The sequence below is a fragment of the Xenopus tropicalis genome, chromosome 4, assembly GCF_000004195.4.
Source record: "Xenopus tropicalis strain Nigerian chromosome 4, UCB_Xtro_10.0, whole genome shotgun sequence".
NCBI lineage: Eukaryota > Metazoa > Chordata > Amphibia > Anura > Pipidae > Xenopus > Xenopus tropicalis.
The window spans coordinates 137,148,530-137,436,887 of record NC_030680.2 but is presented as its reverse complement, the minus strand read 5'-3'; the positions used below and the strand labels follow the sequence as shown (position 1 = coordinate 137,436,887).

General features: G+C 44.2%; 2 protein-coding genes and 1 pseudogene across 4 annotated transcripts; all 3 read left to right on the top strand.

Annotated features, from left to right (window-relative positions):
• Positions 1-2,229: 2,229 nt before the first annotated feature.
• Positions 2,230-61,902, top strand: slc6a8l (solute carrier family 6 (neurotransmitter transporter), member 8 like). Of its 2 annotated transcripts, none has more exons than XM_012960512.3 (14): positions 2,230-2,619; positions 19,704-19,952; positions 28,939-29,070; positions 34,771-35,047; positions 36,583-36,715; positions 39,618-39,752; positions 41,337-41,440; positions 42,756-42,880; positions 44,855-44,967; positions 46,915-47,052; positions 50,720-50,822; positions 54,238-54,338; positions 55,300-55,470; positions 57,044-61,902. In XM_012960512.3, exons 1-14 carry the CDS (start codon positions 2,580-2,582, stop codon positions 57,185-57,187), a joined length of 1,965 nt encoding a protein of 654 aa, XP_012815966.1. In that variant the 5' UTR covers positions 2,230-2,579; the 3' UTR covers positions 57,188-61,902.
• A 41,906-nt stretch (positions 61,903-103,808) lies between these two features.
• gpr22l (G protein-coupled receptor 22 like) lies at positions 103,809-267,463 on the top strand. Of its 2 annotated transcripts, XM_004914098.4 has the most exons (5): positions 103,809-104,102; positions 134,178-134,300; positions 235,465-235,521; positions 236,292-236,441; positions 263,365-267,463. In XM_004914098.4, the coding sequence occupies exon 5, from the start codon at positions 263,418-263,420 to the stop codon at positions 264,708-264,710; it is 1,293 nt and encodes a 430-aa protein (XP_004914155.1). In that variant the 5' UTR covers positions 103,809-104,102; positions 134,178-134,300; positions 235,465-235,521; positions 236,292-236,441; positions 263,365-263,417; the 3' UTR covers positions 264,711-267,463. The 2 variants fall into 2 exon arrangements, with proteins under 2 accessions (XP_004914155.1, XP_031757042.1); XM_031901182.1 differs by lacking the exons at positions 103,809-104,102; positions 134,178-134,300 and adding an exon at positions 227,730-227,802.
• On the top strand, positions 117,872-118,027 carry LOC116410679 (annotated as a pseudogene).
• Positions 267,464-288,358: the final 20,895 nt, after the last annotated feature.

Sequence of the window (288,358 nt, the reverse complement as noted above, 5' to 3'; positions counted from 1 at the left end):
ACGGTGAGGAGGTGGCGGCAGCACAAGGGTTCCCCGGCGTTAATGGGTGCAGCAGCGCTCAGTTTGGAACCAAAGGCAGGGAGGGCTGAGTGGCACTGATTGTAGCTATAGGGAAGTGCAAGGAGCACCAGTAAAAGTGGTTTATGTGCCGCTGACTGTGGGGAAATAGTGCAACTGCACTTGCGGATGTACATGAGCCCCAAATGCCTGTGCTCGTGCCATTCTCACATACCTGAGGGTAAAGGGTTAATTGGGCTTTTCTCTAACGAGTGTCTCTTGACCTTGAATATGTTCTGCCAGTTTCCTTCTCTGGTTGCATAGTGATAAGGCAGCAGCACAGCCCCCAGTCTTGCCCATATGGGTGTCTCAGCCAAGTGCACTGCAGGGGCAAAGGGGTCGTTAGAAAGCAGAATGGTTACATCTGGTTAGTGACTGAGACATTGGCAAATCCCAGAGGGGCCGCTGTAACATGCCATAACCAGTGATCCCCAACCAGTGGCTCAGGGCAACATGCTGCTCCCCAACCCCTTGGGTGTTGCTCTCAGTGCCCCCAAACCAGGGAGTTATGTTTGAATTCCTGACTTGGGGGCAAGTTTTGGTTGAATAAAAACAAGATTTCCTACCAAATAAAGCCTATGCCCTTCGTTCCAATTTGAATTAGCCCGATATCGGGAGAAGATCGCTTCAGCGTGTATGGCCACCTTAAGAGTAAAAAACCGGTCTGTAGTTGGGAATCTGATCAGCTATTATCCCGGCTTCTGCTTTACAAACCCAGTGGGTGAGCTTTAGCCTATAAGATAAACCTATGTAAATGGGATTTTCTTGGAGCTCTTTGGGATTAGTTCCCACAATTCCTTATGTTTTTCTGTATGAACATGGATATTGGCCCAATTTTGAATAGAGAAGTATGCTCCAGCTGTGCCGGGGCACGTGCCCGAGGCTGGCAGTGCAGTGTGAGAGCTGCCCTATGCACTAACAACATGAGAGCAGGCTGGCAGTGCAGTGTGAGGGCTGCCCTGTGCACTAACAACATGAGAGCAGGCTGGCAGTGCAGTGTGAGAGCTGCCCTGTGCACTAACAACACGAGAGCAGGCTGGCAGTGCAGTGTGAGGGCTGCCCTGTGCACTAACAACACGAGAGCAGGCTGGCAGTGCAGTGTGAGGGCTGCCCTGTGCACTAACAACACGAGAGCAGGCTGGCAGTGCAGTGTGAGGGCTGCCCTGTGCACTAACAACACAAGAGCAGGCTGGCAGTGCAGTGTGAGAGCTGCCCTGTGCACTAACAACACAAGAGCAGGCTGGCAGTGCAGTGTGAGGGTTGCCCTGTGCACTAACAACATGAGAGCAGGCTGGCAGTGCAGTGTGAGAGCTGCCCTGTGCACTAACAACACGAGAGCAGGCTGGCAGTGCAGTGTGAGAGCTGCCCTATGCACGTATTGTACAGCACTGCAGAATATGTTGGCGCTTTATAAATAAATGTTAATAATAATAATAACAACATGAGAGCAGGCTGGCAGTGCAGTGTGAGAGCTGCCCTGTGCACTAACAACACAAGAGCAGGCTGGCAGTGCAGTGTGAGAGCTGCCCTGTGCACTAACAACACAAGAGCAGGCTGGCAGTGCAGTGTGAGAGCTGCCCTGTGCACTAACAACACAAGAGCAGGCTGGCAGTGCAGTGTGAGAGCTGCCCTGTGCACTAACAACATGAGAGCAGGCTGGCAGTGCAGTGTGAGAGCTGCCCTGTGCACTAACAACACAAGAGCAGGCTGGCAGTGCAGTGTGAGAGCTGCCCTGTGCACTAACAACACAAGAGCAGGCTGGCAGTGCAGTGTGAGGGCTGCCCTGTGCACTAACAACACAAGAGCAGGCTGGCAGTGCAGTGTGAGAGCTGCCCTGTGCACTTATTGTACAGCACTGCAGAATATGTTGGCGCTTTATAAATAAATGTTAATAATAATAATAATAACAACACAAGAGCAGGCTGGCAGTGCAGTGTGAGGGCTGCCCTGTGCACTAACTACACAAGAGCAGGCTGGCAGTGCAGTGTGAGGGCTGCCCTGTGCACTAACTACACAAGAGCAGGCTGGCAGTGCAGCTCGGAGACCATACTGGGCAGGTGCATCTGACTCCGTTGATGATGCTCTTCAGCCAGCAGAGCCTCTGGCCAATCAGGAGCGGCTGGGAGGGAGACGAGGAGCTGAGATCCCCCCCCCCCATTTCCATTCTTTATTTGGAGAGAGAAGGCTCAGTGCTTGTGAGACACAGCGTGTGATGGAGGACGCTCGCACACAAAGCATCCTTTCCCATTCCTGAGCCAGCTCTCCCTGCCGTTTGCCCGCTCGCTGACACTTCATTCCCACTTTCTGTAACCTCATCAATGCGGTTCTTCAGACTGACATTCAAGTGCTTCGTGGATTGCTTCTGAATCCCCCTCCCCGACTCTCCGTGGGTTCCTCTATCTTTTTTTTTTTTTTTTTTGCCGAATATTTTTTTAAGACTGAATTTTTTTTTTTTTTACCAAAAAATAATTTTTTAAATCTCTGCGCTAAAAAAAAAAAAAAATCAATACACCGTAAAAAAAATGCGAAGCATACAAAGCACGCCAAAAGAAAAGAGCACAGGTATGTCCTAAATGTGTGTGTGAATGTAGCCTTTAATCTGCCTTGTTGCCAAATGGCATTTAATGTTTAAATGTTTAAATTTAACCCCTTATTTCCCCTAAATAATGCTCCCAGCTCCAACTCTGCAGCATATGTGCCCTCTTATTCGCCGCCGGGATATGGAATCTGATTGGAGGGCACAGGTGGGGATTTTCTATGAGTGCCGTATGACGCTATAAATATTCCCTGCCATGTAGGATTTGGATACGACTAAGGTGCCCATCCGGGTGGCTGGCAGGGGAAGCTGGGAGTTGTAGTTCAATAGCAGCTGGGGATTGGTTCCTTTATAACCCAAATAATATCCAACCCACTGGAAAGGATTTAATAATCAGCTTGTGGGTGAGAGAAAATCCACAAGGAAGTTTAGGGGGGGGGGCAATATACTTTTAAACTGGTCCCCATTTCCCGCATGGCTATGGCACGCAATGATTATAGCCTGGCATTCCTTGGCTCTGCAGATGTGTGGGTGCATTGCTTACGTCTGAACAGACACGTATTGTATACGGCGTTCCATTCCGCACGTCAGACGCACCAGGGATGCCTATTAACTTGGAAGAAGTCATCAGGCCGCCCCTTTAATTTAGGGAAGGGTAAAGGGCACGGGGACAGATTCCTTTCTCTAATGCCTTGGTATTTAGAATTAAAGGCTCCAGCTTTCATCAACGTAATCTCTTTAGCGTAAGTGGCCCCAGTCCCGGATATGGGGATCCCCCCCAACACTGTTACTGAGGGGCTTATGTGTAGCATGTATAGAAAAGCCTTGTGTGTGTATATATATATATATATATATATATATATATATATATATATATACTGTATATAGATATAAAGAGAGAGAGATATAAATGAATAGGGCACAATAGCCTTCCCCTCCCCCATGTCTGGTTGGTCTTGGTACGTTCCGACTCAATTCAGGCAAATCCTATGCAGCTCTATAATGGCACATCTTATATTACAATTTATGGGGGAGACAGTACTTTTATTATTATTATAAAAATGTTCATCCATTACTGACATGCCTGTATTTATTAGGTATGCACCAAATCCAGGATTCAGTTAGGGATATGGCCAATTCCATGCCTATGGCCAAACCAAATCGGAATCCTTAAGATCACGTGACATTTTGTCCACGCTTTACGTACGGCCCTTTTTAAACATTGGATTCTGATCCAGTTCGGTATTCAGCCGAAAGGATTCGGGGATCGGCAGGATCCTATAATAGGGCATTTGGTGCATCCCTAGTATTTATACACATGACTGGAGCTGCCATGTTGGATTCTGATCCAGTTCGGTATTCAGCCGAAAGGATTCGGGGATCGGCAGGATCCTATAATAGGGCATTTGGTGCATCCCTAGTATTTATACACATGACTGGAGCTGCCATGTTGCTCCCTCTGCCGAGGTAAAAATACAAACTGCAAAGAATGCAATAACCCTCAGTGGCCACATTATGGCAAAACATGGCAGCCATGTCTCTTGGCTTTGCTTAGGAATAGGGAATCAAGGTATGAACAGACCCCTAAAATTAACACCTAATTATATGCCGCTTATAAATCATTTATGCTGCATTTATCTATTATGTACCTAATGGTTTGGGAGGATAATGTGCGTAAAATAGCCTTGGGGGAATGAATGCACATGGGTATGGGAGCTGAATGGATCTGAGGCTGGGATGTCGCTGTTGTGCATTACAGCCTGCAGCAGCATCAGCAGTCGGAGGATGCGGGAAGTCGCATTTGCCAGTAGCTGAATTAAGTATTTACACTCCCTACTGTATCTCCGGCTAGTCTGCCCCCTACAGAGGCAAGTTGGGCTTACTATTCAGAACTGCCCCTGAATCTAAGAACAGCTGAAGTGTCATTAATACATTACTGAGAGTTGCAGTTCCACAGCACCTGAGCTAGTCACTGTGTTTGCAAATAACATCTATTAGCTGTGACGGAGTCAGTCTGTTATGAGATATTTATGCCCCCCCCCCCCCCCCAACAAGGACTCCAAAACCCTCTCTGACGTCCTTATATATTTACTAAAGTCAAGGAATGCTGGGAACTAGTCCCAAAGTAGCTCCAAGAAAATCCCATTTACATGGGTTTATCCTATAGGCTAAAGCTCACCCACTGGGTATTTAAAGCAAAAGCCTGGATGACAACTGATCAGATTCCCAACAGGGTGTTTGCCCCCTTTTTGGGGCTCATTGGTGTAGATAGGTAGTTAGTTTACTAAGGCAAACTGGAATGCCTGCTAAGAGTGTATCTAAGCAGGGTGTATCAAGGTGATTCAGTGAAAGAGGTTAATGCCAGGGCTGCTAATCTGTTTCCAACAAGGTGATTGGTTTGAAAAAGTTAATTGCAAGTGCTGAAGATCTGATAGGTATGAAAGAGTTAAAGGCCAGTGATGCAGATCTGCTTGCATGGAGGCGACTGGTGTAAAGAGTTAAATAGTCATCCTTTAGTTTTTCCTTCGCCATGGTGATTGGCCAGAAGAGTTAAATGGCAGTGCCGTAGATCTGCTTCCATGGAGGTGACTGGCCGAAAGGGTTAAATGGCAGTGCCGTAGATCTGCTTCCATGGAGGTGATTGGCTGAAAGGGTTAAATGGCGGTGCCATGGATCTGCTTCCATGGGGGTGACTGGCTGAAAGGGTTAAATGGCAGTGCCGTAGATCTGCTTCCATGGAGGTGACTGGCCGAAAGGGTTAAATGGCAGTGCCGTAGATCTGCTTCCATGGAGGTGATTGGCTGAAAGGGTTAAATGGCGGTGCCATGGATCTGCTTCCATGGGGGTGACTGGCTGAAAGGGTTAAATGGCAGTGCCGTAGATCTGCTTCCATGGAGGTGACTGGCCGAAAGGGTTAAATGGCAGTGCCGTAGATCTGCTTCCATGGAGGTGATTGGCTGAAAGGGTTAAATGGCGGTGCCATGGATCTGCTTCCATGGGGGTGACTGGCTGAAAGAGTTAAATGGCAGTGCCGTAGATCTGCTTCCATGGAGGTGACTGGCCGAAAGGGTTAAATGGCAGTGCCGTAGATCTGCTTCCATGGAGGTGATTGGCTGAAAGGGTTAAATGGCGGTGCCATGGATCTGCTTCCATGGGGGTGACTGGCTGAAAGGGTTAAATGGCAGTGCCGTAGATCTGCTTCCATGGAGGTGGTTGGCTGAAAAGGGTTAAATGGCGGTGCCGTAGATCTGCTTCCATGGAGGTGATTGGCCGAAAGGGTTAAATGGCGGTGCCGTAGATCTGCTTCCATGGAGGTGACTGGCTGAAAGGTTTAAATGGCGGTGCCATAGATCTGCTTCCATGGAGGTGACTGGCTGAAAGGGTTAAATGGCGGTGCCGTAGATCTGCTTCCATGGAGGTGACTGGCTGAAAGGGTTAAATGGCGGTGCTGAAGATCTGCTTCCATGGAGGTGATTGGCTGAAAGGGTTAAATGGTGGTGCCGTAGATCTGCTTCCATGGAGGTGATTGGCTGAAAGGGTTAAATGACGGTGCCGTAGATCTGCTTCCATGGAGGTGATTGGCTGAAAGGGTTAAATGGCGGTGCTGCTGGCCCTAGCACAGAAATGCGACGGCTGAGACAGAGCGATGTGAGTGTGTATAAATGTTGCCTTTGTGTCCCACACTGAGCGCTGTGTATGGGAGGCCAAATGTGTCAGCTGCTCCTGTCCCCACCGAATGAGATGTCACCGGGGGATGAAGGGTCCCATTTAGCCGGGGATTCAACAAAAGGAGGAGATTGAGAAGTTGTTGTAAAAGGCTGCGCAAATAGATCCCTGGCATTTACATAGCAGTATGAACTTAGGGATCTGTGTCTCTTCATACACACGTGCTCTTGGGGGCCTAACATGTTCCTTAGCATGTTCCCAAACATGTATAACTCAGCCTGCAGCCTTGTGCCTTTATATGGGCACAGAACCCCTCAGTGACTTCTAATATACTTATCATTTACAGTAGGGGGTACATTATCCCTTATAATACATGAGTGATACTCAGAGTTCCCTGTATAACTCAGCCTGCAGCCTTGTGTCTTTATATGGGCACAGAACCCCTCAGTGACTGCTAATATCCTTATCATTTACAGTAGGGGGTACATTATCCCTTATAATACATGAGTGATACTCAGAGTTCCCTGTATAACTCAGCCTGCAGCCTTGTGCCTTTATATGGGCACAGAACCCCTCAGTGACTGCTAATATCCTTATCATTTACAGTAGGGGGTACATTATCCCTTATAATACATGAGTGATACTCAGAGTTCCCTGTATAACTCAGCCTGCAGCCTTGTGCCTTTATATGGGCACCCCTTATTCCACAATCGGAGTTACATTTCTCCATATATACTTAACGGTACTGTATAGTTGTTTGGGGGAATCAGTAGCGTATAATATATAATATAAATGCAGTATAGTGGGAAGCATGCTTATGTTATGAGCCCGCTGGATTGTATAAAGGTGTTACTGACTCACTGTACAGCTTTCGTCATAAAATGTCATTGACCCTCTATACTACTTCCCATAGCCCTCCTACTGTGTTATAATCCAATGGCAAGGGACACTTAAGTGCCTCTCCCCTCCCAACACAGTCATGGGCCAGACACAGGGCTTTGTGCTCTATTATTCTTATAGGTGCAGACCAGTGAGTAAATGGCATGTAATTTTGTATAGAGCTCCGCTCGTGTGAGTGTGAGCTCTCTGTACCAGTTCCCTGGAGTCGCACATTAGTGGGGAGTGCAGGAATACTGGCACATTTAACTCCACGGGTGATGGCGTGCCAGGGGTTAAGGGAAAACTAAAACCAAAGGTAACCGTTGCCCATGGAGGATGGCATTGACTGACATGTGGCTTCTTCTTCTACGTCAATGAGCCACCAAATACTCCTCCTTCTGCCCTTGGAACGTGGTCACGGTCACATCTCAAGTCTCCTTGGGTTTTATAGGAATGAGTGACGTTACTGCAACAAAGCAGCGTGGCTCCTGGGAAATAAAGGGGCTGTGAATGGGGGGAAAGTTCTCCCCTCTGACCCCCCGTCTGCTGCAAAACTCATTAGCGCGTCATGGATTGCTTTTTTTATTCTGCAATTCCTGTTTTTTTTTAACTCCAAAATCTGAGATGACACTCCGGTCATGCTAGAATTTGTAGTTTAATGACCGCTAATGGGCCATAGGTTGGACAGGCCTGTTTTGCAGTGCTAGAACAACCTGTAGCCAATCAGAACATTAGAGCAGATGCAGCGGTAGAGCAACCTGTAGCCAATCAGAACAATAGAGCAGATGCAGCGCTAGAGCAGCCTGTAGCCAATCGGAACATTAGAGCAGATGCAGTGCTAAACAATAGCCAATCAGAGTGGTCGAACAGTCAGGGCTAAAGCAGTCTGTACCAATCGGAGAACATCCACAGCGACAGACCAACCTGTATCCAATCAGACCGTTAGGGCATATGCAGGACAAGAACAACCTATAGCCAATCAGAATAATAGAGCATATGCAGGGCAAGACCAACCTGTAGCCAATCAGAGTGGTAGAACAGTCACAGGGCTAAACCAGTCTGTACCAATCAGAGAACACCCACAGTGACAGACCAACCTGTATCCAATCAGAACATTAGGGCATATGCAGGACAAGACCAACCTGTATCCAATCAGAACATTAGGGCATATGCAGGACAAGACCAACCTGTATCCAATCAGAACGTTAGGGCATATGCAGGACAAGACCAACCTGTATCCAATCAGAACGTTAGGGCATATGCAGGACAAGACCAACCTGTATCCAATCAGAACGTTAGGGCATATGCAGGACAAGACCAACCTGTATCCAATCAGAGCCCCAGAATATTCACAATTTATATTTAACAGAGTACTCTTGTACTTAATATTTTTAATATGGTTTAACCTTATAATAGTTAGTGATGTTAATACATAAAAAAATGTATATTCGATAGACCTAGAAATGTAAGGGAAACTTTATTACACATTTCCAGTGGTTTTAAAGTCATTTATTAATGTAATTGTTATTAAAATCCATCTCCTGTAACAATGTAGCCCGACCCAGCTAATAAACTGAGCTGGAGTAGAACCGACCTGAGCTACAGTGTTACAGACAGGCAGAGCACTATATAGCTGTAAATACTCAGTCCAAATGTTGCTTATATTATACTAATCGCTATTAGTAAGGAGAACTGCCCCTACTCTGATTGGGACTTACCAGCCAGTTTATTAGCCATGTTAAAAGCCTGGATTTAAAGAGCCACTGTCTGTTATTTGATGTGCAGTTAATAATAAAAGAGGTGTGAAATAAATAGATATAGTGAATGTCATGGTAGCGGTACCCCCATAATCTAGTGGAAGAGCCCTGCATTCCCTGTTGTAGGTATTGGTACTAAGCAGACACTACCACTGCTTTGGGGACCCATGAGTTATTTTATGGAAAAATTGTTTTATTCTCACAGATTAGGGGGTCTGTGGGGGGCCCCTTGCCTCATTATGCCCTGGCATGCTTGGCTAGCTGGCCTAGTACTCCCTGCCACTCGGTAGTAGCCAAATTCAGACTAGGATTCAAAATAGACCCTGGCATTCCAAGTACACAGAGGCCCAAACAGCCCCCCATTAGCCCAATAAATAGTGACTGTCTATGGCATCTTACAGCAGCCCCTCTGGCATTTGCCTGAACCCACAGATTGCCAGTCCGGGCCTGGTGTTACTATTAACATAAAATAATGAATCAAGTCCATCAGTCAATAATAATTCCGTGAGAGGGAAGGAGGGAGAGAGAAGGGCCCCCCAGCCATAAAGCCCTTGGCTCGTCCTCACTCGCATTCCCCTCCTTATCGCCCCCACTGCTGTGTGTGTAGGTGTCAGGGGGCCGCATCCCATCATTCAGCCACTGAGCGGTGACTCACAGCCCTGCATTGTGACGTCACTCTCCTGGTCCCGAAACGAGAGGAGAATCAATAAACAGACAGGAGCTGGGGATTCATAGCCAGGATCCCAAGGTCATTCCCCCTCTCCTCTTCCCCTGCTCATTCGCTTAACCTACTGGCTGCTGGAAACATCTGCAGGCCTCTGCTGCACTGCAAGGGGCAATACACAATGTACAGACTTTCTGCCTCTGGGACTAATTCAGAAATATCTGGGGGGTTTTGATATTAAGGGCAATCAGTGGTGATTCTGGGGCTGCTCCATGCTTACAACTTTAGCGTCGGAACAGGTCCAGAGGGGCCACATCGCTAATACAGAAGGCACTAATGCACTCACTGCACTAGCAGAGCCGAATTTTCATTTTAGGGTGAAGGCACACTGGGCTACTAGTAGTAGTTACGAGAAGTGACTTTTTCCCGCCTCTGGTAACTGGCCGCTCAATGCCGCCGGAGGCAAGGTTCTCACCTTGCGTCATGGCAGGAGTAGCCCTGAGGGCTATGACAAACGAGCCGATTAGTTTCCTTACAAAGCAACTTCGGGCGACTCTGGAAAGCCAAACCAACGCATATGTTTTCCCACTGGTGATTTACTTTACGGCCGGTGGGGAGGCGTTTGTCACAGGTGACTAATCTCCTACTGTGTCATTGCCCTAAAAGTACTTTCATTTTCCAACCTCTTTGGTCCTTCAGAGCAATGGGTAGAAGAAGATAAATTAACAGTCAGTGTTGAATGAAATGATCCTTATCTGTCAGCCAGAGACACAGGAAGTGATAAGGATAAGGGAGGGGCTCTCCTTATATAAGCAAACATTAAATTATTACGGAGAGAGGGAAGGGGAGGTATTTCCCTTCATCCGTTTGTTCTTTATAATAAAATCCTGCATTTGCCATAGATTGTATAATATACAGGGCTAGCCCCAGATTTATAAATTGCATGCCCCTAGGCCAGATGGGGCCCCCCCATTCCTCATGCACAAGTTTCAGGTCATTGGCTCCAGATCCCTGGGTATTTTCCCAGACTGGAGATTTAAACAGCCATGTAATCTCTCACGCATGCCCAGTGCTCAGGAACCATATGCAGCTGGGTGACATGCCACCCCATAGTCCTAGCACCCTAGCACCCTAGGCCCTTTTGGCCTTCCCACAAATCCGGGCATGTGCAGGGCTGATATTTGCTATCCCACACTGATAAATATGGGCAGTGACAAAGTAGCTCATGATAGGGAGACCAGCACACAGAGGGTTAATGGCTATTGGCAAGCTGGCAGATCAACACATTGCCCCTCTCACTTTCCGGGCGGAATTTTAATGCTCCTCGGCACAAACTGTCAGTCAGTAAAGGACACTCGGTTCGCACCAGGCTACTGTTACTTTTATTTAGGGGTGGGGAGCAATCACCTTACGTGGGGTCAGATGCCATAGGAATTTCTCTGGGAAAAGAAGAGATTGTATATCTATGTACATGGCTAAAGGTCTGGTTTATAAACATAGGCACTAAACTGCCCCAGTGCAGCTGCCAGCTGGCAACTAGGTTTAAATTAAGCCCTTTGTGTTCTTTCTTTTTCTTATTTTATCTAGAATACTTTACCGTTAAAACGCCAGTGTTACAAACCTGCATGTTGTATGGTTGTTACACCACTGGTTTGAACCTTTCTATAGCCAGGAGTCAAAGCCTGACACTAAATACAACAAGAACACAGGCCTGGATTTGTGGGAGGCAATGTATACCGAGCCCTAGGGTGGCACATTATTTGGCACTGGCAGGTCTGGACTGGCATTTCAAATACACAGAGCCCCCAAACAGCCCCCCACTAGCACAATATATAGTGACTGTCTATGGCATCTTACAGCAGCCCCTCTGGCATTTGCCTGAACAGATTGCCAGTCCGGGCCTGGGCGCTGGGCATCTGCTATCCACGGAAGAAGCAACTTCTGCTGTTTCTTATTCTTATAGAGAGTAGCAGGGAGTACGAGGCACCACGAGGATAAGAGGTGCCGTGCTGGAGGATAAGTGCACTAACGTGGCTGGGCTGCCTGCCATTAGTTTCACTCCACCTGACAGTAGCGGCGACAGAAGGATTTTAGACAGAAAAGTGAATTGGATTTCATTCAAGATAAAGTGAGGCTGCAAGGCCACGTTAGGGCAGTTCTCCAACAGTGCAGAGTGGGCCCTACGTTCCTTTGTTTGGCTTCATGTGGAATAAATGACTATTACATTATATTCAGTGTCAGGCCAGGGTCCCTAGGGCTCACAAGCAAACCTGACATGCAGCGCCCACCATCGCAACCATTAGTGCCGAATGGTATAAAGGTTATATAGGCTTATGGTGGAAATAAGGGAGGGAATTGTTCCAGACTGGGGTCCATTAGGGCCCTGATCCACTGGGATATCCTTTAGTTCTAGGGATGCACTGAATTCAGGATTTGGCCTTTTTCGGCAAGATTAGGATTTGGGCAAATGCAATGCCCGACTGAACCAAAGCTGAATCTGTAAAATCACATGACTTTGTGTCACATGAACATAAAAGTTACACATTTTTTATCGCCCACAGTAAGCAGTTGTCTTTCACCCCTTTCGGGATTCAGGGTTCAGCCATATCCTAAAATAGTGTATTCGGTGTGTTCCTATTTACTACTCTGGCAGGCCAGTCCCACCCGTATGATGCATTTGGGTTTAGCCAATTAAATCAAGGCATTTCTAAAACAACCTTTGTCCCATTGGAAGCAGCTGGAGGGCCACAGGTACAAACATCGGCCATATCCCACCCAGTTGCCTGCCTCAGTCTGATCATTGCATTCGAATTTATTTGAATCCGGCAGGAGATTTAATAAAGGAAACAGCAGAGTAAATATGTACAGAGCACATACTGAAACATTAGCTCTCTAATGAGCCATGCTAGTTAGGTTGCCGTGGTTACAGTAGATTAATGAAGTATGGGTCCTTTGCGTGTCTGTCATATAGAATGCGCCGCTCCAGAAAAGTGAGGTTTATTCAGAGGTTAAAGAGAACTTCACATTAAAGACCTTGGCCCCCCCCCCCCCCCCTGGGGAGTGTATAGCTGCAGAAGAGTGTATAATGAATATGATAAATCATAAACTGACGATTATCTAGGGCAGCTGCGGGCCCAGGTATTCCCAGCGGGAAGGCTGGCTTTTAACCCTTTTAATGCTGCAGTCTTTTGATCTTGCCATGCCATATATTAAAATAAAGGGATGTGGCTCCAAAGATGACCTGGCAATGGACAACGCCATGAGTTCCCTATTAGCAGTGCTTCAAGGGTTAAAGTGTGGTCCCCACGGAGCTTGTAACACTCTAGAGCCCTGTTCCTAATGCCCTTTTTGCCCTACCCTAGGCCCAACTGAGTTGTGTATCTCTCTCCAACACTTTGGATTTCTTTGCATCTGTGCCTCCTTCTCCTTATACTCAAACCTCTGCATCACTGCAGACTATATTGGGGCTTTGTAAATAATGGATAAGTCCCGGCCCCTGCCAACTCTGTTCCAAAACTGCTGTGTAAGAGCATGCCATACGCTAACTGCCTCCCGCTGAGGGATCTGTCATCTACTTGTTACTGTTCCACTGGAGGAACAGATGTTCTGCAGCAATCAGAGAGCTATAAAGCCAGGAAGGCCCGGTGGTATCAAGGAGCCCTGTTTGTCTGGAGGCGGGGAAGGGGGGGCCCAGATAAGCAGCACCCTCTGTTACCCTTTCTCCCTAGTAATTTACATTGGCCGTGATCCCTCTTACTTTCCAATAAGCAGGTGCTTTGGCTTAGTTGTGAGTGTAACAGTAATGCAAGTCGCTGGCCTGCACTGATTGCATTGCAGTTAAATAGCCATAAAGAGCAGACTGAGGGCCGCATGTGGGTATGTATTGGACACTCCCAGGCCTACGTGTTAATTAGACATTAAAACGATTGGAAGGTTTCATAGAATATAGTTTCATTTTGCCAAATGTTATATTTGGGTTTACTTCCCCTTTACTTTTGGATCCATAGACCAATTAAACTATTAGTTGGGGAAGGAACTTATTTACTTTCTCTGCTAATAATAACTAGAAGTATAAGCCAAGGCTAACCTGGCAATATATCATTATAATATCACTGAGAATGGCCAATGTACATTGAATAATGCATTAGTCGCCATCAATCACTATTAAACCGTATGAGAGTCCTGCTTATGTGTTCACATTAAATGCCCAATAAATCACAGTCCTCACTACGCATCTCCCCTTGTATCCCAGTCCTTTGTGGGATGCTCACATCGGGCTGACAAACTGCTGTGGCTTGAATAGGTTACCATAGAGACAGGCAATGGGGGTAAATTATTCAACACATTGTGGTTTGTTTAAACAGCAATTCAACAACCTTAGGTCTAGGTCTGAAATCATGGGGCCCCATAATAAAGGGCCTCTCGCTCTAGTTAGCTCTAGTTATTAGACCACCAATGTGGTAGGCTTTGCCCTACTTGGGCCTGCTCACTACAAGCCCCCCGCCCTGGACTCAGGTAGGAAAGTGGCTTTGGAAGGGGGATTTTTTTCAGTTCTATAGAGGAAGCAGACCCTGCGGTCCAGGCCCTCCTGCTACCACGGGGTCTGTTTCCTCTATAGTTACACCTCTGGCACCCAGAACAAGAGTCCAATGTCAGATATCCCTGCAATTGCCCAGTATAAGTAGTGTTTAATCTGTCCATATAACATTTGGGCACCACACTAAAACCAATGGAAGACCCACTGCCAACTTTCATGGTAACTACTTTCTGGCCCAGTGGATCAATCAGCACTGATATTATTTACTCATTACAATGGCAGCCCATTAATTTCTATTCCCAACTGATCCCCCCCATCAAACCCATATGGGAAGGGAAATTCAATACCGTCATTGCCAGTTCAATAAAGAAGCCTTCCTCAGGATTCCTCCAGTGATTTCCCTTCTGACACCTACGCAAGCCTAGGGATGGAAAGTTAATCAGCCTAATGTTTGTATTGACTGTGTGTATATTTGTCCATGTTCCTCGGGTCACATCTAAGTCACCAACTGTAAACAAATCCAATAATAGATTTTTTTCTTTATAGCTTAAACCTTCCATACCCTTTATTAAATTGATTGGCTACCTCTGACCATTTTTCAATCCTCTCACTTGAGCAGTCTATTTCAAAAATCTATAATATAAAAACTAGATTAGGACAGAGCAGAGCAGGATTTGGGATGCACTGTACATTGTCTGTCTAGGAAGGCAGTTTGCATGGGCAGGCAAAGTACCAGGTTCTCTTCTGCTATGAAAAGTCTACAGGGGTGAGCCAAGTTGTATTGGTGCCCAAACTGCCATATAACCCACCACACTACCACCAGTCCCTCATAACCACCCAACTGCAATCATCATCTAGATGTTGGACATACACTGGGTGCCATAATCAAGGGCCCACCACCCAGCCCCCACACCCGGTATCCTGGTGGCCACCAACCCTAAATTGTTCTCGGATATGAGGTTTCATGCCATAATGTGTGTGCAAACCCACAGTGTAGCCCTATAAAGCACCCTTTACAGTCTTTATCAGACTAACCAATACAAACACCTGAAACCTATAAACGATATAAAGATACCCGATCCTTGTATAAATAAGAGGCCTGTTGTTGTTGTTGCATCTTCTTTGGTGTAAATAAACTGCTAAATGGGCTCTCAATATGAATTAGCAACATAGTATAAACTGGAAGGCAAGGCTTGCCAACTGGCCATCCAGTAAAATTATTTGGATAAGGAATGATAAGAATATTAGCAGTCACTGAGGGGTTCTGTGACCATATAAAGGCACAAGGCTGCAGGCTGAGTTATACAGGGAACTCTGAGTATCACTCATGTATTATAAGGGATAATGTACCCCCTACTGTAAATGATAAGGATATTAGCAGTCACTGAGGGGTTCTGTGCCCATATAAAGGCACAAGGCTGCAGGCTGAGTTATACAGGGAACTCTGAGTATCACTCATGTATTATAAGGGATAATGTATCCCCTACTGTAAATGATAAGGATATTAGCAGTCACTGAGGGGTTCTGTGCCCATATAAAGGCACAAGGCTGCAGGCTGAGTTATACAGGGAACTCTGAGTATCACTCATGTATTATAAGGGATAATGTACCCCCTACTGTAAATGATAAGGATATTAGCAGTCACTGAGGGGTTCTGTGCCCATATAAAGGCACAAGGCTGCAGGCTGAGTTATACAGGGAACTCTGAGTATCACTCATGTATTATAAGGGATAATGTACCCCCTACTGTAAATGATAAGGATATTAGCAGTCACTGAGGGGTTCTGTGCCCATATAAAGGCCCAAGGCTGCAGGCTGAGTTATACAGGGAACTCTGAGTATCACTCATGTATTATACGGGATAATGTACCCCCTACTGTAAATGATAAGGATATTAGCAGTCACTGAGGGGTTCTGTGGCCCATATAAAGGCCCAAGGCTGCAGGCTGAGTTATACAGGGAACTCTGAGTATCACTCATGTATTATAAGGGATAATGTACCCCCTACTGTAAATGATAAGGATATTAGCAGTCACTGAGGGGTTCTGTGCCCATATAAAGGCACAAGGCTGCAGGCTGAGTTATACAGGGAACTCTGAGTATCACTCATGTATTATAAGGGATACTGTACCCCCTACTGTAAATGATAAGGATATTAGCAGTCACTGAGGGGTTCTGTGCCCATATAAAGGCACAAGGCTGCAGGCTGAGTTATACAGGGAACTCTGAGTATCACTCATGTATTATAAGGGATAATGTACCCCCTACTGTAAATGATAAGGATATTAGAAGTCACTGAGGGGTTCTGTGTAATGTATAATGTACTGTAAATTATAAGAGAAGTCACTGAGGAGTTCGAAATTGCAGGGTGAAGACACACAGAGTTACTAGTAGCAGCTACTTGTCCTGGCTACTAAAACAGACAGTGCTGATCATTTACTTGTAATTGTTTCTACGTGTGTTTTAACAGAGGCAATTCTCAGTATTGTCTATGGCAGAGTATTTTCTGGAGTTTTGTAGCCTTGAAAAAGTAGCTGCTACTAGTAGCTCCGTGTGTCTTCATCCTTAACCTAAATACTACAAACAATTCTGTTACATCGGGGACTGTTCTGCATATGATGCTGGAAACTAACAATACTGACCTCGAGCACATTACACACAATGCTGTGGCACAGGAACACAATCATTTTTTGAGCTTATTAGAAAGACTTTTGAGAGATGAGAAATGGCATTATTCCTCTAATGGAGCAGCCAGGGCTAATTCTGATTAATGCCTTGAGAAATACATTTACATAAATAAGTGAAAATGGAAGTATCAGCTGGGTTTGGTTACAAGCTGTAATAATGTTATTTCCTTCCCACCCTCGTTGAGCTTCTGTCTAATTAACTAATGGCACATAGTTTTACACCGGAATCAATAACTTCTTACTGCAAACACACAGTTTGTTAGTCCGTGTAAGCAACAGACTTACATTGTCATTTCTGCACCTCACACTTCCAACACCATTTGGAGCAGATACAGAAATGGGCAGCCAATCAAAATGTTTTTGTTTAATCCTTAACCTCGTTTCTACATTATTAAAGCGAAACTGTCATAAGCATATTTTTAAATAAAACAATTGTGTCACCCCACAACCTGATATTGTAGGGCTGGCATCATGGCAAGTTTGTTCCAAAGCACTGTATATTCTGAGCTAGCAATGTGCCAGGCCCTAGGTTTCCTGCCTTCCTTTCTCTTCCTTCCACAAGTATCCATAACATTGTGGTCATGGAGTTGCTGAGTCCCTATATTGTATGTGCCATGATCTTCTTCTGTCCTGTGGAGGAGTCTGGCTTGCTTATCTCATAGGGTTTCATCTTCCGCAGCTCTACACAATAGAAAAGACCAAAAGAAGGGAGCAAAAGAAGGACAATGTCCCTTCAGTTATTGAATTTATTGGCATGGCCCATTCTGTTCCTACAAAATAATTCTACATTCTATAATACTATGAATTAAAGCTCAAATTCATGGTAGGCCTCAAATGGTCTGCCATTTAGACTGTGGTATTTGCATTTCTACAAATCTGGGCCTGCTTAAGGGCTAATATGGCCCAACTGGGGCTCACCAGAATAGACTAGTATGCTAGGTTCCAGGGCAAGTATTTAACACCCTGTGAAGGAGTCTGTTTTGCTTATCTTTGCTTTTATATACTTCATTTGTGGTCTTCACAATGGTCAGTATCAACTACCCTCTCCAACTCATGTCAATGAAATATTCACATTGTTGATAAAGGGCCAAGTACTTGGCCCAAATTGTTGCATTGTCATAGCTCTAAGCCATGTGATATTCAATAAATGCTTTTTAAATATATTCTTCTGTTGATGCTGTACCCTGCATTTTGATTTATGGATCTGGTTGTAGTGGACTCCATGTGATGTGCACCATATTTTAAAACTTACAAGTTTGAGTGATGATTGCTATTTTAATGTTCGGACTGGGCCGTCAGGACACCGGGAAAAATCCCGGTGGGCTCCGGCGGCCCAGACCCAAACCTTGGTGGCGCACCCCCTGCCCAACCGTTCCTCCCCTGATGCGTTAAATTTACGCGTGCTCGGGGGAGGATGTCGGGCGGGGGGCCCTGTGAGGGGGGTTAGGGGGACCCTGGGGGGGTTAGGGGATGCGACCGGCGGTGGGCCCTTCACCCCCCAGTCCGACCCTGCTGGCGATGGTAGGACAAGACCACTCCTCACTCAAGTGTACTGCCCTTCTCAATCAAAACATATCTCCTTTGGAATCACCTGCAACTCAATAAGCTTTGTGTAATGACTGGCAGTCAAAGAAAGACCAGAAAGGCACCATTGATGACTCCATTTTTGCTTTCTGTCCTTGACACTGTGCTAGTGAGGATAGAGACACACAGAACTACTTAGTAGCAGCTACTTGTCACGGCTACTGAACATCTGAAAATCCCCTGCCATAGACTGAACTGGCTCTGCTAAAACACATGTAGAGACAATTATCAGTAAATAATCAGCATTGTCTATTGTAGTAGCCACGACAAGTAGCTGATACTAGTAGCTCCGTGTGTCTTCGCCGAAGCTCAAAATGCTCCAATTGTTGTAAAATAAAAAAGATAGGATAAGAATTAGACAAACAGAACAATTTAGGACAATGACAACAGGGAGGTTTATCGCTGCCAGCAATATGCACTGACCAGCACTACGTACCCAGATGAACTTGGTGGGATTCTCCCTAATCCAAGAGGTAATTGTGGGATAATTGTTAACCAATCAGCTATGTAATTAAATGAAGTATTTCCTTGGCTCTGCCAGGGGGAGTAATTTACAGCACAGGTTCCAATGTACAATTATACAATTAATTCAGTTTTACAGATGAAAAAGAAGAGCTGTGATTAGAGCAGATGTCTAACAATTAGCTCACTTTGAGGTCCCTCAGAATTTTTGGCCCAGTAGTCATTGAAAAGTTACTGAAACAAAGTCATTAGAAAAAATGCAAATGTACTAATCAGCTTCACAGCTTCTTTAATAAGGTCTGTGTTCCGCAGACAAGTATGGGCTTCATTAAACGGGAAGCTCATCTTTAAGTTATCAACCTTTTCCTTAGCCTTTACTCATTTCCACATAGTTTTTGAACTTCCTTTTCTCTATTTTGTAACTAAAAATGCATTAAGGTTGTTAAGGTCAGTGACCCCAGCAACTGAATAACGATAGGAATAACGATAATGGCACAAAAGTTTACAGTTTTGTAAATGATACACATGGTGCATATGTGTCAATGTGTCACCTTTCTATGGTGCATACATGGTAGCCAATGAGAAGTTGTGCTGCCCTGACTCTTCTCTGCATCAAGGTTTGGTGGAAGGGTGGATAACCCAGGTGTGTAGCTGAATCCCATTATCAAGTAGGCACTTACTTTGACTGAAAATATAATGAAAAATTAGTTTTTTTGCACAATAGTGGTCATCATGGCTTAGGTGTACATTAAGCTAAACTAGTGATGCAAAATTGGGCACCCAATGTATCTGAACCCAAGAAAATAAATAGATTCATGTCTTGCTTTCCTGTAAGCAGTTCAGTTCTGGACTATGTATTTTTGTGTTTCTTCAGAAAAACCTGGATGTTCTGGGGCTCCAGACATGGAAGGAGCTGAGACAGTAGGAGGGGGGGAAGCAGTCCCAGATGAAAAAGCTGTGATTGCTCCTCTGGTGGTGCCTTCCATGGGTCAGGTCAAGATACCCATCCCGGAGCGAGAGACTTGGACCCGTCAGATGGACTTTATCATGTCTTGCGTGGGCTTTGCAGTTGGACTGGGGAACGTTTGGAGGTTCCCGTACCTCTGCTACAAGAATGGAGGAGGTAAATCTTGTTTGTTGGCTATCATAGGACTATATATACATTTTTCTAGTCTATATGTCTGATGGAGATATTAACAGGCACATTTATAATTCTTTTCTATTTGTTCACCTCCCACCTCCCCCACACACCATCCCCTAATAAGTTGCTACTCACTGCAGTTTCAGATTGGCCTACACTGCTACTGTCTCAAACTAGTTGGTTACAAACTTCCATATTATCTCCCATTAACTTTTTTAGTTTAATCCTCTTAGTTAGCATGAGGTGTTGCCTTAAGGTGGCCATACACGGGCCGATGGTCCCTTAGACCAATTTGGCAGCTTATCAGTTCGTGTAGGGGCAGCAACGACGGGGTCTGCCTGACCGATATCTGGCCTGAAATTGGCCAGATATCGATCGGGCAGGTTAAAAGATTTAGTCGGATTGGGGACTGCATTGGATCGTTGATGCGGTCCCCGAGCCGACTGCGTCCATTGCCATTGTTATAATTCGATCGTTTGGCCCCAGGGCCAAATGAAAGAATTAATCTAAATTTGCCTGATATCGTCCGCCCGTAGGTGGGGGATATCGGGAGAAGATCCGCTCGCTTGTCGACCTCACCAAGCGAGCAGATCTTAAGGTGTATGGCCACTTTTACTTCACAGCCTAGTATCTGGAATGGTATTACCAGTGACCAGTGGCTCATGTTGCTCACCACCCCCTTTGATGTTGCTCCAAGTGGCCTCAAAGTAGGTGCCCATTTTTAAACGGCTTGGAGCTCCCCAACACTTTTTACATCTCTGTGTGGCTCACAAGTGAAAAAATTATAAATGGAGCACCAGCCTTTTAATTCACCATACAATAATGCCACCCTAGGTGCTCCTCATGCACTCGGCACACTGTAGCAGGTATTTAAGCACAAGGAAGTTGTAATTATCCCACTCATTAAACATGAGAGGTACAATAGGTTTGAAGCACCATACCCACTTACAAAGAACTCCCTGTTGCACCGACCCTCTAACTAACTGGAAAGGGTTTTTTAAACAATGCACAATTTAATCCCACGGATTCATTCTATTCATACAGGCCTCTCAGCCTGTAGCCTCCATATTAACACAGCATTAAATCTTAGATCATTAGTAGATTGCAGAAACCTGGATTAGTATGGAAAATGCTATGCCAGCTGTCAGTAGGAATAGGCAGAGGGGGCAGATTAAAGACTCCTTGGTAATAGATTAAAAAAATTACAAATCAAGTGCAGATGAGCACCAGAAAAATTGCAGTAATTTAATATGAATACTGATGGTAAATATATAGTGTGTTTATAGCGCTACATATGTATATTTTCACCCATGTACAATGCTATATACAGTGCTGTTAGTCCTAATTTAGTCTTAACTATAGATAGTAAAAATACGATAGTCCTAACTATAAACAGTTACAGTTCAAGTAACCAATTAGCAGAAAGCATTTGTTGGTCTGCGGTTGAAAGCAAACTGGTTGCTATAGGTTACTAGGCCTGCAATAATTTGATCAGTTTTACTGTATTCTTCTGCAACCAACCCTAGTTCCTACTTCATGGTCCCTAGTCGATGTCGGTGCCTGTTTACACCGTAGCTTAACCTTTGTAGCCAGCTGCTTTCAAGCTGCGTGTCTGTTTTTAGGAACTGAAGCACAGATGGGGAGTATCCACTTTCGTCTACAGTTTCTCCTAGTCAATAATACCTGTTCTTTATGCTAACATAACCTTAGCATCTCTTCCACATTACACACCAGCGTGTTGCAACAGTACAAAATGGACATGGCACATAGCCAAATATGTGTAACAGAGCCGCCAACCCCACGTTGTGTATCCATAGAAACAGCTCCAGGGCATGCAGAATTGATCAAAAATGCAAAAATAATGTATATGCTGACATTTTTGGCCACAACGGGTCCATTCTTCTGCTTATATTGCTCGTAAGAAGGACAAGTTGTGCCCTGAAGTTTTGGCTATGGATACATCTGCATGGTGGGCAGCCTTCATCAGTACAACTCCTGCCAACTTGACCCCAGCAATCACTCCTCTCTCTCTCTCTCACTGACTATAACTGAGAGCCATACAAGACACTAGCCATCGAAGCTTACTCAGCTTACTCCTCTTTTATAGGGTAAGGGCACATAGGTTGCATCTCTAAGCAACTACTGGCTGACGAGAACTTGCAATGACAATGGGGGCTTGATTTTGGCTTCTTAAAAATGCCATGCACACAGAACCTGAAAGAGGACCCTTCTAGTGATGTGCGGGTCAGGAAGAATGTGACAGGCCTCACCTGACCCAAACCTGCAAAATGCTGCCATTGTAGGGCCCACACCAAACATATACCCATGTCTTTCTGCTTTGTACGCTTCTTCCCTGTGCTCCTTAGAGCAGTAAATCGGCGGTGGGATGACATACGTGTCGCTACGATTTGCCGAAGTCGACCAAAGTTTCCACTCAAGGCAACTTTGGGTAACTTTGGGCAAATCATAATGACGCATATGCCATACCACCGGCGAAATACATTCTTGCTGGTGGCATGGCATTGTGGGGAGATTAGTCACCCACGGCAATGAAGATTTGTCATGGGGCGACTAATCTCACCGTCTGCCACTGCCCTTAGGTTCCAAGACAGGGAAACTTCAGGGGCGGAGGAAGAGTATACTTCCCCAGTCTGAACTGCACCCAATATGAACTTGCAATGGTAGCCTAAATATTAACCCTAACCCACCTTACCTAAGGGTAATCCCATGGGTCCCATGGGTTGTGGGTCATCCCATGCACCAGTAAACCCTTCTTCTTTACCCTTACACTTGACCCGTAAACTGGTTAAATATTATCATCTGCATGGAAGCACTTGGCTTTGTTACACTTTGTAAACCTCATTTATTAAAGTGTTCCCTTTATTTTGGAAAAAAAGGCATGCAACACCCAAGGATTGAACAGAATTGGGCTGTGGCCTGATATTATTGGATCAGCAATGCAGGGTATCATTACAACTCTAATTATCATCTCCCTTTTGCTGGGTTTGGAGAAAAGAAGCAGACAGGATCCAATCAATATAGATATCAAGCCTAAAAATAGTGTTGCTGTCTACAGATCCACAGCTTCCAGAGCCCTAAAAAAAGAAGTTTAATGACCAAGAACATGAAAAATTATTGCTTTGCCCCGACTTGCTGCTTATTTCTGTCCCATACACATAAAATCTCGTCTTTAAAGTTAAAGTTCTGTATTTTATTGCAGAATGCTATGTATTTATAAGCCCTGCTGTACCCTGCCATCTTAAACAAAACCACGCCTACTAAGCCTTAGCTAATAAATATTAATGAATGGCCAGAAAAAGTACAGTTTTATTTCTTAAAATTATGATTTTGAACAAAAAGTAAAAATGTTATATAAATATTTGAGACATTTTTATTTTTTAATTAAGTAAAACTTATGAGGTCCCAGAAACTCCTTTTTATATTTATTTTATGATTATTACTGTCATGAAAATATTGAGCAGGATTAAAGCAGAGCCTTAGCTGGGCACCATATGGAAGTATTACTGCCTGGTTAGCGGCCACAGGCCTGGCCTCCTACTCACATGCCTCTGTTTGTATTCCTTTAATAAGACACTGTGACCTACATAAAAAGGCGACGAGCAATCAGCGCAGCTCCCCTCACCCTCCTTCTATCCATCGTCTTGGTCTTAGAAAGAATTGCACGCTCTAAAAATGGAAATCAACTGCAGAGAGAGGAGGAGAAAGCTGTGGGGACCAGGCAGGACACATGGGCCGAGTGCAATGGGTGATTGGGCAGGCAGATATAGCAGATGATGGAATATACATCCAATATAGGGACCTGTATCAACACATCTCTTATCTGGGTTTAGAGCAGCCTTGCTCTCTCAGGAGCATTTCCATAATCCCTCGGCTCTCCGGAGAAAGGGACGCACTGTGACATCAGATAAAATAAGAGAAAGCGTACACTAGTGACGTATGCTGATTCTCCGGCCTACACTGTCGACTGCCTGCCCCAAAGGCTGTTGGTATGCAGAGCCAGTGTCGGACTGGCCCACCAGGATACCAGGAAAACTCCCGGTGGGCCCAGGGGTGAGTGGGCCCTCCTGCTCCTCACTGTTTGGCCTGTTTCATGGTCATTCACTATTTCTGAATGGGAACAAAGAGGAGAAATAGATGGAAGAATAGATGCTAGCATGTAAATAAGAGGTTAGGAGAATAAAGAGGTTGAGCGAGGAAAGGAGAAAAATAGTTTGGAAAGTGGGCCTATAGTCTAAGGGTTCTGGTGGGCCCCTGGGGTCCCAGTCCGACACTGTGCAGAGCTGGCAGTTTTACTCCTGCCTCAGGCAATCAGGGGACTACTTTTGAGGCCTACTTTCACCTAAGCAGCCTTTTATATCATTTGTCGTTATTAATTTCCACTCTTTATCTAGGTCACATATATACCACAGCATACCTCCCAACATTTTGAAAGCGGAAAGAGGGACAAAAATAAATGCTGCGCACAGCGCGGCAATTTTTTTTTGGCTATGCCCATTTTTTCAACCACACCCCCTAAATACCACTCCCATTTGACTAAATTTGGCAGATTATTTAAAGTTTGAACACATTTCTGGGGGTTTTGGGGTCCTGTTTTATGTGTTATTACAGTTTTGCTGAAAAAGGTGAAATTGCCCTTTAGGCTAATGTCAGACCAGGTGTATGGCGTATATTTCGGGCAAGCTGAAAAATGCTTTCCGAAAATACCGCCATAGCCTCCTACCTGTGCCTGCACCCGAATGAATGGAATATGCTCGGGTGCAGGCACATGTAGCCCATATCTGCATAAAAATGCGAGGTATCTCAAGATATAACGAGCCCTTTCTGCCAAAAGCCCACTTATTTTTCATTAAAAGTGAAAAACAATGTATCTAAGTGCAGGTGACGTTCGTTAAGATTTCTGGGCTCTCTGCCAAAAGCTACTTTTTAATTAAATTTGTATCTTTTTTAGCTTCAGTGCAGGAGATCAAAGGGGAATGAGGGACTTTTCAGTAAGAATCTGGGCCTGCGGGTTGAGCAGTCAAAAGAGGGACTGTCCCACGAAAATCGGGACAGTTGGGAGGTATGCCACAGAGTTACAGGCAATAGTTAAGGCAGGTAGCCATTTTGTGACTGACATGCACAAACCTTTCAATGCTGCACAGTTTAATCAAAACTGAGCTTTCTTAAGCTAATCTTTACGTTAATCATTTTTAATTGCTCACTGTCTTACTGGTGCTCACAATCATATATTTTTTTTTTTTACCACACACACAGTAGTAGGGTTATTTCCCCAAACAACTGAACCAGTAAGCGAGAAGCCATAACACCCAGAGCACATGAACATAGAAACGCCTCCCACACAGTCACCCAAAGGCCTCACAATGTGCCACAATATCATAAATCTTATGGTAAGATAAGAATAGCATCTGCTGAAAGGATGGGGGAGGGAAATTTGCTGTCAGGAATAATCAAGCTGACAGAATAATATCAAGCACAAGAACCTATGACCCTCTAGCTCAGCTCCCAGCAGCCCCCAACACTCTGAAGTCTGTAGATGGAGTCTAGTGTGAGCTTAATAGAATGAGATTAAACCCTGGACCTCAGACAGTGTTTGGGAAGCTGTTTCACATATCTTCCCTGGCAGGCAAAACACTCCTGCCTACCCTGCCCCCGCTCATTGTGCCTATAGAGACACTGCTGGCAAACCATAACCCCGGAATCCCTTACAAGGAGCAGATGTCACTTACCATTCACAAGGCCATGTCCTCAAATCAGAACTGTGACTAACAGACGGGTTTCTATAGACATCAGCTTTAGGCTCTAATGTACACCTGACTTTCAGACTGATTCATCACATTGAGTTCGATCCCAGCAGATAAGATGGCTGCCACCAGCGATAACCAGCTGAGGTGCCTAATGAAATAAAGAGTAGATGTAGAAAAATGTGTTTCTGTAAGTCCTCAGGCAGTTACATTTGTCAACAGGGAACATGCGGGAGTGCGGTCTCACCATGTCTGCTAGCTGAATAAATTAGTATGAAGTAAAAATAGGATTTTAGGATTTTAAAAGAAGAGTTGAACGAAAGTGGGATTCATATATCCACAGCCATCTTTAGTGGTGCCAAGGGTCTATGCCTCTCCCTACTATACCTGCTATCCCACAGCCCCAGTCCCTTCCCAGAGGCTATTATCCCCCCACTGCTACTATAGGCACCATCTCTCCCTACTATACCTGCTATCCCACAGCCCCAGTCCCTTCCCAGAGGCTATTATCCCCCCACTGCTACTATAGGCACCATCTCTCCCTACTATACCTGCTATCCCACAGCCCCAGTCCCTTCCCAGAGGCTATTATCCCCCCACTGCTACTATAGGCACCATCTCTCCCTACTATACCTGCTATCCCACAGCCCCAGTCCCTTCCCAGAGGCTATTATCCCCCCACTGCTACTATAGGCACCATCTCTCCCTACTATACCTGCTATCCCACAGCCCCAGTCCCTTCCCAGAGGCTATTATCCCCCCACTGCTACTATAGGCACCATCTCTCCCTACTATACCTGCTATCCCACAGCCCCAGTCCCTTCCCAGAGGCTATTATCCCCCCACTGCTACTATAGGCACCATCTCTCCCTACTATACCTGCTATCCCACAGCCCCAGTCCCTTCCCAGAGGCTATTATCCCCCCACTGCTACTATAGGCACCATCTCTCCCTACTATACCTGCTATCCCACAGCCCCAGTCCCTTCCCAGAGGCTATTATCCCCCACTGCTACTATAGGCACCATCTCTCCCTACTATACCTGCTATCCCACAGCCCCAGTCCCTTCCCAGAGGCTATTATCCCCCCACTGCTACTATAGGCACCATCTCCCCCTACTATACCTGCTATCCCACAACCCCAGTCCCTTCCCAGAGGCTATTATCCCCCCACTGCTACTATAGGCACCATCTCTCCCTACTATACCTGCTATCCCACAGCCACAGTCCCTTTCCAGAGGCTATTATCCCCCCACTGCTACTTATAGGCACCATCTCTCCCTACTATACCTGCTATCCAACAGCCACAGTCCCCTCCCAGAGGCTATTATCCCCCCACTGCTACTATAGGCACCATCTCTCCCTACTATACCTGCTATCCCACAGCTCCAGTCCCTTCGCAGAGGCTATTATCCCCCCACTGCTACTATAGGCACCATCTCTCCCTACTATACCTGCTATCCCACAACCACAGTCCCTTCCCAGAAGCTATTATCCCACTGCTACTATAGGCACCATCTCTCCCTACTATACCTGCTATCCCACAGCCACAGTCCCTTCCCAGAGGCTATTATCCCCCCACTGCTACTATAGGCACCATCTCTCCCTACTATACCTGCTATTCCACAGCCCCAGTCCCTTCCCAGAGGCTATTATCCCACTGCTACTATAGGCACCATCTCTCCCTACTATACCTGCTATCCCACAACCACAGTCCCTTCCCAGAAGCTATTATCCCACTGCTACTATAGGCACCATCTCTCCCTACTATACCTGCTATCCCACAACCACAGTCCCTTCCCAGAAGCTATTATCCCACTGCTACTATAGGCACCATCTCTCCCTACTATACCTGCTATCCCACAGCCACAGTCCCTTCCCAGAGGCTATTATCCCCCCACTGCTACTATAGGCACCATCTCTCCCTACTATACCCGCTATCCCACAGCCCCAGTCCCTTCCCAGAGGCTATTATCCCCCCACTGCTACTATAGGCACCATCTCTCCCTACTATACCTGCTATCCCACAGCCCCAGTCCCTTCCCAGAGGCTATTATCCCCCCACTGCTACTATAGGCACCATCTCTCCCTACTATATCTGCTATCCCGCAGCCCCAGTCCCTTCCCAGAGGCTATTATCCCACTGCTACTATAGGCACCATCTCTCCCTACTATACCTGCTATCCCACAGCCCCAGTCCCTTCCTAGAGGCTATTATCCCCCCACTGCTACTATAGGCACCATCTCTCCCTACTATACCTGCTATCCCACAGCCACAGTCCCTTCCCAGAGGCTATTATCCCCCCACTGCTACTATAGGCACCATCTCTCCCTACTATACCTGCTATCCCACAGCCCCAGTCCCTTCCCAGAGGCTATTATCCCCCCACTGCTACTATAGGCACCATCTCTCCCTACTATACCTGCTATCCCAAAGCCACAGTCCCTTCCCAGAGGCTATTATCCCCCCACTGCTACTATAGGCACCATCTCTCCCTACTATACCTGCTATCCCACAGCCCCAGTCCCTTCCCAGAGGCTATTATCCCCCCACTGCTACTATAGGCACCATCTCTCCCTACTATACCTGCTATCCCACAGCCACAGTCCCTTACCAGAGGCTATTATCCCACTGCTACTATAGGCCCTTCAAAGGATAGTATTATCACAGTCTACTGTTATAAAGAACAGACTGTATCAGCAATGCTCCCTTTATCCTTAACCATTTGAATAAAAAGTGGACTGACACATAAGCAGAATACAGTCCAGAGAGGAAAGCAAAAAAAATGGTATCATAATAGTTCTAATTAAACACAGACCTGCTACTTAGAATCTAATGCTTTTTACTATTTACTTTTTATTCTGTTCCTCACTAATACTTCATTCCCATTGACAGCCTCCACTTTGGCTAGTGGCTTTGCCAGAACTCCAACAGCGGATCTACCCTGATCTTCTGGAGTCAGAGAACAGTGTGCGTGGAGGAGAATATTGTAGCACTCCTCCATGAAAGTTGTATTATGTCAGAATAAGTAGTTGGTGTTTGGATACAGAGATTTAATCCATACTAAATAAAAAAGGACAGTGACCAGGTAAGAGCAAAATGGTTGGGCATATGTTGCACCCAAGGGATTATGGGAAAAAAGAAGGGGCATCTGGCAGGCTATCACCCCTAATAATTCTTCTTGTTGTTCTCTCCGTTCCATGCAGGCGTGTTTCTGATCCCTTATCTGCTGATTGTTTTTGTCGGTGGAATACCGGTGTTCTTTCTGGAGATTGCTTTGGGGCAGTTTATGAAACAAGGTGGAATTGCGGCATGGAATATCGCTCCGCTGTTTAAAGGTAATGTGGGGTTTTGCAGACGTCAATGTTTAAGGATGATGGGGAACATTCTTTTTTGAGCTTACTGTCTGCGTAGAAAAGTGAGCTGCGATATCTTGGGATGAATCCACCGGCGATGTGATAGGATTTAAATGGCTATGAACTATTTGATGTACAAGTATATGGCAGAAGTGCTACACACTGAGTCACCATGCTGCCCCATATTAGTCATATCCAATATTTATATTATTTTTATGGTACTCCGCTCCTGGGATGCCAGGGGCTCTAACACCTGGGCCCACCATGAGTTTTCCTGGTATCCTGGTGGGCCAGTTCGTCACTGCTTACAAAGGTTGCAATTAACCCAAGTCAGTGGGATTCAGGGTTTGGGACTAATATGGGAAAACCAAAGTGTGGGCCGTGACCTCCCAATTTTCCATATAAGATATTAACGAGGTATGAAAACAATTAACCTTTTCAAATGTTTTGCGCATGAGGCACCATAAAAAACATTTGTCTGTGGGACTATTAAAGTTCTACTAACACCACTGTCCATCAATAAAGCTATGAATTGGACTATATTGAGTAAAAATGTATGGTTCTGTTGATGTTATTGTCTGTGAAGGATTTGTAGCTTCATCTAAGCCCAGGCCAGTATGGGGCAGCTGGGGATTTCAAGTGAGTTAAGGAGCTTGAACACCCCATACCAGCAGGGCCTCAAGTGTAGTAAGTAGCCACCTTTACTCCAAGGGATCACTTAAAAAGGGTTTTGGTGGATAAAAATTTTCTCTACTGTGGAATTCTACCTGCTCAGTGTGGCTTTTCTAGAGCTTTCTTGGAAGCTTGAAGCTTCTATTGGAGCTTGAGATGTACATGATGTCATTACAGTACCACCTTTAGCTCCAGCAGAACCTCTGGTAAAGGTCTTTGAATAACTTGCTAAAATATAAACCTGCAATTTCTGAAACAGAGCTCACAACATACCTCCCAACATTTGAAAAGTGTAAAGAGCGACAAAAAGACATTTTCCCCGACCACAGCCCTTAAATACCACTCCCATTTTTACAAAATGTGGTTATTTAAAGTTTGCAGGGGCGCTTCTGCCATTAGGCGAGTTGAGAAACTCGCCTCAGGCAGCAGAAGCGCCCCAGTTACCAGGGGCGGCAAAAAGCCGCTCCTGGTAACTTTAAGAGCCGAATTTCCGGAAATTTGGCTCTTCTAGTGCAGAGAGCGCAATTGCGCTCTCTGCACTAGCGATCTCACCGCCCCTGGACCCGCTCCTGCGCTCAGAAGGTAAGCGCTGGGGAGCGGGGGGGGGGGGGCGTCATCCAGGAGCCGCCTCAGGCGGCGATATGTCCAGAATTGCCCCTGAAAGTTTGGACACATTTCTAGGGGTTTTGGGGCCTTGTTTTATGTGTTATTACAGTTTTGCTAATCAAGCTGAATTTGCCCTTTAAGCTGTGAGTCTCAGTTCCCCCAAGAGACCTGTTTAGCTTATTAGTTACAATTGTATCTCAGTGCAGGGGTTGAGTTTTCTGAGCTTAGTCAAAAGCTACTTATTTAATTAAGTTTGAGCTTTTTTTAGCGTTCATGGGGGACTTTTCAGTATGAATCTGGGACCGTGGGCTGAGCTGTTAAAATTGGGACTGTCCCGCAAAAATCGGCACAGTTGGGAGGTATGTCCACAGCATTATCGGTTGACAGGGAATAATACTTCACTACGCACTGGGCAACGCAGCTAAGGCTTGGATATGAATGTGACTGCTAGTGTGCTAAATGCTAAAATAAAAGTACCTTTATATACAAATGGATGCCTTTCGTAAAATGTTCTTGCACCCAAAACATGTTCTTGCAAAAGCGCCCAATCAGAGCTTCTCTAAAGAACTGTGCTTAACTGCATGAATGAATTCAACAAATTATGGGCAGCCTGAACATGTCAGTAACCCCAGGGTTCACCATCCTCATTTTGGGAAAAAACATAATGTTTTGCATTCAAAAAGGGCACTCAGCACTTTGCGCTGTGGTCCTTACTTACCAACATTACTTTAATGTCACCATCTTTCCCTACTGTCGCCTGCGACCACAGAATGGCAGGGTCTCACTGGAATCCTGGGCAGTTAATTTTATTTGTACCCTCTTAACCCTCCCTCTTTGCAAGGAATGAATGAGATAAATCCTACTTATAATAGGCACAAATCTGTCATATAGTTTACGTGGCAATAAAAAGAGCTTAGCCATTCATAGAGAACCCAGCCTCCAATTCCTGAGCTTTACCAGTGCTATTTAAGAGCTTTAATTGTGCACATGCGAAGGGTAAATTATCATAATACATTGAAATCCTATTACATCATTAGCCTAGGCACAAAAACGCAGGCCTGTGCTACAGCTTAGGGTAAATATAAACAGATTTAAGTTTTAATAAATACTTGTCAGCATGGGACAGTCCTGTCATACTAGTACATACACTGCCCCCTGGCTGCAAAGGGGAGGCTGCCTTTTTCAGCAAAGGATAATACAATGCCAAGACAGCAGCTAGAAGACAAAAGGACTCCTTTACTAAACAAGCTAAACTGCAATAATTCAACCTAGCTTGCAGTGTTTTAACCACAATGCAACATTTTTTTTCCCATAACTCCAGAAGGATGGTTCCTGTTTGACAAGTGCAAAATGTGGTTGCACTAAATACTAGTGGTGCAAAGATTAGAGTCCGGTTATTGATTTGTATGCCGATGAGCAGATATTGCACTTGTGAAGGATGCAGGATGGATATGGGCATAAACTTTAACGCCCTTTATCTGCATTCAATTCATTTAGGCACAATCTGCAAAATTTAGCTTTGCGATATTCTGTATACAAATTAAGGAATTGGTTCCCAAATTTTGGGTGTGGGTCCCCTAAAAGGCTGGGGAAAGGGGTAGCCATGCAGGGAAGGGCACATTTCTATATGCTTCTGGCTTGATGGTCAATTGGGGGAGACTTACCATCTTATATGGCCTTGGAACTATTGCTGATAGAGAAATGTGTAACCTTGATATGAGCTCAACAATTGTTGGACTTCAGAAGGGGCCTTGGACCCAAAAGTCTGGCAACGGATGTACTAACTGCTAAACTAAGCTGTGTACAATGAAACCCCATTTTGTTCCCACTCATGGCCCAGCAGTACCACCTATGGTCCTCCAGTGTTTGTCTTTGAGCAATGCCTGGTTGACATTAAAACCACACGCTGAGTTCCCATATGGCAATAATATTGATATTCATTATTCAGCAATAATCTTTAGGAGGAATGTTAAAAAATATTTTTTTAAAAAACAATCTTTTTCAACAAAACACAATGGCAAGAGACGTGGGCGTTCAGAGAAACAGACTTTTTCATTATAGCCCTCTGTGGTGAAGATGATCCTTCCAGGGCCGACTCCCTGAGCGCGATTTCCTTTATCAGATTAGACGAAGGCGAGAACGTGCCAAGCTTTTCCCATTATGTCTTTAACCTTTCCCCTCCTTTTAATAAAAATAAAACATTCATAAGTTTTCAGACATGAAGTCTAGCACTCAGACCTTGGAAATTTCAGGTCTATTTAAGGGCACATAAACAGAAGACAGACCCCCCCCCCCCCCCCCATGCATATACACTTATAAATAGGATATATTTTCCTCTAATAAGTATATATTCCATTTGTTAGAGAAGGAGTCCTACATTGATGGTCATGCTTTTGAAAAATGACAAGGATGTACAGATGTGGGATACAGGGCAAATTTGGAATACAAAAGGTTAAAAGGAATTATGGGTGAGATGGTACTAAATTAACAGTCTGGGTTTTTATGTATTATTGGGGTAGCTGATGAAGAATAAGCTAGCCAAAAAGATTGTGGCAGAAAATATGGGAAACAGAAAGGGGTCAGCAGTGGTTCTCAAGTCTTTTCAGTACCTAGAACTTCTGTGCTTACCACAATCAACTCTCTGGTCCTATTGAGCTGAAATCTAGGTTCTAAGTCCCTTAGTTTATGTAAAAGTTACGGTTATAGATATATAAACCATGCAGATGGGCAAATGTGGAATAAAAAAGCCTAAAAGGTATTATGGGTGAGATGGTTAGAAATTTATGGGTTGTGTATCTACCTATCATCAGGTAGCTGATGAACATTATGCTACTCAAGAAGATTGTGGTAGGAATTATGGTAAACAAAAAGGGGTCAGTGGTTCTCAAGTCTTTTCAGTACCTAGTGCTTACCAAGATCAACACTCCGGTCCTACTGAGCTGAAATCTGGGTTCTAAGGCAGGGGTCCCTAACCTTTTTTAGTCATGAGCCACAGGCAAATGTAAAAAGACTTGGAGAGCAACACAAGCACCATAAAAGTTCATGGAGGTGCCAAATAAGGGCTGTGATTGGCTATTAGGCAGCCTCTATGCACACTATCAGCTTACAGGAATTCAAAAATAACTACCTGGTTTGGGGGCACTGAGAGCAACATCCAAGGGGTTGGTGAGCAACATGTTGCCCCTGAGCCACTGGTTGGGTATCACTGTTCTAAGGGATGGTTTGTTGAGCTGTTAATGTAAATGGACATGAAGTTGTTTAGACTTTTTGGGGTGTATGCCCCTATCTGGTCCAGTCAATTAGTTTACATAAAAGGTATAGATATATTAAGCCATAGTTGTTAACTATTCCTCTACTTTGATAATGTTATCTAGGTCAGCAAATAAGCATTTACCTCCAAATCTTGGACTATAAAGGTGGTGACACACGTGGCGATTTCGAAAGATCGTTCCAATCCGCCACTAATGTTCAGGGCTGAAACGTCAGATATGGAGGTAGAAACAATAGGATTTCTACCTCCTTCTGCCGATTCAGCCCTGAAGGTAGCTTTTGCTCAGGTGCCTTCTATGGCGCCCGATCAAAATCTTTTAACGTGCCCTATCGGCGAGTCGACCGATATCAGCAGCCTCCTGCAATATCGGTCGCCTCACCGACTTGCCATACACAAGGTTTAGTACGATATTATCGGTGCGTGTATGGCCAGCTTAAGTCAATCAAGAATGGTCTATAATAGAAAACAAGTCTGGATATGGCTGGAGGTATTTCATAGGGAGTATCCATAACTGTTCACTTGTGTATGTTGGCAGAAGGCCCTATAGTCCTCCCTACGGTGATTATTTTCATATATATATTAACGGGAAGGAAGGGGGAGTTGTACAATCATTTTCTTACATGAATGAAAATGCCCTGCAGTAAGGATGATGGGAATAATTCTTAAGGGAAATGAAGACGATGCATTCTATAGTGAGAACTGTAGTCTCTAATCTTTGACAGCCAGCAAACATAACACTGTATAAATAAATTAAGTTCCAAGATAAATGTACCGAATGATAAAAATATGTTCTGTCAATAGAAAAATCTAGGAATGTCCCTAAAGCAGTGTGGGTATTCTGGAGAACAATTATATTTCCAGTTTTACTACACATATCTGCAGTGTCAGACCGGGGTACCTGGGTCCCACCGCCCAGCCACCGCAGCACCCCTGCGCCGCATTGAATTCCTTTGCTACACTACTTATTCCCCAATAAAGATGCAAAAGGATCGGGCCTGTTGGGATATACCCGGGCATCAAGGCTTAGCCATAATGGACAAACTCAACTAAAAAAAACCCTAAATTGCTATATGTACTGTATAAGTTGTGTAGTTACAGAGACTTATTTTTCTTTGTCTGTTGGTTCTCTGTAGGCCTTGGCTTTGCCTCGATGGTTATCGTGTTCTTCTGCAACACCTACTACATCATGATCCTGGTTTGGGGCCTCTATTACCTGGTGCACTCCTTCACCAACACCCTGCCCTGGGCCACTTGTGGTAATCCCTGGAACAGTAAGGAGTGCACCGAAGTCTTCCTTGTAGACCATTGCAACAATGGGAGTTTAGCCAATGTTACAGATTCCGGCACACTGGTTAACATCAGCTGTGATGCTCTAGTGAACAAGCGCTCACCTGTCATTGAGTTTTGGGAGTAAGTAAAAATTACATCATTAACATTCTATATTATAAATACCATTTACATATACTCTTCTAAATGAAACATATGTCATAATTTATTATCATTACTTAGTGATGTTGCGTATATTTTAATACTTGTGCAATAAATAATATACCACATACTGTAAAATGTAAGGATATGTATATCCTGTGGCTGTATATTGCTCATATTACTCTACCCATTATCATACAGTCTTCTGGTTGAGAATATTTTTCCATAATATTTTTTTCATTTCCCTTTTATTGAATGGTCTGGGGAAAGGTAGCCACCACACGGTGCCAAATAAGAGCTGCCATCATCCTAAATCAACTTGGGCATAAGCATAGTAGAAGCAAGCGTAGATTTACTAAACTCAGAATATGAGCTGATTATAGCTGGAGGGGTTATTGGTCTTCTGGCTTTGCTGAGCTCTTTACATTGGTTGATCTCACTGTCCTATAGACTTTTAAGCTGGCCATACACGCACCGATAATATCGTACAAAACCTTGTTTTGTACGATATTCTGTGCGTGTATGGCAAGTCGGCGAGTCGAGCGATATCGCAGGAGTCTGCTGATATCGGTCGACTCGCCTATCAGGCCGGTTAAAAGATTTTGATTGGGCACCATAGAAGGCGCCTCAGCAAAATCTGCCACCAGGGCTGAATCGGCAGAAGGAGATAGAAATCCTATTGTTTCTACCTCCTTATCTGCCGTTTCAGCCCTGAAGGTTAGTGGCGGGTCTGACGATCTTTCATGCGACCGATGGTCGCACGAAAGATCGCAGATCGCCACGTGTGTGGCCACCTTTAGAGCTGGCTTGTACCGCTTACCCACTACCAATTGTAGATAGTAGTTGCAGATGTTTTTCCAATGTGCATCAGAGTTTTTATAATCTTATTGATAAGACAACCGACCAGAAAAAAAAAATTATAATGTGGCCCTAAAAATTGACTTCTTGATCAGAAGCCAATTGGGGCCTGATTATATATTAATTAGGCTTTTCAGAAAATCCTATTGGCAGAGAGCCACCTTGAACTGCAGTCCATGGCTGACAGTTATACATGGGCTCCCACATGATCCAAAAGCCAAAGAATTAAGATCAGCTCAAGCTGTCTCATAGGGACGGAAAATCCAGGTAAAGATCTTCTTGCTTGGTAACCTCACCAAATGAGATTATCTTCACATGTCCAGTTCCCATCTAGAAGGCGGTTACTTGCCATAACTTGGAATAAAGTTAATGATAAACCTCATATTGCAATTTTCCACTAAAGATGGGTAATTCTGGACAGCGTAAGTCTTCTCCTAAGGGCCTAAACCTTCATCTAAAACATAGAACTAGATAAACTCAATAATACAAAATGCCTTTCAACTGCAAAAGGTTCTGGCAAACAGCGAAGTCTAACTTTGCCTTATGGCCACCTGTCTACATCAGAATGAAGACTTTGTTTAATTAATCTCATGTCGGGACTTGTTAAAGTGAATACAAACCATAATATTCCTACTCGGTTATCTGCTTTTTTCCTACAGGAGAAAGGTATTGCAGATCTCTGGAGGCTTGAATGAGCCTGGGCAGCTGAACTGGCAGATGATCCTCTGCCTAATGGCAACATGGGTTATTGTGTATTTCTGCATCTGGAAAGGAGTCAAATCAACAGGAAAGGTAATACAAGGAATAAAACCAATCCCTTTGGGGCTCTGCACTGGGGCAATAACCCATGACAACCAATCAAATTTTTGTTATTGCTCTACCAGCAGCTGATGCACCATGTACTGGGCAACATGATGCATTGGCCCAATAACTCTTTGATACATCACTTTTCATATTAAAAAAATAAATATTACATGTTTCCTTAACAAGGAAAAGATGTTCCTGTTATTTCCATTTTAGCAGGATATGTATTTTCATTGGCTTTTGGACTACCAGAACAACATGCATAACGATCCGTCCTTGAGTAACAAAGGGTTCTCCACTCATTAAAAAGAGAAAAGTACAATTGAAACTCCTCACTAAATATCATTTGTATTGTATCTTTATTTACATTTATTGCCTGAGAAGAAGTTATGATATTAAAGGGATACAGTCATTGTAATAAAAAGTAGTACTGCACCAAAAAAACGGAGCTTACTGCCCCCCATAGCCAGTCATCTGCCTGCCCTGCTTGCTTTTTTAGATAGGACAGTGGGGGGCGCGAGCGGGCAGGGCGGCCAAGTACAGGTATGGGACCTGTTATCAAGAATGCTCAGGACCTGGGGTTTTCCGGATAAGGGATCTTTCCATAATTTGGATCTCCATAACTTAAGTCTACTCATAAATCATTTAAATATTGAATAAACCCAATAGGCGTGTTCTGCCCCCAATAAGGGGTAATTATATCTTAGTTGGGATCAAGTACAGGTACTGTTTTATTATTACAGAGAAAAGGGAATCATTTAACCATTAAATAAACCCAATAGGACTGTTCTGCCCCCAATAAGGGGTAATTATATCTTAGTTGGGATCAAGTACAGGTACTGTTTTATTATTACAGAGAAAAGGGAATCATTTAACCATTAAATAAACCCAATAGGGCTGTTCTGCCCCCAATAAGGGGTAATTATATCTTAGTTGGGATCAAATACATGGTACTGTTTTATTATTACAGGAAAAAAGGAAATCATTATTAAAAATTAGAATTATTTGCTTATAATGGAATCTATTGGAGATGGCCTTTCTGTCATTCGGAACTTTCTGGATAATGGGTTTCCGGATAAGGGATCCCATACCTGTACTACAGTTTCATAAGCTATATAGGAAGCAGACCCAATGGTTCGGGCCCCCCTATGACCACGGGGTCTGTTTCCTTTATATCTTCCAAAACCTGTGCTCCCCCCATGAATACAATGCTGCCCCCCAACTTGTTTCTTGTTCAGATATACAGCTTAAGAAGCACCAGCAGGCAACAAGGTACCCAGCAGTTATGTACTCTGCACCTAGTGCCAATCCTGTAATGTGTGCACAGCCACAACCCAAACATAAATGCTTTTTAAATAACCCCTTAGTGCTCTAGCACTATCACATCTCATCATAGTAAATTACCCTTTCAGAGTACTAAATTATATAGGTGTTATGTAGGCTTATGTTTGGAATAATAAGTGCTGACCAGGCCTGGGCCTAACCAGGGTCGGACTGGGCTTCCGGGACACCGGGAAAAATCCCAGTGGGCCACGGCAGCCCAGACCCACCCTTGCCGGTGCTCCCCCTACATTGGGTGGGGGACCATGCGAGGGGGGCATCTGCGGGTGGGGGGCACCTGCAGGGCTCCGGGGCAGGAGCCCTGGTGGGCCCTGCACCCCCCAGTCCGAACCTGGGCCTAACTGGAGAATCTCTGCTGCTCCAGCATGCCAGTCTAAACCTTTTAACAATGCACATCATTTGTGATAGATCTAGGAATATAGGGTATAGGAAACAAAAATAGAATAGAATATTTCGCCCCCCAACATTATAAATATATAAATACATTCCCCACTCCATTCTCATAACATTTCTGGTGACTAGATGCTCGGAAGGTTCTCTACCAATCTAGGTTAGAATTCTTATCAACAGGATATAGTTAGAACTGATAAGAGCCCCCACTTTTACTTTGGCAGCTTTCTCTTCCCTCAGGGGACCAATCACAGCTCACTCACATAACTGTGATGCAGGTCACGCTTTCCCTTTATTCTCTCTATCTCCTTCCCACACGCCTGACTGCACAGGACAGGTTGCATTAATCATGTGGCATCAGAGAGTTGAATTCCAACAGCTCTGCCTCCATTGCTAATGGTAAATAAAATGTATAACCTATAGGAAATGGATTCACCTTCACAGCTTCCCCCCTTCATTTGCCGGAACAAAGGGGCGCTTAACTCTTTTTATATTTCCATTGCTAATGGGTTTATCCTGGGAAGAGTGTGAAGATGACAAAAAAATGATGGAAGTCACAGATAGCTGAGCACAGCAACATTTTAAAGCCCTTGAAAATAATAAAATGACTGTAGGGAACCACAGGTCTCAATTCTGACTGTGTGGCATAAGTGAGCCGATAGTTCTCGATTGGTGTAATTCCATATTAATATATAGAAATACATCATGGCTGCCAAAGTAAAGCACCTCTTTAGGAAACCTCTTCAAAAACACTTTATTGCTTATTTTTCCATATCTTACAGATATTAATAATTATTAATAGATTACACATTAAGCCACTAAATGTAGAGAATACTCTGCTATAATCTTCAGAAAATGGCATTGCTGCAAAGACTCCAGACTTCACTACATAGTAACATAGTAACATAGTAAGTTGGGTTGAAAAAAGACATACGTCCATCACTGACAGCATCCTTATTATTCCTCTGTAAATAACTACTGTTACTTACTATAATGCCTCACTCCAAGGCATCTCTTCAGACTTTAGACTTCATAAAGTTGTTACAGGGAAGATAGGAACAGTATTTCAGCAATGGCAGAAGGGTCAAATGTTGCTTTCCTGCAATACCCATTATATTTCTTATGGAAATGTACATATATGTTTGCTCTATTTTTTCAGGTTGTCTATTTCACAGCGCTGTTCCCTTATGTGGTCCTGATAGTCCTTCTGGCCCACGGTGTAACTCTCCCTGGAGCACTGGATGGCATTGTGTACTATCTTAAACCCAATTGGTCCAAACTTGCTGAAGCTCAGGTAAGACATTGGTATTTACACAAAAATATTGTCCCCAATAGTTCATCTTTTACATAGTTTTCAGTATGATGTAGACAGTGATATTCTAAGAAATATTGCAGTTGGTCTTCATTTTTTGTGGTTTTTGAATGATGTTTAGTTGCTCTCCAGTTTGCCAGTTTTTTTGGGTATAGGGTCCAATTTATCCTAGCAACCAGGAAGTGGCATAAATAAGGGACTGGAAGATGAATAAGAGAAGGGCCTGAATAGATAGATATGTAATACAAAGTAGAAAAAACAATAAAATTGTAGCCTCATACAGCAATAGTTTGTTGGCTGCCAGGGGCAGTAAGAGCTGGAGAATGGCAGAAAAGAAAGACAAATAATTCCAAAAAATTAACAGATAAAGAAATGAAGACTAGTTGGAAATTTGCTAAGAAAGGGCCATTCCATAATATTCTAAAATGCAAGAGGTAAACTACCCCTTTAACCATCCCAAAAAAAACATATACTCACCGACCATAAGTTTTTAGGCAACCGGGGTCAGTGACCCCCATTTGAAAACTGGAAAGAGGCAGAAGAAAAAGACAAATCATTCAAAAACTATAATAAATAAATAAAGACCAAAGTTAACATGAACTACCACTTTAAGTTCTAAGTAATTTAGTAATATACTTAAAATGTATCCTAGTTCTGTCCCCATTACCAATGCGCTTTGGCTGATCTAGTACAGTTGGAGCATAAAATGAAATACCTGGTTGGTTGTTCTGGGACACATTTTGCCCATGTAACGATATATGGCCATTCTAAATAGGAGTCACTTGTGTTTACTTCTAAGTTGTCCACCCATAAGCATACTTAGGTGATAGGTGAACATCTTTACATCCAATAACCCAAAAAATCTTTTTAGTGATGTATCAGTTTAGAAAGCATTCTACAGCCGACTGGTTATGAGAAAGATATCTACCCACATTCATATGAATATCTCAGCCTTGGTCATCACTTTGCTCCTTTATGAACGAGTGTCCTAGCCTCTGTATAGTTATTAGCCTCCAATTCACTCTGGTTCTAATTCTTGCCACAGCTCAGCTAATCCTACCCAATAATATCCCCAATTTAATGCAAAAGTTAACTCAACTTCTCTGCTCACTGGGTGGTGGTTTTTGCCCAACTTCTAGAACAGGGATCCCCAACCTTTTATACCCGTGAGCCACATTCAAATGGAAAAAGAGTTGGGGAGCAACACAAGCATGGAAAAGGTTCCTGGTGGTGCAAATGAGAGCTATAATTGGCTATTTGGTAGCCCCTATGTGGACTGGCAGCCTATAGAAGGCTCTGTTTGGCTTTACATTGGCTTTTTATGCAACTAAAACTTGCCCCCTAACCAGAAATTCAAAAACAAGCACCTGCTTTGAGGCCACTGGGAGCAACATCCAAGGGGTTGGTGAGCAACATGTTACTCACGAACCACTGGTTGGGGATCACTGTTCTAGAACATCATGGGCATCATGGAGAACTAATTCAAGGGAAGGAATAGAAGGGATATCCCTTCTTCTATTGTTACAGTACACACAGTATTACAGATGCCTCTTCTTTGCCTCCTAGGTCTGGATTGATGCCGGTACACAGATATTCTTTTCCTACGCTATAGGGCTAGGTGCTTTAACAGCTCTGGGCAGCTACAACCGATTCCATAATAACTGCTACAGGTGAGTCCAAAGCTTCAGAGGAACAATGAACACCATGTTGTTGCTTTGGATGCCATTACTTGCTATTTTATGAAAAAATTTATGAAAAGGTAACACTGGGTGCTACTAGCTTTCCTACTTATCCTAGAAAAGAGAGCAATAACATTTTCTTAAATGGCAACTATATCTTCTTGTTTACTGATTTCAAGAACATTACTTCTGGGTCAGAAGTCCATATCCCTTTAGATTGGGGATCCCCAACCTTTTTTTTAAGTGAACCACATTTAAATGTAGAAAAAAAGTTGGAGAGCTACATAAGCATGCAAGGAGTACCTGGTGGTGCCAAATATGGGCTGTGATTGGATATTGGTAGCTCAAATATGGGCTGTGGTTGGATATTGGTAGCTCAAATATGGGCTGTGGTTGGATATTGGTAGCTCAAATATGGGCTGTGGTTGGATATTGGTAGCTCAAATATGGGCTGTGATTGGATATTGGTAGCTCAAATATGGGCTGTGGTTGGATATTGGTAGCTCAAATATGGGCTGTGGTTGGATATTGGTAGCTCAAATATGGGCTGTGATTGGATATTGGTAGCTCAAATATGGGCCGTGGTTGGATATTGGTAGCTCAAATATGGGCTGTGATTGGATATTGGTAGCTCAAATATGGGCTGTGGTTGGATATTGGTAGCTCAAATATGGACTGGCAGTCTACAAGATGCTCTGTTTCTTTTATGTAACTAAAGCTTGCCTTCAAGCCAGGAGTTTAAAAATAGGCACCTACTTTGAGGTCACTGGGAGCAACATTTAATGGGTTGGTGATACAACATGTTATAACATGTAACATATAATACGAAGGTGGGAATAATACGAAGGTGTATTAGAGTGCCTCCTCAAGAGAGACCTTCTTCTGGAACTAGAATGTGAAACCAGACTAACGCAAGTCTCTTCTATTTATACCACTCCCCCTGTTTTGGCACTGAGACTGTCAGTAGGAAACAACCTAGTGGGCTGCCCATCTGTCAACTACTAGATAATCCCAGAAATGCTTAAAAATCTGTAGTAAAATGTAGCCACAAAAAATAGAAAGTAGTGTATATACTGTATAATGGAAATGGGTGCATCTGGGACTAATTGTAACCTATACCAGCATTATCACAGAAAGGAAACCTTTTCCCCACAGTTTAAGATTAGGCAAACACCAGTCAATATAAAGTGAAAATCCCCTTTAACTCCTCAGTGAGATGTGTTTTTGTAGATTCAATAATGTGCCTTAAAAGGTTTGCCTTAATTTATATATTTAACACCAACCCTCTCCTGTTCTTTTTCCACAGAGATGCCTACATCCTGGCTGCTATTAACAGCACTACAAGCTTCTTTGCTGGATTTGTTGTCTTTTCGGTTTTGGGATTCATGGCTTCGGAGCAGGGAGTTCACATATCAAAGGTTGCAGAGTCTGGTAAGCATAAAGGTCCCCGATCCGACTTAGTCTTTTAACCTGCCCGATCATGACCCAAGCATCCACCTACACTTGCTCACCTTGCTAACCAATAAAAACTGTGTGACGATATCATTTGTTGGAATGATAGTGGCCACAGCTTTATTTATAAATACAAACAGTGCAAAATTGAATACAAACATAACATGTTTAAATATAACAATACTTCAATGTAACAAGTGCAAACATTACCGAACTGAATTAATGACCCCGAGCCCCTTGCCAGTCTGCCCTTCCACAACCACCTTGAGCCGTGCTATCCTCCAGCCGCCAAATCCCTAGCTCGGAGGATAACCGCCGCCACTCCGGGACCTAACTGGTCCCCTTTCCCAATTAGCCACATTCAGTACCCACCCAGCGCTTTTCAGCGCACCTTTCTTATTCCATCCGCCAATGGTCACCCACCTTAGGGGTTAAACCATCCACTCTACCTGATCTGGCATACCAGAACAAGCTTTCCTCCCCGGCAGACTGACAAGGACCCGCCAAAGCTGTGACAAGTACCATGACGCTACTCATTTGCGTCCTTTCCTGCTATTCCCCCTCTCGCTTACACTGGCTAGCTAACCCGTGTACCCCTGACCCTCCAAGGCCACATGTGTGACGTCTAGAATCAATGGTATAACCCAATAGAACCAACCCCCAACTAAGGGAGGGTGGGTGGGGATCTTTCCTCTGCTGCTATCACCTAAAATGGTGGATAGCCAGCCCTCACTACCTCTCCTATATACCCTTCTCCTCCCACCTTATTCTCCCTCCCCTTTTAGTTTAACTGACCTACCCCCACACTAGTGATGCTGGGCTGGGTCATGCAGCCCCTCCTCCGACCTTGCTGCTCCGGGGCTCTCAATATCTGCCCAATTTCAGACCAGATATCGGTCGGGTATGGCCGTCGTTTCTGCCCCTACATGGGCCGTCAAGCTGCTGAATCGGTCCAAGTAATTGATATTGGCAGCTACAATCGGCCCGTGTATGGCCACCTTTAGTCTGTATCTGGACTTCTTCTGGAGTCTGGTAAGCATAAAGGATTGTCCGGCACAAGGCTTCCCACCCTGCTAGGTCCTGTGGACTAGCAGATCAAACAGGGCTACCAAATAGCCAATCACAGTCCTTATTTGGCATCCCCAATGAACTTTTTTATGCTTGTGTGGCTCCCCAACACTTTTTACATCTGAGTGTGGCTCACAATTAAAAAAGGTTGGGGATCCCTGCTCTAGAGACATCAGCAAGTTGAGCAGTCATTCTTACTATAGCCAAGTGAGCGGATCTTCCCCTGATATCCCCACCTATGGGTGGGCAATATCGGGGAACGTGTAGGCTAATTCGATTGTTCGGCCCTGGGGCGAATCGATTGAATTATAATAGCGGCAATAGGGCTGTCGGTTCAGGGACAGCATCAATAAGCCGATGGGGTCCCCGATTCGACTTAGTCTTTTAACCTGCCTGATTAATATCCGGCCAATTTAAGGCCAGATATTGGTCGGGTATGGCCGTCGTTTCTGCCCCTACACGGGCCGACAAGCTGCCAAATCGGTCCAAGTTACCGATATTGGCAGCTACAATCGGCCCGTGTATGGGGACCTTTTAGTCTGTATCTGGACTTCTTTTCTGCTGGGTCTTTTAAATTTCCCTTAGTTTTATACCTTTATTCAGTTAAATGTGCAAGGTTGTTATATAAATGTCTACAGGGTATCGTTATCTGGCTGACAAGGAGATAGTAAAACCTCTGCAGAAGCAGGAATTATAGGCAGCAAATATCACTGTGCTAATGACTTATCCTGTTGATCCACCCCATTAGACACAACACATGCTGCTATATTTAGTTTTTTTTAATTGGAGGAAGAATAAATATAGTTTATACTCACTTAAATGGTACTTTGGTGGTCAATATCTGCTGATATATTGATGTTTTTACATGTTCTCTGTTCTTTCCAGGTCCTGGTCTTGCCTTCATTGCATACCCGAAAGCTGTGACTTTAATGCCATTTGCACCAATCTGGGCCGCTCTGTTCTTTTTTATGCTCTTGATTCTAGGTCTTGACAGCCAGGTAATTCCTACCTAACTGTGATTAGCAAGGGAACTTTCATAATGTCATGAATGTTGGAGCTAGGTATTAATATAATAGTAGTATGTGGCCTGTAAAAATGTGTTATGGGCAAATGCATAACTACTCTCCAAAATACTAATGTGCGGATCAAATGTTTCCTTAAATGCACACTACTATCTAAAAATGATATTGTATACATTTTCTTAATTAGTGTTAAAATATGATATATATATATATATATATATATATATATTTATATATATATTTTTAACAAAGTCACTTTGCAAGTTGTTTAAAGGAGAAGGAAAGCTACTGCTGCAGTTTCTACCCAATCGATTAGCCACAGAGAGCTAGAACACTATATTTATACTGTAGAATGCTTTACCATACCTGAGTAAACAGCCCTAGAAGCTCTCTGTGTTTATTTAAGAAAGCTCTGGGCTCAGATTACAGCAGAAAAGGGAGGGGGGAGGCAAGATAGGGGAGGAGCAAGCTGAGCATGCTCTTGGCTGAGCCATGGAGGTTTGAGCTTAGAGAAGGAAGTCTGATACCAAAGAACACGTACGGAATAGAGGGAAAGAAATGCCATGTTTCTTTTGACAGACTAATCAGAGCAGCATTATTGTGAGTGTTTATTGTATTTACACAGACCTTTCTAATAAAGCTTACTTAGTTTTAACCTTTCCTTCTCCTTTAAGGCCAGTGTCGGACTGGACCTCCTAGGGCCAACCAGAGAGAACCTGACATCCAGGGCCAACTTTGAAAGTAATTAGTAATTAGTAGACAGTGCTAAATGTTACATATATCGGCTTATGGTGGACATAAGAAAGAGCCGGTGGGGAATCATCATTGGTTGGTGCCCACTAGAGCCAGGGCCCACCATCCTCTAGTACTGTGGCATGCCAGTGCAACCCCATAAAGAAGCATAGAAGATACACCGCATCCACATCACATCTATTCCCTTCTGTTCCAAACTGCATTATTCATTGTTCCATCTCCTCAACAAACCTATCTCCTCACCACACCTGCATATATGATCATAGACAGACTGGGTCTTCTCTGGACCACCAGAGAACCTGAAACACTGTGCCCACACTTACTGCAATTAGATATAGAAAGTGCCAAATAGTATAGGTTTTTGTGGAAACAAGGATGGTGGAAGCAAGGATGGGCTGATGGGATTTCTTAGTTTGTTGCCCGTAAAGGCCTGGGCCGACTGGGAGATCCTCTGGTACTCTGGTAGGCCAGTCCGGCCCTGTTTAGGGCAATATATTGTATTTGATATATTCTCAATAGGGTTGTAGCTATTTGTACAGCAGAAAATTAGGCATGATCAGTGGTCCTTACCTAAATTACCAAATATTTAAAGCCTGGGAAGATGAGATAAAGTACAGGGATATTATAATATCATGCTTTTGTTTATTCTCTTATCTCCCCTACTTTTCTTGTGTAAAAAATCATTAGGCTGCTGTGTTGTGATAAGGGAACAAAGTGATTTCGGACCACTGACTCTAGAATGACAGCACTGGAAGAAAGCAGGTAGGATAGTGTGTACCAGGAAAATCCAAAGCACAGTGGCTTTAAGTTTTGTCAACAGTAATATGAAATATTTTTTCAGTGCCACTCTCTTTCACAATTCTTTAAAGCTCCTGCCCTTTGTGTGATGGTTCTAAATGCTGAGTGGGACGTGGCCTTCACTTCCATCAGGAATTGTTGCCTCCTCTCTGCCTTCCTCTTCTCTTGCGTGGGCCTCAGATACAGAAGAGGTTGGGTGCTTGAGCCATCATGGGCCAGAGGTGGAGGTAACAAGAGAACCAAGTGGAAGTTCCTGAGTAATGGAGAGCAGGGTGTGGGACAGTAAAATCAGGTGAACCAGGTACCTTTAAGGAGATTCCCAGGCCCTCTCCTGCTCAACAACTGATTTACTCCTCTTCTGTCTCTGAACAGTTTGTGGGGGTCGAGGGATTCATTACCGGCATAATGGATTTATTTCCTCAACCTATTAATGGCTTTGTGCGCAGGGAAGTCACCGCTGCACTCTGCTGCCTTGTGTGCTTCATCATTGACCTTTCAATGGTTACAGAGGTGAGTGAATAGTACAACACTATTTACACAATTTGTAAGACAAATGTGTGTTTCACAGAATTCTGATAAATGGCCCTTAGTTACCCCACATATTCTGGGGTAAATGTTACTGTTTTGTGCTTTTTGGGCTGGTACAGGGGTCACAGCTCATTAGCTTAAAAAAAAGATTATATTCTTCCCATTTAAGGGAACATTTATTATTATTTGCAAAAATACTTGCATTCAAAGGGATTCTGTCAAGGGAAAACATGTGTTTTACAACACGCATCACCTAATATCACTTATCCAACAGAATCCTTCATTGAAAAATAAACCTAATCTTAGTTTCCCAGGTGACCTCAGTCATGTGACTTATTCTCTGATAAACTTCAGTCCAATTTTTTTTTTTTAATAGTCAACTTTTATTGAATTTTTTTTTTATACAAGAGAAATGATAGAGGGAAGAAAGAGAGAAGGAGGGAGGACAGGAGGGGAAGTAGGGAATGGAGAGCGTATTGTGGTGCTTTAGACCGTTGTTGCTGGAGACTCCAGCCATGGGTTCCAAATCTTCTCGAACTTTAGTGGGCATCCTCTGGCTATGTATGTTAACCTGTAGAGTTCAAGTTGAGAGTTAATCAATTTTATCCATTTATTCAAAGTAGGAGGTTGGGGACCCATCCAGTGTAGGGCCACAGTTTTCTTAGCATAGAATAGCAGAGCTCTCATAAGTGATCTCGAGGCTGTCTTTGGTAGTAGAGAGTCCATGAGGCCCAGCAAGCATGTGATTGGGTTTAAAACTTGAGGTAAGGAAAGTTCGTCTGCTAGGAAGCGCATAACTTGTTGCCAGAATCTCTGGATGTCTGGGCAATTCCAAAGCAAGTGCATATAATCCGCATCAGGTTCATTGCAGCGAAGGCATCGGGAGTGTTCCAAGCGACCCATCTGGTATAGTTTCTTAGGTGTTAAGTATGTTTGGTGTATAATTTTGAACTGAATTAGTTTGTCTCTTGTGCTTATTAATGGGAAATAAAGATTGTCTATCACCTCTTCCCAGTCATCTGGGTCTAGGTGGAGGCCGCTTGTTTCCCATTTGAGTTTGACTCTGGGTCTGGGGTCATATTTGTGAGAAGTGATTGCTGCATATGTTTTGGAGAGGGTTTTACGCTTGTCTGGAGCAGAGATTATGTTTTCTACTGTCGTGTATTCTATGGGGTGGGTATCTTGCTGAAATTGTGTAAGGAAGAGGTGTCGTATTTGCATGTAACTGAGCACCGACAGGTCTGCCAGGGCAGGAAGTTCCTGGAATTGCCTGCAGGTTTTTAGGGATCCTGAGTGTAGTAGATGGTGGAGTTGTTTTACCCCTGCTCTTGCCCATGTAGCGCCTTTTTCAAAAGTTGCAAAATTTTTAAGAAGGGTATTGTGCCACAGAGGTGTGTCAGGTGAGATTGAGTTTTTTATGTTGGAGGTTTTATACAACATGTCCCAGGTTTTTTTGGTGGCATTTAAAAGAGGTATTAGGGGGGGTAGACAATTGCTTGGTCTATATAGAGCATGGTGTAAGGATTCAATGGAGCCAAAATACAGTGCTTCTAGTAGAGAAGCCGGGTTTTCAGTGTCAAATGTTTTCCAGTTTGAAGCATGTACTGCCTGTGCTGCAAGATAGTAGAATTCTAAGTTGGGCATTGCTAATCCTAGTTGTGAGGTTGATGCATGGAGAGTAGTCCTAGCTACTGTTGGAGCTTTCTTGGCCCAGACGAAGTCAGCTTGTATACGGTCTATTGTTCGTAGTGTGGTTTTGGGGATATAGCAAGGCGAGTTGGTAAAGACATAGAGTAGTTTGGGGAGATATATCATCTTGCATATATTAACTCTGCCAATTTGTGTAAGGGGTAGTGCGGACCAGTGTGATAGTGTGTTTTTCATTTGTTGTATGAGAGGTTGTAGGTTTAAGGAGATGAAGTTGGTGGGGTCTTTGTGTATATTGATTCCCAAGTACTTGAAGGTGTCCACTGTCTTGAGATTAATTGCAGGGTTGATAGATTGAGATGCTCGGGCTGTAAGTGGAAGGATTTGGGATTTGTCCCAGTTTATCTGTAAGCCTGAGAACTTTCCAAATAGAGAGATTGTATTAAGGGTTGTTTCTAGGGATTTTAATGGGTCGGCTAAGTATAACAGGGTGTCGTCAGCATATAAAGAGATCTTTTCTTCGGTGCCTTTGTATTTGAGCCCTTGTATCTCTGGGTTCTGTCTAATTAATATCGCCATTGGTTCTATGGCTAGGGAGAATAACAAGGGGGATAGGGGACATCCCTGTCTAGTTCCTCTGGTTAGTCTGATCAGGGAGGATAGTACTTCGTTCACTTTTATTAACTTCAGTCCAATTTTACTGCTGCGCTGCAAGTTGGATATCACCCCCCCCCCCTCCCAGCAGCCGATCAGCAGAACAATGGGAAGGGAGCAAGGTAGCAGCTCCCAGTAGGTATCAGAATAGCACTCAATAGTAAGAAATACAAGTCCGGCTTGGGACTCATCCAGTTACATGGGAGTAGGAGAGACAATAGGTTACGTGAAAGTAGTTCCATTGTGTAGCGCTGGCTCCTTCAGAAAGCTCAGACTCAGGCACAATGCACTGAGATGGTTGCCTATCGCCAAATTACATTTATTGGTTCAAGGATACAATTTGAAATGGTAGAACCAATTATTTGCAATGTGAACAGTGTAATAAACTATACCATTAAAAAAAAGTATTTTATGTGAAAACCAGGTAAAGAAATATTACAAATCCTGAACCACAATATCTACATTTTCAGCAAGGATCTCCATTCTGTTCAATAGAAATAAATAAAAATGGATTGGGTTTTTTTCAGTGACATGTCTCTATAGAAATTTCCCTCATGTCTCTCAAGTCATTAATGCTCTCCTTAATGAAAAGGTTGGGATTGCAGAGAATAAAAAATACAGGAAAGAACCCTATAAAATAGAGAACTTTGCAACCGTTGGGAAAGGACTTATAGTGCCTCAGGTTTGTCTTTGGGGGAAGCTTGAAGAACGTAAGCAGGTCATCAAAGCCTCCTAAAGACTCTTGCTGGACCAGCTTGAGAGGTGGTTAAGCAATATGGGTAAGATACCAAGAACATAGGACTTTGTATTGACAAGAAGAAGATATGGAAAAAATAAACTGGAAAAAGCAGATTAAAAGATAGAGGCAAATTAACAATAAGCAGAGGGAGAAACAGAAAAGAACAAAGTTAATTAATTAATTAAAGAGTGATGAAAAGAAAAAGCAGTGTTAAAAGATTATGTTAAATAAGAAAAAGAGAGGAATGGAGTTAATGAAGGAGGTTAGAAAAGGAGAAACAAGAGGAAACTAAAGTTGAAGAAAGAACAGCAGAAGCAAATAGGGAGGGTTATTGGGGCAGGGAGAAGGGCAACAAACATAAAAGAAAAGGGTAAAAGAAGGAGTGGAGAATAGAGAAGAGGAATCAATGAGTGGGGAAGATTGATGGACCCTGCACCCCAGTACAAAACTAATGTACCAATGTCCATGAAAATTCAGTAGACACAGGTTTGACCCTATTCTGTTGCACAATGAAAGACTTTGCATAGTGATGATCATGAATAGATATAAAACAATTCAATATGTTTTGTTAATGTCCCACACCAATCATTGCCCATATTGTACTTGCAGGGTGGCATGTACGTCTTCCAGCTCTTTGACTATTATTCTGCAAGTGGCATCACTTTGTTGTGGCAGGCGTTCTGGGAGTGTGTGGTCATCGCATGGGTCTATGGTAAGTGTTCCACTGAGAATCAGGGTATGGAATATGCACATTGAAAGATTCTTGCAGAGACTCCAGATATGAAATCTAAATGGACTTACCTAATGTCCAAAGGGGGATGATTATTAACTGATCCAGTCCCTGAATGTCCAGCATATTTCAACACCAAACTTTGCCCTAAGTAGTCTTCAGGCTGGACTATCAGACTTTTCTAGCAAAGAAAATAGGCATTGACTTACACCAGATCACACGCTAAAGGTGGCCATACCTGGGCCGATTGTAGCTGCCGATATTGGTCCCTTGCACCGATTTGGCAGCTTATCTGCCCGTGTAGGGACAGGAACAAGGGGCATGCCCGACCAGGCAGGTTAAAAGATTTAGTCGAATCGGGGACCGCATCAAGGAGCGCCCATTGCTCCTGTTATAATTCGATCGTTTGGCCCCAGGGCCAAACGATCGAATTAGCCTACATTTTCCCGACATCGTCCACCCGTAGGTGGGGATATCGGTAGAAGATCCGCTTACTTGGCGACCTCGCCAAGCAAGCAGATCTTAACGTGTATGGCCACCTTAAGTGGCCTTCAGACTAGATCCTTTATCAGCTGCTTAAGGTGAGCATACACGTTAAGATCCGCTCGCTTGGCGACCTCGGGTGGGGCAATATCGGGAATATGTAGGCTGGACAGGAGCAATGGGCGCAGTCGGTTCGGGGACTGCATCAATGAACCGATGTGATCCCCGATCCAACTAAATCTTTTAACCTGCCCGATCGATATCTGGTCAATTTCAGGCCAGATATATCGGTCGGGCATGCCCCTGGTTCCTGCCCCTACTCTGTCTAAGGGGCCGATATCGGCAGCTACAATTGGCCCGTGTATGGCCACCTTTAGGCTGCTCCCAGGGACAATATATCTTGGCCTAAACCTTCTAACTGGTGCCCAGCATAGTCATTATAGTTACATTTAATTCTATTAATCCATTTTGATGTTGAAACATGTTAAAAAGAAACCAACACAACCTTAGAATTTCATTTCTGCTTTTCAAAAGTGTGTTTTTGAGTGGAATCTTTAGAAGACGATGAGCATTCCCTATAAATTATGCAGCTGTGGGAAAGATTGTGCTTACCCGCAATAAAGTTTGTGAAACGCTAATTATGCCGATTTATTCGCTGGTCTGGTAAATAGCAAGTAAAAACCTCACCACAGAGAATATCTAATTCTGCTGCTTCTGTTACATGAATACATCTGTTCTATTCTCCATGCTGTGTGGTTCATTGAGGGGGGGATATTTCTGCCCATAGCTTGTCCCTAGTAGGGCACACAGCATTTCACAGGTGCAATGTAGATTTAGTGTAGATTTTACCCATAGTTTTTCTCAGTGGCTTAACTAATGCCAGCCAGGCCGAGTTGTTATTATTTATATAGCGCCATCAATTTACGCAGCGCTTTACAGAATAGAGGGGTACAAAAGGCAGAACAGGTAACATGTACATATAAACAATTCACAAAAATAGTTTGCAGTTACATTTGGATGAGGATCGGAGACACTAGGGGGAGGGCCCTGCTCGCAAGAGCTTACATTCTAAAAGGGAGGGGCTGAGACATAAGGTCAGGGTAACTAGCCTGGCGTTAGAGTTCATGTAGGTGTGTAAAGTGACAGCAAGTGCGGAGTGAGAGGTGAAAACCAGTGGTTACTGAGTGTTTGGTCAGGGTTCTGACTGGGCCTAAGCAGGGTCGAACTGGGCCAGCTGGACACCAGGGAAAAAAAATGGTGGGCCCCGCGACTATGTATGCTTGAGCGGGGGAGGGGATGGTGGTGGCCCCTGTGGTGGTAGCCCCAGTCCGACCCTGGCCCCAAGTCCTCCAAAGTCACGCATACTACAATCTACCTGCAATATGCATCGATCGTGGCTTTGAAAACCCCCGGCCCCAAGCACACCAGATAATAGGTTCCATGCCTGAACTACTCTCTATTTATTTTTTTTAATTCCCCTTTATAAAGATCTTTTTCTATTTAAATACACGAGTTACAGTAAACATAGTTATGGATATATATCTAAATTATTAAATAGTCAGTCTAATGTAACACTGTTTAAATATTTCAAGTCCCCCGGTATAAAGTAGCCAGGCTGCTTAGTTTCCCTTGAATGACTATTGGCTACACTACATAAAAATGGAATTTTACTATAAACTTTCCCTTAAGGAGTAAATACGAATGATTTATTTTACTCCCACTAAAAGTGAAATCTAATTTGCACTGTTATGTTTCCTTACTGTAAAGTCAAATCCTTTTTCCTTTATTACTTTTTCTCTAGATGCAGTCTATAAGCCAATTAGCATCGCTTGGATTTGAATAATCTACTTACTAAATCATTTCTTTGCTCAGCATTTCAGTAGTTGAAGGAAGCCTTATGGCAGGGAGCAGAGGAACAATGGCTTTTACCTCTCATTGATTCTAAACATCAAAAAGGTTTTGGCAACGTTCGTGCATTGCTCCTTCTACAGCAGATTCTATTACACATACACATAGGGAGAGAACATAATAAACAAGGCCCTGATTGGTCTACCTTATATGAATACTAATATACATGTTAACATTATCTGTAGGGTCACAGGGAATAACAAAAGTTAAAACTGCTCGAATGACAAAGCAATAGGGGTCATTTATGACTGCAAGTGCAATGTGCAATTTTGGGGCAAATTCACGATGCAGTGTTTTGACCCAGCTTTAAATTGTTGCTGGGCTGGATCTGACACTTTCAGTAACAATAAGATGCCTTACTGAGGTTATGGTTCATGTATATTTGTTGAACACGGCCTAGTGGGTCATTATGGATCTTGAAAATATTTGAAGACATCATTTTCGGGCAGCTTTTCTTCTCCCTTGGGTATTTGTAGGCATATAAGTCACTGTAAGACAGCGATCCCCAACCAGTGGCTCAGGGGCAACATGTTGCTCCCCAACCCCTTGGATGTTGCTCTCAGTGCCCCCAAACCAGGGAGTTATTTTTGAATTCCTGACTTGGGGGCAAGTTTTGGTTGAATAAAAACAAGATTTCCTACCAAATAAAGCCCCCTGTAAGCTGATAGTGTGCATAGAGGCCCCTAATAGTCAATCACAACCCTTATTTGGCTCCTCCATGAACTTTTATGGTGCTTGTGTTGCTCTCCAAGGCTTTTTACATTTGATTGTGGCTCACGAGTAAGAAAGGTTGGGGATCCCTGCTGTAGGAAATGGGGAGAACGCTACAATTTCTGCTTTATTTAATGGGTACACCCCCTATTTATTACACTAAAATGTTGGAGTACCTAGACATAAGTTGATGCTGACATCAGGCACAGGCATTACCAAGGTCAACCACACTTTATTTCAAAGACTATAAAGCCTGGCCCAAACTGAAACTCAAAGGTCCCCCCTGTCTCTGCAGGTGCTGACAGGTTTATGGATGACATAGCCCGAATGATTGGGTACCGCCCTCTCCCGTACATGAAGTGGTGCTGGTCTGTTCTCACTCCCTTGGTCTGTGTGGTAAGTAACTTCAATTATTCACTTAAGCAGCTTCCTATGGACCCCGGCAGGAATATGTGGGATACCAGGGAGACTCCAGGCAGGTGGTTCTGAGTCGAACAGCCCTTCTGAAAACCAGGCTGTATGGGTCAAAACTGGACAGGTGGCAACCCTATTGGGAAGGCAGGCAAGATGGTACCGGTGCCCCTTTAAAGAAAACTGCAAGTAATGGTAGCAGGGTCCTCAAGTCACTGGACCTAAATGCTCCTCTCAGGTTGCAGAAGTGACATAATTTGAAACGCTGTGCATGATGACACTTCCTCTATGTGTGATGTCACTTTCCACTTATGTTCACTGAGGACACCCTCACCTCCCTAGCTCCACCGCTGGATTTCAATAAGTTTGAACTGGCAGCTGGGGAAAAAGATTTTCCTGACTATATAGGCACCCGAGGGCCGCTCCCTGAAGCTGCCGGCCTTGGCACAGGCCTTCATATCTATATATATAAATACACTGCGTAATGGTTTTTAAAGACAAGGGACATTGTCCAGCCTTTTCCTTCTCCTCTTCTCATTTTTTCTGCATATTTCTCTGGCTCTTTTCTATTTTTCCAGTTTAATCTTGCCGTCCTTTATACTACCCATCTCTCTCTTGCTTTATTACTGGTCTCTTCTCCAGTTGTCATTTTTTCTCAGCCCCTTTCCCCTTCTCCTCTTCTGTCTCTCGTCCTTTTATCTTATCTTTTTTTAACCTTCTCTACCCTGCATAGCTATTTCAGATCTAATGGTCATATGGGTTCCTCAGTGTATCACTGTACCTTGTGCGATCATTCTTGAATACACAAAACTCATGTTTAGGTTTGTACATGGTCCTATTGGCTTGAGGTTCTAGAGTGCTAACTTTGCCGACACATTTTAATCTAAAACTGTAACATATTTTGTCCCTGCTGGTCTTATTTTGTTATGTCTTTTTATGTTCCCAGGGCATCTTCGTGTTTCATGTGGTCAACTACAAGCCGCTGACATACAACAAATCTTATGTCTATCCCTGGTGGGGAGAGGCGATTGGCTGGAGTCTTGCTTTGGCTTCAATGCTGTGCATACCCCTCACCGTGGTTTGTAAGATGCTCCGTTCGAAGGGGTCTCTGCGAGAGGTGAGTCCATCAAGTATCTGTAAATAGAATGCACAGTTATCATCATTGTCATTTATTTATTTAGGACCATTAATTTATAACTAACAGGGTTCTTTCAATATTTTAACAAACAGGGATTACAGAGTAAAAACTAGGATCAGAGGGCCCTGTAGTTAGCAGACCTCACAATTTCCTCAGCATCAAAATTTCTGTAGAACATTTTGTGTGTTTTGTTTAGTACAGAACAGAAGCTAAACTCCAAGTCAAATCATCCTGGGGCAATTTGTTAGCAGACTGGAAATAGTGGGCCACTCAATGGCTGGCTAAGAATGTTGGCTGTGCTCAATGTACCCTGTATACACAACTTATGTTACAAGAAAACCTAGTTATTTGTTGAGTGCACAGAGAATTTTGCAAGCACAAACATAATTCAACATTCTGCTCAATAGAAATCATTTTTCTGTATGAAGCCTACAATAAATGAAAGGTAATGCTGGGTAAACCATTGGCTTAAACATTGGCTGGTTTAGGAAAGTGAGCTACCCATTGATTGGTCATGGATACTGAGCAACCCACTGACTGACTAAATGTACTAGTCTAACTATTGGATGCCTATGGATACCGAGCAACCCACTCGCTGAATAAGCATGCTGAGCAGCCCATTAGCTGGCTAAGGGTGTTAGGCAACTGAATCGCTAACAAAGCTCAGCTTCTGTCTTAGCTGAGCTACTCAGTGGCTAACAAAGGATACCAATAAAGCCTCTGGTTTGCTAAGCTAAGTATTGTCAGGCTTGGGATGCTAAGAACCAATTGGTTGTCTACGGAGGGTTGGCCTGCTAAGGATACTGATCTACCCAGTGACTGGCTAAGACTAATAAAATACCCACTCACTGTCTAAAGTTTCTAAACGTTCCCCTGGCTGACTAGGGATGCTATGTTATCCATTGGTTGGCGAAGAATATTGATGTTTGGCGAAGTATAGTGATGAGTGAATTTTTTCGCCAGGCATGGATTCGCAGTGAATTTCCGCATTTTGCCATTGGAGAATTGTTTCGCAAAACTGCCATGAAAATTTGCGTGGAAAAATTTGTTGCACAGGAATTTTTGTCTTGCGTCAAATCGGGTGCGGTCGCGTAAAAAAAAGGGGCGCAATCGCGTCAAAACATAGGTGCGGTCGTGTAAAAAAAGCACGGGGGCAAAAAAATAGCCTCGGCGACAAAAAAATAGCCACGGGCGACAAAAAAGATGCGAGCAACAAATCGTGCAACAAATGTGTTTTGGCAAATTTTATTGCCGTTTCGCGAATTTTATGGCAAAGCGAAATGGGACAGGTGAGCTTGTTTCCCAGTGGCTGTTCTAGGATGCTAGGAGTTAACCATTGGCTAGCTACAAATTCTGAGCTACCTGTTGGCTGGATAAGGATGCTAGGCAATCCACTGGTTGGCTAATGATGCTGAGATATCTATTATCTAGCCAACAATGCTGGGCTAACATTGGCTTGATGCCTTGATTATCTCAACTGGTTTACTGGACATCCCCATCCCCTGCCTTACAGTTTTTAGTATCCTTACTGACATGTCTCTGCTTTTTCTAGCGATGGCACCTACTGACAACTCCCGTATGGGGCCACCACCACCTGGAATATCTAACCCCCGAGGCCGAGACCAAACTGCTACCGCCAGACACCCTGGTCACAGCCAACAAGGAGAAAGCCACCTTATTTGAGACAGTTATCTGAGTCTCATCTGCACTAGCTTCTTGCAAGTCCTGCTTTACTGTAACCCTTTGTGCCAATCCATTTCTCTTGTCTCTGTGCAGCTTTTTCAAAAGATGGCAAAGTAGCACTATGTAAAGGAAAGTAATAACTGGGGTAACGTCCCTCAGAGGTTCTCAGACAATTTAAGTGCCACACAAAAAAAGTATTAATCATTTAAAAAAAAAAAAAAAAAAAGCTATTTTGCTGCCATTGCTTTTAGAAGTTATATAGAAGTATATAAGTATTAGCTGGTTTTAAAAGGAGGTGTGAAATGCACAGGGTGTAACTTTTCTGCCTATTTGCATTGGTACATATGAGCAGCAGCAGCCATATTGTTTGATTTGGCGAACACATTCTGTATAGATGTCCATATCATAACACCCAGAGGAGGGATGTCCTATTAAAATCAATGGCATAACCTCCGTTTAATAAACAATATGGTGGCTGCCTCACATATGGTTAAAGATACTCGGGCTCATTTACTAACATGTAGAAAATGTGAACTTAGGGCAGTAACCCATAGCAACCACACAGCTGATTATCCTTGTTTAGCCAATTGCAGAAAGAATAGTGTAAGTTACAATGTGATTGGTTGCCATAGGGCACTGCATTAATGCAAAGTAAATAAGCCCAATTATGAACTGTGCACCGAGCAAGAATGTCCTGTTTAGTTCAATAAGTATATTTAAATGATTTCCCCTTAATTACAAATTAATTGATCATTTAATTAACACATGGGACAATGACGAAATGCCAGGCTGCTACCATCAGCTGCTACAGAAATATTCAGGCAGTAGAATTCCTATTCCTTTCGGCATTGGTCCCCTTGTGCCAAAAACCACTCATTGTTGATGTAATTCAGTGGAAGTGTAGCTATGCGGCTGCTGCTCACTAGAGGTGATAATTGGCTATTCTTCTCCTCCTTGATGTTCTTATTCAAGACCAAAAATGACCTCTAATTTTCCACTTTAAACTTGCTGGCTCATCCTCATCAGTATTAAGTTGTGTGCCGTAGATTCTTGGGCACTAACAATGGCACAATAAGATTAACCTGCCCGCTGTTCACCAAATGGGCAGCTCTGGAGAACTCTTTAATTTCTATTATTAAAACTTGTCACCATATCATCATGAGATGTGAGTGCAGTCTTTCCCAGCTGTAATGATGTCCGTGCTTCTGGGTAATTCTGACAATGTGAGTCGAGTGGGCAAAGCCATCAACTAATGTGTTGTACCAAAGACTCTAAACCAATTCATTAAAATTGAGAATTCCATGCTTCATCATCTTATTTCACTAATCATTCATCTTCCACATAAGTTACTAGATATCTTATTATGAGTTGAACCTTAATAAATTTGCTTAGAGAGACAAAAGCACCCATCATCCAACTTTTGCTCTTTCAGCATTTGTTGCGCCAAAGGTTTGAAACGTATATGGAAGAGGTTTGGGTTTTTTTTGGGTGCAGTGTCCCCCTAACCTGTAACCTGATTGTTATATTAATATTCCAAGAGTATCCAGAATAACTGAGTCTTTACCCCAAATTTAACTCTTACCAACTAGGGATTGTATCTCTAGAAAAGCTTACAGACATTCTATAACTTATATCTGAATAAGAAATCACCCAGGAAGACTGAAAATCTAGAATAGGCCGTAAGTATGGCTCCCCGTGTTATCCAATCATTCTTTGGGGGATAGGAGGTTGATTGATCTGATCTGCCTGCTTTGACCAACAATTTGGATGATCTCCTAAGGCAAAGATCCCCCCACCATTATCTTCCTGTATGTGGCTATATCAATTGTAATAAGGATTCTCCCCTTCCACTAATTTTGGCATCTCTAGGGTAGCTAGCTCACAGTTTGTGGACCTATTGCAATCTCTGGTTATATATTATTGCCTATATGTGCCCAGTAAACTGTATCCACATACTTACGTCATGGCAGAGATAGTATCTAAAGTGTGACTGCAATGCAGGTATAGATATGTAAAACACAAAATACATCATGCTTATTGTAGTCCTTTCTTGTTACTCAGACTGCTTAGTTTGGTTAAATACTGAATTCTCCACCAATGTTCGGGCTGAATACAAAACCAAATTTACACAATCAAATTTTTGAAAAACACAACAAAAAAAGCTAAAAAACTGTCCTTCAGTTGCTCAGTAATGACCTTTACTATTCGCATTTGGCTCATCTAAGCACTAAGTAAAGCACTAACAATTTGGCTAAACCCTCTTTTTGGTGAAGCGCTATTCAAAACCACCAAAAAGGTAGTAAACCTGTGCCTCCCTTAGAGAAAGTGTATTACATCCTCATCTCACAGGAGAAAGCAAATCCAAAATAAATGGATCCCAGGCAGACAGAAAATAATATTGGAAATATTGGATAATATTTTTGTTAGTGGAACAACAATACAGGTTGGATTGCCCAAAGCAAAAACATAATTGTATCTTCTAAGCAATTATAAGTTTTTATCAACCTCCCCCCCCCCCGTTAGTAGCCTTTTCCATGGCAGTAATAATGGTTTTCCCAAAAATCACATCCTAAGGAAGTGAAGGCCACAGTACCCTATTGGTTCTCCATCATAGCTGTGGTTTAGCATTTCTTCTACTCATCTGTCATAAACAACTATATTAATAGCAGTATTGGGGAGCTCAACCCTCTGTTAACTTACCCAAGCGGGTATCAGGTGCAAATACTGGAAGAACCTCACCTTGCATGGGGGTCAATATCCAACAGCGGAAAAAATCCAGTAGCACACTGAAGATGCAAGCCGTGAAAAAAATGTGTTTTATTTGCCCAAGTACATATAAACAAGCAAAGAGCAACGTTTTGGGACCCTTTCTCAAGAAACGTTGCTCTTTGCTTGTTTATATGTACTTGGGCAAATAAAACACATTTTTTTCACGGCTTGCATCTTCAGTGTGCTACTGGATTTTTTTGCTATAAACAACTATATTGTGATAACTCTCACTTTAGGGGTAACAAAAAAACTACAAGCCCAATGAACAATTCTTTCCAGTAACCATTTATTATGCTCTACTTCCAACCTTCTGGGTTATTGGCAGAATTAAAGGGGAATGTCACATCAATGACTGAGGTCACAAGCATGGCTTTAGTGGCAGTGGTTCCCACACTGTGGGGCTGGTACCCCTAAGGAGAATGGCAGGGGGTGGCCTAGCCTGGAGGCTAGTTAGGTGGAAAATTAGAGAGAATGGACATCTGCTTTCCTACATACACCTGATAGCCCAGCTTGAAGGTCATATAGTGTGACATTTGGGGTGAATATGTATTTGCTACAGTGACTAAACCACCAATATTTTTCTATAAATGAGCTATGGCAGTCCTGAGCATAGGTTTAGCCTACAATTGGAGCCCTTACCTACTGTACCATTAATTGGGGCTTAAACTAACAGTTTGACAGTCACTTCCCTAGTGCAGGTCTCAATGGAATCCTGGTTGAGTTGAACCAACCAGTTAGCTACGGTGAGTCTACTTACTAGTGAGTGAGTGTGAGGGGTAGGGTGAGTGTTTCCTTATTTGCTATCACCACTTGATGTCCATTCTGTAGGCAATGTCTAAATATTTATGGGGGGAGGCCAACACCTCACCTTTCAAATATTTATTTGATGATAGAATGCAAGTACCTGGCTTTCCCTTCTGGTCAAACAAATGCAATATAAATATCTATATGAGGCACTTGCTGGGGAACCTTCTTCAGAGAATATTGTACTGAAGGGGTGCAGTTTCTGCCTATTTACCCATATTCTGTCTGAATCTGTCACATGGTATAACTTAATTGGCAACGGCAAAACCCACATAGATACATAAAACTTCACTGAAAGCCCTTGTTACATTCTTCATTCCCTTATCCATTATTGTTTCTTTATATACTCCATGTTATAACCAACCCAGTGAACAGACACCCAATCATCCATCAGTCTGCATGAATGAACACCTCATATAAATGACTTATTCTTGTAACAAACAATATATGGCAAAATACTCGTATATATGGTTCCATTCAGACCATGTAGGTCCCCGAAATCAAATCATTCTCACCCACAATGCACTGGGACTGCATCTCATGGTAATATGGCAACAAAACTGGATGGTGGGAGCCACATTTCCCTGGATCTGTATAGTTTAGGGCCAAAGCTGGAGCTGACCCTATATTCGTGCTGTCTGATACCTGTAGTGAGCTATTTGTCAGTCATTTGTGTCTTGTACTAAAGTGAATCTCTTACCCCCTCCCAGAGGTTTATCTTTCAAGTTAAACTTATAGAGAGAGAGAGAACTCTTTATTTTTGAACAGAATGGAAGAGTATTTTTGTAGGCATAGATTTACAGATATGCAATCTATACCTTAGACCGGCAGGGCCGGAGTTTAAAAAAAAACATAGAAAAAAAAAGGGGCCCTGGCAATGCAGGAAGGATGGGGCCCCGATCTTTCTGAGAGAGGAATATCATTATATACAGCATCCTCAGCTTGCCGGTAGTTGTAGCCTTAGATACTTATATTCATTCAGCACTGATACCGCTCTGTGTTCTCCCAACAAACTGCTCTCAGGCCCTGCACCCTCCAATGCCCAGAGCTCTACCAGCCCATCTAGGTATGTCTTGTTGGGCACCTCTCTGTTCTTATCTCTGCTCACTGGAACTGTAAATGTAACCGTAACATGATGTGTTGTTTGTGAATTCTGCTGTCTGTGCTCTTGTCAATTCTTTCTTTTATATCACGACACATGGAATATTCAGCAATCACAAGGGATATAAACCAAAAGGTTTCTAAAGGCTGCATGTTGGACTGGGAATAATCTAATGCCTTCATTGGCTTAGCTCTGCGAATATTCTCATGCTCTGACTGGCCATTGGCTGGTCCTGACCCAGAGCATGTCAAAACAGATTTTACATAAATACACAAAGAAAGAAAAATATTTCAATAGGTGCCCTTTTTATCTCACCCAGTGGGAAGTCCAAACCAGTACTACAGTGACTACGGTAGATGCTCATTGGTTAATATAATCCATTCATGATTTGGCACATGAGTGGAAACACTAACTATAGGTCTAAACCATGTGTATTTACCATCCCAGGTGGCTTTTAGTGTAATTATATATATTATCTGGTGAGTAGGAGCTACCCACGGAGTTATTCTTCATGGGCACTAATGACAACAGAACCCTCTAGTTATAAGCTATTTTAAAGGTGGTGATGCTGGAAAATGTTTGTAGCCTAGCAACTCCCGCTCTCGTGTATATGTGCATAGTAACATAGTAAATTAGGTTGAAAAAAGACACACGTCCATCATGTTCAACCATAATGCCTATTTATAACCTGCCTAACTGCTAGTTGATCTAGAGGAAGGCAAAAAACCCATCTGATGCCTCTCTAATTTGCCGCAGAGGGGAAAAAATTCCTTCCTGACTCCAAGATGGCAATCGGACCGGTCCCTTGGGCAACTTGTACTGAGAGCTATCTCCCATAACCCTGTATTCCCTCACTTGTACTGAGAGCTATCTCCCCTACCCCTGTATTCCCTCACTTGTACTGAGAGCTATCTCCCCTACACCTGTATTCCCTCACTTGTACTGAGAGCTATCTCCCCTACCCCTGTATTCCCTCACTTGTACTGAGAGCTATCCCAACTACCCCTGTATTCCCTCACTTGTACTGAGAGCTATCTCCCCTACCCCTGTATTCCCTCACTTGTACTGAGAGCTATCCCCCCTTCCCCATGAACCCCCCCTGTATTCCCTCACTTGTACTGAGAGCTATCCCCCATACCCCTGTATTCCCTCACTTGTACTGAGAGCTATCCCCCTACCCCTGTATTCCCTCACTTGTACTGAGAGCTATCCCCCTACCCCTGTATTCCTCACTTGTACTGAGAGCTATCCTACCCCTTAACCCCTGTATTCCCCCTCCACTTGTACTGAGAGCTATCCCCCTACCCCTGTATTCCCTCACTTGTACTGAGAGCTATCTCCCATACCCCTGTATTCCCTCACTTGTACTGAGAGCTATCTCCCATACCCCTGTATTCCCTCACTTGTACTGAGAGCTATCTCCCATACCCCTGTATTCCCTCACTTGTACTGAGAGCTATCTCCCATACCCCTGTATTCCCTCACTTGTACTGAGAGCTATCTCCCATACACCTGTATCCCCTCACTTGTACTGAGAGCTATCTCCCATACCCTGTATTCCCTCACTTGTACTGAGAGCTATCCCCCCCTACCCCTGTATTCCCTCACTTGTACTGAGAGCTATCTCCCATACCCCTGTATTCCCTCACTTGTACTGAGAGCTATCTCCCATAACCTGTATTCCCTCACTTGTACTGAGAGCTATCCCCCTACCCTGTATTCCCTCACTTTGTACTGAAGAGCTATCTCCCCTACCCCTGTATTCCCTCACTTGTACTGAGAGCTATCCCCCCTACCCTGTATTCCCTCACTTGTACTGAGAGCTATCTCCCATACCCCTGTATTCCCTCACTTGTACTGAGAGCTATCCCCCCTACCCCCTGTATTCCTCACTTGTACTGAGAGCTATCTCCCATACCCCTGTAATTCCCTCACTTGTACTGAGAGCTATCTCCCATAACCCTGTATTCCTCACTTGTACTGAGAGCTATCCCCCCTACCCCTGTAATTCCCTCACTTGTACTGAGAGCTATCCCCCCTACCCCTGTATTCCCTCACTTGTACTGAGAGCTATCCCCTACACCCTGTATTCCTCACTTGTACTGAGAGCTATCCCCCCTACCCCTGTATTCCCTCACTTGTACTGAGCAGCTATCCCCCCTACCCCTGTATTCCCTCACTTGTACTGAGAGCTATCCCCATACCCCTGTATTCCCCTCACTTGTACTGAGAGCTATCCCCCCTACCCCTGTACCCTCACTTGTACTGAGAGCTATCTCCCCATACCCCTGTATTCCTCACTTGTACTGAGAGCTATCTCCCTACCCCTGTATTCCCTCACTTGTACTGAGAGCTATCCCCCTACCCCTGTATTCCCTCACTTGTACTGAGAGCTATCTCCCCTACCCCGTATTCCCTCACTTGTACTGAGAGCTATCTCCACTACCCTGTATTCCCTCACTTGTACTGAGAGCTATCTCCCATTCCCCTGTATTCCCTCACTTGTACTGAGAGCTAGTCTCCCATACCCCTGTATTCCCTCACTTGTACTGAGAGCTATCTCCCATACCTGTACCTCACTGTCTGAGAGCTATCCCCTCCCCTGTTCCTCACTTGTACTGAGAGCTATCCCCCCTACCCCTGTATTCCTCACTTGTACTGAGAGCTATCTCCCCTACCCCTGTATTCCCCTCACTTGTACTGAGAGCTATCCCCCCCTACCCCTGTATTCCTCACTTGTACTGGGAGCTATCTCCCTACCCCTGTATTCCCTCACTTGTTACTGAGAGCTATCTCCCCTACCCCTGTATTCCCTCACTTGTACTGAGAGCTATCTCCCATACCCCTGTATTCCTCACTTGTACTGCAGAGCTATCTCCCATAACCCTGTATTCCCTCACTTGTACTGAAGCTATCTCCCATTCCCTGTATTCCCTCACTTGTACTGAGAGCTATCCCCCTACCCCTGTATTCCCTCACTTGTACTGAGAGCTATCCCCCTACCCCTGTATTCCCTCACTTGTACTGAGAGCTATCTCCCCTACCCCTGTATTCCCTCACTTGTACTGAGAGCTATCTCCCCTACCCCTGTATTCCCTCACTTGTACTGAGAGCTATCCCCCCTACCCTGTATTCCCTCACTTGTACTGAGAGCTATCTCCCCTACCCCTGTATTCCCTCACTTGTACTGAGAGCTATCCCCCTACCCCTATATTCCCTCACTTGTACTGAGAGCTATCTCCCATACCCCTGTATCCCCTCACTTGTACTGAGAGCTATCTCCCCTACCCCTGTATTCCCTCACTTGTACTGAGAGCTATCTCCCTACCCTGTATTCCCTCACTTTACTGAGGACCTACTCCCCCCTACCCTGTATTCCCTCACTTTTACTGAGAGCTACTCCCCCCTACCCCTGTATTCCCTCACTTGTACTGAGAGCTATCCCCCATACCCTGTATTCCCTCACTTGTACTGAGAGCTATCTCCCTACCCCTGTATTCCCTCACTTGTACTGAGACTATCCCCCTACCCCTGTATTCCCTCACTTTTACTGAGAGCTATCTCCCCTACCCCTGTATTCCCTCACTTGTACTGAGAGCTATCCCTACCCTGTTTCCTCACTGTATATGTAGAGCTGAGAGCTATCTCCCACCCCTGTATACTTGTATGAGAGCTATCTCCCATAACCCTGTATTCCCTCACTTGTACTGAGAGCTATCTCCCCTAGCCCCTGTATTCCCTCACTTGTACTGAGAGCTATCCCTACCCCTGTATTCTCACTTGTACTGAGAGCTATCCCCATAACCTGTATTCCTCACTTGTATGAGAGCTATCTCCTACCCCTGTATTCCCTCACTTGTACTGAGACCTATCCCCCCCCTGTATTCCCTCACTTGTACTGAGAGCTATCCTACCTGTATTCCTCACTTGTAACTGAGAGCTATCTCCATTCCCTGTATTCCCTCACTTGTACTGAGAGCTATCTCCATACCCTGTATCCCTCACTTGTACTGAGAGCTATCTCCCATACCCCTGTATTCCCCTCACTTGTACTGAGAGCTATCTCCCCATACCCCTGTATTCCCTCACTTGTACTGAGAGCTATCTCCCATTCCCCTGTATTCCCTCACTTGTACTGAGAGCTATCCCCCCTACCCCTGTATTCCCTCACTTGTACTGAGAGCTATCCCCCCTACCCCTGTATTCCCTCACTTGTACTGAGAGCTATCTCCCCTACCCCTGTATTCCTCACTTGTACTGAGAGCTATCTCCCATACCCCTGTATTCCCTCACTTGTACTGAGAGCTATCTCCCATAACCCTGTATTCCCTCACTTGTACTGAGAGCTATCTCCCATTCCCCTGTATTCCTCACTTGTACTGAGAGCTATCCCCCCTACCCCTGTATTCCCTCACTTGTACTGAGAGCTATCCCCCTACCCCTGTATTCCCTCACTTGTACTGAGAGCTATCTCCCCTACCCCTGTATTCCCTCACTTGTACTGAGAGCTATCTCCCCTACCCTGTATTCCCTCACTTGTACTGAGAGCTATCCCCCCCTACCCCTGTATTCCCTCACTTGTACTGAGAGCTATCTCCCCTACCCCTGTATTCCCTCACTTGTACTGAGAGCTATCCCCCCTACCCCTATATTCCCTCACTTGTACTGAGAGCTATCTCCCATACCCCAGTATCCCCTCACTTGTACTGAGAGCTATCTCCCCTACCCCTGTATTCCCTCACTTGTACTGAGAGCTATCTCCCCTACCCCTGTATTCCCTCACTTGTACTGAGACCTATCCCCCCCACCCTGTATTCCCTCACTTTTACTGAGAGCTATCTCCCCCCCCTGTATTCCTCACTTGATGAGTATCCCCCTACCCTTTCCTCACTTGTACTGAGAGCTATCCCCCTACCCCTGTATTCCCTCACTTGTACTGAGAGCTATCCCCCCTACCCCCTGTATTCCCCACTTGTACTGAGAGCTACTCCATAAACCCTGTATTCCTCACTTGTACTGAGAGCTATCTCCCCTACCCCTGTATTCCCTCACTTGTACTGAGAGCTATCCCCCCTACCCTGTATTCCCTCACTTGTACTGAGAGCTATCCCCCATAACCCTGTATTCCCTCACTTGTACTGAGAGCTATCTCCCCTACCCCTGTATTCCCTCACTTGTACTGAGACCTATCCCCCTACCCTGTTATTCCCTCCTTGTACTGAGAGCTATCTCCCCTACCCCTGTATTCCCTCACTTGTGCTGAGACTATCACCCCCCCCTGTATTCCCTCACTTGTACTGAGAGCTATCTCCCCTACCCCTGTATTCCCTCACTTGTACTGAGAGCTATCCCCCCTACCCCTGTATTCCCTCACTTGTACTGAGAGCTATCTCCCCTACCCCTGTATTCCCTCACTTGTACTGAGAGCTATCTCCCTACCCTGTATTCCCTCACTTGTACTGAGAGCTATCTCCCATTCCCCTGTATTCCCTCACTTGTACTGAGAGCTATCTCCCTACCCCTGTATTCGCCTAACTTGTACTGAGAGCTATCTCCCCTACCCCTGTATTCCCTCACTTGTACTGAGAGCTATCTCCCCTACCCCTGTATTCCTCACTTGTACTGAGAGCTATCCCCATACCCCCTGTATTCCCTCACTTGTACTGAGAGCTATCTCCCCTACCCCTGTATTCCCTCACTTGTACTGAGAGCTATCTCCATAACCCTGTATTCCCTCCTTGTACTGAGAGCTATCTCCCCTACCCCTGTATTCCCTCACTTGTACTGAGAGCTATCCCCCTACCCTGTATTCCTCACTTGTACTGAGAGCTATCCCCATAACCTGTATTCCCTCACTTGTACTGAGAGCTATCTCCCCTACCCTGTATTCCCTCACTTGTACTGAGACCTATCCCCCCTACCCCTGTATTCCCTCACTTGTACTGAGAGCTATCTCCCCTACCCCTGTATTCCTCTGTATGAGCTACCCCCTACCCCTGTATTCCCTCACTTGTACTGAGAGCTATCTCCCCTACCCCTGTATTCCCTCACTTGTACTGAGAGCTATCCTCCCCTACCCCGTATTCCCTCACTTGTACTGAGAGCTATCTCCCATACCCCTGATTCCTCACTTGTACTGAGAGGCTATCTCCCCTACCCCTGTATTCCCTCACTTGTACTGAGAGCTATCTCCCCTACCCCCTGTATTCCCTCACTTGTACTGAGAGCTATCTCCCCTACCCCTGTATTCCCTCATTGTAACTGAGAGCTATCTCCCCCATACCCCTGTATCCCTCACTTGTACTGAGAGCTATCTCCCCTACCCTGTATTCCCTCACTTGTACTGAGAGCTATCCCCCCTAACCCCTGTAATTCCCTCACTTGTACTGAGAGCTATCTCCCTACCCTGTATTCCCTCACTTGTACTGAGACCTATCCCCCTACCCTGTATTCCTCACTTGTACTGAGAGCTATCCCTCCCCTACCCCTGTATTCCCTCACTTGTGCTGAGAGCTATCCCCCCTACCCCTGTATTCCCTCACTTGTACTGAGAGCTATCTCCCCTACCCTGTATTCCCTCACTTGTACTGAGAGCTATCCCCTACCCCTGTATTCCCTCACTTGTACTGAGAGCTATCTCCCTACCCTGTATTCCCTCACTTGTACTGAGAGCTATCTCCCCTACCCCTGTATTCCCTCACTTGTACTGAGAGCTATCTCCCCTACCCCTGTATTCCCTCACTTGTACTGAGAGCTATCCCCATACCCCTGTATTCCCTCACTTGTACTGAGAGCTATCCCCTACCCTGTATTCCCTCACTTGTACTGAGAGCTATCTCCCATACCCCTGTATTCCCTCACTTGTACTGAGAGCTATCTCCCCTACCCCTGTATTCCCTCACTTGTACTGAGAGCTATCCCTACCCCTGTATTCCCTCACTTGTACTGAGAGCTATCTCCCCTACCCCTGTATTCCCTCACTTGTACTGAGAGCTATCCCCCCTGTATTCCCTCACTTGTACTGAGAGCTATCCCCATACCCCTGTATTCCCTCACTTGTACTGAGAGCTATCTCCCATACCCCTGTATTCCCTCACTTGTACTGAGAGCTATCTCCCTACCCCTGTATTCCCTCACTTGTACTGAGAGCTATCCCCCTACCCCTGTATTCCCTCACTTGTACTGAGAGCTATCCCCCCCTACCCCTGTATTCCCTCACTTGTACTGAGAGCTATCTCCCTACCCCTGTATTCCCTCACTTGTACTGAGAGCTATCTCCCCTACCCCTGTATTCCCTCACTTGTACTGAGAGCTATCTCCCATCCCCTGTATTCCCTCACTTGTACTGAGAGCTATCTCCCCTACCCTGTATTCCCTCACTTGTACTGAGAGCTATCTCCCCTACCCCTGTATTCCCTCACTTGTACTGAGAGCTATCTCCCCTACCCCTGTATTCCCTCACTTGTACTGAGAGCTATCTCCCCATACCCCTGTATTCCCTCACTTGTACTGAGAGCTATCTCCCCTACCCCTGTATTCCCTCACTTGTACTGAGAGCTATCTCCCCTACCCCTGTATTCCCTCACTTGTACTGAGAGCTATCCCCCATACCCCTGTATTCCCTCACTTGTACTGAGAGCTATCTCCCCTACCCCTGTATTCCCTCACTTGTACTGAGAGCTATCTCCCCTACCCCTGTATTCCCTCACTTGTACTAAGAGCTATCTCCCCTACCCCTGTATTCCCTCACTTGTACTGAGAGCTATCTCCCCTACCCCTGTATTCCCTCACTTGTACTGAGAGCTATCTCCCATTCCCCTGTATTCCCTCACTTGTACTGAGAGCTATCTCCCCTACCCCTGTATTCCCTCACTTCTACTGAGAGCTATCTCCCCTACCCCTGTATTCCCTCACTTGTACTGAGAGCTATCTCCCCTACCCCTGTATTCCCTCACTTGTACTGAGAGCTATCTCCCATTCCCCTGTATTCCCTCACTTGTACTGAGAGCTATCTCCCCTACCCCTGTATTCCCTTACTTGTACTGAGAGCTATCCCCCCTACCCCTGTATTCCCTCACTTGTACTGAAAGCTATCTCCCATACCCCTGTATTCCCTCACTTGTACTGAGAGCTATCTCCCCTACCCCTGTATTCCCTCACTTGTACTAAGAGCTATCTCCCCTACCCCTGTATTCCCTCACTTGTACTGAGAGCTATCTCCCCTACCCCTGTATTCCCTCACTTGTACTGAGAGCTATCTCCCATTCCCCTGTATTCCCTCACTTGTACTGAGAGCTATCTCCCCTACCCCTGTATTCCCTCACTTGTACTGAGAGCTATCCCCTACCCCTGTATTCCCTCACTTGTACTGAGAGCTATCTCCCCTACCCCTGTATTCCCTCACTTGTACTGAGAGCTATCCCCCTACCCCTGTATTCCCTCACTTGTACTGAGAGCTATCTCCCCTACCCTGTATTCCCTCACTTGTACTGAGAGCTATCCCCCTACCCCTGTATTCCCTCACTTGTACTGAGAGCTATCTCCCCTACCCCTGTATTCCCTCACTTGTACTGAGAGCTATCTCCCCTACCCCTGTATTCCCTCACTTGTACTGAGAGCTATCTCCCATTCCCCTGTATTCCTCACTTGTACTGAGAGCTATCTCCCCTACCCCTGTATTCCCTTACTTGTACTGAGAGCTATCCCCCCTACCCCTGTATTCCCTCACTTGTACTGAGAGCTATCTCCCATTCCCCCTGTATTCCCTCACTTGTACTGAGAGCTATCTCCCCTACCCCTGTATTCCCTTACTTGTACTGAGAGCTATCCCCCTTCCCCTGTATTCCCTCACTTGTACTGAGAGCTATCTCCCCTACCCCTGTATTCCCTCACTTGTACTGAGAGCTATCTCCCCTACCCCTGTATTCCCTCACTTGTACTGAGAGCTATCTCCCTTCCCCTGTATTCCCTCACTTGTACTGAGAGCTATCTCCCATTCCCCTGTATTCCCTCACTTGTACTGAGAGCTATCTCCCATTCCCCTGTATTCCCTCACTTGTACTGAGAGCTATCTCCCCTACCCCTGTATTCCCTCACTTGTACTGAGAGCTATCTCCCATACCCCTGTATTCCCTCACTTGTACTGAGAGCTATCCCCCTACCCCTGTATCCCTCACTTGTACTGAGAGCTATCCCCCTACCCCTGTATTCCCTCACTTGTACTGAGAGCTATCTCCCCTACCCCTGTATTCCCTCACTTGTACTGAGAGCTATCTCCCCTACCCCTGTATTCCCTCACTTGTACTGAGAGCTATCTCCCCTACCCCTGTATTCCCTCACTTGTACTGAGAGCTATCTCCCCTACCCCTGTATTCCCTCACTTGTACTGAGAGCTATCTCCCATACCCCTGTATTCCCTCACTTGTACTGAGAGCTATCTCCCATACCCCTGTATTCCCTCACTTGTACTGAGAGCTATCCCCCCTACCCCTGTATTCCCTCACTTGTACTGAGAGCTATCTCCCATACCCTGTATTCCCTCACTTGTACTGAGAGCTATCTCCCCTACCCCTGTATTCCCTCACTTGTACTGAGAGCTATCTCCCCTACCCCTGTATTCCCTCACTTGTACTGAGAGCTATCCCCCCTACCCCTGTATTCCCTCACTTGTACTGAGAGCTATCCCCCATAACCCTGTATTCCCTCACTTGTACTGAGAGCTATCTCCCATTCCCCTGTATTCCCTCACTTGTACTGAGAGCTATCCCCCCTACCCCTGTATTCCCTCACTTGTACTGAGAGCTATCCCCCCTACCCCTGTATTCCCTCACTTGTACTGAGAGCTATCTCCCCTACCCCTGTATTCCCTCACTTGTACTGAGAGCTATCTCCCATAACCCTGTATGCCCTCACTTGTACTGAGAGCTATCTCCCCTACCCCTGTATTCCCTCACTTGTACTGAGAGCTATCTCCCCTACCCCTGTATTCCCTCACTTGTACTGAGAGCTATCTCCCATACCCCTGTATTCCCTCACTTGTACTGAGAGCTATCTCCCATAACCCTGTATGCCCTCAGTTGTACTGAGAGCTATCTCCCCTACCCCTGTATTCCTCACTTGTACTGAGAGCTATCTCCCCTACCCCTGTATTCCCTCACTTGTACTGAGAGCTATCTCCCATACCCCTGTATTCCCTCACTTGTACTGAGAGCTATCTCCCATACCCCTGTATTCCCTCACTTGTACTGAGAGCTATCTCCCATAACCCTGTATTCCCTCACTTGTACTGAGAGCTATCTCCCATAACCCTGTATTCCCTCACTTGTACTGAGAGCTATCTCCTCCATACCCCTGTATTCCCTCACTTGTACTGAGAGCTATCTCCCCTACCCCTGTATTCCCTCACTTGTACTGAGAGCTATCTCCCATAACCCTGTATTCCCTCACTTGTACTGAGAGCTATCTCCCTAACCCTGTATTCCCTCACTTGTACTGAGAGCTATCTCCCATAACCCTGTATTCCCTCACTTGTACTGAGAGCTATCTCCTCTACCCCTGTATTCCCTCACTTGTACTGAGAGCTATCTCCCCTACCCCTATTCCCTCACTTGTACTGAGAGCTATCTCCGCATACCCTGTATGTCCCTCACTTGTACTGAGAGCTATCTCCCCTACCCCTGTATGTCCCTCAGCTTGTACTGAGAGGCTATCTGCCCCATAACCCTGTATTCCCATCACTTGTTACTGAGAGCGTATCTCCTCTACCCCTGTATTCCCTCACTTGTACTTGAGAGCTATCTCCCATAACCCTGTATTCCCTCACTTGTACTGAGAGCTATCTCCCCTACCCCTGTATTCCTCACTTGTACTAAGAGCTATCTCCCATACCCCTGTATTCCCTCACTTGTACTGAGAGCTATCTCCCATAACCCTGTATTCCCTCACTTGTACTGAGAGCTATCTCCTCTACCCCCCCTGTACCCCTACCTGTTCCCTCACTTGTACTGAGAGCTATCTCCCCTACCCCTGTATTCCCTCACTTGTACTGAGAGCTATCTCCCCTACCCTGTATTCCCTCACTTGTACTGAGAGCTATCTCCCCTACCCCTGTATTCCCTCACTTGTACTGAGAGCTATCTCCCATACCCCTGTATTCCCTCACTTGTACTAAGAGCTATCTCCCATACCCCTGTATTCCCTCACTTGTACTGAGAGCTATCTCCCATAACCCTGTATTCCCTCACTTGTACTGAGAGCTATCTCCTCTACCCCTGTATTCCCTCACTTGTACTGAGAGCTATCCCCCATAACCCTGTATTCCCTCACTTGTACTGAGAGCTATCTCCCCTACCCCTGTATTCCCTCACTTGTACTGAGAGCTATCTCCCATACCCCTGTATTCCCTCACTTGTACTGAGAGCTATCCCCCCTACCCCTGTATTCCCTCACTTGTACTGAGAGCTATCCCCCCTACCCCTGTATTCCCTCACTTGTACTAAGAGCTATCTCCCATACCCCTGTATTCCCTCACTTGTACTGAGAGCTATCTCCCATACCCCTGTATTCCCTCACTTGTACTGAGAGCTATCTCCCATAACCCTGTATTCCCTCACTTGTACTGAGAGCTATCTCCCATAACCCTGTATTCCCTCACTTGTACTGAGAGCTATCTCCCATAACCCTGTATTCCCTCACTTGTACTGAGAGCTATCTCCTCTACCCCTGTATTCCCTCACTTGTACTGAGAGCTATCTCCCATACCCCTGTATTCCCTCACTTGTACTGAGAGCTATCTCCCATACCCCTGTATTCCCTCACTTGTACTGAGAGCTATCTCCTCTACCCCTGTATTCCCTCACTTGTACTGAGAGCTATCTCCCATAACCCTGTATTCCCTCACTTGTACTGAGAGCTATCTCCTCTACCCCTGTATTCCCTCACTTGTACTGAGAGCTATCTCCCCTACCCCTGTATTCCCTCACTTGTACTGAGAGCTATCTCCCATAACCCTGTATTCCCTCACTTGTACTGAGAGCTATCTCCTCTACCCCTGTATTCCCTCACTTGTACTGAGAGCTATCTCCCATAACCCTGTATTCCCTCACTTGTACTGAGAGCTATCTCCCCTACCCCTGTATTCCCTCACTTGTACTAAGAGCTATCTCCCCTACCCCTGTATTCCCTCACTTGTACTGAGAGCTATCTCCCATACCCCTGTATTCCCTCACTTGTACTGAGAGCTATCTCCCATACCCCTGTATTCCCTCACTTGTACTGAGAGCTATCTCCCATACCCCTGTATTCCCTCACTTGTACTGAGAGCTATCTCCCATACCCCTGTATTCCCTCACTTGTACTGAGAGCTATCTCCCACAACCCTGTATTCCCTCACTTGTACTGAGAGCTATCTCCTCTACCCCTGTATTCCCTCACTTGTACTGAGAGCTATCTCCCCTACCCCTGTATTCCCTCACTTGTACTGAGAGCTATCCCCCATACCCCTGTATTCCCTCACTTGTACTGAGAGCTATCTCCCCTACCCCTGTATTCCCTCACTTGTACTGAGAGCTATCCCCCATACCCCTGTATTCCCTCACTTGTACTGAGAGCTATCTCCCCTACCCCTGTATTCCCTCACTTGTACTGAGAGCTATCTCCCCTACCCCTGTATTCCCTCACTTGTACTGAGAGCTATCCCCCATACCCCTGTATTCCCTCACTTGTACTGAGAGCTATCTCCCCTACCCCTGTATTCCCTCACTTGTACTGAGAGCTATCCCCCCTACCCCTGTATTCCCTCACTTGTACTGAGAGCTATCTCCCCTACCCCTGTATTCCCTCACTTGTACTGAGAGCTATCTCCCCTACCCCTGTATTCCCTCACTTGTACTGAGAGCTATCCCCCCTACCCCTGTATTCCCTCACTTGTACTGAGAGCTATCCCCCCTACCCCTGTATTCCCTCACTTGTACTGAGAGCTATCTCCCATACCCCTGTATTCCCTCACTTGTACTGAGAGCTATCTCCCCTACCCCTGTATTCCCTCATTTGTACTGAGAGCTATCTCCCCTACCCCTGTATTCCCTCACTTGTACTGAGAGCTATCTCCCCTACCCCTGTATTCCCTCACTTGTACTGAGAGCTATCTCCCCTACCCCTGTATTCCCTCACTTGTACTGAGAGCTATCTCCCCTACCCCTGTATTCCCTTACTTGTACTGAGAGCTATCTCCCCTACCCCTGTATTCCCTCACTTGTACTGAGAGCTATCTCCCATACCCCTGTATTCCCTCACTTGTACTGAGAGCTATCTCCCATACCCCTGTATTCCCTCACTTGTACTGAGAGCTATCTCCCATACCCCTGTATTCCCTCACTTGTACTGAGAGCTATCTCCCATACCCCTGTATTCCCTCACTTGTACTGAGAGCTATCTCCCCTACCCCTGTATTCCCTCACTTGTACTGAGAGCTATCTCCCATACCCCTGTATTCCCTCACTTGTACTGAGAGCTATCTCCCATACCCCTGTATTCCCTCACTTGTACTGAGAGCTATCCCCCCTACCCCTGTATTCCCTCACTGGGAATCCCACAACTTCACAGCTCTCACTGTAATAAACCCTTAGGGGTAATTATATCTTAGTTGGGATCAAGTACAGGTACTGTTTTATTATTACAGAGAAAAGGGAATCATTTAACCATTAAATAAACCCAATAGGGCTGTTCTGCCCCCAATAAGGGGTAATTATATCTTAGTTGGGATCAAGTACAGGTACTGTTTTATTATTACAGAGAAAAAGGAAACCATGTTTAAAAATGTGCATTATTTGATTACAATGGAGTCTATGGAAGATGATTTTTCCGTAATTCGGAACTTTCTGGATAATGGGTTTCCAGAGGGGTCTGATACCTGTAAATAAAGCATTAGAGAGACTATTATATGATCCCCTTATATATTTATACATAGTTATCATGTCACCTCTTAAGCGCCTTTTCTCCAGTGTAAACAAACCAAACTTGGCCAGTCTTTCCCATAACTGAGACTTTCCATGCCCTTTACCAACTTAGTTGCCCTTCTCTGGACCCTCTCTAACTCAATAATGTCCCGTTTGAGCACTGGCATATTCATAAAAAGTATATTCCGTGTACACCATAAGATAATAGCTGTGTATCGAAACCGAAAGAAAATAAAGTCCCACTTACAAACAGCCTTTAGATGTATAAATATAGATACTTGCATTACATTTACAGCTCCCAGACCCCAGGTGTATAATATAGTGCAGTGCAAGTCTTTCTGTCAATTGCCTATTAATTATGTGAGCTCTGTTATACATTATGTTCCTATATAGCTACAAACCATGAAACTCTCTGGCTGACCAGTAGAGAGATACCGTCACTGAACAGGTGGTGGCAGCAGAGAGCTATCATTTTTTCCTAAGGTTCTGTGTGCTATAGGGATGTGATGCCACTTTCAGCTGGTTAAAATAGGGGTGTGCATATGTCTCCAGTGACCCCCCCACCCATTGCAGTCATCTTCACACCAGCATTGGTCTTATTACATACAGGATGTAGTTATGGAACAGACTCACCTCTCAGCAAAAGGGTCTATGTGTACCTGCCCAGACCATTAGCTTAGTGAGTTGCACTTTCCTTCTGTGACCTCTATTTTGGCTCAATAACTGCCTTCCTGGACTAGTACCAGTAGAATACTGGTTTACTCTGGACTCTGCCACCCAGAATGAGCCTTTGCTAAGGGGAAGAGGAAGGTGAGTGTGTTAAGTACAAAACACCCTCGCCCTCTCTTGCTGCTATAAGGGACAGGGGCACGAGGGTTTTTTTGCAAACAGAAAAACAAAAAGAGTTTATTGAACACCCACGGAGTTACTCACCGTTTCTCAGAGGCCAGTGGTACAGGCAACACCACATACCGAGTGTATATACAGACTAACACTCCCCTGAGTACAGACTTGGCAGGAATCTCACCTCTGCGACACACCCCGTAGTGGCCTGGATCCACTCAGGGATTTCTCTATCCTGATTCCCTACCCACTGGGATCCCTATACTACAGGCAATATGGCCTGGGAGATATACCTCCAATCTGCCACTCCTATGTAGGAGCTCAGAGCTGCTCTTTTCAGCTCAACTATAACTGCCTTACACTCTTAGAGTGGTACTGGTACAGAAGCAACCTCACCCCTGCACCTCCCCCCCCCCCCACGTGCTTCGGCATGCATGCGCAGTTCCTTCAAGCGGGGGGCGGGGGGGTGCCGGCAGTCATTGCCCCACCGCGTAATGACAATGACGATGGGGGCAATGACAAGTGATCGCGAACTAGGGGTAGGCAGGAGAGGCTCCTGTCTGGCACCCCCTAATCGTAGCACCATAGGCAGCTGCCTATTCTGTCTACCTTCAGTTCTGGCTCTGGCCTCATTCACGGGGGCCCTGTTCCCCGACTTCACCAAGGGCCTACCTTAGGCTTGCCACCTGGCTGGTAATACAACGGCCTAGCTGCTAATTTACCACCTAGGGACAGTGCCTGTATTACAAAATTACTTCCTTTCTTATTTTTCTCCCTAAGATACTGACTTATTTGCATTCAGAACTGCTCTTCATAAGCAGCGCCTCACCTCCTGACTCCAATCTGCCTAAACTCCGCCTCCGATCCACCCATACCCTGCCCCCAATCTACCCCACCTCTGTTATGTCACCGCTGGCCTCCCTGGGCCACAGACAGGTAAAAAGGTGGCAACCCTAACCTACGTCCTTTCCTAGGCCCAAGTTCCCAGCAGGGATCCACCCTGTCCCTCAAGTGGAAGAAAAAGAGAACACAATGAGTCTCTCCTTTGTTAAGACTAAGTAGATACTGACACCTCCTGGCTAAGTCTGGAACTGTCAGGGTACACTATAAAGGGGATCTAAAGTCAGATTTTTAAAATGGATTCATAGGTTCCTATCACTAAATAAAACAAATTTGTAATGTATGTCTGTTAAAAATGTATCTGCTTTGAGCTACACCCGATTGTTTCTGCAGCTTTCTCTTCTACCTCTTGTTCTTCTTCAAAGTTCAGCAGCCGCTGGCCATCTTACCCCCTGGTGTTCGGGGGGGGGGGGGGCAGCAATACAACATGTAAAGAAGACCCATACCTGAATTTACATTTCAAAATACCTTTTGCAAAACCATTAAAAAAAATGTACTGTAAAATATATCATTATATAAGTATATAAAAATATAGCAGAAAGCTTCTTCTTGCACGGAAATGGTTTTTGAGTGAAGTTCCCCTTTAAATCTGAACAAAAAGATAAAACCAGCAGAATAGTTTCAACTACAAGATATGTTGAACAAGATTAGATTAATATTCTTAAAATAATGTTACTTTCCCCCAGATCTCTGCTGTTAATACATTCAATTTGTTCATTGAGGCCTATTAATACGACTGAGTGGAATGTTTTATCACTGAAAAATCCCCCTCTTAAGGCTCATGTATATAACATTAGGCGGCCCCAGCTCCTCTTATTCAATTAAAGATGAACATGATATTAAAAGGTTCCGAGCGTAAGAAATGAAAGCCTACTGTGGGGGATAATGAGAAGCCGTACTGATAGCCCCCTTCTGCGCCTCTCCCTGCGCCGGCGCTCACAGCCGCCTCCTTGACCCCAAACAGACACATGTGAGGGAAGGGAGCGCAGTAGGGCGAATGCTAATCTCACCGAGTGGGAACACGGGCCCTTAAAGGATTGTTGGAGAATACTAATGTCAGCATCAAACAAGCTGGCAGGGAGAGGGGAATGTATTATGGATAGGCAGGATTAGATCAAGAGAACCAGAAGAAAATTACAGAACAAATATATATATAAATATATACTAAGGTATTAAACTTGTATATTAGGAAATGATATCAAGGAATTGCTCAGTATCCCTTAACAAACACAGCATCGCTGCTTAATAATATCCATTCCTAATTGTAACCAATCTCTTCATAGTTATTCTTGTGTAGGGATGAGCCTCTATCCAGGCCTGCAGGCCAATGAAACGGCATTGCTAGGGTTAAATGAACTGAGGGCAGGGAGGAATTGATGGGGTTAAATGAACTGAGGGCAGGGAGGAGCTGATGGGGTTAAATGAACTAAGGGCAGGGAGGAATTGATGGGGTTAAATGAACTGAGGGCAGAGAGGAATTTGTGGGGTTAAATGAACTGAGGACAGGGAGGAATTGATGGGGTTAAATGAACTGAGGGCAGGGAGGAATTGATGGGGTTAAATGAACTTAGGGCAGGGAGGAACTGATGGGGTTAAATGAACTGAGGGCAGGGAGGAATTGATGGGGTTAAATGAACTGAGGGCAGGGAGGAATTGATGGGGTTAAATGAACTGAGGGCAGGGAGGAATTGATGGGGTTAAATGAACTGAGGGCAGGGAGGAATTGATGGGGTTAAATGAACTGAGGGCAGGGAGGAATTGATGGGGTTAAATGAACTAAGGGCAGGGAGGAATTGATGGGGTTAAATGAACTAAGGGCAGGGAGGAATTGATGGGGTTAAATGAACTAAGGGCAGGGAGGAATTGATGGGGTTAAATGAACTAAGGGCAGGGAGGAATTGATGGGGTTAAATGAACTAAGGGCAGGGAGGAATTGATGGGGTTAAATGAACTAAGGGCAGGGAGGAATTGATGGGGTTAAATGAACTGAGGGCAGGGAGGAATTGATGGGGTTAAATGAACTGAGGGCAGGGAGGAATTGATGGGGTTAAATGAACTGAGGGCAGGGAGGAATTGATGGGGTTAAATGAACTAAGGGCAGGGAGGAATTGATGGGGTTAAATGAACTGAGGGCAGGGAGGAATTGATGGGGTTAAATGAACTGAGGGCAGGGAGGAATTGATGGGGTTAAATGAACTGAGGGCAGGGAGGAATTGATGGGGTTAAATGAACTGAGGGCAGGGAGGAATTGATGGGGTTAAATGAACTGAGGGCAGGGAGGAATTGATGGGGTTAAATGAACTGAGGGCAGGGAGGAATTTGTGGGGTTAAATGAACTGAGGGCAGGGAGGAAATGATGGGGTTAAATTAACTGAGGGTGGGTAAGGAGTAAGTAAGTAGGGTTATTAAAATGGTGAATGATGAAAATGGAAAGGATACCCTGAATAAATGGCAGTTTGGGAGCTGTTATTGCTGTGAAATCCTGGCAGGGGAGGAGGGACTAAAACATTGATGTTACAAATTGTAACAACTTATCCACAGCTTACAGACAGCATGCAGGAACTACATAACCCACAATGCATTGCACTGTGATGTTCCTTTCCTTATTGACATCACGTGTGCAGGGAATTGTGGGATTGGGAGGAGGCAGGCTGAAGGCAGACTGAGGGCAGGCGACTACTGTTACATTTTATTTGAGTCACAAAGTAGTCAGCCAGACCAGCAGGGGAACAGGGGGCGGGGCTTAGGGAACTGTTCCAAACCATATTATTACATTAAAAATCATGAAAAGGCTGCGTATATTGCAAAATACTAAATTAAAAACCAAATTGACCCTTTTCTTCCCTCTAATCCGAGACTAATAAGCCCCAGCCGTGACCGAGCTAATGAGTAAGAGCAATGCTTCGGGCACATTCGCTGGAGCCAGATTGGCCATGTCGGCCATTTAGTAACAAGGTTTCATATAATCTTCCAAGTGGGTAAGAATGTGCATTTTTAGGGGATAATGAGCTGAATTCATTAAGGGAAGGATTAATTACAGATCATAAATACCGTCAGGCACTAACGATGTAAAGGGAAGTTTGCCCTAAACATTAAAGGGGAAGTAAAGCCAATACAAGTGTGGGCTGGCGTTATTTATATTATAGAACAGGGTATCCCTGCATGCTTGGTTACATGAGAAAAATAAGGGCATTTTAAGCCACGCCCTTATCTGCCCAAACCACACCCACTTACAATTAAACACCCCCCCCCCCCAACCTGCCTGAAACTGTATACAGTCCCGTGTCAGCTTGTCTCTCTGGGATAATGTGGAATTGTCCTGATTGTTCCTAAATTGGGACACCATTATAGGGGGACAGTGGGGATTCCGGTCAAGGGCCCCATACGTGATGGTCTGATTTGTTGTCCAAAAAAAGGAGCTGGGCGGGGTTTGTGAATAATGGGCGTGGCTGGGAGGGTGGAGGCAAGGCCAGTTTTTTCATTGGTGCCATATTTTTGTGCTAAATGGGCTAATAACCCAAATCCTGGTATTGTGCCTTACCCAGCACTAGTAGCCCAATGGCTTTTACATGGAATGCCAGGGCTAGCCAGGGAATCCATCAGGCCAGTACATTATTTGTTGGGGCTTAAACGTCAATATTTAGCGCTGGTTGGATGCCACAGGGGCCCAAAATGTCACAAGAGATGCCCCAACATTTCTATAATCCCTGGATCCCACATTTCTAGCAATAGCAGGAGGAATAGTTGATAAGCTCTTGGGCTGCGCTGGAATTTATAGTTTAAAGCAGGGGGGTCCCCAACCTTTTAAACCCGTGAGCAAAATTTAAATTAAAAAAAAGTTGGGGAGCAACACAAGCATGAAAAAAGTTCCTGGGGGAACCAAAAAAGGCTGAAATTGGTTATTGTGTAGCCCCTATGTGGATTGGCAGCCTACAGGAGGCTCGGTTAGGTAGTACCCATGGTCTTTATGCCTCCAAAAGTTCCTCGACTGGATCACGGTTGGAAACTGACCAGCAGGTGGCGCTGTTGTAATAAACTTCATCCATATAAACAGCACCTTATTTTAAAGTTTTGCAGTTTTACAAATCACAATCAGAAAAACAGACCCTATACTTACACTGCTGTGAGGGGCTCCCCCAGGGGCCCCTCTAGGACTGATAGAGCCCCAGGTAGGTGTGCATAATCCTTATCTGAGCTCATGATAAATTAACCACTTTGCATTGGCTCCTTATGGGAATGAAACACTTGTGGCTCTGCTATTGGCCAATGACCTGATAATACAGGGGCCCAATCGGCTGCAGCAGGCTTGCCACTTTAAATCCCCATTGCCACTGTTACTACCTTCTCCCTGCGGTGCTGCCTGCAAGGATGAAATAAAGAGAGAAATGTGCAATTATTCCGCTCTCTGCAGACAAGAAGAGGGAAATATCTATACAACAACAAAAGAGGCATCTGCTATTATGACAGCCTTTAAAGTCCCCGCCGTGCGTCTGTCTGATTGCAAAACGCCAGCATGAAAGGCACCGAGGAGCCGATGGGAGAGGCCCCACTCTGTTCCCGGGGAGCGGCGCTGCCACCGAGGGCGGCTTTTCAAAGCGCTCACGACTCTAACTGCCAGCAGCCGGGGAATGTTTAATTCAAAGGCACCTGCAAATGTCATCTTATTACACTTTGTATAATTAGGGATGTGGCTGCCAATTATTCTACCTGGGCCCCAGCTTTTCCTAATGAATTGATCCTGCAGAGAATGTTATCAGTGCCACCCCAACTCACCCTCATTGGGGTCCCTGCTATTGTTTTCTTAGGGAAGGAGGCCCCACAGGCACATGATAGAAGTGCTATACCGATGGCAGCCAGCAGAGGGCCCTGTTTGGTATTTAGAGTTTGTATACTCATTGGGCCAGGGGTCCCCAAACTTCTAAATCAAGGGGCCGGATCAAGGGCCCCTCAGACTGTTGGGGGGCCGGACCACCATCACCGCCATCACCAGCATCCCCCATCCCCTGGTGATTTAGCCCTCATCCTCTTTCATATCCCGCCCGCCACCACCCCCATCAAACCACCCCCCCCCCACCGCGTGTCCTACCTGTACCAGTTCCCCCGGTCTGTCCTTCTCAGCTCCCCGCGGGAGAGAGTCCTCTCTCTCCACTGCCAGGTGGACGCAGCGGGGACCAGGTAAATTGGTCTGGGGGACCAGATCCAGCCCACGGGGCGTAGTTTGGGGACCACTGCAATAGACCAAAATCCTTATCATTTACAGTAGGGGGTACATTACCCCTTATAATACATGAGTGATACTCAGAGTTCCCTGTATAACTCAGCCTGCAGCCTTGTGCCTTTATATGGTCACAGAACCCCTCAGTGACTGCTAATATCCTTATCATTTACAGTAGGGGGTACATTATCCCTTATAATACATGAGTGATACTCAGAGTTCCCTGTATAACTCAGCCTGCAGCCTTGTGCCTTTATATGGGCACAGAACCCCTCAGTGACTGCTAATATCCTTATCATTTACAGTAGGGGGTACATTATCCCTTATAATACATGAGTGATACTCAGAGTTCCCTGTATAACTCAGCCTGCAGCCTTGTGCCTTTATATGGGCACAGAACCCCTCAGTGACTGCTAATATCCTTATCATTTACAGTAGGGGGTACATTATCCCTTATAATACATGAGTGATACTCAGAGTTCCCTGTATAACTCAGCCTGCAGCCTTGTGCCTTTATATGGGCACAGAACCCCTCAGTGACTGCTAATATCCTTATCATTTACAGTAGGGGGTACATTATCCCTTATAATACATGAGTGATACTCAGAGTTCCCTGTATAACTCAGCCTGCAGCCTTGTGCCTTTATATGGGCACAGAACCCCTCAGTGACTGCTAATATCCTTATCATTTACAGTAGGGGGTACATTATCCCTTATAATACATGAGTGATACTCAGAGTTCCCTGTATAACTCAGCCTGCAGCCTTGTGCCTTTATATGGGCACAGAACCCCTCAGTGACTGCTAATGTTCTTATAATTTATAGTAGGGGTTACAGGTTTGGGCAAACTCCCAGCATCCCCTATGAGCTGAAGGCATGGCACAGTGGGCACCTCCCTGTCTCAGTCTTTTTCACCATCGTCTTGACATTCACCCCCCACACCATTTACATGCACAGAGCAGTCGCTGCCATTGAGACCCTGTATTTTGCCTCCCGGTTGCTAAATGAATTACTGGATACAAATATAAAACAGAAGCCGTAGCCAAGTGCCAATATGGAGCTGTGCCAGCTCTCAGCATGGAGCCCCGGGCATCATGACAATACATTGCTGAGACACCCTGCTAACTACCTGGGTCCCTGGCAGAAAGCCGGCACAGAGAGAGGCAATTCAGCAGGGGGAAAGGTGAACAGGCTGCCCAAAGTGCTTTCTAGATGCGGCTTCTACTTTTAATGTAATCTTCACTTCCACTGCCGGCTCAGAGACAAATATCTTGGGGACACAGGAGCTGAAGGGAGGGGGGGCTGGGTGGAATGAGCTATACCAGTTTTGCAGCCAGTCTTAAACTGCAACTCTCAGTATCAAAAACCTTCATGCTGAGAACATCACACCCCTGTATTGCACCCCTGGTACTGGGGCATCTGAGAATGTTAACTTTCCCTTACCATGCAGGAGGTCCCATAGACATGACCTGTTTCATTGTGGGGGGGGGGGGGTGGTATTCTCATTCACACAGGGGTATTATGGATAATTCTTGGTTCCCTTGTCTATAAAAGGTGAGGGAGCCCATAGTTTGTTCTCTTTAGACTTCATCTGGGACAGTAGGAGGAATTTTGGGAGCCTGCTTTGGAGAAGTAGTTGAGAGCCTGCACTATGCTGAATTTGGGGTCCAGGGACCCCATGAATGAGGATTAGATAGGAGTGTGAGGCACTAATGGCTAGTCAGCATGAGCGTACTGTGCTCCACCGAGGAGTAGTAGCGTGGGGTTAGCAATCCCTAGGTGACACCCGCCATACTGGGAGCAGATCCAGGATTGTTCTTTCCTCCGAGTGCGAGTAGCCAACATCTGGAGGGGGTCATACCTATGTCTCACAGTCTGTTTCTACCTCAAATGAGCAGTCACGTGTGAGTACCTTGATTCTACCCGTCCCTCTTTATTCACTGGATATACATACAATGGAAGTTCCTATTACTAGGACTGGGTCTCCTACAGATAACCAGAGAATCTGGTACCTTGGGCCGCTCTAGATACACACAAAGCCAAATGCTATAAGTTTTTCTGCGTAGGTGCAAAGTGCTGATGGCAATACTCTTGGCTGTGGCTCACTTGGACTTGGACATGGGCCCACGGAGTGATCCTCTGGTGCTCTAGACTGGTCAGACCCGGATTATTCTTTATTTTCAGTAAATCTCATGTTTATTGTAAAGAACCACCATAGAGGATGTTCCTTCACCCCAATGAGTTACAGTTCAGCTGCATTTCCTCCACCACATTATTCTTTTCTGCTATGACGAGAAACATTATGGTATCGCTATGGGTGCTGACCCAAAGGCTGTGGGGGGGGATTTAGTTTAATAATATTTGTATATAAACTATTGGGCCCCACACACTGTACAATGGCCTGGGCCCCCCCAAGAATGCTTCAATATGGCAGCTACTCCTCACATATAATTGTAATTATGCAGGAATATTTTGGGCACAGTTCATACCTTAGGCACAAATACCCACCCCTGAAGCCCCCAAAGGAGCGGAGGGCCCTGCCAGCATAGCGTCCACATGTAACATCACTTCATACATTGCCCAGAAATTCATGTTTCTACATTTCTCTATCACTTTGCTTGTTCCTGAGCCACATTACAAGGCTGCGTTCCCAGAGCTGATGTACACTAGCCCCTTAGCGCCTGCCACGGTATGAAAGATACGCGGCGTAACGCTCATTTATTATAGATAGCCTGTAAGCCCCAACCTGGAACTGTAACACTGCGCTCTATGTGTGGCGCATACTGAGCATTTGGATATTCCCCGGGAGATATTTGCCAATTTTTTTTCGTTTGACATATTCTCCTCCAGCATTTTCTCCCCATGCGTCAGCAGCCATTAATCTTGATCCCTGCAATGAGTTATTTAATATGTGTCGCTGTATTAAGGCCAGGTTTTACCCTGCTCCATCTATCAGCAGTGTGTAAATATATTTATTCTTCCCTGGTGAATATATTTCTTTATGTTTTGGACTCAACCTACTTTACCCTATGATGGTTAATAACAGGGGCAGCAGTGAAATTACATACATGTAAATATGCATTTACTGCAAGGATTCATCTCTCTGTAGCACAAGAATAAGAGAAATTAAACAAGAAATATAGTTATGATTAATATTTACTATATGCTTATTGCCAGTGGGCCACTAGAGGGTGCTAGCATCCCCTATTTTTTCCCCCTGTAGAATAACAATGCCTATGCCTCTATTCCCCAGTATATTCACTGAATAGGTGTCCTTTAAAGCAGTGCTGTCCAACTGGCGGCCCGCGGGCCGCATGCGGCCCGCGACCCCCCTCTGTGTGGCCCCCCACCTGTCTGGCTGCTTTGATGGCTTACTCTTGTGTAAGCTTTAAATGGTATCAGTACTGAGATTAACTGCCCCCCCCTGCATGGTTCTCACCTCAGATTCAGGCTGTAATCAGGCTGTATTGTTTAAATATGTAATCCCCTGTGTTGTTCACACCTTTTAATCTCTGCATTGTTCACCCCCTGCAGTGTTCACACCTCAGGCTCAGGCTGTAATCACCCCCATTGTTCCCCTGTTCACACCTCAGGAGCAGTAGAAACCCACAAATAATCCCTGCATACTACAAAAAGAACATATACTGAGGTGGTACTGCAATTAAAAAGTTTTTTAATATATAGTTATTGTGCAGACTGTAGGAGCAGTGCAAGCATTGTGTCACTGTAGGCTGCCTGTGTGTGCCATACCCACAGGCATAGGGCAAGCAGAGTATGGCACACACAGGCAGCATAGGGCAAGCAGAGTATGGCACACACAGGCAGGGTAGGGAAGGCAGAGTATGGCACACACAGGCAGGGTAGGGAAGGCAGAGTATGGCACACACAGGCAGAGTATGGCACACACAGGCAGGGTAGGGCAGGCAGAGTATGGCACACACAGGCAGGGTAGGGAAGGCAGAGTATGGCACACACAGGCAGAGTAGGGCAAGCAGAGTATGGCACACACAGGCCAAGTTTGGCACAAACCAGCCAAGAATGGCACACACAGTGAAAGTATGGCACACACAGGCAGGGTAGGGAAGGCAGAGTATGGCACACACAGGCAGGGTAGGGCAGGCAGAGTATGGCACACACAGGCCAAGTATGGCACAAACCAGCCAAGAATGGCACACACAGTGAAAGTATGGCACGTAGGCAGGGTAGGGCAGGCAGAGTATGGCACACACAGGCATGGTAGGGCAGGCAGAGTATGACAGGTTTTTGCTGTACTACAACCATTAATATGGGTATGGTCATGTAATAATATGGGTGTGGTTTAAAGGGGGTGCGGTTTCAAAAAGGGGAGTGGTCAAAACTGGCTTCCATTATCGGCCCTCCACCACGTAGGTCGGAAAAATTCCGGCCCTCGGTACAACAGAAGTTGGACAGCACTGCTTTAAAGCATCTCCCCCACTCATGAAATTGACTCGATGGAACACCCAAAATTGATAGCAAACATAGCTGGAACATAGGAGTGCTAGTGTGGGAAATGACAGGAAAAATATATACTTGGAGTATGACAGAGAAAAGTCTTTTCATTAATATAAGTACTAACCCCATTTATTAAAGGAGTCACATATCTACATACATATAGAGAGGTGAGAGCCAGCAGAGATTTGTCTTGTTGGCATGTGTAATATTGCCTTTCAGATCCCATTCTCTCTTTTTCCTTTTCTGCGGGAATATGTAGCCTTGTCAGTGCTGATTAGCAGATCCATCTCTTTGGTGTAAAGAAACAAATTTGGTAATGTGATATGTAGCAGCCCTCATTGGTTATTCCCCGTCTTCTTGGGCTCCCGAGAGGAAAAGCTAAACCTTGTGATTATCTGTCAATTTAACATCTTTATTGCTTGGGACCAGTAAGGTATTGGCATGTTGTCCTGGGATATCCTCTGGGTCAGGTAATGTAAGGAGAAATGAAATGGTCTGTACATCTGAGTTACAATGCAGGGGGGGGGGAGCGGATATATATATATATATATATGTGTGTGTGTGTATATATATATATATATATATATATATTTACTTTGAGAAAGGCTGCTGTTGTGGCCGAAACATCAGTTCTTCTATTTTACACCCAATAAATCACAGAATATTTTCATCATAAGTCCTGAGTGATGCGATCCATTTTTTGTCTACTATATATATATATAATATGTTCATTTTTCACTCTCAACATTTCACTTCTTGTACATATCTATATATTTATTTATTTAAAGCAAGGAATTTGTAAGCACTCTCCGTCTATTTGGCTTCCTTTGGGCAGAGTTGGATAGGCCAGCCAGAGAACCAGAGGATCGGGGGGCCCCAGCCTAGAGTTATTCACATCAGCCTATACACCAATAGCATTTAGTACTATCTACAGCTATATGTGGGCAGGGTTGTATTTACCATATAGGCCCCTGTTTGTATTATTCTATTCTACTGTACAGCGCTGCGTACATAAGTAGCGCTTTATAAATAAAGATATACATACATACATAGGCACCTAAGAGCCCATACCTTGAGCAGCAAGTTTATGGGGGTGGCCAACTGATAGGTAAATTGAAAAAAAAAAAAAAAATGAATGATCTGCAATTGACCATTCATCATGTCAAATAAGGAGAGTCCTGTTCAGATTTTCTTAAATGGAAAACTGTGCAGGCAGTTTTGAACCAGTCAGCCCCGACAAAAACCATTGAACATTGACATTCCTAGTTCAACCAGCCCTATTTAACAGGCACTGGTTACAGGGAAAATATCCCCAGTGGGGTGAATGATTAAACATTCTCTCTGTACAGTGGTGCGCAATACGTCAGGGCGATATAAATAATGGATATAATATTAATATTCAGCTTTATATATCTAAAAGCCCCTAAAGTCCCATTTTCATATTGCTTTCTAAGTAGAGTGCAGAACAAGGCCCCCTATAGAAGGAGCTGCTGTGGGGTAGAAACAAGGATTATAGGTGAGGAGAAGTTGGACGCAATTCAGAATTGTGAGAAATGAGCCACATTCAGTGGAATAAAACCTGTAGAAATAAAACATTGTCACTGACAGTTCCTCTGTATGAGCCGGGAAGCCTCTGCCTGTGACAGATGGTGCTGCCAGCAAACGGGGATCCCTCAGGAATGTCTGCGTCAGGGGTCAGCGCTCCCCAAGTGATACCTGCATACACAACCACTGACTGCCATAGGCTGCAGATTTCCAATGGGGGGGGAGTAGTGATGAGCGAATTTTTTTGGCAGGCATGGATTCGCAGTGAATTTACGCATTTCGCCATTGGCGAATTGTTTTGTGAAATTTCAGTGAAATTTTTTTTGTTGCGCGTCAAATTGGGTGCGGTTGCGTCAAAAAAGGGGCACGGCCGCTTCAAAATTTGGGCACAGTCACGTCCAAAAAGTGCGGATGACAAAAAAAACATGCGAGTGACAAAAAAAATGCACGGGCGACATAAAAGATGCGGGTGACAAAAAAAATCGTGCCACAAATGCATTTGGTGAATTTTTTGCCGTTTTGCAAATTTTCTTGCCGTTTTGCCAATTTTATGGCAAATCAAACGGGACAGATTCGCTCATTACTAGCAGAAAGGGTACAATGCTGTTTAATATGGAAGCCATTAAAGTGGCCATACACGCTACAATTATCTTTTCCGCCACCATTAGTTGTAGGAAAGATCGTTCACCCACTCAACTGAAGTCAAGAGCAGAATCGTCAGATATGAAGGTAAAAACAAAGGGATACTTTACCCCTATCTGACAATTCAGCACTAATGTTATGATGTTCGAGTACCTTCAAAGGCGCTCAATCAAAATTTTCAGTCCTGCCGGATCAACGAGATTCCCAGTATCCGATATCGGTCGCCTCATGTCCCGCCATGCATGGAACTGAATAAAGTTTTGAGCAATAATATCAGTGAGTGTACGGCCGTTAGCCCTGCGGAGCTTTCCCCTATCCTGCAGCACAAGACTCTGCGTATCTCTTCTCCCTCTAATTACCAGACTCTAATCCTCAGTGGGACGTTGCCCAGAGGTACAAGCACAGCCTTATCAGCAGCCGCACTACATAAACCATGTAAATCAGTCAAAGGATCCAATAAAAAGGGCACAGAAACAATCTTGAGCCTTTAGTGCAAATACTTAGTGCCACACATTGGGAGCAGCTGCTTAATTTGCCCATCCTTTATTCATATGGCCTTTAACCCCCATTATAGGCTTGCCTGTGCCACAAGGGAAGATCCTAGCCGGGAAATCCATGGAGTGTTACATCTCTTCCTGAGCTAATGGGATAATCAGCCACCGTCCCTTTTATTCCTATACAATATTAAAATGCCACAAAATATACAGAACATTCCTGCAGAACTGTGATTAGTACAAGGGAATGCCTATCTCTCTAGCCAGGCTCAGGGTAAACCTATGGGGCTGTTCCTGCAGAACTGTGCTTAGCACTGAGGAATGCCTATACTGCCATAGTTTAATGATATCTCTATAATTTGTAGATATTTTCTTATGGCCAAGCCCCCATTATATTACAGCATGCCCTCTGAGTTGCAATGTTGTATACTAGCAAAGGAATTTTCACATTATGGGACTATATAAGGGATATTATGGGACTATATAAGGGATATTATGGGACTATATAAGGGATATTATGGGACTATATAAGGGATATTATGGGACTATATAAGAGATATTATGGGACTATATAAGGGATATTATGGGACTATATAAGAGATATTATGGGACTATATAAGAGATATTATGGGACTATATAAGGGATATTATGGGACTATATAAGAGATATTATGGGACTATATAAGGGATATTATGGGACTATATAAGGGATATTATGGGACTATATAAGAGATATTATGGGACTATATAAGAGATATTATGGGACTATATAAGGGATATTATGGGACTATATAAGGGATAGTATGGGACTATATAAGGGATATTATGGGACTATATAAGGGATATTATGGGACTATATAAGGGATATTATGGGACTATATAAGAGATATTATGGGACTATATAAGGGATATTATGGGACTATATAAGGGATATTATGGGACTATATAAGGGATATTATGGGACTATATAAGGGATATTATGGGACTATATAAGGGATAGTATGGGACTATATAAGGGATATTATGGGACTATATAAGAGAAATTATGGGACTATATAAGAGATATTATGGGACTATATAAGGGATATTATGGGACTATATAAGGGATATTATGGGACTATATAAGGGATATTATGGGACTATATAAGAGATATTATGGGACTATATAAGGGATATTATGGGACTATATAAGAGATATTATGGGACTATATAAGGGATATTATGGGACTATATAAGGGATATTATGGGACTATATAAGGGATAGTATGGGACTATATAAGGGATATTATGGGACTATATAAGGGATATTATGGGACTATATAAGGGATATTATGGGACTATATAAGGGATAGTATGGGACTATATAAGGGATATTATGGGACTATATAAGGGATATTATGGGACTATATAAGGGATATTATGGGACTATATAAGGGATATTATGGGACTATATAAGGGATATTATCGAAGAAAAGGAACAGTGGAGCCTAATACAAAGGTGAAAGTGGAAGCCTAGTCAGTAACATTTTACTAAAGCGACAAAAAAGCAGGAAAACTGTTTTATAGACATTTTCATTTGAACTGTTTTTCTCACTTTTGCCCCCACCACTGGGCAAGTCTCCACCTTACCTAATAACAGGGCTCAGAGAAAATAAATGTTTACCCCAAATGTCACCCAAGCTGGCTTTTAATGTTTTAGCATTTAGGATTTACTAGAACAGTAAACAAGCATTCACCCCAAATCTCAGCCTTGGGGCTGATCCACTGGGGGACACTCTAGAGGGGGGGGAGGTGTGGTTTCAAGTACTAGACTTCAAGAACAGCCATTTGGGTGATACTGGGGCTGCAACTGCATCATTCCTTGAGCCCCGAGAAGCAATATAAAGTGCTTTCAGTAGGTTCCAAGGATAAGAAAATTACATTAATTTACTGGACCCCAGAGCCAGACTAGCAATTAGTGGCAAATACCAGAGGGGCTGCTGTAAGATGCCATAGACAGTCACTGTTTATTGGACTAGGGGGGCTGTTTGGGCCTCTGGGTACTTGGAATGCCAGGGCCTAGATGTGCCCAGAGTTTATATATACAGTAGGTGAAGCTTGGAGCTTGGAGATAAGAGTTGTGAATTGAAGAATTGAGTGTGATAAGACGGGAGGAAACAGTTAGTACAGGCTACACCATACTGCTATACTACAGGTATGGAACCCGTTATCCAGAATCCTGAGGTTTTCCGGATATGGGGTCTTTCCATAATTCGTCTCTCCTACCTTAAGTCTGCTAAAAAAATTATTTAAACATTAAATAAACCCAATAGGATTGTTCTGCCCCCAATAAGGGGTAATTATATCTTAGTTGGGATCAAGTACAGGTACTGTTTTATTATTACAGAGAAAAGGGAATCATTTAACCATTACATAAACTCAATAGGGCTGTTCTGCCCCCAATAAGGGGTAATTATATCTTAGTTGGGATCAAGTACAGGTACTGTTTTATTATTACAGAGAAAAGGGAATCATTTAACCATGAAATAAACCCAATAGGACTGTTCTGCCCCAATAAGGGGTAATTATATCTTAGTTGGGATCAAGTACAGGTACTGTTTTATTATTACAGAGAAAAGGGAATCATTTAACCATTAAATAAACCCAATAGGGCTGTTCTGCCCCAATAAGGGGTAATTATATCTTAGTTGGAAGTACAATCATTTTTAAAAATTAGAATGATTTGATTATAATGGAATCTATGTGAGATGACCTTCCCTTAATTCGGAACTTTCTGGATAATGGGTTTCCAGATAATGGGTCACACACCTGTAAAAAGTTATAAAAACGAATGCTTCTGTTTCCCAGCACTGAACCCCCGACATATGTGGCAGTTTGCAAGTAAACGTGTCTCATTAATAGCAGTTAATTAGGATGGTGTGAGGCTGGGAGAGTCACAGTAGGAGAAAGCCAGTGGCATAAATGACACAAACACATCCCATGCTGCCACTGCCTCTGATCTAGAGCTGAGCTACAAGGTTTCCCCGTGTTGTGAGTCACTGGCGTTCCCTTCGCTGCGGGCCGTACTGCTTGTCTGAGTCACTGCGCGTTGCACTGATGAGCTCTGTTATCTGCAGTCATAGGCCCACAGAATGGGGGGACTCACACTATTTGCCATAGTAAGTGCAGCAGGACTGAGTTTAACACCTGAATGGCTGAATTATTATTATTATTACACTTTATATAGTGCCAGAAGAGCTTACAATCTAAGGAGAGTTGGTGTTATCTATCTATTTATCTATATATGTCCCCAACGCAGTTCATCACAGTTGCAGTATCCAGGATCGATAGTTGGAATCTCTAATTGACATATAAGGATCCAGCACGTCCAAGAGCTCTGAGCAAAGAGGGAGAAGGTCACGCGTCCCCCCCCCCCCCCCACCCCCCCTGCTACTGGGCCGCTATATGGTTTTGTTGTCATTGGTGCCAAAATCATTTGAAATAATACAAGTTGCAGCATCGATGCCACTGTCTCAGCAGTCAGGGCCCCCCTTTTTCCCAAGGGCCCCCGGCAGCAGTCCCCTGCGTATGGCAGCCCTGCCAATGTATATCCATAGCCCCCCTCTGGTATGCTAGTTAAACATCAACTAAAATGCCTTAATGGCCACTTTCTGCAACAGCATTGGGTGGTGATGATAGACAACCATAATACTTGGAACTCTTGGAAGAAAGGGAAAGTTGTGCTCACCTGTAGGTTTTAAACCATTAGGGGGGGATGCAATGAGGCCGAGACCATAAAATTCATACAGACAGCAACAAGAGCCCCCCTGCACTCACCCATTATCCATGTATATAGGGCATTAAGATACTCTGTGCATTACGCTATTAAGAGCACCCTGACATAACCCTGACCCAAGGCAGACATTCCTTCGCATTTGCAAATTCTGAACATAAACCAATAGCACTATGAAGGGTCAGACTTGCAGGGCACTGCGAAAAACCCACTGGGCCCTGTCAACCCCACTGCCATTGCAGCCCTGTTGCCTACCTCTGCTGATAGCAGTAAAGTATAAGGTACAGATGTAGGGGGTGGGGAAGGGGCCCCTGAGTGGGTGTGGGGGCCCCTAGGGTAGCAGTCCCAGGGGCCTCTCACACCTCAGTCCCACCCTGGCCCTATGGGATGTATTGGACACCAGCTATGCAGCTATGTAACTATGAATGCTTGCAGCCTATTCTAACAGAATATGGGTAAATACAAAGTAGCTGGAGAAACAAATTCCCGTCCCCATATCCCAGCCCCAACCCGATGCCCTCTCCTGCTTCCATCACCTGCTAACTGGATAATGAATGCATCTCCCAGCATCCCCTGGGACTTTGGCAGACAGGAACAATTCAGTTGCATGGATACAGAAAGACATGCAAGGCTTCCCATTAACCCATTCCTGCTGCAGTAAATCCCTTTTCTCATCATTTTCAACTGGCACCAAATAACAGGTTTCTGTTTAATCTGAGTAATCACAAGGGTGACTTAAAGCAACAATATTAATCACCTTGCTGATTCAGAGTGGAAGAATGTAATCTTACATCACATGGGTATGAAACCCTTTTTAAATATGGGATTTTTCACTTGTAGCTGTATGCCTGCTGCATGCCTGTTTAATGTGTCCTGCTGATTGGTTGCTATGGGTTTCTAGACTTTTGCCACTCTTATTACACATTGTCATTTAGAACCAATAGTGACTATGATCTTTCTTGCACTGTCCCACAAATCATTATTATACACCTCTTTTCTCCCCAGTATTGATATTTTATTGCCATAATAATAGGGATTAACAGCATATTTTTACAACAAAATAGTTTCTGTCACTGTGCCATTTAATGCTGGGGTCACTGTGCCATTTAGTGCTGGGAATCACTGTGCCATTTAATGCTGGGGTCACTGTGCCATTTATTGCTGGGAATCACTGTGCCATTTAATGCTGGGGTCACTGTGCCATTTAATGCTGGGAATCACTATGCCATTTAATGCTGGGGTCACTGTGCCATTTATTGCTGGGAATCACTGTGCCATTTAATGCTGGGGTCACTGTGCCATTTATTGCTGGGGTCACTGTGCCATTTAATGCTGGGAATCACTGTACCATTTAATGCTGGGAATCACTGTGCCATTTAATGCTGGGGTCACTGTGCCATTTATTGCTGGGAATCACTGTACCATTTAATGCTGGGGTCACTGTGCCATTTATTGCTGGGAATCACTGTGCCAATTAATGCTGGGTTCACTGTGCCATTTAATGCTGGGGTCACTGTACCATTTAATGCTGGGGTCACTGTGTCATTTAATGCTGGGGACACTGTGTCTTATAATGCTGGGAATCACTGTGCCATCTGATGCTGGGGTCACTGTGCCATTTAATGCTGGGAATCACTGTGCCAATTAATGCTGGGTTCACTGTACCATTTAATACTGGGACTCACTCTGCCATTTAATGCTGGGTGCACTGTGCCATCTAATTCTGGGGTCACAGTGCGATTTAATGCTGGGAATCACGGTGCCATTTAATACTGGGGTCACTGTGCAATTTAATGCTGGGAATCAATGTGCCATTTAATGCTGGGGTCACTGTGCCATTTAATTATGGAGTCAGTGTGCCATTTAATGCTGGGAATCATTGTTCCATTATAATTCTGGAGTCACTGTGCCATTTAATACAGGGGTCACTGTGTCTTATAATGCTGAGGGTTGCTGTGCCATCTAATTCTGGGGTCACAGTGCCATTTAATGCTGGGAGTCACTGTGCCATTCAATTCTGGAGTCACTTTGCCATTTAATTCTGGGGTCACTGAGCCATTTAATGCTGGGAATCACTGTGAAAATATGAGAATTTCATGCATTAGTAAGAAGCCCTTTATACTGAGTAACAATGGTTAGATATTTACAATGTACACAGCAGGGTTGGTAGCTCATCGAGAGCCGGAGGGCTGCAAGAAGGACATTCTTGATTTATATGCAATTCTGCTCTTTTGGTTGCATTGCCGGGGGCACTTGTTGCTCTAACTCCAGCCCCTGCTAGCAGAAAATAGAAGATTTTATCCTGAATATATAATATATGCCTTGCCTGGAGCAATTTATTGTGTGTTTTTGCTCTAATTTTGCTGATAATTTAGATATCATTGGAATTATTTTATTCTCTGCAGGGAATTCCTGGAAAACCCAGGCTATAATGAGCACCAATAATCACCTTAGTTTTACATAGTGTTTGTCATTCCTCCCCAGCGCACACAGGGAAATGATGTGCATCCATCTTGATTATTTCAAATAAAAAAACAAATGTATGTAAAGTTATGGGAAAAGCAGTGCAATAATAGCCAAGCTTTGATGAATACTCCCCTGGCTTTGCAGTGGGCTGTGTACGTGTGCACGGGGTTGGATGAATGTTCTTCGTTCCATTTAGCCCAAGTCCCAGGTACAGAGCTGCCTTTTGAGGGTGCAAATAAGGGTGGTTGCCCAGGAACTGCATAGTGAGGCCACAAAGCAGCAGTTGTAGGAGGAATGCAGAGACGAGCAAAATGGTGACATCTTTTAGGGGTCATTGATTAAGTATCCAGGAGCTCCCATCAGCATGCAGATCACTCAGCGCTTGTGCCTTCTCTCCATGGCCTGAATGGATGTGGGACCTAAACCTGACTGATAGGCCTGCGAACCGAACAGATGGATCCCATATGAGTGGATGACTTGGTTGGCAACTGTTCATTCAAGCTGAATATGAATAGCAAGTTCTTCCTTGTGTGCCGATGTACCAGCACCCACAGCTTTCCAGACATGATGCACCCACAGCTTTCCAGACATGATGCACCCACAGTTTTCCAGACATGATGCACCCACAGCTTTCCAGACATGATACACCCACAGCTTTCTAGACATGATGCGCCCACAGATTTCCAGACATGATGCGCCCACAGATTTCCAGACATGATGCACCCACAGCTTTCTAGACATGATGCGCCCACAGATTTCCAGACATGATGCGCCCACAGATTTCCAGACATGATGCGCCCACAGCTTTCCAGACATGATGCGCCCACAGCTTTCCAGACATGATGCACCCACAGCTTTCCAGACATGATGCACCCACAGCTTTCTAGACATGATGCACCCACAGCTTTCTAGACATGATGCCCACAGCTTTCCAGACATGATGCACCCACAGCTTTCTAGACATGATGCCCACAGATTTCCAGACATGATGCACCCACAGATGTCCAGACATGATGCACCCACAGCTTTCTAGACATGATGCCCACAGCTTTCCAGACATGATGCACCCACAGATGTCCAGACATGATGCACCCACAGCTTTCCAGACATGATACACCCACAGCTTTCTAGACATGATGCACCCACAGCTTTCCAGACATGATGCACCCACAGCTTTCTAGACATGATGCACCCACAGCTTTCTAGACATGATGCACCCACAGCTTTCCAGACATGATGCACCCACAGCTTTCTAGACATGATACACCAGCACCCACAGCTTTCCAGACATGATGCACCCACAGCTTTCCAGACATGATGCACCCACAGCTTTCTAGACATGATACACCAGCACCCACAGCTTTCCAGACATGATACACCCACAGCTTTCTAGACATGATGCACCCACAGCTTTCCAGACATGATACACCCACAGCTTTCTAGACATGATGCACCCACAGCTTTCTAGACATGATGCACCCACAGCTTTCCAGACATGATGCACCCACAGCTTTCTAGACATGATACACCAGCACCCACAGCTTTCCAGACATGATGCACCCACAGCTTTCCAGACATGATGCACCCACAGCTTTCTAGACATGATACACCAGCACCCACAGCTTTCCAGACATGATAATCATCTGCTGCGTAACAGAATTGCACTGATAGAATCAGGCATACATAAGTAATACCACCATATCCGGGCATGTATGGTCACCTCAAAAGTCTTGTTTTTATATGAGGAATATTAAGAGGTATATTTAAAACATTAGAGAACAACCATTCACCCCAGAATTGTTCCAGTTTTTCTAGTTACATTTTGCTAAAGCACCAATAATAACAGTCAGGGGCCTCAGGGTCCAGATATGGCTAAATTGGTCTATGGCTATGCTTTGCCACTTCTATTCCTGATTACAAGAGATCTGTTTGGGCGTCACACTTGATTAGATTGTGTGTCCCTATTCATGACAAATAAGGGGAGAGACAAGAGATTCTCCTCCTACAGTGCCATTCTCCATAATGGATCAGGGGGATCTGGAAGTCTGTATGTGATGGAGACTGACAGGTAATGAGGAAGACTCGGCACAACTTGTTGAGTAATCGAAATTTCAAGTAATGGGCAGATAAGAGACGCAGAGTATTGATTCCATTTTATTGTCCGAACACTTTAGTTCCATCAGGAGCTCACTAAATAGCATGCTGGTAAAAGGGAAAAATGTGCCTTCCCCCCAACAATATTTTTAGGAAAGCGTGAGTGGACCTGAACTGCACAACAAAGAAAGTTCACCCAGCACACCCTTACCTCCTCCAACTATTCTTACTCGGTGCACAGCCCAGAGAGTCGCACTCCCAGCACAGTCCAGCAAAAAATAGTTGACCAGCACAATGAGTGTAATGTAAGCGGGGCTTAGCCCCTGTGTGTTTATTCAAAAAATAGCAGCAACGTTTCAGGGGCGTACCCCTCCGTCAGGCCCCACTTGCATTACACTTGTTGTGCTGGTCAACTATTTTTTGATGGACCTGAACTGGGCACATTGAAAAGAGGCATCGCTGGTTAAAGTATATGAATTCTTGAGTGGTGAATTTTGGCAATGTGTCCAGGGATGATCTTAACCCCTTTACCTGCCCATGCTGCCCCACTGCCTAGATGCCCAAAACCCCTCTTTTTTCTAGAAGAGTCTGAACAGTCAGTGGGCTGGGCAGGGGGCAGCTGTTTGCACAGTAGAAGGTAAACATCACCTCAGCCTGACCATGGACCACATGAGGAGAAGATAAAATGGGTGCAGGAAAGAGATTTGTAGTAACAAACAAATAGGGTACGCAACAAATCTCCCCGGAATGCCATCCCACCGGCTAGAATGTAAATCGCCAGTTGGATGGCACCGCCTTGAGAGGAAACTTCGGGTGACTTCGGCAAATCGCGGCGCCACAGCGTATGCCATCCCATCGGTGATTTACATTCTAGCCGGTGGGATTGCATTTTGGGGAGATTAGTCGCTGGTGACAACGAAGATTTATCGAGCGGCGACTAATCTCCCCGTGTGTCACTGCCCTAAGAGAGGAGGATAATTAATTTGGTGTCTTCTGGCTCCCTGAGAGTTAGATAAGCTGCAGCATTATTGCGATAATGAGATGTGTGTGTGTTCTGAGCACTGCGGAACCAAATACATGGGACCTGTTATCCAAAATGCTCGAGACCTGGGGTTTTCTGAAAAAGGGGTCTTTCTGCAATTTGGATCTCTATATCTTAAGTCTACTAAAAAATAACTTGAACATTAATTAAACTTGTTTTGCCTCAAATAAGTATTAATTATATCTTAGTTGGGATCAAGTACAGGTACTGTTTTATTATTACAGAGAAAAGGGAATCATTTAACCATTAAATAAACCCAATAGGGCTGTTCTGCCCCCAATAAGGGGTAATTATATCTTAGTTGGGATCAAATACAGGTACTGTTTTATTATTACAGAGAAAAGGGAATTATTTAACCATTAAATAAACCCAATAGGGCTGTTCTGCCCCCAATAAGGGGTAATTATATCTTAGTTGGGATCAAGTACAGGTACTGTTTTATTATTACAGAGAAAAGGGAATCATTTAACCATTAAATAAACCCAATAGGGCTGTTCTGCCCCCAATAAGGGGTAATTATATCTTAGTTGGGATCAAGTACAGGTACTGTTTTATTATTACAGAGAAAAGGGAATTATTTAACCATTAAATAAACCCAATAGGGCTGTTCTGCCCCCAATAAGGGGTAATTATATCTTAGTTGGGATCAAGTACAGGTACTGTTTTATTATTACAGAGAAAAGGGAATCATTTAACCATTAAATAAACCCAATAGGACTGTTCTGCCCCCAATAAGGGGTAATTATATCTTAGTTGGGATCAAGTACAGGTACTGTTTTATTATTACAGAGAAAAGGGAAATCATTTTTATAATTGTAAATTATTTATTTATAATGGAGTGTATGGTACATGGCTTTTCTGTGGGTTCCCGACAATGGATCCCTTAGCTGTACTATGATGTGCTTCATCATTGCACCAAGAAAGAGGATACAAGACCATTGCCCCAGTATATGTTACATGTATTCATCTGGATATATTACTATACGCCACTTGGGCTGTGCCAGAGTTCTCTGCTGTTGGCGCCGAGCAACATTCCTCATTTAGTTAATATAATACGCTTCACTCAGCTTTATTGCTTTGTGTATATTCCCGTCCTCGGAGGGACAGCGCGGGTTTTCATGATACATTTATTGGAGATTTATAGAACTGGTGCATATTGTGTTTTCTGTCTAACTATATAGGGTTGCGGGTTTCTGCTCTGTAGCGCTGAATCCATATGTACTTGGGTGCTTCTACTATATAGCAAATATGATACAGGTTTGTACATTGGGCATTATCCATGGGACTTACTGGGGGGAATGGGACACCGGTTTGTATTGTAGAATAAACTGGTATGATGGGTAAGAGACTGTTCTTTTTGAAAACCGGGCAGAAACCCTCTGAATTGCATCCAGCAGGCGCAATAACCCCACCCCGGATGTCACGTGATGTTTTCTGGCCCGCCCCTTTGTGTGGGGTTAACACCCCAGCAACCCTATATACCTCATAATCATGAAGTGGAGCTACCTGCCACTAATTAGCAGCCCTCATTAATGGGGTTCCTCCCTTTACTATGGGGGAGTTTTACTAATCCACGAATCCGAATCCCGAAAGGGAAAAATTCGGATTGGAAACGAAAATTTCGCCGTCTTTTCGTCGCCGATTTTTTCGTATTGAGCGATTGTAAACGTCGGAAAAACCAATTGGATTTTTTCGCGACGCCAACGGAAAAGTTGCGGAAAGTATACGAAAAAGTCGCGACGGCGGCGGAAAAGTCGCGGAACATACGGAAAAGTCGTAATGCGACGAAAAAGTCGCAAAAATACTGATCATTACGACAAAAAAACGCATTCGGACGCCTTCGGACCATTCGTGGACTAGTAAATCTCCCCCTAAGTGTACCCCAGGGATGAAGTCCAAACAGGAAGTACAAAGACTGCTTATTTCATGTTATAGGAAGGATTACCCATAATACCCAGGCCTCTAGGAGTACATCCTTCCCATAGTCGTACAGTATATCAGGATCAGTTTAAATTGCATTTAAATAGGCAACCAAACAAATGCCCAGTTGCTGGTGTCAAACAGCCGAGCAACCAGCCAGCACTGAAAAACCCCAACAGTAAAAAGTCATGAAAAAAGAGGAATATTACAGAAAAACACCAATAAAAATCTATAATATCACTGTCTAAACTACAATATAAGTTTTTTGGGAGGTTAATTTCCCCTTTAAAGTACACATTAAAATGCAGGGGGAAAAAAAGCTGTAAAGGCTGAAGATAAATCTATATAAGGAAAGCTGCCAGCAACAATATCAATGGGGGGAGTCACCTTCAAATAAACATTTAGGGGCTGATTTACTAAGACACGAATTCGAATCCGAATTGGAAAAATTCCGATTGGAAAACGAACATTTTGCGACTTTTTCGTTACCAATACGATTTGCGCGAAAAAACGTGAGTTTTTCGTAGCCATTACGACTTGCGCGAAAAAACGTGAGTTTTTCGTAGCCATTCTGAAAGTTGCGCAAAATCTGGCGATTTTTTCGTAGCGTTAAAACTTGCGCGAAAAGTCGCGCCTTTTCGTAGCGTTAAAACTTAAAAGGCGCAACGTTTCGCGCAAGTTTTAACTCTACGAAAAAATCGCCAGATTTTGCGCAACTTTCGGAATGGCTATGAAAAACTCGCGTTTTTTCGCAAAAATCGTATTGGTAACGAAAAAGTTGCGATAATTTCCGAAAAAATCTCAAAATAGCGATCATCACGAAAAAAACGCAATTGGACGCATTCGGCCCGTTCGTGGGTTAGTAAATGTGCCCCTTAGTATTTTGTATGAGCATTTCTTAGCAACTGTTACATTACTCTATTTTATTTTTTATCGTTTTCAAACTAATGAAAATTTTTTCTGCTGTGAATTTTTCCGCCTGTTTCGTGAAAAATCAGCCAGTGGCGAAACGTGGAAATCCATGTCTGCCGAAAAATTTCGCTCATCATTACTCATTTTTTTACTCAGGACTTTCATGTTCATGGAATTCATGTTCCAATGTCTCACTCACACCACTACTTGGTTGCTAGGGTAACTTGAACCTGAGTAACCAGATAGCGGCTAAAATTCCAAACCGGAGAGCTGTGGTATATGATAAAACAAATTAAGACCAATTGCAAATTGTATCAGAAACATTGAACATCATACAGGTGTGGGACCTGTTATCCAGAATGCTTGGGACCTGGGGCTTTCCGGATCATGGATCTTTCCATACCTTACGTCTACTATAAAATCATTTAAACATTAAATAAACCCAATAGGGCTGTTCTGCCCCCAATAAGGGGTAATTATATCTTAGTTGGGATCAAGTACAGGTACTGTTTTATTATTACAGAGAAAAGGGAATCATTTAACCATTAAATAAACCCAATAGGGCTGTTCTGCCCCCAATAAGGGGTAATTATATCTTAGTTGGGATCAAGTACAGGTACTGTTTTATTATTACAGAGAAAAGGGGATCATTTAACCATTAAATAAACCCAATAGGACTGTTCTGCCCCCAATAAGGGGTAATTATATCTTAGTTGGGATCAAGTACAGGTACTGTTTTATTATTACAGAGAAAAGGGAATCATTTCACCATTAAATAAACCCAATAGGATTGTTCTGCCCCCAATAAGGGGTAATTATATCTTAGTTGGGATCAAGTACAGGTACTGTTTTATTATTACAGAGAAAAGGGAATCATTTAACCATGAAATAAACCCAATAGGGCTGTTCTGCCCCAGTAAGGGGCAATTATATCTTAGTTGGGATCAAGTACAGGTACTGTTTTATTATTACAGAGAAAAGGGAATCATTTAACCATGAAATAAACCCAATAGGGCTGTTCTGCCCCAATAAGGGGCAATTATATCTTAGTTGGGATCAAGTACAGGTACTGTTTTATTATTACAGAGAAAAGGGAATCATTTAACCATTAAATAAACCCAATAGGGCTGTTCTGCCCCAATAAGGGGCAATTATATCTTAGTTGGGATCAAGTACAGGTACTGTTTTATTATTACAGAGAAAAGGGAATCATTTAACCATGAAATAAACCCAATAGGGCTGTTCTGCCCCCAATAAGGGGTAATTAGATCTTAGTTGGGATCAAGTACAGGTAATCATTTTTAAAAATTAGAATTATTTGCTTATAATGGAGTCTATGGGAGATGGCCTTTGCATAATTCGGAATTTTCTGGATAATGGGTTTCCAGATAAGGGATCCTATACCTGTACTAACAATTAAATTAATCCAGCTGCTGGTTAAAGCTTAGAGTTATAGTTGTGCTGGGAAGCCACAGGTGGAATAGGGGAAAAGGGAAAGTCTGGGCTCAGTAGGGGGGAATGCAGGGGAAATGGGGTACAGGGATGCGCTGAGGACAAGGGAATAGGAGGGGAAGCGATGCTGGTACAGGGAGAGACAGGGAGAGACAGATAGGGAGGGAGGGAAGGAGTAGGGAGACAGAGAGAAGGAGGGATTGCGAGTAGTAGCTGCAGCACACACACACACACACAAGCGCACACACACCTGCAGCACTGGGGCAGCGACAGCAGCGACAGACTCAGCAGTAGCAGCAGTAGCAGGAGTAGCGGGAGTAGGGGGAGTAGGGGGCCGGCTCCCAGCAGGGGAGGGAAATTGGAAGCGCTCACCGAGCGGCACATACACACACAGAGCGATCTGCAGCCAGCAAGGGCATCCGCATCCCCAGCAGCCTCCGTATAGCGGAGCGTCGGATAAAAGAACTTCCCTAGCGCAGCACCCCCACCGGCCGGGACTGGGGCAAGTGGGTGCTGCACCCTCAGGGGGTAAGTCTATTAAGGGAGGTTTGTTTGTGTTACTTGGTTTTCCATTGCATCATCATGTGCTCTACTGGTTTCCTACCTGGGATTGGGGGGGGGGTACAGCTGTACTGGGAAGGGGCTCTAAGCCTCACTGGGATTGGGGGGGGTACAGCTGTACTGGGAAGGGGCTCTTACCTCACTGGGATTGGGGGGGGGTACAGCAGTACTGGGAAGGGGCTCTTAGCCTCACTGGGATTGGGGGGGGGGGTACAGCTGTACTGGGAAGGGGCTCTTACCTCACTGGGATTGGGGGGGGGGGTACGGCTGTACTGGGAAGGGGCTCTTACCTCACTGGGATTGGGGGGGGGGGTACAGCTGTACTGGGAAGGGGCTCTTACCTCACTGGGATTGGGGGGGGGGTACAGCTGTACTGGGAAGGGGCTCTTAGCCTCACTGGGATTGGGGGGGGGGTACAGCTGTACTGGGAAGGGGCTCTTAGCCTCACTGGGATTGGGGGGGGGAGGTACAGCTGTACTGGGAAGGGGCTCTTAGCCTCACTGGGATTGGGGGGGGGGTACAGCTGTACTGGGAAGGGGCTCTTAGCCTCACTGGGATTGGGGGGGGGGGTACAGCTGTACTGGGAAGGGGCTCTTAGCCTCACTGGGATTGGGGGGGGGAGGTACAGCTGTACTGGGAAGGGGCTCTTAGCCTCACTGGGATTGGGGGGGGGTACAGCTGTACTGGGAAGGGGCTCTTAGCCTCACTGGGATTGGGGGGGGGTACAGCTGTACTGGGAAGGGGCTCTTAGCCTCACTGGGATTGGGGGGGGGGTACAGCTGTACTGGGAAGGGGCTCTTAGTCTCACTGGGATTGGGGGGGGGTACAGCTGTACTGGGAAGGGGCTCTTAGCCTCACTGGGATTGGGGGGGGGTACAGCTGTACTGGGAAGGGGCTCTTAGCCTCACTGGGATTGGGGGGGGGGGTACAGCTGTACTGGGAAGGGGCTCTTAGCCTCACTGGGATTGGGGGGGGGACAGCTGTACTGGGAAGGGGCTCTTAGCCTCACTGGGATTGGGGGGGGTACAGCTGTACTGGGAAGGGGCTATTAGCCTCACTGGGATTGGGGGGGGGGTACAACTGTACTGGGAAGGGGCTATTAGCCTCACTGGGATTGGGGGGGGGGTACAGCTGTACTGGGAAGGGGCTCTTAGCCTCACTGGGATTGGGGGGGGGGTACAGCTGTACTGGGAAGGGGCAAGCACAACCAGCAAGGGGGGCTGATTTTATTTGTAACCTTGAAAGCCCCTTTGGCTGAATCCTGCCTGGCACTCATGGAGTTAACTAATATTGCTCCACATCAGCAGTGATCACTGATACAGTTAACCCCTGCCTGGCTGATTAGAGAGCATTAAGTGGGTGCTGCTGTGGGGTTGGCATGTGTTGGTGGCTGGTTATTACAGGTGGGTCGGGGGGGTATTAAATACCAAAATATTGCCCTGCTGTAGCAGTGACTATTGGGAGATGTGTAGATTTTAACTGATATAGGTGCTGCTGTGTATCCTAAGGTGCTGCTGTGTGTACTAAGGTGCTGCTGTGTGTACTAAGGTGCTGCTGTGTATCCTAAGGTGCTGCAGTGTTGACATGGTTGAGGACTGGTTATGACAAGTGGCGGCTACTGAGGGTTAGGGGATAATCTCCCCCGGATTGGATATTTCATGATGACCTTCTCAATCTGTAGGGGGAGATTGTCCTACCTCTCCAGCGGTCACTGATAGATTGTCACCCCGGCCCTGTTAATTACAAGAGCGCAAGTGGGTGCTGTGCATCAGTAATTGATGGGTGAATATGACAGGTGTCCTGATGCTCAGTGCTGGAGGGATCACCCAGAGAATATTGCCACTTACAGACGCCTAGTCTTCTGGGGGGCTGCTTGGCGCATATAGTGGTATCTTTAGATAATAGCTGAATGTGTCTGTGTGCTGAATTAACCCCTGTCCTACTGATTAGATAAACAATGAGTCCTGTTGAGCCCTCGTAGGTGATGCAGTGAAGTCTTTAATGGTTAAATCTGGCTCAGGGCTGGAGGGCTTACCCACCACAATATTATCCTATCACTGATCCTATATGTATTAACGCCACACTGGCTCCTGTGCGCCCTTAGGTGCTGTATGTCTTCTAATCATTAATGGCAAGGGATAATACACAGGGGCTTCCCAAACAGTGCTAGGGGGCCCCCATTTCCAGCAGGGCAATGCTAGGGTGCTCCCCAGAAGGGCAGTGCTAGGGGGCTCCCCAGAAGGGCAGTGCTAGGGGGCTCCCTTCCCCAGAAGGACAGTGCTAGGGGGCTCCCCAGAAGGACAGTGCTAGGGGGCCCCTCGCCACAGTTGGTGTGTGCAGTTGGCTTGCCCCCTGTCACTCTGCGCCAGTGTGGGATTATTTGCGTGAAATGAGTGGGGATGGCCGTGCAAGCGTAAGGAAATGTTCATTCTTCCAAAGCTAAGGGATTCTCTTTTTAAAATATTGCTTTAAAAATGACTAGGATTGAGGGGTTACTTCCAAGTGATAATATAATGGCAAAGGGGGGTCCCTAGGAGCTGGGCTAGCATAACTAAGTGCAGGTAGCCAGGCGCTAAATCTCAGCTAAGCACGGACAAACCTTTCCCCAACCTGTAACCTCCCCATTGATGTCAGTCGGGCTGTCAGGGGATGCTGGGAAATGTACATTTTGTCATTTTTCCAAACCTAAAACTGTCAGCTAATGTCAATATGAGTATTGACACCAGTAACCCTTTATTTTCTCATTTGCTAGAAAGGCAAACGCAAACACTGGTTAGTTGCCCTTTTTGGAATAAGGTGCAAATCACAAGGGCACAGAGAGGCGGGGGAGCCTGTAATTAACACCTGAGATTAATATACACAGCAGAGACATTCCCACCAGTGGGTTCCCTTTGCGTGTTGCACCTACACATGCAGCTGATTTGCACCTAATCAATCGCATGTGAAGCTCCAAGCTGCCATTTAACCCCTATTGAGGCCACACAATGTGAAACCAACAATTTACCATTGTGGAACTGCTTCAAGGAGATAACCCCCCTTTGCTGTTATAATGGCTTCCTTACCCAAGGCAGGGTTGCAGTTAGGGGCAAAAGAGGCATTTGCCTGGAACCTCCATATCTTTATGAGAACAGAGCTGATATTGTTGGCCTTCCAGCTGTTACTGAACTCCAGCTCTTGGTATGGCATGGCATGCTTGGGATTTGGACTTCACTTACAGCTAGAGCAGTTGCTTTCCTCTTGCCCTAGGCTAAAGAGCTTGCAATCACTCTGAGCAATGTATGCTCTCTGTGCCTATAACCCCCATGCTGATGCAATGCTGGCATGGGAGAGGATGCATTGTTTGGCCAGGCCAATTCATTAGTATGTACTGTATGTATGTATATATTTATATAGCGCTACTTATGTACGCAGCGCTGTACGGTAGTATGTGTAGGCACTTTATCAAGCTAATGCTTCCCTATTGCACAGCTATCTAGTGTACAGTATAAAGGTCACCACCTGGCCATGCATCGCTGCTTCACATTAACGGTTGTGCCGCTATTGCAAGAATAGGGAGAACTTGCCGGCGGAATAGCAAATGCGAGCTGATCTATTAATTGCGGCTGAAATACAGTTCAGCACATTCTGCAGAGTAATTGCTGCCAGTGTGTAAAATTGCAATTATTTCTAGCCAGGGCCCCGTTGTAAGGTGGCCTGCGGATGCCATTCTGTGCCCTGCATGGAGATGGGGCAATGGGGAGGTGGCACGTTAGCTGAATTGTGTAATGGGCTTTTCTGCTGTATAATATGCCTGTTTGATTCTCCGTTGTGGCACCGGGGTATCTTCTTTGCAAGGGGCTGTCTGTGGGGTACCTGGCAAATGCCCCTCTGGCCCTTCTTTCTGCTTCACTCAGCTGCTGCATTCAATGCAAAAAGGCAACATTTCTTTATATTATAAAGCTTTTTTTAAATTTAATCCTGCAAAATATTAATCGCTTTGCTGGTCCATAAAGAGGCGGTATCCACCCTATCATTATCCCAGTGGTTCTACGATATGAGTTCCAAGTGCACTTATGTCTCAAGGTAAAGAAAGGAACCTCAAGTGACTTTGAACGCTTGTCTGCTCATTATTCCATCATAGGGAGCCAGCCGTGCAGTTGATTATTCTTACCTGGCACAGGTTTCATTATTGTTTCCATATCCATATTGCCACCCTGACATCAAAATGTAACTGCCCCTCCAAATAATGCCCCTAGGTCAATGAGCTGTATAAACACATCATGTTAAGTCCAATGCCCTTGCTATAAATGATTGATGAGTGGCAATGGCTTGTTATTAAAGCTCCCCATCCTGAAGCAGTGGCATCCCGCTAGTGCCAAGTCCTGATGGGTCATTTGGTGTCTGTGACCTGCTTTCTGGCTAGCATTACTCCCGTTATTTCCTTACGTTACATAAACACCAAACAATCGACAAGAGAGCATTGTGCCTGTGTGTGTTGTTTGGACTGAATACAGGGAGCTGGGAACAGACATGACCTTGGGGTATTCCAGGCAACAGATCAGCCACATTGATAATCACTGTACAGATGTCTTCCAAGTATTTGTGCTTAGGTTTCAGGGAAAGCCACCCTGCAGCCCCTCCAGATATTGCTTAACTACAACTCCCATTATACCAACACCAGCAGCCTTCCAGGGTCTTTTTTGTTGTATAACAATGCTGAGTTGTGCATAGTACTTCTAAGGATATTGTGCAAAACCTGCTCATAGTCACACAATGGCTTTCCCATAACCATGGCCTGTAATGCCCCTACCTCTTGTTATTCTTTTACCCTTTGGATTTAATCCTTATTGACTTTCTATATACTGTATATATATATATGTATCTATATCCTTGTCTGCAGGACAATTCAGGTCATGTAGAGAATGGTCCCATCGTGTCCTTAGATGCCCCATAAATGCAAGCGTTTCAGGATATATGGAACCTGAAACAGGGTGCCAAATCTGCATGTATATATGCAATGCTTTGGTTTGGTGCCCCCTCACTGTTTTCCCCAGCACCCATATGCTGCTCAAGGGGGTCCTGTTCATGTTATACAAGGTTTGGTGGGTAAGCAGGACCCTCGTTCTATTCCTTGGTAACCAATTCTCTGTATACAAAGTCAAGGTTAAGTTGGGCACACACTAGAGGATCCTTTTATTTGGTGGAATCAACAAACATGTGAATATTTGCCCAGATGGTGGGGCAAATCAGATTAATACGGTCACATGACCTAGGGGCCCCTGTGAGGATGTGACAGGAAAAGACAGTGGCCAAATGCTGCGCTTGCCCAATGGGATTTTTCAGCTGGAGTATTTTGGTCAGAAGAGGGCAGGATAGGGGCAAATATTGGCCTTTCTCCCTATTAATAACATAGGTATCAATCATTACCGGTACCGGCCAGGCTGGTATTATATCAGCCCTAACTGTTAGACTGCAGGGGGGCTGCTGTATGCATTGTTATACACAGAGAGGAAAAGCAGTTGTATCTTTCTTTTAATATTCTTTTTAATTTGAATGCATATGCAGTCGGCCCCGTGGCTTGGAACACTATCATGTTTGACCTCTCCGGGGCTGCAATCTGGATCGATATTTATGGTTTGATTATAGCTCACCCAGGAAAGTTGGTGCTTAGGAGCAGGGGGATGATTTAAAGCTACTGCAACTCCTGGCGCCTTCTGTTGGCCCTGCCTTTGGCAATGCCAGCTGCAGTCACTCTGTATGACAGACTTTATAAAAGGGATAGGTTGGAATGCATCTTTTTAATTGGGCTTCATTTGTCGTAGTTTCTGAATTATTTGCCTTGGATGCCTGCAGTTTGCTATTGAAAATGCTTGGGTTGTGCTTTGCTATTGTTACTTTGTATGACTTATTTATTCTGGCCTCTCCTATCCTGTCCTCATCCCATCTCTCAATCATACCACTGCCTGGTTGCTAGGAAAAATAAGACCTTGGAAACCAGACTGTAGAGCTGTTGAACACAAAGCTATGGTGGTGGTTTCCTTGCCGCCCCTACTTTTCCCAGCCCGATTGTGCAACAGTGTGTTAATGTGAAATCATTGTACATTTATGGATCTATTCACACCAGAAATCCTTTTCCCTAAGATATTGCAGGAAAGTGAAGCCAGCGTGCTCCTATGGGGCAATCCCTTTTATTATGTACAGTGTGGCCTAAGGCAAGGTAATTAACTCCATTTTATGGCAGTGAATGCATCATTTTTAATGGTATTCTCACAGGTAGTAACACAACGCAACAATAAAAAAAAAATACATTTAAAGCTTCCGCGATGAGCCTTCCGTGTTGAGGAAGCAAATGCTTATAATAGAGGCACCATGTTGGCATCACTAATCCCCTAAACCACAGCGGGACCCCCATTTTTCCAGCAAGGAAGGTCAGAAAAGCCCCCACTGGGCACTTAACAGTTAATACCCTGGCTATGGATAACGTCACGCCGTATCTATGCACTTCCTTACCGTAGCCAGTGAATGTTATATAATATAAAGCTGCTTGCTAAAGCCCAGCCACACAAAGACTACGCACAATAGCAACATTCTCTTTTCATACCAATGAATTAATCACCGCCATAATGAGCTAAAAGTGTGCGCACTAATCCATTATTGTGCAGAAATGACACATAAAGGGACATATAGGCACGTGGCCCCCTCTGTGCTTTTCTTCTCAACGCTTTCAGTAAGTGTTTTGAGGCCCCCAGTGCTTCTCATTGGGGTATGGGGGGGGCTTATGTGTTGCGTTAATGTAACAAATTGCATTATCAATAGGCTTTGCCTTAGGGGAGCTGTATTATATATTAAAGGGGAACACCTTCCCACTTGTAACTGTAAGCTACTTTCCAATATACTTTTGTTACATATTCGCAATGTTTCCTAAATATCATTGCTATCAAAAATTAGTTTGGCTATTTGTATTCTCTGCACTGCTGGTTCTGACTCTTGAAACTATGTAGCAGAAGTCGGCTGAGTAACAAATATTCAGAAGAACTAATATCCGCTCCATTTTTTCCTTTTTAAAGGGTCAGAACCAGAGAGAGCCAGACAAATACAGGTATAAGATCTGTTATCTGGAAACCCATTATCCAGAAAGCTCCAAATTACTGGAAGGCCATTTTTTATGAATTGATTCAGATTTTTAACATTTATTTTCTTTTTTCTCTGTAATAACAAAACAGTACCATGTACTTGAAAGTATTTTCGAGGAAATTAGTCACGCGTAGCAAAGATCTATCGCGGGTGACTAATCTCCCTGTGGGACCTTACCCATTAAGGAGAAGGGAATGTAAAATATCCCTTTAACCCTTTGGCTGCCAACTACTTAGAGTCTACATAGGCAGCACTCGTATTTGAGTGTCAGGAGATTCTAATTCAGGGATTCCATCATCATCTTCTAGTCAAAATTGGCGCGGTCAAGTAAAAAATAAAGGCACAGTCGCATCAAACAAGTCACATGCATCAAAAGTTCGCGTTTCGCAAATTTTTCTGAAGTTTCGCTAGTTCGCTAGGTTCATAGGCATAATGGGGAAGGGAGGGGGAAGAGGCAATATGAACGTTTATTGGCTCCTAATTGAACTGATCCTTGTGGGAGTGAATTTGATACGGAGCTTAGATTGTAAGCTACTAGGACAGGGACTGATGTGAATAATGTCTTTATGATTCACCGCAGAATATGTTGGCACTGTATAAATATAATAATAGGCATGGGATCCCTTATCCAGAAAGCTTAGTTTTAGTGGAAGGCCATCTGCCATAGACTCCAGTTTAAGAAATTAATTCTATATTTAAAACTGATTTCCTTTTTCTCTGTAATAATAAAACAGTACCTGTACTTGATCCCAACTAAGATATAATTACCCCTTATTGGGGCAGAACAGCCCTATTGGGTTTATTTAATGGTTAAATGATTCCCTTTTCTCTGTAATAATAAAACAGTACCTGTACTTGATCCCAACTAAGATATAATTACCCCTTATTGGGGGCAGAACAGTCCTATTGGGTTTATTTAATGGTTAAATGATTCCCTTTTCTCTGTAATAATAAAACAGTACCTGCACTTGATCCCAACTAAGATATAATTACCCCTTATTGGGGGCAGAACAGCCCTATTGGGTTTATTTAATGGTTAAATGATTCCCTTTTCTCTGTAATAATAAAACAGTACCTGTACTTGATCCCAACTAAGATATAATTACCCCTTATTGGGGCAGAACAGCCCTATTGGGTTTATTTAATGGTTAAATGATTCCCTTTTCTCTGTAATAATAAACAGTACCTGTACTTGATCCCAACTAAGATATAATTACCCCTTATTGGGGCAGAACAGTCCTATTGGGTTTATTTAATGGTTAAATGATTCCCTTTTCTCTGTAATAATAAAACAGTACCTGTACTTGATCCCAACTAAGATATAATTACCCCTTATTGGGGGCAGAACAGCCCTATTGGGTTTATTTAATGGTTAAATGATTCCCTTTTATAATTAATCCTTACGATCCCATAGCCCTTCTGTTGTGTTATAATCCCCTTAGTAAAAGCCAGAAGGGGTGTTGCCTAGTGATCCAAGTGACTATTCAGGCAGCTAATAGCTACAGGTGACATAAGGTGTCCCTGCATTATATATAGCGCTGACATATTCAGCAGCAATTTACAGAGACTGTACATCATGCACATCAGTCCCTGCCCCAGGGAGCTTACAATCTAAAGCTCCTATCACACATAATAGGGTCAGTTTTATTAGTAACCTGCATGCAATTGTGGAAATGATTAGACTTAATCTTCATAACATACAGTTCTGCTACGGCTAGGATGTGTGCATGATACTATATTCTCTTCTAGAAATCTGTGTTACTGCCCCTTTAATGCTCTGGATACACGGAGAAGGATGGGATGTAATGATGTTATAGTGTCTCTGCCTAATTGTACCGCAATCCCAATTAGCTCCCTGCAATCCTCGCTGCGCGGCCCTGCGTCTCCGTGCCTCTGATTAGCCGCAACGCTTGCCGTCTCCCCAACTCTTAATCTGTTTGCTCTCAAACAAAAGCTTCGGATGCTAAACACATTACCCAAAATGCTAATCTCTTCCTGGGAGAGGGAAGGAAAAGCTGCGCCTTCTCTCCTTAAAAGCCCGGCCAATTGGGAACGATTTGGGCTGATCAATATCGCTATTTAACCCTTTCTGCTGCTGCTTAGCTGCATGGCTCTGGCCCAGTTACAAAGGAGATTGTATAGGGGAAATAGGCTTGTAATTAGGGTTTTTTTTATTGAATTGTTCAGGCCCAGAAAATGCATGTATTATCATTATATTATTACCTATTCTGCAGAGGGGTCTTTGGGGGTGGGGTCTGAGGCAACTGGTGGGGCAACAGCAGAGAGCTCATATTCATCTTGTTACCATACAGCTAGCGCTATAGTAAGAATGCATGGATCATGTGGGTCTGGTTTTAAAGGGCCCAGGTAGCAACTAAATGCAGGGCTGGAACTAGGGGTAGGCAGAAGAGGCAGCTGCCTAGGGCGCAATGATTGGGGGGCGCCAGGCAGAAGCCTCTGCTGCCTACCCCTAGTTCCCCTACTTTTCCATTGCCCCCGCCGCTAATGACAAGCGGCGGGGGCAATGACCCACGGCATCGCACCACCCCCCCCTGCGCATGAGCACCAACGGAGGGGGCGGGGCGGGCGAGGTTGCCGACCGGGTTGCCTAGGGCGCCCGGATGGCTTGGCCCGCCCCTGACTAAATGTAAAAAATTAAATGAATCCATACATAATACAGGTATGGGATCCGTTATCCAGAAACCCGCTATGCAGAAAAGAAAGGCCATCCTCCATAGACTCCATTTTCAACATATAATTCAAATCATTTCCTCATGGTCAGTAATTGACCATGCACTTGATTCCAGTTAAGGTATAATTAACCCTTATTGGGGGCAGAACAGCCCTATTGGGTTTATTTAATGGTTAAATGATTCCCTTTTCTCTGTAATAATAAAACAGTACCTGTACTTGATCCCAACTAAGAAATAATTACCCCTTATTGGGGCAGAACAGCCCTATTGGGTTTATTTCATGGTTAAATGATTCCCTTTTCTCTGTAATAATAAAACAGTACCTGTACTTGATCCCAACTAAGATATAATTACCCCTTATTGGGGGCAGAACAGCTCTATTGGGTTTATTTAATGGTTAAATGATTCCCTTTTCTCTGTAATAATAAAACAGTACCTGTACTTGATCCCAACTAAGATATAATTACCCCTTATTGGGGGCAGAACAGCCCTATTGGGTTTATTTAATGGTTAAATGATTCCCTTTTCTCTGTAATAATAAAACAGTACCTGTACTTGATCCCAACTAAGATATAATTACCCCTTATTGGGGGCAGAACAGCCCTATTGGGTTTATTTAATGGTTAAATGATTCCCTTTTCTCTGTAATAATAAAACAGTACCTGTACTTGATCCCAACTAAGATATAATTACCCCTTATTGGGGGCAGAACAGCCCTATTGGGTTTATTTAATGTTTAAATTATTTTATGGTAGACTTATGGTATGGATTTCTGGATACAGGCCCAATACCTGTAACAGTAAATGGGTACTGTGTGTATGTTCCATAGCCCTAAATACCCACCTGTGCCTCTAGCCTCTGCCTCAGCCGTAGGCAAAGTACCTGGGCATTGAATAGGACAGTTTAAGTCAAGCCCCCATGCCCCCACCATACCCATTAAAACCCAGCAACCCAATCATCTGAAAATAGGGAGCACTGGGGGGCAAGCGCATGTGAGTTTTGCCTGTGCCTAATTTATATTCTCTCACATATACTTATTTGTAAGATTTGCAGCCTTAGGGATGAGACGCCATCTGCTTACCTAAACAAATACAAGATCATTTTAGAGCTAATTAAAAGCAAATTAAATATAAAGGCGCCAGAAGCCTGATAACCCACTAATGTTTGGGATCAGGCAGTGGAGTCACCTATGGAAAACTCAGCTGCCCTTCCATTACTCTTAATGGCTGGTTGGGCATGGGGGGGGGGTCTAAGCTGTGGCCCTCCGGTGAGGGAATTTTGTGAGTAGCCTAGAAAGCCTTATGCTATGTTACCAGCCACTAGCATCTATAAATGCATTTACCCCACGACTCACTAATGCCCTAGTGACTTTCCCAGTACTGCCAGTTTGCCTGGCTGCCAGTATTACTCTGGGTAACATGAATCATAATCCCACCTACATCTAAGGGCCGTGACACACCAGGAGATTAGTCGCGCCAGGGCAAATCTCCGTTGTCGCGGGCGACTAATCTCCCCGCAATACCATCCCACCGGCTACAATGTAAATCCCCAGTGGGATGGCATACGTGGCGCCACGATTTGCCTAAGTCGCCCAAAGTTGCCTCTGAAGGCCCTTAAGCTGCCCCATTGCATCCTCTAGCTCTCTAAATTAGGTGGGCCAGTCTAAATTATTGATGCAAGAATATTTACCAATCAGAATGCTTTCTTCCCCTTTGCTTTGTTTTTTCCATTGCCTCTGGGTCACTGGCCACAAATGTCATCTCCCTCATACTGTGCCATAATGGCCGTACATGAAACAGGTCCTGACTGGGAGTCAAAATAGGCTCTGGCATTCCAATACACAGAAGCCCAAACAGCCCCCCCCCCCAGCCCAATAAATAGTGAGTGTCTATGGCATCTTACAGCAGCCCCTCTGGCATTTCAAGTACACAGAGGCCCAAACAGCCCCCCCAGCCCAATAAATAGTGATTGTTTATGGCAGGGGTGGGCAAACTTTTTGGCTCAGGGGCCACATTAACTAACAGACGGACCGTGCCGGGACAGCGTTACGCCCGGGGCTGCCATAAAAAATTATGGGGCCTCTCAGCCCCCCCCCAGTGACCCGCTGCTTCCTCCGTTCCGTCTTTCTGTTCCCCGGCTCCCCAGTGCATTCTTTTATATGGTTGCGCCCCGTGTGTGCTGATGCTGTGCGCACGCACAGGGCGCAACCAATCAGGGCCCGTCATTCTTTTAAGGGGGCCGGAGACGGCGGGCCGGATTGAAAGGGCTGACGGGCCGTAGTTTGCCCACCCCTGGTCTATGGCATCTTACAGCAGCCCCTCTGGTATTTGCCTGAACCCACAGATTGCCAGTCCGGCCTGATCATGTACACTGTATAACGGACAAGGACAATTTGGCTGTTTGCTTAATTTTAATGAATCCAAGTTTAGGACACAGATTAATTTGCTAAACTATTAGCTTCCTATCTGGGCCCTGCGGCACACAGAGACTTAATCAGTGCAATAGCAAAAAATCATTAGCCATCTAACTTGTCAGGTTAGGGTTTTATTTGCCCTTTAAATTCACAGATGAAGAATGCAGAAGCAAGCAAGGAGATGAAACATTGATCATTGGCAGGACATCAATTAAGCTTAAATAGCCGGCCTTCTGACACAGGGAGGCAGCCGCTAGTCTGACCAGTGCTTTATATAGTGATTGTCCAAACTGTGTCCCAGATGTGTGGGGTTGGTTGGGCAGACCAAGTGCCTTAAACCTAGTGCTAAACCAGACTGCTTTGTGGGTATTGATTTAGATTGAAGCCTGTAAAACCCAATGTATAGCCACTATATGCTCATTGGTGCATATGTACTCATAGTCTTACTCATGTCCTTCCACTACAACTACCAGCATGCCCTATCAGCCTTCATCCGTCTGCAGCAATTGGAGAGTTGCAGTTTATCCCCATCACATTGTGTATTTTAGCATCAGCCTTAGGTTGATCCAAAACTCCGAGCAGATTGAGGGAGCGAGAGAAGGTATTTTTAAACCTTTCTTCAGGAGTCATGTCTCTATGGCAACCGAATGCTTTGGAAATTATTTTTATTATTCACTTATTTCATTTATTAAAAGAGATTAGGACTGTGTGTCAGTAAATTGCATTGCCAGTAATGCAGGCTAATAAAGGGAAAAGCATCCTTCCTTCATGGTAATTAAATAAACGCAGATGATGAATGTGAAGGTGTAGGAGAAATATTTTTGGGGAAAAAGATTCTGTGTGCAGTCCCTGTTGGCCCCTGTTAGCTAAGCTGTGCTACTAAGTGAGGATTCCATTCATCTCAATAGGAGGGGAGGGTGCGAGACACTATGGTCATGTGGGAAGGGGGGGGGCAGACATTTTTTTGCTAGGTGGCTCGGCTGCCACTGGGCACAGGTAGAAAGACCTTGAAGCGAAAGTATACATCTCCCAGAATGCTCTTTGAGACACAGCAGTTCAGGTGTTGGCACCAACCTTGCCAAACAAGAGAATTTTACCTTTAATTACCTTGTATTCTAGAAACCATCCTGCCTATGGCACACAATATGCATCAGTGATAATATTTGGGTGCCCACCCTACCTCATTAAGTAACAGATCACCCCTACTCTTATAGTTGCCCAATACACCTGTAGGGCCAATACTATCTCCCAGCATCCCTCTGCTAGCCAAGATGCTAATGTCCCTTATCATAGAGACTAATATATCTGACAGATAATCCAACAGTTTGTACAGAATATCCATGAGCTTTGCTTTGTGTGTGAGTATAGGTGAGAGACTATTATATCTGGTACCATTTGGTCACCCAAGTTTCCCACCAATCCTTCTGGTCTTTAAAATCTGCCTGGCCATGTAAAGTGTTGGACTGGGGTGTTACCATGGTCCAGGTCTGGACTGGCGTTGAAAATAAGCCCTGGCATTCTTTGCGCAGTGGCAGTATCATAGCCAATGAGGTCCAACCGGGGCGTGATTATTGCTGATTGCTCAGGCGGAAGCTTGATGAAAGCGGAAGAGCTGTGTTCCCATTAGGGAAGAGCTGTTGGCTTATTTTTTGTTGGGGGCTTCGCACATGCTCCTCCTGCCTAATCGTGCTTCACTTCCTTTGCCCCAGCCATTAGGCGGGCGGGAGGTATTTTTGTTTTATACTTGCCAGCTGGAGCCTTACCAAGGCAATTAATGGCATTGCACCCGCACACATCAGCACCCTTTTTGTGTTTGATTTGTGCACCCTGGATAGGTGTCATAGTCCTCTGAGCTTGACCCCAGGCCAAGACTTGTTGGGTCTCACCCTAGCTTCTGCAAAGGTGGATCTGCCCGCACATGTTGTTCATTGGCGAAGCCTTGTACACATGAGCATCGGAGCAACGGAGCCCATGCCTTCGGGTAGGACTCACATTTCAAGTACACAGAGCCCCCCCCAGCCCAATAAATAGTGAGTATCTATGGCATCTTACAGCAGCCCCTCTGGCATTTGCCTGAATTCACAGGTTGCCAGTCTGGTCCTGCCTTGGGCCAACCAGAAATCCCAAACTCAAGGGCCCACAACCCCAGAAAACTACCCTGCCCTCTGCTACATACCACTGCCCAAACCAGTGCCACCTCCCCAACAACATCCTTGACTATGGGGCCCACCTTGGGTTGCCACCTGGTTGGGATTTTACTCTCCTTGCTAATATAACGCCATGGCCAGGGCCAGTATTACAAAATTACCGGAAATGTAGATGCTTGTAAATTTGTAATATCCTTAAATTTATCTCCTGGCTCGACCACCAAAGCCCTTGTCCTGCCCCAATCTTACCTCCAACCTTCCCAGTATTCCATCCTGTCTAGCTGTATATTGCATCGTAACTGGGGCAATGGCCGTATTATGGCAATACTGGGCACAAGGGCTACCATCAAAACTGGTCAGAACTGGAGAAAGATCCATTCATTTGCCAAGCTGACCAAACAGCCTTATGTTTCTGTGCGTGGGCGGTTGTATCTGTATAGGGTTTAGCTTTGAGCATTGATTGTCAGGGAGTAGATATCCCATAGAGCCGCAGCATGTCCAGCAGGTTACTATGCAGAGCAAACCTAGCCTGTTACACATAATGATCATCTGCTCAAACACGGAAAGAGAAGAGGTCAGGGCATTTACACGTTGCTTATTAGATGGAGTCATGGGGGGGTTATGTAATAAGAGGTGTTACATTTGCTACTGGTTTAATAACCTATAGCAGCCAATCAACAGGTAGCGTTTCATGTTCAGCTGCTTTAATTTAAACATGTGATTGGTCGCTCTGGGTTGCTAGAACTTTGCAACCCCAGTTCTGCATTATCCTCATTAGCAGCCATGAGGCAGCCAGTGCCTTCTTATTATTCCTTTGGTTATACACTCGGCGTCGTCCAAGCAGCGACACAGATTCCCCAATTACCTGCTGTCTGAGCAGTGACTTCCTTGCTACCTAGTAAAGTATTACATATAACGGGATGAACTTTCCTATAGCGGCTAAGGGAGCCTGCAAAAGAATAAGTTTACACTTTATGTTTTGGGCTTCTGCCCCAGCCAAAGGCAGCCATGGCCCATTTGTAATGACAATCTGTGCCTCTAACGATGCCCTCAGACACTGCCCATTCATTGGCTGACGTGACCTACGTGTATGTGTGCCCATTGGTGTGTTTGTGTGCACCGTGAATCGTATGATCCCAGGATACTTAGCACTTAAAATGTCAATTCTAAGCCAATGGCACATACTACTCAAAATCGTCCCCAGAATCTTATTTATACTCCACAATCTTGCAACTGATTCAGTGACATCTAGGAAGTGCTGAATGGAAAGTGAAAGTAATTGCCTGCCTTCTCCCTGTGCCTGAGGCCCTATCTCTATGCCTGACAGTGACAGGTCCCCTTACATATCTGATATTAAACAGTGAAACAACTGGGGGGGCACAGCTTTCCTTCCTGTATATATTGAAATTGTCTAACAATGGTCATACAGTATGTCCTTTGTACTTTCAATTATATTCATACCCTGAACCCCAGCTCTGACCTTTTATATCTGACCTCCGCCAGCTTCTTTATTCCATCGTATCTTCATTTTGGCAATTTCCCAGCCCCTGTAAGTCCCTCTGGCTCTCGTCATGCGTCACTTATGTAGCATATTCCATTAATCCTTATCTCTCCGTCCCAGTAGGAATGGCAAATAGAAATATTTCTAGTGCATCAATGCGGCTGTGAAGGCCTCAGAATGGGATAAAAGTGCATTAACCTTTACTGTCCGGTGCCTAAACTTAGTGAAATTAGATTTTCTTTAAAGGGGAGCTAAAGAGTCCCGATCATGAAGCTCATGTCCGATATATTTATGGCATATGACTGTTGCGCCCATACAGCATCCCACGATGCACAAACTTACCTTCCTACCAGCCCTATCCCTTTGACCCCAGTACTTGATGCCCATGGGCACTAGTGACCTATAGTCCATAGTGGTGCACCAGGAATGTACTTAGCCCCCAAAAAAGTAACAGGAAGGTGCCACACTGGTGGAACCCAGAAGGTAAGGTGCCGTGCCATAAGGGTTTACCAGCTCTGAGTTGGCTTATACCATTATACACAACGGAAATAATGAGTTGCACATTTGCCTGAATTAGTGTTGGACTGGAGTACCCGGGACCCACTGGAGAACCTGGCCTCAAGGGCACACCAACCTGGTTGCAGCCAATACCCCTGCAGTGCCACAAACACCCTGGGAACCCCCCCATACTGCTGCGCCCCTCACACAAGAAAAAACAGTTAGTAGATGACAAGAGAAAAGAGATGGGACTAGTGGGCAAGTCCAACCCTGGCCAGAATTCTGTCTGTGCAATTCAGAGAGATTCCCAGACCAGTTTTATTTATTTTTTTTAAAAATAGTCCCAAGCCCCCTTACATTTTGCCACCCTCCCAGTGAATGAGGCTTCCCTTGTTCTTTAAATGATTATATAAATGTGCAAGCTTTGTGCTTTCGTACAGGTCATGGAATTCCAAGGTGACTTCTAACATCCTATTCCTCATAATACACGACTGTCAGCGAATCATGTGACACAAATGACATCACTAAACTCTGATGATAATTAATGACATCACCAAACACTATTTTATTGGCTTTTCTGGCCTCTTGTGCATCATAGTACAAGTCTGTAACTAGGGAGGCACCGAACCCTCTGTTTCAGTATTCAGGCGAATCCCCGAATCCTTGAGCCAAATACCAAACTGAATCCAAACCAGGAATTGGAGGCAGTAAATGAAGGGGGAAATGCTGGCATTTGTGGCAAATTGTTTTTATTGCCTATGTTATCTAAACAATTTGCCACACACGCCAGCATTTCCCCCTTCATTTACTGCACTTCCGGTTCTGTTTTATTACATAGGGTTCCGATTCGATTCAGCCAAGCTCTTGGATTTGGCCAGATCCTACTAAAAACAGCTTGAATTAGGGATAGGTGCATCCCTATCTGTAACAATCTTAATAGTAACAAATGCATCATTTTGTTGCCCATTACACTCTCTTTTATCCTTGTTATTCAAAAGGGAGAAAAAAGCCATATTAATGTGAGACAATTTTACAGTTCCTAATGGCCTTGGGAAACCGGGCAAAATAAAAGCCCTTGCGCTCTCCTGTGCGATACATAGGCCGATAGAGAATGATTACAGATTATATCACATTCTCCCTGACATTGTGTTTGCCTAACAGTGTTCTGGATGCTATCAGTCGGAAACCTCCGAGACGCGCTATTGTCTTCTGCGTGTAATGATATCATCTACAAATCCTGAGGAGAATGGCTGGAGGAAGGCTAACTCTCATGCAGAACTATATGCCCTGCATACTTATGGCTTTATGGGGGGAGAGGGGGAACATAGCGGCAGAGAAAGTCCCTTCCAATACTAATAGCATCATCCCTGTAGGATGTATAGGATCATACCAGCTGCTTTATACTCTCTTCCATTAGTATGGGCAGCAGCAGCAGCGAAAATGGCTTTTGTCTTCTCCTGTAATCGAATCCTGGTGTGCATTACTTGTTTATAAAAATTATATATATATATGTATGTATGTATAACTTTATTTATAAAGCGCCACAAGGGTACGCAGCGCTGTACAGTCTTACAATATACACAATTACACACAGGGAGGACAAGTGATATAATAAATAAATACAATAAATACATATATGTATATATATATAAGTGCCCTGTGGTATGAGACACAGTAGGAGGGAGGTCCCTGCCCCGTAGAGCTTACAATCTAAATGGTTGGGTAACATACAGGCACAAACTGGAAGGTAAGAGGCACCAGGTATGGGCATTTGCCCTAAAGCGCAGGACTGGACAAAATATATATATATATATACAGTATATATATACATACAGTATATCACTTCAACATGCAGCACAGCAGTAAAGTGTGACTGAAGTTTATCAGAGCACAGGTTGCATGGCTGTGGCACCCTGGGAAATGAAGAATATGGTTTGGAACAGTTCCCTAAGCCCCGCCCCCTGTTCCCCTGCTGATCTGGCTGGCTACTTTGTGACTGAAATAAAATGTAACAGTAGTCGCCTGTCCTCCGCCTTCAGCCTGCATCCACCCAATCCCACAATTCCCTGCTGCACACGTGATGTCAATAAGGAAAGGAACATCCCAGTGCAATGCATTGTGGGTTATGTAGTTCCTGCATGCTGTCTGTAAACTGTGGAGAAGTTGTTACAATTTGTAACATCGATGTTTTAGTCCCTCCTCCCCTGCCAGGATTTCAAATGAGGCAGAAAGAGTAGAACTGTTTTGCAGCTGGATTTCAGCATATAAAATGGTATTTATTCCTACTTTTGAGGGAACAGATTACAGTGATAGGTATATTAGGGGTTTCTGTGTTGTGTGTGGCTCTTTAATATAGAGAGAGCTGTAAAGTTGTGGCATTCCCTCCCTAAAGTGGTTGTACTGGCGGATACATTCAGTAGCTTCAAGGAAGGGTTGGATGCCTTTTAGTAAGCGAGGCACAGGTATTACTGGGCAGTAGTGATTTAGGGAGTGAGGTTGAAGTGACGGATGCCTTGTCTAAGCCACAACCCCTCATTAAGGAGCCCTTTATCCTGGGCAGGGGCCGCGGCACAGAGAGGCACATTTGTAGCCCTGAAGTCCCTGCTGTACCCAACCCTGACGGCTGGCACGGCCTCTAATAAAGTGCGTGATGTGAGACATCGGGGAAGGCTGTTCTGCTTCTTTTATCCCCTTTCTCTGCCTTGGGAACAAAATAATGAACTCATTACAGAGCAGCTCAGATGAGGCCTGACATCGCTACCTGATTAAGAGCTCACACTTTTTTTTTTCTAATACACACGGTTATCTCTCATGGGAATTATTGGCTGGCCTTGTTTTTTTTGTAGCGCAAAAGGGGCCCCGAGAGGAAGGATGGATACATTATATATAAATATAAACAGTTTGCAGCTGGTCTTTATTTTTCTTTGTGCTCTAATAATTTAATTTTACCTATTGTTCTGTGGCTAGGTGGGATTTTAATCCGTTATTTGGTAAAGGAGAACTAAAGCCTAACTAAAGAAGTAGACTAGAAATGTTATACATTATGTTTTGTGCTTCTGTACCAGCCCAAGGCCCCCACAGCCCTTTAGCAGGGAAGATCTGTGCCCCCAAAGATGCCCCAGTAGCCCCCCATCTTCTTTTCTGCCGATTCCCTGCCCATACTCTGTGCTGCTGGCACTTACCTGAGCTTAGGGGCCCACTCACACTATACTGTATATATAGAATATAAATGGCACAATATACTGTATATATAGAATATAAATGGCACACTATAGGGTGTATATATAGAATATAAATGGCACACTATACTGTATATATAGAATATAAATGGCACACTATACTGTATATATAGAATATAAATGTCACACTATACTGTATATATAGAATATAAATGGCACACTATACTGTATATATAGAATATAAATGGCACACTATACTGTATATATAGAATATAAATGGCACACTATACTGTATATATAGAATATAAATGGCACACTATACTGTATATATAGAATATAAATGGCACAATATACTGTATATATAGAATATAAATGGCACAATATACTGTATATATAGAATATAAATGGCACACTATGCTGTATATACAGAATATAAATGGCACACTATGCTGTATATACGGAATATAAATGGCACAATATACTGTATATATGGAATATAAATGTCACACTATACTGTATATATGGAATATAAATGGCACAATATACTGTATATATAGAATATAAATGGCACAATATACTCTATATATAGAATATAAATGTCCCTCTCCCTAGCACTCCCTGCCAGCAGTGGGGTGGGGAGAAGGAAAACTCCCTCCTAAGTTTTTTTTCCCAATGGGGGGCCTGTCCCACAGTAGTTATGGCATTAGTGTATTGTGTATAAAAGGTATAGGAAAATTAGATTGTAAGCTCCACTGGGGCAGCGACTGATGCAATTACAATAAAATAACTAAACAATCACAGTCAATTCTTTTTTATTTGCTGGGGTCAGTGACCTAACAACCCAACAGGGCTTTTTAGCTGCAGCTTTGAAATCGACAGAAGAGTAATGCCAATTGCTTTACAAAAATACATACAAAACAAATAAAGGAGACCAATTGCAAATTTGCTTAGAATAGGTCCAGATACTAAAAGTCAATTTAAAGGTGAGATTCTATTTAAAAACAAAGTGGTTTGCTGTAAATGAATAGTAGGTGGGAAGTGGAGTTTATCCACCGTCGTATAGTCGGATTCCCAGCAGGGATTGCGGCTCATTGCCACGGAATAGCTTGGGCGGCCAGCAATAGATGTGAAATGACATCAGCCCACAGTGACTTGCATGTAAGATAAGCCAATTTGTACAACCTATAATCTATACAGTTAATCACGCCTGTCCGCCCCTTACCTAATGGGAGAGGTGATGCACACGCTGTGCCTCGCGTGATCTGCACATATTGTTGCCAAAGGCACGATTACTGTTCCGTCCTGCTGCCCCCATCCCTTCCCTGCTGTTACGCCACATTGTAGGGTACCACTTGTCCTTACCTGAACCGTGGAACAGCTTCCCATACAGAAACCAGCCAGAGCCGCACTTTGGAAATGGGGCCTGCCTTGTGCTTCTGTCATTAGTGAAATATACATGTAATTAGCACCTGAAAACAGTAATTGTGCCTCCGGCGTATGTGTCTGCGGCGAATATACAGTTCTATCAGCCTCCTGTGCTCTTATATTCTGTGGCTGGTGATGGATGCTGTGTATTAATCCACTTGTACTATATATCCCCAGCATTTCATACTATTGATTTTTATAGTTCCCAAGAGTCATAAATAACCAGTACAATATATAAATATACTGTATATAATATATATATGAGATAATGCAGCCTGCTGCGGTTAAAGGGACAGAAGTGCACATAGTTTGGTGTACCTGCTTTTAGGGTGAAGACACATGGAGCTACTAGTAGCAGCTACTTTTTCATGGCTACTAAACACCAGAAAATACCCTGCCATAGACAATAGTGTGAATTGCCTCGGCTAAAACACATGTAGAGACAATTATCAGTAAGGGCTCTGGCACACGGGGAGATTAGTCCCCGCGAACTACCATCCCACCGGCGAACATGTAAGTCGCTGGTGGGATGGTACACGCTGCGCAGGCAATTTTGGCAAATCGGCGAAGTTGCCTCGCGAGGCATTTTCGGCGATTTGCAGAAATGCGCCGCCGCGTGTGCCATCCCACCGACGACTTACATGTTCGCTGGTGGGATGGCAACTCAGGGAGATTAGTCGCCCGCGAACAGGGAGATTTGTCGCGGGCGACTAATCTCCCCGTGTGCCAGAGCTCTAAATGATCAGCATTGTCTATTTTAGTAGCCACGACAAGTAGCTGCTACTAGTAGCTCTGTGTGTCTTTACCCTAAAGGTGGCCACACACATCGGTCGCACGAAAGATCATTCAATCGGCCACTAACGTTCAGGGCTGAAACGGCAGATAAGGAGGTAGAAACAATAGGATTTCTACCTCCTTCTGCCGATTCAGCTCTGAAGGCAGATTTTGCTAAGGCGCTTCTTTGGTGCCCGATCAAAATCTTTTAACCCGCCCGATCGCCGACTTGCCATACACACACTGAATATCGTACGAAACGAGGTTTTTTACAATATTATCGGTGTGTGTATGGCCAGCTTAAGGGCAGTGGTTCCCAAACTGTGGGGCTGGTTCACTGGAGCAGTCGCTGGCAAGGTGCGGGGGTGATTGCCGAATAGGGTGCCAATTAGGGTGGGATTTGGGCTCCAGTGCCTGTTTGCGGTTCTATATACCCCTGGAAGCTTGGCATGGAGGTCATATAGAGGGGATTGAGGAATGAGCACTTACTTTCTGTTGCATGTGTTGGTATGGAACCTGTATGTTTGATTCATACGCTCTACTGATTTACAGCCCTAAGCAATATGTTGGAACTTTATAAATATGTATGTAAAAAAATAACTATGATTTATAAAGGAATGTTCTCATGTATGTGTAACTAGGGTTACTACCCGGCCGGTGTTTGACTGGCTCAGTCGGTAAATCACCAGCTAGGGCCGGAATTACAAACTTGTAATACCCTATAAATCCCTCCCTTCCCTGACCCTCTCTGCTGCTAGATTACCCCTTATAAGGGTAGACCCACCTATACCCCATACATTTCCCCACCTAGTCCGTCCATCCCCCCCCATTATGTCATAGTCCTGCCCCATATGACATCACCGCCTACCTAAGTCAGGGCAATAAAGAGGAGCTTGGGCTCGGAGAGAACATTGTGGTGCACCAATCACAAGCCCTGCAATTCCAGGGTTATGAAACTGGCCAACAGACTTGTAGGACTAAAGCTGGCCATACACATAAAGTTTACCAGATCCCGATTTTTGCCCAATTTGCCACCTACCTGCAGGGTCAAAACAAGCTTATCCAATCCTTTGGCCCCTAGGCTAACAATTGAATCATAAAAGAGGCCATTGAAGTGAACAGAGGGGCAATTCGAAACGGTTTAGACAACCTCCCAGCCACAAAATCGCTCTAGATTGCCCCATGTGCCCTTAGTGCCAGTATGGGAGAGAAGCAGCATCGCTGTTTATACGGAGCTTAACCCTTTGTGTGCTGAGTAGGAGGCTGCCTCTCACTACAGAACAAGCTAATTGCCAACAAGCAAAACCTTTGATACAATCCCAGCTGCACAGGACACAGCTGCGCACAACTTAATTACATATTTTAAAATAGTTACTTTGCTAAATAGGCCTGGGCCGCTCCGGCCTGTGGGGTCCATTAAGGGCTCAGTGACAGCTGACGTTAAGGTCGAAGTGTAAAACTCCTAGAAAAAGACGCAAAGGTACAAAGACCATGGAAAATGATATCTCAGCTACTGTTCTACGGAACTTATTAGATGGAAATTTGACTGGAAAACTCAATCAGGTGTCCATCCCATGGACTACAACTCCCAGCATGCCAGTGTTCAGATGCAGAAGGCCGGAGATGCTAGGGCGCGTTTACCAGCTGGGGTGGCAGGGCTAGGCAGGGGCACAATAATAGCCATATTCACTATAATAAGCCCTGTGCTTGACAAAGGCCCAAGGCCCTTAACCCCAATATGTTGTATTTTCAGGTACCAAACACTCAGGGGTTTATCCCTCACTCTGGTGTGTCAGTATTGTCTATGTTGTACTCCAACTCCCTGCCAGGGCCCATCTAGCAATACCATCCTTGCTGCTGGTTAAACCCAAGCAAAGGAGCAGACCAATAACGTCGGGCGACAGGGCGGAGCTAGGGCATATTTATAGATGTTATAATGTCGGGCAGGGTTACCTCTGGCATGCAACTGGGATTTTGGAATCGGACAGGTGGCAGCCCTAGGCCCATCCCTAAATCTAATGGCACAACTGGCACATCCTTTGCTGGCATTTTTATTCCATTGGCAAAATATTACACATACATCCCAACATTTGAAAGTCCAGAACCATGACAATTTAGACCCCTGACCCACCTTGACATATTGCCCATTTGCCCCTAATCTGCCCAAAGCTCCTCTCATTTCACTAGAAGCCCCACCCCTTTTCCATTGGACCATTGGGAGTTATGGAAATTCCGCTGCCCACCCAATACTGCCTTCTGCCATGCCCTCTTCACCTCTTGTATCGGTTATTGGTTGCTTTATATGTTACTCTGTATGTCCAATGTATGAAACCCACTTATTGTACAGCGCTGCGGAATATGTTGGCGCTTTATAAATAAATGTTAATAATAATAATTTACTCAAGTGCCAAATTTCAACCTGAAATCTGCCAAGGAAGGTGCTAGTAAAGTGAAGGCAAGAGCCAAAGGCTATACTAGGTGGGTCCTGGCTTGTCTCTACTGGCATAGGATCTTCCATGTAAAATAGGCCCTGGCATTTCAAGTACCAAGAGGCCCAAACAGCCCCCCAGCCCAATAAATAGTGAGTGACTATGGCATCTTACAGCAGCCCCTCTGGCATTTCAAGTACACAGAGGCCCAAACAGCCCCCCCAGCCCAATAAATAGTGAGTGTCTGTGGCACCTTACAGCAGCCCCTCTGGCATTTGCCAAACCCACAGATTGCCAGTCCGGGCCTGGCCTTGACTACTACAAAGTCGGAGGTAAAGACTACATGCTAAGTGCAGCATCTGGAGGTGCAGGAGGATCAGGATCTCCCACCTGGAGGTTGGAAAAGATAAAAGGGGGGAGCAGCAATGCAGATTTTTAGGGTCGTAATGGCACTTTCCTATTAAAGCTTCCTCAGATTTTGCTTCACAAAGAGCTCTACCTGGGCACAAATGCTCACATTCCCGGCGAGCGTCTGTCTTTTATGTCACAATCAAAACAACTTTTCGAGCCCTTGTGCTGCCTTTGTGCGTTGCGTTAGAAGCCACACAATAGCTGTTTTTCGTTACCGCGTGAGTGACAATCGCAGGGTCGCTGTAGCGGAAACTAAACGAGGGATACGGGAAATTGCCTGTTGGTGAGGTGCCAGAAAAGAATGGGCTTTTATTCAATCCAGATCTGAAGGTACTCGGCTGTGTTGTAAAAAAAAAAAATGTTTTTATTGATTGCTGTCACAATGGATTTAGGAGAACAGAGCGCTAAAAATCTATTTTTCAAAAATGTTTGATGTAGAAAAGCGCATGGCGAAATCCGGCTTTTTCCTGTGCTCCACATTTGCTCTAATTTCTTTTAAATGATTAAATACATACCGTCCTATTATATAAAACCGGTCTGGTCCGTTTCTATCGGATTTGTATAGATTGTAAGCTCTACGGGGCAGGGACCTCCATCCTCTTGTGTCTTTGACTCTTAACTTATTGCAACTGTATCTTTTATTTATTTGTATTTATTGTTATACTGCGTATTTATCTATTATTATCTTAAGGTGGCCATACACGGACCGATTTTTTACTTACAAACGACCGATTCCCGAACGATCCGATGCTATCGTTAAGTTATCGTATAGTTGGTGGTGTACGAACGATCGTCGGCCCACTAAACGAGCCGACATTATCGTCCCCAAAATCGATCGGCCAGGTTTAAAAATTTTGGTCGTTTAACGATAAAATCTGCCAGTTGGTGTGAGTGTCAGACATTTGTCTTTCAACGATTGTTCTCTGCGCATGTCACGATTGCCAGCAACGACATCGATCGTACGTAGATTTACGATCGTAGGTATTTTACGATAATGATGCGACAAAATCTTTCCCGAATTATCGTTGCCCGTGGATGGCATATCGTATGGGAACTCGATCGCCATACGATCGTTTGTCGATATAATCGTTCATCGCACAACGAGCGAAATCGCCTCGTGTATGGCCACCTTTAATAACCCCCTGTTCGTATTAATGTATTCTACTGTACAGCGCTGCGTACATAAGTAGCACTTTATAAATAAAGATATACATACATACATTTGGGACTATTATTATTATGTCATAGGTTTTTCTTGAGTGGTTTCAGTCTCTCCCCCTTTTAACTGCGGCTTCTATTAGCAGATGTCTGGTGACCCAGTGCTTGTGCCTGTTGGCAGTCAGGCTTGTAGCTAAAAGTAGCTCTGGTCGGAACTTTAATCAGCTCTACAGCTAATGAAACAGCGCCGTCCCCAAGAGATCCGGGGCCTGGGATGACATTGGCAGATGCTTTCAAACTAAAGTAACTGGGGTTGCATTTGCGGCTCTGTCATACCCCCCCCCCCAAATTTGCTGTAACTTCATTAAAGGCCATTTGTTTGCCATCTTGGATTTCCTTCTATGATTTTGTTGACTCCCTCGATGAAGCTTAGATTTTAATTAGTACCTTCAGCTTATGCTATTGCAGGACCATGGAGAATTTAGGCTGATGCCACACACAGCGTTTTTACGCTGCGTATTTTCTCAGCCTCAAAAAACCACACAAGCCACACAGCCCCTGACTATGGCGTTTTTCAGCCTAGTACTGGTGACGTAGCAAATCCCGTTTCCATGGTGCTAATAGTGCAAAATAGTAAAAAACTGCCTTTGTGTATACATAGGAATAGCTTGCTGTGCAAATACTGGCGTATTTCGGCCAACGCTTGAAACATCTGTGCTAAGGCGTTTTCTAGCGTATTTACGCTTTGTGTGGTTTGCCTAGAGTCTTTTCAAGTTATTTCGATGGATGATGATATCGGGGGTTTTTCAGCCGCTGAGAAAATTAGAAAATACGCAGCGTAAAAACGCCACGTCTGGCATCAGCCTTATGCATGTGATTTAACTGGGATTTGATGTCTCAAACCCTGTATGGGAAGAAACAAGGGGATGTCTGGTAGATGCAAAATAGTTCTAATTAGAGAGCAATCATTTTCAAGCCATGCCATTGAGGAGAACTTGTAAATTGACTTAAAGATCACTCAGATCACCCAACCAAGACACTTAAAAGGGTTTGAAGGAGCCTGAAACATGTTGTGTTTGTAGTTGAAAATAAAGCCTTTTATAAGCAGGAATTCTGCGATTGGTGCTCTCCTCTGTGTATATTAGCTCACCCAACCTGCTTCAGCGCAACACTACAGGCTTTGCTTTGTGTAACAGTTCTAAAATAAAATTATGTTTTGCTCAGAAAATTGTCAGCTCCTACTGCCGGGCATGACAAGCTGAATGATTGTATCTGATTGGCTGTGGTTAATAGAAACTCTCCATTAAATAGGGACATCTGATGGTGCAGAACTGAGTGTCTCCTTCATACAAGCCGGATTAGACTGCTCCTTTCAGACCAGGTCCTGTCCCTAATTAATCAACCCTCTTCCTATTGTCTTCACCCTAAGCACCCCTTATCTGCAGCCCCCCAGTCTTATCAATATCACATTTTAAGAGGTTTAGGATGCTACATGGTCATTCTTGCTGATCATCATCTTCTATATCTTCTATAATTTATCGGAATACATATCAGCCTTTTCTTATATGCATTAATGGATTCTAAAATAGTAAGCATTGATCTTTCTACTGACTGCAGTTGCTGCTCAGAAACTCAGTCTGAAAACAAAATTAGAATAAACTGGGAAATTATTTGTATATACTCGAGTATAAGCCTAGTTTGTCAGCACCCAAAATGCGCTGAAAAAGTCACCCTCGGCTTATACTCGAGTCGGGTGCCATGGGTCCCTCCAGACTAGCACCCTCTGTCCTTTGTGTACAAATTAGGCCACCTGCAACCAGACCCTCCAGTGCCTATTGTTTTTGTTGACCCTCTTCTCCACTTACAGAGCTAGTTTACTGTTTTTCTTTGAAATAAATATTGAATAACATATACCCCACTGATGCCTCAATTAATGTAATTTTATTGGTATTTATTTTGATTATTAAAACTTAGCAGTAGCTGCTGCATTTCCCACCCTAGGCTTATACTCGAGTCAATAAGTTTTTCCAGTTTTCTTAGGTAAAATTAGGTACCTCGGCTTATATTCGGATCGGCTTATACTCGAGTATATACAGTATTATTTATATAGCGCCATCAAGTCACGTAGCGCTTTACAGAATAAAGGGGTACAAAAGACATAACGGTTAACGTACATATAGACGATTCACAAAAATGGTTTATGGGGATCGGAGACACTAGGGGCAGGGCCCTGCTCGCAAGAGCTTACATTCTAAAAGACTGAATACATCGTCTGGGTGCTGTATATGCTTATGTCTGTACAGTATTTCTATGCTGGGTGGGAGAATGTGTTTTTGAGGCACCCTATGAAGCCTCCCTCCTCCCCTTAGAGACAATGCATAATGCAGAGCTGCACAGATTTCCCAAATTCAGTTTTATGCAGAAAGTGCCACCTGTTTGCTCCGGGGAGGGGGGTGATAACCAACATGTAGCTACTGATTACATTTTTATTTAATGGAATTTAGCTTGCAAATGAATTATAAAGCACTTCAGTGCTAACAGGGAGAGTAGGCTATGGTTGAATGAAGGGGGGTCCATCTCTATGTAGTGGTTAAACAGCCTGATAGAATATCCCAGAGCTTCCCACGCTCTCAGCCGATTGCAAAGGGAAGATTCATGGCCGGAGATAGGATGGTGTTTTTATCAGCTGCTGTCTCAGTGGCTCCGTGTCTGTTGCTTCAATTACAGATTCTAGGTACAGTCAGGGCCAATGTTAGGGAAGGGCATTTGTACTGGGCCCCCCAGCATTTTATTAATGATCAATCACATGCAGTAGGTGTCTCTGCACTGGTATATATGGGGTGCCGGCTTGCCCTACTCTTGCGTGAGCAGCCAATTAGCCCCTGTGGGGACCCAAATCATCGCTGTCACCTGATATGTGCTCATTCAGTTCCAATGGGCTGGGGGCCATCTCAGGATTTTCACATCTTGGGGCAGATAAAGATATTTGTGCATGTGTGTACTAGGTACAGATGATTGGGTCGGACTCAAAATAAGTGTATATGTGTGTATTGTATATAGCGCTGCTTGTATACATAGTGCTGTACATTAAAACAATACATAATAGGACAGACAGTAAACAATACAATGACATTATTTAAATAAACACCATTACATTTAAGTGTAAGTGCTGAGACAAGAAGTAGGAGGTCAGTGTCCTATAGAACTTACTATATAAGTAGGTGGGTGACTTACAGACACTAGGGGAGCATAGGCAGAGGATCATTTTTATATTTGGGGTGGCTAACTAAAGACATTTCTACACAGATTCTTTCATAGTATCCCAGTTGCATTCCTGATACCCCACAACACATGGCAGGATAAAGTCAGTACCAATTTAATTTAAAATACTTATATATCATTTTGCAGGGTGAATATAGTTTCAGTTTTATATAAAATAACCCCAGAAGACATGACAAGATCAAAACAGTGTCAGTTCCATATGAAATTCCCCCAGAAAACATCATAGCAGGTCTGAACAATGAGTCAAAATAGCCCCTGACATTCCAAGTAACCAGAGGCCCAAACAGCCCCCCCCCCCCCAGCCCAATAAATAGTGAGTGTCTATGGCATCTTACAGCAGCCCCTCTGGCATTTCAAGTACCCAGAGGCCCAAACAGCCCCCCCAGCCCAATAAATAGTGACTGTCTATGGCATCTTACAGCAGCCCCTCTGGCATTTCAAGTACACAGAGGCCCAAACAGCCCCCCAGCCCAATAAATAGTGAGTGTCTGTGGCATCTTACAGCAGCCCCTCTGGCATTTGCCTGACCCACAGATTGCCAGGCCTGTATTATTTATAGGGTGTAGACATGTATAATAACCCCCAGAACACATGGCAGGAGAAATGCAGAGCCAGCTCATGTTCTATCCTGTTTTTTGTAGGACAATTAATTGGCCTTCATTAAAGTCATGAAGTCCGGAGATGCAAACCGTACCATGATTAGATTCTATCCTTTGAGGGTAATATACACCTACCTAAGGGTTTGCCAAGGATTTGTATAGGTTGCTGGGCTGTGTTTTGTGGCTCACAGTGAGTGAAAGGCTAAAGTCTCAGCCCTCAGTATCAGCCCCCATTCCACTAAGCTCCTATTCTGCCAATGATCTTCTCTTGCTGAATCTGTGATATGCGACAGTTGCATTGCATCAGAATGCAGGCAGAATGACTGCAAACAAACATTTTGTATATCTATATATATATATAATTTATTCTTCAAAAATACAAATTTTTCATTTTTTTCCTGGTTGTTCGCTTTTTTTTAGTCTCGTCTGTGACACATGGTGTGACTGTAGCCGTGAGAAGCCCTATCTTCGGAAGCCCTAGCCCTTATTGTGGATATATTAACCTGCTATGACTTACATATGATGCTCTTCCCTCCAAACAAGGTAAGACTTGCCACTTTTCCCCTTTATAACGCACGGATAGTGGTGGCCATAATAGGGGTGGAGTTTAGCAGCACTTAAAGGAAAAGTGACACCAATGGATACAATGAGTCCTGTGTAAGAATTATACCCATTGTGTTATACAGAGCTTATCTGTTATCTGTGCCATTTAGCCATATTTCAACTTGAATGGCTGCCCCCATGGCTACACCAGTTTGACCAATGCAGGGCACCAGTACATTACATTTTAGATGCTTTAAAACACTTTCATTTTTTTACTTTACTCTTCCTATAAAGGGTTAAATGACCAACTTAAATGCTGCAGAACAGGCTAAATCATTAAAAAAAAAAAGGAAAATGATTATGATGAAACGTGAAAACAAAAGCACTTACTTGATCCCCCCTCCTTGGTTCCTCACAGTAAGTGTGGGTAAAGCCCCCCCGCCCCGTGTCTCCTCCTTATCTGTAAGCCTGGGGTACAAGCTGCTATTGGGGGACACATTGTTAGTCCAAGCAATATTTATTGGGCTTATGCTGAATATGGGTGTATAATGCTCTTTTAATATAGGGGAATATTTTCCTCATTCTTTCTCATGTTGTAGGCTGATTAACCACAAATTCCTCTGCCATTTGATGTTATACAGAGCGGCTTGTAGAGCTCCCAGGCTATCTTGAGGCCATACCAATTCCCCTGGAGAAGCCCTCCAGGCCCTTGGGCATCCAGACGGACAGCCCTGCTATATACTTTTAATATTGATCGGAAGCAACAATCCATCACTGCTGTTTCTAGATGTTGGTTTTGGCATGCTCGCTCAATAAAAAATGCATTTAGATAACTGAAGTGCTGCCTATCTGGCCAACATAGCTCTAAAGGAAAGAGACGGGAGATGCATTAAATATTCACCATAGGCAGTGAGCAACTTTGGTTTTTATGTTATATACAGTGTAACGTACAGGCACAACCATATGGCACCAATAGGGTAAAACAGAGGCTCATGGGGTAATTATATCTTAGTTGGGATCAAGTACAGGTTCTGTTTTATTATTACAGAGAAAAAGGAATCATTTAACCATTAAATAAACCCAATAGGGCTGTTCTGCCCCCAATAAGGGGTAATTATATCTTAGTTGGGATCAAGTACAGGTACTGTTTTATTATTACAGAGAAAAGGGAATCATTTAACCATTAAATAAACCCAATAGGGCTGTTCTGCCCCCAATAAGGGGTAATTATATCTTAGTTGGGATCAAGTACAGGTTCTGTTTTATTATTACAGAGAAAAGGGAATCATTTAACCATTAAATAAACCCAATAGGGCTGTTCTGCCCCCAATAAGGGGTAATTATATCTTAGTTGGGATCAAGTACAGGTTCTGTTTTATTATTACAGAGAAAAAGGAATCATTTAACCATTAAATAAACCCAATAGGGCTGTTCTGCCCCCAATAAGGGGTAATTATATCTTAGTTGGGATCAAGTACAGGTACTGTTTTATTATTACAGAGAAAAGGGAATGATTTAACCATTAAATAAACCCAATAGGGCTGTTCTGCCCCCAATAAGGGGTAATTATATCTTAGTTGGGATCAAGTACAGGTACTGTTTTATTATTACAGAGAAAAAGGAAATCAGTTTTAAAATTCTGAATTATTTGATTAAAATGGAGTTTAAGGGAGATGGGCTTTCCGTGATTCAGAGCTTTCTGGATAACGGGTTTCCAGATAAGAGATCCCATACCTGTACTAGATAAAGGTTGTTAGAACACTGGTTTAAGATCTATTGTCCAGAATGATTTGGCCCTGGGGTTTGCCAGATAGGCGTACATTCTGTAATTTGGGTGGCCGTGACTTATCTGTTTAAAAATCATTAATAAAATACATAAAATGAAAATGTTTTGCCACCAGTCTGGAACTGTGCGGCTTAGTTCCCATCAAGTACAAGCCCCTCTTTTATTATTACAGAACAAAGTGAAATCATTTAAAAAGCTTGCATTATTTGCCTATGGAGATGGACTTCCCGTAATCGGAAGATTTCTGTAGAACAGATCTGACACCTGTATATACATTAGGGACAATTAAATAGCTCACAGAGGCAAATGTATGATCGTTTGCTTGTTGCAGTGTTTTCCCTTCTATCTACAAAGGTGCTATTGACTTGGATTGCAGATTCTGCTTTGCACAGGATATCCATTGTTCTCAGTAGTGATGCACAACTACTTTGTTTTTAAAGTGCAAGACTCATTTAATATATGAGCCAAAGTAATCTCTGGGACCCATTGGGTCTCTCAGTGCCCCAGCGTCAATAGACTCAGTGCTTCACAACTTGGGTGAGCAAGCACCAGAACTGCCAGGCAGACTGTAAAAGTATTTGGTGCAACTGAATCCAATTTACAGCGATGCAAATGCAAAGTTGTGTCCATTTTAAAGACTTAAACACCCGTTGCAAGCGCAGTGCCACTGGATTCTGGGGGAAATACAGTGCAATTTGGGAAAAAACATGGCGGTTGCTTCTGAAAGTGCACTTTGCTCACTGTGTCTGGGTAAGTGAATGCGCCCTTGAGTGTTTAAATAAGAAAACCTAGTATTTTTATGAAAGTGATGTTGTATATTGGAATATTCACCTGGCTGAAATTGCTAAAGTGCCTGATATTTGTAATAGAAATATATGAAAACAGCCTTAATGGCCGCTCGCAGTTAGGAAATGTATTCTAGGGGAATAAAAATGAAAAGTGAGGACTATTTTGTTCCATTGTACCTAAGGTATCTGTAAATCAAACTCTTACGCGGAGTGCTGTATATTAAATGGCAGTGTGCTGGCAAGCTGTGTAGCCTTCCTATATGGGGACGGCTCTTTCCATTACTAGGTACTTGTATCATGCTATTTGGCTTCTTTCTCTACGCGCTTGTTTCAGTACGGAGAACTGCTGGTTTCATAGCTCAGATTCACCCTTATAATTCAGTCATTAATCCAAACTTGGACTCTTATTACACCCCATCAGGGCAAGGTATTGGAACATGGCTTCTGAGGGCGTGGGAGAAGGAAAGTACAGGTATAGGACCTGTAATCCAGAATGCTCAGGACCTGGGTTTTCCAGATAAGAAATCTGTATTAAATGTATGTTATATACGTTCACTTGCCCTAACCTCTGTATTGAGACTGAATATTGAAACATCTGTTGGAAAGTTTGAATCTGTGACTCCACAGGATCCAGGGTTCTACAAAACAGGGTAAAACTATCCAACCTGTTGTAACTATCCAATATCCCACAGTGACTGCCCCTTCTGCTGACGCCATCTGCCTTACTACACATATTATTATGAGCGCAGGAGGAAAACAAAGCACCCAAATGAACCTCACGCAGATATAGGGAGAACAAACAGGGCACAATGGAGCGCGAACACCTACTGCTCTGTTTGGGTTCTGCTGTTCTGTATTTATGAGCAGGAACATAGGCGCCTCCTCTCCAACCCCTATCTGTTGTTTTAAGGTGGCCATTCGTGGGCAAATTTAAGCCGCTGATTCAGTAGTTCCACCCCTGCCTAGGGCCAAATAACAAGATTAGTCCAATATCATCCGCCTTAGGTGGGCATATTGGGGGGAAGATCTGCTCATTTGGTGACCTTACCAAACAGGCGGATTTCATAGTGTATGGCAGCTTAACTTAAGGTGGCCATATACAGGAAGGTTATATATTTGGCCCTGGGGCAGTTGTTAAGACCAGGGCTGCCTTGGTGCAAAGCACAGATTTGCCTCAGACACAAGTGTTTATCTGAAACCTTTTCCTGTCTGAAATTGAACCCAGGAACCCCTAAGACAGCAATGCTAACCACTGCATCCCCATGATTCTCTTACCAACACATTGCAGACACTATATATACAGTATATATGCATATTTTTAATTGCAGCTTCTCTATGATACAACCCTCCCCAAAAAAGTCAGACTAATAGCGATGACCTTGTCGTTCTGTTCTGGTGTGTGTGATGGACGTGCCAGCATTACGTGCCCAGTGTAAGCTAAATGCCCTTCATGTAGCGCCATTGCCCAGGCTGCCTATTACACACAGCCGTCTTTAATTTCTGCTCCACCAAAAGAAAAGAAGAGGAGAGAAAGAAAGCATTTCCCTTTGAAGATGAGATGAAGTGTATTTCTTCCTACCCTGCTCCCTCTGGGCCGCGCTGAGCTAAAACACTGGCATTAATTAGGCTCCGAAGGACGGCGGCGCTTTCGCAGAAAAACATAATGCTTGGGTAGATATTCCGGATACGTTTAACACATTGTTGCTAGCAGTAATATAACCTACATAAGTACTTACCTGCCGAGAGGCAAACAAAGGGATCAAAGTCTGTTATGTGGATCTGGATAGGATGATATTCCAGCAGGGCTATGCACAAACATGGGCAAACTTTGCCTTAGCCTTGTAAGCCATAGCAGCCAATTAGATGTTTGTTTTCATTTGTTTCATTGCAATAGACTGTTAAAAACTAGCTGCTAATTGGTTGTTATGAACAGTGAGGTTCAGGCAAATGTTAACAAGTTAATCTTAACTAGCTAAAGACCGTGGATGACAAATGGAGCAAATTTGACGACCAATGCAGTGGGCCAAATTGTGATGATCCGATTATGTGACCCATGGGTCTGATTCTAACTGGGGGCAGGCCTGGACTGGGATCAAAAATAGGCCCTTGCCTTTTAAGTCCAATAAATAATAAATAGTGACTGTCTATGGCATCTTACAGCAGCTCCTCTGGCATTTGCCAGTCCGGGCCAGATTGGGGCACCTACTGATACCTGTCAGGAGAGGATTCCTCAACCAATGGTTACTTTTCTAACAGAGAAATACAATCTATATATACAAGTCTATATATGCTTATAGCCCCTTGCATATTGCAAAGGACATTGGGTTGCCACCTTGTATGGCTTTGAACCAGACAGCCTGGTTTTTGGAGGTCAAAACTGCCTGCCTATTTCTCCAAATACGGAAATCTGAACTGGACTTCACCTGATTGATGCGGTGATCGGCCAATCACCTATCACCACATCACAGTCCCGCCCACTTGATGTCAAGGCTCTGCAAGTACATCACTAGCTCCTCCCCAAAGATTCTGAAAGGTGGTGACCGTAAAAGGACATTTGGGAATGGACTGAAACATACAAAAAAAAAACCATGGCCTTGTGGACAGTCTGCATGTCGGGTTGCCATTTGGCTGGTATCATTGACTTGATGCCAATGTTTTTAATAGGGAAAAATGCAAAAATATAGGAATTTATTCCCAGAAAAGGTTGCAGTCACGCATTATGTGGACTGACTATATTTCTGTTTAAAGGGGAAATTAGCCTCACTGGCCACTAGGTTTTTCTAACAAGGGGAATTAAAATCAATAAATGAAGATTTGGTATCTAGGCGGCAGTTGCTGAAGGCAAACTTGCTCTGTCATCCAAATTGTGTAATTCCTGATCTCTCAGCAACATCCGGGCCAGAACCAGCTGTTTCCTACAAGTACAGAATCCTTTTAGGCAGGTGGTGTTGATTGAAGTTTTAATCTGTTTCCCACCTAAGCAATCACGGGCAGGCACCATCGGCAACAAAGAGCCTTGGCAAATTGCTCCAGATGAGCATTGGATTGTAGCAGTCGGAGGGGTTTCAATCAGATTCAGCATCAAAGCGGACGGGCCTTGAACTGGCGCTTTTTAACATTTAAAGCACTCGGCGCCTGCCTGGGAACAGAGGGTTTGGGGAGTGGGGAAATCTGAATGGCAAAGGCGTTTCAGGAATTTTAATGACTGGTCCTTCTTCCCTTGGCATTTGGGTGCTGGGATAATATTCAGCAGGAGGGTGGGTGCTCAGTGCTTCCCTGGCACAGGAAAGCCAGGCTGCCATTGGCTGTTTGTAGGTGGGGGCCGAGAGCTTTGACCCTCCAACTGTTGTTGTACTACAACTCTCACCATCCTACAAACACAACCACCACCAGAGGAGCGAAGGTGCCAGTCCCTAATTTATACAAATAGTCACATTCATTTGCAAAATGCAGCAAGAGGCAGAGCGCACAAACTGTATGTTGCACTTTGCACTTTGTGCATTCAGCAGCACTGTGGGAATCATGTGGATGAGCCCTTGGAACACCCCTAACTTGCCTGTGGCTCAGACGTGCAGGCTAGGGGTGCCAGCGATGCACAGGACAGGCCTGTAACCCTTGTGGCCGGCAGCACTACAGTCTGCACATTTTAATCTGTTAGAATTTTAATACCAAAGCCATTGCCCTGGACACAAGTGCTTTGAACATTAGCACTTAGCACCCAATTGGGGGGATTCTGCAACTAGGGTTGCCGGTATTAACTTGTCAATCTGCCCCCTGACCCGCCTCCAATCTGTCCTGATTTGCTCTGATACTCACTTAATTCAGTATTGTTTAACGGAGGCCATACACGGGCCGATTGTAGCTGCTGATATAGGCCCCTTAGACCGATTCGGCAGCTTATCAGGGGCAGGAACAAGGGGCCTGCCCGACTGATATCTGGCCTGAAATTGGCTAGATCTTGATCGGACACGTTAAAAGATTTAGTCAGAGTGGGGACCGCATCGGCTCGTTGATTCTGGCCCCAAACCGACTGCCCCATTGCTGTTGGTATTAGTCTAAATTTGCCCAATATCACCCACCCGTGGTGGGGATATCAGGAGAGGATCACTAAGAGAGCCAATCATGACGTGTATGGCCACCTTAAGCCCTTGCTGTCCTGACTCTGGCCCTTTAATGTCATAACTCCGCCCACTGACCTCCCACTCATGGCCCCACCCCTGCCCTGCTTGTACAGATTTTATAAAAAGATGGCAACCCTATGTGCAAGCCATGCTGCTGCTCCTCACTGCCTGTACTTACCTTTTTTGTGCTCCTATACAGGGGCCACATCTCTAGATGCATGGCAATGGCGCTCTGGGCCAAAATTCCGTTTTTTTTTTTTTTGCCGCTCATAGTAACTTTCAGGGCATTTCCTCCTGAGGCAAGTTTCTCAATAGGAGTGCCCCTGGACCCTGTTTTTAACCCCTTTTATCCAAGGGGAATAATAGATTAGGCTTGTGGCCAGGTATTTCCCCCCCCCCTTTGTCGTTCTACGTTGAAACCACAGATTGCCATTCTGGGCCTATTGGGGCTGTTTACTAGAAAGGAAGAAAAAAATGATATCAGAGGCACAAAAATAAATGCAAAATTGCTGCCTTATACGGGATATCGGATTCTACATTTGGGGCCACTTCCCCTTTAATTCTTTCCTTACCCATGGAATATACTTAAGGACCCCTGTCTTTGCTTTAAATGTAAAAATAAAGGGGAGGGAAACAATTCCTTTTCTACCTCTGCATATAACAAATCTCATCGGAGATGTAGGGATTTCTATCTGTTTCAGCGAGCAATGCACTAAGCCTGCTCCCATGGATACCGAATGCCTCCGTGACTCCTGGTAATAAGGAGCTTTGCCCATGCCGTGTCTATGGGACAGTAGGGGGGAAACCAGAGAATGGGTAATTCCCAAGCTGGGATAGTTATCAGCTGGAATCTGGGCCGGAAGGAGCTGCAGAGAGAGCGGCGCCGCCCTATTGCCCCACACTCGGTGCAAGGCAGCTGGCATTGCCCAGTAATTTCAGGATGGCAGTGCCCTTTACTCCAGGGCCGGTTTTAGGGGACAACGGGACATGTTTTTATCCTGGACCAGGGTTGGTCTGGGGGAAGCAGGGCCCACCAGGGCTGCCACTCCAGGAGCCCCCCACACCCCTCATGGGCCCCTGCTGTGGCCCCCACATCCCCTCAGGGGCCCCTGGTGCCCATGCAAACCCTTCCCCCCCCGTATGCATACATTATACTTAGGTGAGATTGGGGGAGGGGGCACCCTCGGAGATCGGGTCACGGTCGGTGGGCCCCAAAGGGTTTTTTCCTGGTGTCCCGCCGGCACTGTGTGACCCTGTCCGGGACCCCCAAAAAGCAGAGGGGCCCTGTAGGAAGAACGTAGGTATTAGTTAGTACAAAGGGTTTCATGTGTTTGGTAACAGCTGTTAGATTTGCCAGTATATTATATTATATACATCACCTGCTGGTCTTTGGCTGATTTAGAACATTTCTTCTTCCACTCAGATAAGGGCCCCAGCCTTCCTGCATTGCCAGGGGCCCTTTCTTTTCTGCTCCTGTAACGGCAAGGAAGGAGTTAAGCAAAACAGAGAAAATGTATTCTGCCGCATGGCTTGTCAATCCTGATGCTCCTTCTCAGAAGTAATTTAATAATGACATTATTTACACCTTGGGTGTCAGATGGGGGAGGATAACGGAGCGTTAAGGACAGTAGGACATATGCTATGTATTAGCTGTATCTCCCTGCCTGCCTGTCACTGGAACAGCACAGAGGGCCCGAGGCGCTTTTGGCCAATAGACTGAGAGATTATGGTGGCATTTTGGTGCTCGGAGCAGGGACAGGTCCTATACTGGAAGCAAGTCCCGATGGGCTTCAGAGGGTCATGGTTTTCCAATGAGGCCCAGGACTACAGTGACTATTGTGCTGTATTATGGGCCACAGGGCGTGGCATCCAGTCTCATTGTGTAATCGTGCTGTAGGGGGCGCTAAATGTACAGGTGTCTATACTGCAGGGGGTTTTGGGAGAGTGGAAGATAGGGGCAGCATCAGTCGTTATTGGACCTACAGTCCTGGGCAACCAGAGAACAGAATTGGACAACACGTACTGATTTCAGTAGCAGTTACATTCACACATTTACAGTGTGTTTAATATATATTGGAAAATGGCTTAGAATTACATTCTCTTCCATTATACAAAAAAAATTGTTTTAGGGGACATCCCCTGTAATAGTGAGATTTAGGGGTGAAGGCTTGTTTGCCAACTCGCTCATCCCTAGAGCAGTAGCAGGATGGGTGATTTTTTATGGTCTTGATAAGGGCTGTCTGGGTCAAAATAGGAAATTCGGACTGGACTCCCTGTGACTAGTGATGAGCGAATTTTTTCGCCAGGCATGGATTTCCATTGGCGAATTGTTTTGCGAAAGTTCTGTGAAAATTAGCTGCAAAAAAAATTGGCGTGCGTCAAAAAAAGTCACAGGCACATCAAAATGGGAGTGGTTGCGGCAAAATTGGTTGCTGACGCGTCAAAAAAAGATGCAGGCGACAAACAAAAAAACGTGGGTGACAAAAATCGTGCAAGAAATGCGTTTTGCGAATTTTTCGCTGTTTTGCAAATTTTATGGCAAAACGGGGCGGATTCGCTCATCACTACCTGTGACATCATGGTCCCGCCCCTATGTCACTTGTTCCTCCACTGTGATGTCAATGCCCCAGCTCTGAGAATCAATGCCTTTCCCCCCCGTGACGTCAACGACTGCTCCCGTGCCGGAGTTCCAGCAGCCTAAGGGTGGCAACCCTAGTGATTTCACATATCTGTAATATTTTTCTGGGTTTGTAGGGAGGGCTAAAGTAATTCTGGGGGGGTTGAATCCAAAAAAAGGCTTTCTAGAGAGGTGACAGAGAAGGCTGCCAATGTTTGGACTAGAAAGCCCCGAGGGAGCTCCATTCTATGGAATACAATTGCTCCAGAGTGACGCGGAACAAGATGCATCCAGCTGTTATTAAATATTAATTCCCCTCAATCACTGGAACCTCCGAGGAAAAGGAATTTCCATCCAGTAGCCCAAATCCTCATTATATCTCATCCAAGCAGCCTTCATCTCCCATCTCTGCCTCCCCCACAGTTCTGCAGATTTACTGCTCCGCTTCTATTGACTTCCTTATTATCTAATGTTTAATGGAAAATAAGAAACCTCTGTCCTTGACCTTTATGCTCTCCATCATGTTGCCTTTCCACATATTACAGTTGTCATAGCCTAATATCCCCCCCGGGAATGACCCAAGTGCAATTAAAGGGCCAGTAAACTCCTGTGTTACATAGGCCCAGTGCAGGGGGCACGGAATATTTCTTACCCTTACATTTCATAGATATTAAACTCTGCACATTGTTCTTCTCTTTATACAGTCGAGTTCTTACTGCGGTAACTACCTTAAGGCTACTATTCTTCCTGGAAAATCAATAAAAATGTCTGTTATGGTTCATGTAGAGGAGATTTTCCCCTCTCTGGGATGCGCAGTGAAGCTTTGTTTGCACTTTTTCTCCCAGTGCAAGAGTACATGCTGGGTTCCTCCGTGCTCCTGTGCCATGCAAGGGATTCAGCTCTAGTCTATTCCTACCATGGCCTGGGTTAGAGAAGATGGGGGCCCTGTTCAATGAAACAAATTAATTTTTTCCCATTATGGGTCTCTGTAAGACTAAAGTGGTCATTTACTATGACCCTGGACAGAAGTGCAAGAGGTGGGCTAAGTAGCATTTAAGGCCAGGACATTACTACTCAGCCCTGTGCCCTGTTGAACCACCAGCCCCCCCCCCCCCCCCCATGTTCAATCATTGCTTGTACACCACCCATCATGAATACAGCACTGCTAAACACAGGCAGCCCTGTATTCATAGGGCAAATGCAGGTCTCTGCACCCTGGTTTGAAGTGCCTGTGGCAAGCAGCCCCTTATGTGATTGGTGAACGTGGGCCGTTTGCCCTACCCAAAACTGCCCCCTAATTCCCACAGTTAATTAAGGATGTTAAATTACGTATTTGACAGTCGTCTGGAATGACCACTGAATATATTTTAATAATGTCTAATATATAGTCAGAAAGTATTTTAGTAGCCCTATTTATTATATTAAAGGGGAACTCCACCCACAGCTTTTTGAAAAGTAAACCTAATTTCAAGCAACTTTGCAATATACATGCAGATTTTCATTTAATGTAATAATATGGGTTGGAACAGTTCCCTAAGCCCCGCCCCCTGTTCCCCTGCTGATCAGCTGACTACTTTGTGACTCAAATAAAATGTAACAGTAGTCACCTGGCCTCATCCTGCCTTCAGCCTCCATCCTCTCAATCCCACAATTCCCTGCACACGTGATGTCCCAGTACATCCCAGTGCAATGCATTGTGGGTTATGTAGTTCCCGCATGCGGTCTGTAAGCTGTGGAGAAGTTGTTACAATTTGTAACATCAGTGTTTTAGTCCCTCCTCCCCTGCCAGCATTTCAAATGATGCAGAAAGAGAAGAACTGTTTTGCAGCTGGATTTCAGCATATAAAAATGGTATTTATTCCTACTTTTTGAAGGAACAGATTACAGTGTTAGGGATATTAGGGTTTCTGTGTTGTGTGGGGCTCTTTAACCAGTTTAAAAATGACATAAAAGATGACATATATGCGGGGCAATGAACACCCCACAATAAAAGGGCTCATTTTGTTATCAGGCCAATAGCCCTTCAGACCCTCAGGAAGCTGCAGCCCCGCAAGTGTGAAGTGAAAATAATCCTCATTTCTGTGCTGGATGATAGTGCGCGTGTTCTGCCCTGAAATACAGAATATCTTTTGATCTCTGAGAAATTAAAGATGACCTACTTTTGTTTAGCAGTTTGCTGCTTCCCTGTGGGGATCATTTACGGCAAATGTTCATTGACATTTTGGGATTTGTTATCCCTCTTTTAATATCATGACTTGTGGCACTCACGGGACTAGTGCCGCGGGGGTAACTTGTGCCAGTGGGGCAGCGGAAATCTCCAGCTGATGGGTAAAGGGCAACAAGATGAGGAATGCCAGCAATTTAGCTCAATGTATAGCAGTTAGTGATGCACTTATTGTGTCCCAGTGAGAGGCAGAAAGCACAGAATGAGAATGTGGCTGGGAGATGGACTTGCACCAATCAAATCCAATCATTAAATTAGCACTGAGATATCTTGGTCTTTGGGTGTGAGCAGATTTCTGTGCTCATTTGGGGTAGGTTTAGCTCTACAGAGGAAATCAAGAATGAAATACTATGAAATACTATAGGATTACAAATGACTCCACACGCTCTCGGCCTGAGGGTTCTGCTTAGTATTGTGGGGAGCTCATGTAGCCCAATCTCCTGGTACCTTTAGCTTAGCCACCGAGCTGATTTAGTTGTTCCATGATCCCCTTTTTATGAAGACAAACCAGGCAGTTATTTGGCCTATGACTGGATTTTTATGAAGGAGTTGAGTAGGGTAGATAGGTTCTGGTGCCATTCACTTCCATCCATGAGACTGGAGCACAGCATGGTGCGCTTCTCCTAGATCAGTGCTGTGGAACTTACTACATGTAGTGGGCCAGTTGAATGTCATACAGCATGTTGAACGGCTGCATAGAATTAATATTATGTCATATAGTAAAGTCTAAGGAGTCTCTGAGCGGACTGGGGGGTCACATCTAGCCTGTGGGTCTCTATTTGGACAGCTTCCCTTGGACACAACTGACCTTTATGCCAGTAACCACCAGTTTGTTAATCCTTCTGTGTTCACCCTTATCCCACAAGCCCTTCATTGGGGAATGTGCTGGTGGGATACTGTTCCTTCTAAACCCTTATATGATCACAATGTGCAATAATGGTAGATCTATCTATCTATCTATCTATCTATCGATCTATCTATCTATCTATCATCTATCTATCTATCTATCTATCTATCTATCTATCTATCTAACTATCTATCTATCTATCTATCTATCTATCTCTATCTATCTATCTATCTATCTATCTATCATCTATCTATTATCTATCTATCTATTTATCATCTATCTATCCATCTATCCCTCTACCTCTGTCATCTATCCATCCATCCAGAGCCAATTAATGTTGCGTCACAACGCACAAAGAGAGAGCAGCTGTTTTTAGCAGAATATCTTATTTGTTTCAAAGTGCAGGAACCTCCTCCTCCTGATCCCATTGGAAAGCAGATCCATATTGTTCTTTATGGGGTTGTGGCACCTCTCCTTAGGGATTGTGACATCTCCATGGGGAATTTGTTTTTGTTCCACCAGATGAATTGGGTTTTCTTTATTCTAGTGAGCTGCCTTTTAAGTTCAGACCCCAAATGTCCAATTAAATAAAGGTCTGGAGACTGCGATGGGCAGGGGAGGGAATTGATTTTTGTAGTCAGTAATCATTTCTGTGCAGATTTAGATGCTGGACCTGACACAATAAGAGCTGTAGTAGATTTTACAGGAGCTACAAGTTGCCAGTATCAACATCCCCGAAGTTGTCCCGTCTATCTCTCTTTCTATTGCAGTGGACCACTAACCTCCTTGATAATGAATATGTTTCCTCGTCAATAAATGCAGTTCCCCTTTCTTAATTCATTTCTTGGTCCTACTGTATTTATTTTAGAAATGTTTGGTTATGTAGCACCTTAGGGATATAGTTTTAGTACTTTAGAACACTCACAACAGAACATAAGATCTAGAACAGATTTCCAGGCCTGCTCCTGGTAGAGTCCTGTGCGGAACCAATTTTTGAAACCCGATCTGGACCAATGGCCCGCAATCTACCCGCTTGGTCCTACAGATCCGCATCTATACAAGCATCCAGGAGTCCTACACACATCCCGCAGGGTACTTGCATTCCCTGCTGATACCCTGCAGGTAGCGACCTGCAGCATCTGGTACCTTTTGTTTGGATACAGTGTAAACTCAACTTTTCAGTTTACAAGCCCTTTTAGAATTTGATTGTTCAAGACCTATTATTTCAGTAGCAGCCAAGGAGAGATCCAGAAAGGGCCAGAACTAGGGGTAGACAGGTGCCTCTGATGCAGCTAGAGGGGGTGTGATTTAGGGGTGAAATTGCACAGTTCCCACCTCTCCTCCTTAGCACTGGGGATTATGGGACTGGCAGCGGTCTGCCAGTGAACGGCTGGAGTCGGAAAACGAGCAGATGGTTGAGACAAGGCTGTTGGGCGTAAAGGTTGGCTTCAGGCGGCCTTGGGTGCCCATAGGTCTTGGCATGGCTCTGGGCCCAGGTGGTGCATAAAGACTTGCATGTTATTATGCAGACCCTTGTTCTGGGGTTTCCAAGACTGTAATAGGGGGAGGAAGATCCTAAATTTCATGCCGGCGTGTTGGCCAAAAAGCAGTATTAGAGGAAACCCATAATGCAGAAGTTTTCATTGCCCGGATTCCATCTCTCCCATTATGCTCCAGCATACATTCAGATCCCCCCCTTATCACATAACAAGCTAGTATGTGAAAACAAGGTTATCTTGCTATACTTCTCATGACTGGTCTTTAGGCTGAGCTTTGCCTCCCTCGGAAACCATGTTCAGGTATAACATCAAGGATGTCGGTGCTGTACACCAGTGATCCCCAACCAGTGGCTCAGGGGTAACATGTTGCTCCCCAACCCCTTGGATGTTACTCTCAGTGCCCCCAAACCAGGGAGTTATTTTTGAATTCCTGACTTGGGGGCAAGTTTTGGTTGAATAAAAACAAGATTTCCTACCAAATAAAGCCCCTGTAAGCTGATAGGGTGCATAGAGGCTGCCTAATAGCCAATCTTAGCCCTTATTTGGCTCCTCCATGAACTTTTATGGTGCTTGTGTTGCTCTCCAAGTCTTTTTACATTTGGCTGTGGCTCATGAGTAAGAAAGGTTGGGGACCCCTGCTGTGCACCAAAGCAATGTGTTGGCCTCCTACTCATTTACCCCCCTTTTACCCCTTTGCTCTGTTTTGCTGTTTGCACTTCTACAACCCCACAGTTTGGCATGACAATCAGGCACAAAATATATCTTTAATGGAGACCATCCTTCTGTAGGTTTCCCAGTTCTACTTCCTGTAAAAGAGGTTTTGCCCAAAGGCCCACGACTAATAAAGAATTCCCAGCTGCACCAATAGTTTATTCCGTACCTGCCAAAATGGTCTTCCTAAACCCTGCAATAATGTCTAATAAAATCAAACACTTGATACTAAGCTGATGGCAACACAGATATCCCTCTTAGGGGGAGATTTACTAATCCACGAACATCCGAAAAGCGGGTGAATGCGTTTTTTCCGTAATGATCAATATTTTTGAGATTTTTTTCGTCCCCATCACGACTTTTTCGCAAATTGTCGCGAAAAAATCGGATTGGTTTTTCCACCATTACAATTGCTCAATACAAAAAAATCGCAACAGCGCCGAAAAAGTCGCAAAATTTTCGTTTCCAATCCGATTTTTTCCCATTCAGGATTCGGATTCGTGGATTAGTAAATGTGCCCCATAGTGTCAAGGGGGATTTTTTATTTCTGTTGCTGCTACCTATTGCCGAGGCACCTTCAGCCAATAAGCACTCTCTAGCGCGGCACCTCTCTATCCAATAAGCACTCTCTAGCGCGGCACCTCTCTATCCAATAAGCACTCTCTAGCGCGGCACCTCTCTATCCAATAAGCACTCTCTAGCGCGGCACCTCTCTATCCCAATAAGCACTCTCTAGCGCGGCCCCTCTCTATCCAATAAGCACTCTCTAGCGCAGCACCTCTCTATCCAATAAGCACTCTCTAGCGCGGCACCTCTCTATCCAATAAGCACTCTCTAGCGCGGCACCTCTCTATCCCAATAAGCACTCTCTAGCGCGGCCCCTCTCTATCCAAATAAGCACTCTCTAGCGCGGCACCTCTCTATCCAATAAGCACTCTCTAGCGCGGACCCTCTCTATCCAAATAAGCACTCTCTAGCTCGGCACCTCTATATCCCAATAAGCACTCTCTAGCGCGGCACCTCTCTATCCCAATAAGCACTCTCTAGCGCGGCACCTCTCTATCCAAATAAGCACTCTCTAGCGCGGCACCTCTCTATCCAATAAGCACTCTCTAGCTCGGCACCTCTCTATCCAAATAAGCACTCTCTAGCGCGGCACCTCTCTATCCAAATAAGCACTCTCTAGCTTGGCACCTCTCTATCCAAATAAGCACTCTCTAGCTCGGCACCTCTCTATCCAAATAAGCACTCTCTAGCTCGGCACCTCTCTATCCCAATAAGCACTCTCTAGCTCGGCACCTCTCTATCCCAATAAGCACTCTCTAGCTCGGCACCTCTCTATCCCAATAAGCACTCTCTAGCTCGGCACCTCTCTATCCAAATAAGCACTCTCTAGCTCGGCACCTCTCTATCCAAATAAGCACTCTCTAGCTCGGCACCTCTCTATCCAAATAAGCACTCTCTAGCTCGGCACCTCTCTATCCCAATAAGCACTCTCCTCTTAACTGAGCGGGTTTAAAGAATCTCTAAAATAAGCAAATCCTGTATTCTGAATGAGGCAGGCGCCGGATATAATATGGATTTCCCTGTAATTGATGCTTGGTTAGCCCACCTTTACTGAGCGCCAGAACTTCTCACGGTGGAACATGTGCTTCCTAATCACCCTAGAAATGTCAGCCATTTAAACAGATGTAGACAGAGAGACTGACACTTGCAAGACTTAGAGGCAGAGTGTGAGTGACAGGGCGAGCGCAGTAGAGCAAGTAAGCGTGGGATGGTGTATAGGTGCCTCTACATAGCAACCAGAGGGATGTGTCAGCCCCGGAGCTCTCAATCATTCCCTGGCTTTACTCCAGCTGCCAGATCACATTAGCTGCTCAATATTAGCCCTTTCTATGAATCTATATGAGAGTTCTAAGAGTTGTAGTCCAACAACATGGCCCCTTGCCCATTACTGCCATACACTAAAAGCTATACTGTATATTGGTATAAAGGGGAACTAAAACTTTTTAAAGGGGTGGTTAACTTTTATTATGTAATAGAATAGCCTATTAGCAATTTTTCAGTTGGTCTTTGTTTTTATAGTTTTTGAATTATTTGCCTTTCTCCTCTGACTCTTCCCAGTTTCCAAGTGACCCCGGCAGCCAAAAATGTATTAATTTGTGAGGCCACAATTTTATTATTGTTGGTACTTTTTATAACTCATCTTTCTATTTAGGCCCTCCTCTATTCATATTCCTATCTCTCTTTCAAGCCACTGTCTGGTTACTAAGGGAAAATTGGACCCTAGTAACCAGATAGCTGTCAAATTCCAAACTGGAGAGCTGCTGAACAAAAAGCTAAATGATTCAAAAACCTTGAATAATAAAAAATGAAAACCAATTGCACACTGTCTAAAATACAACCCCTATATTCAGCCATTGTCTCTCTGGGTGGCTGGCCATTTTTTTCCTTTTTATCTCCCATGGCTCTCCTATTGTATTATAAACCTGTTATAAGCCAAGGGGGGGGGGGGGGATATGCTATACAGGTCAAGGGGCATGGTATGATATTGTCATTGGCTGTAATAGGGATTCTCCATAGTAGGGATTTCTCAATTGTTTGTCATATTACATAAATTAGGAACATTGTACATCGAAGAGACGATTAATAGCATGGGTGGGGAGGTTCCTGTGCCTGCCATTTGCCCAGAAAGTAAAAAGTCCCAAACCGTCTGACCAACCCGTGAACTAAAAGTCTCATGCAACTGTATAATGTTATGGGCGCTGCTTTGTACAACCGGTTCCTAAGTTCAGTTCTGACCTGGGCACTATCTGCAAGGGGTTCCAGGGTTCTTGTTGAGTAATCTATAAACTTTCAAGCAGGTTAACTGACTTCTGATGAAATTAGCCCGAAAGTGTTTTGTGAATGTGATAGGGATAGATTGTAAGCTCTACTGGGGCAGGACTTAAACAATTGCTCTAAAGAGCTGCAGAAACATGCTGGCACTATATAAGTAAGGGATAATAATAGCTTGAAGTGTAATGCTGGGTTCTATTAAAGCTGTTCAACCCAACGTTGCGTATGACAGAATGAGAATTATTGGCCACAATGGGACTGGATACTATGCATGATATGTGACAGTAATAAGGCACCTGGGATTGTTTTCATTCAGTGTTAATACTGGGCAAACTTAACAGTGTTAAATCTGTGCAAACGTAGTGGCTTTTATTACATATGGGGCAAGTGTCCTAATGCACTTCAGCCAATAGTGTCTCTCTGTGAAGTTGATGGCAGATTTCGAGGACTCTCTCTGTCTTAAATCAGAGGTTCCCAGCTATGGTGGTGGCTTGGGGTTCTTGAATATGTGCTTTTACCCACAGTTGCCCCTAATAAATTAATTCTCCTCAATCCAACATGGCCCTAATCACTGGTCCTCTTGATATATCATCAAATTAAGCATCTTCATCAGTATCTCCTGTGCAATTGGCTTCCACAATCACCCCCCTTTGCTTAAGCAGTAAAGTCTCATTGTCTAGCCATGGTAGGCTATTGGCCAACTGTCGCTTCCAGGACTTTCATATATGTCTATAAATTGCATTCATTCATGAACCACACCTTTGAGGAGGTGTTTGATTAAACGTAGTAATCCTCGTTTTTTCAATTTTATAATGTAGATATGTTGGCTTTGGAGAGATAATTGCCAGAAAATTGAGTTTGCATGAAGAAAATTCTAGGGTTTCGGTGACATGATTTAAAACAAATAAAAAGCTCTAAAGTTGCATGCACATATATACTTGACATTGCCCAGCGTCTATTTCTAACATTCTCAATGTATTTCATTTCTGTTCAGGTCCCATTGGGAGGAATGAAAGCAATGCTAATGCAGGTATCTAGTATCATAGGGACGTGTGGTGTAACGTTACCATTCTCAGATATATAAGTAAAATAAACCCCATAAAATATGTTATTTTAACTACTTATGTGAAGCCATTAGGCGTGGGAGATGGCCCAAAGATCATCGCACCCTCAGCACACCAAGCCCCATATAGTATCAAGCCCAGTTGGCTTCCATGATACTGGCATATTGTATTTTTTACCAAAGCGGATCCACATTGTACTCTGATTATGTATAAATGTTTATGATTGGCAAATAAGTCTAAGTACATAGTTATTTAGACTCTTTCAGAATGATGCGCAAATGGTAAATGGTTACTTACCAGTAGATGGCCAGCTTGATAGCCTTGGGGTGCCATTAAAAATGAAGCGTTGAATTTGTGCCATTCTGTGAGTTTGTACAGGTGCCTGTGCCTCTGGGCTTGAGATAAAGCAGGTACATAAATGAATGAGAGGGCGCCTTTGCCAATTTGAGACTGTTAGCTTGTTCTGGCAATGAGACAGACAATGAGACAGTTGGGATAGTGTACCCAGCAAAAAGCTCACTGTTTTTCTTGAACAGATTTTTCCGAGACCAGCAGTGCATTAATGTTAATGAATGTGTTATAAATCCGCTGCCTCTTGTCTTGAGATTATTGAACAAACTCAGAACATTAAATTGAAGCAAGCAGCACAAGCGGAGCATGGAATTACATGGAAGCTGATGTTAACTGTTAAGGAGAACTAAATCAAAATTCAAGTACAATACAGTGGGGACTGGTCGCTCATGTTGTTTCTTTGAAAAGTGGGATATTGCAGCAGGGAGACATTGGATCTGCCTTGGGGGGATTGAACCCAATAAGGGATAATTGCCCTGAGCTGCAGACATCGCGGGGTAATACTGAGCACTAGCCTCTGGGAAGGGACTGGGGCTGTGGGACAGCAGGTATAGTAGGGAGAGATGGTGCCTATAGTAGCAGTGGGGGGATAATAGCCTCTGGGAAGGGACTGGGGCTGTGGGATAGCAGGTATAGTAGGGAGAGATGGTGCCTATAGTAGCAGTGGGGGGATAATAGCCTCTGGGAAAGGACTGGGGCTGTGGGATAGCAGGTATAGTAGGGAGAGATGGTGCCTATAGTAGCAGTGGGGGGATAATAGCCTCTGGGAAGGGACTGGGGCTGTGGGACAGCAGGTATAGTAGGGAGAGATGGTGCCTATAGTAGCAGTGGGGGGATAATAGCCTCTGGGAAGGGCCTGGGGCTGTGGGATAGCAGGTATAGTAGGGAGAGATGGTGCCTATAGTAGCAGTGGGGGGATAATAGCCTCTGGGAAGGGCCTGGGGCTGTGGGATAGCAGGTATAGTAGGGAGAGATGGTGCCTATAGTAGCAGTGGGGGGATAATAGCCTCTGGAAAGGGACTGGGGCTGTGGGATAGCAGGTATGGTAGGGAGAGATGGTGCCTATAGTAGCAGTGGGGGGATAATAGCCTCTGGGAAGGGACTGGGGCTGTGGGATAGCAGGTATAGTAGGGAGAGATGGTGCCTATAGTAGCAGTGGGGGGATAATAGCCTCTGGAAAGGGACTGGGGCTGTGGGATAGCAGGTATAGTATGGAGAGATGGTGCCTATAGTAGCAGTGGGGGGATAATAGCCTCTGGGAAGGGACTGGGGCTGTGGGATAGCAGGTATAGTAGGGAGAGATGGTGCCTATAGTAGCAGTGGGGGGATAATAGCCTCTGGGAAGGGACTGTGGCTGTGGGATAGCAGGTATAGTAGGGAGAGATGGTGCCTATAGTAGCAGTGGGGGGATAATAGCCTCTGGGAAGGGACTGGGGCTGTGGGACAGCAGGTATAGTAGGGAGAGATGGTGCCTATAGTAGCAGTGGGGGATAATAGCCTCTGGGAAGGGACTGTGGCTGTGGGATAGCAGGTATAGTAGGGAGAGATGGTGCCTATAGTAGCAGTGGGGGGATAATAGCCTCTGGGAAGGGACTGGGGCTGTGGGATAGCAGGTATAGTAGGGAGAGATGGTGCCTATAGTAGCAGTGGGGGGATAATAGCCTCTGGGAAGGGACTGTGGCTGTGGGATAGCAGGTATAGTAGGGAGAGATGGTGCCTATAGTAGCAGTGAGTTTTCCAAAATAAACCCACTCGATTTTCTTTGCCTTAAAGTGGTAGGATATATAGGACCTACTACTTAACATAATAGTGGTAAATTTTGCATTTGGGTAGTACATTGGTTCTACATAACCTACATACCAGGCATGCCCGCACCCATAGAGCAGATGATTAAGTTGACAAAGAGGAATGATAAGGCAAGCATATCCTTGGCATCGGTGAGAAAGCTTAACTCTGGATATCCCCTGTTAGCTGGTTCCAGAAGGAACAGATGTCAGTCCGGAAGAGGAGGTGAGAATGGGACTCGGGGGGCCTGACTTTGGGGAGGTATCTCAAGTAGGGGACCCCGACCTTCCTTTATTTCCTTAGGCTCCTTGTATCTAATTCCACCCCAGGTATTCAGGGAATGTTGGCAATGTGATCATATGACTGAGAATGGCTGCTGGGGCACAATTGCCTGCTAGAGCTGGCAGCGACACACGGCTTCATTCAGCCATATTTGCACTCACTATTCTCAATAGCTTTCCCTGCAGAGAGTCTATCATTGGAATAATGCAGCCCTCCATTTCCCTAAATTACACAGAAGGGAATTTATAACAAACAAGAAACGAACCCTGTATGTCGGATTGTGATCTGAACAACGTGCACTTTTCCTTTTGTCCCTAAGCACTTACCCCGCAAGGTGGGCTTGCACCCTGTGGTTACTGGGGGGGGGGTGTATATGCGAGTTTAACCATTACACTTTGTTATGTTGGAATAAAATATTAGGGGTTTTTAAATTGACGTTATTTGCAGCCAACAGTTGCGGTTTAATGAAATGTTATATTTTCAGGTGGGACGAGGGTTTTATAGAAAAGGGGGAGTTATCACTTACAATATGTTATAATAAGCATTGAGAAAATAAAGGGGAAATTATCCCTGGGCTCGGAATACAAGCCAACTACAAAAAAGGGAATTAATGATTTATAAACAATGGAAACTACATATTTTACTTATTTCCCACTGATTCTTTAGTTTGTAAATACGCAGCTAGGCTCAATGCCAGAGTAGAATTTGTACCCCCCCCCCGTGACATACCGAGCCATACATGATGTCAATAAGAAAAAGAAACATTGCAGTGCAATGGAAGTTGTTTCCATTTGTAACATCAGTGTTTTAGTCCCTCCTCCCCTGCAAGGATTTCAAATGATGCAGAAAGAGTAGATCTGTTTTGCAGCTGGATTTCAGCATATAAAAATGGTATTTATTCCTACTGTTTGAAGGAACAGATTACAATGATAGGTATATTAGGGGTTTAAAGGAAAACTATACCCCCAAATATTGTATACATTGTCTCTATAAAAATATATTGCTTAAACCAGCTCATAAAATCCTGCTTCATCTAAATAAACCATTTTCATAAAAATATAATTTTTTAGTAGTATGTGCCATTGGGTAATCAATTAACCATGAAATAAACCCAATAGGGCTGTTCTGCCCCCAATAAGGGGTAATTATATCTTAGTTGGGATCAAGTACAGGTACTGTTTTATTATTACAGAGAAAAGGGAATCATTTAACCATTAAATAAACCCAATAGGGCTGTTCTGCCCCAATACGGGGTAATTATATCTTAGTTGGGATCAAGTACAGGTACTATTTTATTATTACAGAGAAAAGGGAATCATTTAACCATTAAATAAACCCAATAGGGCTGTTCTGCCCCCAATAAGGGGTAATTATATCTTAGTTGGGATCAAGTACAGGTACTGTTTTATTATTACAGAGAAAAGGGAATCATTTAACCATGAAATAAACCCAATAGGGCTGTTCTGCCCCCAATAAGGGGTAATTATATCTTAGTTGGGATCAAGTACAGGTACTGTTTTATTATTACAGAGAAAAGGGAATCATTTAACCATGAAATAAACCCAATAGGGCTGTTCTGCCCCAATAAGGGGTAATTATATCTTAGTTGGGATCAAGTACAGGTACTGTTTATTATTACAGAGAAAAGGGAATCATTTAACCATTAAATAAACCCAATAGGGCTGTTCTGCCCCCAATAAGGGGTAATTATATCTTAGTTGGGATCAAGTACAGGTACTGTTTTATTATTACAGAGAAAAGGGAAACCAGTTTCAAATATTTGAAATATTTGATAAAAATGGAGTCTATGGAAGATGACCTTGCCGCAATTCAGAGCTTTCTGGATAATGGGTTTCCACTGAATGAATGCAGCAAAGGTGGTGTATCAGATAATTCACCCACTGTAAATATAAAGGGGGGAAATGCTGTTTTTGCAAATCCGTGTGTGTTTCCAAAGACTTTTCCTTGTCTGTGTTTTCCCCTTAACAGCTACCTGCTGAGACGTGGGGCTGTCAAGCTTTATGAGAGGCGCTGGGGAGGGATCAGTGATGGGGCATTTTAATGACTGGAAAAGGTTGCCTGCGGCCAGCACAGACATCACCTATTGGTATTTGACATGTTATGAATTCCCTGTACTAAATACAGGGGCCTTTCTGGGTTACAGTCGCTGTGTGTCCTGGATTTAGAAGCACCTTCAGCCCCGCAGACAAAGAAGTTCTGGAGCAATTAACCCTGTGTGCGTGTTGTGGCAAAGTTTTAAACCTTTGCATTAGAAATTTCAGCAGTCAAGCATATTTAACTTGTGTTTTCCCAGTGGAACCCACTGAGCAGCTAGCCTTTACTGTGCCCTTGGGGCAAGTGTCTCTGCTTCACAAATAATACGAAAAGCTAAATATATCTGCCCCCCCAATAGAGCACAAATATAGAAACTGTACATTGTGGCCCCTTAGGAGCAGGTTGCACAGCCCAAGTCTACACTAAGGGGAAGCCATCACCTCCATGAGTAATAGGTCTATTTATAATATGGGGGCACAAATCGGGATTAAATCTCCTTGGAAGAAGTCACATTTTCATGGAAAACCCTATAAACTATTTTTCAAAGCATGTCTATGGTAGGTGCTGATCAGATCCTAGTTGTAGACAGGTTTCACTTCAGGATGTTTGGCTACCCAATGATAATTTGGCCCTTGGTCCATAGCAGACCTGTCAGGAGAGGAGAGGGTCAACTTATAGATATGGGCATCTCATTTAACATGATGGTTAAACCTGCTTGTATATGGCCAAGCAGAAGGTCGGTTTAGCCTCCATACATGCGCAAATCTGGAGGGGGCAGGTTGGCAGCTAATACCTGTCTTCTGATCACCAGTATTAGTTGGTCATAGAATTTAAGAGGAATCATTTAAGAAGACCCTGGACAGGTACAAGAGGTGCAAATTCAAAGAGCTCTACTTTCTGTGTGCTCTGCTCCTTGTGCCGGATAAAAAAATTGGTGTAAAGGTGGCCATACACATTATGATCCGCTAGCTTGGCGAGATCGCCAAGCGAGCAGATCTTCTCCCAATATCCCTACCTACGGGGGGGGCGGTATCGGGTGTATTTAGGCTAATTAGAACGCCGGTAATAGGCGCAGTCGGTTCAGGGACCACATCAATGAGCCGATGCAGTCCCCAATCCGACTAAATTTTTTAACCGATTTCAGGCCAGATGTTGGTCAGGCAGGCCCATCGTTTGTGCCCCTACACGGGCAGATAGGCTGCCGAATCAGTCTAAGGGACCGATATCGGCAACTACAATCGGCCCAAGTATGGCCACCTTAAGGTCCAGACCATAGCTTTAGCAGGCACAGGCCCCTGCACTCAAGTGCACAAGCTGGGGAGTTGTGGAGAACAAAGGGTGCAATGAGGCCCTGTGTTTACTGTCTGCTATTAATACAGGTGGTTCCAGGGGTCCCATTTCACCGCTACTCTGTAATTTGTGCATCTCGATAACAATTTGGGGGCCACCTACGTGCTTCCCCGCCGCCCACCCCTGCTGAATACAGTGCTGCTAAATGCAGGTATCACTCTAGCACTGTATTTATGGGGCGGCCCATCCCAAACAGCACAGAGAGCTTTTGCAATTTAACTAGCATGAAAGACAGTTTGCAATGGGCATAAAAATGGCAGATTGTATCATTTATTGCCCTTTGCACCCTACCTTCTTTATTGTAAATAAGCCCTAAGGTATATAAAGCTATTTTAAATACTTGAATCTTTGAACTGCGGGAAATGTTCAGCTGAGTATAATTTTTTTCAGAATAAGAAAAGTTAAATATGCAGAAGGCTCGAGGCAACTGATTTATTCCTATAACTGTCCTTATTATGTGTCATGGCTTCATTACGTTATAGGTTGCTTAAATGACTTACTCAGCCAAAGACTGCCGTTTCCAATAATATAACCCATCCCTTCCCTAATGGGCTTTGGTGGCTGCTCCTAGTAGGACAAACCTCTGTTAATGGGTAACATTATTGTAAATGATAAAGAAAACCAGCCACAGATGTGTATCTCAATTACAGGATCCCAGGCGACTTCATTCAGAAAGGTAATCGAGAAGCCTGAAACATCAGAACCTGCATTGCTTGACATGTTTCATTGATGGCAGCCCTTTCTTAAGGAGGCCTTACGCGGGCCGATTGTAGCTGCCGATATCGGTCCCTTGGACCAATTTGGCAGCTTATCGGCCCTTGTAGGGGCAGAAACGAAGGCCATTCCCGACCGATATCTGGCCTGAAATTGGCCAGATATCGATCGGGCAGGTTAAAAGATTCAGTTGGATCGGGGACCGCATCGGCTCATTGATGCGGTCCCCAAACCAACTTCCCCACTGCCGCCACTATAATTTGATTGTTTGGCCCCAGGGCCAAGTGATCAAATTAGCCTACATGTTCCCCGATATTGCCCACCCGTAGGCAGTGTCGGACTGGGACCCCAGGGGCCCACCAGAAAACCTTAGACCATAGGCCCACTCTCCAAACTATTTTTCTTCCTCACCCAACCTCTTTATTCTCCAAGTCTCTTTTATTTACATGCCAGCATCTATTCTTCCATCTATTTCTGCTCTTTGTTCCCATTCAGAAATAGGGAATGACCATGAAGTAGGCAAAATGGTCAGGAGCAGGAGGGCCCACTGGCCCCTGGGCCCACCAGGAGTTTTCCTGGTATCCTGGTGGGCCAGTCCGGCACTGTGGGGATATCGGGTGAAGATCCGCTCGCTTGGTGACCTCTCCAAGCGAGCAAACCTTCACGTGTATGGGCACCTTTAGTTCTATTGGAGCGTGCCCTAAGCCATATAATCAGCCTGGCATAGCAGAGATTATAGGCAGGAAGAGTATAGGAAAGCCTTTGGCATATGAAATATGATTGTGCAAAATGTCAACAAAAGTTTTGACCAAGCTGTGGTCCATCAGATGAAGGCTATCATGGTCGTTTGGAGCTGAAGAACAAGGGAACAAAACTTTGACTGTAGAACCTTTAGTTCTTAACAGATCGCCTTTATAGAATACGGGCAAGCATTCAGAAGACATGTGGCATTACTAAATGCTATCATACGCCTGTTACTTTCTCACTCTCCCGCCTCTCCCAAAGGACAGACTTGTCATTGATGCCCCACCTATAAAGGACAAAGTGTATGAACCGAAAGATGACATTTAAGATGGAACAAAACACTCTCATTTAACGTTTCCAGCTTTTCCGTGAATGTAAAGCGGTTGACAGGAACGCAGCTTGTAAAAAAAACCTTTTAACGGTCTTTTAAAGGTCAGGGCGTTATTTTCATTTGCAGAATCCAAATTATCAGGGAGGCACAGGAGCTGCTCAGATCTGGGATCAGACGTCTAGATCATCTCCTCGGTTAACTCGTTCGTTTATTGGATCGGGACAAAGATAACGTTTAATACACCGTCCATTTTGTTCTCCTGAGACTTTATAAGGTCATCGTGGCTTAAGGTTTCATTGTTTGAGAGCCAACCACCGGGATATAAAATATTTAAAGGTGAACTAAAGCCTATAAAAGAGTCTGGGCAGAAATGCTTTATTTTGTATACTGTATCAGCCAAGACATTCAGAAGCCTTTTAGTTGTAACCAGTGTCGGACTGGCCCACCAGGATACCAGGAGAACTCCCGGTGGGCCCAGGTATAAGTGGGCCCTTCTGCTCCTGACCATTAGGCCTGTTTCATGGTCATTCCCTATTTCTGAATGGGAACAAAGAGCAGAAATAGATGGAAGAATAGATGCTAGCATGTAAATAAAAGAGACTAGGAGAATAAAGAGGTTGGGTGAGGAAAGGAGGAAAAATAGTTTGGAAAGTGGGTCTAAGGTTTTCTGGTGCCCCCCTGGGGTCCCAGTCCAACATTGGCTGTAAAGCCTCATGCCTTTACAGTTGTCCACAGAAGCATCTTGTCTTGGATCTTGTTAGGCCATGTATTTAGTGTCAGCGGCACTGCACATGCTCTGTGCGCTCTGGGCTTCTGCTGAGAAGCTACGCATAGGATTGTCAAAAATGAAAAAAAATATTAGCAGAAAATGAGGTTATATCTGTAATAACAACTGATACTACACAGTATTCTCTGGTTTCTATGATTCCATGTGACATACTGAAGTTACATAGTTAAGTTGGATTGAACCAAAGTTCATCAAGTTCAGCCCCTCCAACTGAACCCCAATGTGCATAGTTTAGTCGAAAAAAGACCAATGTCCATCATGTTCAACAGTGAACTGAATGAATTACTAATCAGACTTGTATTGTAAATGTTATATTGTATCTATTCAGTATATTGTGAGTCAGTCCCTAAGCTCAGGTAAGTGCCAGAAGCCCAGAGCCCAAGCAGAAGAGCTGAAGAAGGCACAGGTCTTCAAATCTAAAGGGCTTTTATAGATACATAAGTTTGTTAAGCTTTAGTTCTCCTTTAAAGGTCATACCCCCCCACAAAGAACATATAATTCTATTTTTAAAGTTATTTTATACCTGGTGCTTACTCTTCAAACAATGTAGCAAAAGCCATTTGTTCCCCAGGTCTGTTTATTAAAATGCCCCCATCAAATGATTTTGTCAGCCAGGTACTGTAAGTCCGTTCCTTTATAGGCATTTCCCTATATTAAGCATATATTTGAAGGCTGTGCCAGTGATAGTTCCATGAATACAGTTCTTAGCCACTGTACTGGACTCCCATGTCCTGCCCCATTAGGTGCCTCCAATATCCCCTGATATACTTAGTTTAAATGGAAACCGTATTTATCTGCCACAATCCCTGATAAAATTGATTTTTCACACTTATGGGCAGTTTAACCCTTTTCTCCATATTATTATATGCTTGTTCATTGCATATTCTTGTGCTTGCTTTTTTTATCAACTCTTATAAATCATCGTTGTTTATTTTCAGCACTAAAATGGCATAATCATTTACTGTGGTGCTTAATTGGAAACATTCGCATTAAAAATTCTCTTTTTTCTCCTGTGGGTATCGGGTGCAATTCTTTCTCTTTGCTTTTACCCTTCCTAGAGTGTGTGTATCTTTGCATTTGTCCTATTATTAGATATAAACGTCAATAATAAGAGATCGGCCACGTAAGGGTTGCTGGTGTGCCTTGCTGAAATCATTCCTGGCAATGCAGGGAATCAGTGCCCGGGCAGTGCTTGATGTTGTCCTTGACGTGCCCTTCAGGTGAATAAAGAAGGGTAGAAGGGGCAAGGGAGAAGGAAATGCACCTCCCCATGCACATTGTAAATGCCTAAACCTGATATCCAAAGCTATCATTAGGGGCTACAAATAGGATTGATAGCTCAGTGGGGCCCTAATGAGCAGTAGTTGCAATTGGCAAGGGTGGAGCAGCTATGATAAGATGGTAGCAATACCCTGCCAAACCTGTTGTTAAAATAGAACTCCCAGAATCCACCAACATCTGCAGATTTTGTTTTTCCCAGGGCCATCCACTACTAAAAACTGCACTGTAGACGTCTCTGCCGTTTTGGGACAGGAGTCTGGGTGATGCAGGTGTATTTGCTGTTGCAGTTATACGAGCCTCAACGCACGCCGGCAAAGGAATGAATTAGCTGCATAAAACTGATGATTGAGCATGTGGGAAGGTCACTTTTATGGAGTGCTTCAGATGTAACAAGCTGCCAGGCTGTTATTGTTATAGCTAGAAATTAACGCTTTGCGGCTCAGCGCAGATTCAACTGGGACTCAGGTGACAGTGTATTCCCTGTAGGGATTGTATCACACACATATAGTAATAACCAATGTTGTCACGGATACTTTAGACTTTTGGTTCCTTGAGAGTCCAGCTTGAATGTCATTTAGAGTGAGATCTGATGAAAACATTTGTATTCCTAGATATTCTTGAAACTATGGCTGAAATACGTAATATAATACTATTATCTATATTGTTAAAAGCTAAGATGGGGCCCTAACCCAAGGCTGGACTTCCCAGAGAAGCTTGAACTGAAAAGTCAACCAGACAAAACCATTGTTTAAGACTATGGTTGTCCTCAATACTGCATGGAATGTAATAACAACTATGTCATAGAAAGAAGCAAGTGAAGCGTTTGAGGTTGGAGACTGTTTGTCCTGCAGATCTCTTGAAGAGACAGTCCTGGGTCACAAGCCTTAGGTTGGACTGCTCTAGGCTGCAGAGTTGGCCAACCTGGTGGACCAAGGCTTAGGAGAATATCCATCAGCCCATCCATATTTCCACCGTGGAGCTATATTAAAACCTATACCATTTGGCACTACTGTATATCCAATTGCTGTGAGAGTTGGCTTAAGGTATTAGGTTTTCTGGTGGTTCCTAGGAGACCTGGTCAGACACTGGGTTTTGGGCCTTTGAGGAGACTGGGTGCCATAGACATCTCTTGGAAATACAGATAGGCTTCCTGGCTGGCTGCCCTATCGGTGCCCGTACAGTCTAGCTTGTTGCAATAATGATCTTGAAAAGCTGGGAAAATTGCACAAATATGGATTTATTCACCATCCATTTCTCCAGTTAACCCACGGTGTGCTGGGGCCATCTTCTCCCCATTGCTGTATAATTCATGGCAGACACCTCAGGCTGTAAGCCATCATAATAAGTAGAGCAGAGCTTAATTACCCTAAATAATGTTCAGTGATTAGCAGTGACGTCTAGGATGATATAGAATAATGGCTACGGGATCGCAGATTCAAGTGCTCGATAAGGAGCTACACATAGAATTCTGCCAGCTAGGCACAAGTTATTCTGAGGGGGTGAGTTTGTATTTGAATGTTTATTTAAGGCCAATTCAGCAGATGCTTCATGATTCATACAGAGCAGTGCCGGGGATCATTAACTCCGCTCTGCCATGGGAAGCCAACTGCATGTAGGGAGCTTTAGAGACAGGGCTGGTTTAGGGTGGGACACTGCACTCATAGGGCCAGAAAATAACCCTGAGAAAAGGACAAAGTGCATATATATATACAGGTATAGGACCCGTTATCCAGAATGCTCAGGACCAAGGTTATCCCGGATAAGGGGTCTTTCCATTATTTGGATCTTCATACCTAAAATCTATTAAAAAATCAATAAAACATTAATTAAACTCAATAGGGTTATTTTGCATCCAGTAAGGATTAATTATATCTTAGTTGGGATCAAATACAAAGCACTGCTTTATTTTTACAGAGAAAAAGGAAATCAATTTTAAAAATCTGAATTATTTGATTAAAATGGAGTCTATGGGAGGCAACCTTTCTGTAATTCGGAGCTTTCTGGATATCGGGTTTCCGGATAAGGGATCCCATACCTGTATTACATAAATTAGTAGCTGGTACAGGGATAGGACCCGTTATCCAGAATGTTCGGGACCAAGGGTATCCCGGATAAGGGGTCTTTCCATTATTTGGATCTTCATACCTAAAATCTATTAAAAAATCAATAAAACATTAATTAAACTCAATAGGGTCATTTTGCATCCAGTAAGGATTAATTATATCTTAGTTGGGATCAAATACAAAGCACTGTTTTATTTTTACAGAGAAAAAGGAAATTTATTTTAAAAATCTGAATTATTGGATTAAAATGGAGTTTATGGGAGACGGCCTTTCCGTAATTTGGAGCTTTCTGGATATGGAGTTTCCGGAAAATGGATGCCATATCTGTATATATATATTAGTATTTACGTCACAGGTGTCCGGCCTTCAGCTGGGGAGGGGGGGGGGGTACCATAGGATTTAAGTATTTTTTTCTCTACGGCTCTTACTGAACCCTAAACCTGCTCTGAGGAGTGGACCATAAGGCCTATTTCATATCTAGCATTTTGCTATTCCAAGAACCAGGCCAGTTTTGCCTTGGTGTCAGAGAATAGGGTAACAACGGTTCTTCAGCTCATCCATATCTTCCCTGTGGAGCTATATGAAAACCTATTACTTCTTGGCATTGCCTATAATAATTAGTGAGAGTGGGCTGGGGGTATCAGGTTCTCTGGTGGGCCTAGAACACCCAGTCCAACACTGATATTAGATCCAAAGCCGTGAAGCCTTTGAGGAGACTGGGAACCATACAGATTTCTTGGAGATTCAGATGAAGGCAATGGGCCTCCTGTTGGACTGCCATGTTCTAAGGCAGTGATCCCCAACCAGTGACTCAGGGACAACATGTTGCTCCCCAACCCCTTGGATGTTGCTCTCAGTGCCCCCAAACCAGGTAGTTGTCTTTGAATTCCTGACTTGGGGGCAAGTTTTGGTTGAATAAAAACAAGATTTCCTACCAAATAAAGCCCCTGTAAGCTGATAGGGTGCATAGAGGCTGCCTAATAGCCAATCTTAGCCCTTATTTGGCTCCTCCATGAACTTTTATGGTGCTTGTGTTGCTCCCCAAGTCTTTTTACATTTGACTGTGGCTCCCGAGTAAGAAAGGTTGGGGATCCCTTTTCTAAGGAATAGATTCCTAAGCTGTGGGTCCAGCAATTGTGTTGGTTGCACCATTCTCATACATGGCCATCGTTTGGGTCCAGATGTCAGTTAATATCCAACAGCAGGAAGAGACCCTTGAGTTAAACTGAAGCTAAAAGTTCATTAATTGGCTGACATGACCTAATGTATGTTTGTGTGCACTGTGAACTGTATGATCCAGGGGCATTTAGTACCTAAAATCGCAATTTTCTGTTTAGGATTACCCAATAGCACATACTAGAAAAAAAAAGTATATTTTTATGAAAATGGTTTATTTAGATGAAGCAGGGTTTTACATACCAGCTTTTTTATACAATATATTTTTAAAGAGACCTAAATTTTTGGGGGTATAGTTTTCCTGCTCTCAAATGAGTTGTTTGTTGTTGTTGTGTTGTAGTTATGAGACTGCCGAACACCTGCACTCCCAGTAAAATATTCATTAGCCGAACCCAGCAAGTACTGTTAAGTAAAGCCTCAAGCCATTTATTTGGCAGCCAAAAGAACATTTCAAAGAGTATCCCCCCCCCCCTCCCACCGATCCCTTCTATCAGCGCCAGTTGCTAATGTGACTGCAAAGCCCAGCTGACTGCTCGGATCATCAATGAGCCACAGAAGCAGAAGGCAGTCGACATTTAAAGAAGGAGGTAGGAGGCGGTATTGGCAGGCAATACGGGAGAGCTGGGCATGGGGAGAGCATGTAGTGACGGAGCGGAGAGGAAATATTTATCTCTTGTTATATGGAGCATGTGTGCCCGGAGTTATATGGGTGTGCCAGGCCCACTCAGCAGCCCTGGTGTATACTAAACCTACACACATACAGTGTTTTTATTATAATACCACACTGGCATTTCTTGTGCATTGCTGAGCTGTTTTATCTCTATCATTACTCCGATTTGGGGCTCAAAACCCTGCAGTGATGAGAAACAATAGGTTTCAAATAGGATCTTATACCAATGTGGGTTGGCTGCACTGTTATAAACATAGCAACTAGTGATGGGCGAAATGTTTCGCCAGGCATGGATTCGCGGCGAATTTCTGTGTTTCGCCATTGGCTGATTGTTTTGCGAAACGGATGAAAAAATTTGCCGCGGAAAAATTTGCAGCACGTCCAAAAAATGTCGCCGGCGCGACAAAATAATAGCCGCAGGCGACAAAAGAATAGCCGTGCGTCCAAAAATTGTCGCCGGCGTGAAAAAAGAATAGTGGCGGGTGACAAAATAATAGCCGTGCGACAAAATAATAGCCGCGGGCGACAATTTTTTTGCCACACGACATTTTCACCGTTTTGCGGATCTTTTGAAAGATTCGCGAATTTTTCGACGAAGCGAAACGGAACAGATTCGCTCATCACTAATAGCAACAGAATTCAGCCATACAAACCAGTTTGGACACTGAACATACCAGCTCACTGCAGATAGTGTCCAGGAGCCTAGTAGTGCTAACCACTGGGCCACCATTTAAAGGGGAACTCCACCCAAACACAGCTTATTGAAAAGTAAACATAATTTCAAGCAGACTTTGCAATATACAATTTTAATGTAATAATTGGAACAGTTACCTAAGCCTGGCCCCCTGTTCTTCTGCTGATCTGGCTGTCTTAAATAAAAAAGTAACAGTAGTCGACTGTCCTCAGCCTGCATCCTCCAATCCCACAATCCCCTGCATACGTGATGTCAATAAGGAAAGAAACACTGCAATGCATTGTGGGTTATGTAGTTCCTGCATGCTGTCTGTAAGCCAGGGGTGGCCAATACATCGATCGCGGTCCACCAGTCAATCCCCCGAGGATTCCTGGTGGGCCGCGATCAAGCCAGGGATGCGGAAATGCTCCGTGAATGCATACGTACGCACACCGCACTTCCGTATTCAGCGTCGGTCCGGTCGATTGCATCCGGACCCAGTCTGGCCACCCCTGCTGTAAGCTGTGGAGAAGTTGTTTCAATTTATATCAATGTTTTAGTCCCTCCTCCCCTGCCAGGATTTGAAATGATGCAGAAAGAGTAGAACTGTTTTGCAGCTGGATTTCAGCATATAAAATTGGTATTTATTCATAAAGGAACAGATTACAGTGATGGGTATATTAGGGGTTTCGGCTCCTTAACAGATTTTGGTTTGGATGCCGGAGTTCTGATTTAATAATACTTCCCTGAGAAACAGCCAGTTATGTTTGTGGCACCGCCATTATTGATGTGCCCTTGCAAAATAGAAGAAAAATAAATTGTATGTCATCAGCGCCTATTTTCCTATTTATCTCATGCAAAGGTATAAAAAATGCATGGCTTTTAGTTTATAATGTTCTTTATATTTATGTTTGTTGTCTAAGCTTTATATTCAGCTTGAATAACTTATGAGGATAGGCTGGCCAAACCGGGATTGTTTATACGAGGAAAGGGGTGAATATGATTATTAGGAATAACATAGAGTAGTGGATCCCCCCTGCAGCAGTGGTAAGGGGGCAGGCTTCCCTAGATATGCCTAAATGCCCAGCTTGTAGGTGAGTTAGGGTTAGAATTGGGAAGAATGTCTATTTTCTCTCCTAGATACACTTGATAGCCCCCCTTAAAGGTCACTTAAGGTAAGACCTGGGCCAAACACTTGTTGGCTGTCTATGGTTGATACCCCAGTTGTTCCTACAATGTACTGTACATCTGTAACTTTCTTATGACCTAAAGGAGAAGGAAAGGCTAATAAAGAGTTAATCTCAAGCTGCAGGCATACCTTCAGTTCTCTCAATAGTGCCCTTAAGTCTTCCCATATTTTTCCCGTTCAGATGATCAGAAGCCTCATAGAGAAAAAAAAGGCTGAGCTCTCTAAAGAAAGTTCCCATAATGCCTCACTCCTGCACCTAGACCCAGACCAGTGTACATGGTCAGTTAGTAAGACTATGAGTCAGCTTCCTGCTGATTGGCTCAGATCCATATTCCTAAGGGGGGGTGAGTTCTTAGCATTCTTGAGGGAGGGGGGAGCAGGAGAGGGGAGAGAGCAGAGAGCTGCGTGTCTCTGGCACAGGAAAACAAAGAGACAACAAATCCTGTTTCTTTTGACAGAGGACTAAGCGTACTTAGTTTTTACCTTTCCTTCTCCTTTAAAGGTGGGTTATGAATAAAGGTTGGACATCCAAGGGGTGACTGAAAGTGCAACAACCACTGACATACTGGGACTATACCAGAAACTCTGACCAGTAGTAGTTTCCAGGAGTTAAGGTAAATGAAAGGAGATTTCATTGGTAGAACTTGTGGGTTTCTGTCCTTGAAATGCTTGCACTGATGGAGGAATAATATATTTTCAAGAAAGGCTTGGTTGATATTTTAGCCAACACAATTATAATGTAATTTCTTAATGAAATATTGATCCAGGGGCTGGTCCAGTTGCCATTTTGAAGTCCAACAGGAATACGCCTTATAAGTCAAACTGGAGATGGTTATAAATGGTTTTCACCTTATTCTGGATCAACAACTTGCTAGGCAGGATATTTATTTAATAAACGTTTGAACTCTATCTGTTAGCCATAACTACTATGTACCTACTATACATGAAAATATCTAAAACTCAAGTTATCCCAGTTTAACTCTGGATCCTACTGTTGTCAGCACCAAACCCGGTGCCATAAGCACTGCTTATATGTAGCATGTAGCTTAGCGGTTACAGTATCTAATGAGGTCTTATTGCATCCTGGGAAGTTATTGGACTGCATTGAAATGACCCTGAAAGGTGACACCTCATTGGTTGGTTGATATCTTATTGCATATGTCTGTTCTGCATGAAACTGTGCACAGCAGCCATATATACAATGAAATAAGTTAGCAAGATATCACTCGGAAACCTTATACTGTAAATTGCCCCTCAGTCCCCAATAACCGGCAGCCATTCCCGGCGGCACTCCGTGCCCAAGCACAATACCAAGATACTTGTCTTTGACATAATGACATTGATTATGTTCGGAGGAAAGTGGGATTAAGTATGAGCAAAGGAAGGGGCTGCTGTAGGATAATGACATTATGTCTGTAAAATTCCCTGCGAATGCATTTTGCAGAGGCCGATTCAATGGATACTTGTGAGTTTATTAGACAAGGTTTTAGCGGCTGAAGGTCGATCAAGGTTGTCCGATAACCAACTGGGCAATTTGTAATGGGATAAATCTGCTTGGATTGGGATCAGAAAGGATTTTATTTTCCTCTTTGAGGTGAAATTGGCTTCTGTTTAGGCTGCCTCCCTTGGATGTGTGCACGGTGGAACAAAATGGATTTTTAGTATCTATAATACTATATGTGTGTGTGTATGTAGATATATATATTCATTATATACTCCTTTATGTTTTTGTTGCTCTCATCTGTTTCACCCTGTGCAAGATAAGCATTGTAGCAAAAGGGATTATTTAAAATATAAAAAGTGCTGTATAAAATAGGGGCTTACCCTATAAGGCTCAGTACTGTCCATCTCCAGTTCAATTGGAAAGAATAAGGGCAGCGTGGCATGAATGGCAGCGAGAGGCTGTGGAAGGGAAGGGGCAGGGGGGGACTCTTTCTGGCTACACTGCCTTAATGAATGGGTCCCCATTGTCCCTTTATTACAGTTTCTACATAAGAAACCAAGGTGCATAAAGCATTCTAAACCAGTTTGTGTGCCTTGAAGCTAGCTTTCACATTTATTCTGGGTCTCTTGAGGATAAAGGGCACAAACAAAGCTTATGGATAGGGAATGGGCGCTCCCTATCTCATAGCGGTATAAGCTTGCCTCTTTGAAATGCTGGGTTATCGCTGGTCCTCTTCTACACTGACCGAAGCCTTGGGCTCAGATCTGCCTCTCATACCGACAGTTCTACTAGTTCTACTAGTACTAGATAAAAATGGAGGTACTGCTTAACGTCAGCTTCTCTCCCTGGGGTGCAGACTCTGGTCCCATTGCAAGAAAGGAATTTGGCAGTGCAGATAAAATACCCTAGCATGCTACTGTGGGGCAATTTGGAAATAAAAAAATGATGCACCCACAGGGTTAACAATATTCGAGATAAAATGGTGAAACACATTTTAGACAATAACAATTTAATAGACTGAGAGGAGAATATGATCTCCCCCAGTCCCTTTGGCTCCTCTGTTTTTAAATATACCATCCATACCCCCTTCTAGTCCAGTAAATCTGCATTGTGTCGAGTTCTAGAAGCTGATATCCTATCTACATGGAGTACTATGGTTCGATCCAATCGATACAACTTTGCTGACTTGGAAATCAGATATTGCTATATTCCTATAACCTATTGGATGACAAAATTACTGGACGCCATAGAAGCAACAATATGTGTGGCCCCTAATGTAGATAATGGAATGATACATATGATATGATGCCGGGGAGCACAGAGTATGGTGCTAGATTGCCACCTTTGGGAAAGTTTCCTTTACACTAAAGCAGAGGTTGCCAGACTTTTTTACTTGGTGGGCTAAAGTTTAGTTAGGGTCCTCCTTTTCCTAATGTTACAGATATAGGAAATCACTGGTGCATCGGTCATTCAGCCTCAGTTAAACTAGTTCACAATATCTACGGCAGCAAATTTGCTCCATTTCTCACCCGAATTGATGTTCAAGCTGGGCTTTCAGGTGTATCTAAAAGAGCCAATAGGCGCTGCCCCCTATCTCACCATAACTGGTCTTTAGGCTGAACTCCATCACTGCTCCATGCCCCTTGAGGAGGGTAGCATCACAGTTTTGGAATCACTTACCCCAAAAACGTCCCACCTTGTTACTTGGGCGACACCAGACAAGGCAGGCACAAAGCGGCACCATGGGGAGCTGTCACTGATAAGAAACATGTAGCTCACTGCAAATACATTTACCTAATGAAGGACACGCACACAAGATCACATTACCCTGCGAGCAAACGCATCAGTCATAAAATCAATTCCTCTTCCTGTTCTCTTAGCATTGATCAGCCGGGAGACATCCATAGCGCACCCTCTCCAATTTAACAAACACCACTCCCTTAACCCTCCTGCTTTTGCCCAGAGTAAGGGCAGCTCAGACCATGTATTTATTTCCTGCCCCCCTCAATTTGCCATTCTCCTGCCACCTCTACTTGCCACATTACTGTCCCCCTCAACTTGCCATTCTCCTGCCCCCTCTACTTGCCACATTACTGTCCCCCTCAACTTGCCATTCTCCTGCCCCCTCTACTTGCCACATTACTGTCCCCCTCAACTTGCCATTCTCCTGCCCCCTCTACTTGCCACATTACTGTCCCCCTCAACTTGCCATTCTCCTGCCCCCTCTACTTGCCACATTACTGTCCCCCTCAACTTGCCATTCTCCTGCCCCCTCTACTTGCCACATTACTGTCCCCCTCAACTTGCCATTCTCCTGCCCCCTCTACTTGCCACATTACTGTCCCCCTCAACTTGCCATTCTCCTGCCCCCTCTACTGCCACATTACTGTCCCCCCTCAACTTGCCATTCTCCTGCCCCCTCTACTTGCCACATTACTGTCCCCCTCAACTTGCCACATTACTGTCCCCCTCAACTTGCCATTCTCCTGCCCCCTCTACTTGCCACATTACTGTCCCCCTCAACTTGCCATTCTCCTGCCCCCTCTACTTGCCACATTACTGTCCCCCCTCAACTTGCCATTCTCCTGCCCCCTCTACTTGCCACATTACTGTCCCCCTCAACTTGCCACATTTACTGTCCCCCTCAACTTGCCATTCTCCTGCCCCCTCTACTTGCCACATTACTGTCCCCCTCAACTTGCCATTCTCCTGCCCCCTCTACTTGCCACATTACTGTCCCCTCAACTTGCCATTCTTCCTGCCCCCTCTACTTGCCACATTACTGTCCCCCTCAACTTGCCATTCTCCTGCCCCCTCTACTTGCCACATTACTGTCCCCCTCAACTTGCCATTCTCCTGCCCCCTCTACTTGCCACATTACTGTCCCCCTCAACTTGCCACATTACTGTCCCCCTCAACTTGCCATTCTCCTGCCCCCTCTACTTGCCACATTACTGTCCCCCTCAACTTGCCATTCTCCTGCCCCCTCTACTTGCCACTTTACTGTCTCCCTCTACTTTCCTGCCTGTTATACTTACCTGCACCTCTCTACCTTCTCTCTTGCTATATTACTGCCCCCTCTACTTGCCAGTTTACTGCCCCTCTACTTGGCACTTTCCTGCCCCCCTCTGCTTACCACTTGCCTTCACCTCTCCATTTGCCACTTTCCTGCACCCTCTTTTTGCCAGTTTACTGCCCCCCTCTACTTGCAACTTTCCTGCTGTTCTACTTGGCACTTGCCTTCCCACCTCTAATAGTTACTCTTTCCTGCCCCCTTTTCTTGCCAATTTACCTGCCTCCTCTAGTGATGAGCGAATTTTTTCGGCATGGATTTGCAGCGAATTTCGCCATTGGCAAATGTTTTCGCTAAACTTTGGTGAAAATTCACCACAGAAAATTTTTTTGCCGTTTTGCGAATTTTATTGCCGTTTTGCGAATTTTATGGCAAAGCGAAACGGGACAGATTCGCTCATCACTAGCCTTATCTACTTGCCACTTTCCTTTACTCTCCTTTACTCGCTACTTGCCTGCCCACATCTAATTAAGGTGGCCATAAACCTTATAAAGGATTTTTTTCATTATTGTATGGCTGAGCTTATTGCGAAACGATCATTTTAAAGTACGGTTTGTCCATCAAAAAAAATGACCATTTCAAGTGATATTGTCTAGTTGAAGCCCAAACTGGAGCAGGTTGTGACCTTTATGCCTTTTGTATACACAGGGTTAAACTTGCCTGTATAAAGAACATCTGAGCATTGCGGGTACTATCATCCTGATGATACCTATAACTTCTTTTGGATGGGAACAGTGGGGAATCGGCTCCTGATAATCAGGAGGAGAGAATCACATGCTATGTAACATTTCACAAATGAAAAAGAAAATCTCCATATTCAGCAATAAAACAGCAGCGCGCAGCAAATTCCTTCCCTTCCTGTCAGCGAGCACTTTATAGCATATGGCTTGGAATGGGCATGGCTCCCAACTTTTCTGCTTGCCAGTGTGCAGTATCTATGGCACACACAGCCAAGAACAGATTTGATTTTACACTGGCTTTAAAGGAGAACTAAAGCCTAACTAAAGAAGGAGGCTAGAAATGTTCTCTAGGGAAACGTATTCAGTCACTTGGGCTTCAGTACCACCTTTATGCTGATGACTCCCAACTCTTCCTATCTGCTCCTGTCCTCTCTCCTTCTGTCCTATCCCAAGTTACAGACTGCCTGTCCGTCACCTTTCAATCAAGCACTCAGGCACGCTGCCTAAGAATTTTCTTAGACTCCCAACTGCCTTTCATACCACATATCCAATCACTTGCCAAATCTTGCCGTTTTAACCTGCGCAACTTTCCCAGAATACGCCCTTACCTCAGTTTATACACAACTAAAACACTCATCCAGTCTCTGATCACTTCCCGCCTTGATTACTGTAACCTACTCCTTACAGGCATCCCAACACATCACCTTTCCCAACTCCAATCCTTTCTAAATGCTGTTGCCAGACTCATTCATCTATCTCACCATTGCACATCTGTCGCTCCCCTATACATATTTCTTCACTGGCTCCCAATCTCCTCTAGAATCAAATTGCAATCAGATTGCTAGACTTCTCCTGGCAATCAGATTGCAAGACTTCTCCCTGTCTCTGGAACTCTCTGCCTCGGCCCATCAGACTCTCCCCTTCCTTCCAGACTTTCAAACGCTCCCTAAAGCCCCATCTGTTTAGGGAAGCATATGCAATGTATCTAAACTGATCACACATTTATATATGTTTTATGGATCATCAATCAGTATCCACACACTGTTTCAACTTACCCCTAACCCCTGTAGATTGTAAGCTCTTCCGAACAGGGCCCTCTGACCCTATTGTTACTCTGTATACCCTTATTTGTTACACTTTTCAAGATCCCTGTTTGTTTAAATTTATTGTGCTGAGTAATTTGCTGGCGCTATATAAACAAATGATGATTAGAGGAACGGAGCTTCCATTTGAAGCAGCGTAGGGGGTTCCTCACGGTGAGGGCAGTGGGGTTGGGGAATGCCCCTCCTAGTGATGGGGTAATGGCAGATTCGGTTAATGCCTATAAGAGGGGCCTGGATGAGTTCTTGAACAATCAGAATATCCAAGGCTATTGTGATACTAATATCTACAGTTAGTACTAGTGGTTGTATATATAGTTTATGTATGTGATTGTATAGATTGGTAGGTGTGGGTTAGGTGTGCTGGGTTTACTTGGATGGGTTGAACTTGATGGACTCTGGTCTTTTTTCAACCCTATGTAACTATGTAACTATGATTATGTTTTGTGCTTCTGTACCAGCCCAAAGCCCCACAGCCCTTTAGCAGGGAAGATCTGTGCCCCCAAAGATGCCCCAGTAGCCCCCCATATTCTTTTCTGCTGATTCCCTGCCCATACTCTGTGCTGCTGGCACTTACCTGAGCTTAGGGGCCCACTCACTATATACTGTATATATAGAATATAAATGGCACACTATACTGTATATATAGAATATAAATGGCACAATATACTGTATATATAGAATATAAATGTCACACTATACTGTATATATAGAATATAAATGTCACACTATACTGTATATATAGAATATAAATGTCACACTATACTGTATATATAGAATATAAATGGCACACTATACTGTATATATAGAATATAAATGTCACACTATACTGTATATATAGAATATAAATGTCACACTATACTGTATATATAGAATATAAATGTCACACTATACTGTATATATAGAATATAAATGGCACAATATACTGTATATATAGAATATAAATGGCACACTATACTGTATATATAGAATATAAATGGCACACTATACTGTATATATAGAATATAAATGGCACACTATACTGTATATATAGAATATAAATGTCACACTATACTGTATATATAGAATATAAATGGCACACTATACTGTATATATAGAATATAAATGGCACACTATACTGTATATATAGAATATAAATGTCACACTATACTGTATATATAGAATATAAATGGCACACTATACTGTGTATATAGAATATAAATGTCACACTATACTGTGTATATAGAATATAAATGTCACACTATACTGTATATATAGAATATAAATGACACACTATACTGTATATATAGAGTATAAATGGCACAATATACTGTATATATAGAATATAAATGGCACACTATACTGTATATATAGAATATAAATGGCACACTATACTGTATATATAGAATATAAATTTCACAATATACTGTATATATAGAATATAAATGGCACAATATACTGTATATATAGAATATAAATGGCACACTATACTGTATATATAGAATATAAATGGCACACTATACTGTATATATAGAATATAAATTTCACAATATACTGTATATATAGAATATAAATGGCACAATATACTGTATATATAGAATATAAATGGCACACTATACTGTATATATAGAATATAAATGGCACACTATACTGTATATATAGAATATAAATGGCACAATATACTGTGTATATAGAATATAAATGGCACACTATACTGTATATATAGAATATAAATGTCACACTATACTGTATATATAGAATATAAATGGCACACTATACTGTATATATAGAATATAAATGGCACACTATACTGTATATATAGAATATAAATGGCACACTATACTGTATATATAGAATATAAATGGCACAATATACTGTATATAGAATATAAATGGCACAATATACTGTATTTATAGAATATAAATGGCACAATATAAGGTTGATTAGTAATTAATACAGATAATTACTACATGGCAACTCATAAACCAGTGCAATTAGCTTTAGAATTTATTAATCAGCCCTTTGGCATCAGTTTCTATGACAGGCCAACCTCATTTTCTGCTTGATAATGTGCAATGACCCCTAAGCTCAGCTTCTCAAAGCCACTCAGATCCCACTGAGCATGTGCGAGTCTCAGACATTCTCCAAGATGGGGAGCTCCCGTGACAAGTTTGAAGTCCTGGATCTTTGCTGCTATTGAGATGCTGAGACTGTAGGCTGGTGCATTTTTAGCCATAATTATTTTTAGGGTTTAGTTCTCCTTTAAAGGAGAACGGATGGACACAGCTTTTCTCTGATAGTGAGTATGCAGTGTATTAAATTAGGGAAGAGTAACCCGGATCCCTACTTAAACCAATGTATTTTCTCTCCTCTTCTTGCCGCTGTGACTGTAGGCGAGCAGAATCCCCTTTTAATTAAATGTCATTATAAACTCCTCCCATGGCTGTGCTTTCATCTCTGTACTCCTGTAACATTTTGCCCCATTGTCCCTGCCATAGCGACCTCTTTCCCAGCATTTACAGATTACTATACACTGCTGTAATTAGCTCTGCTGCTTGCAGACAATGCCATTAGATTCCTTATGTGACAATGTGACAGTGTCTGTTGCTCCGAGGCAGGGCTTTCTTTAGGTTTAATGATAAAGCAGGGGGACAACCCAAAAGGGCTTTCTTTTGCAGCCATGGTAACCAAAATAGACTTTGGGGGGGGTCAAAATGTGTGTTTTTTTTAAATATAATTTTGATTTTATGGTTTGTCAGCTGGACCACAAGAAATGTGAAAAGCACAAGGGCTGCAGATCCAGCTCCATTCATATAAGTTGTTCTTCTATAATCAGTCCTGTTGCCCCATTGTGCTTTACTGTATCCTTTATACCCCCCTGTTTTCCCACCTGGAAAGGCGGCTCCGGGACCTAAGGGGAGATCTTATAATGATTACTGTATGGGCAAAATACCGCAGTCAGTCTCGGCTTATTGCTCTGTATCCCTGTAGGGAGAGCTGTGACCTTCACCATAATGACACAATAACTTACCCATAATATATCCTCATCTCACCGGCAATGCACGGAGCCTATGGAAGAACAGCATTGTACCCGGGCGCCGTGTAGTTGCTCCATTCTCTACACGTTGCTGTATGTTTAATACTTATCTCCCCGATGGCACCGGTGTCTGTTGCATGTGAGAAAAAACCATGTCTTTGTGTTATGATTCCTAAAAACATTTTTATAAAGGATACTGTCCCTGTCATAGAAATGATATTGATATTAAAGGGGAACTCCACCCAAACACAACTTAAGCTTTTTGAAAATATAATTTCAAGCAAATCTTGTAGATTGTAAGCTCTTTTGGGCAGGGCTCTCTTCACCTCTTGTATCGGTTATTGGTTGCTTTATATGTTACTCTGTATGTCCAATGTATGAAACCCACTTATTGTACAGCACTGCGGAATATGTTGGCGCTTTATAAATAAATGTTTATAATAATAATAAAATTTGCAATATAAATCAATTTAAAAATATTCAGCCTTTTCATGACATTTCATGTAATAATATGGTTTAGAACAGTTCCCTAAGCCCCGCCCCCTGTTCCCCTGCTGGTCTGGCTGACTACTTTGTGACTCAAATAAACTGTAACAGTAGCGCCTGTCCCTCAGCCTGCATCCTCCCAATCCCACAATTCCCTGCACATGTGATGCCAATAAGGAAAGGAACATCACAGTGCAATGCATTGTGGGGCATGTAGTTCCTGCATGCTGTCTGTAAGCTGTGGAGAAGTTGTTACAATATGTAACATCAATGTTTTAGTCCCTCCTCCCCTGCCAGGACTTTAAATGATGCAGAAAGAGAAGAACTGTTTTGCAGCTGGATTTCAGCATATAAAAATGGTATTTATTCCTACTTTTTAAGGAACAGATTACAGTGATAGGGATATTAGGGGTTTCTGTGTTGTGTGGGGCTCTTTAACAAATTTTGGTTCGGAAGCTGTAGTTCCCCTTTAAAGTGTTACACCTCTGAGCGGCAAGAGTAGACTTAGGGAGTGGGGTCATGGCAAAAAACATTGTAGTCAAAAAGCAGGGCATTTGGAGAATTCAGAATATTTGGCCTGCGATAGGGGCCCTCTGATTGGCCTGCTGACAGGCCCAGACCAAATAGTTACCTCTTTAAGGTCATCGTAGCCAGAGAGAGAAGGAGGGCTCAGAAAGCTAAAGGGGGTGGAGCTTCACTGCTGTTCAACTGCTTGTAATAGAGAAACAAAATAAACCTACATGCAGGGAGAAGGTTTGTTATTCTGGGGGCTGTTTAGAGTAATTATAAGGGAACTTTAAAACAAAAGGTTTACTTATTCTTTAAAGGTGAACCATCCATTTAAGTTGCCATGCAACATGTTTGCATTGCAAAGAGAGGCTCCTATACCTTGGCTGGATTTCTTTCCATTAACCAGTCTTTGCCATTAAAAATGTATTTTTTTCCGATGACCCCCCCCCCCCGTTTTCTGCAGCCTTTTGCCTTTATAGCATGCCATATTGAGAGAGCAGATAATTGCCCCTTAGCTGGTATCCACATGCTGTTAAGGGCACACATTAATACCGATGGACAAAGCCAATCTAATAGCCACGGAAGCCCCTTGTGAGGAGAATAAGAGAGCAAATCACATTTATTTAAGGTTATTGTGTTCCACACAAAGAAGTGGCTGGTTGATATCACAATGCGGGAAGATTCTTTCAGTTGAAAAGCAAAACTCTCCCGGCCGGACTCGCCCTGCTCCTTTCATTGTGTGAAGCCTGAAGCTGAGGGTAAATCCCAGTTCCGAGGCTCCGAGGAGGATATATCTGCCAGATACATATTCCTATTAAAATCAGATATGTTTCATCTCTTGTCCTCAAGGAAACAGGGAAACAAATGGCACATCAAAAATTCATCCACATATAACAGCATTTGTCTGTGGCTGTTACAGGGGATTGGCAATGTTGGCCATGGACTGGGCAAGATCCCCTCTGCATGCTAAGTGGTACTGCCTACTCCAATAGTCCGGCCTACAAAGTGACAAAGTATTAGAATATTAGTACAGGTATAGGATCCCTTATCCAGAAACCCATTATCCATAAAGCTTCGAATTATAGAAAGACTACCTCCTACAGACTCCATTATAATCAAATAATTTTAAAAATGATTTCCTCTTCTTCTCTGTAATAATAAAACAGTACCTGTACTTGATCCCAACTAAGATATAATTACCCCTTATTGGGGGCAGAACAGCCCTATTGGGTTTATTTAATGGTTAAATGATTCCCTTTTCTCTGTAATAATAAAACAGTACCTGTACTTGATCCCAACTAAGATATAATTACCCCTTATTGGGGCAGAACAGCCCTATTGGGTTTATTTCATGGTTAAATGATTCCCTTTTCTCTGTAATAATAAAACAGTACCTGTACTTGATCCCAACTAAGATATAATTACCCCTTATTGGGGCAGAACAGCCCTATTGGGTTTATTTCATGGTTAAATGATTCCCTTTTCTCTGTAATAATAAAACAGTACCTGTACTTGATCCCAACTAAGATATAATTACCCCTTATTGGGGGCAGAACAGCCCTATTGGGTTTATTTAATGGTTAAATGATTCCCTTTTCTCTGTAATAATAAAACAGTACCTGTACTTGATCCCAACTAAGATATAATTGCCCCTTATTGGGGCAGAACAGCCCTATTGGGTTTATTTCATGGTTAAATGATTCCCTTTTCTCTGTAATAATAAAACAGTACCTGTACTTGATCCCAACTAAGATATAATTACCCCTTATTGTCCTGCGCAACAACATTTTTGCCGTTTCACGAATCTTTTCCAAGATTCGCCAATTTTTCTGCAAAGCAAAACATGATCTATATGACTGGACTTCCAGCCATAGAGATCGACTGCTCTAAGCAATACCCTCTTATTCTTATCCTGAATGTTGTTGTCGACAACAACATTCAGACAACTCTACAGCAAATGTAATATTTGGCATCCAGCTATGCAAGGCAGCAACTCTATCATAGCATGAGGTCCGCTATTAGAAAGCCCGGTGGCTTTAATGAGGCCCCCTGGTGGGTAACATGGCTTCCCGGTGCAAGCTGCCCAAGCGTGTAAACACAAATAATTAGCAGGGAAGGGAAGTAATATGGAGACTACACCTTAAGGCCCTGCCTGCTTCTTACCGTAGGAGTCATTAAATTGCATTGGAAAATGCAGCAATTGGCTGATATAGACTTCCCCCCCCCAAGTAAGATATGTGCAAAAAGGGAAAAGTTTATTTTGCTAATTTTATATTTATAGGACCTTTGGCCCTGGTGTGTTCTGAAGCCAAGTCTCCCCCTTTACTCTATCTAGCCTACAAAGTCCAACTACTGTTATAGCCAAATACTAATATATGGGGCAGACTGTAGTACTGTACAGAGGCTGGCCTCTTCTGATTGGTAGCAAAAGAGAGGCCCTCTCCTTGGCCAACTGGACAGGCAACTCAGGCTGAACAAACTGCTTGAGCGGGGGGGCACAAATCTTTTATCATTATTCCCCAACAGACCCAGACTGGCAATCTGTGGATTCAGGCTGTTGTAGGATGCCATAGACAGTCATTATTGCTGGGGTGGGACCTATTTTGAATCCAAGTCCAGGCCTGTTCCCCCATACCTGTAGCAACCAAACTAGTCTCCTACCCACCTTTTCCAAAAGAGTCAGGGTTGCTCCCCAAATATACATATTTTCTAGTGGGGCTGAGGGTACTGGCATTTGTATTTCAACAGCAGCATAAAGGTTCCTGGTTGTGCATTCCATGATAACATCCTTTTAAATAATCCCCCCCATCCCTAAATTCTATTCCCATAACGGCCTACTCTTGGCACCCCTGCTTTCTGCAGCCTACAAGCCTCCTTTATATTCAATACATGGTTTATGTCTCTAAACTGTCATTGGGGGTTAGTGCTAAACGCGGTAATTAATATATTTTCTTTACCTTGCATTCATTGAAAGAGCTGAACATAGAGTTGGTTTGTCAGACAGATGCTCTGTGCAAGGTAAATTATACCCAGCGAGCAGGAACATGACAGCAGCCATGTACTGGGCCATGTTAGTGATGGCAAACAATTGTGCGCCGAGCTCTCTATCACTGCTTATAGGCTTATAATTCCCCTTCAGTGGGAGCAGAACAGCCAAACAGAACAATAAAGAATAAATATGATTTCCAAGTAACAGCACATAGGGTGCTTTGAGTTTGAGAGGGCGATTATTAAGTACCCTAGAAACACGGCACCAGGGCCAGACACTGCCCCCTTTAGGCTTTCATTGTAATCATCTGACTATTGATTGTGGTGGGGAACAATGTATAGATGCACCAGCACTGATCAGGCGATTGGCACGTCAGGGCTGTGGCACACTGGGAGATTAGTCACCCTGCAACAAATCTCCCTTGTCGCAGGGGACTAATCTGAAATGCCATCCCACCGGCTAAAATGTAAATCGCCGGTGGGACGGCATCCGCGGTGCGGCAATTTGCAGAAATCGCCGAAGTTGCCTCTTGAGATTAATCAGCCGCGACAAGGGAGATTTGTCGTGTGCAAACTAATCTCCCCGTGTGCCACAGCCCTAAGGGGTTTATGGGTCAGTGCACCCCAAAAGTGCCAGCCTATAAAAGAAAACAGCATCTGTGAGGGCACACAGTGAGCAAAGTGCAATTTGGGACGCAATTATGCAATTGTTTTTTTTCCAACAATGCACCAGTTTTTCCCCAAATTCATGTGTCATTGCATGCGCAATGCGGGAAGTGAATCGGATGCAGTTGTGCCGAGTCTGACACAGTTGTCATGAATATTTTTACAGTCGGCCTAAAGCTACGATATTCGGTGCGTGTATGGTAAGTCGGCGAGTCGACCGATATCGCAGGAAGCTGCTGATATCGGACGACTCACCGATCGGGCGGGTTAAAAGATTTTGATCGGGCGCCATAGAAGGCGCCTGATCAAAATCTGCCGTCAGGGCTGAATCGGCAGAAGGAGGTAGAAATCCTATTGTTTCTACCTCCTTATCTGCCGTTTCAGTCCTGAATGGTTAGTGGCCGGTTGTAATGGTTAGTGACCAATGGTCGCACGAAAGATCTACAATCGCCACGTGTGTCCCCACCTTCAGTGTTAGTTCCAGTATTTACTTGGGTCAGTTCCGGTATTTGTTCCTGTCAGTTCCAGTGTTTAACATGAGAATGACAACTATCCCTGATTCGTTAACCACAAGTGCGCTGCATCTAGTGACGCAAGGCACCATGGGAAATCTGGAGCTACCGTCTGCTCAGGAGGTGTCGGTACGCTAGGTTTTACACAGCACTTCGTGGGGAAAAAGTGCAGCAGCGCTCAGTTTGGAAGGGAAGGCAGAAAGGACTGATTTGCACTGAGTGCAACTTTAGCACATCTGGGTGCAAGTACCTGTAATGAAAGTGCTTTTAGACGCAACTCATTACGGGATAAAGCCCAAACTGTCCTCTGCGTCTGCTGACCTACATGAGCCCTACTGGGATTTTTGCTTTTGTTTTGTCACCCACCATAAAATAAAATTAAAAAGAAACTCTTTAGGACCCCCTATCCTCAAAAATGTAATTTATAAACGCTGACCAAATCTGTACCTGGGCAGTAACCTATGGTAACCAATCAGATGATTGCTTTCAATGTTCAACCTGCAGCTGTCTGAAAAAAAACTAATGACTGATTGGTTGCTATTGGTTACTGCCCAGAAGCAAATTTTCCCAGTGTTTTAAAATGAGGCCCAACTGGTTGTGCGCACAGATGTTTCCATATTTGTGCATTAGAAAGCCTCTCTTTTTCCCCTGGGCGCGCCGCTTTGCCCCACTTATTAATGTTAATACTATGTACAGAAAATGTCAAACCAATAAGCACAAACTCTTCTGCCCAATAGTAGCCCCACAGCGTAAGGAGGAGCTGCCTTTCATGTACAAAACCAAAGTGTAAATTTGCTTGAGATCAATATTACGTCTCTCCACCAGGCTCTAATTATTTGAGTATTCTCCGCTAATTGCCAAGGGGCAACAAAGACACTAATCAAAGGCTATTGGGGAGGCTACCTATCCTAATTGGCATCAGGCCACCAATCATTTATGGTCCTTGTGAAGATGCATTATTGGGTTTCAGAACTCTGGGGACTTGTAGCGATAGTATTGCCCCGTGGGATTCTAGAGGCTGATGACTCACTCGTCCAAATCATTTATCTTCTACCCAAAGGCTAATGTCACTTTGCTTGGCCACCAAGGGTTTGCGGTGTTACTATAGATCCAATAGTAATGTCAGATTTGCTCTTTTGTGATGGGTTCTGTGATGGTTTCTGTGATGAATGTAAAGGGTAACTCCACCTAAACACTCCACCTAACGCTTTTTAAAAAAGTAAACATAATTTCAAGCAAATTTGCAATATACATCAGTTAAAAATACACAGCCTCTTCATGATGCTTAATGTAATAATATGGTTTGGAACAGTTCCCTAAGCCCCGCCCCCTGTTCCCCTGCTGGTCTGGCTGACTACTTTGTGACTCAAATAAAATGTAACAGTAGCGCCTGTCCTCAGCCTTCAGCCTGCATCCTCCCAATCCCACAATTCCTTGCACACGTGATGTCAATAAGGAAAGGAACATCCCAGTGCAATGCATTGTGGGTTATGTAGTTCCTGCACGCTGTGTTTAAGATGTGGAGAAGTTGTTACAATTTGTAACATCAATGTTTTAGTCCCTCCTCCCCTGCCAGGATTTCAAATGATGCAGAAAGAGAAAAACTGTTTTGCAGCTGGATTTCAGCATATAAAAATGGTATTTATTCCTACTTTTTAAAGGAACAGATTACAGGGATAGGGATATTAGGGGTTTCTGTGTTGGGTGGGGCTCTTAGTTAGGAAGCCGGAGTTGCCCTTTAATGTGTCGTGGGCCTGAGAGTGTGAGTATATATTTGACCACATCAATATTTTGAAAGAAATACATATATTTTAATTAGAATGAATATCTTTTGCTAAGTTAATATTTTATTTAGCATCTGTGTATGCTTATTATGCATAGGGAAGCCATCATGGCACCCAGAGGCACCCACACAGCACCTTGCACACTGTATGAGTCAACTCTAATATCTACCTGACATCAGCAGATCAGCTGACATAACCTTCTGGGTTCCAGGAGCCACACCCCTTTCCTATCTCCCCTGCTAGCTAACTGCCACCCACACAGTATTGAAGGCAAGCGGCAATCAGTGAGAGCTGACACATAGCACTTACACAGTGCTGAGCATCCCTGTGCAGGAAGCCTGCCAATATTGTAAAATGCCAGCCATGGAGGCCCCCGTATGTATTCATAGGTAACAGATTGAGAATGTGTTTCCATTAAAATGTGTTTGTTACATTAATTAGAAATAAACATCAATATTTACACTCCCAATCAGTACGTGATAAATCCCTATTAAGAAACACCTGTCATGTGGCAAGGCAAGGTTAGCTGTGATAAAGCTGTTTTTGCCTGTTTTTCTGTCATCACGTGATCAGAGGGATAAAGGAAGCTCACGTGGTGGGCGCCATATTGGGCAACTGATCACAACCTGCAGAAGTCAGGGGTTTCCTTTTGCACTTTGTGCCATATCTGCTTGTAGTTAAATTGCTGCATTGCAAGTTTGCCTTCCCTTGATGAATGCAGCTCCGCCTACAATCGGCAGCACTGTATTCATGTGATGCATGTGGGGGGGGAGGCACGCAGGCATTATTTACTCCACTCCTGGCTCTCCCTAAGCTGATCAGAAAACCCTGCACTACACTAATGAGCCCCAAGAAGGGCGAAACCGGTCTGTAGTTGGGAATCTGATCAGCTATTATCCTGGCTTTTGCTTTAAAAACCCAGTGGGTGAGCTTTAGCCTATAGGATAAACCCATATAAATGGGATTTTTCTAAGAGCCTTAAGGATTTGTTCCCAGAATCCCTTTGACCTATACACACTAGGTAGGGATGGCCCAAGGGAAACAGGTCACAGCTGGGAACTGTACTTACTTTTTCTTGCTTTTGCACCCTTAGTGCTCTTAGGCTTCCATCCATGGTCTCATTAAATGACCCCTAGGGCTTCTCTTGTGCCGGATTGCAGAAGGCGGTAATAGACAGAGCAAAGCATTCCATGCAGGACTGAGTAGGAAGCAGAGGTGGCTGCCTAGGGTGCAATAAGGTGAGGTTTGCTACCTAAAGGGCAGTAACCTAGTGACCGACGGGAAGGTGAGCAAGCGAGCGACCAGCAGAGGAAGAGGTATGCTTTGGTAGCTTTGGTCAGGGGTGGGGCAGTAGGTTGGGGGATTCAGAAAGTATGGTTAGTTGCCTACAGGACTTGGCCTGGCACTGGTGCCATGTCATCCTCTACAGCAGGGCATGTCTAACTGAATGCCCATGGACTAAATGTGGCTCTCCAAAGAGGGGTATTTCTGGATTCCTTAGGTGGCTCCTGCGGTGCACCCCCCAACTTTTCACTATAGGCAATAGGCTTGCCCCCCCCAGCATTACACATCAGGTATAGTGTGGCCCTAAGCAGTTCATGACAGGCACAGTCCAGGCCAGCATTTCACGATTGGTACAGTGTGGCCCCCACATAAGGCCCAGTGCGGCCCTAATTGTTTCATTACAGGCAAAGTGTGGGCCCCCCAGCATTTCACAACAAGCACAGTGTGCCCCCAGCATTTCACTACAGGCACATTGCATCCCCCCAGCATATCACATTCTCACAGTGTGTTCCCCTGATGTGGCAGCAATCAATCACATACCTCAATGATCAAAGCAGTCACATCAATGATGAGGAAGGGGGGTATATTTAAAATCTACACAGATGTTAAAACTTGTGACCTAGAACTCCGCATAACCCTGTTTGTTTTTGGCCATAAGTGGAAAGCTGCACAGCAACTGAGAACCCTCCATAGAAAGGTTCTGGACATACTCGCAAACCTATTTCTAATATATATAGAGAGAGATCCACCCATCAGTAATAACTTGTTGATATTTATAGATTTGTTCTGCCACTAGGTGGCGCATAGTTTTAGAAGAGAAATACAACTCTGTTGAGTCTTTGGATAATGGCATTGCTGTGAATATTCTAGATATCATTGCCCTCTGCACTATCATGAGCATTGTAGATATTGTCACATAAACAATAAATGCACAGATTTTATCATTACTAGACCAAATTGTTCTAACCTGTCCCATCGACTAAACGATGATCGCCATGGTACGAAAATTATGGGGACGATAATTCAGAGCCCCCATCATATGAAACATAGTTATTATATGGGTGCGTGTATGGCCAGCATAAGCCTGCTGAATCCGTACAAACTTTATGCCATAGTGGGTGATGCCCTTAGTCATTTCTATAAAGGAGATATATGCAGTTGGGGAATTTATGCCTAAGACTTTAGCCTGTATGGGGTTCAAATATTTCTAATTGGCATTAAATCTGCAGGAGAAATTATTAATGTGCATATTATGGCTTTGGCCGTGCATGGGAAGAAGAGAGGCCATTCAGCAGGGAGATGTTGGCAGCCATGTATGGAACAGTTAGCGACTCGGAATCTCATGAAAAAAAAGCCCAAATAGAGCGGCACAATGTTCTGTGTAATTGGCTGCATTTACAGTGCCCTCACAATGGGAATAGAGCGGCCGGGCAGAGCCATAAACACAAATGCATTCTCCACAAAAAAAGGCAAAGTATAAAAATAGAGGCATATACCAGAGGCAGTTATTGTGCCTTTTTATCATTGCTCTTTCACATACAATTACATCTGTTTATACCGCTGCTTTTGTTCATGTGACATTGTTATCTTTCTGCCCATTAAACTGGGTTCCCTTTGCTTTTGCCTTAAGGTTTCCAGACTGCAGATACTGAACTATTTGTTAACATCCTTCCATGCAGTACATATTGTAATGGACATTCCCAAAGCTCCCATTCACAGCTGCCTTCAGTCTAATCTGTTTTATAAAAACCGTTATATAAATTGTTTTGGCTACTGTAACATTTTATATCTTTTGGTGTAAGGATATTAGCAGTCACTGAGGGGTTCTGTGCCCATATAAAGGCACAAGGCTGCAGGCTGAGTTATACAGGGAACTCTGAGTATCACTCATGTATTATATGGGATAATGTACCCCCTACTGTAAATGATAAGGATATTAGCAGTCACTGAGGGGTTCTGTGCCCATATAAAGGCACAAGGCTGCAGGCTGAGTTATACAGGGAACTCTGAGTATCACTCATGTATTATATGGGATAATGTACCCCCTACTGTAAATGATAAGGATATTAGCAGTCACTGAGGGGTTCTGTGCCCATATAAAGGCACAAGGCTGCAGGCTGAGTTATACAGGGAACTCTGAGTATCACTCATGTATTATAAGGGGTAATGTACCCCCTACTGTAAATGATAAGGATATTAGCAGTCACTGAGGGGTTCTGTGCCCATATAAAGGCACAAGGCTGCAGGCTGAGTTATACAGGGAACTCTGAGTATCACTCATGTATTCTAAGGGATAATGTACCCCCTACTGTAAATGATAAGGATATTAGCAGTCACTGAGGGGTTCTGTGCCCATATAAAGGCACAAGGCTGCAGGCTGAGTTATACAGGGAACTCTGAGTATCACTCATGTATTATAAGGGATAATGTACCCCCTACTGTAAATGATAAGGATATTAGCAGTCACTGAGGGGTTCTGTGCCCATATAAAGGCACAAGGCTGCAGGCTGAGTTATACAGGGAACTCTGAGTATCACTCATGTATTATAAGGGATAATGTACCCCCTACTGTAAATGATAAGGATATTAGCAGTCACTGAGGGGTTCTGTGCCCATATAAAGGCACAAGGCTGCAGGCTGAGTTATACAGGGAACTCTGAGTATCACTCATGTATTATAAGGGATAATGTACCCCCTACTGTAAATGATAAGGATATTAGCAGTCACTGAGGGGTTCTGTGCCCATATAAAGGCACAAGGCTGCAGGCTGAGTTATACAGGGAACTCTGAGTATCACTCATGTATTATAAGGGATAATGTACCCCCTATTGTAGATTAAAAGGATAATAATTAAAAAGTTCCATGATGTTCATGTGCCCTGTCAGTCCCATGAAATAAGTGAAGCATTTTGGGAAGAGTCCTCATAAAAAGACATGGTGGAATGTGTCACTATATCATTTTTTATCCGCTCTATGGTTGGTAGGGCAGCAAACGTGCGCTTGTCTAGCGTCTGATCTCTTTGTTTCCCTCACAGTAAGTACAGTAAGTACAGTAAGTACAGTAAGTACAGTAAGTACAGTTGTGGTGCCGGAGTGGATTGATTAAGGCACAACAGCCAATGTTTGCTGCATGGAGTGAACGCAGCGTATACAAATGTAAATGAATGTAGAGCTGAGTGATTGGATAAAATGATATCTGCTTGGGATAATATCTTAGAACAAAGTCATAAATCTGAAATTAATTAAGATCGTTATCCCCCAGAAGATCTGTTTACCAGCCATTCACTTCAGACTTCCCAGTGCTAATTTAATTCATTGTTTTATTCAGTAATTTGACTTCGTTAACAGTAGGAGAATGGTTCTGTGCTTTGGCTCATTGGATCTCGATATCACCTTGTAACGACCTTGGCCAATTAGTTTATCATCGTTTTTGAACCCCCCCAACTGTGAGAGCCAGAATAGGGTTGCCACTTGGCCAGTAGTCATTGTGCCTGCCCCCTTAAGCACCCAATCTGCCCAATATCCGCCCGAAATGTATCTTTCTCCTTCCTTTCTCTCTCCCCCGATCCTCCTTGGAATGTCTGTGACATCATAGCTCTGCCCCCTTTCATCATCACTCCACCCCTTTTATGTCACAGACCACTCCTTCTGTCACCGCCCCCAACTGGCCTGTAAGTTGGCGTCCCTAGGCCGAAACTAGGGGTAAGCAGGGAGACAGCGGCTTAGGGTGCAGTTTGAGGGGTGCAATTCAGTCAGTTAACTTTTAGTAGGATGTCGACAGTGATATTCGGAGACAATTTGAATTATTTTGCTTTTTGTTTAGCAGTTCTCTCCAGTTTGGAATTTTAGCAGCTATCTGGTTGCTATCTGGTCTACCCTAGCAACCAGGCAGCAGCTTAAATGAGAGACTGGAATATGGGCAGAGGCCTAAATGAAATATAAGAAACAATAACAATAAAATTGTAGCCGCACTGATTCCCAGTGAAGAACTGGAAAGTTTAGGCTTTGCCAGCGGTTAAACCAGGCAAAGGGGACAGGCTGATGACATGGGGGTATGGGAGGGAGTGAAGTTCCAGGCATGTCGATGACATTGCAGGTGGATGCGGTGACGATTTGGGTGACAGTTGTGATGTCTGACAGTTGTGAGGTATGGTTATTGCACAGTATTGAAAATGGGATAGAAAGTTGTGAACTAGAAAAATCAGATGGCTGGATAATATAGACCCCATACTAGTACGTTAGGGGGGATTGTGCAAGATCCTGTACTTGATCCCAACTAAGATATAATTACCCCTTATTGGGGCAGAACAGCCCTATTGGGTTTATTTAATGGTTAAATGATTCCCTTTTCTCTGTAATAATAAAACAGTACCTGTACTTGATCCCAACTAAGATATAATTACCCCTTATTGGGGCAGAACAGCCCTATTGGGTTTATTTAATGGTTAAATGATTCCCTTTTCTCTGTAATAATAAAACAGTACCTGTACTTGATCCCAACTAAGATATAATTACCCCTTATTGGGGGCAGAACAGCCCTATTGGGTTTATTTAATGGTTAAATGATTCCCTTTTCTCTGTAATAATAAAACAGTACCTGTACTTGATCCCAACTAAGATATAATTACCCCTTATTGGGGCAGAACAGCCCTATTGGGTTTATTTCATGGTTAAATGATTCCCTTTTCTCTGTAATAATAAAACAGTATCTGTACTTGATCCCAACTAAGATATAATTACCCCTTATTGGGGCAGAACAGCCCTATTGGGTTTATTTAATGGTTAAATGATTCCCTTTTCTCTGTAATAATAAAACAGTACCTGTACTTGATCCCAACTAAGATATAATTACCCCTTATTGGGGCAGAACAGCCCTATTGGGTTTATTTCATGGTTAAATGATTCCCTTTTCTCTGTAATAATAAAACAGTATCTGTACTTGATCCCAACTAAGATATAATTACCCCTTATTGGGGGCAGAACAGCTCTATTGGGTTTATTCAACATTTAAATGATTTTTTGCAGATTTAAGTTATGGAGATCCAAATTACAGAAAGATCCCTTATCCGGAAAACCCCAGGTCCAGAGCATTCTGAATAACCGGTCCCCTACCTGTATATACTTCTCTTTGGATATCTTTTAATAACACTGATGTCTTTGTCACCTTCAGATATCCCAGTGCAACGCTGTACTCTAATTGATCTGTCTCACCGCCATTTAATTATTGATGGCCTATAAGTGAATAGGCATCCGGGCTAAGCTGTGAGATTACCTACATTCATTTGGCAAATGGGCCGTGCTGCCTACATTGTTTTAAATTGCCGCCGGCTGTACATTCATATCACGGGACAACAGAACCTATTTTGTCTGTTGTGCTTATAACCACAGACCCGATTGTGTGTAAATGTATTTGCAAAGACAGTGGTGATCAATAGCAAGCTGTAGCAATGAAGTGTGTTTATTAGAGGAGCTGTCTGCAAATGATGGATAAGGTTGGTTGCCCCGGCCCTGGAAAAGACAGGAAAGAAAGCCTCCAGGAACAACCAATAAATCTTTCCCCATTCTCCCAATGTGTAATGTAGTGGCAGAGCTGTCTTTTACTATGGCAGGGTCCAGTGCTTTGCAGAGTCTTGTTATTTATATCAAGCAGGACTGTCCAACGAGCATCTCTCATCAGACTGCTACAGTCCCTTCCCAGAGGCTATTATCCCCCCCTGATACTATAGGCACCATCTCTCCCTACTATACCTGCTATCCCACAGCCATAGTCCCTTCCCAGAGGCTATTATCCCCCCACTGCTACTATAGGCACCATCTCTCCCTACTATACCTGCTATCCCACAGCCCCAGTCCCTTCCCAGAGGCTATTATCCCCCCACTGCTACTATAGGCACCATCTCTCCCTACTATACCTGCTATCCCACAGCCCCAGTCCCTTCCCAGAGGCTATTATCCCCCCACTGCTACTATAGGCACCATCTCTCCCTACTATACCTGCTATCCCACAGCCCCAGTCCCTTCCCAGAGGCTATTGTCCCCCCCACTGCTACTATAGGCACCATCTCTCCCTACTATACCTGCTATCCCACAGCCCCAGTCCCTTCCCAGAGGCTATTATCCCCCCACTGCTACTATAGGCACCATCTCTCCCTACTATACCTGCTATCCCACAGCCCCAGTCCCTTCCCAGAGGCTATTATCCCCCCACTGCTACTATAGGCACCATCTCTCCCTACTATACCTGCTATCCCACAGCCCCAGTCCCTTCCCAGAGGCTATTATCCCCCCACTGCTACTATAGGTACCATCTCTCCCTACTATACCTGCTATCCCAGAGCCCCAGTCCCTTCCCAGAGGCTATTATCCCACTGCTACTATAGGCACCATCTCTCCCTACTATACCTGCTATCCCACAGCCCCAGTCCCTTCCCAGAGGCTATTATCCCCCCACTGCTACTATAGGCACCATCTCTCCCTACTATACCTGCTATCCCACAGCCCCAGTCCCTTCCCAGAGGCTATTATCCCCCCACTGCTACTATAGGCACCATCTCTCCCTACTATACCTGCTATCCCACAGCCCCAGTCCCTTCCCAGAGGCTATTATCCCCCACTGCTACTATAGGCACCATCTCTCCCTACTATACCTGCTATCCCACAGCCCCAGTCCCTTCCCAGAGGCTATTATCCCCCCACTGCTACTAAAGGACCATCTCTCCCTACTATACCTGCTATCCCACAGCCCCAGTCCCTTCCCAGAGGCTATTATCCCCCCACTGCTACTAAAGGACCATCTCTCCCTACTATACCTGCTATCCCACAGCCCCAGTCCCTTCCCAGAGGCTATTATCCCCCACTGCTACTAAAGGACCATCTCTCCCTACTATACCTGCTATCCCACAGCCCCAGTCCCTTCCCAGAGGCTATTATCCCCCACTGCTACTATAGGCACCATCTCTCCCTACTATACCTGCTATCCCACAGCCCCAGTCCCTTCCCAGAGGCTATTATCCCCCCACTGCTACTATAGGCACCATCTCTCCCTACTATACCTGCTATCCCACAGCCCCAGTCCCTTCCCAGAGGCTATTATCCCCCACTGCTACTATAGGCACCATCTCTCCCTACTATACCTGCTATCCCACAGCCCCAGTCCCTTCCCAGAGGCTATTATCCCACTGCTACTATAGGCACCATCTCCCTACTATACCTGCTACCCAGCCCATCCCTCCAGGCTTCCCCCTTAGGCCATCCCTACTATACCTGCTATCCCACAGCCCCAGTCCCTTCCCAGAGGCTATTATCCCCCCACTGCTACTATAGGCACCATCTCTCCCTACTATACCTGCTATCCCACAGCCCCAGTCCCTTCCCAGAGGCTATTATCCCACTGCTACTATAGGCACCATCTCTCCCTACTATACCTGCTATCCCACAGCCCCAGTCCCTTCCCAGAGGCTATTATCCCCCCACTGCTACTATAGGCACCATCTCTCCCTACTATACCTGCTATCCCACAGCCCCAGTCCCTTCCCAGAGGCTATTATCCCCCCACTGCTACTATAGGCACCATCTCTCCCTACTATACCTGCTATCCCACAGCCCCAGTCCCTTCCCAGAGGCTATTATCCCCCCACTGCTACTATAGGCACCATCTCTCCCTACTATACCTGCTATCCCACAGCCCCAGTCCCTTCCCAGAGGCTATTATCCCCCCACTGCTACTATAGGCACCATCTCTCCCTACTATACCTGCTATCCCACAGCCCCAGTCCCTTCCCAGAGGCTATTATCCCCCCACTGCTACTATAGGCACCATCTCTCCCTACTATACCTGCTATCCCACAGCCCCAGTCCCTTCCCAGAGGCTGTAATCTACAAAGCTACAATAGACACTTCTATATTAATATTTTCACTGCCAGTATAATTGCCCATCTTGCACACTCAAGAAGCAAATTTAAGGTGTATTACTTGGCTTCCCCCCTTTTTTTTTTACCTAAAACTGCTTCTGTGGGGGCCCCATTTTGGGCAGGACTTGGCAATTCCCCCTGCTTAAACTCTCCTAATGGCAATTGACTACTAATCAACCTTGGTAAATCCATCACTTTCCTCTCCCTGAATCGGACCATGAAATAAATCAAGCTGGAGGACCTATTGCCAAGATGATTTTTTTCATACAATTTTGTCAGATAGCACAATCTCATCTCTTATGAGGCGCTTATCTGGCCAAAAAGCTCCAGGAATGGAGACGGGAATTGAGATAAATAAACCCTCTCGCTGAAGAAGTATCTGTCTCTTCACTGCTACCGGCCATAGGAATGTGCCATTAATGCTGGGGTCGGCTTTTGCTCACATTAGCTCAGTGTATTCCAACTGGGGGGAAACATAGATAGCAACACCATTGTTTGTATCCCCAGGCTTCATTGACTTTGGGGGGTGGCTACTATGCCTTGAAGTGTGGCACCCAGCACTGGAGAGAAACAGTCTACGTGCTGGCTCAGCCCATCTCTAATCAATGCCATAACTTTTGGCACCTTAATACCGGCCTCTGCCATGGTGTTTTACTACCCAACAGGCAAACCTAAGCGTAAAGGACAAGGAAAGATTCATACACTAGCCCAGGAGCCCAAACTCCAGTTTGTATGTCACCTTGTATGTGCAACTAAAGGCCAAGTAAAGTGTAATTCCTAGGGGGTGCCAATTTGTTACAATGTTTCCCCGAAAATAGGACATCCTCCGAAAGTAAGGCACCCCCCCGATTTTTCACCCCCCTCGGAAAATAAGGCACCCTCCGAAAATAAGACCAAACGATGGAATAAATGTGTACTGTATTCCTCTTCATGGAAAAATAAGACATCCCCTGAAAATAAGACCTAGTGCATATTTTGGAGCTTAAAAAAAGACAGTGTCTTATTTTCGGGGAAACACGGTAGGTACCCCCATTGAATATAATAGCTTTCCTGGACTGTATACATGCACAGTAGAGCAAAACCAGAACTTTACTGCACATGGGGCCCAGTTCCGCCGCATGGATCTCTGGGAGTTGACAGAAGTTGATGGCTGGATGTTTAGTGGATAGGGACACATTTTTCAGCAATGGGGCCTGGGGCATATGGTTAGAGTTTATATTTACTAGGGGAGCCCTAACCAATTGGCACTTCCCAGTGAATAACCCTTTCCTTACCCATTAACTAAAAAAAAGTGTTTCGACATAGGAGCCATTTTGGCCGCCACTGAAAGTAGTGCCGGTTAGCTTGTCCCAGTCTGCCACTAAGCAGAGAGAATGGCAAACGGACTGGCACGGGAGCCCGACTGAGCCAGACATTAGTGCAGCAATAACCCGGCGCATCAGCGTTTAAGGAGAAACTCGTTAATCATGTCTCACCAGCGGCTTCAATGGATTTCTCCATGGCCGGGGTCCCGGTTCCGACTTGTGATTTTCCCGTGACACACACAAAAAATGAAAGGGAGAGAGAACAATGGAAGCCGGGAAGGTCTGATAATAGGTACAGCAATTACTCTCAAAATGAGTTTCTTTGGAACAATTCATGGGCCAAAAGTTGATTTATTGTGTGTCTTCTGATAAGGTTTTTTTTTTTTTGTTGGAAGGGGCTCTGGGCTTTGCCTGCCTGGGATTCATATGAAAAGAACTATTTAGCGTTAAATTACTTAAATTGGGCTTTTGGCTTCTTAGTAACTTTCAAAGGAATTTGCAAAGTAACGTCTTATCTGCAGCTTTTGTTTCCCAAATACCAAGCGCCCCCGAGGCTCCCTAAATATCCGCCCTCGAAACAGAACCACAGGGCTGACTCTCTAACATTATTCATCTCAACTATTGTTTTTATTAATAATAATAACTATAGGGGTTATATATATAACATTTGTGTCTGAAATAAATCACTTTTGACAGTTCCCGTTGAGTGTGGCGCTGTGTCTCTGTAAATTTTGCTTTGCCTGCACCGAGTGAAACTGATACACTTATATTGGAAATGCTCCTCCTGGTTACTGGGTGGGTGGATAGATAGATAGATAGATAACAGATAGATAGATGATAGATAGTTAGATAGATAGATGATAGATAGATAGATAGATAGCGGTCTGTTGAAGTGTCGCTGCACATGACGTCGCTTCCGCATGACATCTATCATCCTTAAAGGAGAAGGAAAGGCTCCAAAGAGTTAATCTCAAGCTGCAGGCATACCTTCATACAGGTTCTTAAGTAGAACTCCCTATAGCAGGGGAAACCTTCCTCCAGCATTCCAAAGCACAGTGTCCCCAGCATTCCAAAGCACAGTGTCCCCAGCATTCCAAAGCACCGTGTCCCCAGCATTCCAAAGCACAGTGTCCCCAGCATTCCAAAGCACAGTGTCCCCAGCATTCCAAAGCACCGTGTCCCCAGCATTCCAAAGCACCGTGTCCCCAGCATTCCAAAGCACCGTGTCCCCAGCATTCCAAAGCACAGTGTCCCCAGCATTCCAAAGCACCGTGTCCCCAGCATTCCAAAGCACCGTGTCCCCAGCATTCCAAAGCACCGTGTCCCCAGCATTCCAAAGCACAGTGTCCCCATCATTCCAAAGCACAGTGTCCCCAGCATTCCAAAGCACAGTGTCCCCAGCATTCCAAAGCACAGTGTCCCCAGCATTCCAAAGGACAGTGTCCCCAGCATTCCAAAGCACAGTGTCCCCAGCATTCCAAAGCACCGTGTCCCCAGCATTCCAAAGCACCGTGTCCCCAGCATTCCAAAGCACCGTGTCCCCAGCATTCCAAAGCACAGTGTCCCCAGCATTCCAAAGCACAGTGTCCCCAGCATTCCAAAGCACAGTGTCCCCAGAATTGTAAAATAGGGTCTTGATACATTGGTTACATTTATACAATACTATATTTGGAGTTAGTTACAATAAATATCTGTTCCCTAATCTGTAATAATAAAGCTAAAAACGTAGGCCAGCCCCAAACATGAGAGACCCCTTATGTAGAGGGGGCAGGGTCAGTCTGACAGCAGGAAAGACGGCAGTTAGGGGGTACATATCTCTGTATTAATGTTGCTTAAGCTTTTGTCTTGGGGGACCCTGGGAATCAGCGTTGTGACTGGAACCATGGTGCAGAATCCAGTCTACACCTCATTGTATATCTCTTTTCCATTGTAGGAGCTCCTATGTGTGTACTAAATGGAATCCAGGGAGAACTCCCTAAGCAGCATGTAGATCCATTCTGGTTCTCAGCCCTTGAAAGTTAAGAACCCATGCTCTATATCTTGCATACAATACAGTACAAGAAAGCTTTACTTGTTACTTTATGTGTTACTTTCCCTTTATTTCCTATATTTCAGTAGGTACTGGTTACTGGAGCTTCAGGTCTCAAGATCCCACTGGTTTATGTTCTCTAAACTGCAGTCATGATTTTTACAGTTTTACTCTGTTGGACGATTGTCCTTCAGGGAGTCCTTCAGAACATCTGCAGAAGATTAGCAGACATGTCAGCCCCACCTGTGAACCAATTAGCTTTATTAATCACTGGTTAATGGATCTCCTCCCCTGGTGTCTCCAGCTGAATGATGTTGGAACAAATAAAATATTCCAAGTAGTTGGTTCCAGGAAGAGACCGGCCTGCAATCAGTAGGGGGGGACAACCAGACCTACTGCTGAGGGTACTATGTGGATTTTAGGCACCGGCTGGAACGTTCCATATCTGGGCCTCAGCCCAAGTTCCCTCAGATCCTTTGGTTCCAGGCAGGTAATTGGGCCCTGGTGCAGTTTCCAAGGCTCATGTGTGTGGGTCACAGGAGGATCCAATCATTTAGTTGCTTGAGGAGAGAGCTGCACAGACTCTGGCACAGGAAAAAAGGAAACAAGAAATACTGTGTTTCTTTTGATAGAGGACTCAGTGCAGCGTTTCTGTGAGTGCTTATGGCTGTATTTACATAGACCTTTCTGATAAAGCTTACTTAGTTTTTTCCTTTTTCTTCTCCTTTAAAACCATTGAAACTTCTAATTCCTCACATCACTCTCTCTCTCTCTACCTCCCTCTTCCGCTCTCTCAGGCTGAATTATTGCTTGGTTATCCATTAATTAAATCAGCCTTAAAGAGAATAAAAAAGACACAGCGGCTCCACCATTTTAAGACACCATGCCATCAGCATTTTATGATACAGTGGCCCCAGCGATATGTGACACTGTGACCCCAATAAATTATAGTGAAACATTCCTAGCATGACACAGTGTTTGCTGTGTGTTCTCGTATTCACGTTAAAGTTGTGGGCTCCAGCAGGGAACCATTGTGTCTGCAGAACCGAACCAGAAGTACCAGTATGGCAGCTCCACCACTGATTTGTCCTCTTAAGGTTTTTCTGACTCGTCCTCCAGTTTTATTAGATGAAAGCCAAGCGGGCTAGCTTTGCCACTATGCCCCATGTTCTGCTGGGTGGGCAGGGAAGCCAAGCTCTGCAGACATCATTGGTGACCTTATCAAAAGGGGTAAAAATAATTGGCTGAATGACTCAAGGATTGGGAGCCATCTTCTATTTGCTATTTTTTTTTACTAGGATTTCTACACAGAGTATCCCAGGTATGTGCCTCACAGGAGGTTGCTTGTAGCATTCTACAGATGTGTGGGTCAGGAAGAACTCAACCCGCACTTGTACCTAACCTGCTAAATGTTGCCAAAGGACCTGTGCCCACCCATAACTGCATTTCTCCACTCTGTACGTTTCTTCTGCACCCACCTCTGGTTCTGAAGCAGGAACTGTTTGGGAGCAGAGGAGGATTGTACTTTCCCAGTCTTGCCTGCACCAACCCAACCATGCGAAGGTAGCCTAAATTTCAACCCAAACCCGCCCGACCCACGGGTCAATCAGCGCATCACTAAGATATTCCCATAACCCTTGTCTAAGCCGCATCTAATTACTATATGGCCTCCTACAACTTTCCTAATGTATTATTAGTGTCCAATTGACCTGCCATGCTCATGGCATGGGTTGTAGTAGGATGTGTTACACAATGGTCTTGTGCAGGGTCGGACTGAGCCAAAGGGGGGACACAAGGAATAAACCACATGGTCCCCAGTCCTCCAACCCAGGCCTGATCCCTGCCAGCAACTTTGGCTCTCCACCCTCATCTCCTAATAACATGACTTGGCGTGCTACGTGGCATGCAATGTGCCTGGCAGGGTGGAGATGGAGCACCCACGAGTACCAACTGGCATTGGGGGCATTACCTCCAGTTCAGCATCCCTGCCTTATATGTTTGGGGTTACGGTTAGTCCAAAGAACCATAACTATGCCAACATAGCTCTTCCCAATGTACCAAGCACAATTCAGCAGGAACAGCCTTGTAGCTTTGCTCATAGCCTGAACAGGGAGATGCCATAAAGCCCATAGGTAAAGACCAGTATTAGGAACAATTCAAGGGAACCGTTAAGTACATTTATCAGGTTGCACTTTCTTCCTGTGTCAGTGACTGACTGCTGGGAGCCATTTCCAAGTAAAGAGGCAATGGGTTAAAGTCTTGGCCAATCTCTCCCTTACTGGTCAGTGCCTGGAGATTGATTCTGCCAGTCTGGACTTTTGAGCAGGGAGAGATCCTGTTATTCACTGCATCTCAAATACATCCCTGTGTACCATCTCTGCCTGTACCACCTCCCCCTGTACCATCTCCCCCTGTACCGTCTCCCCCTGTACCGCCTCCCCCTGTACCGTCTCCCCCTGTACCGCCTCCCCCTGTACCGCTTCCCCCTGTACCGCCTCCCCCTGTACCGCTTCCCCCTGTACCACCTCCCCCTGTACCGCCTCCCCCTGTACCATCTCCCCCTGTACCGCCTCCCCCTGTACCGTCTCCCCCTGTACCGTCTCCCCCTGTACCGCCTCCCCCTGTACCGCCTCCCCCTGTACCGCCTCCCCCTGTACCGCTTCCCCCTGTACCGTCTCCCCCTGTACCGTCTCCCCCTGTACCGTCTCCCCCTGTACCGCCTCCCCCTGTACCGCCTCCCCCTGTACCATCTCCCCCTGTACCGCCTCCCCCTGTACCGCCTCCCCCTGTACCGCCTCCCCCTGTACCACCTCCCCCTGTACCATCTCCCCCTGTACCGCTTCCCCCTGTACCACCTCCCCCTGTACCACCTCCCCTGCCTTTCTCTCCCTGTGCCGTCAGCGCATCTCCAAAGTGTGCCTTTCATTCCTTTCTGAGCCCCATTGATGCCTAAAATTGATTTTGCAAGCGTGTGCGTTGTGCGGATTGATAGGAGCCGGCGTGTCTCCCATTGAGGCACAATGACGAGTACACAGACAAGCATTCGCACTTGTACTTGGAATCAGTCTTTATAGGTAGAAAGGGGAAACCTGACAGCATATTGGCAGCTCCTCCAGATGGGAATTAGATGCTCCGCTGCGGCTGCGTCACTGGGAGACTTATTAACTGCTGCCTTGCCTTTGCCCTGCAGGCAGTATGAGCCCAGACACACTATGCAGGCCCCAACCCTAGATAAAGTTGAAAATTTTGCCTAAACTGCAGCCTTTCAGGTGTTGTTGAACTACAATTTCCAGAATTCCCTGGCAGCCAATTAATAAGTAACGTGAGACCTTCTCCAGGCAGCTTTAGGGTAGCGTAGAATTGTCATTTGTCCTGGGCTCAAAAAATTCCTCTGTGCAAAGTCCCCATACACAGGCCGATTGTAGCTCCCGATATCGGTCCCTTAGACCCTTTTGGCAGCTTATTGGCCCATGTAGGGGCACTACCGACCAGCCTGCACGACCAACATCTGGCCTGAAGTCGGGCAGATATCGATAGGGCAGGTTAAAAAATTTTGAACCGACTGCGCCTATTACCGGCAGTCTAATTTGATTGTTTGGCCCCAGGGCCAAACGACCGAATTAGCCTAAATTCACCCGATATCACCCACCCGTAGGTGGGGGATATCGGGAGAAGATCCACTCGCTTGGCGACCTCGCCAGGGGAGCGGATCTTAACGTGTATGGGACCTTAAGAGCCCCAAGCTCTGAGTAATTTCCTTACTTATACGCAGGTATACTTTCCCTTTAAAGAGACAATGGTAGCAGATGACGTTAGTAACTTGAGATGAAAAAAGACACACTTGCAGTCTTTGACTAGAAAACATTTGAAATAATGTAGTTTGGGGGAAAAATTATTTAATTTACTTAAAAGGGGTAGTTTACGTTTAATTTAATGTTAAATAGGGTGCAAACAGTGACATTCTGAGACAATTTGCAGTAAGTCTTCATTTTTTATTGTTTGTGTTTATTTTTAATAATAATAATATTGTTTAGCAGTTCCCCAGTTTGGATTTCAGCAGGTATCTGGTTGGTGGGGTCAAAAGTACCCTAGCAACCAGGTGTGAATGAGAGACTGGAATATGAATAGGTGAGGGCCTTAATAAAAAATAAAGGCCAAATGAAAACTTGCAAAGAACTGACCTTTCTATAACATATCAAAAGTGAAACCATTACCATACCTGAGTAAAGAGCCCTAGAAGCTTTCTCCATTTGCTAAAGACAGCAGCTGCCATTTTAAGTAGCTTCCTGCTGTAGCTCGAGCCGTTATAGCTGAGATTAAACATTCCTAAGGGAGGGGGGAGGGAGTTCTTAGCATTCTGGTGGGAGGGGGAGCAGGAGAGGAGAGAGAGGAGGGAGCTGCGCAGACTCTGGCCCAGGGAATTAAGGAGTTTTCTGAGAGAGGAAGTCAGACACCCGAACGTCATGTTTACAAATAAGGAGACAAGAAATCCTGTGTTTCTTTTGATAGAGGACTCAGTGCAGCATTACTGTAAGTGCTTATGGCTGTATTTACATAGACCTTTCTGATAAAGCTTACTGAGTTTTTACCTTTCTTTCTCCTTTAAAGCTGAACCACCCTTTTAAATAAGTTACTTATTCTGTATGACTTCTATGCCTCTTTGACAAAATCAGCACCAGGGTCTTACTTTATGGCAAGCACTTTAGATATACTGTCTGTATGAAACCCCGTGAGTAACAAGACTCAGGACAAGGCTTATTAGCCAAGGCTTTTACATTTGGTTATGAGACCAAATTACCACAAAAAGCATTTCTCCCTCTATTTGTTTTGGCAGAGGAAGGGTTACGGGATAATTCCCCTCTCCTGCTGGGGCGCTGGCACCTTCCTAATGCAATCCCTGCTTCTCCTATGCTCCGTTGCTTTGTAAACGAGAGGCAGCTCCATGCACGCTGGGCTGCGAGTTCCCAATTCACGGCGGCAGAGTTTAATTGCTGCGTTTGGCCCCCACTGTTTCTCATTACATGTTCATCTTCAGCCCCCCGCAGACTCGCTCGCAGGCTGCCACACATCCAGCAGGGGGAGATCCTCGTCGGCCCATTGTTTGTTAATGAGAAAAATATTGGTGTAGATTTTTTTCCTTAACTCTTTGGCTGCTGGAGATGGCGGCGGCGGCGACGTGTCGCTTTAACGCAGGTTACTGTCCTAATTAAACACTATTCTGACTGGGGGGCCACTTTAAACTGTAAATCAAAAGTTTTGCTGTTTCTTTTATATGGCATTATTGTTATTTAATATTAACAATTCGCCATGTTGGATGTTGATGCCACAATGGGCAGCTTGCTAGCTGACTGAAGCTGGCCATTCATGATTGATAAAAGCTGCCAACACTGCACCTCCATTTAGCAAATTGCCCGCCTGTGTATGTGGGAGTCCAGGCCAACTGATACCTGGCAGTTTTACAAACCCATCAGACAAGGACCACATTGCTTCATCATTATTATTATTAACATTTATTTATAAAGCGCCCACATATTCCGCAGCGCTGTACAATAAGTGGGTTACATACATTGGACATACAGAGTAACATATATAGCAATCAAGAGAAGGGAGAAGAGAGCCCTGCCCAAAAGAGCTTATCATGGTCCTCTCCTCAAAGGTCTCTGTTGGCTCCCATTATGATCATTGTCCAGGGGTCAAATGATTGGATAATCTGTATTTGGCCCATCATGTTGCTGGTAAAGATCCAAGGGCCCGGGATGGAGGCAGAGGTACCCGGTGGGGCAGCACGGGTGGGAAAGGGTTCGCAACAGGCGGGGGGTCCTTTAGGTGATGGTCCGTGGTGGGTCCTGGACACCCCTGTCTAACAATGTTAACAGCTGGCTAAGAATGCTGGTTGCCTGCAAAATGCTGAGAATTATGGGAAAATAACAGCCACATCCAAAGATAGCACTTATATTGTAGTGTCGCCCACTGTGACCTACAGCACTTATATTTGCCTATTTGTGTCTGTAAGTTACCCTCCCATATAGATTGTAAGCTCTACGGGGCAGGGACCTCCATCCTCTTGTCTCTTATCACAACTGTATCTTTTATTTATTTGTATTTATTGTTATACTTTGTATTTATCTATTATTATCTTATTAACCCCCTGTTTGTATTAATGCATTCTACTGTACAGCGCTGCGTACATAAGTAGCGCTTTATAAATAAAGATATACATATACATATATACATACATACATACATATATACATACATGTATGGGTGCACAGACATGTTAGTTGCGAGGACATTTAATATGATGAAACTGGTATGGTTAATTAGATTTATCAATTCTAGAAAATCAAAGGGTTAATAAGTTAATCTTCTTTTAAATGTCTCCGGGCTTGCGTATTTTTTTACCCCCAGATCCCTCCAACCGACCCCTGACATCTCTCTTTATTTTGAAGGCTCCCTAGTAGCGCGCACTTCAGCCGAAGGGGAATAATTAGCGGGCTGCCATTAAGCCTCTTAATTAATTCCTTTTGAAATGGCTCAAAAATCGCTGCTGAATTCACTCATCCAACTAAATTGCATATTAGACATTTATTTAAATGCCGTTACTATTGTGTGATGGCGGCTAATAAGCACAAGGATAAGGCCGGCGTTGCTGCCGCCGCTGCTATGGAACCCCCCATATTGAAGCTTGTCCCACCCTGTACAACCCTATTAGATCTCACAGCACTCACTGCCAGTGCTTTAGCAGTTCAATAACAGCTGGAGGGCTGCAGGTTGAATAGTCCTCCTTTATATAAATATAGGGGCCCCCATAGGATATATTGCCCCCCACTGCCTCTAGGCACTGCCCTACACTAGGCCATACGTTTATAGCCAGCTGGGAAGGAAAATGCTGCTGCTTATTGCCCCTTTCCCATCTCCGTAGCTCTGTAGATTGGCGGAACTGGCATCATATCCTGTGTTCTGATAATTACTCTGTGTTAACGTAATGCTATAATTAGAGTTACCGTATATACTCGAGTATAAGCCGTTCCGAATATAAGCCGAGGTACCTAATTTTAGCTAAGAAAACTGTAAAAAGGTATTGACTCGAGTATAAGCCTAGGGTGGGAAATGCAGCAGTTACTGTTAAGTTTCAATAATCAAAATAAATACCAATGAAATTACATTAAATGAGGCATCAGTGGGGTATATGTTATTCAATAGTAAACTAGCTCTTTAAGTGGAGAAGAGGGTCAACAAAAACAATATGGTATCAACAATGATACTTTAAGAGTACTACCCCCTTAGCTCAATCAGCAACCAAGCTAAACACAAAGGGGCTGATTTACTAACCCACGAATCCGACCCGAATTGGAAAAGTTCCGACTTGAAAACGAACATTTTGCGACTTTTTCGTATGTTTTGCGATTTTTTCAGCGTCTTTACGAATTTTTCGTTACCAATCCGATTTTTGCGTAAAAACGCGAGTTTTTTGTAGCCTTTACGAAAGTTGCGTAAAATCTTGCGCTTTTTCCGTAGCGTTAAAACTTACGCAAAAAGTTGCGCCTTTTTCGTAGCGTTAAAACTTAAAAGGTGCGAAGTTTCGCGTAAGTTTTAACGCAAGAAAAAAGCGCAACTTTTTGCGCAAGTTTTAACACTACGAAAAATCGCAAGATTTTACGCAACTTTCGTAATGGCTACGAAAAACTCGCGTTTTTACGCAAAAATCGCATTGGTAACGAAAAATTCGTAAAGACGCCGAAAAAATCGCAAAAAATACGAAAAAATCGCAAAATACCGATCTTTACGAAAAAAAACGCAATCGGACTCATTTCGACCCGTTCGTGGGTTAGTAAATGTGCCCCAAAGAGTTAAAAACCTTCAAAACTATCATTTATATAGAATATAAAGTGCAATGATGAAGATGAATTTGGGAGTGGGCCAGGGCACTGGAGGGTCTGGTTGCGGGTGGCCTAATTCGCACACAAAGGACAGAGGGTGCTAGTCTAGAGGGACCCATGGCACCCGACTCGAGTATAAGCCGAGGGTCACTTTTTCAGCACATTTTTGGTGCTGAAAAACTAGGCTTATACTCGAGTATATACAGTAATTACCCTATAAAAAGATCTGTGAGTGCTGCCATGTCTGTGCCAGTCTGAGGGATGCCATGTCACTGCTTGCCTTGTGTTGGACCAACAACACTTTCTGCTTTTTTCCTTTATCCGTCCTGTGCCAACCTGGTCAACTGGTTGAGCTCAGATACCTACCGTATATACTCGATTATAAGCCGATCCGAATATAAGCCGAGGTACCTAATTTTACCTAAGAAAACTGGAAAAACGTATTGACTCGAGTATAAGCCTAGGGTGGGAAATGCAGCCGCTACTGCTAAGTTTCAATAATCAATTAAGTAATAAAAGGACACTCAGCGTGACCCTATGTGAACTCTTCATAAATATATCATGTTAGCAGCTGCAGAGTAGGGAAAGATGGATGGAGGACCCTTTGAGCCTCCTGCCTTGAAGAGTTACAGCACTGCTGATAACTTCAGGGAAAGAAAAATGCTACAGCAGCAGACAAAAGCAGGTTTTACTATGGGGCCAGGTTAAATACATAAACAGCATGGAGTTGGAGAGAGAAAAGTTTGCATAGTTTTCATTGTTTTACCTTTTATTATTTTTTATTATTATTTTAACTGTCAGGCAAGTTTGGGAAGGCTAAGGAAGGTGCCATACTAAGTATCAAGTACTTGCCACCCTGCTGTGTGCGCTCCCCTGTGTCCACTCCCATCGTATCAATCGTGTGCTTCAATCGTATGCTGTGTGCACTCCCATCGTATCAAGGCGTGTGTATGCACTCGCGCATGTACGTCCATCCACGGGGTGGGGTGGGGCGTGGTGCGCGCAACGAAAGCCAGCGAGTTACATCTTCAAATCCATATACTCGAGTATAAGTCGAGGGTGACTTTTTCAGCACATTTTTGGTGCCAAATAATTCGGCTTATACTCGAGTATATACAGTAATAGTGAAAGCTAAACAGATTAAAGAGGTAGTTTACCTTAAGGTTAATGATGGTATGTTATAGAAAGACCTATTTGTTGCAACGTTGCAATTGGTCTTCATTGTTTCTTTTTTTTATCATTTTTAAATTATTTGCTTTATTCTTCTACATCGTTCCAGCTTTCAAATGGGGGGTCACTGACCCCAGCAGCCAATCACCTATTGCTTTGTGGTCTTACAATTTTAATGTAAGGGTGAAGACACACAGAGCTACTAGTAGCAGCTACTTTTTCACGGCTACTAAAAGCCAGAGAATCCCCTGCCATAGACAATACTGAGAATTGCCTCTGCTAAAACACATATAGATACAATTATCAGTAAATGATCAGCATTGTCTGTTTTAGTAGCCGTGACAAGTAGCTGCTACTGGTAGCTCTGTGTGTCTTCACTCTAAGGGAGAAGACACACGGGGTCATTAGTTGCCGCAACTTATTAAAAATTCACAGCGACTAATCTGCGCAGCTAAAAACTTGCAAGCGTTTAGTCAGCAGCTATCTGGTTGCTAGGGTCTTGTTTATCTTGTTTAGCAACCAGGCAATGGTTTAAATGAGAGACTGGGGGGTGAATAGGAGAGGGGAGTCTGAATATAAAGATAAAGAATAAAAAGTAACAATAAGGGTGAAGATGCACAGAGCAATTAGTTGCCGTGACTTTTAACTAAGTCCGTTGCGCCGACTAATTGCAGCGACTTTTCTTCCATAGGATCGTTGCAATTAGTCGCCGTGGCGGACTTAGTTAAAAGTCACGGCAACTAATTGCTCTGTGCATCTTCACCCTTATTGTTACTTTTTATTCCTTATCTTTATCTTCAGTCCCCCCTCTCCTATTCATCGCCCAGTCTCTCATTTAAACCGTTGCTTGGTTGCTAAGATAAACAAGACCCTAGCAACCAGATTGCTGCTGAAATAGCAAACTGGAAAGCGGCTGAACAAAAAGCAAAATAGCCACAAACAACTGAATATTGTTGCAAGTGGTTTCAAGATATAGATGTTTACTACACCTCAAGACTGCATCTTATGTCAAGTTCTAAAAGCTGGGAGTATTCCACATGAATAGGGGGTGCAGAAGCTTGGACCTGCCGTCAGAAACCCTATGGCCTCTGTACTAACAAAACATTAGGGCAGGGGTGCCATAGTAGCATTTGTTCAGCCATTTATCCTGATCTCCCTGTGACTGGCCTGGATATTCATCTTATTTTCTGTGAATAGAAAGTGCCCCCAGCCTTGTCTCCTGGGGTATAATCAGATTGGGGGGTGTACCTGTCATACTCAGTATGGATTCCTGCTGGGCCCTTAGTAGCTTAGTAGCCCTGTTGGGCCCTTAGTAGCCCTCCCGTAGCTTTTACATGTAGAGCAGAATGGGGCAGAGCACAGATGGATAAGAAAGCCCATTATGCCGCTGCCTATTTATTCTGTATCTCCCTGCCAGGGACAGTAACACCTCCGTTACATGATTCCAGCCAGTAGGGGATTCCTTTCTAGGTACTTACTAGTGGCTGCCACAGTTGCATAATTACCCCAACAAAACAGTCCCACTGGGACCCTGTGTGCCGGCAACAGCAACTCACGCTCACATTGGTGACATTTTTCCATGGCAGCAGCTGGGGCACTTGGTATGTGGCCGATGATGCCGCAGGGGCCACGGTTGCTGGGATTTCATCTACAGAAATCACTTCCTGCTGACGTCAATAATAAACATGCGAGTGGTACCCCCCCCCCCCAGGCTGTTTTATAACACAACTGTACACAGCTGGGGGCCGGATTGTACCTGCAGAATGGAAAGGATGGTACAGGTGTGCTTGTTACATGACAAATAAACTTCATTTCTTTTTCATTTCACTTTTATACCCTGTGAGTGCCCTGCCTTATATGAAGTTCTATAGTACTTTCTTTAAAAAAAGAAAAAAAAGAAATATATATATATATACAGCAGCGAAGAGATCCGCACTCACAGGACTTATAGGATATAGGCTCTTCATTGCTGTATCTAATTCTTCTCCTGGACCTGCACCCAGGCTATTGTCACCCAATTGATGTGAGTGTCGGCTCTCTCCTGATGTATGTATATATATATGTATAAAATAAAACATAACCAGCACCAAGGGTCTTATAGTTCAAACAATCTCAAGTGTATTGCATGTATACAAGCAATACACTTGAGATTGTTTGAACTATAAGACCCTTGGTGCTGGTTATGTTTTATTTTGTATTTTGTATTCCATGCACAAGGGCGGCTATTTATTAGCATTTTGGTGTGAGGTGCTGTTGTGAGGACTTTTTATATATATAATATACATGTATGGGACCCATTATCCGGAAACCCGTTATCCAGAAAGTTTCAAATTACGAGAAGCTTATCTTCCATTTTAATCATATAATTTACATTTTTAAAAATGATTTTCCCCTTCTCTGCAATAATAGAACAGTTTGTACTTGACATGATATAACTAATCCTTATTGGAGGTCAAACAATCCTATTGAGTTTATTTAATGTTTAAATGATTTTTTAATAGACTTAAGGTATGGAGATCCAAAAAACTCCAGGTCCCGAGCATTTTGGATAACAGGTGCCATACCTATATATATATAGCTGCCTTTCTATTGTTCCGACAATTCTCTGGGCAAAGCAAACAAACAAGTGGAAGAACAGCAGGACTTGTGGCTCCTCTACTTCTGATACAGGGTGCCCACAATGTAAATCCAGGACTGGGGGGAGAGACTGTCGGCTGTGGAAGAGTTCACAACTGGGGTGAGGGGGCCCCTGAGATGGCAGCCCTGGTGGCCCCCCGACACCTCAGTCCATCACCGCCTGAGGCAAATGCTTCTTCTGCCTGCCCCTAGTTCCGGCCTTGATAATTTTATATTTCGCACCTTTTGTCACAACTTGTATATAGAACAGGGGTGGGCAAACTACGGGCCACGTCCGGCCTGTTGGCCTTTTTAATCCGGCCCGCCAACTCCTGATTGGTTGCGCCCCATGCGTGATGTCAGTACGCCCGGGGCGTAACCGTATAAAAGTGTTCTGATGCAGTGAGGAGCCGGGGGACAGACGCAGCCGAAGGAGGGAGGAAGCAGGCCGAAGCATGAGGTCACTGGAGGATAGAGCTGGTGGGAGCCGCAGGAAGCTGTAGGCCGCTGGGGGATGGGGAAGATGGAGGCAGGCCTGGATTTGTGGCGAGGCCACAAACGCCCGGGCCTAGGGCAAGCCGCCCCGCCGCAAGCAAATTTTAACATTTTGCTCCCATACGGAGCAATGGGGACATCTCCCCACTGCTCCGTATGGGAGTTCTAAGTTAGGCGCTTGCGCATGCGCATAAGCAGTCACGGGGGGGGGCGGATTTGTTCGCAAGTTAGGCGCATGCGCATTCACGCTTTCTCGGCGGGGGCGCCAAATGGGGGCGGCCTTGGGGCGCCCCAAGTAGAAATCCGGCCCTGGATGGAGGATGCTGGGGGGGAGCTGGTGGAAGGATGCTGGTGGGAGGATGTTAAGAAGGACGCTGGGAAGGACGCTGGGAGGTGCTGGAGGATGCTGGGAGGAGCTGGAGGATGCTGGGGGTGGAGCTGGAGGATGTTGGGTGGGATGCTGAGGGGGGAGCTGGAGGATGTTGGGTGGGATGCTGAGGGGGGAGCTGGAGGATGCTGGGTGGGATGCTGAGGGGGGGAGCAGGAGGATGCTGGCGTGGGGAGCTGCAGGTTGCTGGGTGGGATGCCGGGGTGGAGCTGAGAGGCCCCGTAATTTCTGATGGCAGCCCTGGGCGTAACACTGGCCTGGCTGTAAGCCAGTGTGGCCCCTGAGCCAAAAAGTTTGCCCACCCTTTATATAGAATAAAGAAGATTTAGAGAGGCTTAGCTTTGGGCAGGCTTGAAAAATCTCTGGGAGGCATCGGAGAAGCCGGGGCATGTCCTGCTGCATTGTATGTTGGTGCAGTGCCCTCAGCTTATATATACATAGAGATAGATGAACCTGGCACAGAATAATGACAATAAAGGTGCCGTGAGCGTCTAGAGAAAGAATGTTCCAGGTTACTCTCCGTCATTTCCTTCTATGTTGCTGTATAGTGAGAATCCGCAGCAGATAAAGTGGAACAGTTGGGAGAGGTTATTTCATGTTGAATCCTGGGGGGGGGGAGCGCTTTCTGCCCTGCGCGGCTGCTGAGCTACACTATGGAGGTATTTATTGTATTTTTCCAAACAAGCCTCTCTCTGACAGCGGAGGCGCTGAATGATATAAGTGCTGCAATTTGGAAAGGGAATAAACACTGCGATGATAATTTCCCACTTTGCCAGTGAAATGCCTGTTGAGCGCTGTTGCTTTAATATTAGCCGGGTTGCACTTACCGGGGCGCTTTAGAGCCGGACTCCTGCCGTGATTGCACATTGGGCTCCTGTAAGACGCGGTGTAATTACTTGTATTCATATCCCCCAAAATGCACAGCGGGGCTCTGCAGCCGAGCAGGAGCTAATGGGATTTAATGGCAGCAAACTACGCAAGCGACAAACTGCAGCAAATGATACAAACGTCACAATTACATGTCCTTGTGTCTTAGGCACTTGGGGTGATGTAGAGGCAAATTTACTAAGAGTCATCCATGGGGCATACCAAGGAGCTCATTACTGTGGGGGGTGACATGGTTTTGGGTGCATCTGTACATGGTACAGGTATGGGATCCCTTATCTGGAAACCCGTTATCCAGAAAGCTCCAAATTAAGGAAAGTCCATCTCCCATAGACTCCATTATAAGCAAATAATTCAGAATTTTAAAACTGATTTCCTTTTTCTCTGTAATAATAAAACAGTACCTGAACGTGATCCCAACTAAGATATAATTACCCCTTATTGGGGGCAGAACAGCCCTATTGGGTTTATTTCATGCTTAAATGATTCCCTTTTCTCTGTAATAATAAAACAGTACCTGTACTTGATCCCAACTAAGATATAATTACCCCTTATTGGGGCAGAACAGCCCTATTGGGTTTATTTAATGGTTAAATGATTCCCTTTTCTCTGTAATAATAAAACAGTACCTGTACTTGATCCCAACTAAGATATAATTACCCCTTATTGGGGCAGAACAGCCCTATTGGGTTTATTTAATGGTTAAATGATTCCCTTTTCTCTGTAATAATAAAACAGTACCTGTACTTGATCCCAACTAAGATATAATTACCCCTTATTGGGGGCAGAACAGCCCTATTGGGTTTATTTAATGCTTAAATGATCCCCTTTTCTCTGTAATAATAAAACAGTACCTGTACTTGATCCCAACTAAGATATAATTACCCCTTATTGGGGCAGAACAGCCCTATTGGGTTTATTTAATGGTTAAATGATTCCCTTTTCTCTGTAATAATAAAACAGTACCTGTACTTGATCCCAACTAAGATATAATTACCCCTTATTGGGGGCAGAACAGCCCTATTGGGTTTATTTAATGGTTAAATGATTCCCTTTTCTCTGTAATAATAAAACAGTACCTGTACTTGATCCCAACTAAGATATAATTACCCCTTATTGGGGCAGAACAGCCCTATTGGGTTTATTTAATGGTTAAATGATTCCCTTTTCTCTGTAATAATAAAACAGTACCTGTACTTGATCCCAACTAGTTATCTATGGGAGATGGCCTTTCCGTAATTTGGAACTTTCTGGATAACTGGTTTCTGGATAAGGAATCCCATACCTGTACCATGTAATTTGAATACAAAATGTTATGGTGGCTTGGAGGTTGCGTAGGATTGTGTTGATGAATAAATGGGCATCTGACTGGGGCCATCGGGGAAGGGAACTGTGCATCTGTTGTTTTGCACTTTGCACCGTGTCCTACATGGGGCCCAGTGTTCCGTTAAACTCACAGTCACAAATGATGAAATATCCCTGCGAGTTTCTGCCGAGTAAAGCCTGGAACGTTTAACAGCTCCCATTCCCTGAGTAAAGCCAGATATTCACTGAATCTTCTAGGGGCCTTCTGTCACCATGACAGCAACAGTCCCATTTGCAGTATTTTATATAAGAAAAAAAGAGATTTATCAGCATATTTATAGCAGAAGGGAAAAGCCATGCAGAGCTATAGTCCCCGCCGTCGGCCATAACGGCTAACAGGTTAATGCTGCTCCTTCTGCACTCCCCTCGCCATCTGTGTTACTGGCCATTAGAACTCAGGGAAAATATATAGATCTATACGCAGGCAGCTCATTTTCTTCCTTGTGGCCAAAGCGCAGGAGTGAGTGAATGATGGCCTTAATATCACTGGGCTTTAAATGGCTTTATTCAGCCCAACTGCGCTATTATTTCCCTTGTATCCACCAACTGCCGCCTCTTTAGAGTAGCCCTGCCATCCTGCCGGGGGTAAACGTATCTGGAGCAGAGTGAGAGATGATAAATGGAAGGTGCTCTTTGCTTTCATTGCCAGTTATTTTATCAAACAGACAACTTTACATCTTGGGAAGGGGCCGATGCCATTGTGGCTTGGGATCTGAGCGTTGCTTCCAAGTGGGTTAATTTGGGGGATGGAAGAAAGGGATGATGGTGTCAAACAAGGGGGAACTCCACCCAAACACACATTAAGCTTTTTGAAAAATAAAAATAATTTCAAGCAATATTCCAATATACAATTAAAAAATATGCAGCCTAATAGTATGGTTTGGTAAGCCCCGCCCCCTGTTCCCCTGCTGGTCTGGCTGACTACTTTGTGACTCAAATAAACTGTAAGGGCTCTGGCACACGGGGAGATTAGTCGCCCGCGGCAAAACTCCCTGTTCACGGGCGACTAATCTCCCCGAGTTGCCTTCCCCTGCCATCCCACCGGCGAACATGTAAGTCGCCGGCGGGATGGCAAACGCAGCAGGGCGATTTCGGGAAATCGCCGAAAAAGCCTCGCGAGTCTGCCTTCAGCCTGTATCCTCCCAATCCCACAATTCCCTGCACACGTGATGTCAATAAGGAAAGGAACATCCCAGTGCAATGCATTGTGGGTTATGTAGTTCCTGCATGCTGTCTGTAAGCTGTGGAGAAGTTGTTACAATTTGTAACGTCAGTGTTTTAGTCCCTCCTCCCCTGCCAGGATTTCAAATGATGCAGAAAGAGAAGAACTCTTGCAGCTGGATTTCACCATATAAAATGGTATTTATTCATATTTTTTGAAGGAACAGATTGCAGTGATAGGTATATTAGAGTTTTCTGTGGGACTCTTTAACAAATTTAGGTTTGGAAGCTGTAGTTCCCCTTTAAATATTATAGGGAAATTTAGTTTTATAGTCAGATGTGCTTGCATTGGGAACTGTAATTAAATGGTTAAGTCTCCTTGCTTTCTCTTACAGAGCAGCAGTTCTGCCTTGCCTTATGGTTGAGGTCACAGTGTAAGGAGCACCGGGAGGCCGGCGCGCATTCCTACCTTCAAGCGCGCCGGTCCCCGGGCTCCTCTGGTACAGCGCGCTCCTGCGCGCACCTCTCTGCGGCGCGTCCCGACGCGCAATGGCAAAGGGCGCGCGCGCGCATGCGCAGTAGCTTTAGGTCCTCCCGGCGCTGCGCGATGACGTCAGTGGACGCGCTGACGTCACCTTGGCGCCAAATTCAAACTTAAAAAGCGGTTCCTTGCTTGTTTTCATTGCCCAAGCTGGTCCTGATTTCCTGGTGCCTTGCTAAGCTATAATATATCTGATTCTCTGGTTTTTGACTCCCTGCCTGACGTTTGACTACGATCCTTGCCGCCTGCCACTGACCTTGCCTGACTCTCTACTACGATCCTTGCTGCCTGCCACTGACCCTTGCCTGACCACGACTCCGATTACAGCTTTACCCTTGGTACCGCGTTGAATAACCTTGGCCGTAAGTAGGATCCCTGCCTCTCCCGCCGCAGAAAGTCCGGGGCCCCAAAAGGGCGTCGGTGAACACCGGGGTCGGCCGGGCTCTCCTGCTTATCTAAGGGGTTATTCCGGGCAGTTACCGGGCTCCTAAGCATACAGACTGTAACAGTTAGCTTGGGCCAACATGGAGCCCTCTCACGCTGCCCCTACTGGTTCCCTGGAGAACGTCCTGGAAGCACTCCTCAAGCGCTTGGAATTTCAAGAGGCTCAACAGGCTCATCTCTCCCAGTCTCTCCAGCACTTCGCCGCCCGTCTGGATTCCCTCCAAGGAGCGCAAGGTGGTTCTGCTTCGCCTCCACAGGTTCCTGTCTCTGTTGCACCCTCGGCTGTGGTACCGCACTCCGAACCTAAGATTCCTGCTCCTATGCGCTACGCAGGGGATCCTGAGGTTTGCCGTGGTTTCTTGAACCAGTGTCTCATTCAGTTTGAACTGTCTCCCCTCAGATTCCCCTCTGAGAAATCCAAGGTGGCATACATCATTGCATTGCTCCAGGGTAAAGCACTGGCCTGGGCATCACCTCTGTGGGAACGAGACGACCCTTTAGTCCACAACTCCTCGGCTTTTATTGCTACGTTTCGCGAGATCTTCGATGCCCCTGGCCGAAAGATCAACGCCTCTACCCGCCTTCTAAAGATAACTCAGGGCACCTTGTCTGCTGCTGAATACGCCATTGACTTCCGTACCTTGGCGGCCGAGGTTGCTTGGAACAATGATGCCCTAGTCGCAGCCTTCTGGCAAGGTCTTAATGAAGGCATCAAGGATGAATTGGCCGCCAGAGATTTGCCCACACAGTTTGAGCAGTTGGTGTCTCTCGTCATTCGCATTGACTCCAGGATCAAGGAGAGGCAGTCCCAGAAGTCACGGGTCCGCAGATCACCAGTTTCCTCCGTGCTGCTTCCAGAATCTTCATCTACCCCAAGTCTTCTGGCTGAGGAGCCCATGCAACTAGGGGCCACTCGTTTGTCTCCAGAGGAGAGAACCCGAAGACGATCTGCCGGACTCTGCTTCTATTGCGGTCAAAGTGGTCATTTGCTCAAAGCCTGTCCCGTGAAGCCACAACGTCAGGGAAACGCACCCGCCTAGGTTCGAGTGGGGAGTCTCCCCTAGGCAGAATCGTTTCACTCCCAGATGCTCAAGCTGCTAGAATTTTCGTCCCTGCTACTCTGTCTTATGGCACTGAGTCTTTCCTGTGTCAAGCATTCCTGGACTCCGGGGCAGCAGGAAACTTCATTGATTCCTCCTTCGTCAAGAAGTCTCGCTTTCCTGTTGTGTCTCTCCAGGTGCCACTCTCTGCTCAAGCGGTTGACGGTCGCCCAGTGTCTCCTGGGTTATTAACTTCCTCCACTGAACTGTTGCAACTTCGTGTGGGTTGGTTACACTCTGAAGAAATCTCCTTCCTAATTATTGAGTGTCCCAATACCCCACTTATCCTTGGTCTTCCGTGGCTCAGACTACACAATCCTACTATCAATTGGGCCACCGGTGATCTTACTGCTTGGGGTTCCTCCTGCCGTTCTAAGTGTTTGCCAGCTCCTGTCGTGCCACTCCATGTCTCATCCGTCATGCCAGACCCTTCTCCTTTGCCTAAATGCTATGATAGCTTCCGTGATGTCTTCGAGAAGAAGAATGCTGAGACTCTCCCTCCACATAGGCCTTATGATTGCCCTGTTGAACTGATTCCTGGCACCATGCCTCCGAGGGGCAGAACGTATCCATTATCTGTCCCGGAAACGCAGGCCATGAAGGAATATATCCAGGAGAATCTCTCCAGGGGCTTCATCAGGAAATCCAGTTCTCCTGCGGGCGCTGGCTTTTTCTTCGTCCAGAAGAAGGATGGGAGTCTCAGACCATGCATCGACTACCGGGGTCTTAACAAGATCACTGTTAAAAACCGTTATCCACTCCCCTTAATTCCTGAGCTCTTTGACAGATTAAAAGACGCAAAGGTTTTCTCCAAACTTGATCTGCGAGGTGCCTACAATCTGATCCGCATCCGTCAGGGGGATGAGTGGAAAACTGCATTTAATACCCGTGATGGCCACTATGAGTATCTTGTCATGCCCTTCGGCCTATGCAATGCTCCTGCTGTCTTCCAAGACTTCATCAATGACATCTTTCGTGATATGCTGCAATCCTGTGTCGTGGTTTACCTCGATGACATCCTGGTGTTCTCTTCTTCATGGTCGGAACACATTCCTCAAGTCAAATCTGTGCTTCAACGTCTCAGAGAAAATAATCTCTACGCTAAGCTGGAAAAGTGCGAGTTCCATAAATCTAAAATTTCCTTCCTTGGGTATATTGTCTCTCTTCCTCCGGTTTTGAGATGGATCCTGCCAAGGTCTCTGCAGTGACTGAGTGGCCTACCCCTGTAGGCCTAAAAGCCATTCAACGTTTTTTAGGCTTTGCCAACTTCTACAGAAGGTTTATAAGAAATTTTTCCCAGGTCGTTGCTCCCATCACTGCCCTCACTCGTAAGGACTCCAAGTCACTTTGGTCTCCTGTGGCCCAGAAGGCCTTTGCATCTCTAAAGTCGGCCTTTGTCGCTGCTCCGGTTCTGATCCATCCAGATACTTCGCGGCCGTTCACCTTGGAGGTTGACGCCTCTGATACTGGGGTAGGTGCTATTTTATCCCAGCGGGTGGGTTTCCAAGGCCCTCTTCACCCCTGTGCCTTTTTCTCCCGGAAGTTATCATCCGCCGAGAGAAATTACGATATTGGCAACCGTGAACTATTGGCCATTAAGCTAGCTTTGGAGGAATGGCGTCATCTCCTAGAAGGTGCTTCCCAGCCAGTCACAATTCTTACTGACCATAAGAATCTAGAATATATTTCCTCCGCTAAGAGACTGAATCCACGACAAGCCAGATGGGCGTTATTTTTTTCGAGGTTCAACTTCTTTATTTCTTACAGACCTGGCTCCAAGAATGTCAAAGCTGACGCCCTATCCAGATCCTTGTCTCCAGAAGAGTCTCCTTCAGTTCCCCCTTGTTCTATTATTTCCCCTGACCGAGTGTTGGCTCCGATATCCTTAGCTCTGCCGGCTACTGAAGCTACACCTGTGTGCCCACCTGGTAAGACTTTCGTCCCTCAGGCTAAAATTTCTCAAATTCTCTGGTGGGGTCATTCCTCTAAGATTGCAGGCCACCCAGGGGTTAAAAAGACACTTGATCTAATTTCCAGATACTTCTGGTGGCCTTCCCTTGTTAAGGATGTTTACCAGTTTGTTTCCGCATGTTCTGTCTGTGCCCAGCAGAAGATTCCTCGGTGTCTCCCCTGTGGCCTTCTTCATCCACTGCCTGTTCCAAGCCAACCCTGGACAGATATATCAATGGACTTCATCGTAGATCTACCTAGATCGGCAGAGTTTACTACCATCCTGGTAGTTGTAGACCGATTTTCCAAAATGGCCCACTTCATTCCTCTAAGAAAGCTCCCGTCTGCAGTTCTCCTGGCAAGTATCTTTATAAAGGAGATTTTCCGACTCCATGGTTTCCCGTCATCTATTGTCTCTGATCGTGGGGTTCAATTTGTCTCCCGCTTTTGGCGAGCCTTTTGCAAATTGTTAGGAATTGGGCTAAATTTTTCTTCTGCATACCATCCCCAGAGTAATGGTCAAACTGAGAGAACCAACCAAGTCCTCGAGCAGTTTCTTCGCTGTTTTATTTCACAAAACCATGACAACTGGGCCGAACTTCTCCCTTGGGCTGAATTCGCTCATAATAATCTCCAGCATGAAGCCTTAGGTTCCTCTCCGTTTGCTTGTGTTTATGGACAGAATCCTCTGTCCCTACCTCCCTCTGTACTCAAGGTGGATGTGCCCGCTGCTGAGGCTGCCGTTCATGACTTCAAGTCCGTTTGGTCATCTGCTCATCAAGCTCTGGTAAAAGCAGCTCTCCGTCAAAAGAAGGCAGCAGATAAACGCCGCAGACCGGGCCCCTGTTTCTCAGTTGGAGATTCCGTCTGGCTGTCTTCTAAGAATATCAAGCTTCGTGTTCCTTGTCCTAAGTTAGGTCCTCGTTACATTGGTCCTTTCAAGGTCAAGGAGGTCATCAATCCTGTTTGTGTTAAGCTCGAACTTCCTCCCAGTATGAATATTTCGAACTCCTTCCATGTCTCCCTCCTCAAGCCTGTGGTGTGTAATGCCTTTTCTTCTGTTTCTCCTTCCCCTACTCCGGTTTTGGTTGATGGGCGTCAAGAATTTGAGGTTCAGGAGGTTGTAGACTCCCGCAAGAATAGAGGTAACATTCAATATCTTATTCACTGGAGGGGGTTTGGTCCTGAGGAGAGATGTTGGGTGGCAGCTAAGGATACTCATGCTCCACGATTGGTAAAGCTATTCCACAAAAAGTTTCCCGGGAAACCTTGGGAGCCCCCAGTGGGTGCTCCTGAGAGGGGGGGTACTGTAAGGAGCACCGGGAGGCCGGCGCGCATTCCTACCTTCAAGCGTGCCGGTCCCCGGGCTCCTCTGGTACAGCGTGCTCCTGCGCGCACCTCTCTGCGGCGCGTCCCGACGCGCAATGGCAAAGGGCGCGCGCGCGCATGCGCAGTAGCTTTAGGTCCTCCCGGCGCTGCGCGATGACGTCAGTGGACGCGTTGACGTCACCTTGGCGCCAAATTCAAACTTAAAAAGCGGTTCCTTGCTTGTTTTCATTGCCCAAGCTGGTCCTGATTTCCTGGTGCCTTGCTAAGCTATAATATATCTGATTCTCTGGTTTTTGACTCCCTGCCTGACGTTTGACTACGATCCTTGCCGCCTGCCACTGACCTTGCCTGACTCTCTACTACGATCCTTGCTGCCTGCCACTGACCCTTGCCTGACCACGACTCCGATTACAGCTTTACCCTTGGTACCGCGTTGAATAACCTTGGCCGTAAGTAGGATCCCTGCCTCTCCCGCCGCAGAAAGTCCGGGGCCCCAAAAGGGCGTCGGTGAACACCGGGGTCGGCCGGGCTCTCCTGCTTATCTAAGGGGTTATTCCGGGCAGTTACCGGGCTCCTAAGCATACAGACTGTTACACACAGTCTGTATTGTGGAGCATTCGGACCACATTGGTCAGGGATCCTGTTTGATATTCAGTGTTTAGATTATGGCATTAGGGTCGGCTCCCCATATAATAATGATCTTTTTTTTCTATTTGATTTGCTTTAGCTTTCCTCTTGCTGCCCAGTAAACCACCACCAGCTCAATACTGGTCCATGTACCCGGCAAGTAGTCATCTTATATGCAGGGTAGCCCAAGGCACCTGGCTGGCTAAGCCTGGCACTGTTACATTCAGATAACCCATAAAAGGCCTCTATCAACACTTTTCTTTTTATTTGTGGAGTATATGAGCAAAGTAAAGCCCAGAGCCTGAACTAGGGGTAGGTGGCAAAGGCATGTTCCTTGGGTGCAGGTAGGGTGGGGGCACAATTTGTAGGGGTGGGAGATAAATGGGGTGGGTGTGAGAAGTGCAAGGGCTGGGCAGACTGAGTGGGGGGGAAATGTTTAGGTAAGAAAGTTGGTGGGAGAAACATGCTGGGCAGTGATGCTCATATAGTTGGCCAGGTGCAGGTAAAACCACACAGACAGAAAATCCCATGCAGATAGTGTCCTGGCAAGGATTGAACCAAGAACCCTGGCCCTGCAAGGCTGACCATTGTACTGCTATGCATATCACTGGGTCAGGAGTTAACAGACAGAGGCATATAGAAACAATGGCAGCGACTTGGTCTTTGCTCGGTATCATTATGTGAGTTGGCCTTGTATAAAATAATGATTTAGGGCAACGCTAGTGCAAAGTCTAGAAATAGTGGCCTAAAAATGAGCGCTGCTGGCACCCCAGTATGTGCCTATTGACCTTATGGGGGAATAAAAGGCGTAGAACCCTAGTGTGCGTCTATTGGTTAATCGCACATATACTGAATATTGGTTTTCTCATGCCTAGAGACAATGCCCGGGTTTCCTCAATCGTTAAACCTGCACTTCAGAAATAGGTTCTAATGACAAGCCTGATTGGTTCCGCACCTGCCATTCAGCCGTGTAGCGCCGGAAAACATTTTTATTGATCCACTTAGAAGGGCAATCACCTGTGAAAACCTTGGGGCTTTATCCAATGAGTTAACCAAGGACGGTAACAATTTAGAGGTCACAATGGTGCATTATCTTACTTACGCCCTACTGATTCACATAGAGACAAGGAATACATTGGATCCAAGGTCACCTTTAATATAATGGTCTGGGCCTGGTGTTGATAAGCTACTTAAGGATCTCTAGGACTGGATGGGTCACTCTTAGGCTCAGAGGTGTGTCAGTACTGGAATCTGTTACCTGTCACCCCAAATAAACAATAGAAAGGTGACCATACCATAGTACAGTGTTGCTCCATTAGGCCCACAGCCTGGTCAGTCTGTTACCAATGGGTATTGGGCAGTGTACATGAGTATGAGTAAGGTAGGGGTGCGTATAGGTGTGTGTGTATGTGGCAGAAATAGGTCATGGGCAATGATACAATATCAGGATTTAAATCCAATGAAACTGGGCAGGGCTTCCGTCAGGGGGTAGAGTGGGGCTGCTGTCAGGGGGTACAGTGGGGCTACAGTCAGGGGGTACAGTGGGGCTACAGTCAGGGGGTACAGTGGGGCTACAGTCAGGGTGTACAGTGGGGCTGCCGTCAGGGGGTACAGTGGGGCTACAGTCAGGGTGTACAGTGGGGCTACAGTCAGGGTGTACAGTGGGGCTGCCGTCAGGGGGTACAGTGGTTCTGCCGTCAGGGGGTACAGTGGGGCTGCCGTCAGGGGGTACAGTGGGGCTGCCGTCAGGGGGTACAGTGGGGCTGCCGTCAGGGGGTACAGTGGGGCTGCCATTAGGGGTACAGTGGGGCTGCTGTCAGGGGGTACAGTGGGGCTGTCGTCAGGGGGTACAGTGGGGCTACAGTTGGGGTACAGTGGGGCTACAGTCAGGGGGTACAGTGGGGCTGCCGTCAGGGGGTACAGTGGGGCCTACAGTTGGGGTACAGTGGGGCTACAGTCCAGGGGGTACAGTGGGGCTGCCGTCAGGGGGTACAGTGGGGCTGCCGTCAGGGGGTACAGTGGGGCTGCCGTCAGGGGGTACAGTGGGGCTACCGTCAGGGGGTACAGTGGGGCTACAGTCAGGGGGTACAGTGGGGCTACAGTTGGGGTACAGTGGGGCTACAGTCAGGGGGTACAGTGGGGCTGCCGTCAGGGGGTACAGTGGGGCTGCCGTCAGGGGGTACAGTGGGGCTGCCGTCAGGGGGTACAGTGGGGCTACCGTCAGGGGGTACAGTGGGGCTACAGTCAGGGGGTACAGTGGGGCTGCCGTCAGGGGGTACAGTGGGGCTACAGTCAGGGGGTACAGTGGGGCTACAGTCAGGGGGTACAGTGGGGCTGCCGTCAGGGGGTACAGTGGGGCTACAGTCAGGGGGTACAGTGTGGCTACAGTCAGGGACCCATGGCAGAAGGGGAACCTAAGTTGTGCGAAAATGCAATTTTGTAATTGCATTACATGTGACATGTGATTGCATGTGACTTTCTGGAACATGGACAGGGTTTGGTGTAATTGTTGCACAAGGGGTGACTGGGGAGAATAAGGGGCATAATCATGCCTGTTCAGGGTATTTATTTAATTTAATTCTACTTGTTTGCAGTCCCCACCTCCCAGTTGAATGGTAAGCAAATAATTGGGTGCTACTGGGATGAGCAGCCGGCTAATTCAGTACTATGGGGTCCAAAATAGACCCTGGCATCTCAATTACAAAGAGGCCCAAACAGCCCCCACCAGCCCAATAAATAGTGAGTGTCTATGGCACCTTACAGCAGCCCCTCTGGCATTTGCCAGAACCCACAGATTGCCAGTCCGGGCCTGATGGGGCCCCATAATTACCAATGGCAGACCTGGGATTGGGGGAATTCAAAGGTTTTTTTTAGGTCTGGACACTCTTATTCCATGGGCATAGTTGGTGGTGGTCCAGGGGCAAAGCATGAGATTTGAGTCCCCCTATCGATTTGGAAAGGGACACTAGGGACCAATTAGTTTTTGGGTCATACGCCTTTATAATTCTGTTTGGTCATTAATATAATCAACCATTTCCATGTGGAAGAGATTTGCAGCTGTTCCGCGTGTATTTGCCCTTAAAAGAAGATTTGACTTTCTGCAATGCAGGACTCGCCTGGAACCTCGCCTTTCTTTATAGAGCCCCATGCTAGCGTGTATCCATTTGTGTATAATTAATGGGGGTGGGAGACCCGCCAGGTTGGTCTGACAGACCTGATTTATATTTCTGCAGTCAGAAGAAAACATGCTCTGCATCTGATGGCTTCATTGGCTCAAGCACTGAAGGTTATTGGCTAATTACGCCAGCAGCCGTATAATTCATAAGCCTGCATGAAACTAATGTCCATCTGTAGGTAAATCAATAGCGTTTGCCTGATGCTGACCTCCTATCTGCTGCCTGTGCTCTCAGCACTAGGGAACCCCTTGGCAATACACCGGTTAAAGGTGCAGTAACTGGGAATCATTATTTATTATTTTGCTCAGAGAGGGAATAGTGATTGTAAAGCACAGTCAATTACGAAGGAAGGTAGACGGGGAATGGTCTACAACTGAGTTGGGCCTAGATAAAGAGCAAGACTGAACCCAGCCATCTCATGGGAACAATAAAGCACCAGTTCATTAAATTCCTTCACATACTGTGTGCCACAGTGACTCCCCAATACAGCACAGGCCCAATCCCATTGCTAGAGGTCCAATGGAACCAAATACTTTGCATGTAGGCCATGGCTGAACCATATGAAGCAGGCAACAACATCTTCCATTTATGACCACTAGAGGTGCTATTGGGTTGTGTTTGTGGAGATGACACCAGGTAGGGCAGTAAGGGTAGTAGCTGCCAGTTGCATGCATAAAAGCGTATTATTGGAGGATGAATCTGCTGTGGATACAATAGTTAATGAGCTCAGGATTTACTCTCTGTGGCAAAGACAAATGAAATCTGTATCTGGAGTCTCCGTGCAGTGATTCGGTACAAGGCAGCGGCAGAGATTTGTTAATGGTTATATTTCTATTCATTTGGATTCTGGTGAGCAGAAATCCTGTTGCAGCAGAAGCCCAGGGAGCAGATGTGTGTGTATTACATGTTAGGCAAGAGCACTGAGTCATGAGCTAATTAAATTAGCCGCACTTTCTCTCGGAATTCCCTCCGATATCTCAGGGTGTTCCTCTCCGCTCGGCACCTACCTGCTCTGCTGGCTCTTTGGAGCCCGGCACTTATATTATGGAGGCCGGTTATATTCCTGCATGCCGAATTGTGACCTTATAGGAACACGGCTGTCCAACTGGAGGCCGGTTATATTCCTGCATGCCGAATTGTGAGCTTATAGGAACACTGCTGTCCAACTGGAGGCCGGTTATATTCCTGCATGCCGAATTGTGAGCTTATAGGAACACAGCTGTCCAACTGGAGGCCGGTTATATTCCTGCATGCCGAATTGTGAGCTTATAGGAACACTGCTGTCCAACTGGAGGCCGGTTATATTCCTGCATGTTGAATTGTGAGCTTATAGGAACACTGCTGTCCAACTGGAGGCCGGTTATATTCCTGCATGCCGAATTGTGAGCTTATAGGAACACTGCTGTCCAACTGGAGGCCGGTTATATTCCTGCATGTTGAATTGTGAGCTTATAGGAACACTGCTGTCCAACTGGAGGCCGGTTATATTCCTGCATGCCGAATTGTGAGCTTATAGGAACACTGCTGTCCAACTGGAGGCCGGTTATATTCCTGCATGCCGAATTGTGAGCTTATAGGAACACTGCTGTCCAACTGGAGGCCGGTTATATTCCTGCATGCCGAATTGTGAGCTTATAGGAACACTGCTGTCCAACTGGAGGCCGCAGGAGCTGGTTGTGGCCCTTGGATGGATTTTTATGGCCCCCAATCTGCTCAAGGACTTCTTTGTATGACATTATTTAAAATGAATCAGCAGTATGAGAAATAATTGGCCTACTTCATATATAAAGCAAGCAGCACTGAGCCAAGTAACATTGATGCCCAAGGCAATACTAGTTGGCCCAAGGCTGTACATTCCCTCCCAATGCCTGATTGGTCCGTATCCCCCTCCCTTTGCCCACACACCAATATATCAAGCAACTTTCCCCCACCCAATCACTCTGCTCAGGTCCATACAAGTTTCACTCGAGGTGCTGGGCCTACAGGTGGGGAAGCCCATTGCTCACCCTGCCCCTATCTCAGCATGTTGCCCATACTATAATAAAAGTACGTTTCCCTTCACTTTATTTCAGCACCAAGTGATTCTCTCTGTCCTGTAATTTACTGTCAACCAGGTGACTTTAGTTTGCCAGTGAATATGCACTTTAGCTCCTCAGAGGAGTGGCTGAAGGCTTCTGAATATTAAACCCCACCCCCTAACAATCTCCGTTTTAAAGCTGCTTGCTGCATTGGTATATGATGATAAGAATTAACCATCCAGTTTCACCCTAATTGCCCTTCAGTGCCCTCTCAGATGTCCATACCCACAGTTATCTCTCAGATGCCCATACCCACAGTTATCTCTCAGATGCCCATACACACAGTTATCTCTCAGATGCCCATACCCACAGTTATCTCTCAGATGCCCATACACACAGTTATCTCTCAGATGCCCATACACACAGTTATCTCTCAGATGCCCATACCCGCAGTTATCTCTCAGATGCCCATACACACAGTTATCTCTCAGATGCCCATACACGCAGTTATCTCTCAGATGCCCATACACGCAGTTATCTCTCAGATGCCCATACACACAGTTATCTCTCAGATGCCCATACCCACAGTTATCTCTCAGATGCCCATACCCACAGTTATCTCTCAGATGCCCATACACGCAGTTATCTCTCAGATGCCCATACACACAGTTATCTCTCAGATGCCCATACACACAGTTATCTCTCAGATGCCCATACACACAGTTATCTCTCAGATGCCCATACACACAGTTATCTCTCAGATGCCCATACACACAGTTATCTCTCAGATGCCCATACACGCAGTTATCTCTCAGATGCCCATACACGCAGTTATCTCTCAGATGCCCATACACACAGTTATCTCTCAGATGCCCATACACACAGTTATCTCTCAGATGCCCATACACACAGTTATCTCTCAGATGCCCATACACGCAGTTATCTCTCAGATGCCCATACACGCAGTTATCTCTCAGATGCCCATACACACAGTTATCTCTCAGATGCCCATACACACAGTTATCTCTCAGATGCCCATACACACAGTTATCTCTCAGATGCCCATGCACACAGTTATCTCTCAGATGCCCATACACACAGTTATCTCTCAGATGCCCATACACACAGTTATCTCTCAGATGCCCATACACACAGTTATCTCTCAGGCACTATCACTGCATGTATCTCATTGTGGCCTTCAGGACCATGGATAGCAGCACGGTCGGATATAGTTGTAGATACAGTGGAACACAGCTAGGCACTACAACTAATGAACTGTATAGGCTTTGACTTGAGAAAGCTGCGGCTGAACTACAATGCAGAGCGTGCTACCATGGAATGTAAGAGTTGTATTTGTAATTTAGCAATATCTGGAGGGCTGCAAGTTTTGTGTAACTGATAGAATTATACATTGGAACCAGGAGGGGAAGATATATGTGTAGAAATGGCATCTTTCTAGCAGAGCTCCATAGGATTCTAATAAGAACCATGCATTTTCCTGTGGTCACAGCAGGTACCACTTACACTGCATTACGGCCGGGGCTGGGTGAGGCTGTTGCCAAGGAGACCCCAGAGCTGTCACTTTAATGGCTTGGATAAACAGCTGGTTAGAAGGTACCCTCTGGGGAGAATCCATAATGTGGGATGTACGTTACTGGAACACACGGGCCCATAGCATTTTGCAGGGATATCCAACCTGTGGAGCTATAACTCTTTATTAACTATGACACCCAAAACCCGTTAACAGTCAAAATGTCCCAGTGGGTGCTGGGAAAAGTAGCTGCTGTAATGCCGCTGTCAGTATGAAGACTGGCCTGTAGCTTTGCATGCAAGTTTAAAGGGGCAGTTCACCTTAATTTTGAAATAGTACTCAGTTGCTCTATAGTGATGCATGGATGGATTAACTGTCACCTCATCCCTAACCCACCCTCTGCCCAACACAACCCATGGCCCGGCCATCACTTATACCCGCCCATCTTGAAATCGCTGAAAGCAGCAGATGCAATTCTTGTTGCACCATTTTGGAGCACAGAGACCTGCAGCTTCTTCAAGGGCCAGTGGGGGAGGCCAATAGGCCCTGTTGCAGGCAGCAAGGACAGGGCTGGCCAGTACCTGCTGGCAATATTGGTCCCTTAGACCGATTTGGCAGCTTATTGGCCCGTGTAGGGGCAGCAACTATGGACCTGTCCAACCGATATCTGGCCTGAAATCGGGCAGATATCGATCGGCTCGTTGATGCGGTCCCTGAACCGACTGCGCCCATTACCATTGTAATAATTTGATCGTTTGGCTCCAGGGCCAAACGACCGAATTAGCTTACATGCTCCCCGATATCGCCCACCCGTAGGTGGGGATATCGGGAAAAGATCCGCTCGCTTGGTGACCTCGCCAAATAAGCGGATCTTGCCGTGTATGGGCACCTTTACACCCAGTAGAGTAACATGTTTGGTGCCGGGCCCCCCAGCAAAAGAAATTCCCCAGGGGCTCAGCACTCAGCCACTGTTACCTGGTGCCCCACCCACGCCCCCCCCCCCTTTCCTTTTTTTCCCCATGCTCCCTGCCTGTCACTTTCCTCTGTTCCATATCCACAGGTAAGAGATTGGTTGAGGAGGGGGGATTTTTTTTTACAATTTTTTAAAACATTTTACCTGTATAGGGGTCTGTATGTGGGGTCTGCGTCCTCTATAGTTAAACCATTGCTCACACCAAATTTCTTTTATTCAGTGCAATGTGCAAACCTAGGGCTGCTACCTTTACAGGCAGCAAAAGCAGAACAAAGGGGTGTGGTTAACGTTGGGGTGCGGCTGATAAAGTTCTGGGATTGGTCATTGATGATATGGGTGGGGCAATACAAGTTTTACAACCCTTAACAACCCTTAACCAGGCAGGAGCACCTTTAAAAATAGGGCTGTCCTTTTCAAAAAGTAACATGGGGGAATCCTATGTATAACTCACCCAGACATAGGGAAGAAATGCTAAATGTATTAATTAGGATTTCCTACACTGATGTTCTCCTAACACTGTGTCTGTTGTTAAACTACATCTCCCAGTATTCAATTACGAAGCAACAACAAATGGAAGTCAGTAGGGAGAGCACCCATTGATTTCCTGATAATATAAGTTGGGGGTCCCAGCATTTGTAGCCCCCCTATTCTCTAACTCTAGCCCCTGCTTAAAGCATCAGCTATTAGATTTTACTGTACAGAAATTAGGTTCATTTCGTTAGTTTTGTTGCTGAATCCTTCCTCAGGAATCACATTGAGTTGAAAAGTGGAGAAGAGAAATTGAGTTTTTGGTGCTGAATTTGTGGGAAGTTGAATGCAGTATTGCTTTATAAGTCATTTACACTGGGCTACCAACCATATACTTCCCCTGATCCCACTGGTTCCTAATGGGATTCCATTAAAGGGGTTGTTCACCCACCAGATTTTTCATCCAGCTGAATTCTGAAAGCAATCATCTGATTGGTTGCCATAAGTTACAGCCCAGGTGCAAATTTGCCCAGCATATATAAATATCATCCCATTGACGTTTTCCATGAGTGTATATATATCTGTTATCCTCACTTCTCAATGAGTCATGTGATACAAATTCTAAGAATCTAACACAAGACCCACGAGTATCCGGTAAATTATATCTTTATAAATAGATCACAGTGATGTCATCAGTTATAATTAATACTTAGGGGCCCATTTATTAAAGTATGAATAAGTATGAATGAGAAAAATTCTTAATTTTTCTAATTTTTAGAACTTTGGGTTATTTCCACAATATTTTCGTTAAATTACATGTATGTAGCCCCTGTTATAAAATATAAGGATATTAGAAGTCACCTTGGAGTTTCATGAGCTGGAACTGTTAACCTGTGCTTTTATATGATCATTGAATTCCTTGGATAATCCTTATATTTTACACTAGGGGGTAAATTATTCCTTATCTATTTTACAGGATATTCTGGGCTCTTGTGTATTATAAACATATATATATAGGCAGACAGCTTGTGCAATAAATCTGTATATAATCCACATTAATATAAGAATCCGTTTGATGATAATATTACACTTATCTGTTGCTCCCAGTTCAGTAGGGAAATGTATTTAGTCCTAAAGAAATAGAAGATCCATTCAGATAAAAAGCAACGACTGGCTCAGTTTGGGTCGGCCCCTGTACACCGTGTAACCGGATTGGAAAGTAACCCTTTCAGTACTGGTGGTTAGAAACGTAGCTCTCTGCTCTGGTCCCTACTGGGGTGCAACAGAGTTAATTAGGGACATTTATCATAGGGGATATCATGGATTTCCAGGGGAGTCACTATAGAGCCCTATCCTATACTTCCCAAGGGCCCGTTCCATACAGAACCCCAGGTGGATCCAATAAGGCTAAGACGTTCCACGGTGCCAGATACGATTTGTATTCGGTGATTACAGAGGTGCTGCCGGTTACCGGTATTATTCAGTGTAATCTGCTTAGAACATCTAGTCTGTGTATTGTGACTTATAAACCACTTTACCAGGCCACGGGCACCCTTTGCTCTGCCTGTTTATCCACAAATGCACTTTTAACCCTTAAAGCGCCTTCAATCTACTGCAGTACCATGAAAGTGCCATTGTGCCGGTGCCATAGACTCTACATTTACAGTTTGCCTTTTGGACTATGTGTTGCCGGTGGACTTGTGCCAGGTAGCTCAGTTTTTAAACTGGTGTGTATGTGTGTAGAGCGTATTGCTTCATTTCTGTGCTCCGCAGTGGACCTTAGGTCATACCTCCCAACATTTGAAATTTGAAACTTTTGACCACACCCATTTTTGCAACCACACCCCCTAAATACCACTCCCATTTTACAAAATTTGGCAGGTTATTTAAAGTTTGACCACATTTCTGGGGGTTTTGGGGGTCTTGTTTAATGTGTTATTACAGTTTTGCTAAAAAAAAATGTGAATTTGCCCCCCAAGAGACCTGTTTAGCTTATTAGTTTCAAGCAGCTGTAGTCTGTTAGCTTTTCTGGGCTCTCTGCCAAAAGCTTCTTTTTTAATTAAGTTTGAGAAACATTGTATCTTTTTTGGCATTCAATGCAGGAGATTAAAGGGAAATGAGGGACTTTTCAGTAAGAATCTGGGATTGCGGGCTGAGCTCTCAAAATCGGGACTGTCCTGCCAAAATTGGGACAGTTTGGAGGTATGCTTTAGGTCCGTAGCAAACTTTGGAGTTCTCCAGCCAAAATCTGCTCTGCTTATGCAATGACAGGCAGAGACCAGTACTATACACGCACATAGATATGGGGGGTCATTTACATACCCCAGGCACACCCCTTTGAATGCAGCCTTTTTTGCACTTTACGCACTGCTTGGGGTGTTATAAATGACCCCTAGGATGGTTTCTCTGCTGTTACTTAAAGAAATACTTTAATAGGAAAACATTTTTTTTCAAAACCCACCAGTTAATAGAGCTTCTCCAACAGAATCTTGTAATCTGTTTTTCAAAAACACAGATATTTTTATATTTAATTTTGAAATTTCAGCTAGCCATATTCTTCATTTCCCAGGGTGCCACAGCCATGTGACCTGTGCTCTGATAAACTTCAGTCACACTTTACTGCGGCACTGCAAGTTGGAGGGATATCCCCCCCCCCCCCACCAGCAGCCGATCAGCAGAACAATGGGAAGGGAGCAAGATGGCAGCTCCCAGTAGGTATCAGAATAGCACTCAATAGTAAGAAATCCAAGTCTGACTTGGGACTCCTCCAGTTACATGGGAGTAGGAGAAACAATAGGTTAGCTGAAAGCAGTTCTAATGTGTAGCGCTGGCTGAAAGCTCAGACTCGGGCACAATGCACTGAGATGGCGCCTACACACCAATATTACAGCTACAAATACATGTGTTGGTTCAAGAATAAAATGTTAAATGGGAGAGGGAATTATTTGCTATGTAAACTGTGTCATTTGAAATAATAAGTAAACCATAAAAATCATGACAGTATCCCTTTAACAAAACCATTGGTGGCTATTTTCCACCCAAGGAACTATGTGCAAGAGCCGGTGCAGCTGACTGGCATACTGTATGTATGGAGCTCACATTCCCTCTATTGTAAAACGTCGCCATTGTTCCAGCCCTGGCGTCACAGGGGCCCGTTAGCGAGTGGTCAGCAGAGGCTATTTAGCCTTCAAAAAAATCACTTGTGCCGCTCATCCACAGAGCACTATTCAGGCCATGTCTCCTGGGTCTGTTAGCCAGAAATTGGATTTTCTGAATATAATGCCGTGGCTTTATAGGAAACTGATTAGTGCTCACACTCCCTGGGGAGGCGCCGCATTGTTTTGGGTTTGTATAGAAGTTGTACAGCAATCAGCTCTACCCGCTCCCCAAACTTGTCAAACGTGCCTGAGCATCACTGATTATCTCCCCGGCTCTGTGCCTTCATCTACAGCAAAGCCATGGTGTGCTGATAGTTTTCTAGAACATTCTTTATTTTATTTAATTAATTTCCCAAGTGGAGAACAGTGGGGGTCCAGCCTAGCTCTAAGGGGTACCGCATGTGGGCATATTGGGCTTCAGACAGCCTTCTACCTGGGCACGCAGAACTTACAGTTAGTGAACTAGTCAAGCAGAACCTTTACCAGAGAACAAAAGCATAACTAAAGGTGGCCATACACTCTAAGATCACCCTAGGGCCAATTCGGTCATTTGGCGCTAGGGGTATGGGTATGGGGGGGGGGCGCATCAACAAGCCGACAGTCCCTGATACAACATTTCATTAGTGCCCATACATGGGGCAATAAGCTGCTGAATCGATCTAAGGGGCCGATATCAGCAGCTACAATTGCCCTGTGTATAGCCACCTTAAAACCTTGTAGGCCCCAGTGCAAAATTTTCTTTAGGGGGGCCCTTCCATGCACCACCCAGTGTGCCTCCTTATGCCGTGGCACTTTCTCCCAGTGGGGCCCCATGAAGCTGATAGGAGGCAGACAGAATTTGTTTTATAGTAGGAGAATCCTTCTCCATGCCAGTTTGGCGCCCTCTATTGGGAATAGTGCCACATCAACACCTTCTGGGGACTAGCCTATATGGCTCCTAGGCTGCTCAGTCCAGAAAAAATTAACCTGTGACTGTCTGTCTAGAACCTATTAAATTCTCTCACCTTACCCCCATGTCATACAAGCCTCCAGTCTGCTTTATTGATGCCCATTATGGCCAGATCCCCCCCACCAGCATGAAACTAAACCCCTTTACCCCCTTTACCTCTTTTTCAGCCGGAGGCTAAAGAGAAAGTGTTTCCCCAAAGAGTTGGCCCCGGGGGGGGGGGGTCCTGCATTTCGTGATATCACAGACCTGCCAATATAGGGGGTAGGTCACCTTTAAATAACCTCTTAGTATGTTAAAGAATATCCTATCCCGAGCAACTTTGCAATTGATCTTATTTATTTTTTATAATTTTTCTTATAGTTTTTTAATGTATTTTTTAAATGATTTTTAATTTTTAGCCCCTCTCCTATTCATATTCCAGTCTCTCGTCCACACCACTACCTGGTTGCTAAGGTAAACAAGACTATAGCAACCAATTAGCTGCTGAAAGTGCAAACTGGAGATCCGCTGAACAAAAAGCTAAGAAATGGGAAAAACCACAAAAAATGAATTGTCTCAGAATACGTCTATGTAACACTAAATACTAACCATCCCTTTAAATTGGCGGTTTACCTTTAAGTTAACTATTAGTATGTTATATAGAATGGGCTTATCTTGGCAATTTTTCAGTTGGTCTTTATTTTTTTTTAATGGTTTTTGAAGTATTTTCTTTCTTCTACTGACTCTTTCCAGCTTTCAAATGGGGGTCACTGACCCCGGCAGCTAAAACCTATTGCCCTTTGAGGCTACAATTTTAATGTTATTGTTACTTTCTATTACTTATCTTTCTATTCAGGCCTCTCCTATTCATATCCACGCATTTCCTTCCCACCACTGCTTAGTAAATTGCACCCCAGCAACCCATAGCTACAGATTTTTGATGCTCAGGACTTAGATGGGATCCCATTCACTCTATTATATCTGATGAAGGGCTGTGCAGATGTTGGCAGATGCTACTGAGGAAGGCCCAGTATGTCTGTCCCTGCTGGGACATCAGCTTGGGCACTAAAGACCTACATTTCACCTGCAAAGAAAAAAGGGCCTGTAATGCTTCATAGATTATGAAAATAAATTGCTTTACACTTGTTGTCTCTTATAAACATGTGGCGCCAACAGCAATTTTAGTGATTGCTTAACCAGTCATATTAAGGAGAACTGACAGCCCATTCTCAGGATGTGAGCAGCAATAAAAAGAAAGTGTATAATTATATATGATGCAATTGGTCATCAATCAGGGCCATACTGGGCCCCTACTAGCCCTGCCTCTGTATAATGTAGTGCAGCTAAAGGTAGTTTTTATCACAGTTACTATAATTCACATAAACCAGTACAGGTATGGGACCCCTTATCCGGAAACCCGTTATCCGTTATCTGAATTACGGAAAGCCCTTCTCCAATAGACTCCATTTTAATCAAATAATTCAGAATTTTAAAACTGATTTCCTTTTTCTCTGTAATAATAAAACAGTACCTGTACTTGATCCCAACTAAGATATAATTACCCCTTATTGGGGGCAGAACAGCCCTATTGGGTTTATTTCATGGTTAAATGATTCCCTTTTCTCTGTAATAATAAAACAGTACCTGTACTTGATCCCAACTAAGATATAATTACCCCTTATTGGGGCAGAACAGCCCTATTGGGTTTATTTAATGGTTAAATGATTCCCTTTTCTCTGTAATAATAAAACAGTACCTGTACTTGATCCCAATACGATATAAATAATCAATTAATGTTTTATTGATTTTTTAGTAGACTTAAGGTACAGAGATCCAAATTACGGAAAGGCCCCTTATCCGACATACCCTTGGTCCTGAGCATTCTGGATAACTGGTCCTATACCTGTATAAGCATACATTCCTGTATCTCCCTGGATCTGTTAGCCATTTTCTGGGATGACAGATGGAACCCAAACTATCATCCTGGCCTTAGCGCAGAGAGGCACAGAGTCACTTATAAAAGTGGCTTCATGCATATAACCAATCACATCATTACATCCACCTCCACAGTTAATCCATAATTTGGGCTTTTCATATTCTCCTGACTAAAGTGGGCCCCAGTGGTTAAGCATGGTTTCCATCTTAGAAGAGGACTGATTGACTGGAAGGGGATAAGTGATTGGGTGGGGTCACTCAGGCAAGTGTTGTACTTGAATTTCAATACTACTTGGCCCGGCTCTGATGGTTGGACAACAAATCAATGACAATTTAAGGGGTAGGACTGCCTATTTATAAGACTTACAGCATTTCTTTCCATTACTGGTTCCTGGTCCGTTTGTGAATTAAGTTAAGGCAACCTTGGACTGTGGGATTCTGGGAGTTCAACAAAAGCTGGAGAACGGCAGGTTGGACATTGAGCAGTTATGTAATATGTGTGCATGGTATGTCATTTATATTATGCTCAGTATTCCTATTTCTATTTGCTCAAGGATAAATTCTCTTTCTGCCGCACAACAGAGATGGAATTTGCCCTTGGATCCCCAATCGGGCCCAGATACCTATAAGTTTGTATTGTGATTATAGTACAGATATAGTACAGATATAGTACATCACCATGTCATGGTGGGCACCATGGGTTCTGGGCAGCTGCCATGGATTGTGCCAGAAAAAACAAAGTCCTTTTCCTTTATACACTCGCCAGGGATTTCTCTGGCTTTTCTGTATGGACAAAAAAAAAGAAAAGGAAAATCTTCTTGGAAACGGTTATTAAGCCCTAAATCCAGAGAAGGGCAATGCTCTCCTGTGGCAACAGCAGCTACAATTAACCCCTGGTTCATTCAGCAGACATTTGTAACACTCAGCAGCATTACTTTATAATGAAACAGGGCGCTCAGCAACAGATAATAAGAATCCAAAGTATCCCTGCTGGCAACAGCATTCCCGGCATGTTTCCTTAATCAGCCCAAAGCAGAATTCATCTCCCGCTGATCGTGGCTTGATTATGCATTGTACTCCCGGGGTAAAGGTACCCACTACACACAGGAGACTGTCAGCATCTCCTTGACTACCGCAGTAGTCTATAGGAACACTCATAATAGCTGTAGTTTGCAAATGTTTTTCAAAATCTGGAGAATGTTGTCAGGCAAACAAAAGCTTAAGCACTGACGGAGGCTTCTGCAGCCAAGCCTGAGCATGGAGAGGAACATGAGAGCGTGTTGCAGTTGTTCACATCATTTTCATATTGCAACATTCAATCACCCCAAACATGTCAGTCTGCTTTCTCTTTAAATACCGTAGCCCACGGATCCCCAATTTTTCTAACGTGTGAGCCACACTAAGGTTTAGGGGGTTGGGGAGTCACACAAGCATGAAAAAGGTTCTTTGGGGATGCCAAATAAGGGCTGTGATTGGCTGTTTGGTAGCCCCATGGGGACTGCTGGCCTGCAGGAGGCTCTGCTTGGAGTAAAACTGGGTCTCTGGGCTGCCAAAACTTGTCTCCAAGCCAGATGTGTAAAAATGGCACCTACTTTGGGGCCACTGGGAGCAACATCAAAAGGGATGAGAGCAACACTCTGGTTGGGGGATCACTGCTGAGACTTTAGTTGGTTGCCACAATGGCTGCATGAATATAGGCCTCCATAGTCAGGATCAGACTTTAGGCCCAAAAGCTCCAGAGAATCAGACTGAGTTATATAACACAGATGAGGCTCCACAAGCAATAAGCATTTAGGGAACATGCACCTTAGCTTTACTAGTCCATGACTAGTCCATGACTAAAATGGGATTTTGCAGAGACTCCCTTATGTACCCAAGCAGAACACGTAAATTGCTACTGATGAATGGAGACTTGAGATGAACCAAGATTTCCAGCAGTTCCATAGTACCATAGTGGCAGCAGATGCAGTCCTATAAATGGCCATGTGGAATGGTGTATGTGGGTCAAGCAAAGTGCATATACAAGAACATGAAATCTAATTAATATTATTTGACCCAATAATATCAAAAGCCCTAATAACCCAGAACCTGTTGGTCAAGTCTGAGATGGCTATCCTTGGAGCAAGTCAGAATCCCTATATGAGCAGTTGATAGGAGAAGTCTTTTACTACAGTGCGGCACAAAATGAACAGATAAGCTGAATACCATAGAAACTTTTGAGGGAAATAATTGTATTTGTTTGAGTGTACATTTTTTGGTAGGATGTTTGATTGACTATTTATATTTACGTTACAGGCTGGAAATACTGGAGGAATGATAGAATTGTGACTCAGTAAAGATATTGGATATGAGGTAATGCTATTTTTGATACATCATTCATTGTATGATATTATGATTGGATGATTATTGAGGAACCAGTGGGATCTTGACTGATGATTAGTGATGCCCAAATTGCCTATTTTCCCTGTGGGTTTGGGAACCTTAACATATTTTGCTATGGGACCTAGAATCATTTAGAATCTCCAGTACAGTTGAGTGCATGGACTGCACCCCATCAAAGGGCTCTACCATAGAGTTCCTATGACTGTATGTGTGTCTCCATAGGGTCCTTATGATCCATAGGGTAGTTATTAAGACCAAGGATCCTTAGCCATACATCATTGCCACCTCCAACTGGTCTTAACCAGAACTGCTTTTATTTCCCAACCCCAGGTCCTATGAATGTTTGTTTAATCAGTACAAACAGAAGCATGGAGATACGTTTCCATACCCAGCACAACTGGTTTTGGATGTTTTAAAGCCTTCTGGGCTACAAACAGCTGCCCAAACAACCAGTGAAATGAGAGCAAACTACAAGATTGTATGATTTGCTCTGAAAAATGGCCTGACTTAGGTTCAGCCTGTTCCCTGCTTGGCTTTAATACATACTGGTGCCCTGATTATCTCTAAAATATATCCATTAACATGGGTAGGGCAGCTTGCAGGAAAACTATTGGTGCATCTTATCAATCCTGTTCATGGTAGAATGTTTAAGGTCATATTTAATATTATGTGCATATTATTATGTTCTGAGAAGTAGGTCATGTCCACAGCAATCTCCATGTTTTTTTGTCTTTACACAGTGGCAGTGAGTAGCCAAGCGATGCTTCCAAAATCAGCCCTGTTTTTTTAAGTGATGGAGTCCATGGCACTTGCCCGGGACAGACAAGTAAATCCACTGAAAGAACCTGCACAGATATTCCAGAAGCCCAGGGGAACCTGCAATACACACAGTGAGTGTCTATGTGAATCCAGACCAGTGACGTCTCCATTAAGTTTGCACCGTAAGGCTTTCTGTCTTGTTAGTTTAATTATGGTTCTTTGTGGCCATCATTGTAAACACACACAAATATCCATAAGGCAACCCTGTCATTTCAAACTACACCCTGATGGGCTGATTGTAAGTCCTTAATAAAGACTATAAGATACATTGCATGAACTCTTATGCACACAGCAGTAATAGTGATGAAATTCTAAAGAACTTTAATAGCATCTGTAGGATTTCTGGTCAGCCATACAGTAATAACCACGTGCTGCCTGACAAACAACAGTGCAGCCATGCTTTATGGCAGGTTTTTTTGCTATCCTAATAACAGGGCACAAGATTCAAGGACCCCATGTCTAAATAACAGTTACTTAGGCAAACCTAGGGGGCGCTAGGGGGCAGCAATGCAGCTTTGTGTTTATAAAAGATAAGTAAACCTTTAGAATATAAGAAATTGATGAGAGATCTATTCTAAGCACTTATGCAATTTACATTCATTGATTATTATTATTTTTTTTTTAATTCAAAGATATTAAGGGATAATGTACTGTCAATATGGATAAATTTTGTCACAACAGCATTACCTGCTGGTCAGTTTCCGACAGTGATCCAGTCAAGGAACTTGTTAGAAGAAAGAAAGAGGGCTGATTTGATGTTCTTCTGGTTAGGAAAGTGTGAAAAGTTATCTAAGGTTTCGAATGTTATTAGTAACCAGAAGAACATCAGACCAACCCTCTTTCTTTCTTCTAACAAGTTCCTTGACTGGATCATGGTTGGAAACTGACCAGCAGGTGGTGCTGTTGTGACATAGTTCATTTATATTAGCAGTACTTTATACCTTAATATCTTGGAAGTAAAAAAATATATAAAGAATAAATGTCAATTGCAAAAGTGCTTAGAATAGTACCCTCAACAATTTTACATTTATTTTTAAGGTTTACTTATCCTTTAATAGATATATTACATTTTAGAGTGTTTTATTTGCCGTATCCCATTTCTGCAACCTCTTTGCTACTCACGGAGAATTCTGTAAGCCAAACGGGGTTCCTGAACACTTCCAATATTGCTCTGATGAGGCACATTGAATAAATCCTTTACTATTTACAATTCTATCATTTGGCTGCAGACAGACAGAAATGAACCTAAAATGAAAGGCTAAAGTAATGCGACAGCCCCTTTACCTGCAGCAAACAAACGCACTTCACGTGCAACATTGAGAAACGTGACCAAATACAATAAACTCCAACCTATCGCCTCCTGTGAATGTCTGGGAAATTTAGGTCAGCCATAATCCATGCTCAGAAGCGTAAAGTGCTGCTTTTTGGAGAATAAAGTTCAAATGTGCCGTCCCCAGCGATTCCCCCCGCACTCATCTGTGTAGAGTGTCAGGGAGAAGAACTCATGACACACTTTTACTGCTCTCATGTATTATACATGCCTGTCTGTGTAGCGGAGCTTTATGTATTGGTTACACTGAGGCCTTGTGATGTAGGTCACACGGATCTACTTTCCCAAGCAGAGTTTCTATCACAAGTGTACAGGTAGCTCCATAATAAAGACAGTGTTCCCATATCAATGTGGTTCTGTTAGTTAGCATCCCAAGAGCCATGGGTCATGTATAAAAATATATACTGTCCCCCTGTGATCTACTCTTGCTTCCTGGCCACCGTCGCGAGATCTACCATAATAGAAATAGCACGCCATCTATGGCGCAGTGCAATCTGCAAGAAAAAATATCAGTAATAATGGGCCTTGTACCAGCATTATAAACATGGCCGTGTTTATCACAAGCTGAATTTATTCAACATAAGGGCAGGTGTAGGGTGAGTAAGTCACACTGGTACTTACTGTGTGTAGCCGTGTAGCACTGTAGCGGCACAGTTCTAGGCACGCTTTTCCTTTTAAGCGCTCATTCCACCTACGATGCGTTGTATGTAGTGATGAGCGAATCTGTCCCATTTCGCTTCACCATAAAATTTGCGAAACGGTAATAAAATTTGCAATACGGCGAAAAATTCTTGAAACGCATTTGTTACACGATTTATTTTGTCGCCCGCGCTTTTTTATCACCCACATCTATTTTTTTTGTCGCCTGTGTCTACTTTTTTTGCCACCCGTGCTTTTCTGACGCTACCGCACCCTTTTTTTTTTGTCACCCGCGCTTTTTTATAACCCACATCTATTTTTTTGTCGCCCGCGTCTATTTTTTAATGCAATTTTTTATCGCCCACATCTAATTTTTTGTCGCCCGTGTCTACTTTTTTTTGTCACCCGCGCTTTTCTGACGCGACCACAACCTTTTTTTTGTCGCCCGCGCTTTTTTGTCACCCACATCTATTTTTTTGATGCCCGCATCTATTTTTTGCCGCCTGTGTCTATTTTTATTGTCGCACGCGCTTTTCTGACGCAACCGCACCCAATTTGATGCGACTACGCCCAATTTGATGTGTGCCAAAATTCTGTGCAACAAATTTTTCCGCGCCATTTTTCACGGGAGTTTTATGAAACAATTCGCCAATGCCGAAATAAGGAAATTCGCTGCGAATCCATGACTGGCAAAACAATTTGCTCATCACTAGTCGTATGTGCCCATTCCCCTAAGACGCTGCGTACGTATGCATTCTTATTAGATGTGCCGTACTTCCACTTAGACGCGGCCTACCAGAAACTCACGGGGATCAACTGGTAGACCCTGATCGACGTATTGGCCACCCCTGCTGTAGCCTGCTAGCACCGGCCACATTTCCCTACTAGAAACAGGGTTATATAGTATTGTGTGGAACGTTTCTCCATTGTCCATATGATTAGAAGTGGCTGACGTTGTTAAATCTAAAACATGGCAACCTTCATACCCTTGTAGGAACTTTCCCCTCAACAAGTTTGGGCTCAGTACAGGGGGGCACATACCAGAGACGTGGTTTGATGTCTATTATCTTTCAGTCGTCTGTCGTTACCTTCTCCTTTTCCTCATCTCGGCAGCGGCTAAATGTAACCTTGATGTCACTCTGCTTGTGTCTAGTGACAAGCTAATATTCTGCTGGAGCTGGGAGCCCCCAACATGATGAATTGCTCCCCGGCTGGAGGATTCTTTCCATGTCTTATACCTGTCAGCCGTCCTGCCGACATATTTAAATAGAAGCTCGTGTGTAAATTTGTTGCATGACAATTTCATGTCACAGAGCGATGAGGAGCCAAATAGAAATGATTCCGTGTGGGATTTAGTGATCTCTTATAGTACAAGTGTGCAAATAATGATACACACGAGTAACATTGATTATTATATTGTCTTATGGAATGTACATTAAAAGAAATCAAACCTACACTGGGTCAGCAAATGCACTCGAGGAAAGTAATGAATAGATCATTAATTCATGGTATAAATCAGGGCAATTATTTGTCAGCTAACAGTAAATATTAGTGGCTGGACTGTTCTCATTACATTTCCCTAGAGAAAATATAAAAATAGTTTCATTGTACAGTTCTGCAGAATATGTTGGGGCTTTTAAAGATAGAAAACAAGGAACTGATTCCTTCACTCACAAAGACCGATCCCTAAAATGTTTTTCAGCAGTAAAAAATAATTGAGTCTTTTAAAATCATAAATGTTTTGGTTATAGACCATTAGAGACCATTAAAAAGCAAAATGTGCTCAATTATATTTTTAAAGGATAAGTAAACCTTTAAAACAATGTCAAATTGACAAAGTGCTATTCTAAATACTTTGGCAATTGACATTTATTATTTTTTTTAAGATTTTAGGATATTAAGGTGGATGTGTACTGTTGATACAAATGAATTTTGTTACTGCAGTGCCACCTGCTGGTCACTTTTAAACCATGCTCCTGTTGAGGAAGTTGTCAGGAGAAAGTAAGAGGACTAGACTGATGTTCTTCTGTTTAGGAATGTTTATAATGTTTTTCCTAACCAGACCAGACCGCTTTGCTTCTTCTGATAAGTTCCTTGATTGGATCATGGTTGGAAAATTCACTGATGCTACAGGGCCCAGTCTGTAATGGTACAGAAGGATCAGCTCAAACAAGTTCTCAGTGGCTGAGAGAGGTAAAGTTGTCTGGAAAGCCTAATTAGAGTACACCCTGGACTACAACAACAACAAACATTTGTAAAGCGCTTTTCTCCCGTAGGACCCAAAGCGCATAAGCTTGTCTCATCTCAGTACATATCTATGTGTGCAGAGGAAAAGTTATGTGGCCATAAATGCCAGGCTAAACAGGTGGCTTTTCAGTTTTGATTTAAACGTGTCCAGGGTTGGAGCTGTCTTGATCCCGTTTGGCAAGGCATTCCACAGGGTAGGGGCAGCATGACAGAAAGCTCTGGATCCAAAGGTTTTCAGTTGAACTCTGGGGGTGGTCAGATTATTGGATCCATTTGATCTAAGATTGTGGGAGGTGTGACGTTGTTGCAGCAAGTCCTTCAGGTATCCGGGGCCCAGGCCATGTAGGGATTTGAATGTCAGCATGCCAATTTTGAAAAGGATTCTCCATTTTATGGGTAGCTAGTGTAGTGAGCGAAGGATTGGTGTTATATGGCAATGGCGGGGTTGGCTTGTTAGCAATCTTGCGGCAGCATTCTGTACTAGCTGCAGGCGGTGTAGGTCTTTATTTGGAAGGCCTGCATAGAGGGCATTGCAATAGTCCAGTCGTGATGTGATGAAGGCGTGAACTAGTGTTGGGAGAACCTCAGAAGGAATGAGGTGTTTAATTTTTGCAATATTCCTTAGGTGATAGAAGGAATGTTTCACCACAGCTGAAATTTGGCTCCTGAAGTTTAATTCCCCATCAATTAGTAAACCCAAGCTGCGCACAGTGTTGGAGCTAGCAAGATCTGAGGTCCCTAACCTCAGTGGCATTGACTGTGTCTGGAGCTGCTTTGCTGTTAGGCGCTGGCTACCGATGACAAGAACTTCAGTCTTGTCAGCATTTAGTTTGAGCCAGTTTTCGTTCATCCACTCCTGAAGTTCAGCTAGGCTTGAGTTTATTTTTGGGATAGGATCTGTCGTGTCGGGTTTAAATGACATATATAGCTGGGTGTCATCAGCATAGCAGTGGTATGTCAGACCGTGTTTTTGAATGATTTTCCCAAGTGGCAGCATGTATATGGTAAAAAGCAAAGGGGATAGTATTGAGCCCTGGGGCACGCCATATTTTAGTGGTACAGGGTTGGACTGGAAAGGCCCCAAGGCTACCCATTGTGTTCTGCCAGCCAGGAAGGAAGAGAACCATTGGAGGACTAAGCCATTAATGCCACAGTACTCTTGCAGTCTGTTAAGCAAGATTTCATGGTCGACTGTTTCAAAAGCCGCTGAGAGATCAAGCAATATCAGGATGGAGCACTCGCCCCTGTCTCTGGCCATGAGTAGGTCATTGCAAATCTGGGCAAGGGCTGTTTCACAGCTGTGGTGCTTCTTGAAGCCAGATTGTAGGAGGTCAAAAATGTTGTTCGTTGAGAGTCTGGCTTCAAGTTGGAGATATGCAGCCTTCTCGATAACTTTTCCCAAAAGGGGAGGTTGGAGACAGGCCTGTAGTTGCTTAGAATATCTGGGTCTAGGGATGGTTTCTTGAGTAAAGGCCTGATGATTGCTTCTTTCAGACAGGTAGGAAACTTCCCTGCTTGCAAGGAACAGTTGACTATCTTGTGAAATGCTGGCCTGAACAGATTAGTGCATTTCAGCATGAACTAAGTTGGGCCAGGGTCCAGGTCGCAGGTAGTCTGGCGGAGGTTTAGAAGGTTTAGACTACTAAGAGAACAGTTTCTGTTGGTTTGGTACTTGTGAGCTGGAGGAAAGAAGAGGAAAAACTTGACAAGCCTTGACGTGATTGACAATATATAAGTACAAACCTGCTTGAAGCAGGACCTAATTCCAGGTCTTGAATTACTTTTTTCTGAGTGCTATTTTGCACCCATTGCCGTGCCTATAGCCCATACAATGACCAACATCTACAAACAAATGTATAACCTTGCATAGGTGCATCAGACCCTGAGCATGGTAGAGACTTGGGGCCCCATTAACTCACTGATGAGGTAGTGTCCAGGCCTGAGAAGGTGCAACTGTTCTTGATGAAAAGAATAGGAAATAGCAAGTATAGTTGGGCAAGATGGATACATAAAGCAAAGATGGCAACCAAACACTTTCTAACATTCCTATCCTGTAACCTTTCATTACTTGTTGAAGTAGGGCCACTAAAAGACATCATTATTATGCTGCTGGGACCAGGGTCGGACTGGGGGGGGTGCAGGGCCTACCAGGGCTTCTGCCTCAGGGGCCCCTGCACCCCCCAATGATGGCCCCCGCCGCCTTCACACCCTACCCCCCGCAGGGCCCCCAACACCCGTCTGACCCCCTCCCCCCCTTACCTGCAGCACATCGGGGGAGGGACCAGCGGATCAGTGTAGCAACCTGTGGGGATCGGGCGCGGTGCCCCAGTGGCACAGTCCAACGCTGGCTGGGACTAAATCTTTTAGTCTTAGTGGGGCTCCCTAATGATAGTTAGTTACATAGTTACATAGGGTTGAAAAAAGACCATTGTCCATCAAGTTCAACCCATCCGAGTAAACCCAGCACACCTAACCCCCACCTACCAATCTATACACTCACATACATAAACTATATATACAACCAGTAATACTAACTGTAGATATTAGTATCACAATAGCCTTGGATATTCTGCTTGTTCAAAAACTCATCCAGGCCCCTCTTAAAGGCATTAACAGAGTCTGCCATTATCACATCACTAGGAAGGGCATTCCCCAACCCCACTGCCCTCACTGTGAGGAACCCCCTACGCTGCTTCAAATGGAAGCTCCGTTCCTCTAATCTAAAGGGGGGGCCTCTGGTGCGTTGATTGTTTTTATGGGAAAAAAGAACATCCCCCAACTGCCTATAATCCCCTCTAATGTACTTGTACAGAGTAATCCTGTCCCCTCGCAAGCGCCTCTTTTCCAGAGAAAACAACCCCAACCTCGACAGTCTCACCTCATAGTTTAACTCTTCCATCCCCTTTACCAGTTTAGTTGCAGTCTCTGCACTCTCTCCAGCTCATTAATATCCTTCTTAAGGACTGGAGCCCAAAACTGCCCCCCATACTCAAGGTGAGGCCTTACCAGGGACCTATAAAGGGGCAAAATTATGTTCTCATCCCTTGAGTCAATGCCCTTTTTTATACAAGACAGCACTTTATTTGCTTTAGTAGCCACAGAATGACACTGCCTGGCATTAGACAACTTGTGATCTACAAAAACCCCTAGATCCTTCTCCATTAAGGAAACCCCCAACACACTACCATTCAGTAGATAGTTCGCGTTTATATTATTTCTACCAAAATGCATAACTTTGCACTTGTCAGCATTGAACCTCATTTTCCAGTTTGCTGCCCAGTTTTCCAATTTTGTCAAATCGCTCTGCAAAGCGGCAGCATCCTGCAGGGAACTTATAGTTTTGCACAATTTAGTGTCATCAGCAAAAATAGAAACAGTACTCTCTATGCCCACCTCCAGGTCATTAATAAACAAGTTAAAAAGCAAAGGACCAAGGACTGACCCCTGCGGTACTCCACTAACCACACTGGCCCAATTAGAAAATGTTCCATTTACCACCACTCTTTGTACTCTATCCTTCAGCCAGTTCTCTATCCAATTACAAATATTATGTTCTAGGCCAATATTCCTTAATTTGATCATTAACCTTCTGTGAGGTACTGTATCAAACGCTTTAGCAAAATCTAAGTAGATGACATCAACTGCCATTCCAGCATCAAGGTTCCTGCTCACCTCCTCATAAAAGGCGACTAAATTAGTCTGGCAAGATCTGTTACGCATAAAACCATGCTGGCACAAACTAATAGTATTGTGAACTGCAATGTATTCAAGCATCCTATCCCTTATTACCCCTTCCAGAAGCTTTCCTACTACTGATGTCAGACTAACAGGCCTATAGTTTTCAGGCTGAGAACGAGATCCCTTTTTAAATAATGGCACCACATTAGCAATCCGCCAGTCTCTCGGCACCATGCCAAACCTCAACGAATCCTGAAAAATTATGTGAAGAGGCTTGGCAATCACAGCGCTCAGCTCATCCTGGACCTTTGTTTACCTTAATGATAGGGTCCCAGTCAAGAGTCTATGGGGACTTTTAAGTCTAAATGTTGATTGGTTGCTATGGGCTAAATCAATGCACAGAGGATAAAGATGGCAATATGAGGGTTAAGTAAGTTGGCTGTGCAGTCTTCTCTGTATGTTCACTCCTGAGCTACACTCACATTATATAATAATAATAACCCACTCTCTGCCATGTGTAGAAAGGACATCTGTTGGTGAAGGACACTCCAGTCTCCCATCTGCCCTGCTGACAGTCATGTCAGTGTAATTGATAGAGGAGGTCAGAATTCATTCAAATGGAAGCTTTGCGCGCTCGCTGTACCTTTTATTTGACACGGTGGCGACTCCTACTCATCAGCTTGATGGATCTGACATTGTATTAATTCTTAGCAGTTACTCTTTACTAAAGGAGTATTTTTGTTATATACAATAAATAAAGAAATAGTATCTTTTGTATAAAACTTAGTCTGATTATATCACAAAAAGTCTATTTTTCACTTTTCTCTCGCTGGGAAGAGTAGTTGCCATTAATTGTTGCAATTTCCTTCCCCTCCAGAAGGTGGGAGCAGAGATTTAATGCAATTACTAGGGCAGAGTCCTGCACAGGTCTATTTTTTTTAAAAAAACAACTGGCACCTAAACCTGCAACCTACATTTTTACCAATTTGGACCCTCTACCCGACCATCAGCTGCCTTACTCACCCACTGATGACCATTATATTAGACATGCTGTTGCAGCAAACTGGAATTGACATAATCGGAAGTGGGCAGAAACATGAAAAATATAGGTTTAAAGAAGTACAATTTGCTTTTATTAGTCCTGCGATCCGACCCACTGACCCTCACCCTACCCACAACTCACAGGTTATATGCGGATACCTGACCCACTGTAGGACTCTATGCTAGGGTTCATTAATTGATAGCAGGGAAGGGTACAATTTGCAAAAAATGGCGCATGAATTTTGCACTCTGTCCAGGGTGTTGCACCTTTTCCCATGAATACAGCACTGCCTGCTTTTGGAAGCTCTGTATTCAGGACAGACAGGCAGCACATGGCCAACCCACTGGAAGTACCTTTGCTTGCACGTCATGTAGGCACACAATCTAGGGGTCACCAGTTGGCACAGGAGGTCATTTACCCTTGTCTCCAAGAGAGCAGCGCTACGCACTTTTCTCTGGTTTCTATAATCTGGCACAAGCTGCAGAGGGCCCAGCTATTCCCATTAGTTCAGGGAATTGGCTGTATGAAGCTTGATGTAGGCTTGGCAGGGCCTAAACCTAAGGTGGCAAGAATCTAAGGGCTTCAGCTGTTACCTTCTGGAGCACTAAAACATTATTTTGCCCAGTCCTGCGCTTAAGGGCAAACATTATTTTGCCCAGTCCTGCGCTTAAGGGCAAATGCCCATACCTGATGCACTCTTACCTTCCAATTTGTGCCTGTATGTTACCCAACCACTTAGATTGTAAGCTCTACGGGGCAGGGACCTCCTTCCTACTGTGTCTCATACCACATGGCACTTATATATATATTTATTGTATTTATTTATTATATCACTTGTCCTCCCTGTGTGTAATTTTGTATTCTGTAAGACTGTACAGCGCTGCGTACCCTTGTGGCGCTTTATAAATAAAGTTATACATACATACATACAATTCCCAACTGATTTGTTTTATTTTTATTTTGTGTCTTAATTGCAGTTTTGCAATAATTTTCCTCTTAATTCATCCCCCCTTCAATCTGTAGATACAGTTTAGTCGCACTAAGCAGCGACCCCAGCCACCAGAAAGCACTGGGAAGCTTAACTATTATGGGTATTATATATAACTTTGGGCCCTCTCCCATTAATCTTCCACATTGACATGCAAACCACTGCTGACTAAGGTCAGTTACCCTAGCAACCATATAGCCATTTGAATGCCAGGGGAGGGCTGAGGAACAAGAAAGTTAATTAATATGAAGAACAGCTGCAACTTGTGTAACCCCAAATGTCTATGTGATGCCAAAAGTTAATCCTAAGGGGAACTACTGTAAATGTTGAACATACACTGCTCACCCCGCTCATGTAATTTAACAGCCGTTGCATGTGGTGTACAGAGGCCGCTGATTAAGAGGTGGAGAGGGGCTCTGTGATTTCTTAAGGACATAAGTAAATTACAACATACCTTACTGTTTTATCCTTAACTAGTGATGGGCGAAATGTTTTGCCAGGCATGGATTCGTGGCAAATTTCGGCGTTTCGCCATTGGCAAATTGTCATGGGCGACAAAATAATAGCCGCGGGCGACAAAAGAATAGCCGCGGGCAACAAAAGAATAGCCGCGGGCGACAAAAGAATAGCTGCGGGCGACAAAAGAATAGCCGCGGGCGACAAAAGAGTAGCCACGGGCGACAAAAGAGTAGCCACGGGCGACAAAAGAGTAGCCGCTAGACAAAAGGATAGCCGCGGGCTATTTTTACAATTTTTTTTTTGCCGCACGACATTTTCGCCGTTTCGCAAATCTTTTGAAAGATTCACAAATTTTTCAGCAAACCAAAACGGGACAGATTTGCTCATCACTATCCTTAACTATTTTAATTGAGATACCCATTTACTGATCTGTTAGTATGGCATCGCTAGTAGGAAAGCTATTGGGAGCTGTAACAAGATATTGGGGTAAATTTAAAATCCCAATGTCAAGAATTAATGCCAGAATGGTTTTATGTACAATAGATCTTTCCAGACAAATTGAATTTCCTTCCATGAGGAGGTGTGCAGAAGCCTAGTCATTAGGGTGGCAGTGGATGTGATATACTTCGATTTTGCGGAAACATTTGAATTAGAACCCGCACAGAAGGTTATGGATTAAATTAAGGAATACTGGCCTGGAACATAATATTTGTACTTGGATAGAGAAGTGGCTGAAAGATTCTTGTTTTGTAGCCCAGAGGTCTGTCCTTGGTCCATTGGTTTTTAATTTTTTCATAAATAACACTGACGTTGGTAATGTCGTTTTATTTCAGTTTCTGCTGATGAATATAAATTTCATGCATGATGTTTCCACTATTCAGAGAATTAAGCAAATGGGAGTCAATGTTGGAAGTTTACGTACTTGGGCAAAAAATAGCCCCCTTAAAGGAACAGTAACACCAAAAAAATTCAATTGTTTTAAAGTACTGTATATACTCGAGTATAAGCCTAGTTTTTCAGCACCAAAAATGTGCTGAAAAAGTGACCCTCGGCTTATACTCGAGTCGGGTGCCATGGGTCCCTCTAGACTAGCACCCTCTCTCCTTTGTGTGCAAATTAGGCCTCCCGCAACCAGACCCTCCAGTGCCCTGGCCCACTCCCAAATTCATCTTCATCATTGCACTTTATATTCTATATAAATGATAGTTTTGAAGGTTTTTAACTCTTTGTGTTTAGCTTGGTTGCTGATTGAGCTAAGGGGGTAGTACTCTTAAAGTATCATTGTTGATACCATATTGTTTTTGTTGACCCTCTACTCCACTTAAAGAGCTAGTTTACTATTGAATAACATATACCCCACTGATGCCTCATTTAATGTAATTTCATTGGTATTTATTTTGATTATTGAAACTTATCAGTATCTGCTGCATTTCCCACCCTAGGCTTATACTCGAGTCAATACCTTTTTCCAGTTTTCTTAGGTAAAATAAGGTACCTCGGCTTATATTTGGATCGGCTTATACTCGAGTATATACAGTAATTAAATTATATTGTGTTGCTGCCCTGCGCTGGTAAAACTGGAGTGTTTGCTACAGAAACAGTGCAGTACTGCAGTTATATAATACCCTGGTACAAGCGTCAGTGCTGCCAGTAGGCAGGGTGCAATAGGTATTATATACTTCAGAGCCAGTATAATGAAGTAACAGGGCTTTCATTCTTTTGGCCTCATTTATAGCCACAGCCTCCATTAGATTTTTAAAATGAAGTAAGCATTTTATCCACTTCTGTTCTAGATTATTTGCATCAGACGTGCCAACGCTGGGGAATGCGTGCAGCTGCTCTGCCATTTTGTGTTCACTTTCAGCAGTGGATATTGGAAACTGCACTTTGATTTAGCTGCTGGATATTGCTGAACTACTTATATACAGCAGCAATAATGTCTTTGGACTTTGGACAGAAGCTACTTGCAACTTGGTTCCTTATATAAAAGCCTAGTTGTATTTTCAAATCTTGTACTCACTTTGCAGGGTTACATTTCCCTTTCTTGTCGGCAGTTGTTATTTCTGCATCACAAGGGGTAATTATATCTTAGTTGGGATCAAGTACAGGTACTGTTTTATTATTACAGAGAAAAGGGACTCATTTAACCATTAAATAAACCCAATAGGGCTGTTCTGCCCCCAATAAGGGGTAATTATATCTTAGTTGGGATCAAGTACAGGTACTGTTTTATTATTACAGAGAAAAGGGAATCATTTAACCATTAAATAAACCCAATAGGATTGTTCTGCCCCCAATAAGGGGTAATTATATCTTAGTTGGGATCAAGTACAGGTACTGTTTTATTATTACAGAGAAAAGGGAATCATTTAACCATTAAATAAACCCAATAGGGCTGTTCTGCCCCCAATAAGGGGTAATTATATCTTAGTTGGGATCAAGTACAGGTACTGTTTTATTATTACAGAGAAAAGGGAATCATTTAACCATTAAATAAACCCAATAGGGCTGTTCTGCCCCCAATAAGGGGTAATTATATCTTAGTTGGGATCAAGTACAGGTACTGTTTTATTATTACAGAGAAAAGGGAATCATTTAACCATGAAATAAACCCAATAGGGCTGTTCTGCCCCCAATAAGGGGTAATTATATCTTAGTTGGGATCAAGTACAGGTACTGTTTTATTATTACAGAGAAAAGGGAATCATTTAACCATGAAATAAACCCAATAGGGCTGTTCTGCCCCCAATAAGGGGTAATTATATCTTAGTTGGGATCAAGTACAGGTACTGTTTTATTATTACAGAGAAAAGGGAATCGTTTAACCATTAAATAAACCTAATAGGGCTGTTCTGCCCCCAATAAGGGGTAATTATATCTTAGTTGGGATCAAGTACAGGTACTGTTTTATTATTACAGAGAAAAGGGAATCATTTAACCATGAAATAAACCCAATAGGACTGTTCTGCCCCCAATAAGGGGTAATTATATCTTAGTTGGGATCAAGTACAGGTACTGTTTTATTACTACAGAGAAAAGGGAATCATTTAACCATTAAATAAACCCAATAGGGCTGTTCTGCCCCAATAAGGGGTAATTATATCTTAGTTGGGATCAAGTACAGATACTGTTTTATTATTACAGAGAAAAGGGAATCATTTAACCATTAAATAAACCCAATAGGGCTGTTCTGCCCCCAATAAGGGGTAATTATATCTTAGTTGGGATCAAGTACAGGTACTGTTTTATTATTACAGAGAAAAGGGAATCATTTAACCATTAAATAAACCCAATAGGGCTGTTCTGCCCCCAATAAGGGGTAATTATATCTTAGTTGGGATCAAGTACAGATACTGTCTTATTATTACAGAGAAAAGGGAATCATTTAACCATGAAATAAACCCAATAGGGCTGTTCTGCCCCCAATAAGGGGTAATTATATCTTAGTTGGGATCAAGTACAGGTACTGTTTTATTATTACAGAGAAAAGGGAATCATTTAACCATTAAATAAACCCAATAGGGCTGTTCTGCCCCCAATAAGGGGTAATTATATCTTAGTTGGGATCAAGTACAGGTACTGTTTTATTATTACAGAGAAAAGGGAATCATTTAACCATGAAATAAACCCAATAGGACTGTTCTGCCCCCAATAAGGGGTAATTATATCTTAGTTGGGATTAAGTACAGGTACTGTCTTATTATTACAGAGAAAAGGGAATCATTTAACCATGAAATAAACCCAATAGGGCTGTTCTGCCCCCAATAAGGGGTAATTATATCTTAGTTGGGATCAAGTACAGGTACTGTTTTATTATTACAGAGAAAAGGGAATCATTTAACCATTAAATAAACCCAATAGGGCTGTTCTGCCCCCAATAAGGGGTAATTATATCTTAGTTGGGATCAAGTACAGGTACTGTTTTATTACTACAGAGAAAAGGGAATCATTTAACCATGAAATAAACCCAATAGGGCTGTTCTGCCCCCAATAAGGGGTAATTATATCTTAGTTGGGATCAAGTACAGGTACTGTTTTATTATTACAGAGAAAAGGGAATCATTTAACCATTAAATAAACCCAATAGGACTGTTCTGCCCCCAATAAGGGGTAATTATATCTTAGTTGGGATCAAGTACAGGTACTGTTTTATTACTACAGAGAAAAGGGAATCATTTAACCATTAAATAAACCCAATAGGGCTGTTCTGCCCCCAATAAGGGGTAATAATATCTTAGTTGGGATCAAGTACAGGTACTGTTTTATTATTACAGAGAAAAGGGAATCATTTAACCATTAAATAAACCCAATAGGGCTGTTCTGCCCCCAATAAGGGGTAATTATATCTTAGTTGGGATCAAGTACAGGTACTGTTTTATTATTACAGAGAAAAGGGAATCATTTAACCATTAAATAAACCCAATAGGACTGTTCTGCCCCCAATAAGGGGTAATTATATCTTAGTTGGGATCAAGTACAGGTACTGTTTTATTATTAATGAGAAAAGGGAAATCATTTTTACAATTTAGATCTATGTGCTTATAATGGAGTCTATGGGAGTTGGCTTTTCCGTAATTCGTAACTTTCTGGATAACTGGTTTCTGGATGACTGATCCCCTACCTGTAACTCTATTCACTTAAATCCAGTGTTACCAGGGCTGTACGCTTCTGTCTGTGGCTTTTAGAAATCTGTTTAGCTTCCTTGTACCAGTAACGAGACTCCATATGATTAGTGTATTGGAGCAGCTCCGTGACCCCCGGACTATTAACCAGAATTTGTCTTCCTCAGAGACATTGAGCTTGTTTGTTAATTCATCTTTGCCGTTTAAAGCAAAATGTAAATTTTAAATGGAAGTAAAACCAGTTTTAGGCTTTGCATTGGAGCCCTGTCATCAAATGGGGCCCCATGGGTGCTGCTGTATTGCTTAGGCCAGTGATCCCCAACCAGTGGCTCAGGGGTAACATGTTGCACCCCAACCCCTTGGATGTTGCTCTCAGTGCCCCCAAACCAGGGAGTTATTTTTGAATTCCTGACTTGGGGGCAAGTTTTGGTTGAATAAAAACAAGATTTCCTACCAAATAAAGCCCCCTGTAAGCTGATAGTGTGCATAGAGGCACCTAATAGCCAATCTTAGCCCTTATTTGGCTCCTCCATGAACTTTTATGGTGCTTGTGTTGCTCCCCAAGTCTTTTTATATTTGACTGTGGCTCACAAGTAAGAAAGGTTGGGGATCCCTGATCTAGAGATTAGAAATGAGTGATCTTGCTCTGGTGAAGCCTCGTTTGCCACAATTGTAATCATGTTTATGCAGGACCCATTTTAACCTAATTTTCTTTACTTTACCTATGTCATTTGTAAATGCCTAATTTCTTTCATGATTCAGAGCTGCAGCCGATGACAATAATAATGGAAACAAATGCGTATTCTATTCAAGGTTTGGCTCTTTTGCAGATATGTTGCCTTATATTCCTGCCTTTTGATGGAGGCTAAGAGTAACACGTGTTAGATATACTAGGGCTTTTATGGGAAATTCCTGAAAGAAATGCCGCCTTCTTTCTCTGCCATGCATTCAGTTACCCAGACTCCCACTGATGCTTTGTGTTCTCTTTGTGTTGCCCCCCAGCTGCACACAAATCATTGGGCCCCCCTACATTCCCAGCCATTGTCTTCTTTCTTGCCAGTTCTCGACTCTTCAAGTCCTCAAATGACTCATATCTCTGTTTTAGCTATTTCTTTACTAGAGTCTAATTATCTTCTTGACCTTTTACTCTGCCAATTCCTCGCTCTATTGACTACTGAATTCTGCCTTACAAAAGTGAGCATTGACCTTCACACCACTAAACGCCAAGGTCATTGCTTCTGTGTCTAGATCTTTGGTGGCCTCTTATACTAAAGACTGTGCGTAGACTGTATTGTAGGTAATTTAGATGGTAGTGTGTGGGTTTTCTAGACGACCTTGCTTTCTATTCCATTGTGTATATACAGTTTACCTTTTGTTTGAGGACAACTTTTATAGAATATTCTTGAGAAGAACATTGACGCTCATCTACAATTAACCTTTATTGCCTGAACCATGTCCCTTTGAAAGACCAAGAAAAAGAATCTAGAAAATATAGCAAAAGAAAAAGAATCTAGAAAATTCCTGCCCCCCCCCCCCCCCCCAGTCTCCATTGCTATTCCCTGTTCAAGACTACCAATTATTCTCCTTCTTTGGATGAGCTATGGTACTCACATAGGACCTATTAATGGGGAATGAGGTCTGTTTTGGCCATGGTAGTGCCAATGGCTGGTTGGTATATAGACCCAAACTATTCATATTCTCCCTACACTGACCGTAGTGTCTATGAACCATTAAACTGACTTTTCTAAATGGCCCCTCGGCAAAAAATTTAGAACACAGAGCCCATTTCAGGCTAGGCAAGCTACAAATAAGGGAAATGGCAACCCTACTGACGTCATTTTCCTGACCAACTAAACACCATTCCCATCATCAAGAGAAAGTAGTAAAGAACTCCTCCTGGATTTATAGATGACCAAGAGCCCATAAAGATAGGTTAACTGTCACATTTCCCATCACAGGTAATCATCGTTTTTATATCTCTCATATAGTTAGACTTTCATATTGCTTCTCCATTTCATACAATCACTCAAACCCATTTATTTATAGAAGCAAAACCCTTAGGCTAGTGCATCACCGGTGGCAATTCTTGCCGGCCGAGCCATTAGAAGCTACTGCTTGGTCTGTCCTCGAACTGTAGCTAATGATTAAGTGTCAGGGTCGAGGCTGATATAGTGCTTTTATTTATTTATATTGTGGGAAATGGGTTGGACATTTGAGATTTGTGCGCCAATATATTGTTGGCCATTATTCTGTACCGCATTGCTTGGAATAGAAGTAATCTAGAAAAAAAATGATTTTCTAAAGCTTTCATTTTTAGCAATAAATCAGAGATTATTTCATGTAGTTCATAAACCTTGGGATGTGTTGTGTCTTTTAAATATAAAATCTAATGATACCACTTCTATAATAAGCAACAGTGTGCCTTAGTGGGGAATGAAGTGTTACTATAAAGATATAACACATGCGTGTGTAGCTAGAAAGTCACACTGTACTAAATGTAAGTGCGTTACCCATAGGGGTATGCTCAAATGTGTTTAAACAGGATTCTAGGAGATCCAGTAACCTCCTCAAACACAATATCTGTCAATATCTTAGTCTTTATATCAGATGGATTCCCTCTCAACTCCCAACTATAAAGTGATCACAATACAAAGTTCATACCCTGTGTCCAACAGAAAGTGCAACAGGGAGCTAATACATGTGCAAAATACCATCTCACTTATACAGTTCTACATGTTCCAAGAGTCTTGTTCACATATAAAAGAACATTGCTTCAGAGAGTGTTACAGTATCTACTCCTCCTCCTCTGCACCTTGATCAACCTGTAGACATGGGATTCAAACTAGGGACTTTGGGTACCCTGAGGAAAGGTCCCTTTGGTCTCAAAATACCATAAAACTCTCATTTTTTAATTCCACAACCCACAGACATCTGTGGAAGCACCAAGGTTCTGCTATGGTATGAACTACTATTCCTTTTCAGCTTGGTCCTCTTTTGACTTGAGTAAAGACCAGTTATCTCTAAAAAGTGGAATTTAAGTCAAAGAAATATAATAAAAAAACAACCCCTTGGTCCAAAACATTTAATGGAATGTTGCATTATTATAATGAAAGAAGAAGTGCTAGAATTGCAGTGTTGTATATACTAAAGGACCAGCCTAAAGGTTCAGCTTCTCTGCAATAGTAATAATCCAGATCTTCAAGGCATAGGAGATCCCCATCTTGGATTTTGTTAGAAGTGTCAGTGGCACTGCACATGCTCAGTGGGCTCTGGGCAGCTGTTGGGAAGCTAAGCTTAGGGGTCATCACAAATTGTCAAGCAGAAAATCAAGACAATGTAGGTCTGATGCTCCAAGACTGGTAATTAAGTTCTGAAGCAAATTACACTGTTTCTGAGTTGCCATGAAATGTGAACCTGACTCAGGGGCCTCTGCACCTCCCAATGGCCCCCTCCGCCCACTCACCGTGGCGCATCGAGGGAGGGAGACCAACGGATCTGGAGAGCGCCCTGGGGAGTTCGGGTCTAGGCTGCCATGCCCCACCGGGTTTTTTCACGGTGCCCCGGCGGCCCAGTCCAACGCTGGCTACTGGGGCATCTTTGGGGGCACAGATCTTCCCTGCTAAAGGGCTGTGGGGGCCTTGGGCTGGTTTAGAAGCTCAGAACATAATATCCTGTGTAAAGCTTTAGCCAATTCTCCCTATAAGTTCACGGTAGTACTTTGATCTTGGCTAAACTTCGATTTCACTGATGTAACTAAAGTACTCTGCAAATAAGTAGGGCAGCCAGTTCAAGACTTAGGTCTTTCCAAGGCTGGGAGTAAACTGCCGACCTAGATCCCAGCACAGGGAGAGCATTTCAATTTTACACAGTGTTAGCTGCTGTTGTTAATAGAAGGCTCCGCAGAGAGTCTCCTGCACGGCAGGATTATTCCAATAGATCTCTAGAGAAGCTTCCGCACAGAGTTTGAAATTGTTGCCTCATACATGGAGGAAAGTTGATTCAATAGAGGAGGAAGAAAGACACCATTTGTAGCAAAGTAGGATATGGCCATTGGTAAAAGTGCTAAACATTGAATGGAATATAGTAAAGATGTAGCTATAGTTTTTGTTATATGTTTTGTATGTATTTGTGTTAGTATTGTACATTGGCACAGTTGGGTGGTATAATATGAATTCATGTGCTTCTACTCCACCACAGCCAATCACACGATGACCGTATCCTTTGCTTACATGTAGGGTTTAAAGCAGAACAGAACCTAAACATAGTCCCCCCTCCCTTCTTTCTAGCTGCACCAAAGAGACCCCCCACCACCACAGCCTGTTCCTGATCTGAAAACTCAGGTCTGAGCCACAGTTGAGGCTCACCACGTATGGACGCTGCTCCATGGCCTGCACTGACCAGGATCGTGTGCCCTTAGAGAGGAACTGATTGGCCATAGGGCAGGGGGCACAATGTTCCTGGGCAACTCTGGGTTTTTAATACAGCTGTGAGGTGCAGAGTTGTTTCTAGGGGTTAATGTTGGGAAGAGGAGAACATGGGGGCTATGTACAGTGTTGGACTGGCCCACCAGGATACCAGGAAAACTCCCGGTGGGCCCAGGTGTCAGTGGGCCCTTCTGCTCCTGACCATTAGGTCTGCTTCATGGTCATTCCCTATTTTTGAATGAGAACAAAGAGGAGAAATAGATGGGAGAATAGATGCTAGCATGTAAATAAAAGAGACTAAGAGAATAAAGTGGTTGGGTGAGGAAAGGGGGGAAAAATAGTTTGGAGAGTTAACCTATAGTCTAAGGTTTTCTGGTGGGCCCCTGGGGTCCCAGTCCGACACTGGCTGTGTATTGTTAATGTTCTGCTCTTTTGATTAATTTTTTATTTAGTAGCCACTTGCAGCCAATGACAAAATGAGCCACAATCTCCATATAAACCTTGCTGCCCCCATTGCAAAAACAAACAGAAGGGTGGGGGATACAATGGATGCACCTTGATTTTATTTTTTTAGAAATTCCCAAACATGCTGGGGGTCAGTCATCCATCACAGCAGTGTGTTTCCATGCATGCCAGAACATCAGCGGTGGGACAGGGGGAGGTGTCCCATTTGTTACCCTGACAATTCCCCCCATCAGTCTCCTCTATTTAGACCCCCATTAAAAAAGTTGTTCACATTCAATTTAACTTTTAGTATGTTACAGAATGGCCTATCCCTGCAACTATTCAAGTGATCTTCATTTTATTTTTTTTGTAGTTTAATAATTGTCTTCTTTTTCTTCTACCCCTTTCCAACTGTCAGATGGGGGGTCACTGACCCGCAGCAGCCAAAAAAACTATTGCTCTGCGAGGCTACAATGTTGTTGTCACTTTTTATTACTTATCTTTCTATTTAGACCTCTCCTATTCATCCTTATGTCACTCATTTAAACCACTGGTTGCTAGGGTAAACTGGACCCTAGCAACCATATAGCTATTGAAATTCCTCACTAGAGAAATTGTGGCTCAAGGGAAAGGATGTAAAGGGGCAATATTTACTGATATATATATTCCAGTTTGGGGAGATTCTTTAATAGGTCACGTAATATGATATAAACTATCTGTTGGTTAAGTATTCATTCTGGGGGTATAGTTTTCCTTTAAGGACAGAACTGTTTTACTTGTATAAATATTTTGGAACTATCCCCAAAGCAAAGAAACCTCCCTTTTTCCATAGTGCAATAACCCCATTTCATAGGTGTCTGATAAATGTGGTGCAGGTGTTTGCTCTAGAATGTCCCCGCACTTGGCTTAATATAGGTATATAGATTTATATAAATAGCAAATCCCGAAATTGCTGTGGATTTATTTATACATTCCAGGAGTTTGTCTGCCTCCATCCATCATTTTATTTCCATTTCACTTTCTTTGCTCGCAGCTGCCCAAGGTTGGCTGTAATTATTCAAGCCTCTGAAGTCAGGCCATTAAGCACTTCTACCCAGTGTATCCTTCCTGTCACCAAAGATAAACTTTATACTCCATAAACAATTCAAGTTCCTTTACTGCAAAAAAAAGAGACATTTCCGGTGAGGGTGAGGTTGGTTATCTCCCCTGGTGGGGGAAAGCCAGTCCTGCCCTTGTCTCACCCCATTAATGTCAAATACACCCGGTGTGAAGTCACTAAAGTTAACGGGGAACTTAACACCCCACAAAAATGAATGCAAAATTGCTTAGAGTGCTATTCTGTTACACAATAAAGTGTATTATTTCATTTTATTTAATGCTTGGGGTATGGAATCCTCCATATTGACCAAAGAGCTTGAGAGCTGATTGTCCTGTCACTGGATTATTGGGCAATTTATCTTATACTGTAGTTGTCAGATTCTTGTGACCAGTCTCCCCTCTGACATGGGATGTGTGGGTCGGAGACGACATTTGTCTGTGCCGGTGAAGCCGCGACTTTCATTTGTTTCAGTGCTTGCTCGTCTCCCATGGGAGCGTTTGGTCTGAGCCGCTGGCTGATCCGTGTGGGCTGTGGGCTCTCATCTGTGCAACTGACAGAGGCCTCTATTAGCTAAATGCATTGTTGGGGTATATTTACTTTTTGGCTCAGGGGCCACATTGACTTTAAACATTTGACAGACGGGCCGGGCCAGGCCAGCATTAAGCTGTTTCTGCTTATCAGTCCCCAGACGCCAAGTCTCACGTGTTGAGATTGCGGAGTCAGTGCGGCGGATTAAAAAGACCAATGGGCTGAACGTGGCCGCAGGCCGTAGTTTGCCCACCCCTGATTTAGACAGTATCCAACCCCCCCCCCCTCCCCACCAAAGTGTTTTTTAGGGCCCCATATTTTGGGACTAATGATCTGAAATGGATAGAAATGAGTGTGGAGCTCCATATCAGGGAAGGGGATATTGGTATCAGCACTGGGCAGAAACAATGCCATGTCTGACCTTAGTGTCTGTCCTGGGGGGGGGGGTATATAATCTTCTGCTGTAAAGAGTGTGTGTTTTTAATGTGGGAATATATAAGCCTTTCCAGTGGAATCCGGGCCGCCGATTCTGCATGATGAGACTTGCGGAGTCGGCGGGACGGATTAAAAAGACCAATGGGCCATACTTTGCCCACCCCTGATTTAGACAGTATCCGACCCCCCCTCCCCACCAAAGTGTTTTTTAGGGCCCCATATTTTGGGACTAATGATCTGAAATGGATAGAAATGAGTGTGGAGCTCCATATCAGGGAAGGGGATATTGGTATCAGCACTGGGCAGAGACAATGCCATGTCTGACCTTAGTGTCTGTCCTGGGGGGGGGGGTATATAATTTCCTGCTGTAAGGAGTGTGTGTTTTTAATGTGGGAATATATAAGCCTTTCCAGCTCTCCATTGGTTGTCATACAGTAATGCCAGCCTGGGTAAGGGGCATACACTGCAATAGTATTGCTTGTAATGGCAAGGCTGCGTATGTGCCCATTGGCTATGAACAAGCCCTTCCATATGGTGGGGGGATACGTGTGCCCTAATAATGAGTACCCTGAATATTAAAAAACTGTAATTTATTTTTCCAGCATGTTAAGAGGGAAGAAGGAAGCAACTTGCATTTGCCTGAAATCAAGAATCTCCTTCAAGAGCCTATCAGTACTCCATTAGCAGCTATGACAGATTGCAGCCACGAGCGATGATGGCTTTCTAATAGAGCGACAGGCTTTTCATTTGACTTCATTGTGCCGAGTGGGGAGAGACAGGAGCTTATCTGCCTCTCCTTTGCCTGCCGCTGTCTCCATTAATCCTAAAACGCTCTGAATAGAGATAAAGCGAGAGGGCAGGGTTCTCTGCTTGGAGAGGGCCATGGACTAAGCCGATCTCAGATAATAAAACTCTAAAAATATTCTAGAACTCTAGAAATACATCTCCTAATGAGCTGGAGGTATCAGGTTCTAAGATGCTAAGAAGTTTGTAATAGAGGTTTGGCCCCTAGTGTCAAATTGCGCCACCTAGGGGCCACTGGAGAACCTAACACCCAGGGCAGATTCTCACAACAGTTAGATGGGGACGGTGGAAAATACTATAGAGATTGTGGTGCAAATAAGAAAGGGCTGATGGGACCACCAGAACATCCCCTGGCAGGCAAGTCGGGCCCTGGAGCCCCATGGCCACATTGCCTTATCAATAGTCACGTGGCGTAAATATAAAAAGTTACAAGTCTCTTTCCAAAGTAACTCAGGAGCCAGGGTTTGTTTTCTCAAAGGCCATATACTAGCCCTCCCCTACGTGTGCCTTGTATAAAATAGATATTGTTTTTCATTAAATTAATGCAAAAGTATTCAGATTGTTCTTTTTCAAGATATTAGCAGTTTTTACACAGTTAATATAATGAAATTGATACAACAGAGCCAGTTGCTTGTTATTTTGGCTGACTGGACACAGTTGATAGAAAATCCCCATATATAATAAAAGACACTAAGTTTATCCAGAAGCTGTAACCTATAGCAACCAATAAGATGTTTGCTTCTAAACAGGTGACCAGTAAATTGTACCTGCTGATTGGTTGCTGTGGGTTACTGTTCTTGGGCAAACTTTAGTGCCTTTTATTACATAACCCCCAAAGTTTGCCCAGTAGTATAGCAACCAATAAGATGTTTGTTAATAAACAGGTGACCAGTTAATTCTACCTGCTGATTGGTTGCTATGGGTTACTGCTTCTGGGCAAACTTAGTGCCTTTTATTACATAACATTACAGTGCTGCAGCATTACAAGACTTTGATTTTTACACATCACTTATTACTGACTGTGCCTAGTTGACCTAATTGAACAGCAGGTGGCGCTGTTGTTCCGTTTCATTACACTAGCGCTATACAGCTGCTAACATCTTGAAAACTGGAAAGACTGGATTACCTAGTCAATCTCAGGTTGGTTGTTTTCACCGGAGACTTAAAAAGTGCAGATAAAGCTAAAGGGGCTTATTTTTCACTGCCCAGTATTTATTATTGAAGGGAACAATATCACTTTAATGTTCACAGTTTTGTTTACAGTTTTGAGCTTTGTCCTATTGTCAGTGGTGTAACTAGATGTTGCCCCACTGCAAATTTAATTTGGAAAGTTGACTTTTTCTACTACGTTATATTGAAATAGCTCATTAATTAGGACCTCGCTGGGCCCCCCACACCCCTGGGCCCCCCTGCAATGGCAGGGTCTGCTTTCTCTGTAATGACTCCCCTGCCTATTGTATAATATTGTTATAAATATTCTAGTATATACCGTAGGCATATGCAGTCTGCAGCCCTCCAGCTGTCGTTGATCTTTAGTATTCCAGCCGTCGGCTCTTGGGGTAATGATGGGAACTGTAGCTCAGCGAAAGCTGAAGGGTTGCAGGTTGCACATCTCCCTGTTCCTTAATACATGAACATTTGATTAACACCTGCTAATTAATGCCATCTCCATGTCCAACATGCAACACATGGTCCCCCCCGGTGCCAGTTGTGCCAGTTGCACTTTATATTCCGTGCTCTTTCCAGATGGAATTTCATCTCGTTTGCAGCCCGTAATCACCAGTGGGCAGTGCCACGCGCAGAATACTGATCACTCGCAGCCACAGAGAGCTGATTCAGCCAGTCAGTATCCCCTCCTGTAGGCCTCGCACTTTTATTCATGCAGGGCATACTCTGAATTCCGTCCACGTGCCGCTAATGAGGAATCCGTGTGATGGCGCACACAGCTTGCCCTCCGTGAATGATCCACTGTCTGGGCTGTGCCGGCGAGCACCAAAGCAACAAGTGTTGATAAGAATTGTGCTATGAGACATTTGGACTGGCGAGCAGAAGAATTTGCCCATCTCTTATCATAAAATGGGCAACATTTTCTCCACTGCTAGTAACCCATAGCAACCAGTCAGCAGGCAGCACTTATCGGTACTTTTTATTACATAGTCCCAAAACATCCAAAATGAGTTTTATCTCTCAACTTTGTGTTCTATAAATCAGTGCATCCCATACGATGGTAAGCCCCATAGAGCCTTCAGATGTTGGGGGAACACTGGGAGTTGTAATGCAACAACAGCTAGATAGTCACAAGTTGGACATTACTCAGCCTTATGGCATATGATTAGGTCACAGACCCACCCGTGGTCTGTTGTGGTCTTTACTCAAGCAGCTAGCCTCAATCAATATTTCAACCAACCCTTGTAAAATATTGATCATTGTACCATTATCTTGACCCTATAGGGCAGTGTTCCCCAACCAGTGGCTCGCGGGCAACATGTTGCTCCCCAACCCCTTGGATGTTGCTCCCTGCGGCCCCAAAGCAGGGGCTTATTTTTGAGTTTCTGGTAAGGAGGCAAGTTTTGGTTGCATAAAAACCAAGTATAATGCCGAACAGAGCCTTCTATAGGGTGCCAGTCCATATAGGGGCTATTAAGTAGCCAATTATAGCTCCTATTGGCACCCCCAGGTGCACTTTGGCAATTTACCTTCATTATTTAATCTAGTAGAATTAAGTCTAAAACAACTGGACTTTTCTGAGTTTTTCTTGAAAACATTTCACCACTCATCCAAGTGGCTTCTTCAGTTCATTTGAACTGAAGAAGCCACTTGGATGAGTGGTGAAATGTTTTCAAGAAAAACTCAGAAAAGTCCAGTTGTTTTAGACTTAATTCTACTAGATACTGTATATCATGACCTGGATGAATGAGAATCTTCATAGACATACTTCATTATTTAAAGATTTTATTATAGATTCCAAGTTATTAAGGGTAATGTGTACTGTAACTATGAATGAATTTTGTTACAACAGCGCCACCTGATGTTCTTCCGTGACATGTGGTTTCTAATATGTTTCTTAACCAGTAGAACATCATCCCAACCTTTCATTCTTTCTCCTGACAACTTCCTCGACTGGATCACATTTGGCAACTGACCAGCAGGTGGCGCTGTTATAACAAAATTCATTCACATTAACAGCACATATTCCCCTTAATGTTTTGGAATCTTAAAAAAAAGAACTGTAAATGACAGCGTTGCTTAGAATAGCACTTTCATCAATTTTACATTCCCTTGTAGATTGTAAGCTCTTTTGGGCAGGGCTCTCTTCACCTCTTGTATCAGTTATTGATTGCTTTATATGTTACTTTGTATGTCCAATGTATGAAACCCACGTATTGTACAGCGCTGTGGGATATGTTGGCGCTTTATAAATAAATAATAATAATATTAATTCACTTATTTTAAAGACACCTACCTTCACCAGACCAGGGCCATTATCTGCTAGCACTACACATAATGAGACATTTGTCACGTATTTGGCCAATAGTGACTGCTGTAAGGGAATGAGAAGTGAATGGGAAGGAATGCAATAAGAAGGGAATAAATAGAGCAGCATGTGATAGGGTGAAAGAAGGAAATTTACTGACAGGCGGGCAGATTGAAAGGAGGAATAAGAAAGTAGTGTGAAAAAAAGCAGAGGAAAATAATAGAAACGAGTGCATGTCCCTAGGGGAAGGAATGCAAATAGCATTATCTAGTATACTTACCATGAAGTATGGCCATGACGCCCAAGAAGAAATGAATTACAGCTCTGTGTGGCTTTATTTGCATGTGCCTCGGGGGTAGAATGCAGATGTAGAATTGATGTCACAGTCAAGGACAAGTATTATCACAAGCTCAGCCAGCATGTATATATGTATGGGCCATGATGGAGTCTAACGTAATAGAAAACTAGTAGCAGGGGGTCATGAAACAATAATGGACATTAGAGTCTGCAGAAGTAGTGGTCACTGGGTTGGATGTACCAACTCATAGTTATTATGAGAAGCCACTGAATATTACTTCCATATGTGCCCTCCTCTGACAGCAGTGGAAGATGCATGATGCCTCCATGTCAGCATTATTCCGACCCTTCACAGACAAAGATCAGCAGTAGTGAGAGTTAGAAGTCATGGGCAAACCTAGTGATACGATGGAATATATAGTTGTTATAAAAAGTGTCAGTATTCCTTAAATGACCTTAATTTCTTGTTTGTTTGTGCCCTAGGGAGAAGCACTGAATAAATTCCTCACTACTAGGACTATGCAGACAACCTCAGGATGGTGTCAGCCAAGGAGACAGATATGTACGACGCCATCTTGGAAACCAATGATGGATCTAGCTCCGATGCTGGCTGGTACTTCCCATACCCGTTGGGCTTCCAGGTTTCCCTCACAAGCTTCCTCATGCTGGAAATTGTACTGGGCTTTAGCAGCAACCTGACAGTACTTGTGCTCTACTGCATGCAATCAAACCTGGTGGACTCTGTGAGCAACATGGTGACGATGAACCTGCATATTTTGGACATCATCATCTGTGTCATCTGTGTTCCGCTGACCATTGTCATCATCCTTATCCCGCTTGAGCAAAATATAGCTCTGGTGTGCTGCTTCCATGAGGCTTGTGTGACCTTCAGCAGCATCGCAACAGCCATCAACGTCCTGGTGATCAGTCTAGACAGATACGATATTTCTGTGAGACCGGCCAACCGGGTCCTTACCCCCAGCAGGATGGTGCTGCTTTTGTCCTGTGTCTGGTTTGTTTCCCTCATGGTTTTCTTTATCCCATTTTTCGAGGTTGAGTTTTTTGGAGACCCCGATCACATGGCCACGTGGCAAAACCGGACTTTGTTGTGTGTAAGTGTTAACGAGTATCACACTGAGCTGGGAATGTACTACCACTTAGTTATACAGATTCCTATCTTCTTTGCAGCGGTGGCCGTCATGCTGGTCACTTACTCTAAAATACTCCAGGCCCTCAACATAAAGATTGGAAATCACTTCAAGAGAAGTCAACGTCGGAAAACCAAGAAAAAAAAGAAGAGGAAGTCATCGGACCAAAGCACAGTGGGGGAAACCAAGAGACTCGCCCCTCCGGCAGTTTCTCAGAACCCACCTATGAGGGTTCAGGCTTCAGTCTCTGTCATCATTGCACTGAGAAGGGCTGTGAAAAGACACCGCGACCGCAGAGAACGTCAAAAGCGCGTCTTTCGGATGTCGCTCATCATTATCACCACCTTCTTGCTGTGTTGGGCTCCTATCTCCATTGTCAACCTTCTCATTCTTTGTCTGGGCCCCAGTGACCTCCTCGTCAAGCTCCGGATATGTTTTATAACCATGGCCTACGGTACGACTATTTTTCACCCTCTGCTGTATGCCTTCACCCGGCAGAAGTTCCGTAACGTTCTGAAGAACAAAATGAAGAAAAGAGTGGTCTCGGTATTGCAGGTAGACCCTGCTCCGGGGGGTACTGTTATACACAATTCCTGGATCGAACCCAAGAAAGGAAGGAAGTCAAAGCTGGAGTGCAGCGATGGGACGGACAGATGCCTTACAGATGCAGTCAAGGAATAATCGTACAAACGTCAGGGCTGACCAGTTATAGCCACACAGTAGAGCTGAGCCATAGCTCAGGATAATAGTGCACAATTTTGTTTTCAAGTTGAACTATTTTATCGCAAATATCGATGGTTAAGGTGCACTGCCATATTACCTCTGTGGCCTCGCTTTGGCCTATCCTGTTTAGGATGATAATATCCAGGTGATAAAGCTTGCCCGCTATACAGACTCAAATCCAATGAGTTCCATCGTACTTTGTATGGCTTTCCTTTGGTTTGAAGGTTCACCTGTTAACAAGAAGAATGCCATGATGTCTCAAGGATGTATCCAAGCAAACAATCTTTATACAAGCAAAGGAAATGCAAGGGAGTCAGAACTTGAACAGACCGATTACAAAACTTGTATTTTTTATAGAATTCTACGTTATCATTTTTTTCTTTCCTTACTGCAGCTATTGTTATATAGTCGGGGCTGTGAGAAAAATAGAACTTTTTTTGCTATAAAGTATATATTAGGGTGTAATTTCAAATTTCCAGCTTGGCTTCTGCCAAAGAGCATTGGTCTCTTGGCTCCAAATCATTAGGTCCGTGTGGTATAGGTGGGCGCGCAGCCTTCTACTCCCCCGGCTGTTGCTGAACTACAGCCATCACTAATGGTAGTTCAACAAAAGCCAAAGGGACACAAAGGTGGGTCGCCTGCCATATAGGGTCACTTTACAAACTGTAAATGAGTTTTTTGCACATTATTTAATGTATTCTTCCGCTTTATAAAAAGAGAAAATAGATAAAAATATCATATATCTATTTTAATCTTATCGAGACATTGGAAATCAATTGAGTGCTGCTGCTGCCTCCGTATGCCCATTCATCATGTAGGGTTTCCTGTGTGCCATGAACAAAGCTAACCGCTGGCCATTTATGTACGTTGTCACACAACAAACGGTTGTTGTCGTTTCACTGAAGCACAAGGGGACATAAAGTACGGCAATATTGTGTCACAATGACAAACCCAGGGCAAAGTCAATGCAAACTTCATGATTGTTTATGAGACACGCGCTCCTTAGTCCAGCCTACCTTGCCATCCTGTCAAAGCCAGAGAAAAACACCCAAAGTAGATATTTTAGCTGGTGTATAAAGTTGTTTCGGGGTGTGGCGATGACAGCAAATGTAAATTCCATGCTGTGCAGATTAGATTGTAGAATAGAAACGTGAACATGTCCAGCCATTTTGTTTTGGTGGTGATGGCCTAGCCAACTAGGTAGAACATAGGACATTATTCCAAAAGCCCATGCAGCGTAATATATATATATATTTTCTATTTTTTACCTAATATATTTGTACATCCCCTCTGCCAGGGAATATATCAGATCCATGCAGACGCAGAGGAAGGAAACCTTCATTTACAATTAGGGGAACGATGGTCCAAATCCATGGACCAAATTGTAAAATGCTGGTTCTAGAGAAAGCCTTTTGTTTATAGAAGTTGTGTGACGTTTAGAACGCTCTTTAGTGAGATTGATGTTTCGCTGAAGACATCACGGAGCCATAAAAACTGATTTCAAATGGACAAAGAGTTCAAAGCACATGAAAACTCAATAATGCGGGACGCGTTGAAGGCGTCAACAGAGAACTGTGGTCTGATAGATGCGTCCAATCGTCACTTGCGTTCCAAAGTAACTTTATATGATCGAGGTCTATGGGAATGCTCAGGGCTGTTAGTTAAATCCCCAAATAATTGGTGTCTGAGCTTTTAAGGAGGGTAAATACAAGCCATTGGGAAACGTAAGCAGATGAATTCAGCAAGAACATTGAAATAGCACTTGATAGGGGGGCTTAGACTAATTAACTCAAGGCCCCAAGGTTAAAGGATACACTGGGCAAATCATTACAGGACGTTGTTCTTGACTATTAGAAAACCAGCATGTATAGTCATAATAATGATCTTTCCATTTACAGCGAATTAGACTAAACGGATAAGAGCTGAACCTTTTATAAACCAGTTTTTACAGGCCCGACCCATTTCCGGCCCCCGTTCATGTGTTGTATCTTATTTTCCCAGTTATCCTAAATGCAAAATAATAGGGGACTTTGATTCTACAATGGATAGAGGTATTGTTTTAGCAAATCTTCCATCAAGGGTACCTGTTAGTAAAGGGAATGCAAACCCTTGGAACAGATCAGTGAATAGCACTCTCGTTTTACATTGACTTAAGTAAAATGTTTACTTCTCCTTTAAAAAGATAAGCTCAAACAAATATCCTGCGACCGTACTGCCCAGAGCAAAGTTGTCCACTGCAGAGCCTGCTGGGAAACAGCACATATAATGCCATATATACTAGGTTCTATGGAACTCTGTAGTTGTTTAAAGAGATAGTTGTATTATTATTATAATGTGCTTTTATGAAAGAGAATTTGACTTTGTTAATATGATGGTTCTCTCCCCTCCCAAAGCAAACATAGAGAAGAATAATCCTTACGCTGCTCCCGTCTGTACATAAAATAGTAAATAGGAATATGAAAGAAGGAGATGGAGTGGGGGTGGGGCTTTTAAAAAGAAATACATATTGCCTCCAAAAGCAAGGGTGCAGCGTGCCCAGCTCCAACGGGTTGGCTAGTTCTACCCTCAGCCCACCAATGCCAGCTCCTCAACAGACTGTATTTTAGTGCTGAAATAGTCACAGTACCTTTATTTTTTATATAAGAGATTAAGTCTGACATTCCGATGAATACTTTTCTTTTGTTGAATCATAAATAAAGAGATAAACACCACCACTGTGCCCCCTGGCTGTTTGTATGGGCAGAAATGGAAAGAAATTGGGCAGAAATCAAGTGGAACATTGCGCTAGTTGTGTCGCTCTTGCTTAAAGGGAAATGTCATTCATGTAAGCTGCATCCCATGGGGGAAAAAGGGAAAATAAAATGAAAAGTCTAAATAAAGGTTCGGCAAGGTAGGTATTTTAGAATGATATTAGCAAAGGGCCATCAGTGCATTAGAGCCAGTGTTGGACTTGGCCACCTAGAGCCCAGCAGAGATCCTGACATCCAGGGCCCACTCTAACAACCATTAGATCATGTACTAAATTAATATAACTATATAAAAGGTGATTGGAATTGTCACAGAACCCCTCAGTGACTGCTAATATCCTTATCATTTACAGTAGGGGGTACATTATCCCTTATAATACATGAGTGATACTCAGAGTTCCCTGTATAACTCAGCCTGCAGCCTTGTGCCTTTATATGGGCACAGAACCCCTCAGTGACTGCTAATATCCTTATCATTTACAGTAGGGGGTACATTATCCCTTATAATACATGAGTGATACTCAGAGTTCCCTGTATAACTCAGCCTGCAGCCTTGTGCCTTTATATGGGCACAGAACCCCTCAGTGACTGCTAATATCCTTATCATTTACAGTAGGGGGTACATTATCCCTTATAATACATGAGTGATACTCAGAGTTCCCTGTATAACTCAGCCTGCAGCCTTGTGCCTTTATATGGGCACAGAACCCCTCAGTGACTGCTAATATCCTTATCATTTACAGTAGGGGGTACATTATCCCTTATAATACATGAGTGATACTCAGAGTTCCCTGTATAACTCAGCCTGCAGCCTTGTGCCTTTATATGGGCACAGAACCCCTCAGTGACTGCTAATATCCTTATCATTTACAGTAGGGGGTACATTATCCCTTATAATACATGAGTGATACTCAGAGTTCCCTGTATAACTCAGCCTGCAGCCTTGTGCCTTTATATGGGCACAGAACCCCTCAGTGACTGCTAATATCCTTATCATTTACAGTAGGGGGTACATTATCCCTTATAATACATGAGTGATACTCAGAGTTCCCTGTATAACTCAGCCTGCAGCCTTGTGCCTTTATATGGGCACAGAACCCCTCAGTGACTGCTAATATCCTTATCATTTACAGTAGGGGGTACATTATCCCTTATAATACATGAGTGATACTCAGAGTTCCCTGTATAACTCAGCCTGCAGCCTTGTGCCTTTATATGGGCACAGAACCCCTCAGTGACTGCTAATATCCTTATCATTTACAGTAGGGGGTACATTATCCCTTATAATACATGAGTGATACTCAGAGTTCCCTGTATAACTCAGCCTGCAGCCTTGTGCCTTTATATGGGCACAGAACCCCTCAGTGACTGCTAATATCCTTATCATTTACAGTAGGGGGTACATTATCCCTTATAATACATGAGTGATACTCAGAGTTCCCTGTATAACTCAGCCTGCAGCCTTGTGCCTTTATATGGGCACAGAATCCCTCAGTGACTTCTAATATCCTTATCATTTACAGTAGGGGGTACATTATCCCTTATAATACATGAGTGATACTCAGAGTTCCCTGTATAACTCAGCCTGCAGCCTTGTGCCTTTATATGGGCACAGAACCCCTCAGTGACTGCTAATATCCTTATCATTTACAGTAGGGGGTATATTATTCTGCATATTCTCATACTGCCACTATTGCTGCACCTCGATGGCGGCAGAGTTAACAGGGTTAACCACCGACAAAAGCTGTTTGGGTTCTTTTAAATTACATTCGTCTTCTCCCTTTCACACCCAAGCCCATGCTAATAAGCAATATCTCTTGCAGATTTATTAAAACCAAGGAGAAATCCGCTTTCTTCTCTGAGACGCGACGAACAAAAAAAAAAAAAAATCAGAAAACCGAGATGGTCGAGGGCGGAAAGATAAGAATGAAATTGTATGTAAATTGCGATGCTTTGTGTCATTAAAATCCCCTGAGCACTTTGGGACAAAGGCGCACAATGGGAGGCCGGCGGCCGCGCCGGGTCGGCAGATAAACGCTATCAGGATAACGGCGCCGTATTTAGCTTCCTGCAGAATATCACGTTTAACCCCAGATATGCTGATTCCTCCCGGGAATAATTCTACCCTATCAAGTTATGGATCCTTAGCGTCAGGCCGAGCTTCAGGGTCGATGCAATGTTATCGTTACAGGCCCTGGCTCTGCATGGTCTGGTATAGAGAGAAGATAATATGGCACCCTGTTATTGGGGCTTTCTGGGAGGCAGCAGCACCCAGTATTTCTAGCACCATTTTGTGTCCTGTCAGGCCACACCAAGTTAAACCTTATATAGGCCAGTGCCACGTGACACCCTCTGAGGCCACCCCAAGCCCAACCCCTATAGGCCAGTGCCATGTGACACCCTCTGAGGCCACGCCAAATTAACCCCACATTGGCCAGTGCCATGTGACACCTTCTGAGGCCACCCAAGCTTTACCCCACATTGGCCAGTGCCATGTGACACCTTCTGAGGCCACCCAAGCTTAACCCCACATTGGCCAGTGCCATGTGACACCTTCTGAGGCCACCCAAGCTTTACCCCACATTGGCCAGTGCCATGTGACACCTTCTGAGGCCACCCAAGCTTTACCCCACATTGGCCAGTGCCATGTGACACCTTCTGAGGCCACCCAATCTTTACCCCACATTGGCCAGTGCCATGTGACACCTTCTGAGGCCACCCAAGCTTAACCCCACATTGGCCAGTGCCATATGACACCCTCTGAGGCCACACCAGTTCCAACCCCACATGTAAAGGTGGCCATACACACTTAGATCCGCTCGCTTGGCTAGGTCGCCAAGCGAGCAGATCTTCTCCCGTTATCCCCACCTACGGGTGGGCAATAGGCCAATTTGGTAGTTTGGCTCTAGGGCCAAACGATCAAATTACAACGACGGGTATAGGTACAGTCAGTTTAGGGACCACATCAACAAGCCAATGCGGTCCCCGATCCGATGAAATTTTTAAACCTGCCCGATTTCAGGCCAGATATCGGTCGGGCAGGCCCGTCGATGGTGCCCATACACGGGCCGATTAGCTGCCGAGTCAGTCTAAGGGACCAATATCAGCAGCCAGAATCGGCCCGTGTATGGGCACCTTAAGACCCTGTGAGGCCACACCAAGTCCAACAACACCAAGCAAAGGCTGACACTTCTTATTATGACCTCTGGACTAATATAAGTGACATGGGACTGCCCTTGTGGGGAAATCAGGTGTAGTATTCTGTGCCCCAGCTTTACCTTATTGGGGGTGCTTGTGAACTTTAACCTTATCTCGAGGGGCCACTTGGGTTCGGCCCTCCACGGAAGAGCATTTCCCACCCAGAAATCTTCTTAAAAATAAATGGCAGCAGGGACCAGCGACAGACGAGTCTCCATTATATATCTAGGAATATCATCTAAAGTGCGTAATTATAGGTTTTAAAAAACACAAGGGGTAATAATGGCTTCTGCGTATTAGTCACAGAAACTGCAATTTACTATAATGGGAAGCAATTTGTTGTCATTGTCTATATTTTGTCTCCACAACGTTCAATGGGATAAATCACACCAATCAAACCTGTGCGTGCCATAACCCTTAGCTCCGTGACGCACGCGGTTCCTGCGGTGACAGAACATGACTCAATGTGATTGTGCCACGGGTTGCAGATACAGGTTGGTAAGTTGCAGATACGGGTAGGTAATTGCAGATACGGGTAGGTAAGTTGCAGATACGGGTAGGTAAGTTGCAGATACGGGTAGGTACAAGGGGTTTTATACAAGAGCTTTTGGCCACCAGTCATGACTTCACTCATGGATAAAGAAGAAGGACACTGTTGAAGACAAATTGTACCCCGGAGCACCCATGCCGTCCTCACCTCCTGCCCTCATCCTATTGGTTGTCTGAATATACCCCAAGTGGGCTGAGAGGTTCCTTCTCTGTGTTCCAAAATGGGACTTAGGGACCCACTCACACTATACTGTATATATAGAATATAAATGGCACACTATACTGTATATATAGAATATAAATGGCACACTATACTGTATATATAGAATATAAATGGCACACTATACTGTATATATACAATATAAATGTCACACTATACTGTATATATACAATATAAATGGCACACTATACTGTATATATACAATATAAATGGCACACTATACTGTATATATAGAATATAAATGGCACACTATACTGTATATATAGAATATAAATGGCACACTATACTGTATATATAGAATATAAATGGCACACTATACTGTATATATAGAATATAAATGGCACACTATACTGTATATATAGAATATAAATGGCACACTATACTGTATATATAGAATATAAATGGCACACTATACTGTATATATATATAGAATATAAATGGCACACTATACTGTATATATAGAATATAAATGGCACACTATACTGTATATATATATAGAATATAAATGGCACACTATACTGTATATATACAATATAAATGTCACACTATACTGTATATATAGAATATAAATGGCACAATATACTGTATATATAGAATATAAATGGCACACTATACTGTATATATAGAATATAAATGGCACACTATACTGTATATATAGAATATAAATGGCACACTATACTGTATATATAGAATATAAATGTCACACTATACTGTATATATAGAATATAAATGGCACACTATACTGTATATATAGAATATAAATGGCACACTATACTGTATATATAGAATATAAATGGCACACTATACTGTATATATAGAATATAAATGGCACAATATACTGTATATTTAGAATATAAATGGCACACTATACTGTATATATAGAATATAAATGGCACACTATACTGTATATATAGAATATAAATGGCACACTATACTGTATATATAGAATATAAATGGCACCACTATACTGTATATATAGAATATAAATGGCACACTATACTGTATATATAGAATATAAATGGCACACTATTACTGTATATATATATAGAATATAAATGGCACACTATACTGTATATATAGAATATAAATGGCACACTATACTGTATAATATATATAGAATATAAATGGCACACTATACTGTATATATAGAATATAATGGCACACTATACTGTATATATAGAATATAAATGGCACACTATACTGTATATATAGAATATAAATGGCACACTATACTGTATATATAGAATATAAATGGCACACTATACTGTATATATATATAGAATATAAATGGCACACTATACTGTATATATAGAATATAAATGGCACACTATACTGTAATATATATAGAATATAAATGGCACACTATACTGGTATATATAGAATATAAATGGCACACTTATACTGTATATATAGAATATAAATGGCACACTATACTGTATATATATATAGAATATAAATGGCACACTATACTGTATATATAGAATATAAATGGCACACTATACTGTATATATAGAATATAAATGGCACACTATACTGTATATATATATAGAATATAAATGGCACACTATACTGTATATATAGAATATAAATGGCACACTATACTGTATATATATATAGAATATAAATGGCACACTATACTGTATATATACAATATAAATGTCACACTATACTGTATATATAGAATATAAATGGCACAATATACTGTATATATAGAATATAAATGGCACACTATACTGTATATATAGAATATAAATGGCACACTATACTGTATATATAGAATATAAATGGCACACTATACTGTATATATAGAATATAAATGGCACACTATACTGTATATATAGAATATAAATGGCACACTATACTGTATATATAGAATATAAATGGCACAATATACTGTATATTTAGAATATAAATGGCACACTATACTGTATATATAGAATATAAATGGCACACTATACTGTGTATATAGAATATAAATGGCACACTATACTGTATATATAGAATATAAATGCCACACTATACTGTATATATAGAATATAAATGGCACACTATACTGTATATATAGAATATAAATGCCACACTATACTGTATATATAGAATATAAATGGCACACTATACTGTATATATAGAATATAAATGGCACACTATACTGTACAGGTATATATACAATATAAATAGAAAGCTGATCAGTAATCAGTTCAGATTCACATGACATAGCAGCGCAGTAACTGCATCTGAACTGATTAATAATCAGTCCTATAGCCGGACCTACCATGAGAGATGAGACCTCACTTTCTGCTAATTTATCTCGACCCCTAAGCTCAGCTTCTCAACAGCAGCCCAGAGCACACTGAGCATGTGCAGTGCCACTGGCACCTCTAACAGAATCCAAGATGGCGAGCTCCTGTGCACAACTTTTGAAAGCCTTTATTATAACTGTTATAGGGCTGCTGAACCTCTGGGCTGGAACTGTAAATTCAGTATATAACGTACAGCATTTCTAGCCATTTTTTTTTAGGCTTTAGTTCTCCTTTAAATGTGAATGTGTCAAAAGAAGCCATGTGAATATAAGATAACAATCCCCATGCCGCTGTGTTAACTGCAGAAAGAAAAGCCACAAACTTCTGTCTGATGCTCCCATTGCCTTGCACTCCCAATTATTTCTTTCTGCTTGGCCGATCTCCCGCACTTTGCTATTAAAATATTCTTCAGAAGCGCCGCCAGCCTGCTGTATCCCAGCCCTTTCCCTTGATTTATAAAGCATTGCTTGTGCCCCAGCTCTTACTGCCCTGTGTTTCCTACAATGCATTTGAGGCTCTGCAGCGAGGCCAGTAGGATCTCTTCTCCGCCGTGACCCGCAGCTCTCACTTTTACCTGTTAGAATAACAAAGAACTTTCCCCCATCAAGAGTCAGAATAATATAAAGAGTAATAAGTCAATTCAACAGTCAGAGCTGCACGGGCCTCCCAGGGACCATCAAGCACGACACAGAATAATAGGAAACGTCCAGCCAACAAAGCAAGTGAGAGTAGCCGCTTACTGGCCATAAGGGTTGGGCTATCAGCTTCAATTAAGTGGCATCTGGCTCCCTCCTTTATTACAGTAATGCAAAGCAAGTCAAGTGGCAGCAGCCGGAATGGCAGGGTTCTCCCTAACATGGAACTGGCTGAAGTGCCAAACAGCAGTCTCTCACTATTGAAAGTCAGAAGAGTCTCGTATCCCATCACCAATCAGACTGCAGAGTTCTGACTTAAGGTGCCCATACACGTGAAGATCGCCAAGCGAGCGGATATTCTCCCGATATCCCTACCTACGGGTGGGGGATATTGGGGAACATGTAGGCCCTGGGGCCAAACGATCAAATTATGATGGTAGCAAAGGGGCAGCCAGTTCGGGGACCGCATCAACGAGCCGATGCGGTCCCCGATCCGACTAAATCTTTTAACCTTCCCAATCGATATCTGCCCAATTTCAGGCCAGATATCGGTCAGACATGCCCCTCGTTCCTGCCCATACACGGGCCGATAAGCTGGCGAATCGGTCTAAGGGAACCATATCGGCAGCTACAATCGGCCCGTGTATGGGCACCTTTATACACCAGAGAACTGTCTAAAGTGAAGAGAAAATCCAGTGCCATGTTAACCAACATTTTGTATCTTTGTTTATAACACAAGGAGCTCAAATATGGGGTTCTGTTGGTTTAATTTCCTATTTTTATGGTTATGCCCCTGGAATAGCAGTCACTTGCTAAAGGATAAGTAAACCTTTAAAATAAGTGAATATAAAATTGATGAGGCTGCTATTCTAAGCACTTTTGCAATTTACATTCTTTATTTTTTTTTTCTTTTAAAGATTCCAGGTTATTAAGGGAAATAGGTACTGTTAATATGAATGCGTTGTGCCACAACGGCGCCCCCTGCTGGTTAGGAAAACCTCAGATAACTTTTCTGACATCTTTCTTAACCATAAGAACATCAGACCCAGGTCTCTTTCTTTCTCCTGACAACTTCCATGACTTAGAAACTGACCAGCAGGTGGCGCTGTAACAAAAATCATTCATATTAACAGTACATATTTCCCTTGCTATATTAATATCTTTAAAAAAATATATATATATATATATATATGTAAATTGCAAAAGTGTGAGTAGCACTCTTGTCAATTGTACATTCACTTATTTTAAAGGTTTACTTATCCTTTAAAACACATAACACATATCAGCACTTGGAAGAGAAGGTTTCACAGCTCAGCAGGAACTGCAGGAAAAGCTCCGTTTATATATTGTGAATGGCCCCAGAGAGCCTCCGGTTTGACAGCTCTCCCCTAGTAACCAATCAAAGGCATACGTTGGAATGGGATGTGTAGCCTGGAAAGGCTCCCTGCTGATTGGTTGCTATGGGCTGCAAGAGCGCTACCAAACCTGCCGCCTTTTATTACATGATCGCCAGAGGAATTAAATGTGTTTAATTACAAATTTTGCAAAAGGTCTAATAATCTGAACCCTAAAGGTGATCCATTGGGATTTGGCTCTAAATGACGAGTAATGGGGAATTCCCTGGGGTGGAAACAAACATGGTCGAGTAGAAAGGGCTGCCTTTAGGGGTACCAGCGGTGGGGTCCCATATCTTGAGTGTCAGTGACCCCCAATATCTCCCCCTTCCGCCATTACAATCCCTTCAGTTACTGTTTTGTAATGATTTTAAACAGAGAAAGCAGACTCATCTCCGCAGGCTCAGAGCTGCTTCTCATTGGTCCAGGCAGTTACTCAAGCTGCACAGTCACGCTCTGCCCATAGATCTGATTGGCTGAAGTGGATAATAGCCAGAACACTCCGCTGGGATTATCAGTAAATTACATGTTAATCGGCTGAATTTACTTTAGAGCATTTTTCCTGCTATTACACTGGATCTCTATTCTTCCAGGTGAAAATGGTTTCTTTCTAAAGCTGGCCATACACGTGGCGATCTGACGATGTTTCGTACGACCATCGGTCGTACGAAACATCGTAAGATCCGCCACACACCATTCAGGGCTGAATCGGCAGGTAAGGAGGTAGAAACAATAGGATTTCTACCTCCTTCTGCCGATTCAGCTCTGAAGGTTTCGTACGATAATATCGGTGCGTGTATGGCCACCTTAAGGTGACAAAGTACCCCCCCAACACACAAAACAGTGGACATTAAAATACTTCAATGGGGGGATGAATAGATTGGACAGTTTCATGGCTTCTTTCACTAGACTGTGAGCAAAACTATGGGCTGTTCCTGCTGAATTAGGCTCTTTGTACCGGCTGAGAGCAAACTTTTGGGTTTTATTCTGCTAATGTCACCGGCAGTTGGCTAGCCATACCCCCCCCCCCCCCAAATGATGATAGGCCATGCCACCTAAAGCGGAATTCCAGCTTCCGATGCAAAATATGCCCCCACACAACACAGAAACCCCTAATATACCTGTCACTGTAATCTGTTCCTCCAAAAAGTAGGAATAAATACCATTTTTATATGCTGAAATCCAGCTGCAAAACAGTTCTTCTCTTTCTGCATCATTTGAAATCCTGGCAGGGGAGGAGGGACTAAAACATTGATGTTACGAGTTGTAACAACTTCTCCACAGCTTACAGACAGCATGCAGGAACTACATAACCCACAATGCATTACCATGTTCATTTCCATTGCAAAATAGGGAGACAAATGAATAAATATCTATCCGTAATGCAAGGGCTACAGTAACATTGCTGCACGTGTGTTTGCGTGTGGCTGTACATGGAATAAGACAGATGTGCACAATGTGAAAGGCAACAAATGTATAACATATGTATAAATATGGAAAGAAAGTATATGGAAAAGACAAGAAATCTAATGTATAACTGTACCTTTCTTTGATGTTAACACTCAAATAAAAAACTTGAATAGAAAAAAAAAAAAAAAAAAAAAGACAGATGTGCAGCAATGGCCGTTCCCTGGATTCAGCACATAAAAAATACCACTAACATGACAGCTGCGTGTATCAGCTCCCAGCACACGCTAGTGTAACACATGATTTAAACATGCGCCTTTATTCCTATCTCAGAAGACTGTATTTCATATTTTTCCTGCATTGATGGTTTCCATAGTTACCGCTGCTTCCTTGTCAGTATAAATCTCAGGCATCACCTGTAGGTGAAAATGCAGAATCCCTAAATACTTAGGGGGGCAGGAGAAATAAGAAGTATAGTGTACCCTTTGTGACTTAGGGCTACAGCATTCATTAATGTTCAGTGAACTACAACTCCCTGGCATCCTTAGCTACTCTGATTTACCTGGATTTGCATGTAGCCACTAACAAATTACCCAGTGCAAGTTCTCCAGCTCCTTGGGCTTCTACATCTATAAATGATATGTATATTATATATATAAATAGATGATATAAAACACAGATCTATTGTAAATCAATAAGCCCAGAGCTAGAGCTGCAGGAAGCTTCATCTTTGCTGAAGGAACAGATCTTTGCTGCCATCATGTGGAAAAGAGGGTGTAATGCATCCCCTTCCTATCATTACTCCCTGCCTGGAACAGCAAGAGGCGGACACAGAGCAGCTGATACATGAAGGGTAAGAAGAGCCAGAATCAGTCCAATAATGATCTGGAAGCAGAGATGTAGCCGGTAGAGAAGGACCTCAGATAATATTGATTTCATCCAGTGCAGGTTTAGGGAGATAGATTGCAAGCCCACAGGCGCTATAGATGGCCCTTAGATTGCTGGGGTGGGACTGAAAGTTGTAGAGAAAATGAATAGCTAAAGGTTTAGCCCTAAGGTTGCAGTTGCAATCTTGCCCTCAGACTCACTTCCATTAGGTGTAGTATGTATGTGTAGGGATCTCCAAAATTGGGCCCCTAGGATGGTTACCCCCAGGTTAGACCCCCAAGGGAGGGTAGTACTCGGTAATGGGACACCTTGGGTGTGTTGGTACTTAAACAGTTAATTGAGAGTTAGCTTCCATGCAGTTCGGGTTATGACCACAGGGTGGTGCCCAGACTATATAAGGGTACGCAGCCATGTGCTGCCAGGTCTTCCTGCCTGGGACCCCTCTGGCTAGAGGTTAATAACAGGCCGGTGTTAGACAGAGAGAGAGCTATAAGTTTAGTCCACTCTAGGAGTGGAAGACAGGCAAGCTAGTCGGGCAGCTTGGCCCCAACAGGAGAATTACTGGATTAAGATCCACCAGCACTCATAGCTGGAGTCAGGGAACAAAGTGCTAAGTATAGGAGATTTGCCTAATCCAGGGGTATCTGAGTGAGAGTACCAGAGTGAGGTCGCAAGGGGGTGTCCGCTTGGGGAGAAGTACCGGGGAGAGCCCTAGAGAGGGTCTTCTGGCGAGAAGTACCGGAGGGAACCCCTAAAGAGAATCATTTGGCGGGGAGTACTGCTAGTATCTCGTGGAGAGAGGGTCTCTTAAGGAAGAGGGAGTGTAACCTGACTGTAACATTGCTCCTGTGTGTGATCTGCCTGTCTGATACATCTGTGCTAATAAACAAGTTCCACTGGTTAAACATCCATCCAGTGTCTTGGTCTCTGCATACACGGAGGATCCACTCTGCCTGGTAAGAATCTACCCCAGGGAGGGGGCAAGGTGCCAGGAGTGCTGGGAGTCCCCCAAGTGTAAGTACAATATCAAGTTCTCAGGAGGGGAGCTACAGTTCAGTCTGTCCCTATCCTGGGTGGAGGCACGCCAAATAGCACAGCAACATCTGTTCCCCATAGTAAGCGGGGCTCAGGATCCTGTTAGCGCCACTAGATCTCAGCAGGTACATTCTCTAAAGTGGGCTACACATGGATTAGAGGAAAATTTGAAAAGCAATCACAATCTTTGCATGGTAGTTATAGGCCTGTAAGTCTGATATCTGTTGTGGGCAAGTTATTTGAAGGTTTATTAGGGGATTGTATTGAAGATTATAATCTGGAGAATGGCGTTATGAGCAGTAATCAGCATGGCTTTATGAATGACAGATCATGCCATACAAATCAGCCCAGACTGGCAATCTGTGGGTTCAGGCAAATGCCAGAGGGGCTGCTGTAAGGTGCCATAGACAGTCACTATTTATTGGGCTGGGGGGGGCTATTTGGGCCTCTGGGTACTTGAAATGCCAGGGCCTATTTTGAATTCCAGTCCAGACCTAAATGTAACTGCTTTTTAAGATGAGGTTAGTAAGTAGTTAAAAAAAAGTTGCAGTAGATGGGTGTATTTGGATTTTGATACAGTGCCCCACAAATGATTGCTTTCTAAGCTACGGTCTGTCGGGCTTGGTAATGTTTGTACATGGATAGGAAACTTGTGAGGTTAGTAGTGCTTGTGTTTTAGTTAGCAACGAGGGCTTTGTTGGGATAACATAGGGGGACATGAAGGAGTATAAACTGTTTATTTTATGAAAATAATGTGATTTTTAGTTATAGCCACTAGATGGCGATGTTAGGTAGGCGATTCTCCCTGGGGAGATTTTACATCAGATTCTCCTCTTTGGCACTTGGAGGGGATTTTCCCAGGGAAGTGTAACCCCTATTTGGCTGTAATAGTCAAATTGTCCACCTAGTAATAGAGCATTGGGTACATGCAACTCGGTTTCAACAGGATGGGCCTTCGCTATATGGAAGGTGCTTATGGAGGGTGTTGTGTAACTACACCTCCCACTGCCACTGTGTATGTGAAAAGTGCAATAATTAAATAGGTGGATGCCAGGAGCTCTTGCAAACAAATGTAACTGTTTATTTGTCCAAGACAAAAGTGGTAATGCAGGGAAATCCATACTCTCAGATGAGGTATAACAGGATTCAGCAATACAATTGAAAGCAGATTAAGCAACGAAGTATGGTGTCTACTGATTTATCCCTTCTCATCAAGAGGTTGGGCAGGGTTAACACAACCAACAGAGTGACAGGAGGTAAGTCCATCGGTTTATCCTTCTCATCAAGAGGTTGGGCAGGGTTAACACAACCAACAGAGTGACAGGAGGTAAGTCCATCGGTTTATCCCTTCTCATAAAGAGGTTGGGCAGGGTTAACACAACCAACAGAGTGACAGGAGGTAAGTCCATCGGTTTATCCTTCTCATAAAGAGGTTGGGCAGGGTTAACACAACCAACAGAGTGACAGTAGGTAAGTCCATCGGTTTATCCTTCTCATAAAGAGGTTGGGCAGGGTTAAGACCACCAACAGAGTGACAGGAGGTAAGTCCATCGGTTTATCCCTTCTCATCAAGAGGTTGGGCAGGGTTAACACAACCAACAGAGTGACAGTAGGTAAGTCCATCGGTTTATCCTTCTCATAAAGAGGTTGGGCAGGGTTAACACAACCAACAGAGTGACAGGAGGTAAGTCCATCGGTTTATCCCATCTCATCAAGAGGTTGGGCAGGTTTAACACAACCAACAGAGTGACAGGAGGTAAGTCCATCGGTTTATCCCTTCTCATCAAGAGGTTGGGCAGGGTTAACACAACCAACAGAGTGACAGGAGGTAAGTCCATCGGTTTATCCTTCTCATAAAGAGGTTGGGCAGGGTTAACACAACCAACAGAGTGACAGGAGGTAAGTCCATCGGTTTATCCTTCTTATCAAGAGGTTGGGCAGGGTTAAGACCACCAACAGAGTGACAGGAGGTAAGTCCATCGGTTTATCCCTTCTCATCAAGAGTTTGGGCAGGGTTAACACAACCAACAGAGTGACAGGAGGTAAGTCCATCGGTTTATCCTTCTCATAAAGAGGTTGGGCAGGGTTAACACAACCAACAGAGTGACAGGAGGTAAGTCCATCAGTTTATCCCTTCTCATCAAGAGGTTGGGCAGGGTTAACACAACCAACAGAGTGACAGGAGGTAAGTCCATCGGTTTATCCTTCTCATAAAGAGGTTGGGCAGGGTTAAGACCACCAACAGGGTGACAGGAGGTAAGTCCATCGGTTTATCCCTTCTCATCAAGAGGTTGGGCAGGGTTAACACAACCAACAGAGTGACAGTAGGTAAGTCCATCAGTTTATCCTTCTCATAAAGAGGTTGGGCAGGGTTAACACAACCAACAGAGTGACAGGAGGTAAGTCCATCGGTTTATCCTTCTCATCAAGAGGTTGGGCAGGGTTAACACAACCAACAGAGTGACAGGAGGTAAGTCCATCAGTTTATCCCTTCTCATCAAGAGGTTGGGCAGGGTTAACACAACCAACAGAGTGACAGGAGGTAAGTCCATCGGTTTATCCTTCTCATAAAGAGGTTGGGCAGGGTTAAGACCACCAACAGGGTGACAGGAGGTAAGTCCATCGGTTTATCCCTTCTCATCAAGAGGTTGGGCAGGGTTAACACAACCAACAGAGTGACAGTAGGTAAGTCCATCGGTTTATCCTTCTCATCAAGAGGTTGGGCAGGGTTAACACAACCAACAGAGTGACAGGAGGTAAGTCCATCGGTTTATCCTTCTCATCAAGAGGTTGGGCAGGGTTAACACAACCAACAGAGTGACAGGAGGTAAGTCCATCGGTTTATCCCTTCTCATCAAGAGGTTGGGCAGGGTTAACACAACCAACAGAGTGACAGGAGGTAAGTCCATCGGTTTATCCTTCTCATAAAGAGGTTGGGCAGGGTTAAGACCACCAACAGAGTGACAGGAGGTAAGTCCATCGGTTTATCCTTCTCATAAAGAGGTTGGGCAGGGTTAAGACCACCAACAGAGTGACAGGAGGTAAGTCCATCGGTTTATCCTTCTCATCAAGAGGTTGGGCAGGGTTAACACAACCAACAGAGTGACAGGAGGTAAGTCCATCGGTTTATCCTTCTCATAAAGAGGTTGGGCAGGGTTAAGACCACCAACAGAGTGACAGGAGGTAAGTCCATCGGTTTATCCTTCTCATAAAGAGGTTGGGCAGGGTTAAGACCACCAACAGAGTGACAGGAGGTAAGTCCATCGGTTTATCCTTCTCATCAAGAGGTTGGGCAGGGTTAACACAACCAACAGAGTGACAGGAGGTAAGTCCATCGGTTTATCCTTCTCATCAAGAGGTTGGGCAGGGTTAACACAACCAACAGAGTGACAGGAGGTAAGTCCATCGGTTTATCCCATCTCATCAAGAGGTTGGGCAGGGTTAAGACTGGCCTAGTCCCTGGCACTCCTGTGTCCCTAGACTAAGGCCAGTAAGCCTGTAGGAGACTACTCCTTTACTCTCTCTCCTGGGTGGAGCAAGGGAGCTGCTCTTTCTAGATACAAGCTCTCACTTTCCTAGAGAGTGCTATGATTGTAATTAACCTGTTGTAGTTTCACCTCGTTTACGGGGCCCTGTCCCTGACTTCACTAAGGGTGCTACTTCAAACTATCCGGCTCTTTCTAACGCTGTTACCTCTATCTAATAAGCAGGGGGTCCTCCTCTCCTTCTGCCACATCCATCCTGAACTGCACAGGGATCTAATCAGCACTGGCTTTTATTTCCCTCAACCTCAACTTCCCCCTGGTGGCTTGTGGTATGAACTACACTTTAGCACAATATTACTACACTGACACCTAATGGCCAAGTTAACAAAGTACAACCCTTTTACATTAACACCATTTAAAACCTATATGCAATCACAATTTTTACTTTATATTTCTTTCACACATTGTTTCAATCACCTGGTCTATCCCTATACAAGTCTGAACATTTTCCCGCCCCTTACATCATAGCCCCACTTCTAAATGACATCATGATCCACCCCTGACCCGAAAGGGCAGTGTTATGAATAAGAAAAGGTGGCAACGCAAGTTATAGCAGGGAAAGAGTGGGTATAGTTTCCTCTTTGGCTAATGCCTGGGAGCCTCATAATGTACCCCCTACTGTAAATGATAAGGATATTAGAAATCACTGAGGGGTTCTGTGCCCATATAAAGGCACAAGGCTGCAGGCTGAGTTATACAGGGAACTCTGAGTATCACTCATGTATTATAAGGGATAATGTACCCCCTACTGTAAATGATAAGGATATTAGCAATCACTGAGGGGTTCTGTGCCCATATAAAGGCACAAGGCTGCAGGCTGAGTTATACAGGGAACTCTGAGTATCACTCATGTATTATAAGGGATAATGCACCCCCTACTGTAAATGATAAGGATATTAGCAGTCACTGAGGGGTTCTGTGCCCATATAAAGGCACAAGGCTGCAGGCTGAGTTATACAGGGAACTCTGAGTATCACTCATGTATTATAAGGGATAATGTACCCCCTACTGTAAATTATACCCCCTTACCCTCGCTAAGGTAATATGAACCCTAGCAACTAGTTATGAGCGAATCTGTCTCATTTCGCTTTCACATAAAATTTGTGAAACGGCGTCTATTTTTTGTCACCCACGCTTTTTTGACGCAACCGCGCCAAAAAAAAAACAATCCGCGCAACAAATTTTTGTGCTGCAAATTTTCACTGAAGTTTTGCAAAACAATTTGCCAATGGTGAAATGCGGAAATTCGCTGCGAACCCATGCCTGGCGAAAAAATACACTCATCACTACTAGCAACCGGAAGAGCTGCTGAACAAAAAACAAAATATTAACATTTTTGCGTCGAAAATTCGAAAAAGTTGCGGTTTCGGCGAGTTTTTCCCGCACCGACTTTTTCTATTTGGATTTTTTTGTAAATGTCAGATGTTCATGGAAGTGATTTTAAAAAATGTAAAAAAAAATTAGAAATGTTGGAGTTTTAGTAAATGTGCCCCTTTGGGTCAGATTTCAAAATTGCCCAGTATTTTAATATTGTCCTTTCAGCTAGAATTGGTATTGTATGTGGATACAAATGGAATACGTTGTACAGCTCTGTAGGGATGTGATTAAATTCTTCCCTAGTCTAAAGGAGCTCATCCTCCTTGTAGCTTTTTACCAAAAATGTTTGAATCATCTCAGTTGATTCTAAATCATTTCATTAATAACTATAAAGTAGCAGAGTTTATCCCGCTTAAGCAGTCCTGCTGTCACACCTATAAGACCTTAGTTTCAGACTGTTGGCATCTGCATTGTTCACCTGTTCACACCTCAGACAGACTGTAGGGACAGCACTGGCATTGTGTCACTGTATGTGCTGCAGTACAAACTGTTCATCTTGGATCAGTTACTTGTCATGATAGGCTTCCCTGTTTCCTCCCCTTCTCTGCCTGCCCAGCTCTACCCTGCCTGTGTGTGCCATACTCTGCCTGCCCATAGCTGCCTGTGTGTGACATACTCTGCCTGCCCATAGCTGCCTGTGTGTGACATACTCTGCCTGCCCATAGCTGCCAGTGTGTGCCATACTCTCCCTGCCCTATGCTGCCTGTGTGTGCCATACTCTGCCCACCCTATGCTGCCTGTGTGTGCCATACTCTGCCTTCTCTATGCTGCCTGTGTGCCATACTCTGCCTGCCCTACCCTGCCTGTGTGTGCGCCATCGTCTGCCTGCCCTATGCTGCCTGTGTGTGCCATACTCTGCCTGCCTTAGGTTGCCTGTGTGTGCCATACTCTGCCTGCCTTATGCTGCTTGTGTGTGCCATACTCTGCCTGCCCTATGCTGCCTGTGTGTGCCAAACTCTGCCTGCCCTATGCTGCCTGTGTGTGCCATACTCTGCCAGCCTTATGCTGCCTGTGTGTGCCATATTCTGCCTCCCCTATGCTGCCTGTGTGCCATACTCTGCCTGCCTTACGCAGCCTGTGTGCCATACTCTGCCTGCCCTATGCTGCCTGTGTGTGCCATACTCTGCCTGCCCTACCCTGCCTGTGTGTGCCATACTCTGCCTGCCCTATGCTGCCTGTGTGTCATGCTTTGTCTGCCATATGCTGCCTGTGAGTGCCAAACTGCCTGCCATATGCTGCCTGTGGGTGCCATACTCTGCCTGCCCTATGCTGCTTGTGTGTGCCATACTCTGCCTGACCTATGTCGCCTGTGTGTGTCATACTCTGCCTGCCCTAGACAGGAATATTTCACCCTTGGAGGCTCCTCTGAATTAGCTAGCAGTTAGGCAGGTTTCACTCAGGCAAAAAGGTTGAATTTAATGTACGTGTGGTGTAACTTGTGGTTGATTTAGCGCTAACTTCCTTCAGTATTAGGGTAACGTGCACTAGTGATGGTGAATCCATCATGTTTTTCCACTTTCTCAATGCACATTGCTCATAAATAAACCGTTTTGTGTAACATTTTGTATATTGCATTTAATGAACTGTAACTCTATGATTTGGCACTAGATGGCAGCGTCAGACAAGTGTCTCAAGTTCTGTTTATAAGTCAGTGCCATTAAGAGCCACCCCGGCTGTACATACATGTCTAATTTATGTTCATTTTTTTTAGCTGTGTTGATTTGTGTAGGCCCCAAACTTGGCAACTCCCTGCAACTCCCGGGATCTTGCTGCCCCTGGGTGAGTGATTACCAAGGTTCCTGGTGATCCGCCTGGGGAGGAATTGACCAGGAGACTTGAGATTGCTGATTAACCAAACAAACTTCTTTATTTATTCCAAACACCATTCAGTAGTATTATACGTGGACTCAGGTATCTCTCCCCAATATCCAAACCAGGAGCTTCTCTCTCTCCAGATAATCTCCCCTCTTTGGGAATATGCTGTGACCTGAGCTAGCCACTGTATGTACCTGAACTATGGCCAGTAATGCCGGGAGGTGATAACCTCACTGATCTCCTCGGAGGGGCTTCAAGCTGCCCAACTAAATACCACTATCTATCCTGTAGATATCCTGTAGACTATAAAATATCTGACTTAATTATCTAAACTGGCTCCTGTAGTTACCTCTTAGTGAGGTGTCCCAGGAAGAAGCCCTCATGGCTTGTGAGTCATCCCCTTTTATATTGTAGAACCCCTCCACCTAGTGGTCATGGCTGAACTGCAGGGGAAACTTTCTTTTAACCTGGAAAGAATAGTTATAGTAAGCACACCCTTAGGTGTCCACATCCCAACAAAGGCCACCCACTGACATGCCTGTCTAATAGGGAACCCAGGCTTAAACTTTACATAACCTGCCAAATTTTGTAAAATGGGGGTGGTATTTAGGGGTGTGATCACAAAAGTGGGCGTGGTCAAAAATGCTGCCGCTCTACACTTGGCATTTCTTTTTGTCCCTCTTTGAAGTTTTCAAATGTTGGGAGGTATGCACACACCTGCAACTGAAAGTGACATCCCTGCCCAAGAGCACACACACTCCTAAAGCCTCTGACTGCTGGGGGAATGACCTAAAGTGACAGAAGGGGATAGGGGTCAACATTTTGTACCATCTGGTGAAATCATGGACATATCTGTAGATGCTGGTCAGGGCCTTCTAGTAACTTTGGGTTTACATATAAGTAGGTTGGAGAAACTGGCACAGAAAGGAGAGGTTTGGGAGGCACAGGGATTAACTGGAGGTGGCACTATGGAGGAGAATTCTTGGAAAGCTAAACATTATTCTTGTATATATATATATTAGTGAGATGGTCACGGCAGCCCATTTGGCACAGTTGTTCAGCAATGCAGGGTTTGTGGGACACACTCATTATTACATGTTTTTAACTGTAACTTGTTTATCTCATTCCTTCGCTAATCTTTGCCATTTGCTTTCACTTTCTGTCTGATGCTGTTTTCCAGTTAGTAATCCTTAGAACAGACTAACAAAAAGTAAAAGTACTGGAGCCATTAGCCCCACCGTAGTGTAGAGTTCGCTGCAGAAGTCATTCGTGTTTACTAAAATGCACATTCCTTTTTTTTGCAGAATGGATTCTGCCAGTAACGAACTGCACAAGAGTGAACAATGCTGTTTCTGCAAAAGGTGTTCATACCAGTGTTGGGCCAGGGAAGGCGAGGCCCACCATAAAATCCAAATTAGGGGCTACCATTCCAGCCACCAGTGGACCCCAACAGGACCAGGGCCCAACGGCTTTTCTCCTGATGCCACAGTGGGCCACTCCAACCCTGGTTCATACCGATTGCCCACCTTTCCAAAGTGTATAATGCAGTGACTGCAAAAGGTATTCATTTTAATGGACCTCATTTTTTAATGGTCCAAAATGCATTAATGCTGATGGCCTTTCCCCGAAGCTTCCCTGCTGCCCTCCTCCCCCAATTGCGGCACAAGTAAGAATAAGGTGTGGGCATGGGAGGGATGAGCAGTGGGGGCCCCAGAGGGGTGTGGGAGCCCTTGGGTAGCAGCCCCGGTGGGCTTCGCACATATACCCAATCCGACCCTGCTGAGGGCCCACCTTTCCAAAGTGTACAATGCAGCTACTACAAAAGCCTTATAAAAACCTTTTAGGAAATGTAATTGGTTTTAATATTGAGTTGATAGGTGACCCTCCTGACAACTCGCATTTGCACAGCGTGTAGTTTTTGTAGAAATTGTTTAATAGGGGCTTCAAGGAGGTGGCCTAGAAGCCTAAGAATCTGCCGGGCAGCAACCATGCTGGCTTTTTTAATTGAAACTAACAGCCAGCCGTTACTGCTTACTTTACAATTGGCCACCCGCTAGCCCTTTAACAAAGCAAAGGGTCAGTGCAGGTCGGTGCATCGGATAACGCCACACTGTGATGCCCCCAACCTGCCAGGCCTTACTCTGCTCACTCCTCTGCTCACTCAGTCCATCAATGAAAAACGTCTAAAGCACTTGGCACCTTGGCAGGAGGTAAAGGAACACTAATGCTATGGGAATTCTGGGGCCCCCCAAGGGTCAGTCTTCTTGCAGGCCTGGGAGCACTTAAACATTCCTATATCTATTTACTGGAATTACACTGTGTACATTGCAAATAATTCACTCTACTATTTAAAATTTTATTCTTGAACCAATAAATATATATTTTTTTAATTTGTAATATTGGTGTGTAGGCGCCATCTCAGTGCATTGTGCCTGATCCTGAGCTTTAAAAAAAGAGCCAGCACTTCACAATAGAACTGCTTTGAGATGACCTATT

Coding starts and splice junctions, on each gene's coding strand:
- slc6a8l (XM_012960512.3), top strand. CDS start 2,580: ATGCGAAGCATACAAAGCACGCCAAAAGAAAAGAGCACAG. Junction 54,339..55,299: donor TCACTCCCTTGGTCTGTGTG/GTAAGTAACTTC, acceptor TTATGTTCCCAG/GGCATCTTCGTGTTTCATGT. Junction 55,471..57,043: donor CGAAGGGGTCTCTGCGAGAG/GTGAGTCCATCA, acceptor TGCTTTTTCTAG/CGATGGCACCTACTGACAAC.
- gpr22l (XM_004914098.4), top strand. CDS start 263,418: ATGGTGTCAGCCAAGGAGACAGATATGTACGACGCCATCTTGGAAACC.